Raw genomic sequence first — 288,358 nt, 5'->3', positions numbered from 1 at the left:
TGTTAGTCACTCAGCTGTGTCCGACTCTTTGCGACCGCATGGACTGTCACCTGCCAAGCTCCTCTGGGGAATTTCCCATGCAAGAATCCTGGAGGAAGTTGTCATTACCTTTTCCAGGGGATCTTCCCAACCCAGGGACTGAACTAAGGTCTCCTGTCCTGCAGGCAGATTCTTAACCATCTGAGCCACCAGGGAAGCCCAGGATATTTTAAATTGTAGGAAAATGTGTGTGTATACACAGACACACAACACATACACACATATAGTTGACATCAGGTTTCTGATCTAGTATCATCAGTCTGTCCTAACAATAAGAATAAAAAAACAAACAAAAAAAACCCCTTTGAGTTCCAGCAGAGACCTGAGGTCATGGGGTAAACTGCTGCCCCAAGCTGGGAGAGTCAGATATCCAGTCACAAACTACTGGGGTCGAAGCCCTAAAGTACAGCCCTCCACGGGGCCCAGTGTGGGCTCAGGGATCTTCACCTGGAGGCACATTTGCTGGAGGCTCCGTGTAGGCAAGTTTGAGAGGTAAAAACCCCGGTCTTAGGGGTGACACCTCTCATTTACGTGTTTTACTTCCCCTGTGTGGGAAGAGGACACAAAAAGGCAGAACTTTGATTTTTTTTAATTGCATTCATAAATACTAAATAATTTCATTAGATTCAGAATTCAAAAAGTTCCAAAGGGCTTATATTACAGTTTTTCTCTTATCCCCATCCTGTAGGTGCACCTCACTTGTCTTCCCTGGGGATGAACCATATAATCATATTTATTACTTCTCACTGGAGGTTTTATCATACCCACACACACTTTTTTCTCTCATTTTTTCCTTGTAATACAATTTAATCCCTCCTCTATTTGGGGGCAGAATCAGTTAACAGAATTGACATTTTCCTGATAACTAAACCGTCAAGTCCAAGAACAAGGTAACCTTTCCATGTTGGGTCTTTTGTGTTCCTCAGTGATTTTTTAAAACTTTGCTCAGAATAATCTCACATTTTCATAGGCTTATAAAGAGTCCTATGTGTTAACTCTTTTTGTAGCTGCTGTGATAGATTCCTTTCTTGGTCTGTCGTGTTAGACCCACATGCAGAGGACCAGTGGAGGCTGCCCTGAGACCTGTGTACATCAGTAATGATTATTTCTCCTTGTGTAACCATCAGTCATAGCAGTGGTAATCTTGACTTCAAATTCACAAATTTCTGCAGGGAGGTACTTATTGAATACCTAATATATGCCACGCATTATGTGGGTGGTCTAAATAAATGTATGATATGTATGTGAAGCAGACATTATTGTTTGTACTTTACAGATGAAAAATCAGAAGTTCATGGTTACAAAGGCAGGAAACTTTTGGACTCCAAAGCCATTATTTTCTATTATACTCCAGAAGGAACTGCAGCAGGCAGTTAAGTTCAACTGGCCATTGTTCAGTATGAAAATTTCATTCTCTGTTGCTAATTATATACCACTTCAATGTATTTTATTAGGTAGATCAATCACATTACAATGACTGTTTTTTAGATCATGAAAACACAGATTTTACTAAATGATTAAAAAGAAGCTAATCACCCAAATGATTTCTAGATTCCACTAGTCACTTTTGTTCATGCATTATGAAGTTAGTATATATTTTACTAGAGGGTTAAAAAGAAACTAATCATCTAGGTGACTTCTGGATTCCACGTGTCATTTATGTTCATGCTTTCACTATTGCCTTCCCCAGATTCTCTCCTTTTAGCAATCCAATAAATGCAGCCGGCATGTTTTCAAATCCTTCAGTGACATGTTCATGGTACTGGATTTTACCCTGTATCAAAACAATAACAAATATAATAGATTAGTTTCATATTCTAGATGATACACTCTTCTCATCATAGCACCAAATTAATCAGTACATCACAGGAAACTTGGAACTAGGAAGTAGAGAGCCTGTCCTCTTTGAAACTTACAGTCATTTGCGGGGCATGATCCACATACATAGTGTATGTAATAGATTATGCATAATAGCTTATAAGGGGCATCAGATCACAGTAAATACAAAAAAGTCACAAGGGAGCAGTTAATTAATTTCTAAGTAAATTGGACAGAAAAGTTTAATAATGATCTCAGAAGAGGTGGGAGCAGGAGGAGGGGACACCCTTCCGGGGTGTCATCTACGTTCATCACTCCAGTACCCAGTGCTGCAGCATCTTTACCTCTATCTGACCCCTGCATACACAGAACCTGTTCAGCAAATGTAAATACTGTGACAGTCTAATAAGCTGTCTTCCCTTCAAGCCAAGATTTGTTCAGTATGTGTTCAACATTCATTTAGCAGTGTGGGAGTGAAGAGTTCGTTCAGTGAAGAAGGATTTTCATTTCTCCTTCTATAAGGCACAGTCTCCTAAATGGACCTAACTCACATTTTCACATTTTAAGGGGGTCTTATGTGGAGACCTAAGCTACCTGATAACATTTTCCCCTAATGTATCCCAGTGATGGTTTAGCATCCTTCATGGATTTATAGAGGAACTCACTTATTTGCTCGAGGTCCCTCTAGTATGTAGGCAAGCTGGGATTTGAATCCCTAACTAGAAATCCCCAGCTCCTTCCTGTACTTGAGGACCAAAGAACCTGGAAAGGGTCAAAAGCTATAATCAAAAGTTTAGCGGTTAAAAGTAGAGGATGAGGGACTTTCTTAGTGGTCCAGTGGTTAAGACTCCAATGTAGGGGGCATGGGTAAAATCCCTAGTCAAGGAACTAAGATCCCACATGCCATGAGGTGCAGTCTTAAGGAAAAAAAGCAGAGGATGAATGCTAATATAAAATGTTAATGATACAGGAAATTAGGATATAGAATACAGGGTATATGGAAAGTCTCTGTCCTCTCTTTGCAATTTTTCTTTATAACTATTCTAAGGTAAAGAATAGTTTAGTCTTCTAAAGTAAAGAATAGTTTACTATTCTGTATTATTACTGTAACACAAAAGGGGGGAGGGCTGAGAAAAAATAAGCAGATGAGAGAGAAAGACAATTCACTAGTTACGTAGAACAAAATTAGAAGTAGGTTCACTCTGTTAGAAGAAAGCATTAGGGACACTGGCACAGTGGTGTCTGTTGTCAGCTGTGATCATATTTGATTTCACCAACAGAGAAAAAGAAGCTACACACTGGGAACTCTAAAAACATCCTGCTCTTCCCAGCTCCCTGGAAAGAGCCCAGCCCAGCATACCAAGAGTGTTAGACTGGGACTGACGCCAAGCTCCAGGGGCTGCCAGAGGAGCAGTCTATTTCTTTAATTTGGAGACAATCATAAAGCCAGAAATTAGAAAGTGTGGGACCACTTTTCTCCTTGGAAATGAAAATAATGCACCTTGGTATTCAGATTTCTGTTGACTAAAGCTCCTCGTGGTGTAAGGTGGGAAAATGATCACAGCATAGGACAACAGAGTTGGCTTCCTCCTCGGGATCTATGAGATGTGACTATGAGAAGACTGCATTCTAGGACCTGGAAGAGCTGTGACCCAAATTCATGCCCCTGTAACGCTCATTCACTCAACAGTATTCATCTAGTGCCTATATTGATATCAGAACATTCTAGGTGCTGGGGATACATCAGAAAACGGAATGTGTGAACACTGATGCCCTCATGGAGGTTACATTCTCATGGAAGGGAGATGGGCAATAAATATAATAAATGAGTTATAGTATATATTATGTCAAAAGATGATAATTGCTATGGATCAAAGTAAGATAAGGAAGATCAATGAGTGAAGGTGGATTGCAATTTAAAAATAGGGTCATTTTCAAAGCTGTCTCATTCAGAAGGCAGTTTTCAGCAAAAACTTGAAGGTGTGTGAGAGAGAGAATTGAGTAAGCAATTACAGAGAGGTGGAGGAGTGTGGGGATGAACAAAAAGAAATGAAGTTAGAGAGGTAACGGAGACCAGACAGTATCCAGCCTTGCAGGGTTTATTCTATGAGAAATGGGGAGCTTTGTAGGGTTTTAAACATAAGAATGATTTGGTGTGAAGCTCACTCTGGCTGCTCTGTTGGGAATTGTCTGCAGGGTGAAAAAGTGGAAGAGCTGAATATTGGCCACTGCAACACCTGGGCCAGACAAGGTGGTGGCCTAGAAGGATGGTGGGAGTGGAGGAGGGGGAACTGGGCAGATTCTGAATGTATTTCCAAAGTTGGGACACCAGAATTTCCCGACAGATTAGATACGAGTATGAGAGAAGGAAAGGAGTCAAAGATGATTTCAAGGTTTTTGAATTGAGCAACTGAAAGGATTGTCATAACTGAGATGGTGAAGTCTATACATAGCAGGTTTGGCAGGAAAAATCAAGACATATTTGGTTTTTAATACATTAAGATGGAGATGAAGAAGTGTGCTACACATCCAAGTACAGCTACTGAACAGTCCAGAAATCAGAGGAGAGCTCTTGACTGCAGACAGATGGTTGGGAGCCATCAACATATTGGTGATATTTAAAGCCAAGAGCTTGGATGAGATAACTAAGGGCTGAGGAGAGTGTGGACAGAGGTGAAAAGAGGCCCAGGGACGATGTATTGGAAAGCTCTGTTATTAATTTGGGGCGAAGAAAAGAAGCTAGTAGAGGACTCTGAGAAGGACCGATACAGTGAGGAAAACCAAGAGCCAAGGGAAGCAGGGAGAGACAGCGATGCCCTCTGTCACCACTTCCTACAGCCAAGTGATGCTAAGAGTTGACCACAGGAGTTTACATGTGAGGGGCATGGGCAACCTTGACAAAAGCAGTGTTGGTGGAATGGCAACAGTGCAAAGCCCGACAGGCATGTTTAAGAAGGAATGAAGAGGGACTTTGCTGGAGGACCAGTGGTTAAGATGTCTGCCAGTGCAAGCGATGCTGGTTTGATCCTGGCTGGGGAGTTAAGATTCCACATGCCTCGCAGCCAAAAAAAAACCAAAAAAAACCCCAGTATATTAAAAAAGAAAAAGCAATATTGTAACAAATTCAATAAAGACTTTAAAAACAGCTCACAGCAAAAAAAAAAAAAATTATTATTATTTTTTTAAATGGAGAGGAACTACAGACAGTGACCGCAGACAAGACTTCCAGGTGTTTTGTTATAAAAAGGGGAGCAGTGCGAGGAACCCATATTCACAGTGGAAGTGAAATCCGCAACCCCCACAGGGAAGGGCATCTGGTGTCACAGTGGCTCCGGGGCCCCTCACCTCTAAGACCCACTTCAGCAAGTCTCTCAGAGCCTTCTGGCGGACTTCTCCTTGCCAGCGGTAGACGACGAAGCCTTGCAAGTGGAGTTCCTTGAAGATGATGACTTCCGGGGATGGGCCTGTGAAGAGGAGGGCACGTTTGAACAGCAGGGTGGATGCAGGGAGGTGGCCGTGGTGAAAACGCGCGTGGTACAAGGCATGTCAGAGTTCCCCTAGTGCTCTGCCTTCTGTGTCCTCCACTCTTCCCGCCCCACAGGGCTGGCCGAAAATCAACGTGCACTCTGTGCGGGCAGAGTAACTGCCCCGAGACGTCCATGTCCTAGTTCCCAGAGCCTTTACTATGTGACCTTACGTTGCAAAAGGGACTCTGCAGATAGGACCAAGTTAAGAACCTTTAGATGGGGAGATTATCCTGTATTACATAGGTGGGCTCACGTGAAAGTCCTTGTGAGGAAGAAAGGGATACAGGAAAATTAGAATCGAGAAAAAAATATGTGATGATGGAAGCAGAGATCATAGAGACGGAGGGAGATTTGAATATGCAGTGCTGCTGGCTTTGAAGATGGAAGAAGGGACCACAAGCTAAGAGATGCAGGTGGCCTCGAGAACTTAAAAAGGCAAGGAATCTGAGCCTTCAGAAGGAAAGTAGCTCTGCTGGCCCATTTTGAGCTCTAGACCTATAAGAATAAATTTGTGTTTTTTAAGTCATTAAGTTTGTGGTAATAGGACTGAGCACAACTCACAACTAGAAGACTCACCCCAGCTACATTTCTCTTGGGTAAAGGAGTGGAATCCTCATTTGCTCATCTTGGAAGAGGATGAAATCCTGTTCCTGGGATTGTCCACACTACTGGGGATGTCGTTTCTTTATTGTGAGCAGAAAACAAATATGGCATGAAAGCCGGGGGAAACAATTACTTGTCTCTGAGCTCCCCTAATAGTGAAACATGTTAGAGTTCCTAGAGATCACAGGCAGGCAGCATGTCACCTGCTTAAAATGGAATGGACAACACCAGCTGACATCTCATAACCTGTCTGAGCAGCTGAATTTCAAAAGGCTAGATCAAGTTACTGTATCCAAAATATTTGGCAGTGCTCAGGAAAATGCATCCTGGAGCTCTGCTCAATTGGCAGGAGAGGGATTCCCCAGGATTCTAGCTTAGCATCAATTAGAAAAATATGGAGGAAAAAAGTCCCTAATAAGATTCCCTGGTGCATCCGGAGTGTCCCCTTTGACCTTTCACAACCCAACAGGAAATCTACAAGTGATCCTTCCCCCTCCTTCGACTCCCACCCACCTGTCTCAGTGTAGCCGAGGTGCTAACTAGCAGAGCTATAAGGTTTCTTCCCCACAAGTGAAGCCCATCAGAGAACGAATAAGCCATTTATTTATGGTTGTCAGGATCTTGATGGTGATGTGGATGATTCCTTTTTGGTTTTTTTTCCTCCTCTTTTTTTTTTTTTGACCACAAGTAAATCTGTAATCTCTTCAACAGCACAGAATCCTTGTAGCAGAAAGGGGTTCTGTATGAGGAGTTCAGAAGATCAGCCTTTGTTTTGAGTCTGTCATTAATGCTTCCCTCATGGCTCAGCTAGTAAAGAATCCACCTGTAATGTGGGAGACCTGGGTTCGATTCCTGGGCTGGGAAGATCCCCTGGAGAAGGGAACAGCTACCCACTCCAGTATTCTGGCCTGAAGAATTGCATGGACTCTGTAGTCCAGGGGGTCACAAAGAGTTGGACATGACTGAGTGACTTTCATTTTCTGTCACTAATAGGATTGAAAGAGTCTCTGGTCCTTTTGCCCATTCATCTCCCCACCTTTCAATGAGACCTGGGCCTGGAGGTGGGAGGGGGAGGTCTCAGATAGGAGTGGAGAACAGGAGTAGAGGGCATGGCAGGGCAGAGGAGAAGCAAAACAAGGACAGTCCAGGAATGCAGAGAAAAGATGCTCCTTCCCCTTTTAGTGGAAATTGTCAGTGTGGTGAGGCCTGGCTGTTCTGCTGCTCCAGGAAGCTCTGCCCACTACTGTCTGAAGGAAATGGCAGCCCGTTTCCCCTGCACCCACATCAAGTCTACCCATCCCCAAACCTCCAGGACATCCCCAGTATCCTGAAGACCTCTAATATTTTACCAGTCAGACCAATGTGTTCTATTTCTAAATGATTTTTTACAACTTTGTAGAAAGCAGTAAGTAAAAAAACTAAAACTTTTTTTTTTAAACTAAAATTTTTAATAACTCTGTTTCATCCATATTTTCAGATCCTGTTTTTTCTCTATGTCAAAATCCAATATAAGCTGACTTAGCCCAAATATACAATCTTATATATTTTTAGTTAATACCATTTCATCAAGAATATTAGGAAATATTTAAAAATACTTCAGTAGTCACTGGCCTGTACCATATCTGTGAATCATCTCTTCCTCCCATCTTTCTACACCTCTGATCGTGTGCATGAGCTCATTACCTGGGGGAAGTGGGCCGGTTCTGTTGTATACAGAGATGGCCCCACATATAGCAATTCTTCCAAATTTCTTCATCTGGGTGATAGCAACGTTGGAAAACTCTCCACCCACCTAGCAGACAGGGAAACAAAAAACCAAAACCTTTAAATAAACCCTACCACATTCATGGGAATCATTAAATCACAATCATCATTTCACAATACTTGTTTTAGCAGCAATAATATTGATTAAGTTAGTACGGCAGGGCTGAAAACCAAATTTAGCAAAAGACATTTTTAGAAGCTGGGCATTTTTATTTGACTGTAGGAACATAACTTATACAACTAACTTATAAATTTTGCTTTATTATATTTTTGGAGAAGGCAATGGCACCCCACTCCAGTCCTCTTGCCTGGAAAATCCCATGGATGGAGGAGCCTGGTAGGCTGCAGTCCATGGGGTCACTAAGAGTTGGACACGACTGAGCGACTTCACTTTCACTTTTCACTTTCATGCATTGGAGAAGGAAATGGCAAGCAACTCCAGTGTTCTTGCCTGGAGAATCCCAGGGACGGGGGAGCCTGGTGGGCTGCCATCTATGGGGTCGCACAGAGTCGGACACGACTGAAGCGACTTAGCAGCAGCAGCAGCAATAATCTCATTTCCCTTATCCAGAGGTATGGGAAAATAACTCAGAAGCCATATAGAGAACAAAGTTGGAAGACTCATAATTTCCAATCTCAAAACGTACTACAAAGCTATATTAATCAAGACAGGGTGGGAACAGAAAGAGATCAATAGTACTAAACTGAGAGTCCAAAAGTGAGCCCTCACATTTGTTGTCAATTGATTTCTGAGAAGAGTGCCAAAATAATTCAACAGGAGAAAAAACATCTTTTTAACAAATGGTGCAGAACAACTGTAGGCATCTACAAAGAAAAGAATGAAATTGGACTTCTTCCTTACAGGATACACAAAAATTAACTTAAAATGTGTTATAGACCTAAATGAAACAGCTAAAATGATTAAACTCTTAGGGGAAAAAACATAGGAGTAAACATTTTGTGACCTTGGATAAGGCGAAGCCTTCTTAAACATGACACCAAGAGCCCAAGCAACAGAAGTTGGACTTCAACAAATTTAATACTTTCAGAATACCATCAAAAAAGTAAAAGAAAAAAAAAAAAGAAGGTGAAAGCAACTTAGAGAATAAGAGAAAATATTTGCAAACCATATACAGGAGGTATTTTAACTAAAAATATACTAGTATATTCCATATTTGAGAATTGGATTACTTGCTAAAATTTATGTATAACTCCAGAATCAATACTCAGAGCTTTCTCTGGTCATTCACAGACATAGTTCCCAGCTAAGGTCAAAAAAGGCCAAGGGTCTGCTTTCTTTTTTCAACTCTCATGCGGAGATTACCAGACCATGAAGACAGTAGGGGGCAGTGCGGAGTGGTTCAAGAAGCTCCAGTCCTGGGGCCGGTTGGATGGGGTGTGAATCTCAGCTGTGGGAGGATTAGTTGTGGCAGAGGCTCAGACAAGTTACTTAACACTTTTTAACCTCACTTTAAAAAAAAAAATAAATAAAATAGAAGCTATGAGAAGGACTTAAGATCATAATCCATGTAAGATACGTGCATGTATGTGCATGCTTCCAGTTGGATCAATGGATCAGTGTTTGTGGCAACTTTATAGACTATAACAACCAGGAATACTGAGAACTGACTGTATCTGATAAGGGACATGTATCCAGAATATATAAAAAAAATTTGACAGCTCAACAGATAACCCAACTGAAAGTTGGTGAAGGATTTAAGCAAACATTTCTCCAAAGAAGACATACAAATGGCTGCTAAGCACATGAAGAGATGTTTAATATTATTAGCGACTGAAAAAATGCAAATTAAAACCTCAACGAATTATCACTCCAAACTCACTAGAATAGCCACAATCAAAATGACAGGTAACAAATACAGTAAAGGTTTGGGAAAATTGAAACCCTCACAATTGCTGGTGAGAATGTAAAATAGTGCAGCCATTTTGCAAAATAGTATGGCAGTTCCTCAGTCACTGCAGATGGTGACTGCAGCCCTGAAATTAAAAGACGCTTGCTCCTTGGAAGAAAAGGTATGACCAACCTAGACAGCATATTAAAAAGCAGAGACATTACTTTGCCAACAAAGATCTGTCTATTCAAAGCTATGGTTTTTCCAGTAGTCATGTATGGATGTGAGAGTTGGACTATAAAGAAAGCTGAGTGCCAAAGAATTGATGCTCTTGAACCGTGGTGCTGGAGAAGACTCTTGAGAGTCCCTTGGACAGCAAGGAGATCCAACCAGTCCATCCTAAAGGAGATCAGTCCTGAATATTCATTGGAAAGACTGATGTTGAAGCTGATGTGAAGAACTGACTCGTTGGAAAAGATCCTGATACTGGGAAAGACTGAAGGCAGAAGGGGACGAGAGAGGATGAGATGGTTGGATGCCATCACTGACTCAATGGACATGAGTTTGAGTAAACTCTGGGAGTTGGTGATAGACAAGGAGACCTGGTGTGCTGCAGTCCATCGGGGAGCAAAGGGTTGGCCATCACTGAGCGACTGAACTGAACTGAACTGAACAGATGGCAGTTCCTCAAAATGTTAAACATGGTGATACCATATGACCTGACAATTCTACTTGTAGTCAAGAGAAATGAACATTTATCCACACAAAAACTGCATATGAATGATCAAAATAGCATTATACTTAATAGCCAAGTGTGAATGACTCATTTGCTGATCAACTGATGGATGATTGATAAAATGTGATGTGTGCATACAATGGAATATTTTTGGTCATAAAAAGCAATGAAGCAACACTGAAAATCAACTGTATTTCAATGAAAAAATGTATAAAAAGGAATGAAATACTGATAAACATGCTACAACATGGGTGGATTTTGAAAGCATGTTAAGTGTAAGAAGCCAGTCACCAAAGATCACTTTAGGGGGACTGACTGCTTCTGAGCACAGCATTTCTTTTTGGAGTGATGAAAATGTTCTAAAATTGTGCAAAGAGTTGTACAATTCTGTGAACACACCAAAAATTACCAAGTCTTATACTTTAAATGGGTAAATTATATCTCAATAAAGCTGTTTTTTATTTTTTATTTTTGTTAAATGCCTTCAAAATTTAAAAAAAAATTATTTATTTATTTGGCTGCATGTGGGATCTTTAGCGGTGGCATATGAACTCTTATTTGTGGGATCTAATTCCCTGACCAGTGATCAAACTCAGGCCCCTTGCATTGGGTGCAGGGAGTCTTTGCCATTGAGCCACCGGGGAAGTACCAATAAAGCTGTTTTTTTTAAAAAGGGCATATGGGCTTTCCTCATATATTTTATATGGAAACTCTAGAAGTAGATTTCCTGGTATAGTACTTTGTTAGTAAGTCAAATATTAAGTCTAATTTGTACTTACATTATCAAAATAACAATCATAACCTTCAGGAGCGGCTACTTTCAGAGCTTCTTCCAAAGACTTTACTGTTTTGTAGTTAATGGCAACATCAAATCCATGCTTTTTAAGCCAAGCAACTTTTTCATCAGACCCTGCTGTTCCAACAACTTTGCAGCCCTAAATGGGGAGAAAAATGAAAACCATTTATAAACCACAACCAGGGCCAACTCTATCCTCCTAGATTAGAATGGCCAGGTTCTCCCAGAACACCCTCCTAGGTGCTGAGTCACATATATAATGGGCCAATAGACCCCAGAGGTTAGATTAGTCCCTAAACTAGCCTGTGATACAACCCAGATGTAACTTCAGCTTGCCTCTGCCCACCCAACAGACCCCTCCTACGTTTAGGTGGTTGGCAGCTCTTTTCACCTTTGACAGCCTGCTCATTAGACTCTCCTGTTTCGTCATGTCGGGGCTTCTCCCTTGCAGTGACTTGCCTGCTATCCCTTGGTGCACTGGCGCTTTAGACTGTAATTTTGGTTCAGCCCTGTAACTCTCATATCATAGAGAGACCTCTAGGTAACTGCCCCATATTCTGTGATTTGGCCCAAAGCGTTGGCTTAAATACTGCCTAAGCATAGAGGAAGTGGAGTGCATTCAGCTTGAGAATAGAGATTATATTGGCACATAGAGAGTAGCTCTTTAGAAAGTTCTATTCTGAATGCATCGTGAAGACCAGAATATCAGCCTCTGTTTACTTTCACCTGGATTGGGTACATACCATGTATGTATCTGCACAAACAGCTACCATATAGTTTTTCCACTCATTCCTGATTCAAGAAGAAATGATTTTGCACAGTCTCTAGCCTTGGTCCTTGTTCCTTCTAAGCATACACTCTCATGGGATGATCTCATTTACTCTTACCACCTCACTGCCACCTTCCTGCAGATGATTCCCTTGCCTCTTAACTCCAGCCAGGGCTCTACCCTGAGTTCCAAATCAGTATTTCTAAAGACCTCTACTAATCTACACTTGGATAGCCCGTGGAGCCACGTAATCAATGTGTCTAAAGTGGCATCTGTTTTTTTCCTTGCTTCTTACCTGGTGTTCCTCCTCTGTTCTCTATTGTAGTGAGTGATACTCAGTCACCCAGTTAACCAGACCTGAAACACATGGGTCGGAGGAGATGCTTGCTTTCTGCCCTCTTGCTATCCACATCCAATCACCAGGTTTTATTCTTTTTCACCAAATATCCTTAAAAGCTACTTCTGACTTTCTATCTTCACTGTCAGTCTGTCATAATTTTCATCTGAATTATTGTAAGAGCCTCCTAATTTGACTTCTTGTTCCTAGTATCATGTCCCTATGAACTGTTCTCCTCCAAAGGCCAAGATGATTTCTCTAAAATCAAGGATTAAGCATGTCACTCCTCTAAGGATTAAGCACTGACTTCTTAGCATGGCAGTCGCTAGTGAAGTTTCTAAAAGAACAGGTTTAAGGATAAGTCCTATCAAACTTTTGAAATAAAAATTCCTTTAAAAAAATTATTTTTTTAATGATACCATGTGGCGTGAGGGCTCATACTTCCCTGACCAGGGACTGAACCTGCATCCTCAGCAGAGAAAGCACAGAGTCCTAACCATAAGGCCATTAGAGAATCCCCCCCAAAAAATCCCTTAAAATTTTAATAAAACATTTAAATTTTGAATTTTGGAAATATTACTAATTCATTTTATAAGTCTAGTATAATCCAAAGCTAAATACTGATACGTTCCAAACTTTAAACCAACCTCACCTATGAATATAGATGCAAAAATTCTATATATAATGTTATTAGATCAATTCCAAAAGTATAAATTTAATATATACCATAGGTAAATAAAGATTATTCCAGAATGCTATTATGGTTTAAGATTAGGAAACTAACATAATTCTTTAACTGCAAAGTATGATAAAATTCAACATTTATTCTTATTTATTTACTTATTTAAATAAATTCTTCCTGCAACCACTATGATAGCCTCATCTATTTGTATTCCAAGTGCCCATCAGCACTGGATACCAGCCCGAACACTTGGCTGTTGGTCATAGCCCTGTACTCATCTGTATTCTCCCTAACTCTTTCACTAGAAACTAGGCCCTGAAACTAGGTCCTACATCCACCCTCTGGCAAAGGATCAGCCAAACCAGATCACCTTGGAACATTTCTATAACGCGGTACATCCTGACCACATCTGAGCTGCCTGATGTCTTGTACTCCCACCATCAGATCAGATCTCTTGAGCACAAACACCCGTCCGTATCAGAGCCAGTGTTTCAAAGGCCTGGGTGCTTCCCATGAGTTAGTTTCCAAGCTAGGGCCTCACTGCTCTGGGCTGACTGCAGTAACCTTTGAAATGGGGCCATAGGGGCAATGACTCTTGGTTGGCTGATCAAGTCCCTTCTTCAGTCGTTTGGGGCAATCACGAAGAAAGGAGATTAAGCTGTAACAAGAAACATTCAGTAAAAACTGCGAGAATAGTTCACCAACTCACTAGCAGAATCCATTCCTGACCTGATACCTGCAATGTTATCAAATAACAATGTTCAGGTCATCATTGCTACACCATTTCCCCTGTTCCCCCCATTTCTCAGTCATTCCCAGTATCCAACTTCTACAAGAGGTCAACTAGACCAAACTCCCGGAGATGAGGCAAGGTCTGCTGTGTCCACTGCTGCATTCCCAGTGCACACTGTGGGTGTCAAGTCAGTGGCTGTTATGGAGGAAGACACTTACCTTGAGCTTAGCGATTTGCCCCACAACAGAGCCCACTGCTCCTGCTGCCGCACTAACCAGCACTGTTTCTCCACCCTTCACTCCACAGATGTCAAACAGGCCAAAGTAGGCTGTTAGGCTGAGGGAAGAAAAGCAAGACTATGTGGATGAATTTGTTTCTTTCCTCGGTATCTCATTTATTTATACCCTGAAGACCTCAGCAGCCCAATGACATGGGTCCAGGTAAAAGACAGAAAATATAGGAAATGGATATTACCAGCCACCAATGGTCCACTTTCTCCTTCTTTACCTCCAGGAGAGGAATAAAGATGATGGGAACTATGGATGGAACAGCGAGGTGGCTCGAAGAGAGTAGTATCCTGTCCATCTCCAGGCCAGCTTTCAAGGGTGAAGGAAAATTGGTTCCCCTTAAACCTTAGGGATCCCAGAACAGACAGCTTATGCCTCATTCTCCTGTAAATCCTAGGGAGATGATGAGCTTCATGGGGAAAGCCTCCATGTCATCATGGCACCCTAGTCCCAGAGCAGATATGACTGTGTGTGGATGGTATCTAGGCCTGAGGGGGTCAGGGAGAAACACCTTGAGTTTCCCATGCTCTGAAGTGTGTGGAAGAACTCCTACAGTTCCCCCGTCTTGTTTGGAGTGAAATGCCAAAGTCAGCTGGCAGGGAGAGAACTAGTGGGCCTGCAAAGATGCAGCTCAGACGGCACCCAGTGGCGACCAGTTGAGGAAACCACCATGCCTCAGTGGAGTTCCAGCTCAGAAGGGATGTGGCTGAGGACTCAATCGGAAAAGTTATGCTTTGAGACTGATGACCAGCATCAGACTAAGACAGATCAAGAGCAAGAAGTTGCTGTCCCCGCCTCTATTGGCACCAGGTTTGTGTTAGCCCTGGGAGCTTTGCATCTATCCCAGGGAGAAGACAAAGGAAATTATGAGTATGATCCTGAAATGATGTGAGAAATCATTGGTTTAACTAAGGTTTACTTTACTATACCAGCTGGAGACAGAAATGAAACACAGGAGTAGAAAAACTTTAAGTTCTATTTTTGTACCCCTGAGTCTGAGCCCATGAAACCTGTTCCATCATGGTGATTGTTGAGCCACTGGCAAAATTTCAGACAGATTCCTAGAAAGTTATTTCTGTGTAAAACAAAGCTACACGCTGGCATAACTTAAGCTTACTCAGCCTCTGATTACATTTGAGGGCCAGATAGAGTTGGGCATTGTATGGAAAGCAAAGAAAGGCAGACAGCACTTTTTCTGAGGACCCACATATCTAAAGTTCCCTTGACCCAGTGTTTTTCAAAAGATGGATGGAACAACCATCTACCTCAAAATCAACTGAAGTTTTATTAAAAATTTGGATTCCCAGTCCCACTGATTTAAAAATACTGAGATGAGGAAATCTGAATTTAATAGGACTCTAGGTAATTCTTATGAATGCAAACAACTGAGAACCACTACCTCAATGGATGCTGATACCAGAGTGTGTGGATAAGTTAACCTAACTCCCAGAAAGAAGCAGAAGGTATATTTCAGATAGGGTCAAGCCACCCACAACAATCCTTAGGCCCCCTCCCCCAATTTCCCTTCTAGATATTTGCAAAGTCAGTGTTCAATTAGATATACTGACTTAAGACATACAAGGTCTTTCCCAAACATCATCTTTTAAAAGTAAACTGGAGAACTTCCCTGGTGTTACAGTGAATAAGTATCCACCTGCCAATGCAAGGGACATGAGTTCACTGCCTGGTCTGGAAAGATTCCACATGCTGCAGAGCAACAAAGCCCAAGTGCCACAATTACTGAAGCCCATGCACTCTGGAAATGGCAACCCACTCCAGTATTCTTGCCTGGAGAATCCTGTAGATGGAGGAGCCTGGTGGTCTGCTGTCCATAGGGTCACACAGAGTCGGTCATGACTGAAGCGACTTAGCATGCATGCATGCATTGGAGAAGGGAATGGCAACCCACTCCAGTCTTCTTGCCTGGAGAACCCCAGGGATGGGGGAGCCTGGTGGGCTGCTGTCTATGGGGTCGCACAGAGTCGGACACAACTGAAGCGACTTAGCAGCAGCATGCGCTCTGGGGCCTATAAGCCTCAACAATGGAAGCTCCTGGGCCTACAGCCTGTGCTTCACAATAGGAAAAGCCACTGCAGTGAGAAGCCCATGCACCACAAGGGACACCAGCCTCCACTTGCTGCAACTTGAGAAAGCCTGAGTGTAGCAACAGAGACCCAACACAACCCCCCAAAAATTAATTAAAAAGTAATAAACAAATAAAAGTAAACTGGAGATAAGATGGAGAAGCCAACAATAAAGAAATCCTATAGGGAAAATTAAAGGTATGCTTTGGATGAAGGGTGACTAGATAGAATCAACATGTTGGAGAGAAAAACACTTTAACTCTTTCAGCCGAAGAGGAAGACAGAGGTCTCATTGATAGAAATAATGCAATACTTTGGGAGGATGTGAAATCTTTGGAGCCTGGACAGCTGAAAGTCCCTAGGTTTCAAAGTTCAACTTCTTTCATAGATTAGCGGAAGCTCCTGGATTCTGGAAATGTTGACCCATCCTGTTGGGTCATCTACGCAAAAATTCTCAAAGAATGGGTGATGTGTGGCTAGGGGAGGCTAGAAATGTGGCTTGTATAACCCCTCCCACTCAGTCTTTGAGAACCACTGAATGAAGTTAATTGTTTGAAGTAAAAATGTACTCCTTAGGGACTTGGAACAGGTGAATGAGAAATATACCCACAAATGAATAAACTATCTTCTGTTTTAGAATTCAAATCTCCTAATATTTTATGAATTACTTTCTCTCCAACTAAGTCATGGGAGACTGACCCTGTGGTTTCCTCGTGTCTGCCTTCACCCCTGTGCTCCTACCCCTGGGTCACAATTTAGAGAGAAGGATGGGTGGAATAACAAGGTGAGAGGAAGTGCTGTTACCATAGAGGGTACAGGCCAGGCAGGAAAGATTGAGAAGGGCTGTCATTCTGTTTAGTGCTCACTATTTGCATGTAAGAAGGCATTGCTAAGTCACTTCGGTAGGGTCTGACTCTTTGCAGCCCCATGGACTGTAGCCCACCAGACTCCTCTGTCCATGGGATTCTCCAAGCAAGAATACTGGAGTGGGTTGCCATGCCCTCCTCCAGGGAATCTTCCTGAACCAGGGATCAAACCTGGTTAAATCTCCTGCGTTGGCAGGTGGGTTCTTTACCACTAGCACCACCTGGGAGGTCCAAGAAGGCATTACTGCTAAGTCACTTCAGTCATGTCTAACTCTGTGCGACCCCATTCCTGGGATTCTCCAGGCAAGAACACTGGAGTGGGTTGCCATTTCCTTCTCCAATGCATAAAAGTGAAAAGTGAAAGTGAAGTCGCTCAGTCATGTCCGACTCTTAGTGACCCCATGGACTGCAGCCTACCAGGCTCCTCCGTCCATGGGATTTTCCAGGCAAGAGTACTGGAGTGGGGTGCCATTGCCTTCTCTGCAAGAAGACATTAAGCATCCTCTAATTTCACAATGTTGTCTCTTGACTGTGGTAATTCTGAGGAGTTCAAATTCTGAGTGTTACATGAACTTGATATGTAAGAGATTGGTTATGCAGGAGGTTGATCATTCATTTCATTCCATGAAATGAATAATGTTTCATTCTCTAGAAGTCCTCCAAAGGGTTAAAAAGAAGGAGGGCAGAAGAGTGGGAAGAAGGAAAGAAGGAAGAAAAGGATCACATAGCTTAGAGAAACTCTCCAGCCTAGAAACGTTTTGGGGACTCTGAAAGCAATTCTGTCAACCTTGCTTCTCCAGGGCATGAGAAGAACCTTGAGGCGCAGAGAGCAGCGGGGGCCTGGAGAGCAGACGCAGGATGAACTGACCAGGAGGCTTCCTGAGGGCCAGGCCAAGAGACACCGGGCTATTTTAAAGCTGTCCACACTGAGTGACTGTACAACTATTGTGATTCATCTCAGTTATTAAATTTTAGATCCCCTGACACCTCTGGAAACTCAGAGGTCGAAAGGAGGTGAGGGATCAGAGACGATACAGAAAGGCCAAGGTACATTGAACTCTCTCCCTTTCCAGCTCTGAAATGGAGGCAGATGAGTGAGGGGTGAAGGAAGACCTTTCCAGGGACAGAAGGAGCTGGTTCTTTTGTGTCAGCACTTGCCGGGGGCTTGAGAGGGACGTGCCCGCTGCTTTTCCTCACTGTCACTTCCTCCTTGTACCTGACCCTGCCTCTCTCCCCTTCAGCCCCAAAGCGAACTCCAGCCCCGCTTATTCCCTTCTTAGTCCGATCATCCTCTCTAATCCACTCCTGAGCTTAGAATGCCTCAAGTCTCTTCTTGTTAATCAAGCTTCCGGACCAACCATTTTGGAAAACCAGAACATTAGGGATTCAAACGAGTGAAATATACCCATGAAACTCACCCGGGCATGCCAACCGTTCCCAGAGCCAGAGACAGTGGTAATGTGTCTGGCCACTCTGCAAGCACCTTTTCCAGTTTTTCCCCATCAGAAATGGAGTGCGTTGTCCAGCCGGAAGGAGCCAACACAATAGTTCCCGTTGGGAAGGCTGAATTTTTACTTTCCACAACTCTGAAAGAGAGAGCACATTCAGACACGTGAGACCCTTTCCTTTCATGGGAGTCTGGATGCTGCATGGTTAGTGTCCACAAAGGGGCACTGAGTTTGATAGTCCTTGATCAAATACCCTACCACATCTCTCCATCAGAATTCTTAGCCACTGGTCTCTCCTTGAGAAAAAAATACGGGCCATCAGAGAGGAATTCTCAGCTGGTCCAGCATCTGTCCCTGTCATCACTCACTCCTCTCTAAGCAAGAGAAGTGCATCCTCTGGCTCAAGGTGACCTGGACATCAGCCTCTTCTTTTCTTCAGGGGCTACCCTCCATCTCTTAGCCCTTCCTTTCTCTTGAGTCCTCAACATTTCCTCTCTCACTGTCCCTCTCCCTCAGCATGGAAGTATGATCTCCTTCACTATCGTTCAAGCTCATCCTATATGAAGAAAACTGTTAACAGGCCATGAGACAAAAATGGATAAATGAAGAGATATATACCTTGTGCTTGGAGAGAAATATTGTAAATAAATCAGTTTCCCCTAAATGAATCTATAAAGTCATGGAAATCCTAATAAAAATCCAAATAGAATTTCAATAAATGGTATTATAACTTGCTAGTCATTTGAAGCATAAACATTTTAATCCTTGCTCCAAAATAAAAATTAAATGTCTAGAAGATAAAATATAACATACTAGAAGAAAAAGTGAATAAATATTCTAGCAATTTTGGAGGGGAGGATGCCATTCTAATCATGAAATTTTATCACATAAAATTTTTCAGTTATGATTGGACACAAAAGAAAGATAAACAAAGGCCCAAATGTTTTCAGTACTAATATTCATAACACACAAGGTTTTATAGATCAATTTAAAAGATGAAAAGACTTAAAAAGGCAAATGACATGAACAGATAATTCACAGAAGAAAGGCATTAATTTACAAAGAGAATGTCAACATCACTAATAATGAAAGAAATGCAAATTAAACTAAGCATCGAATAAGCAAGATCAATTAAGTATCATTTATTCACCTCAGATTGCCAAGAGTGATAGTTAGCAATGATCATATAGCTACCAAGGAAATAGGTTCTTTAAGACACTATTGGTAGGAATGGATATAATCTTTTTGAAGTGAAATCTGTCGTTATGTCTTCAAATTAAAATGTACATCTTCTCTGACCTAGAGTTTACACTTCTGGGAATTCAACATAAAGCGATAGTCATCCAAGTGGGCAAAGAATACAGAGACATACTCCGATCGACGTATGCATATTCCTTGCAGAACTATTTCCAGTAGAAAAAACTGGAAACAGCTGTTATTAGGAGTAGACAAGTTAAATGTCAGGTATCAATGGAAATGAGCTTCTCAGGTGTCTCAGTGGTAAAAGAGTCTGCCTGCCAATGCAGGAGATGCAGTTTTGACTGCTGATCTGGGAAGATCCCCTGCAGTAGGAAATGCAACCCTCTCTAGTATTCTTGCCTGAGAACCCACGGACAGAAGAACCAGGAGGACTACAATCCATGGGGGCTGCAAACAGTAGGACTTAGTGACTGAACAACAATAAAAACAATGGGATAATCTGCAAGCCATTAAAAGGTAAGTGGTAAAAAAAAAAAAATAAAAAAAATAAAAGGTAAGTGGTATATTTATACACTGTCAACAAAAGATAGCCATGACATATTGAGGGGAAGCAATTTGCTGAAGGGCTTTTAATCCCCTTAAAGATTCTAAACATTAGTACGGGTACTGAACAATTTTTGAAATAATAATACATTAATGACAGTCATCTCTAAGGTTCAGATGATGGGGGAACTTTCAGTTTCCAATATATAAATTTTTATCTTATTTGAATTTTTATAATAATCAGTAACTGCATGAATACACTTTTTTTTTAGTACTTAAAAGTAAGGATAGCAAAGCAAAGTTGCAATGATAAGAATTTCACCTTCTTCCCTCCCCATCAGCTAGTCAGGAAAAGGACAGATTTCCGAAGTTCTTTCCAAGGTTGAACAGTGAGTGACCCGCGCAACCTGAAGAAATTGTAGGAGTGATGGACAGAAACAGGGCCCAGTAAGAGGTAAAGGGGAGACGTATTTTCCAAGGACTAGGACAAAAGGATATCACTACCTGGCCACTTGCTCTCCCATCATCATGTCACCCTCCTTCAAGCTTTTTGCCATAATTCTGAAACAAAACAAAACCATTCTTAATATATAGGAGCATCTGGGAGAAAACAGTCTTAAGTTTCAAGCCAAATGGAAAACCGCTAGGGAAGTGTGAATAAAACTGAAACCCAGCCAGCCACATGAGGGCAGTACAACTGGGTGGAACGGGGGAGGAAAGCTGTGACAGGCGGTTCTGATCTGGTAGCATTTTTCTATGAAATGAACATGAGAATCTCACCATCATGCTCAATTGTGGCTGAATTTCTACCAATGACTTTGAAAACATAACCCAGGTACCACTGGGCACTTGTTACCCAAAACACTAGACATGCATGAAAAAAGAAGTGCTAGTTAACATCTGGAAATACATTTTTCACTTTAGATTTGAATCTCTATCAATCAACTGTGAAAAAAAAATTATTTAAAAGAATGATGACTGCAGTGTTCACCTAGGCAAAAAGTTATTGAGTCAGTGGCCAATGAAAGCTTTTATTCCCTCCCCACCACGAATTGCTTACTAAGTACACACAGTTTAGTCAGCTGTGGATTACCTAAATTACAAGAATATATGTAAAGGAAAGGCAAGAAAGTCTAATTTTAGTCTCAGCCATCTTCCTCTACCCAAATTATTTGTGAACAGTGACATGGAGAAACTGGAGTTTGGCTTCTTTCTTCTTTTAGTGTTTTGGGAAGCAATTCTGGTGAATGATGAGGGGCAAATGGAACACAATAAGATAGGGGATGCTTGTAAAATAAAGGGGCCAGTGTTGTCTACCACCATTCTGCTCAGACTTTTGCCTGAAAAAGATGAGCATCCGTGAATCCCATCACTACATCATACTGGGAGAAATGGGGAAGTGACAGTGTTTTGAATCAGCTGGGATATTCTAAAGGATTGCCCATGGCAAGGTAGTATCCAATGCACCACATAAGAATTTTCCAGAGGAAAATAATACCTCATGTAAGGATCCACAGTGAAGTACAAAGCTTCCAGCAGGACCTCTGCAAAATAAAGCATTCCACAGGCAATTAGAAACCTTGGCCTTGTGCCTCATCTCTGGCACAATAAATAAATAAACAAAGACAGTCTTCTCAATAAACAAAGACAGTCTTTCTGCTTCAGGCTTATGCTCTCATCTGTGCTTTCTGGGTTTTTGTTTGTTTATTTTTTGTTTTAGAATTAATTTTGAACATTTATTCTCGTCATTACAGTTTGACGTATGAAGACATCAGACATATAAGTAAACATTGGGAAGCACACATCTATTTCCATTCTGAAAGAAGTCATGTTATATTTACAGAAAAAAAATGCAGCAAATATTATGGTATTCAAAGTAATCTTTTGACAATTCAGATGTGGCATACTTATAACAAAAGTATAAGTTTTAAAATAATCAAATAATTTTCATAGAATTATAAAAGTACTGAGATAAAGAGACCCTGAAACTCATAAGAACATTTTCCTATGCTATTGAATACAAGGGTAGTTCTATAAAAAGTCCCAAAATAAAGCTAATATTTTTCCACTCTGAAGTATATTAAATTACCATACCAAAATATTAAAATGAACATGCAAAGTGGAAGCTGTACCAAAGAAAACAGCATTAAAGTCCTGAATATTGCCAACCGTCTGCACAATATGTCTTAGGTGTGTTCATGAAAAATGAGCTTTCTAAAAGAGCCGATGTAATGGATATATCTTCAGAGAAAGAGAATAAAGCCTTTTCATTCTGTCATTTTCAAATGTAACTGCAAAAAAGAAAAAAAATCTAACATAAGTTTTTAAAGTATTAGCTTATGAATAAAAGTGTGGAGTGGTGCATTCTTTATACATTTGGATTTTTAAACTGATGCTAGGACCATTATAGTATAATAGACAGTAACCTCTAGGCCCCAACACTGTAGTAAGAAATCCACTCCCTCTTTCTCTCTCTCAAACAGGAAATCATCTTAGAAAATGGAAAGGAGAAACAGTGACATGTGTGAATTCAAAACAACACAGTACTGTAATGTGGCAAAAAAATCATAAAAACAGCAGCGTGTGAAATTCAAGACTATTTTCTTAAAGCAAATGTTTAAGACTGAACCATAAAAACACTACTTGGTCATACTGGTCTATTATTCAACTCCTGAAAATAATGACTTTTTAGAGAGGCGCTTATATTTATGATATCCCCATGATTAAATGTATACTCAAATTTGTGTTTTAAGACATATATTGAGGGGCTTCCCTGGCAGTCTAGTTAAGACAACCTTCCAATGCAGGGGGCTAAGATCCCCTGCATTTGGGGCCAAAAAACCAAAACATAAAACAGAGGCAATAATGTAACAAATTCAATAAAAGACTTTAAAATTGGTCCACATTAAAAAAAACTCTTTAGAAAAGACACAATTTAAAATATAAATACTACACAGATAGTAGAATAACAGTATTCCAGTATCTCTAACACAAAATGATATGTTATTTAGCACATTAACCTATGCTACTGAAAATTAATTTTATCCCAATTGTATAAAACCCATCATGGAGGACTTTTGAGCACATTAATCTCAAAACATTCCTAAACAAGATAAAAAAACACAGACACTTGAATATAGATTATTAGTGACAAAAAGCAGAGACTACAGTCACATGACTAAGGGTCTTTACATATAAACTTGAGGTCCTTACATATAAATTTGAGGTCTTTCACTGATCCAAATATAGAAGAGCCAAAGAGCCGACATACTGGAAAGGACCCTGATGCTGGGGAAAACTGAGGGCAAAAGAAGGGGGTGACAGAGGATAAGATGGTTGGATGGCATCACTGACTCAATGGACATGAATTTGAGCAAACTCCAGGAGTCTTTACATATAAACTTGAGGTCTTTCACTGACCCAAACATGGAGTAAGGACTATTGAGGAAACTTTGACGAGAAAATCAAATCTCCAAGAAATTTCACGGCAAAGAATTTTCACTTAATAAAGCAATAAATGTTGTACATCTTGACTCAAGTTTTACAAATGTCCGAGTTATAGCTATTTGAATTCTAATTCTCCCCCTTTCTCCACTCCAGTATAACCCACAACCCTTACTGATAGTCCAATAATATCCTCTATGGAAAACTCACAGCTCACCTTGAGATCCAGAGCATCAAAAATGGTTAAAATTTCAAAATTGTCCAATTTATAGTATACATTTTACAGCACCACAGATGTCAAGAGTTTAGATATCCTTGGTACTATTTCATCCAATAATATTAACCAGTAAGGATGTGTAGAGTTTGAACGTCTAAGAGGAAGTCACAGTAGCATTTTAAAAATAACCAAAATACGTAAGAAACATTTTCATGTTTTAAATTGTGAAACATTTAAATTGTCAGACTCACTAGGAAAAAAATGTCACATGCACACTTTTATCACCCCATGAGAACAAAGCATCAGACAGTTGCTACTGAGACACACTAGGGCTTTTTTCTTTTCATTTTTTATTTCTTTGTTTTTTGTTTTTTTTTTCATAACAAAGCTCAAGTGTTTATTAAGAATTAATTTTCTTTTCTTTTTAAAAGAAACTGTTTCCGAGCCCAAGCTCATTCTGCTCGCCAGAGTGTGGAGGGGCTCCCTCCGGCACTGACCAAGGCTAAGCAAAGCCGCTATTGCACCCTGAGGAGAAAGATGTGACCCAAGAAAGCGGCCGGGTCTCAGGAAGTAACGGGCTGCTAAGGAGTGAGACGTGTGGGGAGGAAACCGCGGTGGCCACGCAGGGGGAGTTGACAGGCCTGTTACTGGGATCGCTGTCTGAGGTGGCCGGCACCGTGGGCTCAGCCTGCCACTGGCTTCCCCGGTCAGTTTTGACTGATGAAGTGGCCGGGGAGCTGGCGTCCCCCGAGCGGAGCTCCCACCTGGCCGCTTGCACAGTGGGTGGGCAGTGGGCACAGGCTGGTCTGGTGGGTTACAGCTGTGGCGGAGTGGTCTCTGCCTTCGAGGCCCATGCCAGCTGGCTCCAGGGAAAGAGGAAGGAAGGGCCCATCACACTTTGGGTTGGGGAGGCCACTACAAAAATACATTTAGTTAGGTTACTCCCTAATTTCTTGGCTTGCTGTTGTCTGACTCTTTGCGACCCCATAGACTGCAGCATGCCAGGCTTCCCTGTCTTTCACTATCTCCCTGAGTTTGCTCAGACCCATGTCCATAGAGTCGGTGATGCCATCCAGCCATCTCACTCTCTGCCACCCCTTTCTCCTTTTGCCCTCAATCTTAGCATCAGGGTCTTTTCCAATGAGTCAGTTCTTCATATCAGGTGGCCAAAATATTGGAGCTTCAGCTTCAGCATCAGTCCTTCCAATGAATATTCAGGATTGATTTCCTTTAGGATTGACTGGTTTGATCTCCTTGCAGTTCAAGGGACTCTTAAGAGACTTCTCTAACACCACAGTTCAAAAGCATCAATTCTTCGGCACTCAGCTTTCTTTATGGTCCAACTCACATCCATAGTTTTGGGCATGGACTACTGGAAAACCATAGTTTTGACTATACGGACCTTTGTCAGCAAACTAATGTCTTTGCTTTTTAATATGCTGCCTAGGTTTGTCATAACTTTCCAAGGAGCAAGCATCTTTTAATTGCATGGCTGCAATCACCGTCTGCAGTGATTCTGGAGCCCAAGACAATAAAATTGGTCACTGCTTCTAATTTTTCCCCTTCTGTTTGCCTTGAAGTGATAGGAATGGATGCCATGATCTTAGTTCTTTGAATGTTGAGTTTCAAGCCAGATGTTTCACTCTCCTTTTTCACCCTCATCAAGAGACTCTTTAGTCCCTCTTTGCTTTCTGCCATTAGAGTGGTATCATCTGCATATCTGAGGTTGCTGATGTTTCCCCCAGCAATCTTGATTCCAGCTTGTAACGCATCCAGCCTGGCATGTCACATGATGTCCTCTCCATAGAAGTTAAACAAACGGCTGACAATACAGCCTTGTTCATCCTCCTTTCCCAATTTTGAACCAGTCAGTTGTTCCATGTAAAGTTCTAACTGTTGCTTCTTGACCCGCATACAGGTTTCTCAGGAGACAGGTAAGCTGGTCCTGGTATTCCCATCTCTTTAAGAATTTTCCACAGATTGTTGTGATCCACACAGTTAAAGGCTTTAATGTAGTCAATGAAGCAGAAGTAGATGTTTTTCTGGAATTCCCTTGCTTTCTCTATGACCCAACAAATGTGGGCAATTTGATCTCTGGTTCCTCTGCCTTTTCTAAACCCATTTTGTTCTTGGCTTACCAGCTTGTAAGAGAGGACAGCAAGGACACAGGATACTATATGCATTAATACCCATTTCCCCTTTATCACTGGCAAGAAGCCTTGTGAAAGAACACCCAGGGCTGATGAGGCAGGTCAGGCTCCATGTGTTTCCACCTTACATACACATCACTGACAGGAAGGCTCATGTCCTCCAAGTCCACAGGGTCACACACTTGTTCCCGAGGGCCATTTTCACTTTGAAGTTTTAGCAGAGCTTGTTCAGTCACTGTGGAATCTGGCTCTCTTGGAAAAGACAGTCAAGCCTTTGAAGTTCCCTGGCTTGACCTTGGCAAGAGATTCATAAAATCCTCCCTCCAAAGGGTTGCTTCGAGAGGCTGTGGAATGTGGTGTGGCTGCTGCAGGACTGGCAGAGCGGAGTGCATGTTTGGATCCGGAAGGACTGTTGGAATGCTTTTCTGTATACACAGATTTCACAGCCTCCTTCCTGCGGCATAGAAGATGCAGATCTGTGGGTCCTGCAGCGCTAAAACGGCACCCAAAACTGCTTGAGTCCAACTGTGCCATCAGCCTCCACATAGAAAGTTCGAGACGATGTTATAGTCTCAAAGAGGGTGTCTCTCATCATCATGTCACGTTGCTGACATTCCTGGACTTGATGAAGGTCTTTAAGTAGCTGTATGCAGAGAGGTTCCTTTTCCAATTCAGATTTGAAGTAGGCTATTGTGTCTCCATCCAACTGAAAATATCTTCTCTTTCAGTTTTTCATCACTGCTCCTTGTTCGACACAATAACCAGCTTTGATCACTGCACTGTCTGAAGGCAGTTTGGGAGTAAAGCAAGGAAGATGGCTTTGTGACCACTTCACCTTATTTCAGTCAATAGTTTCACCACATTCGTTTACTTCTTTTTGCTGAGTTGGGGTAACAATGGGCGCACCACCACCAATGTCAGTTCTGTAAGACATTTGCTTCTTTCACATTCACCTTGATGACTTGGGTTATCAGAATGAGGCTGTGATGGGCAGCTGGATGGGAGAGAGACTCAAGGAGGGGATATATGTATACTTCGTGGCTCAGTGGTGAAGAATCTGTGCACCAGTGCAGGAGATGTGCTGTTCAGTCCCCGGGTCGGAAAGACGCCCTGGAGAAGAAAACAGCAACCCACTCCAGTATCCCTGCCAGGGAAATCCCATGGACAGAGGAGCCTGCTGGGCTACAGTCCATGGGGTCGAAAACAGTCAGACAGGACTTAGCAAGTAAACAACAAATAGCTGATTCACATTAGTGTACAGCAGAAACCAACATAACATTGTAAAGAACTTACCCTCCAATTAAAAATAAATTTAAAAAAAGAAAAATATTAATACCTCGTTTTGGTACTGTACTTTTTATAGCTTTGTTCACCACATTTACTCATTCTACTAGATCCTGCTGATCACTGACTTGTAGGAAATATTTTCTCCTCCCTGCATTCACAACAAAACAGAACTCAGCCTTTGGCCTTTGCTTAGTTGCATCATTGACCTTTGAAATGTGGGTAAGTTTAATGACTCCAACAGAGCTGATGGATCCAGAAAGCAGGTTCTGTGGATGATCTATGTACCAAACACAACTCTCTTCTCTGGGATCCAGTATGAAGTACCTCGGAAAAAATTTCCCACTGTTTTCACTTTCTTCACCGTCTAAGAAACCACAAATGCGGTTCCGACAAGCCACGTAAAGCCCTTCCCAGCTGGAACATTACACAGCGCCCCGCCTGTCCCTCCAGCCGCCCAGCTGGCTTCAGCGAGCTCTGAGCTCTAGGGGCCGCGCCTCTCCCCGCCCCGGCGCCGCCGCGATGATCGATGATTGCACCACTCTTCATGTCAGCCCTTGGCCTGGAGCACCAGCGCAGACCTGCCCCGTGTCCCATAGGTACCGAGCTTCAGGTTGGGGAGCGGCGCAAAGAGACGGCCCCACGAAGGCTCCCCCGCGCCGCGCACGGGCGCCCACGCAGCCGCAGCCCCGCCAGACAGCAGCCAGGATTCCAGAGCTTGGCACTCCTTGGGCTTTCTCTTATGTCTACGTACTCAGCGTTCACTTCATGCTCTACATAGATTATTTCCTATGATGTTCTGAACAATTATTGTTTCCATTTTATTAAAGCTTAGGTTAAGTATCTTGCCCAGGGCCACATTTGTAACTGCTAATGCCACAGGGCTCACACAGGGTTTTATTATCAGCCCATTAGTATTTTACAATGCATGCATTTTCCTGGAGTGACTCTCATGCACCCATCCTCTGGAATTTTGATTCTGGGTTTGGGCTATGGCGACCTAGGTGGATGGATAACAGTAACCAGTGTGAGTTAATTGCATGCCTGTTACCCAAAGCTTACCTACCTGAAAACAGCGCTTAGCAGATGCTTTGCAAAGCTCACCTCCAAACACGTGATGGGGTGCCTTGCCATTTCTGCCCCTTCAACTTCCTCAGGCTTGCCTCATCTCTCCAGTTCCCCCAAGGGGACGGGAGGCCCCTCAGGGAAGCAGCTTTCCGCTCCTAGTTTGCTCCAGGGATAGTCTTTCTGCAAGCAGCTGCTAAGCAGTGCAGCCCCACTGTTATCGTGGGACTCATGGGATCAGAGAGGAAATCCTCCCCTGTGGCTGGCCAAAGTCAGGAAGAGCCATGCCCCCAGGCATGGGTTGCAATCACCAAAGAAAGAAGAGGGATCCTCCAACGTGACATCGAGGCTTCACAGAGACAACCTTGGAAAGGTCTCTGCGGTAGTTGTGAAAGGGCCACAGATACCACCCATCCCTGTGTGGGAGCGTCTTTGCCATCCTCCCTCCAAAAAGTCTATGGTGGGACCTCCCTGGCGGTCCAGAGGTTAAGACTTCACCTTCCAGTGCAGGGGGTGCAGGTTCGGTCCCTGGTCAGGGAGCTAAGATCCCACATGCCTCTTGGCCAAAAAAAACCAAAGCATAAAACAGAAGCATTATTGTAACAAATTCAATAAAGGCTGAAAAAAATGGTCCACATTTTAAAAAAATCTTAAAAAGGAAAAAGAAGTCTATGGCTATACTTTGGGCTTAGCTATGTGACTTACTTTGATGAACAGCATATTAGCAAACAGTCTTTGCATATTGGAGCTTGCCAGTTCCTGCTGCTCTAGATTGATGAAATCACAGGGAAAAAAAAAAAAAAAAAACCAAAGAGCTCAAACCAGCATGTTAGAAAGGCCACAAAGAGGAGAACTGAGAAGCGCACCCTCAGCAAAAAGCCAGTTAACATGACATGTGAGACCCATCCTGAAGGAACCATTTAGCCCAGATAAGATCTACAGAATGCTTGCCAACTTCATCCTGCCTAAACTGCCAACCCACAGAATCGTGATCTAGTAAATGACTGTTTTAAGTCTCTAAATGTTGGGGTGGTTTGTTATTCAGCAAAAGTGAACTGATACAGTCTCTTCCAACTTAAATCTCATGAGTATGACTTACCTCCATCTTTTAAGGGTGGGAGTTCAACTTTCTTCAGTTCAAAGTCACTATTAGTAGGGAGACCTACAAAGTGTTTCTTCAGGGTCCATCTCTTAGCATGAACCATCCTGAAGCTCCTAGAATACAGTAAACATGGAGTCAATGTCATGATGTGACTGATTTCTTATGGCTTCCTGGGGTTGCCCAAAGGCGAACAGAGGGTTTATTTACCCATCATCAACTTTATCATTTAACCTCAATCGTGTTTATTTAGTATTCACTGTTCCTGATGCTGTGCTAAGCAAGGCATACTTATTTCATTTTACCCTCCTCTAACTTCCCTGTAAGAGGGGTATTATTATCATTGCCAGGGCACAGTGTACCGATGAGGAAATGAGTCTACCTTAGAAATCTCCAAGGCAAAGTAACAATATTAACCCACATAGATTTGTCCTAGCCACCGCTAAGGCTTCCTTAGGAAGTGAAGAGATACTGGATTGCAAATATTTCATTTCTCTCCTCATATGAAGAGAATTCTAAGAAAAAGCATCAAACATAAAGAACCTACTGGAAGTCCATGCACATCTTTCAGATAGAGCGCTGCCTTCTAAGACAAGCAGTCGCCAAAACACCTGACAACCACTAGGTGGCGATGCTGCTCAGCCTCATTTTCAAACGCGCGTTTTCTTTGGCAGCAAAGAAGAAATCAAGGGTAAATTTGCCTGCACCCAAGGCCAAGAGAAGAGAATTCAAGTGACCCCGAGCTCTTGGGTCAGAATATTTTGCTTGGAGCGGTGGAGGTGGTTCGAGCCGCAACCTTACTGTTCCTAATTGTCTTCCCCCTCCAAAAAGGCAGCCGCTGAGAATTTTGGACTCGCCGTTAAGTCCGGAAGCACCCCTGGAAGGGGGACGACCACAGACGCAGGCGAGGATCATGAGAAGTCCCACCCGCCAGAGAATGGGGTCCAGGCTCACTCACCCCCGGATCGCACCTCCTCGCCTTGCCCACACGCGGGCGTTAAACTCCTGCCTTTCTTCTTCCACACTTGTGCCACTTTTGCTGTCCCGCAAGTTCCTAGCTAGCCCCCCTCCCCGGTGCAGGGGGCTACGCCTGACCCAAAATGCTGCCCGGCCATGCCCTTCTCTTAGGCAACCTGCAGGGGCCAGGAACATGGCCGGGACATCCTGCTTTCAAGTTTCCTCTGAGTGCAAGACTCAGAGGTTACCCAGCATTAGGAGAGGGCCAGCACCGGGCAAACGCGGCGCCATGGCAGGTCTCGGTACCCTGGAGATGAGGCGGGCGGGGGGACGTTTACTTACAAGAGTCTGCAGGATCCACTTCCTGAAGCCGGAGGTTGGGACTGCGGAGCAGAGTTGCGGGAGCGGGTATTTAGGGCTGGTCTCAACAGAGGGTGGGGCTTCCTCCAGAGCAGGACTGCTGGGAGAGTTTACAGGAGGGAAAAGCAGAGTTCCCGGGGAGAGAGAGAGCGCGCGAGCGAGCGAGCACACGAGAGAGACAGAGACAGTGTGTGCGTTGTCTGTGTGTGTGTAGGGGGTTCTTGCAAAAGTAAAAGCCTCCATTGGAGGCCTGCCCGGGTAATACTGTGTCTCCATCAGTGTCTTAACTGGAAACCCCCTGCAAGAGGCTGCCTGGGAACCAGCCGCTCCCCCGCCTGCCAGGCAGGGAGGAGGGGCACAAAGGCGGGTCCCCCAGCGGCCTGAACCAGAGGGTTTCTCCTCAGCCTTGGAGCTCAGTTCAGTTCAGTCCTTCAGTTGCTCTGTCGTGTTCTAATCTTTGCGACCCCGTGGACTGCAGCATGCTAGGCCTCCCTGTCCATCACCAACTCCCGGGTTTACTCAGACTCATGTCCATTGAGTCAGTGATGCCATCCAACCGTCTCATCCTCGGTCTTCCCCTTCTCCTCCTGCCTTCTATCTTTCCCAGCATCAGGGTCTTTACAAGTGAGTCAGTTCTTCGCATCAGGTGGTCAAAATATTGGGGTTTCAGCTTCAACACCAGTGCTTCCAATGAATATTCAGGACTAATTTCCTTTAGGATGGACTGGTTGGATCTCTGTGCAGTCCAAGGTACTCTCAAGAGCCTTCTCGAGAACCACAGTTTAAAAGCATAAATTCTTTGGCGTTCAGCTTTCTTTACAGTCCAACTCTCACATCCATACATGACTATTGGAAAAGTCAAAGCCTTAACTAGACGAACCTTTGTTGGCAAAGTAATGTCTCTGCTTTTTAATATGCTGTCTAGATTTGTCATAACTTTGCTTCCAAGAGGTAAGCACCTTTTAATGTCATGGCTACAGTCACCATTTGTAGTGATTTTGGAGCTGGAAAAAATAAAGACTGCCACTGTTTCCACTGTTTTGCCATCTATTTGCCATGAAGTGATGGGACCAGATGCCATGATAGTAGTTCTCTGAATGTTGAGTTTTAACCCAACTTTTTCACTGTCCTCTTTCACTTTCATCAAGAGACTCTTTAGTTCTTCTTAGATTTCTGCCATAAAGGTGGTGTCATCTGCATCTCTGAGGTTATTGATATTTCTCCTGGCAATCTTGATTCCGGCTTGTCCTTCATCCAGCCCAGCATTTCGCATGATGTACTCTGCATAGAAGTTAAATAAGCAGGGTGACAATATACAGCCTTGACATACTCCTCTCCCTATTTGGAACGAGTCTGTTGTTTCACGTCCAGTTCTAACTGTTGCTTCCCAACCTGCATACAAGTTTCTCAAGAGGCAGGTCAGGTGGTCTGATATTCCCATCTCTTTCAGAATTTTCCACAGTTTCTTGTGATCCACACAGTCAAAGGCTTTGTAATAGTCAGTGAAGCAGAAATAGATGTTTTTCTGGAACTCTCTTGCTTTACCGATGATGCAATAGATGTTGGAAGTTTGATCTCTGGTTCTTCTGCCTTTTCTAAAACCAGCTTGAAGATCTGGAAGTTCACGGTTCACATACTCTTGAAGCCTGGCTGGGAGAATTTTGAGCATTAATTTGCTAGCGTGTGAGATGAGTGCAATTGTGAGGTAGTTTGAGCATTCTTTCGCATTGCATTTCTTTGGGATTGGAATGAAAACTGACCTTTTCCAGTCCTGTGGCCACTGCTGAGTTTTCCAAATTTGCTGGCATATTGAGTGTAGCACTTTCACAGCATCATCTTTTAGGATTTGAAATAGCTCAACTGTAATTCCATCACCTCCACTAGCTTTGTTCGTAGTGATGCTTCCTAAGCCTTAGGAAGCCTTCGCATTCCAGGATGTCTGGCTGGTGAGTGATCACACCATCATGATTATCTGGGTCGTGACAGTTTTTGACATAGTTCTTCTGTGTATTCTTTGCCACCTCTTCTTAATATCTTCTGCTTCTGTTAGGTCCATACCATCGAGCCCATCTTTGCATGAAAAGTTTCCTTGGTATCTCTAATTTTCTTGAAGAGCTCTCTAGTCTTTCCCATTCTAATTTTCCTCTATTTTTTTGCACTGATCACTGAGAAAGTCTTTCTTATCTCTTTGCTATTCTTTGAAACTCATTATTCAAATGGGTATGTCTTTCCTTTTCTTCTTTGCCTTTCACTTCTCTTCTGTTCTCAGCTATGTGTAAGGTCTCCTCAGACAGCCATTTGCCTTTTTGCATTTCTTTTTCTTGGGGATCATCTTGATTCCTGCCTCTTGTACAATGTCACAAACCTTTAAACATCGTTCTCCAGGCATTCTGTCTATCAGATCTAATCCCTTGAATCTATTTGTCACTTCCACTGTATAATCATAAGGGATTTGATTTCGGTCATACATGAATGGTCTTGTGGTTTTCCCTTCTTTCTTCAATTTAAGTCTGAATTTGACAATAAGGAATTGATGATCTGAGCCACAGTCAGCTCCCAGTCTTGTCTTTGCTGACTGTATAGAGCTTCTCCATCTTTGGCTGCAAAGAGTATAATCAATCTGATTTTGGTATTGACCATCCGGTGATGTCCAGTGTCTCAGAAAATTAAAAATAGAATTACCATATGATCCAGCAAGTACACTCCTGGGAATATATCCAGACAAGACTCTAGTTCAAAGAGATGTATGTACTCCTGTGTTCATAGTAGCACTGTTCACAATAGCTAGAACATGGAAACAACCTAAATGTCCTTCAACAAATGAATGGATAAAAAAGATGTGGTCCTTATACGCAGTGGAGTACTATTCAGCCATGTAAAAGAAGAAAATAATGCCATCTGCAGCAATATGGATACAATTAGAGATTATCACACTAAGTGAAGTAAGCCAGAAAAAGAAAGACAAATGTCGTATGATATCACTTATATGTGTAATCTAAAATATGGCACAGTTCAGTTCAATTCAGTCGTTCAGTCATGTCCGACTCTTTGTGACCCCATGAATCGCAGCATTCCCAGGTCTCCCTGTCCATCACCAACTCCCGGAGTTTACCCAAACTCATGTCCATCGAATTGGTGATGCCATCCAGGCATCTCATCCTCTGTCGTCCCCTTCTCCTCCTGCCCCCAATCCCTCCCAGCATCAGGATGTTTTCCAATGAGTCAGCTCTTCGCATCAGGTGGCCAAAGTATTGGAGTTTCAGCTTCAACATCAGTCCTTCCAATGAACACCCAGGACTGACCTCCTTTAGGATGGGCTGGTTGGATCTCCTTGCAGTCCAAGGGACTCTCAAGAGTCTTCTCCAACACCATAGTTCAAAAGCATCAATTTTTCGGCACTCAGCTTTCTTCACCATCCAACTCTCACATCCATATATGACCACTGGAAAAACCATAGCCTTGACTAGATGGACCTTTGTTGGCAAAGTAATCTCTCTGCTTTCTAATATGCTATCTAGGTTGGTCATAACTTTCCTTCCAAGGAGTAAGTGTTTTTTAATTTCATGGCTGCAATCATCATCTGCAGTGACTTTGGAGCCCAAAAAAATAAAGTCTGACACTGTTTCCACTGTTTCCCCATCTATTTCCCATGAAGTGATGGGACCAGATGCCATGATCTTAGTTTTCTGAATGTTGAGCTTTAGGACAACTTTTTCACTCTCCTCTTTCACTTTCAACAAGAGGCTTTTCAGTTCCTCTTCACTTTCTGCCATAAAGATGGTGTCATCGGCATATCTGAGGTTATTGATATTTCTCCTGGAAATTTTGATTCCAGCTTGTATTTCTTCCAGCCCAGCGTTTCTCATGATGTACTCTGCATATAAGTTAAATAATCAGGGTGACAATATACAGCCTTGACATACTCCTTTTCCTATTTGGAATGAGTCTGTTCCATGTCCAGTTCCAACTGTTGCTTCCTGACCTGCATATAGGTTTCTCAAGAGACAGGTTAGGTGGTCTATATTTCATGCAAAGATGGGCACAATAAAGGACAGAAGTGGTATGGACCTAACAGAAGCAGAAGATATTAAGAAGAGGTCGCAAGAATACACAGAAGAAATATACTAAAAAGATCTTCATGACCCAGATAACCATGATGGTGTGATCACTCACCTAGAGCCAGACATCCTGGAATGCAAAGTAATGTGGGCCTTAGGAAGTATTACTATCAACAAAGCTAGTGGGGGTGATGGAATTCCAGCTGAGCTATTTCAAACCCTAAAAGATGATGCTGTGAAAGTGCTGCATTCAATATGCCAGCAAATTTGCAAAACTCAGCAATGGCCACAGGACCGGAAAAAGTCAGTTTTCACTCCAGTCACAACGAAAGCCAATGCCAAAGAACATTCAAACTACTGCACAATTGCACTCATCTCACACACTAGCAAAGTAATGCTCAAAATTCTCCAAGCCAGGCTTCAATAGTATGTGAAACATGAACTTCCAGATGTTCAAGGTAGTTTTAGAAAAGGCAGACGAACCAGAGACTAATGGCCAACATCCGTTGGATCATCAATAAAGCAAGAAAGTTCCAGAAAAACATGTATTTCTGCTTTATTGACTATGCCAAAGTCTTTGACTGTGTGGATCACAACAAACTATGGACAATTCTGAAAGAGATGGGAATACCAGACCACTTTACCTTCCTCCTGAGAAATCTGTAGGCAGGTCAAGAAGCAACAGTTGGAACTGAACATGGAACAACAGACTGGTTACAAATTGGGAAAGGAGTACGTCAAGGCTGTATATTGTCACCCTGCTTATTTAACTTATATGCAGAGGACATCATGTGAAATGCTGGACTGGATGAAGCACAAGCTGCAATCAAGATTGCTGGGAGAAATATCAATAACCTCAGATACACAGATGACACCACCCTTATGGCAGAATGTGAAGATGAACTAAAGAGCCTCTAGATGAACATGAAAGAGGATAGTGAAAAAGTTCTGTTAAAACTCAGCATTCAGAAAACTAAAATAATGGCATCCAGTCCCATCACTTCATGGGAAATAGATGGGGAAGCAATGGGAACAGTGAGAGACTTTATTTGGGGGACTCCAAAATCACTGCAGATGGTGATTGCAGCCATGAAATTAAAAGACGCTTGCTCCTTGGAAGAAAAGCTATGACAAAGCTAGACAGCATATTAAAATACAGAGACATTACTTTGCCAACAAAGGTTCGTCTAGTCAAAGCTATGGTTTTTCCAGTAGTCATTTATGGATGTGAAAGTTGGACTATAAAGAAAGTGAGCGCTGAAGAATTGATGCTTTTGAACTGTGGTGTTGGAGAAGACTCTTGAGAGTCCCTTGGACTGCAAGGAGATCCAACCAGTCCATCCTAAAGCAGATCAGTCCTGAATATTCATTGAAAGGACTGACACTGAAATTGAAACTCTAATAATTTGGCCACCTGATGTGAAGAACTGACTCATTGCAAAGACCCTGATGCTGGGAAAGTGTGAAGGTGGGAGGAGTAGGGGACAACAGAGGATGAGATGGCTGGATGGCATCACTGACTTTATGGACATGAGTTTGAGCAAGCTTCAGGAGTTGGTGATGGACAGGGAAGCCTGGCATGCTACAGTTCATGGGGTTGCAAAGAGTTGGATATAACTGAGCGACTGAACTGAACTGATAAATGGTATGACATTTGTCTTTCTCTGTCTGACCTCACGTAGCATGGTAATCTCTAGGTCCATCCATGTTGCTGCAAATGGCCTTATTTCTCTTTTTAAAAATTTCTGAGTAGTATTCCACTGTATATAGGTACCACATCTTCTTTATCCATTCATCTGTCAATGGACTTTTAGGTTGCATTCATGTCTTGCCTATTATAAATAGTGCTGCAATGAACATTGGGGAGCTTGTATCTTTGGAATTATGGTATTCTCTGGGTAAATGCCCAGGAGTGGGATTGCTAGATCATATAGTAGCTCTATTTTTAGTTATTTTAAGGGCTGTCTATACTGCTGTCTACAGTGGCTACACCAGTTTACATTCCCACCAACAGTGTAGGAAGGTTCCTTTAAGGCAGTTTTGACTGCCAAGGATTAGAAGACTCTCCAAAAGAAAAGACAGGCAAATGGATAAAGCGATTCAAAAGGAAAGTGTGAGAGCAACAGGACAACACCAAACTCATTTCAAATTTTCATTCAGATAACTAGAAAATGCAGATTATAGCCTGTTATTATTATATAGATTCCTATAGATCGCCTTTCAGTGAGAACTTTTGATGTATGAACCTGAATCATATAGGAAAACTTGTGTCCCAAAGTAAGTACAAGGAAGGATGAAAAGAAGAAAGGGAGAAAGGGGGAAGGGAGGGAAGGAAAGAAGGAGAAAAGGAGGAAAGGAGTCAAAAAGAGGAAAGAAAAAAGAAATCACCCCACAATTTGGCAGGTGAGGAAGTAAGATTCAGAGGCATTTCAAGGCTGCCCTAGCTTCTCATTTCATGAGTCATTAACCTTGACAGAACACCAAGTGCCTATCGCGTTTCTCAGTTTAGTAAAGAATGCTTTGCACTCTGTACTGAAGGCAAACAAAAACAAAAACCCAGGGCCATCACCCTGCAAACTTTTTTTTTTAAACCCAGCTACTCTTAGTGCCAAAATGAATGAACGTTGAATTTTTCCTGTAATTACTTACTCCTTGACATGATTCCATCCTTGCCTTTTGCAAATTTGCAACATTCATGGCTATCACAATTGTGTGACAAAATACATTTTTCCACTAAGAACATCCTGAGAGTAAACTTAGGACTGTTCGCTACCTTGTGACTTTCTTTTTCATTTAAATACATGTTGCATTTTTAATTTAATGAGCCAGTCCTTTCAAAGCTTGTACTTTCTTTAAACATTTCTATTACAATCTGAATATATATATATATATATATATATATATATATATATATATATATAATTTTTTGATTCTGAGTCTTCCTTACACAGTAAGAACTCAAAGTCCTATGTTTTCAATAAGAGGAAATAAAGTTCTTTACTAAGTAAGTGTAAATATAGAGAAGAGAAAAACTTGGGCTAAATAGTTAAGAGAATTTTAAAGATGCTTATCTTTTAAATTAGTGACATTCTTAAGGTTTGGTATCTATCAAAATCACCTGTGAGGCTAGTTAAAAAGAACCACCATGCTGCTTCCAAACCTGGGGAGTCAGAATCCCCAGTATCTAAATCATTATAGACTACTATTCTGTATCCTTACAACATGCATGTTCTGATCTGTGAAATGGGGATAACCTCAGAGAAGGTTGTGAGGATTGAGTGATACAATGTGTATCAAGCACGAAAGCTCTTAGAGCTGTTCTTAGCTGCAGAAAGTAATACAGGAGGGTAGCTAATATTCTTTTTGTCCGAAGGCAATTCTCCGTATTTCTGCACGTCTTGCGAGCAGAGGCACTGACCACTTTTGTTCTGGCCCATTTTCTCCAGGATGTTTTTGTAGCAAATGGCCTTGGGAGATATAGCGTCTCCCTCCAGAGCAGGGGGCAGATTGGTTTTCTATCTAGTGAAATGATGTCTCCTTTTGGTGCAAATGTGTTTTATAAAAGATTTGGGCTCCCTAAGTCCAGAGCTTCTCAGCTGAAATGCAAATCCTCTGCAAGCGTGGCCGTCACATGGGCCCCTCTGTCTTGTCTCTGAGCAATTGGGGTTGCAAGAGGAAATCAACACGAACATGAACTGCATGCTCCTTGCTGTGCCATGAGTAATAAAGTTCTTCATCTCTGACCCAAGAATTTTGTGTCTTCTTCCACCATCCATGTGGCAGGGTAACCAGCTAGCAAAGGGAGGTAAAAATCTCAGCCCCTTCATAGTTCTTGACAATTTGGAGTACAGAACATGCAGTCATGTTTAAAGAAGCTCAATATGGCAACCAAAAGTGGCTTAGTTAAAGTAATTAAGAGCTACTTTCATTTTTCACTCCCATCTCTAAATGAACAGTTGAAAGCATTGAATGCGTAATTTTCTTATTGCACAACCACAGCACCATCCAGCGTCTCCCACATGCAGCCATGGTCCCCATCTTATCTTCTGGTTTGAAGGATACTGTTAGTGACTTTGGGAATCTATAACCCACCTGGCCATTCTACAAAACCGCTTGTTTTTGTTATTGTTTAGTCGCTAAGCTGCGTCTGACTCTTTGTGACCCCATGGACTGTAGCTTGCTAGTCTATCTGTCCATGGATTGCCCAGGCAAGAATATTGGAGTGAGTTGCCATTTCCTTCTCCAGGGGATCTTCCCAACCCAGGGATCGAACCCCCGCATCTCCTGCATTGCTGGTGGATTCTTTACCACTGAGCCACAAGGGAAGCCCTCAAAATCACATACAACTGGCCCAATGGCAGAGCCACAGAGGTTTGAAGCATATTTGCATTTCTGAATTCCTGCAGGATCTCAGTTGACACCTTCTTAACCATTACAGCATGCGACGCATATCTTCCTCCAGAGCATCTCTTTTGTCCTGTTACTTCCTCAACCCACTCACTACCACCACCATCCCGAGGACTGACTCATTCCTAGGAGAATATAGATCACCAAGTAGGACATCTAGGAAATCCTCCAGAGGGACAAACTCTGTTGACAGAATGATGACTGATACCAGCTCCAGAGAGAAAATCCAAGTGGTGAACACGGTTTTCCCACCATGATTTACACATGGTGGCCAAGTCTGAAGCTGGAGGACAGTCACCTGGATTCTTTCAGAGGATGAAAATTGTCAGGCTAAGGCTAAAGCTCTTTGGACCTGTTGTATCTATTCCATCTCTGGCTATTCTTTGGCATGCCAGATTCAATGAAGGCCTGTTAAATAAGAGGAGAATGTTACTCAGGAGAAGTTGAACTCACCATAAATCCTGGGACATCAAGGAATGGTTGTGGGGATGGGTCACTGTCAAGAGTACTGGAGCCTTGTTCCTCCAAGTGTGGTCCCTGGACCAGTAGCATTGGAATCAGCTACAGGCTTGTTAAAGATTCAGAATCTCAAGTCTCACTTAAGACCTACTGATTCAGAAACTAGATTTTAAACAAGATCTGTGGATGATTCAGATGAACATTGTACAGTTTGAGAAGTACAGTGTTAAAGCTTTCAGTGTGGGGAACCCAGGGAAATCTAGTTCTGCTTTGTTAATGCTGATCTGGGGGGGAGCCTGTATGTGAGTGTGCACAAGGTCATCTAAATGGCCCTGTGGCCTCTGATACTCATTCCACATCACTGTGGACTAGACTCCAGCATCTCAGGAAATGTCTCCCAGCTCTTGCCTGGCATTCTTATTTTAATATTTATTTATTTATGTATTTTTGGCTGCCATGGGTCTTCATTGCTGCATGCAGAGTCTCCTTGCGGCGAGTAGGGACTACTCTTGAGTTGTGGGTCACAGGCTTCTCATTACAATGACTTCTTGTGTTGTGGAGCATGGGTTCTAGGGTGCATGGGCTCAGTAGTTGTGAAGCACAAGCTTAGTTGCCCCACAGCATGTGGAATCTTCCTGGACCAGGGGTTGAACCCCTGCTCCCTGCATTATCAGGTGGATTCTTAACCACTGGACCACCAGGGAATCCCCCTGCATGGCATTCTGAAGCCATGAAATCTGTTCTGGGGTCTCTGCTTGCATGCTTAGTCACTCAGTTTTGTCTGACTCTTTGCAGTCTCATGGACTGTAGCCCACTAGGCTCCTCTGTTCTTGGGATTCTCCAGGCAAGAATTCTAGAGTGAGTAGTCCTTCCCTTCTCCAGGGGGTCTTCCCAGTCCAGGGACGAACCTGGGTCTCCTGCATTGCAGGCAGATTCTTTACCATCTGAGCCACCAGCGAAGCCTGAGGTCTCTGCTTGCCATCTCCTTATCTGCTACCTGATGCTTAATTGTCTCCTACACACATTTCCACCTTTGCATCATCTCCGTATCTCCACATGTCCATGGGACAACCTTGTTCTGCCTGTGTCCCACAAGCTCTGGGCTGGCCCTCCCAAATTCTGCATGTGTGGAAACGGAATTTCATAACAAGCCCCCATCTGTCTGCCCGATTACTGCATGAAGTGAAAGTTGCTCAGTTGTGTCCAGCTCTTTGCAACCCCATGGAATAGTCCATGGAATTCTCCAGGCCAGAATACTGGAGTGGGTAGCTGTTCCCTTCTCCAGGGGATCTTCCCAACCCAGGGATCAAACCCAGGCCTCCGATTATTGCATGCTCAGCTATTAATAGAAGCTTTTGGCCAGGAAAAATGAGTCGGTAGGGAAGAGGTTTGGGCTTCCCTGGTGGTTCAATGGTAAGGAATCCACATGCTGATGCAGGAGATGCGGGTTCAATTCCTGGATTGGGAATATCCTCCGGAGAAGGAAATGACAACCCATTCCAATATTCTTGCCTGGGAATCTCATGGACAGAGAAGCCTAGCAGGCTATGGGTTATGGGGTTGCAAAAGATTCGGACACGATTTAGCAACTAAACAATAGCAACAAGAAAGTGGTGTATATTTTTTTATCTCTCTGAAAGGCTTTGGAGAAGAAACGTCTCTTGGTTAGATCCTCATAACAGAGCTTGAGGGTTCTACCTGGACACTTTTAGGCATGCCTGTTTTGGGTGAGGCTGAAGTGGAACATGGGTGTTTTTTGCTAACACCTTCACTACACTTGTCAGGCTTGTTGGAATGGCCTTTTACCCAAAAAAGAACGAGTAATCAGGCGCTGTCAGAGCACAAAACTCAATTTTAATATCCTTTTGCAAGATCCTGTGTGGTTCTTTTATTTATATGCTCTTCTTTTGCCGGGGCGGGGGGGGGGGGGAGTGGTGCTCCACTCCCCGATATGGCTTGTGGGATTTTAGTTTCCTGGCCAGGGTTTCAATCTGGCCCTCAGCAGTGAGAACATGGAGTCCTAACCCCTGAACCACCAAGGAATTCCTTTATGTGCTCTTCTTTCCCTGGTTTTGACTTTGGGGACTTAATGACCATAATGAGAGTAGACATTAACTCCCTGTAGACAGGATAACTCCCTGTGTGTGTCCTTAATGAGAAACCCTACAGGGGTGGAGTTGCCCCTGTGGAGGCTCTCCTGCACCGATGCCACACCTATAAAATTGCACGTAACAAGACGTTCTGTTAAGGCCTGGATATGGAACCTGAGGCAATATCTTGATGCCAGCTCCGACCAGGATTTCACAGGGGCAGACGGTGGAATGGACTTGGCCATGGAAGATAAAGGCACCCCACATGTGGTGGGTGGCTCTTCTGGCCCCATGGGTTCTGCCACATGAGATCCACGTGTGTCATGGCCAATAAGATTGCAGACTGAGCTCACACCTATGCGACGGTAGAGAACGGGTCGGCCTGTTGGGTCTGCACTGAAGTCCCTGTGGGGGCTGCCCTGGGGCTTGCCTGGCACATTCAGCCTCCGACTGGGTTAACTGGACCCAGAAACAAAGCACCTTCCGGTCATATCAGAAGATGGCTGACTGCAATGAGACTAAGTGCCTGATTATACAAGATATGAAGAAATGGCAGCACATGCCTCGCTCCCAGGGAGAACATGGACTGTGGGAAAGGCTTTCCTGCTTGCATGGGCTGAATTATGGGAATTCGCACTCTTCTGAGTAGAGAAGAGGGACGGTACTGAGCCAGCAATGTGGAACACCCCTGTCCCTCTGTGCTAAAGTTAGTCTTGAGGAGGGTTATCAAGAGGCCTATAGTATAATCCCTGTCCCTTATAGCACCCTGTGGGTATATGGGCTGTATGGGTGACTGCACCTGCCTGGATATTGGATGGACAGTGCACTCGGGGCTGGCCACATCTGCCCGCCTCGGTATAGGTAACCCTCCCACACTGACCTCCAATCGGGCTAGGGTCCATGCATAGTACTGAGCAAAATGGGTCCTCTGCTGGTACTAATGCTTGGCCCGGTTTTTGCCCCAAGAGGTAGATATAGTGTACCATGATGAAGGGTAGCCCCTGCTCACCTCAACTGGAGAATCCTATGGGCATTAATGAAGACCTAGTGCAGCCACAAATAAATTAAATCTTAAAAATATAAATTAGGCACAATAAAATAAAAACATAGAGTTATTATAATATACTGTAGTAAAAATCTTGTGAATGTGGTTTCTCTTACAAGATATCTTATTACAATGTGCTCAATCTTCTTAGCATGATGATGATGTGAAGTGATAAATACCTATGTAATGAAATGAGGTGAAAGATGTAGGCAATGTGATCAAGCATTTAGGCTACTATTAACCTTTGGATACTGTGTCGTAGGGAGGACCATCTGCTTTCGGTGATCCTGGATCATTGAACCGTGATGATGCTGATGAGTGAATGTTGGTAGTAGAAGGTGTTAATTAACGGTTGGGGATCCCCAGCAGGATACAACAGAAGTCTCACACCATTCACAATGGTGTACAATAGGAAAACTTAGGAAGTGTTTATTTCTGAAGTTTTCCATTTAATATCTTTGGGCTGCAGTTGAGAGCTATTAGCAAACTGCACAAAGTAAAACCATGGATAAATGGGGGACTAGTGTAGTGCAGTAGCTCTAGACATCAGGTCCTCCCTCTTCTCAGAATTGGTAAAATAGTTTAGGGCATCTCTGTGATCAGGGATCAGCCAGGGATCAGCCTGTGATGAAAGCCTAAGCTTTTCTCAGGTCTTTTCTGAGCCTGTCTTTCTCTGAGCAGAGGCAGTGGCTTTCTAAATTCTTCCACTATTGCTCTTCTCTGGGGATAAACCATATTATCAGCAGTTTATTTGATCTTTCCAGAGGTTTTAACACACACAGACACACACAATCACACATCACACACTTTTTCCTCTATCTTTTCCATTGTACTACAATTTAATCCCTCCTCTATTTGGTAGTAGAATTGATCAACAGAAATAACATTTTACTGATAGTGAATCTTCCAGTGCAAGAGCATGGTAACCTTTCCAAATGTTCAGTCTTCTTTTATATTCCTCAGTGATGTTTTAAAGCTTTCTTCATAATAATCTATCACATTTTTGTAAGCTTATAAATATTTCCATGTGTTATCATTTTTGTGACTGTTGTGAATGGTAGATTCCTTCCTTGATCTGTCACGTTAGACTCATCGGTAGAGGACCAGTGGGGACTTCCTTGAGGCCCTTGTTCATCAGCAATAGTTATTTCTCCTTGTGTAACCATCAGCCAAGTCTACACCCTGACCAGTAATGCTGAAGAAGCTGAAGTTGAATGGTTTTATGAAGACCTACAAAACCTTCTAAAACTAACATCCAAAAAAGATATTCTTTTCATTATAGGGGACTGGAATTCAAAAATAAGAGTCAAGAAACACTTGGAGTAAGAGGTGAATTTGGCCTTGGAGTACAGAATGAAGCAGGGCAGAAGCTAATAGAGTTTTGCCAAGAGAACGCACTGTTCATAGAAAACACCTTCTTTCAACAACACAAGAGAAGACTCTACACATGACATCACCAGATGGTCAATACTGAAATCAGGTTGATTATATTCTTTGCAGCCAAAGATTGAGAAGCTCTATAAAGTCAGCAAAAACAAGATCAGGAGCTGACTGTGGCTCAGATCATGAACTCCTTATTGCCAAATTCAGACTTAAACTGAAGAAAGAAGTGAAAACCACTAGACCATTCAGGTATGACCTAAATCAAATCCCTTAAAATTATACAGTGGAAGTGACAAAGAATTCAAGGGAATAGATCTTATAGACAGAGTGCCTGAAGAACTATGGATGGAGGTTTGTGACATTGTACAGGAGACAGGGATCAAGAGGATCCCCAAGAAAAAGAAATGCAAAAAAGTAAAATGGCCACCTGATGAAGCCTTACAAATAGCTGTGAAAAGAAGAGAAGCAAAAAGCAAAGGAGAAAAGGAGAGATATACCCATTTGGATGGAGAGTTCCAAAAAATAGCAAGGAGAGATAAGAAAGCCTTCCTCAGTGATTAGTGCAAAGAAACAGAGGGAAATTAGCATGGGAAAGACTACAGATCTCTTTAAGAAAGTTAGAGAAACCAAGGAAACTTTTCATGCAAAGATGGGCACAATAAAGGACAGAAACAGTATGGACCTAACAGAAGCAGAACATATTACGAAGAGGTGGCAAGAATACACAAAAGAACTATACCAAAAAGATCTTCATGACCCAGATAATCATGATGGTGTGATCACTCACCTAGAGCCAGACATCCTGGAATGCGAAGTCAAGTGGGCCTTAGGAAGCATCACTATGAACAAAGCTAGTGGGGGTGATGGAATTCCAGCTGAGCTATTTCAAATCCTAAAAGATGATGCTGTGAAAGTGCTGCACTCAATATGCCAGCAAATTTGGAAAACTCAGCAGTGGCCACAGGACTGAAAAAGTCAGTTCTCATTCCAATCCCAAAGAAATGCAATGCCAAAGAATGTTCAAACTACCGCACAATAGCACTCATCTCACACACTAGTAAAGTAATGCTCAAAATCCTCCAAGCCAGGCTTCAAGAGTATGTGAACCGTGAAATTCCAGATGTTCAAGCTGGTTTTAGAAAAGGCAGAGGAACCAGAGATCAAATTTCCAACATCAGTTGGATCATCGAAAAAGCAAGAGAGTTTCAGAAAAACATCCATTTCTGCTTTATTGACTATGCCAAAGCCTTTGACTGTGTGGATCACAAGAAACTGGAAAATTCTGAAAGAGATGGGAATACCAGACCACTTTACCTTCCTCTTGAGAAATCTGTATGCAGGTCAGGAAGCAACAGTTAAAACTGGACATGGAACAACAGACTGGTTCCAAATAGGGAAAGGAGTATGTCAAGGCTGTATATTGTCTGTATATTGCCCTGCTTATTTAACTTATATGCAGAGTACATCATGCAGAATGCTGGGCTGGATGAAGCACAAGTTGGAATCAAGATTGCCAGGAGAAATATCAATAACCTCAGATATGCAGATGACACCATCCTTATGCAGAAAGCAAAGAACTAAAAAGCCTTGTGGTGAAAGTGAAAGAGGAGAGTGAAAAATTTGGCTTAAAGCTCAACTTTCCAAAAACTAAGATAATGGCATCTGGTCCAATCACTTCATGGCAAATACATGGATAAACAGTGGAAACAGTGACAGACTTTATCTTTTTGGGCTCCAAAATCACTGCAGATGGTAATAGCAGCCATGAAATTAAAAGACGTTTGCTCCTTGGAATAAAAGTTATGACAAATCTAGACAGCATATTAAAAAGCAGAGACATTACTTTGTCAACAAATGTCCATCTAGTCAAGACTATGGTTTTTCTAGTAGTCATGTATGGATGTGAGAGTTGGACTATAAAGAAAGCTGAGCACCGAAGAATTGATGCTTTTGAATTGTGATGTTGGAGAAGACTCTTGAGAGTCCCTTGGCTGGCAAGGAGATCCAACCAGTCCATCCCAAAGAAAATCAGTCCTGAATATTCATTGGAAAGCCTGATGCTGAAGCTGAAACTCTAATACTTTGGCCACCTCATGCAAAGAACCGACTTATTTGAAAAGACAGTGATGCTGGGAAAGATTGAAGGTGGGAGGAGAAGGGGACAGCAGCGGATGAGACGGTTGGATGGCATCACTGACTCAATGGACTTGAGTTTGTCTAAACTCTGGGAGTAAACGATGGACAGGGAGGCCTGGTGTGTTGCAGTCCATGGGGTCGCAGAGTCGGACACAACTGCATGACTGAACTGAACTGAACGGAACCATCAGCCATAGTGGTTGTAATTTTGACTTTGAACTCACTGATTTTTGCCAGGAGGTAGCTAAACACTCACTGAGTACCTAGTATATGCCACGTGTTATGCTGGCGATATAAACTGATGTATGATATGTATGTCATGCAGACGTTACTATCCTCACTTTGCAGATGAAAAATTTTAAGTAAGGTCACAGAGGCAGTAAACTTTTGGACTACAAGGTCATTATTTTCTACCATAACCCAGAAAGAGCTGTAGCAGGTAGTAATCTCATCTGGCCATTGTTCAGTATGAAATTTCCACTCTCTATTGCTAATTATTTACATCAATGTATTTTATTAAGTAGATCAGATGCATTACCATGACTGTTTTTATGTCATAAAGACAGGACAGATTTTGCTAAATGATTAAAAAGAGACTAAGGAATCATCCAGATGTGTCATCTTTGTTCATGCTTTCACTATTGCCTTCCCCAAAGTCTCTCCTTTCAGCATTCCCATAAATGCAGCTGGCACATTTTCAGATCCTTCAGTGATGTCTTCATGGCACTGAATTTTACCCTGCATCAAAACAACAACAGATACAATAGATTAATTTCATATTCTAAGTGACATATTCTTCTTGTAGCAACAAATTTATTAACACATCATGGGAAACTTGGAACTAGGAAGAAGAGACCCTGGTCTCTTTGAACTTACAATTATTTGGGGGACATGATCCACATACATAGTGTATATAACACATGATGCATAAGAATGTAATTACTGGCGTCAGAGCCTTTTGGGCATATGTGTGTATATATACACCTTTTCTCAGTGCACATAATCCCGAGTATCTCCTTCTCTTCTTTAAGGACAGAAATTCTATTAGATTAGGACCCCACCTAACAGTTTCAGTTGGATTTCATCATCTCTTTGAAGGCCCTGTCTCCAAATATGTGAACTAGACCTCGTGTGTAGAATCTTTCTTAAAATTAATTACCTTGTTAAAGTCCTATCTCCAAAAATTATTACATGCTCAGGTTCTCAGGTTGGGGCTTCAACACATGAATTTTGGGAGAACACAATTCAGCTCATAACAGAGTGTATGGGTAAAGTGTGGTGGACCCGCACAAAGAGGTACCATGCAGCCTTCAGAAGCACTGGGTTAGATGAACAGAAAGCAACCTGGATGATCCTGAAAACACAATGCTGCAAGAGAAGGAATAGAAAGTCATGTGAGGTGCAATATAATTTCTATAAACTAAAAATATGAGCTCTTAGTGCACAATTTGCAAGGATGTTTACAACAAATATAACTGACCCATTAAATACATTGCAATAGCTTTCTATGGTATCAGGAGGAGAAGAGCAGGGAATGGGGATGTTTTGAAAGGCACAGAAATTAATGAGAAAGTTATGGTTTCCTGTTAAACGGGGCAAGCTCAATCCACTTGCATCTTTTTTCTTTTTATTTCTTGCTGCCTGAAATATGGAAATTCTGCCCAGTGGTTCAAGACATTTTGTGACCACAGAGCCACTCATGATAGAGGGCAGAAGATGAAGAGAAAAAAATCTCTTTTCCTGAGTAGTTGCGTGAGCTCTGGACTCCCAACTTTTGACTCCGTGTTACATGGAAATATAAAGTGCTTTTGAAGCCATAGTGGTTTGAGTTTCTGGAATCACTGAATCCAGCCCTGACCTCCTGCCAATGGAGCAGGCTGAAGCAGTGCCTCTCGGTTTCCCTAGTGAGAATTTGCAAAGTCAGTCCTTCTTCCAGATGAAGAGAGGATTATCATGGCGCCTGGGAAGGAAGTCCCCTCTATCTTGGTTTATGTTCCTAAAGCTTACCTGGCATATGTGGAGTGGGTTTTAGGGACACATCTGTCATCTCCACCACACTCTTAAGCAGCACTGTTGTAGAGATTAAGTGTGACATGGGGAACAAAGTGCTGGCAAGTAGCAAGCCCCCCAAGCATTTTCCCTCCCTTCTTCTCTGTCTTGGCTTCTTAATGAATATTGAGTTGTAAACAAAACATGTTTCAGAGAATCAAAGATGAGACAGACACTCTTTGTTACTTTATATTGGAAGCATTAGCAAAAATCAGGTATGAAGAGTCTTTGGAAAGGAATTAGAATTACAGCAATAAAGCACCTGGAACAAAGTATCCTTCAAACATTTACTCACTTTTTTTAAATTATAAAAGTATTTACTTACTTGATATCAAATAGAAGGTATGGATAAATTCTGGCCACACTGAGTCAGAAAGGATCCTAGTCATTGTGATTCTGTCAGACTTAATCAATGAGATTTGACAAGTCATGGTGATTAGGTCAATGTTGTTATCACACACTGAGAGTTAGAAAGTGAGGTAAAAGTTCAAGGGAAAAGATTTTCCCTTTCTTTACAGAGATAAAACTTTAACCCAGCCTTAGATTTCAGAGAGCAGTGATGCAGCTAGGTGAGGGTACAATTCACTTAAAACAATAAATCACACAAGTACTAATAGAATGCCTCGTGTCAAACAATTCAGACAATATAAATGTGCACAGTGTAAGAAGAAAAAGCCCCTGTTATCTGTTTGGGGAGATTCCTTCCATTGTTCTTCTTTGGCCATGCACTTTCAAAGTACACACTCATTTCCTTGTCCTTCTCTACCACTTCCATTGCTTTGGCCTGATCAGATAATGCTTGGGAAATAACACTCATTTCCTTGTCCTTCTCTACCACTTCCATTGCTTTGGCCTGGTCAGATAATGCTTGGGAAATAATTATAAAACTGGGTAGGATTATTGTTCTCCTAATTGAAAGAACCCCTGAAAACACAAAGGACACAGTATTTGGGAGAACATTTATGCCTCTCCCCACAGTACTAGGAGATGTGCTGGTGGAGGACCGACCATGAGTCTCGCCCTAGACCAGCTCTTGAAACCTAGTATTTCTAGTCCTCATGATAGTCCATGGAAGCCTGTGTTCTTTTTATCTTCCTCAGAACCTAAGGAAACTGCAATTCCAAGAGGTAAAATAACTTAGACTCCTCATGTAAGTAGTCAGTCACAGGGTTGAGATTTGAGTCTGAGTTAACAAGCTCCCAGGCCCTATACTTTTCAGTTTTCTATTTTACCTTCCAATTACAGGTGAGATGGATTCCTCTTATAGGTAAAAGCAAATTTAGGAAAGTTCATACTTATGAGATATCTGTAAACTACTACTAGTGATGTTATTTTAGACAGGAAAAGATGTTACTGAACTCAGGTTCGCTGGCATGCCACTTAGAAACCAATGAGCTTCCCTAGTGGCTCTGTTGGTGAAGAATCTGCCTGCAATGCAGGAGACCTGGGCTCAGTCCCCGGGTCGGGAAGATCCCCTGGAGAAGGAAACGGCAACCCATTCCAGTACTCTTGTCTGGAGAATTCCATGGACAGAGGAGCCGGGCAGGCCACAGTCCACTGGATCAAAAAGAGTTGGACATGACTGTGTGACTAATTTTAACTTTAGTAACCAATACTCAAGAGGCAGGTGTTAGCAGAAAGGAAAGGAAAGTTGCTTTCATCAGAAGAGTGGGCAATCTGGGGGAAAGGTGGGCTCAAGTCTCAAAAGCAACTCTGAAGGTTCTGCCTACTCATGAAAGTTTTTAATGGAAAAGGGGAAGTAATTCCAATTATCACTGAGATAGGGAATTAGGCACTTAGCCATTTCCCTCTGCATCCAGGCTTGTTGATTCCTTGTGATCTTTCTTTAGGTGGATATTGTTCACACAGTTTATACACGAAATTACTGAGGGTAAAACTAGGGAAGAGATCTGATCATCTGTCAATTACTTATTATTCATTTCTACTTCTTTCATCTATGGAAGGAACTAACAAGTTACATAAGGTATTATGGGTCCCAAAGATTTGAAAGCTGTCCTTGGGCTGGAGATGAGTAGAGCATGGAGTGACAGATTAATGGTTCGCTACAATACAGCTTTGCCAAAGTGACAAGACAAGAGGGGTTTCCTGCAGAGAGTTCTTTCCTGATAAAAGCTGCTTACAAATCCCCACTTGTCAGAACATCATTCCATTTCTGTGGAATTATTGGCAAAGGTCTGTCTTCTGTAACTTTTTCAGGATGACGTAACAGCAGCATATTCTTAGTGTGGAAAATGTTGGCATGGGTGTATAGCACCTCTGTTGACAATTTTAGTTGTACTCTTACATTAATGGACAGAACAAGCAACGATTTCTAAAAGATTCTATTTATTTATTTTTGGCTGTGCTAGGTATTCATTACTGAGCAGACATTTCTCTAGTTGTGGCGAGTGGGGGCTACTGGGTAGATGCAATGCATGGGCTTCTCATTGTGGTGGCTTCTCTTGTTGAGGAGCAATGGCTCTCATGGGCTTCAGTAGTTGCAAGTCCTGGTCTCTAGAGGACAGGCTCAATAGCTATGGCACACAGGCTTAATTGCTCTGCTGCTTGTGAGATCTTCCTGGATCAGGGATCGTACACCATGTCTCCTGCTCTAGAGGCTGATTCTTTACCACTGAGCCACAAGGAAAGCCCTACAATTATTTTTTTTAATATTTATTTTTATTTATTCACTTATTAGGTCATGCCCAGTCTTAGCTGCAACACACTGGATCTTTGATCTTCATGTGGCATGAGGAATATTTAGCTGCGCCATGCAAACTATCAGTCGTGGCATGTGGGATCTACTTTTGCAACCTGGGATTGAACCCAGGCCCCTGCATTGAGAGTGCAGAGTCTTAGCAGCTGAATCACCAAAGGAGTTCCAAGGTTCAATTATTTTGATGACACAGAGATACAGACTACTGTGAGCAATAGTGTTAGTTACATTCTCTCAAGGTCAGTTCTTGAAATTGCTGCAGCCATAGATTTGGTACTGCTCAAGTTGGAGCAGCTTATATCATGGCTATAGTCTGGTCATCATGCAGTTAACTTTTTCCCTCTGTTAGGCAGTTACAGTGTCTATAAAACGACTCAGGGATGTGCATCTAACTCTGAAGATGTAACATCTATAGATATGATTCTATAGTCCCAATCATTAACTGTTGCAGCCTTCTTATTTGCGACTCAGGGAAGGCTGAGAGATTTCAGTTTTTCTACAAACAAGAGGCAGGGGACATGGGGGTCCTTTTTACCTGGGGCATGGGTCCTCGCAGGGATCTGCTGGGTTCCAAATATACCATCACCCATTGAATAAGTTACCAAGACTTCATAAATGAAGAGCTAAGGAAAAGATCTTCCTTACAGGGACTTCCCTGGTGGTCCACTGGCTAAGACTCTGTGCTCCCAGTGCAAGGGGTACAAGGTTCAATCCCTGCTCAGGAAACTAGACCCCACATGCCGCAACTAAGAGTTTGCAAGCTACAGCTAAAAAAGATTCAGCATGCTTCAACAAAGATTGAAAATCCCATGTGCTACAATATAAACCCAACACAGCCAAATAATAAATACATAGATATTAAAAGAGAAGATCTTCCTTAGAGTAGAATACTAACTAATAAACGTGAGTAAAATGATGAAATTAGAATGTCACCACTTTGCAATCATTGTATTAATAATTCTTTCAGGCAAAAATCATGGAAGCTAAAAAAGCAGGCGAAACTGGAGGTGGAATTGAATAAGTCTAAAATAACTTCACAAATTATTTATTAAAGGAAAAAAGGTAGGTTTACAGTGTAATAACCACACAGACAACTGGTCAACGTCAACATGAGTTTTGAAACAAACAGATATTATCTTATGCTTTCTGATACTGTACGTTGAGAACAGAACATCAATTCTGTGATTGTTGCTGTTCAGTTGCTAAGTCGTGTCCGACTCTTTGTGATCTCCTGGACTGCAACACGCCAGGCTTGTCTGTCCTTCATTGTCTTACCGAATTTCCTCAGAATTATGTCCATTCAGTTGGTGATGCTATCTAACCATCTCATCCTCTGTTGCCCCCTTCTCCTTTTGCCTTCAATCTTTCCCAGCATCAGGGTCTTTTCCAATGAGAAGACTCTCTGCATCAGGTGGCGAAAGTATTGGAACTTCAGCTTGTGTATCAGTCCTTCCAATTCTGTGGTCTCCTGATAGAAATGCATAACATGGATTTCATTATGAGGAAATACCAGACCAATACCAACTGTAGGACCCTCTGCAAAATAACTAACTGGTAATCTTCAAAAGTTCTTAAGTTCAAAGAAGTCAAGGACAGGTTGAAGAACTGATTTTTAGATTAGAGGAGACTAAAGAGACAGGAAACTAAAAGCAGTGCAGGAACCTGGACTGAACTTGGGGCAAAAGGATAGTTATAAAGGGCATGACTGAAACAACTGTGAAATTAAAATGCCCATAGATTAGGTCAGGCATTGGCAAACCGCATGCTCGCTAAGAATGGTTTTCACAATAAAAAGAAAAATTTGTGGTGAAGAATGTAACATAAAATTTACCATTCTGAACATTTTTAAGTGTTTTTTTTTTTTTTCTTAGTTGCTAGGTTTGAGACCCCATGGCCTGTAGCCCTTCAGGCTCCTCTGTCCATGGAATTTTCCAGGCAAGAATAGTAGAGTGAGTCTCCATTTCCTACTCCAGGAGACCTTCCAGACCCAGGGATTGAACCTGCATCTCTTGCACCTCCTGCATTCTTTATCACTGTGCCACTTGGGAGGCCATTTTAAATATATGGGTCATGTTATTATGTAATAGATCTCTAGAACTTTTTCTAGAAAAAAAAAACTGAACCTCTGTGCCCACTGAACAATTCCCTACCCCCCTCTCCCCCCAAACACTGGCAACCACAATTCTGTTTTTTATTTCTATGAGTTTGACAGTTTCAGATGGCTTATATAAGTGACATCATACAATGTTTGTCTTTTTCTGAGTAGCTTATATCACTTAATGTTCTCAAGGTTTATCCATGTTGTAGCATGTCATAGGATTTCTTTTTTTTAGGTTGTATAATATTTCATTGTATGTACTTATCACTTTTTCTTAGATTGTAATTAATTTTACTTTTTAAGGAATTTACATTGGAGTAATGTTGATTTACCACGGTACGTTAGTTTCAGGCGTACAGCAAAGTGATCAACTTATACATATTTATGTATCTAGTCTTTTTAGATTCTTTTCCCATATAGGTTATTAGAGAGTACTGAGTGTTACCTGTGCTATAAGTAGGTCCTTGTTGATTATCTGTTTTATATATAGCAGTGTATGTATGGGAGCTTCCCAGGTGACTCAGAGGTAAAGAATCCACCTACCAATGCAAGAGATGCAGGAAACTTGGGTTCAATCCCTGGGTCAGGAAGACCCCCTGGAGGAGGAAATGGCAGCCTCTTCCAGTATCCTTGCCTGAAAAATCCCATGGAGAGAGTAGCTGCTCTGCGAGTCCATGGGGTCACAAAAAGCTGCACATGGCTGAGTGGCTGAGTGACTGAGCACACGCAGAGTGTACGTATGTTAATCCCAGCCTCCTGGTTTATCCCCCCAGCAGTTTTCCCCTGTGGTGACATAAATGTGTTTCCTAAGTCTGTGTTTTGTAAATGAGTTCATTTGTATCATTGCATTAGATACCATACGTAAGTGATATCATGACATTTGTGTTTCTCTGTCTGACATTCACGGAGTGTGGTAATCTCTAGGTCCATCCGTGCCGTTGCAAAGGGCATTATTTCATTCTTTCTTATGGTTGAGTAGTGTTCCATTGTATACATGCACCACAGCTTTACCCAATCATCTGTCAATGGACATTTAGGTTGCTTTCTAAATCTCTTGGCTATTGCAAATAGTGCTGCAAAGAACATTGGGATGCCTGTATCTTTTCGAATTATGGTATTCTCTGGATATATGCCCAGGAGTGGGATTGCTGGATCATACGGTAGCTCTATTTTCAGTTTTTTAAGGAAACTCCTTACTGTTCTCTATAGTGGTTGCACCAATTTACATTCCCACCAACAGTGTAGGAGGGTTCTTTTAAGGCATTTTTCACTGTCAAGAATTAGAAGACTCCCCAAGAGAAAATGCAGACAAATGATTAAAGAGATTCAAGAGGGAAATGTGAGAGCAACAGGACAACAGCAAACTTGTTTCAAATTTTCACTCGGATAACTAGAAAATACAGATTATAGCCTGTTACTATTATAGAGATTACTATAGGTCACCTTTCAGTGAGAACCTTTGATGTATGCACCTGACTCATAAGAAAACTTGGTCCCAGAGTAAGTATAAGGAAGGAAGAGAGGAATGAAAGGAGAAAGGACAAAGGGAGGGATGGAAAGAAGGAGAAGCAGAGGAAAGGAGTCAAAAAGAGGAAAGAAAAGAGAAATTACCCCAAATTTTGGAAGGCAAGGAGGCAGGATTCAGAGGCATTGCAAAACTGCCCTAACTTCTCATGTCATAGAAGGAAATCTGTCCCAAAGCTCTTTTAGTTTGTTTGAAAGCAAAAACTTTGGGTGAAGGCAAATTATTATTTTTATTTATTTATTTTTTGACTACAGAGTGTGGCATGTGGGATCTTTGTTCCAGGGATCAAAACTACACCCCCTGTACTGGAAGGCAGACTCTTAACCACTGGACCACCAGGGTTAAGATAAATTGCCTAAAGGCAAATTATCTTTAGAATGCTCATGCTGTTGAGATTTGAAATGACCAGTGATACAGAGTTCACAAATTATACAGTAACACTTTGTTAACATAAATTGCTACGGTATTTTTGTGACCAGGCATTTGCTGAATGAAAGAAACATAATTTAAATTGGGAGCCTCCCTGTAGTTCTAGTCAAGTTCAGGCAGAAGGTCTCTGAATCAGCCTCTGACATGGCAAGAAATTAAAGAATCAGTCAAGAATTCATTGTTATTTGGTTAACCTTAACCAAAGACTATTTTTTTTTCTTTTTAATCACCCTTGTCTTCTTCATTTGCTTGTTTTAAATTGTAAGTATATGGACAAAAATTTTTATTTTTCTCATTGAAGACTATGGATCTGAAGGCTGGTTTGGCCTCTTACCTGCTTTGCACCTTTGGATAAATCACATCTTTTCTCCAGATCATACGAATCTGTTCCTGTTCCTGACAGAGTTGTGACACAATGTACATGGAAACAATCTCCAACTTCAAAGTGAAAGTGTGTGTGTGAAAGTGTTAGTCGCTCAGTCGTGTCTGACTCTGTGACCCCACGAACCGTGGCTCACCAGGCTCCTCTGTCTGTGGGATTCTCCCGGCAAGAATACTGGAGTGGGTAGCCATTTCTTTCTCCAGGGGCTCTTCCCAACCCTGGTCTCCTGCACTGCAGGCAGATTCTTTATTGTCTGAGCCACAGGGAAGCCCTCCAACCTCAAAGGGCTGTACAAGTAATTATTCATAACATAGGACCAAAGTGATCTGTGATAAAAACAAACAGTCAAAACATGCCCGCTTTCTGGGAGAGGCAGGGACGGCTGATCCTATTCAGATTTCCTCCATTTTCCCCTCCAGATCCACTCTCCAGCTGGTTCCTCACAAGTTCAGCTCCTTTCTCAAGCTTCTGCTTGGTTTGGGCGGGTCTGGTGTTGATTCTCCCCGTATTACTTAGGGCTGGCTGTGTCGTTCTGACAAAAAGCCACAGCTCTTTCAGACAGCTGCTGGGCAATGCCCCCCCTCCTCCCCGACTCCTTTGGGCCCAAAGGGTCTTCCCAGGCCCCAGTTGGTTCCCGTTTTCCCTGCATGTTGCCCTTTGGGTGGGTAAGCTGTCTGACTCCTCTTAGGAGACTGTGAGCGCGCATCGTCACTCAGCCGTGCTCAGCCCCTCAGTTGTATCCGACTCTTGGTGAGCCCACGGACTGTAAACCGCCAGGCTCCTCTGTCCACGGGATTTCCCAGGCAAGAATCCTGGAGTGGGTTGCCATTTCCTTCTCTAGGAGATCTTCCCCACCCAGGAATTGAACTCGTGTCTTCTGCATTTCCTACATTTGCAGGCAGATTCTTTACCACTGAGCCACCTGGCAAGCCCAACATGGATAGAAAAAGAAATTTTTAAAAAAGCTATTTTATTTGGGGAAAAAAAAAAAAAAACTTGTTTGAAAATTTGGGGGAAAAAAAAAAAAAAAGCTATTTTAGACAAATGGTTTAAATTAACAAAACCAGGAAAAGGAACCATTCCCAAAGATAAATGGATGCAAATGACATCTTACCATGTCACCATTGTGGAGAAATATGTACACAGTATTTCTCAACCCACTTTGCACTCTGAACTGTGAACAAGGAAACAAACAGAAACCCAAGGTCCTCACCCCACACACTTCTTTTATTTACCCTGAATACTGTTAGTGCCAAAATTAATGAATGCTGAATTTTTCCTGTAAGTTACTCTTTGATATAACTCCATCCTTAGCATTTTTCAATGCTGAATTTTTTGCAAATTTGCAACATTCATGGCTATTACAATCATGTGACAAAATACATTTTTCCATTAAGAACATACTAGTTGTAAACTTGGGAATGTTGGCAATCTTGTGATTTTCTTTTCATTTAAATGTCCAGTGTGTTTTTTAATGAACCAGCCCTTTCAAAGTTTGTACTTTTTAAAAACATTTTTATTGCAAACAATCTATGCTTTTTTCCTGTTTGATTCCAAATCATCCTTTCACAGTAAGAATTCAAAATCCCATGTTTTAAATAAAAGGAGATATAATTCTTGACTTTATTAAGTAAGCATAAATATAGAGAAGAATAAAAATTTGGCTAAATAATTAAGGAGATTAAAGAGATGATGATATCTTTTAAATTAGTCAGTCTTAAGGTTTGATGTCTATCAGAATCACCTGTGAGGCTGGTTAAAAATAAACATCAAGCCCCTTCCAAACCTGGAGGGTCAGAGTCTGCAGTGATCTAAACCATTACAGACTCCCACCACTCTATGTTATTATAATATCTAATGTTCTCATCTGTGAAATGGGAATAGCATCATAGAATTGTGAGGATTAACTGGGATAAAGTATATAAAGCACTTAGAGCTGTTCTAAATGCACAGTAAGTACTATAGGAGTATAGCTATTCTTAGTTTTGTCCAGAGACAATTCTCTGTGTTTCTGCTCGGCTTGCGAGCAGAGGCACTGACCACTTTTGTTCTGGCCCATTTTCTCCAGGATGTTTTTGTAGCAAACGGCCTTGGAAGATATAGTGTCTCCCTCCAGAGCAGGGGGCAGGTTGGTTTTCTATCTAGTGAAATGATGTTTCCTTTTGGTGCAAATGTCTTTTGTAAAAGATTTGGGCTCCCTAAGTCTAGAGCTTCTCAGTGGAAATGCAAATCCTCTGCAAGCGTGGCCTTCACATGGGCCCCTCTGTCTTGTCTCTGTGAACTTGGGGTTGCAAGAGGAGATCAACACGAACACGAACTGCATGCTGCTTGCTGTGTCGTGAGTAATAAAGTTCTTCATCTCTGACCTAAGAGTTTTGTGTCTTCCACCATCTGTGTGGCAGGGTAACCAGCTTGCAAAGGGAGTTAAAAATCTCAGGCCCTTCACAGTTCCTGATAATTCTAGAGTACAGAACATGCATTTGTGTTTAAAGAAGTGCAATGTGGCAAGCAAAAGTAATTTAATTAAATTAATTTAAAAATAATTTCATGGAATTCCCTGGTGGTCCCATGGCTAGGACTCCATGCTTTCAGTGCTGAAAAGAAGCAATTTTACTTTTCACTCCCATTTCTAGATGAATATTTGAAAGGATTCAATTCATAATTTTCTTATTGAAAAACCACAGCATTATCCAGCCTCTCCCACATGTAACCACAGTCCCCATCTTATCTTCTGGTTTGAAGGCTACTGTTAATGACTCTTGGAATCTAAATCCACCTGGCCATTATTCAAAACCACTTATCAGTGGCCAAATGGTACAGCCGCAGAAGGTTTGAAGAGAATTTGCATTTCTGAACTTCCTCTGGGATATCAGTTGACCCCTTGCATTCCATGACCATTCCAGCATGTGATGCACAGTTTGCAGCACCTTCCTCCAGAGCATCTCATTTCATAGCAAATAAAGTTTTGTCCTGTTGTTTCCTCAACCCACTCAATACCACTGACATCTTGATGGTTGACTTGTTTCTAAGAGAATATAGGCCACCCAGGAGGACATCTAGTAAAGTCTCCAGAGAGGCAAATACTATTCAAAGAATGATGACTGGTACCAGCTCTAGAGGGCTTCCCTGGTGGTGCTAATGGTAAAGAACCCGCTTGCCAATGCAGGAGACATAGAAACGTGGGTTTGATCCCTGGATTGGGAAGAGTCCCTGTAGACTCTTCTCCACCTTTGCATCTCCTTACCTTCGCATGGCCATGGGACAACCTCATTCTGCCTGTGTCCCACAAGCTCCAGGCTGGCCTGCCCTAATTCTACATACCTGGGTGTAGGGTTTAATTGCAAGTTCCTGTTTCTCTTGTCAGATGCCATCTGACAGAGGATGAGATGGTTGGATGGCATCACCAACTCGATGGACATGACTTTGAGCAAGGTCCAGGAGTTGATGACGGACAGGGAAGCCTGGCGTGCTGCAGTCCATGGGGTTGCAAAAAGTTGGACATGACTGAGCGACTGAACAGAACTGAACCGACCCATTTCTCTGCCCAATTACTGCATACTCAGCTAGAAGCTTTTGGCTAGGAAAAAATGATTCAGTAAGAAAGCGGTCTATATTCTTTGATCTTTCTGAAAGACTTGGGAGAATAAACATCTCTTCATTGGATCCTTAGAGCAGAGGTTGAAGGTTCTACCTGGACACATTTGGACATGCCTGTTTTGGGAGAGACTGAAATGCATTGCTGGTATTTTTTACTAATGCTCTCAGCCACACTTGTCAGGATTGTTGAAAAGTTTCCTACCAAGAAAGGAACAAGCAATAAGGAGTTGGCAGAGCACAAAGCTCAATTTTAATATCCTTATTAAGGATCCTTTATGGGTTTCTAATTTATGTGGTTTTCTTTTTTTTTTTTGGGTCATGCCTCATGGCTTGACAGATCTTAGTTCCCCAGCCAGGGGCTGAACCGGACCTCCAGCAATGAAAGTACAGGCTCCTAACCACCAGACTGAGAAGGAATTCCTTTATGTGCTCATCTTTCCCTGGTTTTGACATTTGGGCCTTTTATTACTATAATCACAGTGGACATTAATTTTTAGTCCACTTCAGTTAAGATTCCAACATGCTCCATAATAATTATTCCCTGGCAAATTCCTTCAGCTTCTTTGCTTCTTTCTTCATCAACTACCTTGGCATAAATTTCTGAATAAAGGCAACTACTGACTTTTGCATTTCTTCCCATGAACAGTTGAACATTTTGTGGCAAACCACACAACCAGACTAGCTGGTTTTACTTTCATTATCACAGACAATGTGTATGCACACTCAACCCTGCCCAGCAACTCCAGGATTCTCCATTAAGCTTGCTTTCTCACACACTGTGGTTACAACTTAATATTTTCATTTCTATTCTCACACCTCAGCCCTCAAGAGATACTCTTACTTATGCTTCATTGAGAAAATAGAAGCCATTAGACTGGAGACCTTGTCTTTTCAAGGTCAAAGCTACCAACTTCTCTGCATCTACACCCATTTTTTCTTTTCTTCCTGCAATGAAGGAGAAAGTGTCTCTCCTCCCTCAAAAGGTTAATGTAATACTTGGATCTCAAATCTTCTAACCTTCTTAGGCTTATTTGGATTGTTTCTTTTCTCCGGCATAGCCAATGTCTTCTGTATCAACTTGAAGCTGTTCACTGCAAATAAAGAGACAGAAACGACTTGTAGACTAAAATCTCCTCTGCCCGAGATCTGGAGCCAGACACCTGAGTGGAGTTTATGCTAATCACATGTCCTTAAGCTTCCTATGTAAAACCTTATTATAGAGAATCCTTATGAAATGGCTGTCTGCCTAACTCGCACATTATTTAAGTTAAAAGTAAATGTGTTAGCCTGCACACTGGAGATTTTTCTTTGCAAATCTTTCTCCTCCCTTTAAAAATGAAGCCAAACACCAGTGTTCAGATTGTGTGTTTGGCTCAAAACCCTCTTAACCCCCATCTCATTACGTGTATGCCAGGGGAATGGGCATTGGAACCATGTTTAGTTTCTCCTTTGTCTAACTTACCAATCAGAGAGTCTTATCTTCTCTTTGTAGATGTTTGGTTTTAAAAAGTGATTCAAAAGAAAAAAAAAAAAGTGATTCATTCAGGGACTTCCCTAGTGGCCCAGCGGCTAAGGCTTTGCACTCCCAATGAAGGGGGGCCTGGGTTCGATCCTTGATTAGGGAACTACATCCCACATGCCTCAACAAGTGTTCACACACTGCAACTAAAGATCCTATATGCCACAACTGAGACCCGGCACAGACAAATACATAAAAATAAATGTATTTTTAAAAACTATGTCATTCATTAACTCTGAAGGAAGGCTAAGAAGAATTGGAACCATTATAAATTGCAGAGTTTAGCCATTAGACGCCTGTACCAGACTGTGCAGGGGTGGGTAGCATTCTTTATGGATGATTTTGCAATTGATGTAACCTCTGCTGGATGCACTGGAACCAGTTGGAATGATGTGGAATCAGGATGGGTTCTCTCTAGACTCTCTGCTCAACCAGATTCTATCTGTGGCTCTCTAGTGGTCAGCAAGTAAGCAGCTGGCTTCTGTCTCCCTGATGACCTAGTGGGTCAAGGATATAAACCCACTAGGAGAGGACTGTGTGAGTTGTGTGAGTTTTCCATTTGCTCTAAATAAGAATGCTGGAGGAGTGGGAGAATTGTAAATGAGTTTCTCCGCAGAAGTGACTGAGTGGGCTGGACAGCAAAGGGCAAGTGAGTGTGAAAAAAAAGAAACGAATATTCTCAGAATCTCCTCCCCACCCCATTCTTCAATTGGATGACTGATAGAAGAGAAAGAAACAGATATTAACTCTTTTTTAAAAGGAAGCATATATCAAGGGAGCAGAAGAGAGGTTATACTCGTACCAGTCTGACAAAATTTATAAACTGGATTGGCAATGAAACTCATGATGTTCCAACTACATAAACCAACTCACTCACACTAGCAGGCCTCTGTGCTAGAGACAAAACCAAAAGAAAGTTGAAGAGCAATGCTTGCTTTTAGTTAGCCACCCTCACCCTAGTTTAAAATTTTAAAAAATAATCTTGTAGTATTGGTTCCGTGCCTTATAAATATAGTGAACCTTAAAATACTGCAATAGCCCAAAGTTATATATAGAATGGTTGTTTTTCACCTATTGATTTGCGAGTGTGTAGGTTGTGACTCTTGCTCACTCAATACAGTCAACTTTTAGGCCAAGCAGGTCAAAGAAGTATGAAGAAAGTATACTCAGTTGGAATGGGAAGACCTTTCAAAAATCTTATGCCCAGAAATTACAATAAGAGGTCTTCTCTCATTTCAGGTAAGTGGAGATTATAGCTACATGTGCACTGGTCTATGAGGTTTGGTCAGCCAATCAGTAGTCACCCAGCACAGGTGTACAACTGTCGTGTTATCTTAGGTGTATGAATTATGACAACCGTATTGCTCTAGAAGAACAGTGCAGATCCATTAGGCTAAAATTTATGATTAGAGCAGTTTTTATCTTTATTGTTTTGCCATTGGATATGTAGACAAAGCCAATTCACTCCAAATTATTTTGCCCAGATTATTTGCCTTGTAGGTTGATCAATTTAGTCATCATTCAGGAAATACCCACTGAATGCTAATTATCTACAAGGCATTATGGAAATATAAAGAGTTACAAGTCATGGCCTTAATACTTATTTACAGACATTTTTAGAGCAGCTTGCTGCTGCTGCTGCTGCTAAGTCTCTTCAGTCATGTCCGACTCTGTGCGACCCCACAGACAGCAGCCCACCAGGCTCCGCCGTCCCTGGGATTCTCCAGGCAAGAAAGAACACTGGAGTGGGTTGCCATTTCCTTCTCCGTTAGAGCAGCTTAGTCCACAAAAAAATTGAGGGGAAGGTACGGAGATTTTCCATATGCCTTTTTCCCCACATATGCATAGTCTCCCCCATTATCAACATCCCCCTACCAGAGTGGGATATTTGTTACAACTGACGAATCTACATTGACACATCACAATAGCCGAAGTGCTTAGTTTACATTAGGGCTCATTCATTCCTCTAAAGCATTCTATTTGTTTGGACGAACATATAATGACATGTATCCATCATTATTATATCATACACAGTATTTTCATTGCCCTAAAAATCCTCTGTGCTTTGCCTAATCATCCCTCTGTCTCCCAATCCCTCTCAATCACTGATTATTTTTACTGTCTCCATAGTTTTGCCTTTTCCAGAATGTCATATAATTGGAGTTATATAGTATGTAGCCTTTTCAAATTGGTTTCTTTCACTTAGTAATATGCATTTAAGTTTCCTCTCTGTCTTGATAGCTCATTTCTTTTTAACCCTGAATAATATTCCATTGCCTGGATGTACCTTAATTATCTATTCCCTGCGGGACAAACTTGGCGCTTCGAAGTTTGGGTAATTATGAATAAAGCTGCTATAAACGACTTTATGCAGCTTTTTGTGTAGACACATTTGAACCCTTTGGGTAAATACCAGGGAATGCAACTGCTGAACTGTACGATAAGAGTAAGTTTAGTTTTTTAAGAAATGCCAAACTATCTTCCTAAGTGACTACCTTTTTTGCATTTCCACCAGCAGTGAATGAGAACTCCCACTGCTGAATTTGAGCAAGAATGGATACATATATATATGTATGACTGAGTCCCTTTACCATTCACCTGAAACTATCACAATATTGTTAACTGACTATACCCCAAGTTTAAAAAATAAATAAAAATAATTCTCACTTAAAACAAAAAACAAAAAACTACCATTGTTCCACATCCTGCTCAGTATTCAGTGTTGTCAGTGTTCCAGATTTTAGCCTTCCCAGTAGACGTGTAGTGACATCTCATTTTTGTTTGGTTGGTTGTTTTAGTTGTGGCATGTGGGATCTAGTTCCCTGACCAAGGATGAACCTGGGCCCCATGCGTTGGGAGCATGGAATCTTAGCCACTGGACCACCAGGGAAGTCTCCTCATTGTCATTTCAAATTGCATTTCACTGATTACATATGATGTGGAACATCTTTTCATATACTTATTTGCCATCTGCATATGTTCTTTGGTAATGTTGGTGATGGACAGGGAGGCCTGGCGTGCTGCGGCTCATGGAATCGCAAAGAGTCGGACACAACTGAGCGACTGAACTGAACTGAACTGAGTCTCTTAGGATTTTTGGTCCATCTTTTAATCAGGCCTTTCCTTTCCTCACTGCTGAGTTTTAAGAGTTCTTCTGTGTATTCCAACGGTTCTTTATCAAGTGCATCTTTTGCAAATATTTTCTCCCATCTGCGGCTTGTATTCTCATTCTCTGGACACTGTCTTTCACAAAGCAGAAGTTTTTAAATTTTAATGAAGTCCAGCTTCTCAATTATTTCTTTCATGGATTGTGCTTTTGGTGGTGTGTTGTTAAATTGACCAACATACTCAATTGAGTCAGCTTTTTGATCTGTGATTTTAGTTTTAAAACATATATGCATTGCAGCATTTTTTTCCTTCATTTGAAGAAGAAAGATTTTGAGACTTCTTGCATGTGCATGAATTAACTGTGCATGTACTTACAGATTTGCAAAAGTTACTATTAATAAAGACTTTTCTTTTGGAGGGCTTCCCTGGTGGCTCAGCTGGTAAAGAATCCTCCTGCAATGCAGGAGACCTGGGTTTGATCCCTGGGTTGGGAAGGTCCCCTGGAGAAGGGAATGGCTACCCACTCCAGTATTCTGGCCTGGAGAATTCCATGGACTATATAGTCCATGGGGTCACAAAGAGTCAGGCATGACTGAGCAACTTTCACTTTCTCTTTTGGAATAAGCATGTGTGTTTGGTGTGTGGCAAGTTAACATCAAATGAAATAAAGTTAAATTTATGGAAGTTTCAAGCCATATTGATACCAGAAAATTAATTATATTCCATATGACTTCCCAATACTGTTTGTTGCAACTTAGAAGTGCTGTAGAGATCAATCTCAGTTATTAGAATCCAAAGTTCATCTGTGATTGAGTTGCTACTCATGAACTCTGTTTTAGGCTATATATCTATTAACTCATGGAGGTCATTTAACTGAAGGTTTTCTGTGAAGAAATCACTGTTTACTATGTTTATTATTTCTTTTTTTTTTTTTTTATAGAACTCATGAAGAGATACAAGATTTAAAACCCTGGGCACACATAAATAATAAAATGAAATGAACTGGAATGGGTGAATTTAACTCAGATGACCATTATGTTTACTACTGTGGGCAAGAACTCCTTAGAAGAAATAGAGTAGCCATCATAGTCAACAAAAGATTCCAAAATGCAGTACTTGGATGCCATCTCAAAAATGATAAAATGATTTCTGTTCATTTCCAAGGGAAACCATTCAATATCACAATAATTCAAGACCAGTAATGCTGAAGAAGCTGAAGTTGAACAGTTCTATGAAGATCTACAAGACCTTCGAGAAACTAACACCCAAAAAATATGTCCTTTTCATTCTAGGGGACTAGAATGCAAAAGCAGGAAGTCAAGAGATGCCTGGAGTAACAGGCAATTTTGGCCTTGGAGTACAAAATGAAGCAGGGCAAAGGCTAACAGAGTATTACCCAGAGAACGCACTGGTCATAGCAAACACCCTCTTCCAACAATACAAGAGAAGACTCTACACATGGACATCACCAGCTGGTCAACACCAAAATCAGATTGATTATATTCTTTGCAGCCAAAGATGGAGACACTCTATACAGTCAGAAAAAACAAGACTGGGAGCTGACTGTAGCTCAGATAATGAACTCCTTATTGCCACATTCAGACTTAAATTGAAGGAAGTAGGGAAAACCACTACACGATTCAGGTATGACCTCAAACAAATCCCTTACGATTATACAGCAGAAGTGACAAATAGATTCAAGGGATTAGATCTTATAGAGTGCCTGAAGAACTATGGATGGAGGTTCGTGACATTGTACAGGAGGCAGGGATCAAGACAATCCCCAAGAGAAAGAAATGCAAAAGACAAAATGGTTGTCTGAGGAGGCCTTAAAAATAGCTGAGAAAAGAGAAGTGAAAGGCAAAGGAGAAAAGGAAAGATATACCCATTTGAATGCAGAGTTCCAAAGAAAAGCAAGGAGAGATAAGAAAGCCTTCCTCAGTGATCAGTGCAAAGAAAGAGGAAAACAATAGAATGGGAAAGACTAGAGATCTCTTCAAGAAAATTAGAGATACCAAGGGAACATTTCATGCAAAGATGGGCTTGATAAAGGACAGAAATGACAAGGACATAACAGAAGCAGAAGATATTAAGAAAAGGTGGCAAGAGTACACGGAACTATACAAAAATGATCTTCATGACCCAGATAACCATGATAGTGTGATCACTCACCTAGAGCCAGACATCCTGGAATACAAAGTAAAGTGGGCCTTAGGAAGTATCACTACGAACAAAGCTAGGGGAGGTGATGGAATTCCAGCTGAGCTATTTCAAATCCCAAAAGATGATGCTGTGAAAGTGTTGCACTCAATATGCCAGCAAATATGGAAAACTCAGCAGTGACCACAGAACTGGAAAAGGTCAGTCTTCATTCCAATTCCAAAGAAAGGCAATGCCAAAGAATGTTCAAAGTACTGCACAATTGCACTCATCTCACACGCTAGCAAATTAATGCTCAAAAATCCTTCAAGCCAGGCTTCAGCAGTACGTCAACCGTGAACTTCCAGATGTTCAAGCTGGTTTTAGAAAAGGCAGAGGAACCAGAGAACAAATTGCCAACATCCTGTGGATCATCAAAAAAGCAAGAGAGTTCCAGAAAAACATCTACTTCTGCTTTATTGACTACGCCAAAGCCTTTGACTGTGTGGATCACAACAAACTGTGGACAATTCTGAAAGAGATGGGAATACTAGACCACTTTACCTGCCTCCTGAGAAATCTGTATTCAGGTCAAGAAGCAACAGTTAAAACTGGACGTGGAACAACAGACTGGTTCCAAACAGGAAAAGAGTATGTCAAGGCTGTATATTGTCACCCTGCTTATTTTATATGCAGAGTATATCAAGTGAAATGCTGGGCTGGATGAAGCACAAGCTGGAATCAAGATTGCTGGGAGAAATATCAACAACCTCAGATATGCAGATGACACCACCCTTATGGCAGAAAGTGAAGAAGAACTAAAGAGCCTCTTGATGAAAGTGAAAGAGGAGAGTGTAATTGTTGGCTTAAAATTCAATATACCGAAAACTAAAATCAAGGCATCCGGTCCCATCACTTCATGGCAAATAGATGGGGAAACAATGGAAACAGTGACAGACTTTATTTTTTTTACTCCAAAAATCACTGCAGATGCTTGCTCCTTGGAAGAAAAGCTATGACCAACCTAGACAGCATGTTATAAAACAGAGACATTACTTTGCTAACAAAGGTCTGTCTAGTCAAGGCTATAATTTTTCTGGTAGTCATGTATGGATGTGTGATTTGGACTATAAAGAAAGCTGAGCATTGAAGAATTGATGCTTTTGAACTATGGTGTTGGAGAGGACTCTTGAGAGTCCCTTGGACTGCAAGGAGATCCAACCAGTCCATCCTAAAGGAAATCAGTCCTGAATATTCATTGGAAGGACAGATGCTGAAGCTGAAACTCTAATACTTTGGACACCTGATGCAAAGAATTGACTCTTTTGAAGAGACCCTGATGCTGGGAAAGATTAAAAGTGGGAGGAAATGGGAATGACAGAGGATGAGATGGTTAGATGGCATCACCAACTCAATGGACATGGGTTTGAGCAGGCTCCAGGAGTTGGTAATGGACAGGGAGGCCTGGCGTGCTGTGGTACATGGGGTCACAAACAGTCGGACATGACTGAGTGAACTGAACTGAATTGATAGGCTACATCCCAAATCTCCATGTTCAGTTATCTAATTTTGAACTTTGGACTAAAATAAATAGAGTCAAGGCCAGAGATTAGATAAAAAGGATGTTTTGGCTTCAGAGGTAATTGCTTAAGTTATTTAATATTTGTTGACTCAATCCACCCAGAAGATTGTTCTGATTTATTGAACATGTTTTCACCTAAGCAGTTTAGCCACAGGAGGTAATAGATCTTAAACCTCATTCCTTGCCTGGGCTCTATTATAGTATGACGTGAACCAATGAGTGATAAGTCTCCCTGCTTCTTCTATTACAGTTTTGGGAAAGAAAGTCAGGAAGGAAGAAGCTCTGGTCTGTGGACAGGGGTTGTGAGGAAAAAGTTACCAATGGGATAGCCCCCATGGCTGCAGTTAGTGGTACATCCATTCCTATTGGATCAAGACACAGGGCCTTTTACAATCACTGATGGATTCAATTAGCTGTTATTGTTTTCTTGTACAGCCCTTATCTGGTTTTGGAATCTATATTACACTAATGTCATAGAATGACTAGGCAAATTTTGAAAGTCTTCTTTTTTTCTTTTTTTGTATCACTTGTTCTTTTCAGGAGAGACAATGTGATGACTTTCAGTTTCCTTAATATTTATACAAGCACCACTTTAGGCATTTTATATATTTCTAGGAACTTTAGCACCCCATCTAACTTTTTCAGTGTACTATCTATCTGGTGGCCTTCAATATTTTATCCCAGATTCTATTTTATGGAGCTTTCTACAGTGAGAGACAAGAGCATCGTCTACCTGTCTGAGTAGGGTGATTCTGTCCAGGATGTAGCATCCTTAAGACTGGTCTTATCATCTGACCCTGACCTGGCCCTTCTGTGCTTCTCCCAGGCTGCCACCTTTCCTCGGAGTTCTAACCCCAGCTTAGGCATCCTCTTTGAGGACTCTGGCCATGGCTAATAATCAAAAGGAATAAAAAAGAACTCAAAGGGGTATAGGCAAAAGAAGTATTAGATGTATGCCTAATAGGTACAGGATTTCCTTTTGGGGTGATGAAAGGTCTAAGAACTAGATTACTGTGATGGTTGTACAATATTGTGTTGTACTTCATGCCACTGAAGTGTACACTTTAAAATGGTATTCCTGGGGAGGAGCCAAGATGGCGGAGGAGTAGGACGGGGAGACCACTTTCTCTCCTACAAATTCATCAAAAGAATAACTGAACGCAGAGCAAACTTCACAAAACAACTTCTGATCGCTAGCTGAGGTCATCAGGCACCCAGAAAAGCAGCCCATTGTCTTCGAAAGGAGGTAGGACAAAATATAAAAGATAAAAAGTGAGACAGAAGAGCTAAGGACGGAGATCCGTCCTGGGAAGGGAGTCTTAATAGAGGACGTTTCCAGACACCGGGAAACCCTCGCACTGGCGGGCCTGGGGGAAGTGTTTGAATCTCGGAGGGCAACCTGACTGGGAGGGAAACAATAAATAAAACCCACAGATTACGAGCCTAAAAGCAACTCCCAGCAGAAAATTACCCCAGACACCCGCATCCGCCACCAGCAAGTGGGGGCGGAACGGAGAGGAGCGGGCGGCATTGCTTGGGGTAGGGTCCGGGCCTGAGTGCCCTGAGGACAATCGGAGGGAGCTTTTGTGAGTTGCCAACTTGAACTGTGGGAGAGCAAAAGAGAGAGAGAAAATTAACTGGCCCGAACACACTGCCGGCCGTTCGCAGAACAAAGGGACCGAGAAAGTCCAGAGAAGAGCTCGCAGGCTGCGGACCGGCCCAGCCCTGCCGGAGGCAGGAGGCGGGCGGGGCGGGGGGGGAGGGGGCAGGCTTGGCCCCAAGGACCGCATCCCCTGCAGCACTGCAAACAGGCCTCCAGTTTCTAATTAAAGACCTCCTGAGATTCTGGATGGTCGACTTCCGCCGGGAGGGTCGCGGCGAGACACAGGACGCAGGCACCTGACCGCCGCGGTCGGGGACTGGGGCTGGGGACGCCGAGGGCAGAAGGCGCACGCACCCGACTGGCGCCGGCGGAAACTGAGGCTGGGACCGCGGAAGGCAGTGGTCCCGCCGCACCCGGGGAGAGTGCGCCCGTCAAGGCCCTGGCTGCCTGGACCGCTCTGACGGGGAAGGCACAGAGAGCAGGTGCAGCTTTTTGTTCCACACTTTTGTGGAACACCTGAGGGCTGGAACCGCGAGCAGCGCAGGGCGCGCTCCCTATAGAGCAGCCGGGAGCCTGAGGAGCGCAGACGGAGAAAGCAGCGCCAGCCCCTCCCGGCAGCGCCAGCCCCTCCCTGCCCCGCAGAGTGACGGAACTAGCTACCTGAATAAGAGTCCACCTCCGCCCGCCTGTGTCAGGGCGGAAATGAGGCTCTGAAGAGACCGGCAAACAGAAGCCAAATAAACAAAGGGAACCGCTTCAGAAGGGACCGGTGCAACAGATTAAAATCCCTGTAGATAACACTGACTACACCAGAAGGGGCCTGTAGATATCGAGAAGTGTAAGCTGGAACGAGGAGCTATCTGAAGCTGAGCCGAACCCACACTGACCGCAACAGCTCCAGAGAAATTCCTAGATATAGTTTTACTTTTTTTTTTTTTAAGTAAGAAAAAGAAAAAAATTTTTTTTAATTTTTCTTTTTTTATTTTTTCTCTTTTATTTTCCTTTAAAATTCCCTATTACTCCCCCATTACTCCTTAACTTTCATTTTCATAGATTTTTACGATTTTTTTAATTAGGGAAAAAAATTTTTTTCCTTTCTTTCTTTTTTTTTCATTTTTATCTTCTACTTTATATTTTTCTTTTTCTCGTATTTCTTTTAAAGTCCTCTAGTACTCCTCTACTACTCCTTAATTTTCATTTTCAATACACTATAACCTTACAAAAAAGAAAAAAAAAAAAAGAGAAGCGCTATGTTTAAACCGAACTTCATATTTCTAAAATTTTTTTGTGTATCTTGGTTTTTGTTTTTAATATAGTATTTTTAAGAGTCTAACCTCTACTCTAGATTTTTAATTTTTGTTTTTCAGTATATGATATCAATTGTGAACATTTAAGAATCCAATATTCAGTTCCCATTTTTATTCAGGAGTGTGTTGATTATTCTCTCCCAATCTTGACTCTCTGTTTTCTACCTCAGAACACCTCTATTTTCTCCTTTCTCCTTCTCTTCCCAATCCAATTCTGTGAATGTCTGTGGGTGTCTGGGCTACAGAGAACACTCTGGGAACAGACAACTGCGTAGATCTGTCTCTCTCCTCTTGAGTCCCCCTTTTTTTCCTCCTGCTCATCTCTATCTCCCTCCTCCCTCTCCTCTTCTTCATGTAACTCTGTGAACCTCTCTGGGTGTCCCTAACGGGGGAGAATCTTTTCGCCATTAACCTAGAAGTTTTATTATAAGTGCTGTATAGTTGGAGAAGTCCTGAGACTACAGGAAGAATGAAACTGAAATCCAGAGGCAGGAGACTTAAGCCCAAAACCTGAGAACACCAGAAAACTCCTGACTACATGGAACTTTAAGTAATAAGTGACCGTCCAAAAGCCTCCATACCTACACTGAAACCAACCACCACCCAAGAGCCAATAAGTTTTAGAGCAAGACATACCATGTAAATTCTCCAGCAACGCAGGAACATAGCCCTGAACATCAACATACAGGCTGCCCAAAGTCACACCTAACACATAGACCCATCTCAAAACTCATTACTGGGCACTCCATTGCTCTCCAAAGAGAAGAAATCAAGTTCCACGCACCAGAACACCGACGCAAGCTTCCCTAACCAGGAAACCTTGACAAGCCAATCGTCTAACCCCACCCACTGGGTAAAACCTCCACAATAAAAAGGAACCACAGACCTCCAGAATACAGAAAGCCCACTCCAGACACAGCAATCTAAACAAGATGAAAAGGCAAAGAAATACCCAACAGGTAAAGGAACATGAAAAATGCCCACCAAGTCAAACAAAAGAGGAGGAGAGTGCTCGCTTCGGCAGCACATATACTAAAATTGGAACGATACAGAGAAGATTAGCATGGCCCCTGCGCAAGGATGACACGCAAGTTCGTGAAGTGTTCCATATTTAAAAAAAAAAAATAAAAGAAGAAAAAAGAAAAAAAAAAAAGAGGAGGAGATAGGGAATCTACCTGAAAAAGAATTTAGAATAATGATAATAAAAATGATCCAAAATCTTGAAAACAAAATGGAGTTACAGATAAATAGCCTGGAGACAAAGATTGAAAAAAATGCAAGAAATGTTTAATAAAGACCTAGAAGAAATAAAAAAGAGTCAATTAAAAATGAATAATGCAATGAATGATATCAAAAACACTCTGGAGGAAACCAAGAGTAGAATAACGGAGACAGAAGATAGGATAAGTGAGGTAGAAGATGAAATGGTGGAAATAAATGAAGCAGAGAGGAAAAAAGAAAAAAGGATCAAGAGAAATGAGGACAACCTCAGGGACCTCTGGGACAATGTGAAACGCCCCAACATTCGAATCATAGGAGTCCCAGAAGAAGAAGACAAAAAGAAAGGCCATGAGAAAATACTCGAGGAGATAATAGCTGAAAACTTCCCTAAAATGGGGAAGGAAATAGCCACGCAAGTCCAAGAAACCCAGAGAGTCCCAAACAGGATAAACCCAAGGCGAAACACCCCAAGACACATATTAATCAAGTTAACAAAGATCAAACACAAAGAACAAGTACTAAAAGCAGCAAGGGAGAAACAACAAATAACACACAAAGGGATTCCCATAAGGATAACAGCTGATCTATCAATAGAAACCCTTCAGGACAGAAGGAAATGGCAGGACATACTGAAAGTAATGAAAGAGAATAACCTACAACCTAGATTACTGTACCCAGCAAGGATCTCATTCAGATATGAAGGAGAATTCAAAAGCTTTCCAGACAAGCAAAAGCTGAGAGAATTCAGCACCATCAAACCAGCTCTTCAATAAATGCTAAAGGATCTTCTCTAGACAGGAAATGCAGAAAGGTTGTATAAACGTGAATCCAAAACAACAAAGTAAATGGCAACGGGACCACACCTATCAATAATTACCTTAAATGTAAATGGGTTGAATGCCCCAACCAAAAGACAAAGATTGGCTGAATGGATACAAAAACAAGACCCCTATATATGCTGTCTACAAGAGACCCACCTCAAAACAAGAGACACATACAGACTAAAAGTGAAGGGCTGGAAAAAAATATTTCACGCAAACGGAGACCAAAAGAAAGCAGGAGTCGCAATACTCATATCAGATAAAATAGACTTTCAAATAAAGGCTGTGAAAAGAGACAAAGAAGGACACTACATAATGATCAAAGGATCAATCCAAGAAGAAGATATGACAATTATAAATATATATGCACCCAACATAGGAGCACTGCAATATGTAAGGCAAATGCTAATGAGTATGAAATAGGAAATTAATAGTAACACGATAATAGTGGGAGACTTTAATACCCCACTCACAACTATGGATAGATCAACTAAACAGAAAATTAACAAGGAAACACAAACCTTAAATGACACAATTGACCAGCTAGACCTAATTGATATCTATAGGACATTTCACCCCAAAACAATCAACTTCACCTTTTTCTCAAGTGCACACGGAACCTTCTCCAGAATAGATCACATCCTGGGCCATAAATCTGGTCTTGGAAAATTCAAAAAAATTGAAATCATTCCAGTCATCTTTTCTGACCACAGTGCAGTAAGATTAGATCTCAATTACAGGAAAAAAATTGTTAAAAATTCAAACATATGGAGGCTAAATAACACGCTTCTGAATAACCAACAAATCATAGAAGAAGTCAAAAAAGAAATCAAAATATGTATAGAAATGAATGAAAATGAAAACACAACAACCCAAAACCTATGGGACACTGTAAAAGCAGTGCTAAGGGGAAGGTTCATAGCATTACAGGCTTACGTCAAGAAACAAGAAAAAAGCCAAATAAATAACCTAACTCTACACCTAAAGCAACTAGAGAAGGAAGAAATGAAGAACCCCAGGGTTAGCAGAATGAAAGAAATCTTAAAAATTAGGGCAGAAATAAATGCAAAAGAAACTAAAGAGACCATAGCAAAAATCAACAAAGCTAAAAGCTGGTTTTTTGAGGAAAAATAAACAAAATTGACAAACCATTAGCAAGACTCATTAAGAAACAAAGAGAGAACAAAATTAGAAATGAAAATGGAGAGATCACAACAGACAACACTGAAATACAAAGGATCATAAGAGACTACTACCAGCAGCTCTATGCCAATAAAATGGACAACTTGGAAGAAATGGACAAATTCTTAGAAAAGTATAACTTTCCAAAACTGAACCAGGAAGAAATAGAAGATCTTAACAGACCCATCACAAGCAAGGAAATTGAAACTGTAATCAGAAATCTTCCAGCAAACAAAAGCCCAGGACCAGATGGCTTCACAGCTGAATTCTACCAAAAATTTAGAGAAGAGCTAACACCTATCTTACTCAAACTCTTTCAGAAAATTGCAGATGAAGGTAAACTTCCAAACTCATTCTATGAGGCCACCATCACCCTAATTCCAAAACCAGACAAAGATGCCACAAAAAAAGAAAACTACAGGCCAATATCACTGATGAACATAGATGCAAAAATCCTGAACAAAATTCTAGCAAACAGAATCCAACAACATATTAAAAGAATCATACACCATGACCAAGTGGGCTTTATCCCAGGAATGCAAGGATTCTTTAATACCCGCAAATCAATCAATGTAATACACCACATTAACAAAATGAAAGATAAAAACCATATGATTATCTCAATAGATGCAGAGAAAGCCTTTGACAAAATTCTACACTCATTTATGATTAAAACTCTCTAGAAAGCAGGAATAGAAGGAACATACCTCAACATAATAAAAGCTATATATGACAAACCCACAGCAAGCATCACCCTCAATGGTGAAAAATTGAAAGCATTTCCCCTGAAATCAGGAACAAGACAAGGGTGCCCACTCTCACCACTACTATTCAACATACTTTTGGAAGTTTTGGCCACAGCAATCAGAGCAGAAAAAGAAGTAAAAGGAATCCACATAGGAAAAGAAGAAGTGAAACTCTCACTGTTTGCAGATGACATGATCCTCTACATAGAAAACAGTAAAGACTCTTCCAGAAAATTACTAGAGCTAATCAACGAATATAGTAAAGTTGCAGGATATAAAATTAACACACAGAAATCCCTTGCATTCCTATATACTAACAATGAAAAAACAGAAAGAGAAATTAAAGAAACAATACCATTCACCATTGCAACAAAAAGAATAAAATACTTAGGAGTATATCTACCTAAAGAAACAAAAGACCTATACATAGAAAACTATAAAACACTGATGAAAGAAATCAAAGAGGACACAAACAGATGGAGAAACATACCGTGTTCATGGATTGGAAGAATCAATATTGTCAAAATGGCTATTCTACCCAAAGCATTCTATAGATTCAATGCAATCCCTATCAAGCTACCAACGGTATTTTTCACAGAACTAGAACAAATAATTTCACAATTTGTATGGAAATACAAAAAACCTCGAATAGCCAAAGTAAGCTTGAGAAAGAAGAATGGAACTGGAGGAATCAACCTGCCTGACTTCAGGCTCTACTACAAAGCCACAGTCATCAAGACAGTATGGTACTGGCACAAAGACAGAAATATAGATCAGTGGAACAGAATAGAAAGCCCAGAGATAAATCCACGAACCTATGGACACCTTATCTTCAACAAAGGAGGCAAGAATATACAATGGAAAAAAGACAACCTCTTTAACAAGTGGTGCTGGGCAAACTGGTCAACCACTTGTAAAAGAATGAAACTAGAACACTTTCTAACACCATACACAAAAATAAACTCAAAATGGATTAAAGACCTAAATGTAAGACCAGAAACTATAAAACTCCTAGAGGAGAACATAGGCAAAACACTCTCTGACATAAATCACAGCAGGATCCTCTATGACCCACCTCCCAGAATATTGGAAATAAAAGCAAAAATAAACAAACGGGACCTAATGAAACTGAAAAGCTTTTGCACAACAAAGGAAACTATAAGCAAGGTGAAAAGACAGCCCTCAGATTGGGAGAAAATAATGGCAAATGAAGCAACAGACAAAGGATTAATCTCAAAAATATACAAGCAACTCCTGCAGCTCAATTCCAGAAAAATAAATGACCCAATCAAAAAATGGGCCAAAGAACTAAACAGACATTTCTCCGAAGAAGACATACAGATGGCTAACAAACACATGAAAAGATGCTCAACATCACTCATTATCAGAGAAATGCAAATCAAAACCACAATGAGGTACCATTACACGCCAGTCAGGATGGCTGCTATCCAAAAGTCTACAAGCAATAAATGCTGGAGAGGGTGTGGAGAAAAGGGAACCCTCTAACACTGTTGGTGGGAATGCAAACTAGTACAGCCACTATGGAAAACAGTGTGGAGATTTCTTAAAAAACTGGAAATAGAACTGCCATATGACCCAGCAATCCCACTTCTGGGCATACACACTGAGGAAACCAGATCTGAAAGAGACACGTGCATCCCAATGTTCATTGCAGCACTGTTTATAATAGCCAGGACATGGAAGCAACCTAGATGCCCATCAGCAGATGAATGGATAAGGAAGCTGTGGTACATATACACCATGGAATATTACTCAGCCGTTAAAAAGAATTCATTTGAATCAGTCCTAATGAGATGGATGAAACTGGAGCCCATTATACAGAGTGAAGTAAGCCAGAAAGATAAAGAACATTACAGCATACTAACACATATATATGGAATTTAGAAAGATGGTAACGATAACCCTATATGCAAAACAGAAAAAGAGACACAGAAGTACAGAACAGACTTTTAAACTCTGTGGGAGAAGGTGAGGGTGGGATGTTTCGAGAGAACAGCATGTATATTATCTATGGTGAAACAGATCACCAGCCCAGGTGGGATGCATGAGACAAGTGCTCGGGCCTGTGGCACTGGGAAGACCCAGAGGGATCGGGTGGAGAGGGAGGCGGGAGGGGGGATCGGGATGGGGAATACATGTAACTCCATGGCTGATTCATGTCAATGTATGACAAAACCCACTGAAATGTTGTGAAGTAATTAGCTTCCAACTAATAAAAAAAATAAAAATAAAATAAAATGGTATTCCTGAAACTAATACTGCATGTCAATTAGTCATCAATATTAAGTACATACATATATATATATATATATATGTATATATATATATATATATATTGGGCTTCTCTGGTAGTTCAGACTGTAAAGAATCCACCTGAAATGTAGAAGATCAGAGTTCAATGCCCTGGTTGGGAAGATCCCCTGGAGAAGGGACTGGCTACCCACTCCAGTATTCTTGCCTGGAGAATTCCATGGACAGAGGAGGCTAGCGGGCCACAGTCCATGAGGTCGCAAAGAGTCGGACACGACTGAGCGACTAACACTTCACTTCCAAATATACATAATACAATTTACTGTCTGAACCAGTGTATGTATATAAGTAGTGTGTTAGTCACTCAGAGCCTGCCAGGCTCTCTGTGTATGGGATTCTCCAGGCAAGAATACTGGAGTGGGTAGCCAGTCCCTTCTCCAGGGGATATTCCTGACCCAGGGATTGAACCCAGGTCTCCCACATTGCAGGTGGATTCTTTACCACAATAAAAAAAAATTAATCTCAGACTTGGGGCAAGAGCCTCCTCTGAGTTTCAAAGGTCCTTATTTATTCACTTTCCCCTCAGGTCCAAGGGTAGTAGCTACCTTTTGCATTTATTATTTAAGTTTTTTTCTTGTTTATAAATGTAATATAAAATCTACCACTTTATCCATTTTGAGGAGTACACACACTTCTAGAGGTTGTGAGCTGAAACTAAGTTGTCGGCAGGGTTGGTTCCTTCTGGGCTTCCCAGGTGGCTCAGTGGTAAAGGATCTGCCCCAATGCAGGAGATGCAAGACAGGCCTGCAGCCCCTGGGTGGGGAAGATCCCCTGGAAACTAACTCCAGTATTCTTGCCTGGAAAATTCCAAGGACACGGAAGACAGCCCGTGGGGCCACAAAGAGTTGGACACGACTGAGCGGCTGCGTGACTGACTTGGTTCCTGCCGGGGCTTCTGAGGGAGGATCTCCTCCCTGCCTTTCTCCCAGCTCTTGGTGGTCGCTGGTGATCCTCAGGGTTCCCTGCCTTATGCCGGCATCATTACTCCAATTTCTGCTTCTGCCTCCACATGGTTGTCTTCCCTGTGTGTGCATCTCTGTTTTCTCTTCTTATTCAGTGACTTCATTTTCATTGATTACATCTGCAAAGACCCTATTTCCAACTAAAGTCATATTCCCTGGTATCAGAGGTTAGGACGTGAACATATCTTTTTGGGGAGGACACAATTCAACCCACGGCAGGAGCCATCACTAAGGCGGTGACAAAGAAAACTGGGGCCACACGGTTTGCACCAAGTCTGCACACAGATCTGTTTACTTTCAGAGGAAAAAAAAAAAAGTCTTCTTTTCCTTTTCCAGCCTTGCAGTGTGCTTCAAGCACCCTCTGTTGGCAGAGTTTAACATCCAGCTAGCTGGGAACACGGCAATGCAGTTTGCAGAGTACTGTATTCTAGGGCGGAGGCAACACATCCGGAACAGCCACAGGCTAAAGTTCTGCCTGCTTTGAAGGGAGCCTTCCCTATGTTAGTTTTATCTTGACCATGGAGTTCAAAATCAGCTGTGGGACTATAACCTGGGAAGGAAAGAGTCCAAATAGAGGAGGTGCTTAGGCTAGATCTGGTAGGATACAGTGGGTGGGAGGGTCTTGAAGTGGGAGAGGGATGATATTTTAGGCAGAAGGACCAGTATGAACAGAAGCAGGGTGTGTGGTGGAATAGATTGTTAAAGAATCCTGAAGGCCATGCTAAGGTATTTGAATGCTAATCTGAGGGTGAACAGCAATATGACCAAATTTGTAATTAGAAAATGTCCCTTATCTCCAGGCAGCATGGGAACTCCTTCCATTTGGAAGGAGACCCTGAGCAGGTACCAATGAGCAATGAGCTTCTACAGGAGGAATGTACATAAAGTAGACTGGGAAACCTGCATAGCTGAAGAGTCTGATAGGAGGCAAGGTTCAATAAGAATCATCACATGTTTCAAGTATGGAAACAACACGATCCGATGTGCATGTGGCTGGCATCTCAAACACAACATGTCTCAAATGAATGCATCATCTTACACTGTAAGGTTACTTTCCTTCTGTGTTCCTAATTTCAGGAATGGTACCTGGTTTCTTAAACCTAAGTGTTATCAGGACTCATTCCCCTTCTTCACTCTTCCATAATAATAACAAAAAAAAACCTGCCCATTTTTTCTTCATAAATGGGTCTCCACTTTTCTCCATTCTTTGTCCATCCTCGGTGCTACCTCTTTAAATATCCCTGTAGCATCGCTTGCTTGGATTGATAACTATCTCATAACAGTATGCCTAACATCTTCGAGCTCATTTTCTCAGGCAGAATAATTGTTCTGAAATGCAAATTTGAAGGTACCACTTTGTTACGTAAAAATTCTACACTGGTTCTACATTGCTGTTAGGATAAAGAGCAACTTTTTTATTCTGAAATAAAAGGACCCTTCATAATCTGTCTTTTTCCAGTTTTATCCCCTCCACTCCTCATTCCCCACTACACCCCTAATCCAGCCATATAGACTTTTATTTCTTGAAAAGCTTCATATTTTTTTCTTGACTGTCTCTTTTATCTTCTTGGTACTTAACGTCCCAACTCCCTTAACCCAAAACTTGTCCCTTATTCTCACCCCTCAAATTATCCTCTATTTGTTTATTTTTATCTTGAATGAGTACTGAATTTTATTTAAAAATTTCCTGCATCTATTAAGATGATTACATGCGTGTCCTTTCCCCCTCTTTTAGTATGGTAAATTCCACTGATTGAATTTTCAAATTTTAAGCCAGACTTGTATGTCTGAAGATAACTCCATTCAGTCATGATATACTAGTCTTTTCATATGTTGCCAATTTTTATTTGGGAAAATATCATGGAGTATCTTTGTGTTACACAACACATGAAGGCTGTGAGTATTCTCTCTCTCTCTGTTTTTTTTTTTTTGGACTGAGTGGCATGTGGCATCTTACTTCCCTGACCAGGGATTGAATCTGCACCCCCAGCAGTGGAAGTGAGGAGTCTTAACCACTGGACAACCAGGGAAAGTTCCTATTTGTCCTTTAGAGTCAGTTTTGATGTTAATTCCTCCTGAAATAATTGACTCTAACTGACATAGGTATACCTATGGCTGATTCATGTTGATGTTTGGCAGAAAGCAACACAATACTGTAAAGCAATTATCCTTCAATTAAAAAGAAATAAATTTAATTTTTAAAAAATAGAGTCAGTTTAGATATTAATTCTTCCTGGAATAATTGACGTGAACTAGCACTTGTCTTGATTCTGATAATTTTAAGGTAGGCAGTCTCCTATATGTCACCATTACTTCTCTCTTTAATATGTATATATATATAATATATCCATATATATAGTATATGTTCTCTGTTATAGGATATATCTATCTTTACCTTGTTTCATTTTCTTAAAATAATCTATTGTATCTTAAAGTTTATTTATTTGCTTGTTCATTGTCTGTCATCCTCCACCAGAATATATGCTCCATAAGATCAAGAACCTTGTCTTCTTTACTCACCACTATGTCCCCAGAGCTTACAACAGTACCTAGTTCACAGTAAAGACTCAAGGGATATTTACTGAATGAATGATACAAACAACTTGTTGAGGTAAAGTTCTTCATGTTGCTATACAGTCCCATGGAATATTTGGAACATAATTATACTAAAAATGTTTATTTGAAATTCAAATTTAACTGAACGATCTGTATTTTTCCTAGCAGTTGTACCTCCAGAACACATTCGAGAATACGAGGATACATTTCTGGGGCTTCTTAGGTGGTGCTAGTGGTAAAAGAACCCACTTGCTAATGCAGGAGACTTAAATGAGGCGGATTCGATCCCTGGGTTGGGAAGATCCCTGGAGGAGGGCATGGAGAATCCCATGGACAAAGGAACCTGGAGGGCTACAGTCCATGGGGTCACAAAGAGTCGGACACGACTGAAGCAATTTAGCACAAACGCACCGATACATTTTTGATTGTCAGGATTAGGGTGGTGGTACTACTGTAAACTAGTGTTAGAGACCAAGACGCTGCTAAACATCTTAGAACGCGTAGTGAGTAAGTAAGTGAAGTCGCTCAGTCGTGTCCGACTCTTTGCGAACCCGTGGACTGTAGCCCACCAGGCTTCTCCGTCCATGGGATTCTCCAGGCAAGAATACTGGAGTGGGTTGCCATTTCCTTCTCCAGGGGATCTTCCCGACCCAGGGATCGAACCCAGGTCTTCCGCACTGCAGGCAGATGCTTTAATCTCTGAGCCACCAGAGAAGACCTTAGAAGGGGTAGGACAGCCCCTAAAAGGCAAAGAATTATCCAGTTCAAATGTCAATAGTGCGGAGGCTAAGAAACCCAGAACAAGATGGCCATGCACTTTAAGTCAGATAACGTCTAGAATCTCTAAGTTTAGTTTACTTTTGGAAAGGCAGAATGGGGTTATCGAGAGCCGGCTTTAAAACCCTGGGCACACATCTTGACGCTGAAAACCAGACTGCAAGAAAGCTAGATTACCAACCGCAGCCGCTGAGGTCGTGATGCCTTAAAGACTGCGAGGGAAGGGGACAGTAGGGCGCTCTGCACACACTGGTTAAGTGCACCTCAGAAACAGAGACAGCCTTTAGGTCTCTCAGACTGAGAACAAACCCAGTCCTCTGGGACTAGGAACAAGTTTCCAGAGCTACCGGAAGCGGCCGGGCTGCTGAAGCGTCCTGTTCCCCTAGCAACGGTCGTGAAGGAAGTGGTTGCCGCCGCCGCGCCCGGTGCGCCTGCGCCGAGGCGCCGCGTGCTGACGTGGAGCTGAGCCCCGGCCGCCGAGTGGGGCGCAACGCCGAGTGCCGGGGTGCGGCTGGGCTCTCGGAGCCGTGGCCCAGCCGGGATGGCGATCCCGTTCGCTCCGCGCCGGGGAGCCGGGGCTGCCAACCGGCGCTGGTTCGTGCTGCTGCCGCCCCTGCTGCTCGCGCTGCTGCTCGCGCGGCCCGCGGCGGCCCTGGTGGAGGGACTCTACTGCGGCGCGCGGGACTGCTACGAGGTGCTGGGCGTGAGCCGCACGGCCAGCAAGGCGGAGATCGCGCGGGCCTACCGCCAGCTGGCCCGGCGCTACCACCCCGACCGCTACCGGCCCGAGCCTGGCGAGGAGGGCCCGGGACGGACGCCGCAGAGCGCCGAGGAGGCCTTCCTGCTGGTGGCCACCGCCTACGAGACTCTCAAGGTAAGCCTGGGGGCTGCGAGGACCTGCCAGGGAAGCGCGCGGCGCGACCCGCTTGTCACCTGGCCGGTGGAGCGAGGCTCCCTGTGATTCCGGCGCCCGGCTCGACCACCTCTACCACCGTTAGGATGCTCGGGCTTTCCCAAGTGAGAAGTGGCTCACTGACGAAGATGGGAACCCCTTCAGTCTTGGGGAGTAGCTAGCCCCTTACTTTTTGTGGCTGTCTCTGGTATACAAAGGTTTGGGCTTCTTATGGTTTGGTGAAGGCATTTTAATAAGATGCAGCTCACACTCGGAAAGCAGGGTTATTATTATTACCGAGGTCTGTGATAGAACACTGGAAAGATCTCCAGTGACAGTGCGATCGCCCCAATCTGACATGACAGAAACTTGGTTTTGGGGGATGGTATTAATTGTGACATTCAGCTTGGGCGTAAGGTTCTAGAAAAACACTAAGAACACCAGATGTTTGACTCTTGGCTCTGACACCCCCATGTGACCTTGGATAGTGACTTAATATGTCAGAATACCTGTTTCTTCATATGCAGGATTATGGCCATGAAACCTGCTCAGTGGGTTGTTTTGAAGATTAAATGATCAATGAGAAACCTCCTATATAGGAGCTGCAAATTGGTGCTTAATAACTTGAGTTTCAAGACTCTGAGAATTTCTAGTAGGAAATATTTTGTGAATATATGTGTAGTTATTTGACAAAGGATTTATTGAGTCCTATGGAAATGGGGAGGGCTTCCCTCCTAGCTCAGTCAGTAAAGAATCTGCCTGCAATGCAGGAGACCCAGGTTCAATCCCTGGGTTGGGAAGATCCCCTGGAGAAGGAAATGGGCAACCCACTCCAGTATCCTTGCCTGGAAAATCCCATGGACAGAGGAGCCTGGTGGGCTGCAGTCCATGGGGTTGCAAAGAGTCGGGCACGACTGAGTGACTAACACACTTACGGGGATGGGGAGACTTAGCCTGATCCTGTTTTCAGCAAAAAGCAAACTATAGGAAATCACAAAGCACGAATCATATTTGGTGTGTTACTGTTTCAGGGGTCTCTTCATGCTAATACAACAGCAGTTGCAGTTATAGTGGTTTTTTTTTTTTTTTCTATTTTTTCTTTCTTTTTGAGGCATAGTTTTTCATGTTGTATGGTCTGCTTTTAACGACTGCTTTGAGTGGGGATAGTATAATTCAACCGTGGATTATTTTTCCAGATAAGATTTCTAGGGCTGAAAATACTGAGTCAAGGAGTTCATGGCTTGCTTTCCAGAGCAGTTCAGATAGTATAGAGCCATAAAACTCACCAAATTCGCACCAGCATTGGTGAGATTGCAGTGTTCATTGGCAATTACCTGAGGAATGGGTGGGGGTTTGAGAAAGTGCGGTGGCCAGAGGCAACCAAGAGGGCTTGGTTGTCTGTTATTTAGGATAAAGAGTGACTAAGGAAAGACTGCCTTAGATGGGGAAATTTTTCATCCAAGGCAGCCCGGCACCTGAAGCTCCAGTCTGCTTTTCTGCAGTGAGGAAAGAGAGCGGTCCAAGAAGCAACCAGAGCGCCTGCCACTGCTCCTCCAAAGCCCTCCTAGCGCAGAAGGGAGCGCTGGGCAGCTGAAGAGCGTCCAGAAGAGAGGCAGCAGAAACACTGGTAACTCTTGCCTTCTGCTGGGGTCAGAGATGGGTAGATTTGGCCTGAAAAGCGTGAGCCTCACATTAAGAACTTTGAAAACAAAGACCAAGAGACAGAGACAGTACAGAAAATCTGGCCAGGGGGTGGGGGATCTCCCAGGACTCTTAACTGTTCTTGCTATTTCCTTGAAGAGACAAATGCAGAGGCTGATCTGGTGGCTTTATCATGGTTGCCTCTCAGTGTTTCTGCAAGTTTAGCACTGATTCGTCAGCTAATAAAGAGCCTGAGGAAATAATTTGTCCACTCACGAACAAGGAACTTTGAGGCAGTTAAAAAGGAGTAATGTCTGGAGAAAGGCACACTGTTCCTCTTGATTGGGACAGGTTCGTGGTAGCTGCTGCTGCTGCTAGGTCGCTTCAGTCGTGTCCGACTCTGCGCGACCCCATAGACGGCAGCCCACCAGGCTCCGCCGTCCGTGGGATTCTCCAGGCAAGAACGCTGGAGTGGGTTGCCATTTCCTTCTCCAATGCGTGAGAGTGAAAAGTGAAAGTGAAGTCGCTCAGTCGTGTCCGACTCTTAGCGACCCCGTGGACTGCAGCCCACCAGGCTCCTCTGTCCACGGGATTTTCCAGGCAAGAGGACTGGAGTGGGGTGCCATTGCCTTCTCCTGTGGTAGCTGCAGGCCTCCAAACAGGGAACTAGAATTAGAATTGCAGTGATGGAGGGAGTAAGAGAGTGTTCTATAGTTTCCCCAGCTCCACGCATTGTTACTCAGGAGAACGGAAATTATCTGTGAGAGAGAAGGGGTGTCAGGACTTAGTTCGGACGCTTGCTGAGCTCTGTGAAAACGTCCCTGTTAATTTTACAGAGATAGATATGGATTCCACTTCCAACTGGAACACCTCCAGAAACTTTTTTTTTTAAAAAACTTCATTGCAGATGCCCTCTTCTGGATTAAGGAAGAGGACTTTTTCTTGCTGTATGTGCAAGAAGTTATTAAAAACAAATAGGGTGGTCTGAATTTATTGCTGTCATAACAGAATTGTGAGAAAGTTGTCAGAAGATATAATTTCTGGAGAATGCAGTGATCTGATAAACTGAGGTCATCCCCTCTAGGCAACAGTGTGTGGCACGATGTGCATGTTCAGTTGTGTCCGATTCTTTGTGACCCCATGGACTGTAGCCCACCAGGCTCCTCTGACCATGGGATTTTCCAGGCAAGAATACTGGAGTGGGTTGCCATTTCCTACTCAAGGGGATCTTCCGGACCCAGGGATTGAACCCGCCACTGCTGCATTGGCAGGCGGATTCTTGACCACTGTGCTGCCTGGGAAGCCAGAGGCAACAGAGATGTAACCCCTGTTACATCTGTTATATCTGATATCTGTTATGTATCAACCACTGTTACATCTACTATATGTTGCACTTGGATTATATTCACAGCCTGGAAGGAGGGCTTGTGAGGGCTAAGAGGTCCATCTGGCTTTTCGAGCAGGTCAGACAAAATAGTGGGAGAAGTTGATCTGTTCAGAGGCTCTGGAATAAAGATAACCACAGACGCCTGCCTGGAATTCCATATATCACCTCATGGGGGCAGCACTGCTGACTTGGGACCACATTTCCTTTCTATTTTCTCTTTTTGATAACACACTATATATTTCTTCATAAAGCAAGAAAGAAAGTGAAGTTGCTCAGTCCTGTCCGATTCTTTGCAACCCCATGGACTGTAGCCTACCAGGCTCCTCCCTCCGTGGGATTCTCCAGGCAAGAGTACTGGAGAGGGTTGCCATTTACTTCTCCAGGAGATCTTCCCAACTCAGCGGTCAAACCAGGGCCTGCCAGGCTCCTCCCTCCATGGGATTCTCCAGGCAAGAGTACTGGAGTGGGTTGCCATTTCCTTCTCCAGGGGATCTTCCCAACTCAGGGATTGAACCGCGGTCTCCCGCATTACAGGTAGACACTTTAACCTCTGAGCCACCAGGGAAGCCCACATATTTCTCCATAAAGACTAGCAATAAACCCTGTGAGAATGGAAAAGGAGGGAGGATCTTGGTAGGGCCTTGGGAAGACTGTGTTCTCCTTCATAGCCATGTTCAGTTATTGCCGGCATATGGCCAGAAAGTTGATTCTGTATTTGCTTTGTAGAATGCTCAGGTAGATTCCATCTCTGGAATAGTGTATGTGACAGATCTTTTGTGAAATCCGAAATAATTCAGTTGTAAATTCAGTGGAGCCAGGAGCCTTTTTTTCTCTTCCCCATAATTTTTTGATAACCTCCCGAATTTCCTATTCTTGGTGTGTTCAAGCCTCTTAATTTTTTTTTTAACATAAATAAGAAGCTATATTACATCCTTGTTGCAACCTTATAGTGGTGTTCCATCAAAACTTGTAACAACCAAGCATCTCTGACTCACCAAAATGAGAATTATATTTGTGTAAGATACAGTGGGTTTATGACTCTGAAGTTGGTCTTGGTTGAATAAACACCTCTTTGAGAGAGTTTTTTTAGATGGAGATTGTTTAAAAAGATGATACTAATGTGATTTAAATGTAGTTGGTCAGACAAGGAGATATTTTCACAGTTGGTCATTGTTTTTATAGCAACAGAGATTCTTCCTGTGAATAGAGAGAATGGAAAAAAAAAAAACAGAAAAAGAAGGATGATAATAATGCAGGGCAAAGGGAACTTGCCAGATGCTTTTACCAAGTCATGCTTAGTTTATGTTCTCAGATAACTTAAACTTCCAGATCTCAGCAGGGCTTGGAACCATTATGATTTCACACGCTGCTTTATATTTGTTTCATAACATGAGTTAGGATGATGAAATAACTATTTAGTGTATTTGACTACTGGGGGCTCAGGGGGACTCATGGACTTTGGAAGTTAAGTAAACAGACTCTCACTGCGTCAACGTTGGATCTTTTTCTGTGGATATAGCACTTATCACACTGCACTAAATACTGAGTAGCCCATCTCCCCTCTCCACCAAACCTTCTTTTTGCATATATATCTGTGGCAACTAGCACAGTGTCTGGCACATAGATAATGAAAGTTTGTTAAATGCATACTCCTATCTGGAGATAGATTCAGATAGGATGGCAATTGAAAGTGAACTTCTGGTGTTTTGACATGGGTATGTGAAGCTGACATTTTACCCCAAATTAACTGTAGTTTGAAAGAGTGGTACAGATAAAATAAATTGGATAGTTATGAATGAAAAATTCCGATGTGAGAGAAAGATCACATTTCTATTTTTAAGGAGAAATTATTTTCTCAAGGGTTTTAAAGTGAGAACATTAATTCTGAATATACATAAGAATTGGATGAACTAGATAAAATGAGAAGGCTGGGAAAGAAATAAGCAGGTGAGGAAATAGGTGGTAAGGAAGGATGCACTTATAAAACCTATAATTGGTAGACAGGGGTAGAGTTTGATAGCATTTTGCAAGATCACAAGAGAAGAACACAGAAAAGGTCTTGGAGGTATTACTAGCATGCAGGTTATCCGATACTTTGAAGGGATGTGTAGGGAGTGCCTTCTGCTCCAGCCTTGTCTTGGCAGGGAAGTCACAGGAACACTTCAGTTTCTCTTTATCGGTCTGGTTGATGTGGCAGGACTTTTGTAGTTAAGAATGTTTTGGCAAAAAGGGGATTCTGAACTTCCTGCCCTGTCATGTTACTGTTTATTGTTCTCTCTTTGTATATTCTCTTAATCAACCCTGTCTCCTAACTGGTACTGACTTAAGTTTTTTCTGAAGGGGGAGACCATAGCAATGAAAAAGGCACAATTCCTGCCTTTAAGCTTTGAATATAATAAGGAGACAGATACTTATTGTTCAGTTATTGTTTATTTAAGTTACATAATTAAAACGTGTAGCTTATATTGCAACACTGAGAGGGCACAATTATTTCTTCTTGGAGGACTGGAGAAGAATGTACTCTTTGATCTGGGTCTAGAACAGTCACCACTGTTGACTGTGAAGGGACATTTCTGGTAGAGAAAATTCTTGATCCATGAAAACATGGAGTTGTGAGTGTGCAAGGCTTGTTCCAGCAATGAGATGTACAATCAGTTTTATGCTTTTCCCAGGGACTCTGTTTTGGAGGAAGAAAATTAGCCACACTTATTGGTATTACTATCCTATTGGTATTATTTTTTCTTTTTCAGCATCAATCCAGATTTTTATCAGCCATTCATAATAAATGTGTATTCATAAAAATAATAGAAATGATGTGAATTTGTATTACTGTTGTGATGCTGATAAACAGCCAAGTTAAGTAAGCTTGATGGCAGATCGTTTTCATTTCATACAAACTCTGATTGGTCACAACTCCATGTAACACTTAAACATTTGGGGGGCCTTTTCTCGGTTTAGTGGAAAAGATGACGTGCTGAACAGTTCTGCCACGGGCCCAGAAGAAGGATGTGGGACCTTCTGTGCCACATTTGCTGTTTCTGCTATAAACCCATAAGTGTTTATTTTTCACATGTTACATGTTAATGTCACATGTTACTCCCTACTTATGGCCAAAGTTGATTACACACCAGATGTGCTTAATTCTAGTGCTGTGACTGCCTGACACATGATGTTATCAACAGCCCATGAGAGCTTTTGAATAACACAAAAACTACTGAGTTGATGTAATTCTAGGCAGAAACTAATTTTGCTTGTGTAGGTTTATCATAGGTAAACGGAATATTTTGAGATATTTCCAGCACAAAGACCCTCAGTGTCTTTTTAGAGATTGTAGGGGATCTACTGTTTCTAGGTTAGAAGCCTCTCAGGTGCGTGGTAGGGAGAATGTTTCAGGAGACTGGAAATAGTTTGGGATGGCCCCTTTAAACTATGTGTTGAACTTTATGTATTGACGAGTTACCAGAGGTTTGAAAGTGGATAAGTAACACAAGTCTGATGTTTATTTCAGAAAGAAATTCCTGGGAACAAGATAGAGGATGGATTGGGGAAGGCAGGAAGGTATTCTTGACTGAACTCATCTTACTTCCACCTTAATCTTCTGGAATCTTATCATTCCTCTTTGATAACTTGGGAATCTCTTAATTGGTTCATCTCTCATTCCTTAATTTTGAAACTATGGTCACATTTTTCTTCTTTCTTCACCGTTGGCTGTCCTTACTTCCTTATACCCCATCGTTTAAACTGTCACAGAGGGACATGTGCATCAGTACACATCCTGGAACTGTTCTTCCCAAGATGAGCAGTGATGTCCAAGCCTCAGATCAGAGGGCTGCTCTTCCTTTTGAAACTGTTTGTGGCATTTGATGTCCACCATGTAGTTCTTTAAGCTGTTCTCCTTTGACTGCCTTGATGTAATTCTCCCCCTTTGCTCTGAGCTTTCTAGCCATTTCTTTCAGTCTGTATAGACTTCTTTTTCCTCTGCCTTCACCTTAAACACTGCATTTCCTTAGAGTCTTATCCTTTGGGTACTCTTTCCTTTTTATTTTCTAAGCTCTTCCTGATGAAACTCAACCGCATCCTCGACAGTCCTGAAATTTGTGTATTCTCTGGGTTCATATTTTTAAATTGTCTCTCATTTGTAGCACAGGTACCCAAAATTAAACTGGAAACCAATTCTATTATCTTTGTTAAAAGCATAAATTTTAAAAGAGGATGACTCTCATACAAAATGAACATGTGTCAAAGATTTTATTTAACTCATTAATTAATGTGCAAACAATAAGATATTAAAGTGAAAGCCTCTCAGTCGTGTGCAACTCTTTTTGACCCCGTGGAATAGTCCATGGAATTCTCCAGGCCAGAATACTGGAGTGGGTAGCCATTCCCTTCTCCAGGGGATCTTCCCAACTCAGGGATGGAACCCAGGTCTCTTGCATTGCAGGAGGTTTCTTTACCAGCTGAGCCGCCAGGGAAGCCCGAAAGAAAAAGTGCCAGACCCTTTACAGTCAAGACAAGGAGTGTTGAAATGCCTATAATACTGGTCAGCATGACAAGGCAGTCATCAGTTCCCTTAATTCTACTGGACACAGTTTGTGTGAACAAGAATTATTTGCATTACTCCCAGTTTTCCACAAGTTACTTTCCTACAAAGTTAAAGTAGACTTTTCAAATATAGATAAAAGCACGCCCCTCCTACAGGAATAGGTAATCCCTGGAGGCTCCAGGCTTTGAAAAGCTGTCCAGTAATTTTTTCCCCTCCCCATTTCAAAATCTTCCACAGTTTCCCCCTGCACCTTCTCCACACTTGATACCCTCTTCTTTTATTCTTAGAATAAAGGGGTTCACAGAGTGACTATAATTAGAAACATCACTATTCTCAACATGATTGATTTCTGTACCCCTTTAATCACTAGAAGTCTTATTTTTTCTGCTTCCTAGTCTCTAAAATCTGTTTCTCCCTCATCCCATTCTTGATAATACTGTCAGAGTTAGCTTCCAAAAATATACACTTCTCCCCAGCGCTGTTAGTCTCATACTTGAAACCGTTTTATGTTTGAATAGCGCAGCCAGTTCACAGCCTTAACCCTTGAGCGTGGCATGTGAGAGCCCCTGCAGTTCTCACCAAACCTGTCTTCCGGCCACCTTCGCTACCCCTTTCTTCCCTAAACTTCCCCAGTGCCCGAGCTTCACTGAATCTGTTCTCTTCACTGTGCTTCTGCACCTTAACACTTGCTGCTCCCTTTGCCTGGAACAAATTTTGCTGCATCTTATTTACTTTTCAAGATCGAGCACTCCTTTCATGCCTTCTGTGAATCCTATTACCAGTGGTCTCAGGCAGGGAAGTCAGTGCTTAGTTCACGGCTTTTCTTGCTTGCTAGATTCTTCCTGTACACGGGGGAGCTCTTGAGGCCAGGACTTTAGTTTGTCTTTTTATTCCCCTTTGTGTTCAGCATGTGGCTTAAATGCCTTGCATAACTATTTGCTGAGCTGAAAATAACTAAGGTTTTTTAAAGCTCAGGTAACCAAATAGATGGTTAACAAACTGAAACACAGGAACAGATCTATATTTTGACCATGCTGAACTTGAGATATTTATGTTACATTTAGGAAATGTTCAAGAGCCATCTCAAAATAGGAGAAGCAGGAAAAACAGATGTGAGTGTCACTCTTAGTGGTATAGAGGTGATACTGCAAATGGTGGAAGTTACTGTGAGCGCATGCAGACTGAGAAAAGATGTTTAAGAGGACAGTTGCCTGAGTGGCTGCTGGGCAGGGAACAGGAAGAGAAATGGGAACTCAGAGCAGTTAACTTTCTTCCTCTTTAGTAGGGTGTAATAGTCTGGAAAAAAATCAGATTTTTTTTTTTTTAAAGGATCATTTGTGTGTGAATTTCTCTCAAAAATAGGATGAATATATATATTTTTAAGAATGAACAAACTATTACTATATTTTCATATATTATTGATTCTTGGCCTTTACCATCCTAAATGGTTTCTATTATTTGTGTAATTGAAAATTTTTAATGTGAAACTGGTTGCAATATCAAATTATTGCAGTTTACGTCTGTTGAGATCAAACAACTCATTATTTCTTCCAAGGACAAGAACATAATATATTTTTGCCTCTGGGGAGGGGGGATGATCATTTTCACAAGAGAAGGAAGCGTTCAGTGCTTGCTTTGCCTGTGGGTCTCCTCTTGTTCACTTTTGATCTAGATATTGGTGGTTACGTTCCAGTCCTCCTGCATATGCCCAAGAGGATTGGGAGTGGAGTGAACACCAGCAGAAGCACCATTTTTTCCTGTAGAGATTAGAGACAAGGAGCTTATTGCCCTGCTTGTCAAGGCTCAGGACAGAGAGGAGGAAGAAACAAGTATAAAGGTTTTGGCTTTGGAAAGAAGTTGGAATCTCCTGACCCTGGGACCTTAAGATCCACAAAATTGCTGAAAGAAAAAGTACTACCTTATTGAAAGGTAAGATATTAACACTGTTTTAAGGTTTAAGCTCTTATAGCCACATTGGCATATCTTCATAAGCTATGAAATCAAGCAGTCATTTCTGGCCAAGCCCAGGTTTTTGTGATAACCCATCCCACCTTCATGGTGAGGTGGAGACCTGGGTGGCTGGGGAGATGTCTGCAGTGAGGGAGAGCCTTTATAAAATTTCATTCAGTTTTGAAATGATATTTATTGAATGCCAGGCACTGTGCTAGGCCTTGGATATACAGAGATTAATGGATCACCCTACCTGCCTTCTAGAAGTTCTCATTCAAGGCAAAGAAAAAAACCCTGATGATTACAATGTGATAAGTGCTATAATAAATAGGTAATAAGTGTAGTAAGAGTGGTCTGAATCTGTCTACTATTGTTTATGTCCTAAGGGTTAATAGAAGCTCATGAGGTTGGATAAAATGAAAGAGCATTTGAGTTAAAGTGAATTATCTGTTCAGACATAGATATAAAAGAGCATGCTATACTTAAGAACACACCAAATTCCAGAAGTTGCTATCTGAGTGTTTGCTGTGGGCAAAAGAAAAGAGAGTGATGAGATGTTGCTAAGGAGGTAAACTTAGGCCAGTTTTGGAGGCCTTGTTGCATGCCAAGGAAAATTGAACTTAACTTACTAGCCACTGGGAAGCACTGGAGATAACAAACAAATAAACTGTGAGGCTACTTAGGTCCCAAGATGGGTAGGAGAAAAGATAGATATATAATATTAAAATAAGAATGTACGTGAAACTCTTTAATTGGGTCCCAGTCTGTCTTTTCTTTTTTCCTAATATTCCTGGTGTCCTGTGTTCTTATTAGGTTGACTCTAAACTTAGTAGGTTACTGAAGAGTAGGACTTTGACTTAGATTGTTGAGACTCCCTAACTCTTCAATTCTTGAAACAACCTTGTCAAGTGTATTATGCTTGGGTCAGCTTAAAATCCATTTTCTTCATTCTGGAGAGAAAGCTATAAACCCAGTAAAGAAAGAAGATTGTGGCTGAATAAATGCTATAACAAGGGGAATGCAGGCCTTCTTTTCTCTAATCATGACCAAAACAGGGTCATGAAATTATGGGCCCCAAGGAAAAGAAAACCATTCTAAGAGAAGTCAGGCTTGACCCTGAAACCATTTACAGGGATGAGGTAGTTTGAGGACTCATTATAGAGGGACCTGAATAGACCCCACAGGCTCTGGTGACAGTAGAGAGGCCAGACATAAGATATAAATTTTGAAGTTGCTGGTGCTGGAGCATTAGCTGACCACCTTGTTAATGAAGCTCTGGGCTTGATGAAGTCACAGATCTAGGGACCAGTGAGAAGATGGTGACTGGGGGTAAGACACGGGTGAAATGCTTGAAGAAGGATATCTGCATTCTATGGATTATGACCTTCACTAAGATAAGAGAACAAAGAAGAGAGCATAGCCCCCGGGCGTATACGGATTGTATTCGCAGAGCGCATTTCAGAGACACTCAGATCTCTGTATATTGCAGTCAGGAGGAGTGCAGACAGTCGGACCTGGCTGAGGGCTCTGCAGAGACGATGACGCCGGAGGACTGTAGGAATCTCACCTCGGGGACAGTTAGCTTCTAAACTACTTGTCATCTAGTTGGAGCAAGGAGAAGAATTCGTGTTTGAAGAAATACATTTCAAAAAGCGTCTGCCAAGACTGGGAGGCTGAGTTTAAAAGGCAGTAATTTCAGGCCAGACACAGAGCATATCTATAAAGTTAGACCAAAAAGCAAAAAAGTGGAGGGGGGGCGGAAAAATTCTCCAAAGATGTCTTGAAGTACTCAAAATGAGGTACATCAGATAGGCTTTCGTCTTCAGAGCTCTCTGTATGACCTGTAACGTTTTACCCTCTTTAGGTTAGAAGCGCTAGAATATGATGACGGCTTACAGAAGGAATAATGCACTGACAGTCGAGGCGTGTGGCCTGCAGGGTCTCAGTTCCCCGAGAAGGGGTTGAACCTGGGCGGTCACAGTGAAAGCCTGGAACAGGGTCCCTAGGCCAGCAGGGAACTCCTGAGAAAATCTTTTCTGATGAAAGAGAATGAACAAGAAGTGAATTTGAAAATATCAGCCTGAGTCAGCTTTCCTTGTATATCGGCTCAGCTTTCCTCTCATATCGGCTCTCTATATAGTGCCATGGAATATACTTTAAATATATTTACATCTAATTATACTAGATACTACATCTAGCTTCAAATTCTAGTCAGAGGTAAAAAATATTTTGAATGTAATGAATGTAAGAACTGTTACCGAGAATGTGCTCAAATTCAGAATTCTTTTTTTTTTTCTCCCAAATTCAGAATTCTTCATAGGAAATATATAATGATTTTAATGGGTACAGGAAAGATTTTGTCATTAGCAAACTTTTTATTTTAAACCTAAGAAATTGCATATTGGAGGACTCAGGAGGAGGCCCTGAACAGATCCAAGGACCTCTGTGGTTACAAAGCACTAAATGTAGATTTTGAAATGGTTTTGCTAGTAATCTGCAGCTTTATGAATGTTGAATAATTAATTTATCATAGAAAGAAATCCTCTAGGTTTAAAAAAGATGTTTGTTTTCATAATGATTTCTGTTGTACTCACTTATAGATAAAAGAATTTGCTGTGGTTTTGGTGCTTAACATTTTTTCTGGAAACAAGACAAGCTGAAAAACAGGTTTTTGTGGGATTTAAAAAAAAAGCAAATCATAATTTAATAGCTTTTTAACCTATGTAACTCAGTAAAGGGTTGGCATTTGTACCCGTTACAAACTGATTCAAATTACAGAAGGTTTTAAAAAATGCTTTATTTGTAAACATTTGAGCAGCATTTCAGAAGGCTATAATTTTTTCAACATGTTTACACGATTAAGAAAGAGCTGTATATTACCTTATCTATGAACTGGGCTGTGAAAACGTGTTATAATAGTAAAGGAGAACACATTTTTAACATGTTTTTATATGATATACGTCATTTGATATTCAAAACAGCCCTGTAAAATTAGTAGGGCAGCTATTAATATCTCTGTTTTACAAGTGGAGAAGAGTGAGGCTCAGAGAGGCTAAAAGTTTTGCCTAAAGTCACAGAGGTAGATTTTGACCATTCTACTCCATCAGTGTCTCAGTGTTTCCTTGAGATGAACATAATTCAGTTTTGAGGGCATAGACTGGTTTTGTCTATTTTTTGTTATCTTAATCTTTGCTTTCAGAAGAAAACGTACTATACGAGGCTGGGAAATGATTGTGAATATATACAACAGAAATAGACATTCTTTTTTTCTGTCAACAGTTACTAAGAGTAGGTGTCAACATGCTCTTAAAGTGTAAGAACAAATCTGTATCCTTATTAGCACCACAGCACTGGCTAAATAAGCATAGTTCTTTGCTATTGAAGTGTTTTTATGTTTTCCAGAAGGCCTAATAGTTCTCAAGAATTTGAGGAAAACTTTAAATTCTGCTTTATACCTAATATTAAGTTCTGGAAGCAAATTTGTGTGTGCCTTTGAGGAATTATGGGAATTTTTTTGGACAATTTGTTGTTTTACTCAGATTGACTACATACTTATAAAATTCTAGGTTTGACTTCAACAGAGTATTAACTAAGGCCATTTTACGAGCTGTCATATGAAACTGGGTATCTGGTTGTTTTTACTTTATAGGATGAAGAAACTCGAAAGGACTATGACTACATGCTGGACCACCCGGAGGAGTACTACAGCCATTACTACCACTACTACCGCAGGCGCCTGGCCCCCAGAGTGGACGTGAGGGTCGTGATTTTAGTCAGCGTGTGCGCTATTTCAGTGTTTCAGGTGTGTACTGGTGGACGTATATGTCTATGTGTATGTGAAGGAGTGCCCATTGCCTAGTGCTAGTCATTAAAACTGAACTAGAAGTATGTTTTTGTGCAGTTTTACTTCCAGTTCAGATTAACTTTTTATGTTAGAAAAATATTTAATCAGTTAATAGTAGTGGAATCTTTGATGGCAGGAAGTCTAAGAAATTGTGCATGTCATTATATAACTACTAAAACTAATTACCAAACAGAAAACCCAGATCTCTTCCTCATTGCCTGCTATGTATTTTCCATATAACAGCCAGAGTGACTGTCAACTAGATCCATATGATTTACTGGTGACCCTTGAACAGCACGGGTGTGGATTGCACGGGTCCACTTATCCTCGGGATTCTTTTCCCTAAATGCGGCCCCGCACTACGGCACCACACAGCTGAGGCTGGTTGAATTGGAGGATAGGGAGGGACCGTGTGTATGCACAGTTGGCACCTACAGAGGGCCAACCATGAGTCACACTCGATTTTGCAGAGAGTGGGGCCCCCTCGTGTTGTTGAAGGACCAAACTGTACTTTCATAGGACTTTTCAATGATTTCCCATTAAACTTGGGGAAAAATCCAAATTCCTTAGTATGGCACAACAAGTCCTGGCCTCTGCCTACTGAATGCCGGGAGTATAGTGCTTGCCACCATTTAACAACCAGAAATCTCACACATCTCCATGTGACAGCGAAGGGCACTCCTGCTCCAGTTTAAAAACCACTGAAAGAGAGTAAAAGTGCTGCAGTAACTTTATGTTGTTTTAATATATCACAGAAATATAAGTTCAGGCTGAAATGAGCTTTCCCTACTATTAATTCCTAAACTAACCATACCCATCATATCCTCCTCCTCTAGAGGCAAAAAAAAAAAAAAAGATGAACCAATTTGCTAGTTTCAAAATTACTTCTCCAGTTTAATTCCCAGAAATGAAATTCAATTTATATGACAAAAGAATTCCTATTGAAAACTAAAATTGTGTATTTTAAATGTTTCAGCTTTTGTAGTATTGCCTTTTCAACAGGGAGAGGAGGGGCAATTTTACTTTTCTGTTTTAGATAACATAATACTCTAGTCACTTTTTTGTTGTTGCTATTAATAGATTGCTTCTATATTTTAGGATACTGGTATAATTGCTTTTTTATTCAGTAAAATAGCTGAAATGTGTGGAGGTACTATATGAGGAGTAGTACTTTTTCTGATAACAAAACCCTTTGTGGTTGAATATATTTAAGAAATAATTTAATGTTTTCTTGCCCAAATAAGTAAAGATTCAAACATACTTGAATCTTTCAGTTCATAATATGATGAACATTACTGTGGCATGTGCAGATGGTTTAGGAAACAGATAAATATCGTTGCCTGAGTCTACACCCTGTGATTGTTTGAAAGAAATGCCTTCTGACCTAGTTTTGCCATTTGACGACTCCTCCAGTAGGTAGATTGCACCCTTAAAGAAGAGGGATTTCTTAATTGCGATCTAAGGAGGAGTCAGATGTAAAGATGTGGAATCAACAGGTACGGTGTGATTCCCCTGAGCCGTCCTCCGATCCTGGGTGTTTCCTGTGGAGAATCAGTGCCTTTTTGGCTCAGCTGACAACTTATCTGACTTCTCAGTCCTGAAGATTCCCATGTCCACACGGCTATTATTCAACTGTATCTTTAACCTACAGAGTGAGATTTTTGAGGTCCCCTGTTTTTAATCAGAATGGGTTTTTTGTGGGCGGGATTGTGTTCACCAAGATGAATTTTGGTAATAAAAGTGATCCGTTTTTCTTTGTTAAATATTCTAGTTTTTCAGCTGGTGGAATAGCTATGACAAGACGATCAGCTACCTGGCCACGGTGCCCAAGTACCGTATCCAAGCCATGGAGATTGCCAAGCAGCAGGGATTGCTGAGAAAAGCCAAAGAGAAGGGCAGAAACAAAAAGTCCAAAGAGGAAGTTCGTGATGAGGAGGAGAACATCATAAAGAACATTATAAAAAGTAAAGTAGATATAAAGGGCGGCTATCAGAAGCCCCGGATGCGTGACCTGCTCCTGTTTCAGATTCTCTTCGCTCCTTTTCACCTGTGCTCCTATATAGTGTGGTATTGCCGATGGGTCTATAATTTTAACATCAAAGGCAAAGAATACGGGGAAGAAGAAAGACTATACATCATACGTAAATCTATGAAGATGTCCAAGTCTCAGTTTGATAGTCTAGAAGATCATCAGAAAGAAACTTTTCTTAAACGGGAGCTTTGGATAAAGGAGAATTATGAGGTGAGTAATGACTCTGCTGTGATTTTTACTGTTCTCTTCCTTACCAAGTTAAAACTAAAGGATCACAGAAGTGTGCTCTAATTTCTGAAATCGAATAGTTCAGTACGGATAAAGATCTTTTGTTGACAATATGACTAGTAGTCAAACAGTGAGTTTTTAACCTGTAATTTGTCCTTTTAAAAGATGAACTTCAAATACTTTAATTCACTAATGCTAGAAATTTAAAGAATGGTCTAATTTGTTATGTTAAATTGCACTGGGATAGAATGTATGTTTGCAAGGATGTCACCATTTTCTGTTAATTGCACCAACTAAACTTTGATCGTAACATCATATGACCTGAACTAATTTTATGGCTGACCCAATATATGAAAAGCTTTCACTCTTAAGTAGTTTAAGCAGCCCACTATACAATAAACTGTCTGTCATGGAGTGCTATCCTGGGCTAAATTATGGTATTATGTGAAATTATCTTAGTCATTACTTCCTGAAATTTGGAAGTAAAGTAATTTCCTTCTAAAATTTGATATGGCTGTGAAATTGGTTATGAAAACTTGTCCATTTAACTTTAACTGACATTCACTAAATATTATAGAAATGAAAGCTGTTCTTTGTTTTTAACCTCTGTGGTTTATTTAACCTTCTTTGGGAACTTTAAAAATATTTTGAAAGACCAATAATTATCTTTGAAGATAAAAGAAGTTGTAAGTTCAGTTTGGAGACCGAAGTATTTATAAGGCCACTTTGTTCCTTGGTTAGAATCAACATGTACTTAAAGTCATCTGTTAAATTTACTGAGTACCATGTTAAGAAAATTTATGTTGATTCTTCAATATTGGATGTTAGTTGTAGATAGGAAATGTTTAAAATGTTTAAACCCTTTAAACTCACCTTACATATAATTTCAAGGAAGAAAAGAATGTATTTCCAGGTTATAGAAATCAGTGGGAAAAAACACTAGTTCTTGCATGAGTTGTTCTTTTTTTATTTTTTGATTTAACACTGGATGTTAAACTGCTTAATTGCTTAGTATTTTTTGGTGCATGGTTTTCAGAAGACAAACCAATACATTCATTGGGAACTTTTACCTAAAATTATATTTGAAAAATATAAACATGCTATTGTGGTTCAGTTGTTGTGTCCAACTCTTTGCGAGCCCATGGACTGCAGCACACCAGGCCTCCCTGTCCCTCACTATCTCCCGGAGTTTGCCCAAGTTCATGTCCACTGAGTCGGTGATGCTGTCCAGCCTTCTCATCCTCTGCCGCCCTCTTCTCCTTTTGCCCTCAATCGTCATCAGCATCAGGGAAACATGTCATAAAGCTAATGAAAATGTTTCTGTTTGGATTGTCAAGTCAGTTCGTGTTATTTATACTTATAGGTCTACAAACAAGAGCAAGAAGAGGAACTAAAGAAAAGATTGGCAAATGACCCTAGATGGAAAAGATACAGGAGATGGATGAAGAATGAAGGGCCTGGACGGTTGACGTTTGTGGATGACTGAAGACCGCTGGAATGCTGCTATGCCAAACCTTAACTGTGATACTATTTTCATAACTGAATTATTTTAGCAATGTATCGACTGCACCTCAGCAGTAACTAAAATTCCTCAAGAATTAGATTAAACAGAATAATGTAGACATTTAAACTTTCCCTTCAAACTTTATACATAAGACATTTATGATTGTTCAATTTTTATAATCGATTTGTGGATTTTGTTAAAAGACTTGACAGGAAGATTTATTAGTTGCCATTTAAAAGTTTTATATCTTTAGTTAAAAATTTGACATGAAAATTTATTAGATACCATTTAAAAATATTACGTGTTAAGTGTTTATTCTTCAAAAGTGTTTCCTTATTCTTTGTTAAGTGCTACATTTTTCTGCTTTTGTGACCTCTGATAGTTTCACAGAACGTAATTATAACACCATTTAATTACATTATTGAGCGTGTCTTTCTAGACACAAACTTCTTCAGCAAAACGAATTCAACTATCATGTCATCTTCATGACAGTCATTATAGGATTGAAATAAGTTCAAAATATCTCTCTGGGAGAGTCTTCTGCTGGGCTGTCTTTATACTATCTCCCCCCAGTCATAATATTGTTAATAAGATCAGAAACTCTCCAGGAGAGTGAATGTACCTTCCTGTCCTTGTGGGATGGTCTTGATTACAGTCATTATAAGACTATAACTGTGCTCGCAAACATTTCTCCAGAAGAGGACCTCAGAAGAAGGTCTTTTTGTAACACAGCATTGCTTTCTTAATCTTCCCTTCAATTAAAAAAAAAAAAAAACAGAGCGAAAGTAGTGTAATGAAAAGTTCATATATTATGAAGTCCTTGATTAGTGAAAAATCTATTTTATGTGAGCATCTTTACATGCATTTAAACCAGAAAGAAGAAGTGCATGGGTGTGTGCTGTTCTGTCAGACAATGAAATGTAAATGTTTTATGCGTGTGTAAGTGAAAGTAATTCACACGTAATTTGACTGAATTGAGTATGATCCTGGAGCAGAGTATCGAAACACATTCACGGTAGCTGGTCAGTACTCCTGTTAAAAGATACATCCCAGCCCATCATTTTAGTAAAATGGTTGCAATATATCCCAAGTTTGTTGGTATGCCATTTTAAGTCAAAGATTAACATATTGCTTCTGTATTATTTAAAAGATGTAGCATAAAAGTATAGTATAGTAGATAGGCAGAATCAGTTTCTCCTCCAAGGAAACTCAGCCTTTCAAGAGCTCAGCCCAAATATCTGACACATGCAAAGATGGAGGAGGGAAAGTTCACCAAACTTGTTAATACAGCGAAAGACCTGAGGGGGATTATATATTTCTGTGAGTGAGGGCCTCAATTACCTCATTAGAAAATCAGGGGAGCAGTCTGGCTAGATTATCACTAAGGTCCTTTTGCAGCTCTAAAATTATATAATATTTATATTTTTGTAGACTTCAGATGAAAGCGTTTTATGCATCCATTCTTTTTTGGGAGGGTGGAGAAGTCACAGCCATAAATTATAGGAAGCTGTGTTTCAAACCCCAAATGCCCAACTCTTAACCATAGATAAATGCCTTTGAAAGGTGCTGCAGTTGTCTATAGAGTCAGTAATCCCTATCTCAGTGAATGTGTTATCATACATTTGACACACAACAGTATTATCTAAGAATGAAAGTGTGTACCATATGTTACAAAGACCGGAAAGAAACGTAGGTACTTGCCCTTCTGTTAAAATTTCAAATACGTTAATGATTAACTGTATTTTTTTTTTTTTTTAAACCTGGTGATAAGGAAAAATAAAAGGACTGAATGTGTTAGCATTCATAAAGGTTGACTGTTGAAAACAGTGTATCTTTGGATATTATTTTGCATATATGCTAGATTGCTGTATTTCTTTTGGTCTTTATATAGGAATCTCATTTCTGTTCCTGGCAACCTGCTTACTTGGTAAAAGTTTGGTCTGTCTTTTGGAATCATGGCCATTGAATGGGTAAGATGAATGGACTTTCCTTAACAGGATAGTGATTCTTCTCTCCCCTTTCCTTAGCAAAATGGCTTTATGCTTCAAAATCCTGGAGGAAAGGAAGGGCGATTAGTTGTATCACAAGTGTCACTCAAGTATCCTGGGTATCTTCACTAGTACTCACCTTACTCTGCCCATCCCCGCCAAAAACCCAACAGCTTCTCCAGTTTAGAAACATCTGGAGAAGAATCTTGAGTAGGGGATCCCAGAACCCCACTATAGTTAGAAAACCTTTATTGAGCTTCATTTTAGAGCTATCACCATTTCCTTTTTACTTGAAATTCAGGAGTTTACAAAGCATAGTTGCTTATTGGTTTCTGTTTATTATGACGTCATGTAATTGAGGTCTGTGCTAAAACTACCCTTAGAGTTACATTCACATCAAATATCCTCATAGCAGATTTCAAAACTGATCCTTCCTTCATTGGTCTTATTTCTTTATGAATTTTCCAAGTTCTACAAATTGTAGGTTGCAGTTTCATAACATATCTATCAAGTAGGGACCATGACTAGAATTTTAAACACTACAAGTGGTTTGTAGAAATTTAAAATACAAGTGGTATACAGAAATTTAAAATATTATATGCAAAAATAGTTCAGTTTACAGAATTGACAACTATTTTAGTACTATTGAATGTATGTTTAGAAAACTGTAGTTTATTTCCTTTGAGATTCTTTTATTTTTTGGACTGAAAGGGCAGTAAACTTTTAACACCCATGCCTTGGAAATATTTTCCCTGCGTGGAAGCCAACTGCTAAGCTTACATTCTGCTAATGTTATAAACCAGTGTGTTAGCCCCAAACTGAAAGTTCTGTGGAAATTAAAGAGAAATGGCTTTTATTAGACATTAGTATGACTAGGTCTAGCTACTTAAAGACTTTATATTGGACATGGTTTCTGGAGTTATAATTGTGCCCTTGAGGCAGATAAATGTTGATACTGATACAAAATAGTTGTGTATGGATGAATTATAATTTTATTTACAAAATGCAATACTCTTCACATTTAAATATGTACTAAGGCCAAATCTGAACCCTAACAACTAAATAAAATTTGCTAAAGAAATTAACCTTTTTGGTTTCCTCATCTGTGAAATGAGGGGATCTTTTTAGAGAATCAGGACTTAATCTATAAGCCTGAAAATTTACATAGGTTTAGGGTCTTAAGTAGATTAGATGGCTTGCAATTGAGAAATGTTACACATCATTTAAGTAAAAAATCTACATAATTTGTCATAAACTTAATCAGCTCCTTATCCTTGACAGTTGTGTATATAATGGGTCACATGACCTTAGGTCAGAGACATATAGGATTTCTTACAGACTCCTCCCCAACTTCATTAGGGATGAAGAAATTTCCTTCCATTTCACTGTGTCTTCTTTTGTGACCTCAAGACGAGTGAGCAGAATGCAGTCGCATGGTTCAGGCTTTGCAGCCAGATCAAAGTTGTGCTTCTTGGCCATTTGGCTAAGATCAAGTTTAGGATGGGGACTTCCTAGATGGCACAGTGGTGAAGAGTCCACCTGCCAATGTAGGGGCCACAAGAGATGCAGGTTCGATCCCTGGGTCAGGAAGATCCCCTGAAATAGGAAGTGGCAGCCTGCTCCCGTATTCTTGCCTGGAAAATTCCATTGATGGAGGATCCTGGTGGACTACAGTCCATGGAGTTGCAAAGAGTTGGGAGGGACCGAGCACAGACCAGAGTTTAGCTCCTGGCCCTACAAATGATTAACAGCTTGACTTTGGACAGGTTAACCTCTGAACCCAATTTTTTTAATCTCTGATAGTGATACTAACTTCATAGGATGCTTATGAGAATTAAACAAGATGGGGTAAAATGCCTGACCTATATTAAATGTTCAATAAATGAGTTCCTGTGCCTTTCAGAGAGAACAAGACAGTCTTTTTTGTTAAAAACCCATGGTAATACTGTTCAGTGATTACAGAACTGTTGTTTCTTTACTATTTTAATAGGTATTTGAATTCCTTACTTTGTGCAGAGTACTGTGCTAGAGTGAAAAAGTGACACTCTTTAGGGTTGGGATTTGTCTTAAAATCAGCTGCCTGCCCCTTGTTTCCCCTGGGGTACAAGGTGAAACAGCTGAGATTACAGCTCAGAAAAGAATGAACTTTCAGAGCAAATAATCTGCTCACTAGTTCAAGGCCTACATTTATGGAAGGGATCCTTCCAGCAAAATACAGAGGCATGCCTGGAATGGTTGCTCAAAAGGACATCAAGTAGCCCTAAGTTACACTGCCTCCCAAAGTCTTAAGCAGCCTGTAAAAATCTCTCCAGAGAAGCTGAATCTATAAACCTGTTGATGAATCGTTCACTCCTGATTCATTAATTAATGCAGTGGGTATAAGGAAGTGACATGGATTTTTATGGTACATTATATTGTGTCACATTAAACATAGTTGTTAGTGTTTTCCTGTTTCTTTTTAGAAAACTGAAGGTAGCAGAAAAGAAAATACCTCGTTTTATCATTTATTGGAGAAGAGTGATTTAAAGCCTCTTTTCTGGAAAAAATAACCCACTGTTAAAAGGTGACAAAATACATATTAGGAGTGAGGAATTATAGATCCGAACAGGGAAACAAATGAAATATTTGTCTTCAGAAGGACACTGACATTTCTAAAAATACTGAGGCTCTTAGAAACAGTGGAAATTTTTATCTTAACCAAGGGGGGAAAAATGTGTAACAGTCTCTAACATACTGGTGACCTTTTACTGAAGTCTTGTCTCCCCAGCTTCAGTTCGTCTTGTGTCTTCATCCCAGATTAATATTCCTAAAATATCTTACCATGTGGCCACCCCACTGCCACAGAATTCTGCTTCTTCCTGTGACTTGTAGTCTTAACAGCTTTGTATCCTGTATTACTCACTAGAGCCTTCTTCATTCATTAACTGATCCATTCCATGGCCTCCTGTTCTCCATATTGGAATGCTTTCCCCTTTTTGCTTTCCATCTGTCACACACGTATCCAAAGTCTAGGTCTCACCATCTAAGATGAGCTTTTCCTAGTCCTTCCAGTCTGTATCTTTGAATTCTTTGCCACATCTTTTTTAAACACAACTTTTCTGTCAACAATTTAGTCATGTTTCCAACATGTAATTTCATTTTTTGACTAGAATGTTAAGTTCCTTGTGGTGAGAGAACTTGCCACTAGAGGGCTTTAAAATTTGTCAGGAGACAAGACCAATTCTTTTTAACACCCCAAAGACTAAATACATAGCTCACAAGATGAATAGAAAAAAATATTCAACCTCAACAGTTAAGACATCTAAAAGACTTAAGGCATCATTTTCCATCTATTAGGTCAGTAGAAATAAAGAACCACAATATAGATTTGTGGGTACAAAGAAATAGCCTTCTGGTGGGAATAACAATTGCTATCACCTTCTAGATGATAAAGTGGCAAAAAGTTTTAAAAACTTATATATTCTTTGATCCACTAATTCCACTTTTAGGAATGCATCCTGAGGAAATAAAAGACATGCAAACAGCTGTTTGTTTAAGGTGGCCACCACAGTGTTAAAGAATAGGGCAGTACATTACAAGCCAGTCAGGATGGCTGCTATCCAAAAGTCTACAAGCAATAAATGCTGGAGAGGGTGTGGAGAAAAGGGAACCCTCTTACACTGTTGGTGGGAATGCAAACTAGTACAGCCACTATGGAGAACAGTGTGGAGATTCCTTAAAAAACTGGAAATAGAACTGCCATATGACCCAGCAATCCCACTCCTGGGCATACACACTGAGGAAACCAGATCTGAAAGAGACACGTGCACCCCAATGTTCATCGCAGCACTGTTTATAATAGCCAGGACATGGAAGCAACCTAGATGCCCATCAGCAGACGAATGGATAAGGAAGCTGTGGTACATATACACAATGGAATATTACTCAGCCATTAAAAAGAATTCATTTGAATCAGTTCTAATGAGATGGATGAAACTGGAGCCCATTATACAGAGTGAAGTAAGCCAGAAAGATAAAGAACAATACAGTATACTAACACATATATATGGAATTTAAAAAGATGGTAATGATAACCCTATATGCAAAACAGAAAAAGAGACACAGATGTACAGAACAGACTTTTGGACTCTGTGGGAGAAGGCGAGGGTGGGGTGTTCTAAGAGAATAGCATTGAAACAAGTATACTATCAAGGGTGAAACAGATCACCAGCCCAGGTTGGATGCATGAGACAAGTGCTCAGGGCTCAGACAAGTGCGAGGGTGGGGTGTTCTGAGAGAATAGCATTGAAACAAGTATACTATCAAGGGTGAAACAGATCACCAGCCCAGGTTGGATGCATGAGACAAGTGCACTGGGAAGACCCAGAGGGATGGGATGGAGAGGGAGGTGGGAGGGGGGATCAGGATGGGGAATACATGTAAATCCATGGCTGATTCATATCAATGTATGGCAAAAACCACTACAATATTGTAAAGTAATTAGCCTCCAACTAATAAAAATAAATGAAAAAAAGAATAGGGCAGTAGCTGAATAAATTCTGATCCAGTTGCATAATGGAATACCACACAGTCATTAAAAATAATAAATGAAGAGCATATCTTTTTTGACTGCCCCTGGATTGCTTCTAGTATCAGCATCCTGGTTTTCCTTTGGGAAACTGATCTTCCTCTTTCAGTCTATACAGTTTGAATGGACTGAGAAACCATCAGTTTGGGTTCCCCAGAGAAACAGACTCAGATGGAGATTTTCATGAAGAAAGTTTGTTGTTTAGTGACTAAGTCGTGTGTGACTCTTGCGACCCCACAGACTATAGCCCGCCAGGCTCCTCTGTCCATGGGATTTTCCCCACAAGAATATAGGAGTGCACTGCCATTTCCTTCTCCAGGGGATCTTCCCGACCCAGGGATCAAACCTGCATCTCCTACATTGGCAGACAGATTCTTTACCACTGAGCCACCTGGGAAACTTTGTTGGGGAGTGTCAAAATCAATAGGTATGTGGCGGGGTGGGTGGTCCAGGGATTGGAAGTGAAGCAGAGAGAAGAGCTGAACTGTGAAGCAACTGTCATTAAGGCCTCAGATGACCCTGGCCAGGAGCCTGGACTCGTCCTTCAAGTGAAAGAAAGTGAAAGTGTCAGTTGCTCAGTCCTGTCCAATTCTCTGCGACCCCATGGACTGTAGCTGGCCAGGATCCTCTGTTCATGGACTTCCCCATGCAAGAATACTGGAGTGGGTAGCCACTTCCTTCTCCAGGCTATCTTCCCAACCCAAGGATCGAACCTGGGTCTCCCACATTGCAGGCAGACTCTTTACCATCTGAGCCACCAGGGAAGCTGCAGCCTCCACTGCTAACTCCAGCTGACGGGGCTGGAGTTCAGATCTCTTACATCCCACATCAGTCATTGGATGAGAGCTGACAAGGGGAGCGGTGGCTCTGGTTCAGGGCAGTTTCCAGAGTGACTCAGCCCAGAGGCATCAGCTGCTACTACTCCCAGCAGATGGGGGAGCCAGTGCCTTTGTCCTAAATGGGAAGTTGGGTGGTACCCCACAGCACCCACTAGAGGTGGGGCTGACCCCACCCCACATCCTGCTCTTGGCCAGGTGCAGCTAATCTGAGCATTCCAATACCACACAGCCCTCGCCTTCAAATAGTGACTGGTTCAGGAGTGGACCCATGACTCAATAAGGTCAGTGAGATCCATTATGGGGATTTTTGCTGGAGCAATTAGAAAAGATGCTTTATTGCCCTTGGGTTTCCTAGGCTGGGACAATGAAAGCATGGAACTTTCTTCACAGCACTACAGGGAGTCTATTTACCATTGAAGAAAACAAGGCCAACACTCAGAAAAAGCAGAGTGAAAAGATGGGAGAATGAGGGCCTTACAGCTGTTATTTGGCAATTAAATCTATTAAAGTCCCTGAGCTTTTCAGTTACTCAAACTAGCATACTACCTTTTTGGATTACTCAGTTTAAGTGGGTTCTGACAAATCCAATGGCACACAAGAATAATAAGGAAACATTCATGATACATTAAGTGAAAAATATCAACAAGACATTTTACATGTAAGTAATGATGCGGGTTTTGTAAAACTAATTACTATAAAAAAAGAAAATGCAGCACAACAGAAACAATGGTTACAGTTAAACGACGAGATGGGAATGAGGCGAGCTGAACTGAATTTTCTTCTGTGTGTTCGGCAAAGAAGTCAGGGCCTTGGATTTTATGCTACTTACCCTACTGACCCTACCAAGTCAACTGGTTGGATTCCGGTCAAAAACAGCTACAGAGTATTGTAGAAACCTGTTTTGAGGACTTCCCTGGGGATCCAGGGGAGAAGGAAATGGCAACCCACCAAGCAATCCAGTGTTCTTGCCTGGAGAATCCCAGGACAGAGGAGCCTGGTGGGCTGCCGTCTATGGGGTCGCACAGAGCCGGATACGACTGACGCGATTTAGCAGGAGCTGGGGATCCATTGATTAAGACTCCGCGCTTCCACTGCAGGGGGTGCAGGTTCAATTCCTGGTGGGGAGACTAGGATCCCCAAACTAAAAATGGAATCTTGTTTCCGTTCCATCGAACCCCAACCCACCGTCCCTCATCTCCGGAGGACGACACCTGACGCTTAGAAACCTTCACACCGGGTCCCTTGTTTCTCCCACTCACTGCACACCTCGCTCCAGCCACACCAGGCCCAGTTCCGATTCTCCAGGAAGGCGTCCTCGCCTTCTTCATCCCCCACGCCCCACACCCACTCCTGCTCCTCCAGAAGGAAGCCCTAGACGGCGAGGTGGAAGGGGGCGCCCCTGTGTGGGCCCCGCGGCGCGGCTTGGGGGACACGTGGGGACGCAGGGACCCTCTCGGCTTAGAAGGCAGAGTTGGTGTCCGTCAAGTCGGGACCCCGAGGTGTCGCGTACCCGTGGTTCTGTCTTCTCGGAGAGCGGCCGCGTGGCGAGGCCGGGCGCGGGGGGCGGGCGGCAGGGCGGGCACAGCGGCTTCCCCGCCTCGGGGCGGTGCCGCGCCTCCCGGCCTCGCGTCTCCCCGCCGGCCGCCCGCCCGCCCTCTCGGAGCCCAGGCCGCCGCCATGTCTTCCGGGGCCAGCGTGAGCGCCTTGCAGCGCCTGGTGGAGCAGCTCAAGCTGGAGGCCGGCGTGGAGAGGATCAAGGTGAGGCCGGCGCCTGGCCGCGGGCGCGGAGGCCGCCCCGTCCCGCCCCGTCCCGCCGTCCGCGGGCCGGAGAGGAGCAGGCCGCTCCCGGGCGGAGGGCTGCGGAGCCGACCCCCGCGCTAGCCGGGGAGCCTGCCGCGGTGGGCGGCCCCGAGGACGGCGCCCGGCCTGGCTCGCGCGGCCCGGCCTCTGTGGGTGGGAGTCCGCGCAGGGCCGGGCCCGGACCCCAGCGCCCGGGAGAGGCGGCGGCGCGGGGACCCGAGAGGGAGGCCGGGTCTGGGGGCGCCGGGGAGAAGCTCCTGTCTCCGCGAGAGCTGTCCGGGACCGAGCGCCCCGGGGCGGTCAAGTTTTCAGTGATGCGGACAATGACTCGGGGTGCGGGACAGACGCCAGGACACCAGGAATGGGGGCGACTGGCCGGTGGCCTCCCCTCCCCGAACTCGGCTGGTGAGGGAGGATGGGGTCTAGAGCTGCGGAGGCGACTGAATGGACGGGCCTCGGTGATGGGTTGATAGGATGCGAGGGGAGGAGGGCGCTGCTCGGGCTCCTGGCCTGGTAACGGGATGGATGGCGTGGCCATTCGCCACGGTAGCGGGGAGAGATGGTGCGTTCAGTTTCGGATACGTGGACCTTTGCAGGGATGCCCGGGAGGTGTTTGACTGCCTTGGCCGAAGCTCAGAGAACAAAGCTGAAAGACCGTAGGGGGGTGAAAACTGAAGTTACCCGAGCGTGGAACCCAGGGACCCGCTGAAGGAGATGGCTGTCAGAAGAGAAGCGAGAGAAAGCCAGGGTACTGGAGCGAGGAAGGGGAGGTTATCAAAAACTGGCGCCTTAGTCCAACGTGTTCAGTGTTTAGTCACTTGATAAAAAGCCTCTGGTGTGTAATTGTGTTTAGCAACTAGTATATAGCATTATTTGTAGAATGTGTGTGTGAATGAATGAACGCTACTGTGGTACTCGGTGCACCTGATCGAGCCTTTACTCCGGACCACGCCCTATTCTGTGTGCTGAGAATATGGTGATTCCTTGGGGGAAGGTAAATAATAAACATATTAACCAGTGAATTAAGTAACTTCAGAAAGTGATGTGAAGATTATATACAAGATAAAGAGGCAGTTGTGGAATACAAAGGAGGCTTCAGTGACATACAGTTTTAGAAGCCAAATCTAAACTATAATAGGATAGGCAGACACTTTTGACACTTTTTGGGGAAAAAAAAAAATCTGGTTTTAAAGAGGAAACTTTTTTTTTTTTAATTTAGGAAATGAAAAGCTGTATTTTGAGGTTGAGAGGAAGGAACACACTGTATTTTTAGGTCAGGGGGAGAAACAAATGGAGGAGAGCTGGAGGTAGAGACAAGGAGTCTAAGGGTGCCTGGGATTGGAGGGACACCTTCTGAAATAAGAAAGGAGGAAGGATATGTGTAAACATATATATTTCCAGATAGAGGCCTAAGAAACTTGTATGATGACAAATGTCCTTGTGGAATAGGAGGCCGAGTTTTCTTCTGGGGCAGAAAAAAGGGGAACTAATGGAGTCACAAGAGCTGAGGATGGGGGAGAGAGCACTGTGGGGAATGCCAGAGGACCCCCAGGAGACACATTCGGAGATTCTGAAGACCTAGCTACTGTGAGATTGATTGTCTTATTTTCCTTCTTCTTTTTCTTCTTTTGTCTCCAGCAGCATTTTGGCCACCCAGGCATCTGTGGTGAATGGTGGTTGATCCAAGTAGTGAGTTAGCAAGGGATTTTTGCCAGAAAGATAGAAATGGGAGTGGAGAGCAAGGAGTCCAAGGGTCTGGCTAGAAGAAGGCTGAACCGAGAAGGAACAGAGCCAGCCTCCCTACGATGGGCCAGATGAAAAAGGAAGAGATGTTTCCCTTGAGATCAAAGAGCAGGTGTAGTGAGAAGGCAGGAAGCAGCGGGAGAGATTGTGATCAGAAGGTAGGATGTTGGAGTGTGAAATTTCAGATGCGGAGCTGTGTTGGCTGTAACTGTTGGTGTTGAGGAGAAGGTTGTTTGAGGAGAGGAGCTCAGGAAACGGAAACTAGGATTGCTGGAAATGTTGAGGATGATGTTGGGGCCTGAGATGGAGAGAAAAACTGTGAGCTAGATGTCTGCCTATCTTGGGAAGTAGCTGGGGGAGGTATTCTTATCTACATTTTAAAAATAGTTACAGGTGATGAAACTAAGGCCTGGAGAAGTCGAATGACTTGCTCAAAGTCACGCAGCTTCTTTGTGGGGTGTCCTCATGGGAGTATGGTTTAGGGTGCTTGGCAGCATTTTTCTCAGGCAGCACCTTAGGGAGTCACAACCATCCAGGGTCTCTGGTCTGCCTCATTTCAGGGCTCAGTGATGGATGGATTTTCTCAGCACATCCAGAGATGTCTTCTCTTTCGCAGACTTGCTAACTGGTAAATAAAGCAGAATACTGGTTTCGTAGCATTTGATGGAAGGTACCCCTTGCCATTGATTGGAATGCTCAGTATCCTTCCAAGGACCCTTACTTGCTTTGGAGAAGTCTCTCAGAAGTTGATGGGTCAGCCTGGGCTCAGACCAAGGAAAGGGATATGATTTGAGTGGGGATTAGCCCACTTCAGCTGAGAGGATACAACTTATAAGGGTTGGGCTTACACTCTCCCAGGCCAGAGTCTCTGCCCCTTGAAAGTGCAAGAGAAATACCTACCACTTAATTCTTCTCTTATTTTCTTTGCATATCCTCCACCTTAACTTTTTGACTATATTCTTTAGGCTGGCGTCTAGTTAGTCCCACTTTTCTGGGGGTCTTAGGAGATTGTCTCTTTCCACCCATCATGTGTAGAGTTCCCCTGTTCCCTCTGAAGGAGACATAATTAGCATGAGCATAATTGGTTCCAGATTTCTTTTGAATTAACAACTTATGAGAATTCCTTGGACAGCAAGGAAATCAAACCAGTCAGTCCTAAAGGAAATCTATCCTGAATGTTCGTTGGAAGGATTGATACTGAAATTCCATTATTTTGGCCACCTGATGCAAAGAGCTGACTCATTGGAAAAGTGCTTTATGTGCATTAACTCATTTAATTATTACATCAACTCACTGAGGTAGGCACTATTACAAATACATTTCCCAGGTGAGAAGTAATGTGCCAGAGGCTGCACTCTTGACCAGTAAGCTATTCTGCTTCAAAAGCATGATGGAGGAACCTCATCACTTGCTTTGAGCAGACTGGATAAGGCTCCACCAAGCCTTGTAAATATTAAAACAGTCTGTCACATGGCAAATCTGGATATATCAATGTGTGGTTTATAAGTGAAAATTTGTAAAGGGCACATTAGGATAAGCTACTTCTTTATACTTTGTCTCAAAACCAGGATTCTATATGGGTAAAAAATATGTTTTATCTTTCCTTGGTTGAATAAGCCGCTAAGACAAAAAGGCCCTAAATCAAAGTTCATAGGAGTTGTAACTTTCCCTCTTTGGAGTTCAATTATTAGAACTTGCAGCAAAAAGAGACTCTTGGAGGTTGTAGAAAGTGTGACCTTTATCAAGTTGTACAGTCATTTTTCAGAGTTTCAAGTGACTGCTGGATGGATCTGGCTGTGAGCAGCATGTCAAGAGCTCTTGTCCCTTTGTTGCAGGTCTCTCAGGCGGCTGCAGAGCTTCAACAATACTGCATGCAGAATGCCTGCAAGGATGCCCTGCTGGTGGGTGTCCCAGCTGGAAGCAACCCCTTTCGGGAGCCCAGATCCTGTGCCTTACTCTGAAGACTGGTGAGTAATGATACCCCAGGCCATCTGGGGGCCATGGGATTATCCTGGGGCTTCCCAAAGGACTTGGGCAACTGAGTTTTACATTTCTACTATTCTTGAGGGAATTAAAATAAATCCCAGCAAAATGCACAGCTTTACCTGAAGGGTGACTCTAATCTGCCTGCTTGTGGAATACATCTAATTAGGAGAGCCTCAATCCCCTTGTACGAACTCACCAGATGATAATATCCTTATGTACTTAAGCTTTTGAACTGACGGGGCCAACAGTAATTTCTTGTCCTTAACACCGTCTCCTCTGTCCTTACACCATCCTGGACTTGTGATGTTGCTTGGTGCTGTCAACTGACTCGTTACTCTTGGGACTAAGGACTCTGCAGAGGAGACTCATTCCTGCTACCAGCTGTGATTTCTTTCCTAGAGGCTTTCAGAATGTATTTCTGTGTATTAATGGAGGAACAAACGTAGTAACTGGGCCAAGTGTGAGTAGGGTTAAAAGAGCCTTAAAAATGTATTCTTGAAATGAAAACACCTCTTTAAAGGGTAGCCTACATTTCCTGGGTTCTAATGTGTTGTATGGGGTCTCAATTCATATTTTCACTTTTCTTTTTTGTAAAGAGGTCAGGGCATAAATTATTAGTCTTTTGGGGCCAATATATTTCAAGTTGCATATTCTCAGGAGTGTTTATGGGTTCTCCAGGTGGCGCAGTGGTAAAGAATCCGTCTGCCAATGCAGGAGATGCAGTTTCGATCCCTGATCTGGGAAGACCCCCTGGAGTAGGAAATGGCAATCGCTCCAATGTTCTTGCCTGGAAAATTCCATGAACAGACAGAGGAGCCTGGCAGGCTACAGTCCATGGACTCACAAAGAGTCAGACACAACTGAGTGACTGAGTGCACACACATACACAAGGGGTGTTTATACAGGAAGTAATAATCTTAGATCTTTTTTCATATACTTGAAAAGGAAATTATTCATGTTAACAAAAAGGAAGTAATAATACTATTAGGTGCTATTGTATCTTTTAATGGAAAATGTCTACATTTATGATATTAAAATAATAGTCTTATGTTGGCATAGCATTTGTCTTTTTACAAAGCACTTTCGTGGGTATTACTCATTCAATGGTGTGGTTTGGATTTTCTGATATTAACCTGTTACTTTCTACTTTGAGAACCCTAAAGTGACCTATGAAATAATGACTAGTTAATTTTATGTATAAATCTTACTAAGTGAAAACCTACCAAATTTTTTTTACAGTAGAGAAGAAGTTCGCTGAAGGATGCTTTCAAGCACAAACTGATGAATGACTGCCTCCAAATTTCAAGAAAACACTTCTCTAACCACATGACTTCTAGATATTTCACAGGACCTTTCCTGTGACCTGGTCCTTTAGCCAACATTCTACAGAAATTGATGTTTCTACTCAAATAAGGAAACTGGGTGAAGGTGGAGATTTTAAATAATAATGGCCTGATTCTTTGTTGAAGTGCTTTATACTTAAACAAAAACCTTACCACCAAATATACCAAAATACACTTCTTTCATTAAGTGAATTACTAGTGTTTCTATGCCTGGAATGTTATGTATGTTTTATTTACTAGATGTTTACATTTTGGGAAGGAAAACAGTATTCTTTGTTAAAAAATTGAATATTTGTAATTGCTGTTCCCAACTAAGATCTTTATACCATAACAAAATTTGTTATTTTCTCATGAATTTATAATTTCTAAATGAAGACATGCAAGTGTAAAATTGGGGGAAGAATGGGCTTTGTTAATCAAATGATGTCTTGATTTTTCTAAATGAGGAGATTGTTTTATTTTCAACACTAAGCATGGGATCTCTTTCTTAGCAACCTTGTTTGAAAAGATGAATGTTGTTTTCTGTATGAGACTGCCCCATCCTGTATATGAAGCAGATTTGATCTTCGTCTTCTTAAGTTCCTCTACTTGATAGGGGTGGTTTTACTTAAAAAAAATACTAAATTATTTCATATTTAAATGTGATCTACAGAGCATTGCAAATGATTTTTAAAAAGTAATGTGAAAATATGACAACCTAAATGAATTTTTAATGTCACAGGTGTATTATTTTGATGATGTGCCTTTGATTTAATTTGGGACACTTAAAAGAATACTTTATTTGTGTTTGTTTTAATCTTTGAAGAACTTGGAAATAAAATTTCTGCTTAATTCCTACTAACAACAGCAATATTTTATGTCTGATTTTGTTTTAAGGCTTCATAGATTTTGTTTGCTTGGGTGATTGAGTGCTGAAAGTGGGAAGTGAAGTTTTTGTGTACAAGTCCTTGTAGAATTTTGTGAAAAAATAGGTATAATATGCAGAAATATCTCAATTACTGGCAAATTTGCTCTTTGAGATAGCTTTGTATTCTTGTTCACTCGCTAAGTCATGTCCAACTCTGGAACCCCATGGACTGCAGCATGGCCTGGCTTCCCTGTCCTTCACTATCTCCTAAGTTTGCTCAATGTCCACTGAGTCAGTAGAGCCATCCAACCATCTCATCCTCTTTGGTCCCCTTCTCCTCCTGCCTTCACTCTTTCCCAGCATCAGGGTCTTTTCCAGTGAGTTGGCTGTTTGAATCAGGTGGCTAAAGTATTGGAGCTTCAGCTTTAGCATCAGTCCTTCCAGTGAATATTCAGCATTGATTTCCTTTAGGATTGAGTGGTTTAATCTCCTTGCTGTCCAAGGGACTTTCAAGAGTCTTCTCCAGCATCACAATTCAAAGGCATCAGTTTTTCAGCGCTCAGCCTTCTTTATGGTTCAGCTGTCACATCCATACTGGAAAAACCAAAGCTTTGACTATATGGACCTTTGTTGTCAAAGTGATGTCTTTACTTTTTAATACACTGTCTAGGTATGGATAAATCTATAGGTAAATGGGGATATCTTTGAACATAAGTAGTGTTACAGTAGAGAATGTAGAAGTCATTAGTTGGAACTCCTTTAACTTCCAGCCACTAAACTTCCAAATCTAAGTGATCTAAATCCCTTCCATTGGATCAAAATTCAGATGTCCCTTTTCTAACCCACTTACTCATTCTGTAGATCTGTTTCATCTTCTATGAAGTGTCATATTATCGGTTGTCCTTTCTTTCCTTTATCTTCAACTTCTCTGTTGGATTCCTTTTATTAGCATTTAAACATTTTCTGTTCTCCATCTTAACAACAATAAGCATTTAGAAAAAGTCTCCATTAAAAAACACATTTTCAGTTATAAAAGATGAGTTGGCCTTAGAGATCTACTGTTCAGCACAGTGCCTATAGTTAACAGTGCTGTACCATATACTTTAAAATTTGCTAAGAGGATAAAATTTATGTAAATTGTTCTTATCACAAAAATAATAAGGCAGAAGGAAACTTTTGGAAGTGATGGATAAGTTTATGGCATAGATTGTGTTGTGGTTTCATAGGTATATACTTATCTCCAAACTCATTAAGTTGTATACATTAATTATGTACAGCTTTTGATGTGTTGGAAAAAAAAAAAAAAAAACACCTCTTGATTTCATTTTCCCTTTGGCAAAAACTTGGTAAGATAGTACAGGAAAAATATAGACATCTTACATATGAATATAGTTGTGTCTTAAATGTATCCCATTTCTACTTTAACGACAAAGCTATAAAAAATACTTGAGAATACATTTAACAAAAGTGCAAGAATCAAAGGAAAATTTTACCAATGTTTATAGAACGGAATCTAAAATTTCAGGATTATAGGACGATGTCATTAAAATGCAATCTTACTAAAATTTATGTAGATTTATTGGAATTCCTTTTTTATCTTTTAAGGGAAGCTGGTTAAAATAACTGAACGTTTATATGGAAAATCAAGTGTCCAAGAATAGCTTTTAAAACTCTGTGTGTGTGTGTGTGTATAAAACATGGGAAGGTAAAACTTGCCTTACCAGGTACTAGCTTACTTTGAAACTGCTGAATCAAAATGATATGACTTAAAAAAAAACAAAGTCAAAATAATATTATTGTGGTCCTAGGAATAGACAACTAGATGATTGAATTGATCATAATAGTACAGAAGTAGGCCTGACTCTTTTTTCTTTTTCCTATTCAAGGGAAAGTATAATTAAACAAATGGTGCTGGCATTACTGGCTATCCATTCAGAAGGAAATAAAAATTGGGCCTGTATTATACTCTGTAAAAAAATTCCACATAGGTTAAAGAAAGGTGATACAAAGGCATCAGAAGAAAAGTTAGAATAGTTGTGTAACTTCAGGGTAAAAGAGAGCTTCCTAAAAAAAAGCAGGAAACCCAGAAATCAAAAAAGAGAAGAGGTGTATACTTGATCAAATTAAATTTAAACAATTTAAATAAACAAGCAATTTAAATAGATAAGTATGAAATCTAAAATCCTTGTATAGTAAAAACAATAAACCAAATAAAAAAGCAAAAGCAGAACACGTATTTTTCAGCTTTCATTTTGGATTGCTACAGTTTGCACTCCCCATCCCCACCAACCCAGGCTACTCCCACTTAAAATTGTTGGATTGTTTGCTTTAGGCAGGCTTATTATTGGGGGAGAAAAACCAGGCTCTTACTGTGAGGGGCAGAGTGGGACACCCTGGTGTTTATGCCCAGTTGTATGCAGAGTCTCAGTGGCAAGGGAAGGAGTATCTTACCTCCCCCTACAATTGCAAGGGGCAGCTGATGTTCTGATGAGTCTAACAGTTTGGGCTGGGCCTGGGAACCTGGGGGTAAAGCCACTCAAAGGTCCTCAGGGGTGAGCATCACAACTACCAGTCATAGATCTAAGTTTGGGCAAGTAACTCCCCTTCAAAATTAAAAAAAGAAACCTCATGGGGAAATGCTCTCAGAGAAAGAATGGAGGTTTCCATGGTAAGAAACTGGGAAGTTGGGACTATTCTAAATAATTTCATGTGATGTGGTGTTTGGGAGAGGACCTTGGAGGCTGGACTGACACTTGTAAGCCCCTAACAAGGGCCTTTCCAGACCCTTCAGGCTTCTATGGACCAACCCAACTGCTTCAGATGGTGCTGAAGCAGAGCTCATTTACTTTATTCTCTTTCCTAGGGTACCAACACATGACCTGCCTCTCAATAATACCTCTGATAATGGGATTCCCAGGTGGCACAGTGGTGAAGAATCCACCTGCCAATGCTGGAGACTCGGGTTAGATCCCTGGGTCAGGAAGATTCCCTGAAGGAGGAAATGGCTACCTGCTCCAGAATTCTTGCTCTGATGGGCAACAGCACAAGAGGCTGCTCCAGGCCCAGGCAGAGTGAATGTGTCCTTAAACACCAAGCATCACTGAGACATGCAGGCAGGCGGGCTCAGGGGCTTTCACTGCGTTTGGTGAGGAGGCAGAAGGGGGTGTGTTGATAGCTTGGCCTAAGCTTGCCTCAGTCTAGTGCGCTGAACAAAGTCCTTTCCTCTGCAAGCTGATTAAAGATGGGATCAAGGAGATCTGCAAGCTGGGAAGACAGCCTTACCTTGGTTTAGGAGCAAACCTGCTGAAACTTTAAAAAGTACAATAGAAATTCGCATAAAATTTCCAGAAATAGTTTCTCTTTGAAGTCTCTACCCTCCACATACTCAAGCAAAACCAAACATCCTATATATAAATAAAAGTGTAGTAAAAGAGTAAGAGAGTTGATTTAAAGTCGAGCCTGTTTCAAAAAGGAGGATGTGTATCAAACACTGAAGAGAAATCAAGTGAGGTGATGTCTGAATGTCCATTGGATCTCAGAAGGTAGAAATCAGTTTTGGTAGTAATAGGGTGACCATTTCAGAAGTCAGGAAAGAGACAGGAAGAGTACGCCTATGGTCTTCAACCATTTTTGCTAAAATGATGTTCACAATCCATGTACCTCCATTTTGCTGGTGGTGGTAGCTTAGTCACTAAGTCATGTCCAACTCTTGGTGACCCCATGGACTGTAGCCTGCCAGGCTCCTCTATCCATAGGATTTCCCAGGCAAGAAAACTGGAGTGGGTTGCCGTTTCCTTCTCTAGGGGATCTACTTGACCCAGGGATCGAACCCACATTGCTTGTATAGCTGGTGGATTCTTTACCACTGAGTCACCAGAGACTTCCATACCTCCGTTTTTAGAGACATATAAAAGTTTCATTATAACTCTAAGTAGCTGCCAAGAATAAAATTTTATTAGAAATGTTGACATTTTAAAATAAAGCATCTTTCTCTTAAATGTATTCAATGGAATATAATTATTTTAGTAATTAGAAACCTACAGTCATCCATTTAAAAATATACCAACTATCCTCTCCAATCATACAGGGAAGCATTATTTTTCCCATATACTGACACTTGATATTATGAATTCTCAAAAATTTTGCTGATCTGATAGGTGAAAAAATAGTAGCTTATTGTTTTAATATGCATTTGTCTGATAAATAATGAAGCTACATACCGTTTCAAATATGTTCCCAGCTATTTTTGTTTCTTCCGTGAAATATCTATTCAAATTTTGCCCAATTTTCTATTACGGTGTCTTTTGCCTATCAATTTGTAGGAATTCGTTGTATATTAGGAATGTAAGCCCTTGTGCTATCATGTGGGTAGCAAATGTTTTCTCTTAGTGATTTGTTTGAATATTTCGTTTGTGAAGACAACATTTTGATTGGAAGTTCTCTAACTTCAATTTTTCCCTAGATTTTAAGTTGGTGGTGGAGGGTGGACTATGGTGATCTTCACTTCTGAACTCAGAAGGTCAGACTGAGATGGAAGCTCCTTTCAAACACTTGCCGGAGGCAGCGGGCCTTTGAGGAGACAGCAAAATAACCCTTTATATACATCCAGTAAGGTTTTCTGCCTCTCTTTAAAAAAAGGGCTCAAGATATTTAGGTGAACTGGGGAGATATTTGGATCTTATAATAATATTTTGCTAATTAGAATACTTATAAACTATAAAGTAGAATATATATTATGAAAATTTAATATAGGAACATCAAGAACATCTAAGAACAATTGCATTTTCTTTGATATATGATCAAATCTAAATAATTTTATTACTGGTTTATCATAGGAAAAAAACAACGAAATGTGGCATGCAGCACTATTCTTTCTTTCAAAAAAACCTCAGACGAGTTTGTCCGTCAAGTCTACCAGGGACTTTTTCATACACAAGACGTTGTTTTTTGAATTGCGGTAGTTGTAAGCACATGAAATCTGTTAAAAGGAAAAAAAGAAAACCGTTTTATTTCTGATAATAGTAAGTGTAGCTATTTTTTTCTCAAATGCTCAGGTGGATCTTCTCTCTTTATCATATATTTACAGTGTTGAAATTTCCAAACTGAGATAAAAAGTGACTATTAAAAATTAAATTTTTAGCATAAATGTGCCTATTCTTAAAGGCCTGATACTAATTAGTGTAAGATACATGTATGTGTACGTTCATGCCTTGCACAAATAATTAAATCTCCCTGGATTTAAGACTCTTGCTTTTAAGTTTTCCTTCATTAAGTCTGTTTCTTAGTGCATATCTGTAATGTTGAGGAATTTATCCTGAGCTCTGATCATGTATAGACTCACCTTTCATGACTGTGTTAGATATGACATAATTTGAAATATTCTAGATTTGGATACTTGCAGAGGTTGATTGATTAAATTAATAAAAAGAGAGACTAAAATATTTAGAATGGTAGTAATTATTCCCAGCAATGTAGTTTCATAATAGCAAGTGCTGGGTACCTTTTGAGCAAATTTAAAAGGCATTGCAGTAGATAATTATTATCACAGAGACCACAAATATACATTCAAGACAAATGGAAAATTATCTTGATGTTATACCAATAGATCTGGACAAATTTATGTCAGAACTTGACAGAGTACAAATAAAGAACACAATAAGTTAATTGCATTTGAATGTAGATATGAAAATCAAATAATAAATAGTAACCATATTCAATAGCATATTTTAAAAAATCACTCCTTAAAAGCCAATTAGGTTTATCAGACAAATGACATAAATGATTGATTATTAGTATACCTGTAAATGTTGACTGATATTAATGTCAAGAGAGAAAACATTTTGATTTTCCCCAATAGGAACCAAAAAATGTTTGAATAAAATTCAGCATTTATTTCTTGCAAAAGTTCTTACAAAACTAGGGAAAGAATATTTTCCCTTAAAATCAAGAAAAAAACAAATTATGACTATTTATGGGACCAAATCTAAATTTTGTGAATTCTAGAACTTATATGGTTTGGGGATTCTCTTTTAATAAAACAAGGAATTTAAGATTCTTTGGCACCCTTTGGCCTCACAAAATGGTCTGTGCAAAAGAGGAGTTTTGAAACTTCCAGCTTCTCCTTTCTGTTTTTTTCCCATCATAGTAAGGCCATCTTTGTATAGCCATCAAAACTTAATATTTTGTTTTAAATGCTCAGACCAATGCAATAAGAAATACATAAAAGGTATAATAACCAAAAATGGGAAAATAAAATTGTCCTTTTAAAAACTGATATGATTAAATATTCAAAAATGTCAATTGGAAAATAGAGAGCCAATAGTAGTATCTATTTAATAGGACTAACAGAATTAAATAATCCACATAAAGTGAATGTAATAAACTTTTAATAAATATTAGCTCATAAAATATCCCAGCTTGACAAAGAGGCCACTTTTCTAATTGGCTAATTTCTGTACTTAATTTTTGTTACTTTAAGCCTTCAGCTTGACTTAGATTTGTTCTGTGTTTTTATTTTTTTAATTAATTTATTTTTTATTGAAGGATAATTGCTTTACAGAATTTTGCTGTTTTCTGTCAAACCTCAACATAAATCAGCCATAACTTCTTCAGTTAAATGCTTAGTTCATCTAAAGCTACAAGATATTGACATAATTTCTTTGCATTTATTTTCTTAAAAGTCTATAATTAGAATTTTTATTTTTTTGATGCCAAAGTTATTGAAGATTCTTAAGTGTAGTAATTAAAACAATTTTTTTTAATTTGGAGATGATTCTATCTTTTAAAATTACTTTAGAGTATAGTTTTATTAACTATTGAATCATGTTACCTGTTAATGAGTTGTTGTCTCCTGAGTTAGATGAAGACTCAGAGCGCGTTTTCTGTCCTAAACATTTTCCAGCTCTTTGGTAGAAATAAAGACTGTTGAATTCTTTTTGATTTACATTAGAATCAGAAGCACAGGATAAATCCAAACTGGGGACAGATGGTAATTCTTTCCAGAAAGTCTTTTTAGTCCCAGCATTTGGACTTTCACAGATGAAGCCTTCTAAGTCATCTGACTGATATTTTTGCTGATTAATGAATAAATTATCTTTCTGAGAGTACCATTTGTCACATGTACTTTGCTCTGCTCCACACTGTAAGTTGAATGAATGATTCTGTTGTTCCCATACATTTCTCTTAAAGTTCCAATGAAGAGGAGGTTGAGAACCCTCAAGTGAAAAGACAGGAGCTGACAATTCTTTTTTTATAGGTCCTTTTTTTTCATGTGTTCCCTTTTTCTGATAATTTATAAAGTGAGGGGTGACTTTCTCCTGAGTGTCAATTGGTGATATTATAGTTTCATAATTCATTTCTGTTAGACCCAAAGAAAAGACATCTGACTCTGAATCATTCTGGTTCAGAAAAGAATTACCAGACAGATTCCTTGCTTCTATATTAGTCAGAAAAGAATTATTCTGTACCATGTTAGGGTTACAACTAGACTCTTTCCAATGGCTGGTCTGATTGTAAGAACTCACAGATGGTAAAATGCCTGGCATTTCTTTTAATTCCATAAGGGAAGAGTTATAATTTGAAGCACTGTTGGTGTCTTCCTGTACTCTCTCTCCTAAATTTGAATATTGATAATTATTATGTTCTTGAATGACAGAATCTGAAGATGCAGAAGCTGAACTCTGAGAAGTAAAGGTTCTAGTCTGATCCCTGTTTTCCCGAGGTGATGAAATTTGAGGTGATTTTGTTATGGAAGGACTAATCTTGAATAAGGAAGTGATGCCACAAAAATGCTACAAAATTTATAAAGTTAATTAATATAATAAATATGCAACATAAAAATCCATCAAGTAAATATAAATAATGATGCTTAACTATATGGAAATAAGGAAAAATATAAATAAGTAGTCCATTCAAAGATATTATATTGATCTATGAGAACAGAACATAATTTGGCTCCCATTAAAAGAAAAACTTATTGTAATTTGCATCTATTTCCTAATCAATTAAGATAGAATTTTTAGTTGCACATGTTATCTATGAATACCATTTCCTTCATAAAAATTAAAGAGACTTACTGATAGGTCTAAAGTTCTCTTTAACTACTACTATAATGAAGGAACCAGAACTGTTTGGAAGAGATGATGAAAACACATTAGAGTGTGTAATTGAATATCTGTGGGCATAATAACACTTCAAAATGATCTGAAATGTGATAAATGATTTGTACAGAATTATAACTTTAAAATGTATAATGTAGTTGACAACCAGTAAGAATTCTATATGAAATTTAGCTTAAGTAGATTATTTCTTTGCTCTCTGAAGTCCAAAATAAACTTGGATACCTTCATTTTTGAAAACCATTATGGTGAAAATAGATACTCAAATGCAAAGCAAATAGACTCATAGAAGAATATGTATTTCAAATAACTAACCTTTAACACTTTTTCTGGAACTTCAGGTAGGAGTTCCTGAAGTTGACAAAGAGTTGCTAACAATATCCAGTTCAGTGAAGGTCCTTTATATAACATGAGCTGAGCCACCAATGGAGTAATACTTGGAAAATCAAGTAAGTACATTTCTTCCTAGAAAAAAGTTTAAGGAATAATCAGAAGTGGTCTTTTTACTCTGCTCACTCCAGTAGATTAAAATTGATGTCATTGTACCTACCACTCAATTTGAGATGCTTGGGGAAAAAAGTATGGCCAGGAGGGAAAGAAATTTGTCTGTCAATAAAGATTCTAACACCCAGAATTGGGGAGGATCTTAAAGTTCATTCAGTCTAACCACTCATCCAAAGTGATTCATTATAGTTCATATCCTTCAAATGACAATTGTTATCTAATGATAGCTCTTCTAATGAGAAACCTTTTAGGGGACTTCATCATATAGCTCAAGGTTTTTTCAGCTCTCTCTTTGTAAACTGTATGCCGTCATAGTTTGGTTAAGATAAACCATGTGTATGATGTCTTAACAGATATTATAATTTCAGAAAAGGCTTATCGTGAAGAGTACAGGAAGAACTTCTAAGTCTAAAAGTTTATGTTTTCAGAAAGATCTCATAAATGTCTAGAAATGTAGCAACCACATTTATTACTAAATTCCTTTTTTTTCTGGGTTACATTGACTTTTTGTACCTTCTGTGATTTTATCAAATGACAGACATGTTAGTAGATTGGACATGGCTTGGTAGGAAGGAAATTGCATATACATACACACAAAAATGTTCTAATCATACCCATACTTGCTGATAGTACTACATTCTGTTTATGCATATAAAAGTCCTGTGATTTAATATATATGAATATTTTATTTGTTTTATAATTTAATTTTTTGAGTAGGTAAAACAGTTACACGGTTCAAAATTCAAAAGGACTAAAAGGTATATAGTAAAAAGTCCCATTCCTACTCTACTACCTCAGTTTTCTATAGATATAATCAATGATATCATTTTGTGGTATCTTTCCAGAGATATTTTATTCATTTATAAATGAATACATATAAATATTAATTTCCCCCTTTCTTACACAAATGGTAGTATACTGGATGCTCTGAACTGCAACTTTTACATTTCATTTAATATATTTTGAAAGTCATTCCATGTTAATACATACTGATCTCCATCCTCATTCCATGATTTTAGGATTTGAATATATTTAAAAATAAGGTAACAGAAACACTAGGTTGGTATGAGAACCTGGAAATATTTATGCTTAAGCAAAAGGAATTTCTAAAAATTAACTACTTAATCTTATAACTATTTCATAACTCTACTTTCACTTTGAATTATATAATTGAATTACTGATGAATCACGGAATGATAGAATTTTGCAATTCTCATATCTACTATTCTTGAATGTTTAAATGTAGGAATTAGAAAAATTATTATATTCTTAAAATATTAGACATTGAAGCCATTAGGTCACCCTATAACAAGTTTATTTTGAAAGTTCATGAAATAAGATCCCATTAAAGTAGTTCTATGAAGTTGAAAAATACTCATAGTTCTGGAAAATTGTCTAAATAAAAGTTGCACATTATGGCATATTGTTACATATGCTAATGCAAGCATGATAGAACAAGAAAATGCTACCAGAAAGAGAATTCAAGTACATATATTTATATTTTCTCTGCAAATCTCTAATTTATATGTTAGGAAATAAACCTTAGATGGTGCAACTTTAAGCCAGGACTTATCCAACCATTCATGAGGATCTCTCTTCGAGGTCATTAAATTGTGGTCAGCAATTTGTCGAATCATCAGTGCAGTCTCTTCCACTCCTGGGGCAATTATAAGCTAAAATATATTTTTTATGTTAGATTACAGGGAATACTAGGAAGCAAAACATATCATTCAAAAATTGTTTACAACTTGAAGAAACAAAACCCCAGTAGATTCTAATCTTTGAACACTATTTTGGACTACAAAGAAAGCTGAGCGCCCAAGAATTGATGCTTTTGAACTGTGATGTTGGAGAAGACTCTTGAGAGTCCCCTGGACTGCAAGGAGATCCAACCAGTCTATCCTAAGGGAGATCAGTACTGAGTGTTCCTTGGAAGGACTGATGTTGAAGCTGAAACTCCAGTACTTTGGCCACCTGATGCGAAGAGCTGACTCATTTGAAAAGACTCTATGCTAGGAAAGATTGAAGGCGGGAGGAGAAGGGGACAACAGAGGATGAGATGGTTGGATGGCATCACTGACTCGATGGACACGAGTTTGAGTAAACTCTGGGAGTTGGTGATGGACAGGGAGGCCTGGCGTGCTGCAGTCCATGGGGTTGCAAAGAGTCAGACATGACTGAGCGACTGAACTGAACTGAACTTAGATATAATTTACTAATTTATCTATGTAAAATTCAGGATGTTTCATTTGTGAGAATAAACAATTTATTTTCCATCCTTAAATATGATATCCTTATAGTTTCTAATTTTTGGAACTAAATTGTTTTTCTTCACTTCCATTTGGCATTTATTAGTATAGTCTTTTAAACATATTTGGTGCTTTGTTTCATCTGTATTAGAAGAAAAAGCAATTTGGATGTCACTAGTAATATTTAATATTTTGCTTTTTTGTAGGTTAAACATAATAGTTCTCAAGTAAAAATAAGAATGAAAGATATAGTGCAAGATTTTTTAAAAACAAAATTGAAAAATAAGGATGTTTACAGCTTAATTTGATGTTGTATTCAAAAAGAAAAATATGTTTTGATTCAGAATGTTTTTTGGAATTGTTCATCCAATCATGGCTCACCTGATGGTAAGATACCCCTGCCAATGTGTGTGTGTTAAAACTGCATGCTCAGTCACTCAGTCGTGTCTGACTCTTTGTGACATTATGCACTATAGCCCTCCAGGCTCCTCTGTCGATGGGATTTCCCAGGCAAGAATACTGGAGTCGGTTGCCACTTCCTCCTCCAGGGGGATCTCCCTGACCCAGAGATGGAATCTGCATCTCCTGCATTGGCAGGTGGATTCTTCGCCACTGAGCCACCTGGGAAGTGTTAAACTTAACTCTAAAAGGAGTTTTTAAATATCCCCTCCTTCCTGTCTGTCACTTAAGTTTTCCTCCATGTCCTTCTCTCTTCTGAAATGCCAGCCTTTTCCTTCCGCTTTCATTTCTATTTTTATCTTCTTCATCTTTTGGATTTTGTTTACAGAAAGATAACTAATTCATGGGTTAGCAGTTTAAAGCAGATGGAGAATACTGCCCTAAACAATCATATCTTAATAATAAAAATATTCTGTCCAGTGGTGGAAACTTAAGAAACAAAGACTGTACCAACCTCACAAAAATAATTATGACATTTTCTTTTCTTTCACAAGAATAACAAATACAAAGCAATGGACATGAGTTCGAGCAAATTCCTGGAAATAGTGAAGGACAGGGAAGCTTGGCATGCTGCAGTTGATGGGGTCACAAAGAGTTAGATATGACTTAGTGACTAAACAGTAACATATGCATGCTAAAGAAGGACTTTCTTTATATTAAATATACAGAGTACACAGAAATACACTGTTTGGTTCCAATTTATTTTATTAAAAGTTTTAGATGTTTTGAGAAGATCTAAGACATTTAAATACAAATTTTATTTTAAAGGGCCTAATTTTATAATGGTAATGAATATTACCTATACTCTAGGGTGAGGATTCTGGAGCTCCTAGCTAGACTTTGGGAGATTCAAGAACCCCTGCCTAACATTGTTTTAAAAAATTTGCATGTGTGTATCTATACATTTTTCTGCAAAGAGAGTTCTTAAGAAATTTATAAAATGTTTTTTTTTATTTTAGAATACAATATGGCATGATATACTAACAGTAAAATATTAGCAGTATTTTCTTTTAGTTTAAGAAAATATATTTAAATTTCCCAACACTCCTTTTATGGCTAGGCTTTCCAAATGCTTGGAAATAAAAAAGTAAACCAACCTGATGGATTTTTTTGGCCCTAAAGGCCAAAAATGCAAAAGGCCAAGAAATGCAAAAAAGCAAAATGGCTGTCTGAGGAGGCTTTACAAATAACTTGGAAAGAAGAGAAGAGAAAAGCAAAGGAGAAGAGCAAAGATATACCCATTTGAATGTAGAGTTCCAAAGAATAGCAAAGAGAGATAAGAAAGTCTTCCTCAGTGATCAGTGCAAAAAATACAGGAAAACAATAGAATGGGAAACACTAGAGATCTCGTCAAGAAAATTAGAGATACCAAGGGAACATTTCATGCAAAGATGGGCTCAATAAAGAACAGAAATGGTATGGACCTAACAAAAGCAGAAGATATTAAGAAGAGATGGCAAGAATACACAGAAGAACTATACAAAAAAGATCTTCACGACCCAGATAATCATGATGGTGTGATCACTCACCTAGAGCCAGACATCTTGGAATACAAAGTCAAGTGGGCCTTAGGAAGCATCACTGTGAACAAAGCTAGTGGAGGTGATGGAATTCCAGTTGAGCTATTTCAAATCCTAAAAGATGATGCTGTGAAAGTGCTGCACTCAATATGCCAGCAAATTTGGAAAACTCAGCAGTGGCCACAGGACTGGAAAAGGTCAGTTTTCTTTCCAATCCCTAAGAAAGGCAATGCCAAAGAATGCTCAAATTACTGCACAGTTGCGCTCATCTTACACACTAGCAAAGTAATGCTCAAAATTCTCCAAACCAGGCTTCAGCAATACGTGAACCGTGAACTTCCAGATGTTCAAGCTGGATTTAGAAAAGGCAGAGGAACCAGAGATGAAATTGCCAACATCCGTTGGATCATCAAAAAAGCAAGAGAGTTCCAGAAAAACATCTATTTCTGCTTTATTGACTATGCCAAAGCCTTTGGCTGTGTAGATCACAATAAACTATTGAAAATTCTGAAAGACATGGGAATACCAGACCACCTGACCTGCCTTTTGAGAAATCTGTATTCAGCTCAGGAAGCAATGGTCAGAACTGGACGTGGAACAACAGACTGGTTACAAATAGGAAAAGGAGTATGTCAAGGCTGTATATTGTCACCTGCTTATTTAACTTACATGCAGAGTACATCATGAGAAACACTGGGCTGGATGAGGCACAAGCTGAAATCAAGATTGCTGGGAGAAATATCAACAACCTCAGATATGCAGATGACACCACCCTATGGCAGAAAGTGAAGAAGAACTAAAGAGCCTCTTGATGAAAGTGAAAGAGGAGAATGAAAAAGTTGGCTTAAAGCTCAACATTCAGAAAACTAAGATCATGGCATCCGGCCCCATCACTTCATGGCAAATAGATGGGGAAACAGTGGAAATAGTGGCAGACTTTATTTTTTTGGGCTCCAAATCATTGCAGATGGTGACTGCAGCCATGAAATTAAAAGACACTTACTCCTTGGAAGAAAAGTTATGAACAACCTAGACAGCATATTAAAAAGCAGAGACATTACTTTGCCAACAATGGTCTGTCTAGTCAAGGCTATGGTTTTTCCAGTAATCATGTATGGATGTGAGAGTTGGACTATAAAGAAAGCTGAGTGCTGAAGAATTGATGCTTTTGAACTGTGGTGTTGGAGAAGACTGTTGAGAGTCCCTTGGACTGCAAGGAGATCCAACCAGTCCATCTTAAAGGAAATCAGTCCTGAGTGTTGAGTGGAAGGACTGATCTTGAAGCTGAAACTCCAATACTTTGGCCACCTGATGCGAAGAATTGACTGATTTGAAAAGGCCCTGATGCTAGGAAAGATTGAAGGTGGGAGGAGAAGGGGACAACAGAGGATGAGATGGTTGGATGGCATCACCAACTCAATGGAGATGAGTTTGGGTAAACTGTGGGAGTTGGTGATGGACCGGGAGGCCTGGTGTGCTGCAGTCCATGGGGTTGCAAAAAGTTGGACATGACTGAGCGACTGAACTGAACTGAAAAGCCAATAGCCACATTACCAAATTATTCTAAAATAATATGTCTAGGTAACCCTCTTTAATGTAACAATGTCATCAAGTAGGAGAATGGGAGGCTTGAGTATTGGTGATATATTGATAACAGAATTAGAGCAAATTGATCATACTTGTTTCTCAACTTTCATGGAAAAATGGACCTACTTTTAAGAGCATTAGGAAAACTTGAAAAGCTTTTGGAATAGTTGGAGTCAGGTAGGAACAGACTTTTATTTGGAATGGATTGTGCCTGAGCAGTAATTCTATTTCATCCCCCATGCCTTTCTTGGAACATATACTCTGTAGGCCTTGTCAGTGTACCTGAAGAGTGTCACTTACTGGTATCAGATACCCCATGTAGAGAGGAATAAAATGATTCTCTAAAGCATGTTTTGCATGTGACTGCTCACTATTAAGTGAAGAGAAAAGAGGCTGATTAAGTGATGAAACCTCCCTTGAATGAATAAATGAGAAATTTACATTTATTTAGATAACTTTCCTAAGAATTGTATTCCTTTGTTAAAAATGCATCATAGGATCAAAATTATCTGGATTTTATTTCAAATAGATCATTTGATGATTTTTTAACAGGTTCTGCTTTCACTGATTTCAGCGGATGTTTGTGGAATATTTTTATTGTGTACAAAACACTGTGCTAGAATGTTATAGGTTTTACAAGGAAAAGGGCCTGTTCTCATGGTCCAGGGTGGAGGATATATGAATAAATACCTCATATTATAATAAAGATATGAAATGTTATTGGGAGGATGGGAGGAGAAATTTACCTTGAGAGAGTATAATTGGGGCTAATTTTTTTTTAAAGGAGATAGTGTTTAAAGGAACAGTATTTCAGGGGAAAGACAGGACAGAGTCACATGGCTGAGAGGTGATAGTGTGGAGGCATATTCAGGAAATGGTGAGTAGAATAATATCTTTAAGGAGTCTAGGATTACTAGGGCTTCCCTGGTGACTCAGATGGTAAAGAACCTGTCTGCAATGCAGGAGACAGGATTCGATCCTTGGGTCAGGAAGATCCCCTGGAGAAGGAAACGGCAACCCACTCCAATATTCCTGCCTAGAGAATTCCATGGACAGAAGAGCCTGGCGATGGGCTACAGTCCATCGGGGCCCAAAGAGTTAGAACAACTAAGCTATGGGTCGAATTGTGGAGGAGTTTGAATCACCTGAGGTGAACACTATTTTGATGATGTAGGAAGCTACAGAAGATCTTTTGAGCAAGACAATTGAACTCAACAGCATATTTTTCAAGAGCTTGCTATGTAGTCTCTGTGCTGAGTGCTAGGAAGACAAAAATGAAAAAACATATTCCCTTTCCTTTAGGAGCTTTCAGTCTAGGTAGTGAAGTATCACATCTGTATTTCAGAAATGTAATTGGTGTCAATATACATGATGCATGGGAGTGGGAAAAGAGTAGAAACAAGGAGATTAATTAGGAAGTCACCTTAAAACTCCAAGTGAGACGTGAAAGCCTGCCTTTAGGGAAATAGCAATGGGAATAGCAAGGAGAGGCATAATCTAGAGACCTGCAGAGTTAAAGGGAAGATTTTGCTACTGATTAGCTTAGAATAGTAATGCCATAAACTAGGTGTAAAAATTAACAGAAATGTTAATTAAAATAGAGCCAGGAGACCAGAAGGAGGAGCGCCCATGTCCTACCATGATAGCAGAGTCCAGTAAGAAGAAAGACTTCCTCTTCTTTCCTGGCAAGAGTTCAGACAGTGAGAGACTGTCACAACTCCACTGATGAAAAGTCACTATACTTTGAACTCTCAACTCCTCCAATGGACTCTTTGTTTATTATAACTCTCCAACTTTCTTTTTCCTTCTTTAAAAGAGTTCCTCTCTCCTTGCTGTGCCTGGACCTGTATATGGTTTCCCATATTTCCCATGGTTTCTCATGGTTGCAGACCCTGAATTGCAATTATTTGTTGGTCTCGTACAAACCCATTTTTACTGCACAAATAACTGGCCATCTATTTGTTTTAGGTCAACACAAATTTGGGGGAGGATAAGAAGTTGTGTTTTGGATATGCAGAGTTTGAGGTACCTGTGGGATATTCATGTAGGCATTTCTAGTAGAATTCTAGAATATTAGTGCAGACTTTAAGAAAAGTTAGGAAAATTTTAAGGATTTTCTTAGACATGAAAGCTAAATTTGTGGGATATGTCTGAGTTTATCAAAGAAAGAATATAAAGTGATAACAGTAAAGAACTGAGCCTTCCATTTGGAGAAACTATCTAAACGTCAGAGTGGGACACTGAAAAAAGCCAAGAAAGGAGATTGATTAGAGATCACCCAGGTACTGCTCTATTCATATGTCATAAGATTTCTATTTTATAGTAGATAAAAGCAGTAAAGATGGTAACGATAACCCTATATGCAAAACAGAAAAAGAGACACAGATGTACAGAACAGACTTTGGGACTCTGTGGGAGAAGGCGAGGGTGGGATGTTTCGAGAGAACAGCATCGAAACATGTATATTATCAAGGGTGAAACAGATCACCAGCCCAGGTTGGATGCATGAGACAAGTGCTCAGGGCTGGTGCACTGGGAAGACCCAGAGGGATGGGGTGGGGAGGGAGGTGGGAGGGGGGATCGGGATGGGGAATACATGTAAATCCATGGCTGATTCATATCAATGTATGGCAAAAACCACTACAATATTGTAAAGTAATTAGCCTCCAACTAATAAAAATAAATGGAAAAAAAACACAGTATATCGTCCATAAGTGAATATTATTGATCAAGGGATATTTATTTTTATTCATATTCTGACATTTTTTTTTTAAATCTCAGTAGTAGAGACAAATTATGAATTTAAATTCATTAAAAGCTTTTAGAGAAGAAATTTAAGTGGAAAGAATATATGTTACTTTGAAAACCATTCTTTATATGGCTTTCAATATTTTTTTAGTTTACCCATTTAATGTTTCTTCTCACAGGGCAGTTGAGTTTCATTATAATTTTGGTTTATGAAAAATACTCATGAACAAACATATAGGAAAAGAATACCTTTACATCCAGTTCTTCTGATTTTAGCCCAGATGAAACCAAAGCTGCATAAATCAGTGCTAGGTGATGAAGAGTCTTTTCTGTAAGATGGTACCTAAAAAAATATATATATATATATATATATATGTTATTATATTCTACTCATTTGATGTCTGATTGTACTTATTAAAAATTTTATTTTCTACATTTCATAATGTAATATTTTTTGTCCACTTAGCACTCTTTTGTAAAAACAATTCCACCTCCTTTCTTCAACAGTACTGTTAAATCTAGAGAATGCTTTTTGTGGGGGGTGGGGGCGGGGTGGGGAGAAGTTTAACTTATCCTCTTACTGGCCCTAGGGATGGCTATGTGATTGAAACCTAGCCAACTAGAATACTTACTTCATCTTCCTGGCCAAAGGATCAGGTTCAGATATGAACACATGACCAAAGTAAGAATAACTAGAATTCTCACTGAGGCTTTTACCTGAACTATTGGGGGAAAAAAAACCACTCTTTAAAATGATCATTATGTGATGTGATAGAGGTGTTAACTAACACTGAGGTGATAATTATAATTATATTGCAGTATATAAATACAGGGGCTTCCCCAGTGGCTCAGATGGCAAGGAATCTGCCTGCAGTGCGGGAGACCTACGTTTGATCTCTGGGTTGGGAAGATACCCTGGAGAAGGGAATGGCCACCCACTGCAGTATTCTTGCCTGGAGAATCCCACTGACAGAGGAGCCTGTCAGGCTACAGTCCATTGGGTTGCAAAAAGTCAGGCACGACTCAATGACTAAACAACAACAACAAAACAACAACATATAAATATATCAAATTAACAGATTGTACTCCTTAAACTTACACAATCTTATAAATCAGTTATATCTCAATAATTATTAAAAACACCCCTTTTTTCCTTCTATAGTTATTAAGCAGGTCAGATGTGGCTCTTGAGCTGTGAGTGAATATTCCTATTACCTTTATCCACTTTAAGTACTCCAAGCAACAAAAAAGAACTTTATTGGTTCATATCACTATGGGTCCAGGAGAAGACGTTGTTGGACAAAGGAATTCAAACCACGTCACTGAGACAATGGCTTTCTTAATTTCCTGCCTCTTCTTTCGTCTGCTGTCTTCTTTCTCAGACAAGCTGTTTTCATAAGAGTGGCTGATAAGAGAGACTCACTGTACCTAAACTGTATGAAAAATGTGGTTTCTATTGAACACTTGCTTTCTTTTTGGAGTCTAGAGTTTTGATTTGTGACTAGCTCTTAATAAATGTCCTGGGCACTGAGTGTCTGGCGAGTTTCCTGACAGACAACATTTCACAAGTCTGGGCACAACTCGTTGCTGGGAAAATTAAGCATGTTCTGTGTGACTCTACTAGGAGAGAACTCTCGGAAGCTTCCTCCTAGTTTATTCTGGAATTTGCCCCATGCCCTTTTTCCCTTTGCTGAATTTGCTTTGTAACTGTTCACTGTAATAAATCATAGCCATGAGCACAAGAATATGCTTAGTGTTATGAATACTCCTAACAAAGCACCAAACTTGGGAGTTGTCTTGGGGATTCCTAGCACTTTTTCTCAAACAAGAACTAATGGCATGAATGACTAAGGTCATAACTGAAACAATTTATTTTGTAGTTTCAATTTTCCTCATTTGGTCAGTTAATTAAGATACTTTTAAAATGTTCCAATCTTCTAGAAATATGGAACTGAGATACCTAGAAGTCTGGAAAGAATTACATTTTAGAATAATATATTATTGTGAATAAATGATAATTCTTCACATCCTGAACATAAATCTATCTCAGAATATTAATTTTTTTCATGAAAATCTGGATAAAAATAAGTGAAAATCTCCTCTTATTATTTCTTGTATTACATTTGCACCTCTAGGTGGATACCAATCTAAAAACAACTTTAAAAAATTTCAAATCAATTGTTTATCCAGAATACTTCCAAGTTCTTGATAAAGCTTAAAATGCTTTATAGCCTTTATTAATCTTCAAAGTGAAGATTTGAGACCTGAATAATTATTTTAATTTTTATTTTCTGGTAGAAAGGAAAAACTAGGTTAAATGAGTGCTAGAGATGAAGTGACTTAGCAGCAGCAGAGATTATTGTTAATAGAAGAAGGAATAAGAATCAAGTTGTTCATATGCTTACATTCTGACTTACACTTCTCCCCACATGATAATAATTGTATATGAAGAGCTTGGTTCAGTAAGACAAGCAAAAATGGAGTCAAACAAGAATGCTAAATAAGATATCTGTGCCTTATCTAATAACTAAAGAATATTTTTGAAACTTCTACTATGACTGATGTGGTATGGGTTATGTAGTATTGTAGAGATTAAAAAAGTGAATGACTAGTGTGCAATTTATTTGGGAAGATACATTCATTCAATAAAGGAGTATTTACCAAGAATCTATCACATGAAAGCAATGTGGTTAGTGCTATAGGGCAAGGGCTCCAAAATGATAATATAAAACTAAACATGATAAATATAAAAGATGAGGAAAAAACACGGAGCTAAGGATTTTGAAGGATGGAAAGTTTACAACTAAATATTGATCTGTATGCATGAGTGGAAGATATTGAAGAAAGGTCGAATAGAAAAAGTAGATTGGCCCTAAAAAACAGGCGCACTTTCACCAGGTGAAATAGTTGGAGGAAGTAGGGCAGATGGTTGGGGTTTCCCCAGTGACTAAGCTGGTAAAGAACCCGTATGCCAAGCAGGAGTTGCAAGACACAAAGGTTTGATCCCTAGGCTGGGAAGATCCCCTGGAGAAGGAAATGGCAACCTGCTTCAGTATTCTTGTCTGGAAAATTCCATGGAGAGAGGAACCTGGCTGGCTAAAGTCCATGGGGTCACAAAGAGTTGGACAGGATGGAGTGTGCACGCATACACAGGGAATATTGTAGAAAGACAGAACTGTATGAGCAAAACTAGAAGTAGGAAAGCAAGGAGCCTGTTTGCAAGCCAATGAGCAGAACTTCCGGTTGAAATAGAAAGCAGTGAAAAGTACGCCTGAAAATATAGGTTGGGATTATATTCTGAAGATTTTGAATATTAGGGTGAATGGTCTATGTACTCAGTAAATAATGGGGAAGTCAGTGAAGGTATTTTATCAGAGTGAAATAATATGAGCCTGGTTTTGGGAATATTAATTGTGTATATGATGGGTTATGGAGAGTAACACTGAGTGCCATCTGGAGGTGGGGAAACCATTGGTAGTTTGTTATAATAGTCCACATAAAATAATAAGAATCTGAATCAAAATGTTGGTAATATAGATAGAGTGAGGAGACAGATGAAAGAGAAAGTACACTGGTTGAATCTACAGTATTTGTTTTCCAGTCTTGGTGACTGAAAGGGAGGCACCGGTCATAAATAGCTAAAGGAAAGAAAAGAGCAGATACGTTTTGGGCAGGAATAGAGAATATAGTGAATTCATACTATGTTAAGTTTGAGAGCCTGTGGAATATCAGAATGGAAATATTATACATAAAGTTAGAGACGTATGTCAGAGATTTCAAAGAGAGACTGTGGCTGCAGATACATAAATACAATAATTATATGCAGAAAGATGTTGACAGAAGCTATCGAGAGGATAAGATTTCTAATGGACAAAATAGAAGGAAAAAAGAGATTTCAGATCTATTTCAAGACTGGGACAAGAAAGAAGAAGAGGTAAAGTCAGAGAAGAAATGGTGAGATAGAAGGTCAAACACATGCAAGTGCCGTGGAACTGAAGAGTTTCAAGACAGAAGGCACTGACCAATAGTCTAAATACTTCAGGGCAATGAAGTGAAAATATTTTTGGAGCTGATCATCAAAAAGCCACAAATGACAAGTGACCTCTGAGAGAGAGAGAGATCAGTATAAAGGCAGAGAAAAAAGCCAGATTTCAAAGAGTAAAAGGAGAAAGTGAAAGCAGTACATTCATAAAACTCAGAATGAGGGCAAGGAGAGACACATGATGATAACTTTAGCCAGTGTCTTGGCATGGGTTTGGGGGGTAATTTTTCAGTTAAGAGCATCAGTGGAAGAAAGTATAGTAAGATGCTAGTTAGTTAATTTCACACGATTTTTAGAGAGGAGTGATATAAGAATGACTTAATAGATTGGTACAAAAGTAATTGCTGTTGGTGCAAAAGAAATTGAGGTTAAGCAGTTGGTGCAAAAGTAACTGTGGTGCAAAAGTAATTGTGGACTTTTGGATAGCAGCCATCCTGACTGGCGTGTAATGGTACCTCATTGTGGTTTTGATTTGCATTTCTCTGATAATGAGTGATGTTGAGCATCTTTTCATGTGTTTGTTAGCCATCTGTATGTCTTCTTCGGAGAAATGTCCGTTTAGTTCTTTGGCCCATTTTTTGATTGGGTCATTTATTTTTCTGGAATTGAGCTGCAGGAGTTGCTTGTATATTTTTGAGATTAATCCTTTGTCTGTTTCTTTATTTGCCATTATTTTCTCCCAATCTGAGGGCTGTCTTTTCACCTTGCTTATAGTTTCCTTTGTTGTGCAAAAGCTTTTCAGTTTCATTAGGTCCCGTTTGTTTATTTTTGCTTTTATTTCCAATATTCTGGGAGGTGGGTCATAGAGGATCCTGCTGTGATTTATGTCAGAGAGTGTTTTGCCTATGTTCTCCTCTAGGAGTTTTATAGTTTCTGGTCTTACATTTAGGTCTTTAATCCATTTTGAGTTTATTTTTGTGTATGGTGTTAGAAAGTGTTCTAGTTTCATTCTTTTACAAGTGGTTGACCAGTTTTCCCAGCACCACTTGTTAAAGAGGTTGTCTTTTTTCCATTGTATATTTTGCCTCCTTTGTTGAAGATAAGGTGTCCATAGGTTCGTGGATTTATCTCTGGGCTTTCTATTCTGTTCCATTGATCTATATTTCTGTCTTTGTGCCAGTACCATACTGTCTTGATGAGTGTGGCTTTGTAGTAGAGCCTGAAGTCAGGCAGGTTGATTCCTCCAGTTCCATTCTTCTTTCTCAAGCTTACTTTGGCTATTCGAGGTTTTTTGTATTTCCATACAAATTGTGAAATTATTTGTTCTAGCTCTGTGAAAAATATCGTTGATAGCTTGATAGAGATTGCATTGAATCTATAGATTGCTTTGGGTAGTACAGTCATTTTGACAATATTGATTCTTCCAATCCATGAACACAGTATGTTTCTCCATCTGTTTGTGTCCTCTTTGATTTCTTTCATCAGTGTTTTATAGTTTTCTATGTATAGGTCTTTTGTTTCTTTAGGTAGATATACTCCTAAGTATTTTATTCTTTTTGTTGCAATGGTGAATGGTATTGTTTCTTTAATTTCTCTTTCTGTTTTCTCATTGTTAGTGTATAGGAATGCAAGGGATTTCTGTGTGTTAATTTTATATCCTGCAACTTTACTATATTCATTGATTAGCTCTAGTAATTTTCTGGTAGAGTCTTTAGGGTTTTCTATGTAGAGGATCATGTCATCTGCAAACAGTGAGCGTTTCACTTCTTTTCCTATCTGGATTCCTTTTACTTCTTTTTCTGCTCTGATTGCTGTGGCCAAAACTTCCAATACTATGTTGAATAGTAGTGGTGAGAGTGGGCACCCTTGTCTTGTTCCTGATTTCAGGGGAAATGCTTTCAGTTTTTCACCATTGAGAGTAATGCTTGCTGTGGGTTTGTCATATATAGCTTTTATTATGTTGAGGTATGTTCCTTCTATTCCTGCTTTCTGGAGAGTTTTAATCATAAATGGATGTTGAATTTTGTCAAAGGCTTTTTCTGCATCTATTGAGATAATCATATGGTTTTAATCTTTCAATTTGTTAATGTAGTGTATTACATTGATTGATTTGCGGATATTAAAGAATCCTTGCATTCCTGGGATAAAGCCCACTTGGTCATGGTGTATGATTTTTTTAATATGTTGCTGGATTCTGTTTGCTAGAATTTTGTTAAGGATTTTTGCATCTATGTTCATCAGTGATATTGGCCTGTAGTTTTCTTTTTTTTGTGGCATCTTTGTCTGGTTTTGGAATTAGGGTGATGGTGGCCTCATAGAATGAGTTTGGAAGTTTACCTTCTTCTGCAATTTTCTGGAAGAGTTTGAGTAAGATAGGTGTTAGCTCTTCTCTAAATTTTTGGTAGAATTCAGCTGTGAAGCCATCTGGTCCTGGGCTTTTGTTTGCTGGAAGATTTCTGATTACAATTTCAATTTCCTTGCTTGTGATGGGCCTGTTAAGATCTTCTATTTCTGTCTGGTTTAGTTTTAGAAAGTTATATTTTTCTAAGAATTTGTCCATTTCTTCCAAGTTGTCCATTTTATTGGCATAGAGCTGCTGGTAGTAGTCTCTTATGATCCTTTGTATTTCAGTGTTGTCTGTTGTGATCTCTGCATTTCCATTTCTAATTTTGTTAATTTGGTTCTTCTCCCTTTGTTTCTTAATTACACGCCAGTCAGGATGGCTGCTATCCAAAAGTCTACAAGCAATAAATGCTGGAGAGGGTGTGGAGAAAAGGGAACCCTCTTATACTGTTGGTGGGAATGCAAACTAGTACAGCCACTATGGAGAACAGTGTGGAGATTTCTTAAAAAACTGGAAATAGAACTGCCATATGACCCAGCAATCCCACTTCTGGGCGTACACACCAAGGAAACCAGATCTGAAAGAGACACGTGCACCCCAATGTTCATCGCAGCACTGTTTATAATTGCCAGGACATGGAAGCAACCTAGATGCCCATCAGCAGACGAATGGATAAGGAAGCTGTGGTACATATACACCATGAAATATTACTCAGCCATTAAAAAGAATTCATTTGAATCAGTTCTAATGAGATGGATGAAACTGGAGCCCCTTATACAGAGTGAAGTAAGCCAGAAAGATAAAGACCAATACAGTCTTTATCACATATATATGGAATTTAGAAAGATGGTAATGATAACCCTATATGCAAAGCAGAAAAAGAAACACAGATATACAGAACGGGCTTTTGGACTCTGTGGGAGAAGGTGAGGGTGGGATGTTTCGAGAGACCAACATCAAAACGTGTATATTATCTAGGGTGAAACAGATCACCAGCCCAGGTTGGATGCATGAGACAAGTGCTCGGGCCTGGTGCACTGGGAAGACCCAGAGGGATCAGGTAGAGAGGGAGGTGGGAGGGGGGATTGGGATGGGGAATACATGTAAATCCATGGCTGATTCATGTCAATGTATGACAAAAACCACTACAATATTGTAAAGTAATTAGCCTCCAACTAATAAAAATAAATGGAAAAAAAAAGTAATTGTGGTTGGTGCAAAAGTGATTAATAATTGCGTCTGGGACAAAAGTAATTGAGGTTGGTGCAAAAGTCACTGGCAATTATTTTTGAACTTCAATTACTGTTGCACCAACTGCAATTTTGCTTTTGCACCAATCTAATAACAGATGAACCCAGAATTAAAAATGAACAAAAAGTGAAACACTTAAGGCAACAGTTCTTAGTGAGGAAAAGGAGGGGAAGATGATTTTGCTCTATTTCCAGGGGAAATAGATCATCTCCCAAATTCTGATTCGTCTTCCTATGGACTTGCTTCCACCTTGAGAATCCCTTACTTAAAGCAAACTAGGTGAACAAGAGGAAAATTGACATAGCTACTTTTGTTCAAAGAATAAGACTGAATAACTTAACAGATATATATGTGACTTTGGATGGAGAAGTGTTTACTTACTCTGAGTTTAATGGCTTTTTGGCATATAAAATTATCCAACAATAGCTGTACTGGAATGATAATGCCATCAGTCTCATAATGATATTGTCTGATGCCTTCTCACAGTTTAGTTCTTCTAGGTCCTACCAGAAAATAAATAAAATAAACAGATTCACTAGGTTGACCAGTTGTTATGAAATTATTGTTATATTTCAAGAATCTATGATATATACATTATAACTTGAGAAGAAGCATTGGTATGGGCTTTTTATGGAAAAATGGAAGTCACACTGAAAGCAGTAGGGGAAAAGTTACAGTAGATGTCAAACCATTAATGAGAGCCTCAGCCAGGAGGGTTCATGAACCTCCCAAAGTCCTAGACAGGAAGAAAGCAGCCTACAGAGTGCTCCTATTTGGGCAAAATCCTTTGTAGATTGGGATCTGACTGCTCTTAAGGACAAAACCCCGTGGGATGATCTGCACTAAATATTTATTTAAGGAAGTTGAAAAAGCAGCTGTTAATAGATTTATTGGAATCTCTCTCTAATGATCTCAAATCCCTTATCTCCTTTAACAAAATTAATTTTTGATAGAATGAATAATTCAGAAAGTGTTTTATTCTAACAGTAAATTATGTAATGTAAGCAAGGATTAAAAGTTTTCCCAAACAGGATATCCCTTCCACAAATAATTGTTATTTAAGAAATTTAAATATGTAAGACACAATATCCCATAAGGACTTTTCAAGCAGTTTTTTGTTTCTGGCATATAATTCTTACATTATTATATTTGCTTGTCAAATCAGACTTCTACCTTAATGTATACCCCATACCATCAAACTGGTTTCTGCTCTCCACTCCCACACTATTAAATTAATTGTAATTTGTATTCCAATCAAGCAAACATATCAGGGAGATTCATATATCTTAAATTTTAAAATATATGAATTTTTGAAGAGATCTTCTCTCTCTTTTAAAAAACTGCCTTATTTATAGGCAATCCCCACTTATACTTTAGAGGAAATCTCATATTATCAATCACAGATTAGTATGTTACTCCCTTTTAAGAAACAGTGGCTAGAATTTGATTTTTTAAAGTTTTAACACTATAATTATTCTATAAATGTATTTAAAAGTAGGTCAGTGCATAATATTAAAGATTTTATATTTGCTCTATCTTTTTAAAGTATGTTAAAAAAAGCTGATATCAAGATTGCAGGGAGAAATATCAATGACCTCAGATATGCAGATGATACCACCCTTGTTGCAGAAAGCAAAGAGGAACTAAACAGCCTCTTGGTGAAAGTGATAGAGGATAGTGAAAAAGCTGGCTTAAAACTAAACATTCAAAAAACTAAGATCATGGCATCTGGTCCCATCACTTCATGGCAAATAGATGGGGAAACAGTGGAAACAGCAGCAGACTTTATTTTTTGGGGCTCCAAAATCACTGCAGATGGTGCCTGCAACCATGCAGTTAAAAGATGCTTGCTTCTTGGAGGAAAAGCTATGACAAACCTAGACAGCATATTAAAAAGCAGAGACATTACTTTGTTGACAATAGTCCATCTAGTCAAAGTTATGGTTTTTCCAATAGTCATGTATGGATGTGAGAGTTGGACCATAACGAAAGCTGAGCGCTGAAGAATTGTCGCTTTTGAACTGTGGTGTTGGAGAAGACTCTTGAGAGTCCCTTGGACTGCAAGGAGATCCAACCAGTCCATCCTAAAGGAGATCAGTCCTGAATATTCATTGGAAGGACTAAAGCTGAAGCTGAAACTCCAATACTTTGGCCACCTGATGCGAAGAACTGACTCATTGGAAAAGACTCTGGTACTGGCAAAGATTGAGGGCAGGAGGAGAAGGGGACGACAGAGGATGAGATGGTTGAATGGCATCACTGACTCGATGGACATGAGTTTGAGCAAGCTCTGGGAGTTGGTTACAGACAAGGAAGTCTGTAGTACTGCAGTCCATGGGGTCACAAAAAGTCAGACATGACTAAGCAACTGAACTGAACTGACATAATATTAAAGATTTTATATTTGCTCTGTCTTCTTAAAGCATGTTAAAAATTATAAGGTATTGAAAAAGGTTGGTAATAGCCATTTTCCATAGTGATGATTTTAGCACTTATGACCCTTTTGCAAAGTTTTGGAAGAAATCATGAATACAGTGTAGTTAAGCTCTTTAAACTATAATCTCTAATAATAGATTACATGGTTACACATACATTTTAATGCATTTGATTTACATTTTTTTACTCTATAGTTTTACCTGCAAAATTACAGCAGTGTGCTCATCAATTGTCATCACCACATAATGCTCTGTACCTCCAAAGAGTTTCAGTGACTCGCTGCAGCATCTCTCCACTAGTGTGATGTTATAGCTGTAAAATACAGTATTTTGGGGTGACATATGGCTAAGAAAAATTCTTTAAGAAAAGCTAGACTGTTCTCTGGCATATTAAACTATTTGAACGACTTTGCAAATTTCATACATCAATTTATTCTACTTTATAAACTTGAGTCTGAATAATTCATAGACTATGAATTATACAGACTATGAATTATTCAGTCTATGACAGATTAGTTGAGATATGTGCTGCCTTATGTATTTTGCTAAATATTACCATATATGATACTATTATAAATATCTTTTGTGTTTGCTTGGTTTGGGGGTTTTTAGGGGCTTTGCCTTTGTCAGTGCCTGCACAGCTTGTGGGATTTTAGTTCTCCCACTGAGGACTGAACCCAGCCCTGGGCAGTGAGAGCAGGGAGTCCTAACCACTGGACAACCAGGGAATCCCCCTATTATAAACATCTTGATCAATTTATTCTGGCTCTGTAGGTAATAATTCATTAAACAAAACATTCTACTTTTATCAGAATTCTCTTTTCTTTCTCCTGAAAAGTGATCTAGATTTTAACTAACTTTTATAAGCTCACAGTTTTCTGTGAATGCCCCGCAGTCTTAAGATACAAAAATAAAGGCATGGAAAATAGTTCTGCATTTTAACTAAGGTCACAGCATAATTATCCTTCCTTGATATAGAGAGCCCAATGTCTAATGTCACAGAAGCCAATGTCTTCTGTGACAGCTTGTATGCTATGATAGTTTTTATATCAGTTGAAAATTCTCAATGTTGGCATGACCTTAGAACTAAAGGCTTAAAAACTTGAGAATTCATGCAGAACTGTATAATCTTGTTTCCAAGGCAATATTTTTTTTTAAAGTCTTTATTGAATTGGTTACAATTTTACTTCTGTTTTTTGCTTTGCTTTTTTTGGCTGTGAGATATGCGGGATCTTAGCTCCCCAACTAGGGATTGAACCCGCACCCCCTGCACTGGAAGGCAAAGTCCTGACCACTAGACCACCAGGGGAGTCCCTACGCAGTATTTAAAGTCCTCTAAATAAGAATACTCATTCTCAATATCAGTGACCCAAAAATATGACCATGCAGTTCACAAAAACCACCCCCAACATAAAATGTTCATATTTGTTGGCAACAGTAGAAATGCAATTAAAATATGAATTGAAATAATTAAATATTATTTCTCTACAAAATTGATATATACCAAAAAAGACAATATTCAATACGTACGATGGTGTGCTTTAGGGAGAGAAGTATAAATTGACATAAACTATATGGAAAACTATCCTGTGTGATATAATTCCAGGCTTGAATCAGAAAGAAATAGTGCCACATTATAACGTAATATTTAGTCCATTGGGGTATATACATATCTCTGCTAAAGTTATGAAATCAATAACTTACTTGGATTCTAATAACTGTAATATTTCTGGAGTATTAAGAAGTCCTTCAGATGCAAAAAACATATATGGAATCTGAATTTCCAAGAGAAAACCACCAAAACTATCCAGCAAGGTGCTTCCTAAATATGAAAAAAATTATCAATATGCCTCTTTTTTCTCACCCCTCAGTTCGTCCTCTTTTTACTAAACATGAGAATAACAGATGTATATTCAAGGAGTAGTATAAAAATAAAACATAGTAGTATAAAAATAAAAAATAAAACATTGAAAAAATATGAATTCAGAATAAAGGGCTGAAGAATAAAATAAAAACCACATGTTATTCTACTACTGCTGCTGCTGCTGCTAAGTCGCTTCAGTCAGGTCCAACTCTGCGAGACCCCATAGATGGCCGCCCGCCAGGCTCCTCTGCCCCTGGGATTCTCTAGGCAAGAACACTGGAGTGGGTTGCCATTTCCTTCTCCAACACATGCATGCATGCTAAGTCGCTTCAGTCATGTCCGACTCTGTGCGACCCCATGGACAGCAGCCCACCAGGCTCCTCTGTCCATGGGATTCTCTAGGCAAAAATACTGGAATGGGTTGCAATTTCTTTCTCCATGTTATTCTACTACCCAGAAATAAAGCATTTATTACTTATTAAAACTACTATATACTAAGAACAGAGTTCAATATATACTTCCCCACTATTTTCCTACACGTTTACTTGTCTATACTTACACATGTACATGCCCTTGAAAATATAAAGAAAGGAAAAAATAAGATCGTACTCTACCTGAATGTTAATATCTGCTTCATTCAATTAGTATTTATTGGACATTTCCTGTATAAATATATATACTGATTTATATCAAAATTTAAAGTTATGTACAATAATCCATAGGGAGTGTTATAGATCAATAGGACAAAAATTATATGCCTCAATAGATAAGTGGATGAAGGACATAAACAGGCAGTTTACAAAAGAATGGCTATGCAAGATCAATTCACTTATGAAATGATACAGTCAGTTCAGTTCAGTTCAGTCGCTCAGTCATGTCCAATTCTTTGCGACCCCATGAATTGCAGCACGCCAGGCCTCCCTGTCCATCACAAACTCCCGGAGTTTACTCAAACCCATGCCATTCGAGTCGGTGATGCCATCCAGCCATCTCATCCTCTGTCATCCCCTTCTCCTCCTGCCCCCAATCCCTCCCAGCAGCAGGGTCTTTTCCAATGAGTCAACTCTTCTCATCAGGTGGCCAAAGTATTGGAGTTTCAGCTTCAGCATCAGTCCTTCCAATGAACACCCAGGACTGATCTCCTTCAGGATGGACTGGTTGGATCTCCTTGCAGTCCAAGGGACTCTCAAGTGTCTTCTCCAACACCACAGTTCAAAAGCATCAATTTTTCAGTGCTCAGCTTTCTTAACAGTCCAACTCTCACATCCATACATGATCACTGGAAAAACAATAGCCTTGACCAGGTGGACCTTTGTTGGCAAAGTAATGTCTCTGCTTTTTAATATGCTATCTAGGTTGGTCATAACTTTCCTTCCAAGGAGTAAGCGTCTTTTAATTTCATTGCTGCAGTCACCATCTGCAGTGATTTTGGAGCCCAAAAAAATAAAGTCTGACACTGATTCCACTGTCTCCCCATCTATTTCCCATGAGGTGATGGGACCAGATGCCATGATCTTAGATTTCTGAATGTTGAGCTTTAAGCCAGCTTTTTCACTCTCCTCTTTCACTTTCATCAAGAGGCTTTTTAGTTCCTCTTCACTCTCTGCCATAAGGGTGGTGTCATCTGCATATCTGAGGTTATTGATAGTACTCCCTGCAATCTTAACTCCAGCTTGTGCTTCTTCCAGCCCAGCATTTCTCATGATGTACTCTGCATATAAGTTAAATAAGCAGGGTGACAATATACAGCCTTGACTTACTCCTTTCCTATTTGGAACCAGTGTGTTGTTTCATGTCCAGTTCTAACTGTTGCTTCCTGACCTGCATACAGGTTTCTCAAGAGGCAGGTCAGGTGGTCTGGTATTCCCATCTCCTTCAGAATTTTCCACAGTCAAAGATGATGCAGTCAAAGAAATGCAAATTAACACAACTGAAAAATATTATCTGTCTCTAATCCTCTCAGAAATTTAAAGGATTAATAATACCTACTCAAAGTAAAAACATGAGGGAAAAGATCTTCTTATACTTTCTGCATAGATATAAATTGGGATAGAATTTCTGCAAAGATATTAGCAATATATAAACGTGTGCACACCTTTGACCCAGAAACTCATTTTACCTTGGAGTTTTTACTTCTGAGAACAAATACATAGAGATATAAAAGATACATAAATTCCTATAAACCTTGTGGTATAATAGTAGAAAATCAAAGCATTGTAAATGACCCAAATAAGGAATTGTTTGAATAATTTTTTTTTTAATTTTTATTTTTTTTTTCCCCAGTGGGTTTTGTCATACATTGATATGCATCAGCCATGGATTTACATGTATTCCCAATCCCGATCCCCCCTCCCACCTCCCTCTCCACCCGATTCCTCTGGGTCTTCCCAGTGCACCAGGCCGGAGCACTTGTCTCATGCATCCCACCTGGGCTGGTGATCTGTTTCACCATAGATAGTATACATGCTGTTCTTTTGAAATATCCCACCCTCACCTTCTCCCACAAAGTTCAAAAGTCTGTTCTGTATTTCTGTGTCTCTTTTTCTGTTTTGCATATAGGGTTATCGTTATCACCTTTCTAAATTCCATATATATGTGTTAGTATGCTGTAATGTTCTTTATCTTTCTGGCTTACTTCACTCTGTATAATGGGCTCCAGCTTCATCCATCTCATTAGGACTGGTTCAAATGAATTCTTTAAGTTCAAAGGTGAATGCTTATGTATTATCCTTTCTTGGACCCATGTTTTAATCATTTAATGGTGTTAACACAATTCTAAAAGAGTAGGACATGACTTAGCGACTGAACAGCAACACTTAATTCTATATATCAAAGATTCCAAAGTAATAATTATGGTGACTGTATTTTTAGAATTGAGTTGGAATGTCTCAGAATTCAAACTTCCTACTCGAGGTGGATGGAAAGTAACTTATGGCAAGTTTTGAAAGAGTGGTGCACTGTGACTAAATACATATAGGGATTTTAATTTAGTGGATCTGAGAATTCACAACCTTAGTCATGTGAAGTGTTACTGAGAAATACAAAGAAACCTAATGCTGTGTAAAGTGGTTTAGACTCTCTTCCAAGCATTTGTACACAATTTTTATTGCATATTAAAAGTTCTCTGTGTCAGTCGACATACTATTACATATTTTCCCTAAAATTCAGTAAAAATACTGTTGCATAAAAGTCAGATTAAGATTAGATATAATTAAATTGTTATTATAAGTAAAATTTAGATGTTAAAGCGATGAAGACAAATAGAATCAGTAAAGGCTAGTTTCAAAAGAGGAATATGAGGTAAGAGATAGTTAAAGTCTTTGTTCAATGTCACACAGATGATGGCGAAGTTAGAGCTTGAACTCTAGTCTTCTAATGCTATAGCTTATTCTCTTTCCATAGATCAGAAATAAAAAAACAGAAAATTTTTATGTTAATGGAGCAAGAAAAGAATTTAAATTATATTCTTACTCTTTAAAATTGTTTCTGGAAGAATCACTTTAAAGGCCATGTAAGGAATATTCAGTTTTTCACAATGTTCAGTCCAACAAGAGTTTTCTACAAAATTGTATTCCACCACAAATGAGAAATTACTCCATGGGAAATCTGCTCCAATGTATTGATTGGGTACAACTACACAGACACTTGTACTAAAGACAAAAGAAAGCGGAGAAAAGAGAATTAGACTTGTATCATTATACCCTTGGAATGCTAAAAGATGACTGCTTTGGCTATTTGGTGAAAATTCTTCTCTAATCTATGCCCACTCATCTTGGAAAGACACTGGTGTACTTCCTGTGGATTTGTTCTCCTATTGTGCTAATGTCTTTTCATATTTCTTTTTGATGGTAATACTTAAAAAAAAAAAACTAGAATATAAAAAAACCGTGGACTTGTTTCACATCCTCCTGTGGATTTGTTCTCCTATTGTGCTAATGTCTTTTCATATTTCTTTTTGATGGTAATACTTGAAAAAAAAAAACTAGAATATAAAAAAACCGTGGACTTGTTTCACATCCTCAAATGCAAAGGACCCTATTTTATTACCTGATTCTTATCAATAATACAAAACCACCATGAGAAATCAATCTCCTTTCCTTACAGATGGGAGATTTTAATCTTTGATAATCCATATATTAATAATAGAATAAAACCTGACAACTTTGAAATGGTTTTTTTTTTTTTTTCTCAATGGGCTGGCTTCATAAATGGTTTAACAACAACAAAATGAAGGATACTTAAATATCTTAAGTTTATCTTTCCAACCATCTTCAAATTTCATACAACATAGCATTTATTATAATTAAAATTCTCTACTGCTGCTTTCTACCTAGAAATAATTTCTACATAAAATAAGGCAAAGTAAAAACATTTTTAGACAAGTCAACACTAAATTTATTATTAGCAGGCTCTCACTGAAAGAATTTCTAAAAGATGCACTACAGGAGGAAGGAAACTCAAGAAGAAGGAAGAAAATATAAGAAGTAATGCTGAATGAAAACACTGGTTAAAAATAAGGGTAAGTCTAAAGAGGTACTTCTTGTACCGACACTAACAATAGAAATGATAATCTGGAGATATTAAAACAAGATTAAACAAAAATTCTGGACATCAATAATACATAAGGCAATGAACTTAGTTAAAGAATTTTTCAGGAAGAGGGTAAAGGCATACATTAATTTCAGGTGTTATTAAACTTTTTTAAAAAAAGTTCTAGGAGAAATTGTGCTTTTCCTATGGAACTGGTATGTCTGTTACCCATAGATGAATAAGTACATTTTCACCTGTTTAAAACACCTTCGGATTCCAGAAAGTCTTTTCTTTTGTTTGAATGTAAGACAGTCAGTGTCAAACCTGTTGGGAAAAAAAGAGAAATACGAAAAGTTTTTTTTTTCCAGTATATTTTCATATCTATTTTTAGGTGTGTCATATATTTTACTACCATAAAAATGAATTAAAGGTCCATGAACAAGGATCATTTTTCTAAGTCTAGGAAATCAGAAAGTTTGAGCCATGGGCACTATTTCTGGTGTGTGTGTATGCTGTGTAATTATAAGCAAGGAAATTCTGAATTTATTATGTAAAATAATAAAATGGATCAAAAACTTAATGTTAAAGTAACAAAACACACCAGCTCCGTGTAGTTCATTTTATTTTGCGAAAAATTATGGTAGATTTTACCTTTACTTTAGCCAAAATTTTAAGTATATAACTAAACAGCAAGAGATGATATTTCACTATGATAGGAATTTTTTTCCTTTCTATTTTCTGTGTAAGAAAAAGAAGTCTTATTGTACACTACCTGTTTCATAGATTCACTCATGCTTCTTAATTATATTTAAATTACTTGCATTATTTATGTTATTTTTTTAAAAAATATAATCAAATTTATTATATCCACATGTACAGTTTATTTTTGGTAGACACAGTTGGTTTAAGAATAGCTAATTCCAGTTCATATAAATTCTACACTCTATTCATGAACTTTTGTCAACTGTAGAGTTCTCAAAGGTGTGATATAATAATGACATAGTAATGTTTAATAAGTTCATGTTTTTGTTTGCTTGACTTGATATGACAGTAGTTTTGGTGATAATAAGACGGGAGTTAGTACTATTTCTCTTTTATAATTTGTAAGGTCATATTATTTAAAACCTAATCTCTCTAAGTGATTTGTACTAGCTTTGACCCCAAAGCAGATTACTTGCTAAGCTTGTTACTAAGATCTTTCAAACACATGGAATATGGACCCACATCTTTATTTCTAATACTAGACAGAAAAAGGCCTAGTTCCTAGATACAGAGAATAACTGCAAAGAGAGTAAAAACATTTTTCAATATGTAGAGTTAATATTTTTGTGTCAGTAGACCTTGCTGAAACAAAATAGTAAGAGTAGTAATGATATAATCCCAAATGTCAAAAGAAATAGGAATGTTTAGCCTGAAGCCTAGAGTTGATATATATACATTTTAAATAATTTGTCAATATATTTTACTTGACATCCAAGGAAAAGGTGCCCCATTAAGTAGGTTTAAAACTTCTTTTCTGTGTGGCAGGAATATGTCCTCAGCTCTTCACAGAAATATTCCTCTGGTTATTCAAATGCCTTTGTTTTAATAATGCTAGCATTGGTCAGCACTTCGCTAACTTTAAAAAACCTTTCTGGACTTCCCTGGTAACCCAGTGGCTAAGAATCCACCTTTCAATGTCGGGGAACTAAGATGCCACATGCTGTGGGTCACCTAAGCCTGCACGCCTCAACTACTGAACCCATGCTCTGCAACTGAAGCCTGATGCAGCCATAAATGAATATATTTTTAAAGTTTCCAGTCACCCTGACTGTCCACACAACTGTGGTGGCTTCAGCTCCACACTGGTTAAGTGTTGCTCTAACACATCGCTTCACGGCAAGTAGACAGGAAAGCAGTGAAAACAGTGCAGACTTTATTTTTGGGGGCTCTAAAATCACTGCAGATGGCGACTGCAGCCATGAAATTAGAAGACGCTTACTCCTGGGAAAGAAAGTTATGCCCAGCCTAGACAGCATATTAAAAAGCAGAGACATTACTTTGCCAACAAAGGTCCATCTAGCCAAGGCTATTGTTTTTCCAGTGGTCATGTATGGATGTGAGAGTTGGACTATAAAGAAAGCTGAGCACTGAAAAATTGATGCTTTTGAACTGTGGTGTTGGAGAAGACTCTTGAGAGTCCCTTGGACTGCAAGGAGATCCAACCAGTCCATCCTGAAGGAAATCAGTCCTGAGCGTTCATTAGAAGGATTGATGTTGAAGCTGAAACTCCAATACTTTGGCCACCTGATGTGAAGAGCTGACTCATTTGAAAAGACCCTGATGCTGGGAAAGATTGAAGGCAGAAGGAGAAGGGGACGACAGAGGATGAGATGGTTGGATGGCATCACCGACTCAATGGACATGGGTTTGGGTGGACTCCAGGAGTTGGTGATGGACAGGGAGGCTTGGTGTGCTGCAGTCCATAGGGTCGCAAAGAGTCGGACACGACTGAGTGACTGAACTGAACTGAATTGAACACTTTGGTACTAGTAAGGATCTTGTGAATTTGGTAAATATGAACTCATTTTCCCAAGATTAGAAAATTGAATGAAACAATAAGATCCAAGCATGAAAATTTGGATTCTAGCACATGATAACATCATCAAAAAAATAGCACAATATAAGGATCTCCTTAAAAGAGCCTTCTATTCTCACATCGCTATAATTTAATAGCTTATTATTATTAACTGCTCTGAGAAGCAGATATTAGTCGCAATATTTGCATGTATTTCAGTTAAATCTTTTCCACTAGTCTTAGTCTAAATAGGGCACGTGGGGAGGTATTCATTAGCTCATTCATTTATTCAAAAAATCTTTATGAAGTGCCTTTCATATTCCAGGCATTTTTGTGGGTGCTGGAAATACAAATCAGGACATGGTCATTATCCTTAGAAGCTGAAATTGTAGTGAGGAAAACCAACAAGAGCATCAGTTATTACAGCCCAGGATGGTAAGAAGTGCCTTAGAAGGATGCACATATTACCCTGAGAATAGAGAGGGAACATATTCAAATTAAGGTTTCCTAACCAAATGTTTTAACTCATTTTTAAAGGATATGTAGGAGTTAGCTTCCTGAGGAAGAGAGAAGAGTATTAATGATAGCAGAAACAGGAGGAGTAAAGGCATGGAGATCGGAAACCGCATGATAATTAGTTTGGTAGGAGTAGAGCAAAGAAATATTTTAGAAGATGGCACAAGACGCAGTTTATAGAGAGAAGAGAATAAATCAAGGGTGACACAGGTTGAGGGTGGTATTTTATTTTTAAGACTGGGAAACTTAAAGAGTAAGAGAGTTATTAGAGAAGGCTGGCTGGGAAATAATTGATGGAACAAAGTGTTCGAGACTCCTGGAAGTGATGGGATCCACAGCACAAGTGAAAGATTGACTTTTCAAGGGTGGAGAGTCACCTCCTCTATAGAGAAGGGAGGAAAGATAAAAGAATAGAAGAAATGAATGCAAGTTTGTAGATGGTGGGGAAGATGAACTGAGGAGGAGTATTACTCAATTAAAGGTCATTAGAAGGCATAATTCCCTCCTCAAAATGAGGGGATGAGTGGCATGGTAGGGGTGTATGGTATAGCCATTAGTATGATAGGTATGGAAGCTAAGAACATCTACAAAGATTATTGAGAAGTATTAAAAGCCCATATAAGTTCAGGAAGCCTGATTTTGTAGTGGTACCAATCTACCTGATTTTCTCCAATAATGCACAGCATCTTGGGTGTAGGGATAGAGAGATGAAATCTTGATTGATTCAGAGCTGAAGTTTAAATGGAAGGTACAATAGAAGGACAAGACTGCTTAAAGTGATGGCCATCACCAAATATGGAAGAAGAAAGAAATGAAAAAAGGAGTTGAAAGTTTATAATCTTTAGAATGCTGAAGATCATGAAACAGCCCGAGGTAGCTATAGACAGAGAGTTTCAAGTTTAGAGGCAGGATAGTTCTGCATTATCAAAAGGCTGATAGCAAAGCCAAGGAATGAGTATATTTGTTATGAAGACCAATGAAACTATAAGGTCAGGGTGTTGAATGAATCAGTCACATTAAAGACACTCTAGTTCAATGGCAAGACCAGGAATAAAGAGAGTACCATGAGCCAAGTGCAAAACTGTTCATGGGTGATTGTGGGGTAGGAGAGAATGACATGGCAATATGGCATAGCCTCAAAGGATGGAGGAATAAAGTTTTGGAAAGGATAATGGAAAGCACAAAATGGCCTTCTCATTCTCATACACATACAGAGAGAAAATTATCAGCTTCTATATGAAAGGTATACAGGGGAAGCATTATCATCTAGGTGAAGTTGAGTTTCCCTTAAAACAAGGAGGTGAAGAAGGAGAAGAGTTTATATTTTAGCAATGGGTTCCACACCACAAGATGGAAAGGGTTGACAGAGGGGGCAATAGTTGGTAGAAGAGTTGAGAAATGACCCTGTAACAAGAGAGACTTAGGTTCAAATCCTGATTCCCTCACTTACTACTTGTGATTTTGGCATGATGCATCAACTTTATGAATTTTAGTCTCTTCATTTGTAAAAGCTAAGTTAATGAAACCTACTCATAGGTTTGTAAATAGTCTGTAATATTAGTAACTTTAACAATAAAAGGTATCAATTAATAATAATAATCATGATAATATATACATAAGTACATTATAGTATATTTATATTTCAGACTTACAGTCCACATTGATTTAAACACAGATTAGATCCCACCAAACTATACATTTTAAAGTATGAATTTTGTACTATGTTACCCATATCTTAACTAAAAACTTGGCTAGATCAATACATTTTTATATGTCCAAGCATTTGTTATTAAATTAAGCATAATTTAAAACTCCCTACCTTCTATTTTGTTAAGGATTTTAATGAGTAAACGCTTTTCGCCATCTGAATCCATTCTTATTATAATCAGCACCTGATCAAAAATAAGAATTTCATATATATATCTGAATGATTATTCTTTGTAATATTCTTTTGCTACAGTGACAAAAATAACAAACAACTGGTTACATGAAACTAATGACAATAAGTTGGCAAAGTAAATATTTGTATTGTAAAAGATATCAATGCTTAAACACAAAGGAATACACTCTGGTAAGATCAAATGGATGTGAGAGTAGGGCTATAAAGAAAGCTGAGCACCAAAGAATTGATGCTTTTGAACTGTGGTGTTGGAGAAGACTCTTGAGAGTCCCTTGAATGGCAAGGAGATTCAGTCAGTCCATCCTAAAGGAAATCAGTCCTGAATATTCATTGGAAGGACTGATGTTGAAGCTGAAACTCCAATACTCTGGCCACCTGATGCGAAGAACTGACTCATTGGAAAAGACTCTGATGCTGGGAAAGATTGAATGCGGGAGAAGGGGACAACAGATTAGATGGTTGGATGGCATCACCGACTCAATGGACATGATTTTGAGTAAACTCCAGGAGTTGGTGATGGACAGGGAGACCTGGCGTGCTGCAGTCCATGGGGTTGCAAACAGTCAGACATGACTGAGCAACTGAACTGAACTGAAAATCAAATATCAATGAGGAAAACATTTGGGGGCAGGGCATTCTTATCAATTCTTCAAGAATTCTAATATAGATGACTATATAAATAGTCTCTGCCCATATTGTAAGTGTTAAATTTAAACCAGACAGGTTTGAATTGCTCTTGTTTTTAAATCCATCCAGCCACTTTGTGTCTTTGGACTGGTGAACTCACTCCATTTACACATAGGGTGATTACTGATACATGGGGATTTAGTACCGTCATTCTATCTTTTGTTTTCTGGTTGTTTTATGTTTCCAATGTTTCTTCATGTTTCATTTTGGTTTGACTGTTTTCTATAATGTTTTTCTCAGTTTTCTCTTTTATATGTTTTGTGTCTCCATTCTAGATTTATGCTTGGTGGTTACTGTGATGTTTGTGTAAGATATGTCATAGGTAAAATAGTACTTTTTCTGCTGATAGCATCTTATCTTCATCTGCCTATATGGATTCTGTTCTTCTTCCCCTTTTATGTTTTTGTTTTCTCAAATTCATTCCTTTTTATATTGTGTTTATTACCAAATTGAAGTAGCTATTGTTTTTTTTTCTGATATTTCCCCTTTTAACCATTATGTTATACAAAGTGTTTAAAAACCTATTCTGATATAGAGTTGCAATTTTCCAATTGTTTGTCTATTCATTACCTTACTCAAAGTTTTGTGTACTTCTGCCTTTTTGTTTCTGATAGAAGAGGTCCTTTCAATATTTCGTGTAAGGCAGGGCTAGTGTTGATGAAATCCCTCAGCTTTTGTTTGTAGGGGAAAGCCCTTATTTCTCCTTTATGTCTGAATGATAAGTTTGTTGGATAAAGTATTCTTGGATGCCAATATTTATCTTTCAGTATTTTGAGGCTGTTATTCTACTCCCTCCTGATCTGTGGAGTTTCTGCTAAGAAATCTGCTGATAGCTAACAGGGATTCCTTTGTGGGTTGCCATTCTTTTCTCACTGCTGTATTTAAAATTCCTTTTCATTGACTTTTGACAGTATCTTGGAGAATATCTTTTGCATTGAGGTAATTAGGTATTCTCTTAGCTTCATGGACTTGTATACCCAGTTCCTTCCCCAAGTTTGGGAAGTCCTCAGCTGTTATTTTTTTAAATAAACACTCTGCTACCTTCTGTATTTCTTCTTCTCAGATAATTTTTTTTTTTAAAATACTCAGCTGCATGAGTTGTTTATATATTTTGGAGATTAATCCCTTGTCGGTCACTTCATTTGCAAATATTTTCTCCCATTCTGTGGGTTTTCTTTTTATTTATAGTTTCCTTAGGTGTGTAAAAGCATCTAAGTTTAATTAGATCCCATTTATTTTTGTTTTTATTTTCATCACTCTAGGAGGTGGATCAGAAAAGATCTTGCTGTGATTTATGTCAGAATGTTCTATGTTTTCCTTTAAGATTTTTATAGTTTCCAGCCTTACGTTTAGGTATTTAATTCCATTTTGAGTTTATTTTTGTATATGGTGTTCAGTTTAGTTCGGTTCAGTCGCTCGGTCGTGTCCGACTCTTCGCGACCCCATGGACTGCAGCGCGCCAGGCTTCCCTGTCCATCACCAACTCCCAGAGCTTACTCAAACTCATGTCCATTGAGTTGGCGATGCAATCCAACCATCTCATTCTCTATATAGTGTCAGGAGTGTTCTAACTTAATTCTTTTACATGCAGCTGTCCAGTTTTTCTAGCACCACTTACTGAAGTCCTTTCTCTCTTGTATGTAGAAGTCTTTCTCTTCTTTCCCAGCAGGTGGCACTACAGCACAAGTTTTTTGGTTTCCCTTACCCTCACTGCTGCTGGTTGCGGTTGAGTATTGGCACCCATTACCCTGGTGTTGGAGAAGACTCTTGAGAGTCCCTTGGGCTGCAAGGAGATCTAACCAATCCATCCTAAAGGAAATCAGTCCCGAATAGTCATTGGAAGGACTGATGCTCAAGTTGCAACTCCAATACTTTGGCCACCTGGTGTGAAGAACTGACTCATTTGAAAAGGACCTGATGCTGGGAAAGACTGAAGGCAGGAGGAGAAGGGGACAACAGAGGATGAGATGGTTGGATGGCATCACCGACTCGATGGACATGAGTTTGAGTAAGCTCCGCAAGTTGGTGATGGACAGGGAGGCCTGGCGTGCTGCAGTCCATGGGGTCGCGAAGAGTCGGACACGAGGGAGCGACTGAACTGAACTGACCCTGTAATGTCTGTGTCAGAGCTGTCACCCAGTGCATTTGTTACACTGCTTGTGCCTCTGCGGTTGTGATGCCTTGCTGTTTCTGGTGTTACTGATTTCACTGCCTGGATGGTGGTCTCCTCTGGTATCCCCTGGGTCACATGCGCTGCCACTGCAGGAGGAGGGGGACGGCCAGGAGGAGGAACCGGGGTCCTGCGCGCCTCTGCCTTGTCCAGTCTTCTCAGGTTTCTGGGCTCACCCACTGCAGGTGGAGGATGCGGCGGCAGAGCTGTGGGTGGCTCTGCGGCTGGCTGGCCGGACAGGGCCACAGGCCTCAGCGCCCCTGCTGCCCAGCTATCTGAGGCTGTGGGTGCCGCGGCAAGCGGGAGGCTGGAGTCAGGGGCGGTGTCTCCCTTGCCGCTGCTGGGTTCTCGGGGCCTGTGGGCTCGGCTGCCGTGGTTCAGGCGCTGCCCATGCTGATCCTCCAGTTCTACCTCCTCCACCGTTCCACTCCACCCGCCTTAGATGCACAGGCGTGTGGAACACTGTAGGGTCCTGGTGTCTTGGGCGGACGCCCCTGTGTCGAGTTGTGGATGTTTTCCCGGTTGTAGATTGAAGCGGAGAGACAAAGAGGGCATCTTGTCCTGCCATGACGCCATCACTCCCAGTTTTAAATTTCTTGTTGTCCAGTGGCTAAGTCGTGTCCGACTCTGTGACCCCATGGACTGCCACGCTCCCAGCTTCCCTGTCCTTCACTCTCTCCCAGTTTGCACAAATTCATGTCCACTGAGTTGGTTATGCTATCCAATAACCATAGGGTTGGGGATATAAAGATACAGTAGGGATATACAGGAAAACAAAGAAAAAGGCCAAATTTATTTCCAGATTTAGCGTAAAGTTTTTTTTTAAATATTTATTTTTTAATTGAAGGATAATCGCTTTACAGGATTTCGGCATTTTCTGTCAAATATCAACATGAATCAGCCATAGGTAGATGTTTTACTGCTTGAAAAGATTTTTTTAAGGTATTTTCTCTTAAATCTTTATTTATGCAAAGTTTCTGTCCAATGCTTGAGGCAGAACGGGCAAAAATTTCCAATATAATCCAAGAAATAAACAAAGTGCTTTTAAAAAGAATTATGGAAGATTATAGCTCAATATTTAAAAATTAATTATCAGAGGTCTGTTGTTAGGTATATGTTCATGAACTTACAAGCAGAAAACAAAATTTTTGAGATTTGAAGGACTAATCAATCCATAGAAAACTATGTATAATAAAAATGAAAGTATTTTTAAAATTCAAGACATATGAATAATGATACAAATGATCCTTTCTCTGGGTTTGATTCTGTCTGATGAACTTACTTAAGGAGAAGACTTTCAAGGGATCAAATTGTATATACTACATTATTTCATAATTTCAAATTAAATGCAAAAATTTATCTTACATCCAATTCTTATATGAGCTGATTGTTGTAATCTGCTTTATTTCAGTGCTTACCTTAATTTGCTGTTCACTTTGCATCCAATTTAGTATCTGACATTGCAGTTCTCGTATCTTATAGTTGGTTTCAGGCTTTTTCCCCCTTATAAACTGTACTATCTCCAGTTGTCGCCAAATGTCATACAAACAGGAACCAAAAACACTTTTGTAGATATCTTTTGCATTTGACAAATATCCTGTTAAAAACAAAAGTAGGGGAAAAAGCATGTCTTTTTGTTCTTTTAGAAACTCCATGGTAAAAATCTAAAAGGGAAATAAGGGTCATAGCAGAGACAGTTAAATTTTCCTTTACTGGGCTTCCCTGGTAGCTTGGATGGTAAAGAATCTGAACGCAATGCAGAAGACCCAGGTTCAGTCTCTGGGTTGGAATGATCCCCTTAAAATTAAACAAAGCTAAGAAATGTATACCAAACGTCTATTTTTAAGCTATATGATACCAATATCACTGGATATACTCTACAGATTCTTCGAATATTCCCCATCCTTTTCTGCTTTCTGACTTATTAAATGCTACAGCCTTCTTCTTAAACCCTAGAATCTACACTTACTTGCCAAGAAGTCCTGTGGTAATACATTTCACTGAGATTTTCTTGGTATGGCATCTATATAGCTTTTGACTTGATTTCTGGTTATTTGTGTACATGGATTAACAACCTCACTAGTCTATAAACTCTCATAATCCATATTTATATATGATAAAATTTATGTAGTTGCTAAAACAGCAGTGCCTAAATTCAAACTCTCTAAAAGCAACTGTCAGCACAGTCTTGAGACCTACCCTTGAAAGTTCATATCCAAGAACTCTAGATTGAGTCCCAGGGGTTCCTATGTCTAAAGACTTCTCCTAGTGATTCTGTTGCACAATGAATTTTGTGAATTACTGGAGTAGAGACCTGGCCGAGTAACTTATGTAGATCAGCTATTCAGTGAATATTTGGGCAATACATACAATAACAAATAACAAGTATAAATCTCATGTTTTTATTTTTATATTATGTACATATTAATTCTAATTTTACATTAACACAGCTAGAATAATGGGCAATTTAGAGATTGACTCTTGTTCTTTCTGCTTCCTAATCTCAAAGCTTCCCACTGATTCTCTGTACTGCCAATAGATGTAACCTGAAGGACAAACAGTCCAGTCGCTTCCCTGTTCCAGGGGTTTCCTATCATTTACAGAATAGTGACTGAAGTCTTTTTTGTAGCTGAAAAGGCTTTGCATGATTTGACTCTTTCTTATTTCTCGAGGCTTTAGCTCTCATGGTTTTCCACCTTGTACTCTTCAATTAAGCCACATGGAACTGTTTGTCACACACTCACTGAATCATTTCTCTGGGCTCTTAATTCTGCCAACAATACCTTTTCATACTTTATTTACTTAGCAAACTCTCACTCATTTAAAGAAAATATTCCCCTTGAAAGCATAACCGTCACCACCATCCTTTGTGCTGTTACTATGGATCTCTATTACGGTACCCATTACACAATACCAAATTTATTTCTGGGTTAAAGCCCAGAAGTGAAACTTTAAACCTTTAACCTTAAAACTCATTACCTTGCTAGCTTGGGAGAGACACACAAACTGGAAGTTGAGAGAAAATACAGAATCTGGGTCCAGGGTAGGCAGCCAGACCATATGGACCTTTCTTCTGCTGCCACATTCACAGAGAGGAAAGGAGGTCACACTAACTTGCTCTTTGATTTTGAGAGGTTTAGAAGAGTGAGAAAGGCTTCCACTAAAAATATCCAAGGCAGCAAGTTATTCATCATGGCTTGGTAGCTAGGGTTTAAGAAGTTACATTTTTCCAACAAAAACTTTACTTTTATGAGTATTCCTCAAGGTAGCCAAATAGTAATGCCAAAGTGTGATTTTGTAAATGCATTTCTTTGAGGAACAAAAACAATTCCAGAGTATATAGCTCTCAACGGTCTCACTTAATCTTAGGGCAAAATGTAGAGTACTTAAAGGTGAATATACTTTAACCAAGCCTCCATAACTATTGTTTCTCTAATTCAAGATTTTGCTAAGTATTGAGCAGGAGTATCACAACTGTACTCTCCCTGTGTGCTTGCATGCTAAGTCACTTCAGTTGTGTCTGACTCTTTGCTACGCTATGGATTGTAGCCCACCAGGCTCCTCTGTCCATGGGGATTCTCCAGGCAAGAATACTGGTGTGGGTTGCCCTGCCTTTCTCTGTACTCTCCCTGGGAGCCCAGATATTCTAGATTCTGATATTTTGTCTTACTATTTTGCTTTAATAGTTAGCCTAGCTGTTGGTAGGACTGACAATCTTTTATGGAAGCTGAAAAGTATAATGAAGACAGGAGACTAAACAGAAGGGCATGTGACACTATCCCATTATATTAGTTTCAGGTTCTGTAAACTAGGGCTGTCGTTGTCTGAGAATAGAGACAAGACAACTTGACCCAGCATCAACATTCAAATGCTTTAACTGGAGAAGAAAGGGAGGGCATCATGTTGGGCTTTCTAGAGGTTATTGTTGTTCAGTCACTAAGTTATATCCGACTCTGCAACTCCATGGACTGCAGCACGCCAGGCTCCTCTGTCCTCCACTATCTTCCAAAGTTTGCTCAAATTCATGTCTATTGATTTAGTGATGCTATCTAACTATCTCATCCTCTCCCTTCTCCTCCTGCCCTCAATCTTTCCCAGCATTAGGGTCTTTTCCAATGAGTCAGCTCTTTGCATCAGTTGGCTAAAGTATTGGAGCTTCAGCTTCAGTATCAGTCCTTCCAATGAACATTCAAGGTTGATTTTCTTTAGGATTGACTGGTTTGATCTCCTTGCAGTCCAAGGAACTCTTAAGAGTCTTCTCCAGCACCGCAATTCGAAAACATCGATTCTTCAGCACTCAACCTTCTTTATGAACCAACTCTCACATCTGTATATGACTACTGGAAAAACCATAGCTTTGGCTATGCAGACTTTGTTGGCAAAGTGATGTGTCTGTTTTTTAATATACTGTCTAGGTTTGTCATAGCTTTCGTTCCAAGGAGCATGCAACTTATAATTTCACGGCTGCAGTCACCATGTGCAGTGATTTTGAAACCCAAGAAAGTAAAATCCGTCACTGCTTCCACTTTTTCCCCTTTTATTTGCTATGAAGTGATGGGACCAGATGTCATAGTCTTAGTTTTTTTAATGTTGAATTTCAAGCCAGTTTTTTCACTCTCTTTTACCCTCATCAAGAGGTTCTTTAGTTCCTGCTCACTTTCTACCATTAGAATGGTATCATCTGCATATCTGAGGTTGTGGATATTTCTCCCAGCAATCTTGACTCCAGCTTGTGATTCATCTAGCCTAGCAATTTGCATGATGTACTCTGCATAAAAGTTAAATAATTAGGGTGACAATACACAACCTTGTTGTACTCTTTTCCCAGTTTTGAACCAGTCAGTTGTTCCATGTAAGGCTATTTTTAAAAATTAATTAATTTATTTTAATTGGAGGCTGATTATGTTACAATATTGTAGTGGTTTTTGCCATACATTGACATGAATCAGCCATGGGTGTACATATGTTCCCCATCCTGAACCCCTCTCCCACCTCCCTCCCCATCCCATCCCTCAGGGTCATCCCAGTGTACCAGCCCTGAGCACCCTGTTTCTTGACTCGCATACAGGTTTCTCAGGAGACAGGTAAGATGGCCTGGCACTCCCGTCTCTTTAAGTATTTTCCACAATTTGTTGTACTAATATAATATTTGGCCAAGTATTATAAAACTCCCAGTATTGTAGAGGGAGTACAATTATAATTTGCTGCTGCCCAGTACTTAACAAAACCTTGGTTTAGAGAAATACTATTTGTCTGGGTCATATATAAGAGAAAACATCTGGGTCACAGATCAGAGAAAAATTATTTTCACGTTATGTATAAGGGTTTTTTGGGGGGTACAGAGGGCCATACTGCAGGGCATGTGCATGTAGGATTCTAGATCTTTCAACCAGGTATTGAACCTGTGCTCCCTGCAGTTTGAAGCACAGAGTCTCATCCACTGGACCCCCAATGGATTCTAGAAACTTAACTTATAAAACATAATCCTGTAAATACATCATTACTAAACAAGTCCAAACAGCTTGCAGTAAGGGGTCTAGAGAGCAGTAATGTAGTAAGACAGATACTTTAAGGATTTTAATAGTTTAGAAAAAATTTCCAAAATCTTTAAAATTTTCAATACATTCAAAATAGGTTGATTTTTAATACTGAAGTAATTCATATCCTAATTTACATGCACAAGTGAAAATAATTGCAAAAGATCTTAGTATTAATAATTTAGTTATATCTCATCTAGCAAATATTCAAAGTCACAAACATTCAATGAGGACCTAAAATGAATATGGCAAAGTGTCATCTTACATGAGAAAGCAAATGTATGATAATAATTACACAATCAAATCTATTAAGAGTCTATAATTCAGGCCTAGAATAGAGAATCCTAAACCTATTTTTCTAGGTGATGGTAGTTGTTATAGAAAATTTCTTTTAAAGACCATAAAGAGAATTAAATATATAATCCATTATATTTTGTCAAGATGTATATAATGTTTAATGCAGAATAAGGAAGCTACATAATTTCTTACAAAGCATCTTTTTCAGAAAAGGAAACATTTTAATAAGAAGAAAAAAGGGAAATAAAAAATTTTCACACGAACCCAATGCTGTGTCCAAGTTACAGGTTAAAAGGACATCTCTAATTGTTACCAAAAGGTGTAAGAGAGCAGCATACTTGAATGTCATTTCTCTTTCATCATTTTTACCTAGGTCAGCAAAAACATGTTTAAAAACAGGATATACATTAGAATTTTAGGCTATATATCAGAATGCTTAACAATAATAAATGTTGTTTATTATTGTGTGCTTATTAGGTGCCAAGCTATATATAATCTGTTTATTTCATTGAACTTAATAACAATAACCCTATTAGACGAGTTCATTATGATTTTCATTTTATGGATAAGAAAACAGTCTCGACATACTTAAGTAGCTGTCCAAGGTCAATCTGTGAAAAAATGATGGAGCTGCTATTCCAACCCAGACAGCTAATCTTAGAATTCATACTCTTGTTGGTCCCAAAGAATGTTCAATTATGTCTACTCCTGGTGGGAAAACGGTCAATGATTCCCAGTTGTGAAACAAGAAGAAAATTAAACTACTCATAATTTGCCAACTGGTTTAGATAAAGGCGGGGGATCATAACACAAAGCAATACCTTGACCTGGAGGTGGACACCTGAGAATATTTGCCCTAAGATATGATTTCAACAAGACAGGTACTCATAGGGACAGGTGAATTATCTAATAAATATGTTTCATGAAAGTAGTTCCAGACCTTATTGATTGGATAGATTGGATTTTGGATAGACTGCATGCAAAAGGGGGCCAAGAAGACAGGATTCTAGGCACAAGGTAATCAGAGAAACTCTGCTTTTCTCTGTTTTATATAATGGAATGCCATGAAATATTCATTGAACAAAGAGTTCTGCTAAAAAGTTTTAAAACTACTGATCTAATTAATGCAGATCAAAGCAAATAAACTTTGATCACTGAGAATTGGGAGCAACAGAACAGTTACAGGTAGTCTATCCTAGATACAGGTTTCCCCCACTGTCTGAAAACAGGGCGTTCCTGTGAAAACTTTCACACACTGAAATGGAGTTAAGAAGCAAATACCTTTTTTCATAAAAATGAAAATCCTCTTTGATTTCTTTCAGCTAGTGAAAACATATTCTTATGCAGGTCTTTCATAAAATCAAAGTGGCATAGTGCAAACATGAAAAGCAGGGAATACTTGTATTTTTTACCTTTTTATCCTTGCTTAGCTGATCTTGGATTGTGGGTGCCATATGCTGAACTATAGTTATGCCTCCATCTGTGACTAATTTCTGCATTTTCTAATGATCCATAAATTCATATTCTTTTAAATAGTGTGACTTTTATTTGCACTCACCTTCATGAATAGCATCACTTATTATTTTTTCTTGTTCTTTCAAGAGGAACCTTGTTTGGTCAAAAATGACAGTAGCAAATTTCCAGTTAGTAGCAGGAAGAGTACAGAGGCATACAAGTTTTTCTAAGATAGGAGAAGCTGCTGCTTCCAGGAGACAATATGCTTGGCACTGGCTATCTGCAAAAATAAAAACATTAAAGGCAATGTTTTTATAAGGATGGTATGTTCTTTTTGACAAACCAATTATGCATGGTACTTCATGGAAACCTGAACTCCACCCAAGGTCCCATGAGTTAAAAATCATGAGACTGTATAACAGCTTATTTTAGGATATTTATTCTAAATAAACTAGCAACAACAAAACAAAAAACACCTCTGTAGAATAAGTATAATGTTGTGTCTATCTTGTTTATTTGAATTAATTTGGCAGGGGAGGTATGAGGAGCCATATAAAGAGAATCACATAATATTTTTTCTTTTCCCTCCACTATTAGTTTATAACCTTAAGTTGAACACATTTATAACAGTGACAAATTGGTTTTAGTTTTCACCAGACCAGTATTTAAAGATTTGTATTATCATATAAAGGTCATAAATGAAATTTAACTGAGAGATGAAATGATACTAAAGAACTAGCATCTATTTCCTTATTGATTTTCACAATGAGCATGATGTTCTTAAGCAGGTTGTTCTTTGGGAGTCAATGTAAAGAACAGTTTTATTTGTGGCAGAATAAGTCATTTAAATCAGTATAGGAATCAATAACACCACCCTGATGGTGGGTAAGAGAACAGAGAAAGCAACCATTAACGGTTTATTTTTCCAGACTGGGCAGAAGAGTCAGAGTTTGAGGAGCTGCAGTTTGCTCTTCTCTGATGAATGCAGGAAATCAGCAAGTTAAATGAAGGAAGAAATAATACTTAGAGGACCAGAGTAGGGCAAGTCAGGGAAGGCAGAGGCAGTAAATAAGGAATTCTGAGTTTGGAAATAATTTGAAAGTTAAGACTTGAATGAAGAAATATCTGAAACAAGTGAAGAAAATTACATGGACAATAAGGTATATTCTAGATACCTAAATTTGAGAAACACGTTACCATCTTGAAACATTTTAATACATGAGCTTTCAAATTTACTTAATTTGAAGGCATTTAAAAAAGCATAATATATACCTGATGCTGGAATTTCGATGACACTATCTGCTCTTCTTTCCTGACTTGTTTTCTCTAGGGTTTTATTATTACAAACAATAGGGCTTTCTTCTTGAAGAGTCAAAGAAAGTTCTTCGTTTTGAAGTTCTAATGAAAACATTAATTTGCATTGTTCAGGGCAACTTAATGTTGATTAAAATGCTTTCTTGTAATATGATCATAACTGTTAAAGTTCTTTGAAATGCATCAGTATTAAACTGAACAACTATCCTGGTCATTGGACTTAACATGGTGCTGGGTAGGAAGCTGAATGGTAATAAAGGAAAGAACTTTGGCATCAAATCAGTGTTTCAATCCCAACTCTGATGAAGCCTCAATTTTCTCATGTGTAGAATATGGATTAATATATCTACTTTGAGTATTGTTATAAGGTGTTATAAACACCTGACATTCCATTCTACTTCATTTCTCTGTGACTGCCCATATACCCCTCCTCTGCTACTAATCCTCTCCTAGGCCCCAAACCCTACCTGTCTCCATCCTTTCTTAATAAGATCACTTCTTACTTTGTTGTTGCCATTCAGTTGCCAAGTCAACGTTCAACTCATTTCTTGCTACTTACCTTTTAGCTCTCAGGCATTTTCTATAACAAGCTTTATGTAACTGCACACTCTACTTCCAGGCCAGAAAAGTGCCTCTCCTTTTTGTTTCCTCAGCAGTCGGCATACTCTCCTGGCACTGACAGCATTATACTGAAATTATCTGCAAATCTGGTACGCTCTATTATACTGGAAGCTCCTCAAGGTCAGTGACAGTATCATATTTTTCTCTAAAAAGTTACTTAGTGCCTGGCACACAATGTTCAATAACTGTACTTTTCTTTTATGAGCTTTAAATACACAGTAGAAAAAAAGAGAGTAAAATATCCTAAACTAAATTGTTATTATTTGCAAGTATAAATAATGTAAGTAGCTATGATTAAAGAATCTTTTTTTTAATTAAAAAAATCAGAGTTTTTGAGGGGGTCTAATAAATCCTAACATTCTTCCCTGCACTGGCATCAACTGTAAAATAAGATAAGAAATAAAAATACATACCAAAACATTACCTCTGTTATTAAAACTAAGTTGGAGAAAGAAGCTTTGTCTGAGAGTCAGGTGAGCTTGTTAAATAAACACCTGAATTCGGCAGAGTACCTACCCTGCCCCAGATTATACTGGATGGGCCAGGGTTCTGCATGGCTGGGGACCTGCTTGGAAAAGATGCATGGCATAGAGAAGCAGACGAGAAGGCCTGCTACTTGTGGGGCAGCTCATTCCTTTAGGCTTATGCCAACTTACTCTTTTTCAAATTTACAGTACACGTAATTCATTCCACGTCCTCTAGGGAGAACACGTTAAAGGACAAAGAGGCCAGGAACATAAAACTAACTGAGGAAACATCAAGACTGCAGAAGCATTCCCACCTGCCATGAATATTCTTTTAAGTGTTTAATTAATGGCTAACTTTTTAATAAGAAAACATTCTCTTTATCTTTTTCTCCTTTCTTATTGCTTCCTCTCTCTGTTGCCAACATCCCTTATTAGAAGATATCATCACAAGTATGACAACCAGAAAAGGATGTCAGTGTTAATTTTGGATTGAGTTATTTTTTCTTTGCCTCAAATATGAATAGAAACTGAAAACATTCATGAGCCTGGAATCAAAAAATCTTATAAAAATTCCTATTTATGTATTACATTCCTAGGATAATTCTTTCTATTTTGCTCATTCTTTCAATGTATAGAAATTATGCTCTGAATTATGGTGCAAATTGGTTAGAAAGATCTGTTACATATAGAGTTATCTCCTAGGAAGGGAGGTTATAAGGTGGTCAAGTTATATAAAAAGAAACTTTACAGTGAATATATATTAACATAAAGGGTCATAAAATTCTGGGATTTTAAGTACCTTCCTGCATTTTCATTGAATTTTTCGTCGTGAAAATGTACTGACTAAGTATTGTAACTTTAAATAGATCTATAAAAGGCTTTCATATCACACTGTACACAAGGAACAAGCATTCTTTTCTGCTTTTCTACGTCTTGAATCCTAAGCAGTTCCCCAATCACGGGGAGTCTTGGCCCAGTCCAGCATAGCCTGGGGCTGGGAAGCTACTCTCCACAATTCTGGAGAGTTTAGTTAGCAAGCTCACTGGACCCTCAAACTGATTTTTGGTATATATTTTACTTCTGGTTTATTCAGGGGCATGACCTTGTGTACATTAATAGTACATAGGAGAGTTATACCTATGTATACTCTAACTCTCATAAATAGTTTTGTACTTGTTTCACTTGGGTAACCTATGTCAAACACATTCGAGAGTATTAGAATTTTAGAGTTTTTTTTTTTTTTTACCAGGAGTGAAATGATATGTTTATAAGCAATTAATGTAAAACAGTTACAAGTCAAACAGAAACTCTTTGGTAAGGTTAAAAGGAGTAATAAGCAATCAAATGGACAAAAGATTCTTAAGTACATATTAAAATATAAGTTAAAACATTGATGTAGAACTGTGAGCTAAAAGAGAAAAAAGAATGGCAGAAAGATCAGCAAAAGTTAGAAATACTATGAATCTGTATGACTAAGTTGTAGAAAGTGTTTTTACAAATAGTGGCTTTTCTTACAAGTTCAAATGTGCTTTTAAATTTTTTGGAAAATACATATCTACATTTATACCTGTATATCCTATATCCATCTCTTTATACAATGTGTCATGAATCAATGATATTTTCTTTGAAGAATAACATGTTTTACCTGAAGAACTTTATTTCTTTACTTTCTATAATAAATTATCTGTTTAGTCCTTGAAACTATCATACCTACACCAAATTATTACTAAGTTACCCACCATCTTTTCCATCATTGTCTGTGACTTCAGTCTTTGAGGTACAAGTTGGATACTTATTTCGCAGCATAATAAAGTCGCTCAAAAGGTCCAAATTATTCTCCCATTTTTTACCATGTTTAAAAGATGCTTTTTCAATTCTTGAAGAGGAAGATGATTCAGTAGATGGTACTGGGCTGTCAAGTTCCAAGTGATCTTTATTTTCTTTATTTTGGATTATTCCATAACCTAGTTCTAGGTCATTCTTTGGTTTTTCTTCTTTTCTTGGTCTTTCAACAGAGACACATTCATCAGAAAGATGCAAGTCTGATACTTCTTTAGTTGGAGATGGAGTCTTTTGTGGAGGTGATAAATGATCATTTGTAGATTGCTCATTAATAAGTGTAAGAGGAGAGGAACAATCTTCATGTTCTAACCATGCTGAAAATGGAAAATAAAAATATCCAATGATTTTCATGCCCAAATGGGTGTTCTACTAGGGTATTAAGATAACCTTTAGTTCTAGGTTCTTATTAATATAATGTGATCCTTAAGAGGACTTTGTTTATTGCTTTTAAAATCAATGTTTTCTCTGAATAAAATATTTTTTTAAAGGATAAAAATTCAGCACCTCTTTTACTACTATTGGAACAAAGGTTACTGGGCCAAGAAATAATTCCAGCCCATTGCCAATAGGCTTACAGCTACTCACAGCCCTAGAGGTAACAGTTGTTCAAAGGTAAGGGTCAAAAACTTATATACCAAGCAAGCCACAGACCAGAAGAAAATACTTTCCATACACACACTTTAAAAAAAGACTATTTCCAATATATATAAAGAACTCTTATAACTTAACATTTTAAAAGAACACCAATTAAAAATTTGACAAGATACTTGATCAATACTTTATATTAAGGTATGCACATGCTATAATATGGACACATCTTGAAAACATGCTAAATAAAGTAAGTCAGTCACAAAAGACCACATATTTCATGATTCCATTTCTACAGAACATTCAGAATAGACAAATCTATAAGACAGGGAATGGGAGTGACTGCTAATGGGTATAAGATTCCTTTTAGGGGATGAACCAGAATTTCATTTACAGAGCCCTGCATTTGGCTTCCGTAGTTGGGGTCATGTATGAGGAAGGCAAGCCCCCAGAACAGTTGACTTTGAAGGCTTAAGGCTTTCTTTCAGGAGAGCTGTAGGAAACAGTCTCCACTCTCAAAAGAGGCACACAAAATCTCACTCACCCTGAGACCCAGGGCAGAGGCAATACTTTGAAAGGAGCCCAAGTCAGACCTACCAGCTGATCTTGGGGAGATTTCCAAGAAGGCAGGGGCAACTGGAACTCACCCTCAGGACACAGATGTTGGCAGTAGCTGTCTTTTGGACACTTGTTCTGCCATGGGGATTCTAGTGCTGATAAGTGCCATTTTGAAATCCTCCCTCTAGCTTGTTAGCACTGGGTCAGACCCCACCCACCAGCCTTTTGGGCATTAGTACTGAGATTCCTCAGGCCCAGGAGCTAGCTGTTTAGGGACACAGTACCACCTACCAGCAGGCCCCCCAAGCCCTCAGCCACCCTGGGATGTGGTCCTGTCTACCAGAAGGCCAAGGAACCATACCTGCCTACCAGTGGCTGGACAACAGCTCAGGATCTCTTAGGCCTCAACCCTGCCCACCAGGAGGCCATTATCAGCTATGAGACCCCAGGACCTGGCTCCATCTGCCAGTGGGTGGGCACTAGTCCTGGATCATCTGAGCACTACCACAGCCCATCAGTAGGCTAACATCAACTCTGGGACACTTTGGGCTCCTCAGCCAGCCACCTGAGAGTATAAAACCCACCCACTATCTGGCTGATCCCAGCCTCAAACCCTATAGCTAACCAAGTCGAAAACCAGTTCCACCTACCAGCAGGCTGACACTAGATCCAGGACTCCCAGCTTTGCCACTAGTCATTCTGGGACCTGGCTCCACCCATGAGTAGGTCAACAGTAATCCTGGGGTCTCCAGGTCCACAGCCAGCCACTTTGTGATCCAGCCCCACCCACTAGTGGCCAGTGGACTCCACACAAAAGCAGGGCTTGGCAACCAACTGGACAAGGGGTCAGCCACACCTATCAGACCACTCACATTAGTCAATCTGCAACAACAGAAGTGCCTACACAGCCCACATAGGGCTGTGCATAGTGCATATACTGCATATAGCTAGCGCATAGAGCTCTAGTGGCCAGAAGGGAGTGCACTGCTGGGACATATACAACTGCTTCAAAAGACCACTTTTCCAAAACTAGGAAACATAACCAACCTACCCCACACATAGAAATAAAAACTGTGAATTAGGCAAAAAGAAGAGACAGAAGATTATGTTCCCAATGAAGGAACAAGATAAAACCCCAGAAAGAACTAAGTGAAGATAAGCAATCTACTCAGTAAAGAGTTCAAGGTAAGGATCATAAATATGCTCAAGGAATTTGGGAGAACGTAGACATAAAGTTCCTAAATAAAATACTATAAAAAGTTCCTGAATAAAATCTTTTAAAAAATCCACAGATATAAAATTCCTAAATAAAATACTTAAATTGTATCAAGTTTAAAAATGCCTAATGACTAAACCTTTTGGTATCAAAGGATGATTTCTATTGATGAAAAGAGATTACTAGACATTACTGAACACTTAAAACTCAGCTGTCAGGTCGAAAAATAATGGTGCTGGTTTACACCTAGGCTGATGTAAACAGAAAATGGGCTAGAAATTATCATTTATAAAAGGAAATAAGGTCTTTTTAGCTGAAAATGCCTAGAGATTTAAAGCTGAGAATACAGAATTTTAGAACAGATAGAGACTTAAGGATTAGTTTGTCAAACTTCATCATTTTTTCAAGGAAGAAAATGGGGCTTAGTGAAGGTCAAAGTTATAAATTCTGGCAGAGCCAGAGCTATATTAAATGCTGGAATTTAGTTGTATTTTCCTAATTGCCTCCTGGAAAGCCAGTATCTAACATGTTCTCATTCTGAAAATATTTACAGAAGAGATATTTACTATTATACTTACGTTCTAATTGAGGCACACTTGTAGGTAAAAATGCCTCCAGTTTAGCATCATCGGAAGATAAATTATTATGACACAAACATGTACTTAGAGGTTCCAAAGTTTCTGTCAGATTTAGTCTTGCTTCTTTCCACCACTCTGCATTTATAGGATTAACCACAAGTTTTTCTTCTTCAACAGAAAATATCTTTTTCAAATCTGTAGGTGAATATTGGTTGTTGGGCTCTTCAGTTCTTGGCACTTAAAAAATCAAAACAAACCAAACAACAAATATGAGAAACAATCCACAGGGCAAAAAAATGAAAAAAAAAAAACAACCACAAAACCAACCAAAAAAACAGAGACACATAGAAATCTCTTATAAAGTAGATTTTTACAAATTAGAGTAAATATAAAACAAACATATCTAGTATTTCATTTTCAAGATGCTAATATTTGTAAAAGTCTAAAATATTATAGCAACAGAAGTCACATAAAGGTTTATTTCAATCTATGGAAATATCATGAAGTTAAAATTATTCTACTATTTAGCAGGAAATAAAACTTTGACCATTTTAGTAATTAATAAATTAATACACTCAATAATATTTTGAAGGATTAATGTAAGATTTATTAAATCAGAAATTTTCTCTTTATAATGAGCCTAAATAAGATATGTTTTATCAGATTTTATGATAATTATCATTTTAGATATTGTGGCACAGAGCTTTCCATTACTTTATAGCTTAAGTAGGGACAGAGTTGGAGAAGGAAATGGCAACCCACTCCAGTATTCTTGCCTGGAGAATCCCATGGACAGAGCAGCATGTCCAACAACAATACATTTCTACTGATTGTACCTTTTCATCTATACTTTTTATTTAGCATTCAAAATCAATTTTTACCTCTAATCAAAAATGAGTTCAGAGAGCTTCGGCAGCTTTCTAACTGCCATAGCATATGGTATTTGTTAGCTGATTCTTCAGCAGTAAGCAAATTACTGAAAAACAAGAGTTAAAGTTTAATATTAGATAATATATATAATACAATATAACAATGGATCCAAGTCCATTCTAAACAGAATTTCTGGAGCTTCTACTGGCTGAGGACCAGAACTATAAAAAATTTCTGTCTCTTTTACCTTTTCAGGAAGTAAAAGATCCTAAAATTTAGTTCAAGTCCTTCAGTTTTGTGGGTAAGTGAGTGATGTGTCTGTGTGTTTTTGGTATTGAGGAGAGAAGGAAGTATGTATGACAAGCAGTGTAAATCAGTAAATACAGCTCATTAGTAGGTATGAGGTCAAAAATTAGTAGGTAGTAGGAACAATGGACTGGTTCAAAATTGGGAAAGGAGTATGTCAAGGCTGTATATTGTCACCATGCTTATTTAACTTATATGAAGAGCACATCATGCAAAATGCCTGGATGAAGCACAGGCTGGATGAAGCACAAGCTGGAATCAAGATTGCCAGGAGAAATATCAATAACCTCAGATATGCAGATGACATCACCCTTATGGCAGAAAGTGGAGAGGAACTTAAGAGCTTCTTGTGAAGGTGAAAGCAGAGAGTTAAAAAGCTGGCTTAAAATTCAACATTCAAAAAACGAAGCTCATGGCATCCAGTCCCATCACTTCATGGCAAATAGATGGGGAAACAATGAAAACAGTGATAGACTTTATTTTCTTGGGCTCCAAAATCACTGTGGACAGTGACTGCAGCCATGAAATTAAAAGACGCTTGCTCCTTGGAAGAAGAGCTATGACAAACCGAGGCAGTGTATTAAAAAGCAGAGACATTGCCAACAAAGGTCCATCTAGTCAAAGCTATGGTTTTTCCAGTAGTCATGTGAGGATATGACAGTTGGACCATAAAGAAGGCTGAGCACTGAAGAATTGATGCTTCTGAACTGTGATGTTGGAGATGACTCTTGAGAGTCCCTTGGATTGCAAGGAGATCAAATTAGTCAGTCCTAAAGATCAGTCCTGAAAATTCATTGGAAGGACTGATGCTGAAGCTGAAGCTCCAATACTCTAGCCACCTCATGCTGGGAAAGATTAGGGGCAGGAGGAGAAGGGAATGACAGAGGACAAGATGGTTGGATGGTATCACCAACTCAATGGACATGAGTTTGAGCAAACTCTGGGAGACGATGAAGGACAGGGAAGCCTGGCATGCTGCAGTCCAAAGATATTTTCTTTGGTCACATATAAAAATTTATTCACAATTCAGCAATCAGTTAGTGTAGAAATAAAGGGGTCACAAAGAGTCGGACACAACTAAACGACGGAACAAGAACAACAACAGGGAAGAGACCATTAATTCACAAACCCTTTAATCTATGCCCCAAACTCCCACACCCTCCTAAGTGAGAAGTGATTGTATTCTGTTTCTCCGTTCATATTGTGACCCCATGGACTGTAGCCCACTAGGCTCTTTGTTCATGGGATTTCCCAGGCAAGAATACTGGAACCGGTAGCCATTCCCTTCTCCAGGGGATCTTCCTGACCCATGGATTGAACCTAGGTCTCCTGCGTTGCAAGTAGATTCTTCACCATCTGAGCCACCAGGGAAGCCCCACAGAACATACATGAACATGCTAATTATAAGTACTGCTAGTTCAATCGACAATTCTGGGTAGTAGCAGACAACTAGATCTTAAGTCTAAATCACCCAATTTACTCACATAACCCAAAAATCTTGCATGTGGTGGTAATATTTGAGAAACTGCACTGTTCTTAAACCTTGCCAAGGTCGGTTGACAACCTGACACCTCAGATTGTAGATGATTATCTTAAAGTAAAGGGAAGGATAAATATTTAGGCAAACCAAGTCCAGAAGAAGGTCATAATATAGACAGATGACTTCATTCTTAATTGAGCTTTCTGAAGACATGTCCGAATTTGGTATTTTCTTTGGTCATATATCAAAATACATTCACAATTCAGCAATCAGTTAGTGTAGAAAAAAGGCTTAACACCATGCAGACATTTTTTTAGCACCATAAAATCTAGCATAGAGCTTTATATGTAGCAGGAACTAAAAATATTTGTTAACTGGTTATATCTCAAGCCAAAATGTTGTGTTCTGAAACAAAAGTAATTAGGGCTATAAAAGCAAGTTAAAAGTACAATAATATTACATATTATTTTTCCTGTTTTGTAAAAATATTTGTTCTTTTTGTTTTCAGTTTCACAGTTAATGTGTAAATTTATTTTCAAAAAGGGATTTTTAAGTTTTTATGTTCATGAACAAATGGAAATGATTTGCCAGTGATGAGACAGTTTCTTAAAGTTGTTTCAAAAGGCCCTAAAACCTTTGGCTAATTTAAAAGTCTTTTTGTTTTAACTGGCAAATCATAAGCACAGATAAGACTTAATTTCATAAATTCTCATGTTTGAATTATAACAATAAGTAGGTATAAAACGTGTGTGATTAAAATGAGTTTACTGCAGTTTAAATAAATACTTTCATTATGAGAAATTCAAGATTATATTAATTCCAGCTAGTTTTCATTTCTAGTTGACAAACTGCCTTAACAGATGCAAACCAGTCAGTCCCAAAGGACATCAACCCTGAATATTCATTGGAAGGACTGATGCTTAAGCTCCAATACGTTGTCCACCTGATATGAAGAGCTGACTCATTGAAAAAGACCCTGATGCTAGGAAAGATTGAGGGCAGGGGGACAGAGGATGAGATGGTTGGATGGCATTACTGACTCAATGGACATGAGTTTGAGCAAACTCTGGGAGACAGTGAAGGACAGGGAAGACTGGCATGCTAAAGTTCATAGGGTTGCAAAGAATTGGACATGACTTAGAGAGTTAACAACAATAACAAGGGTATATGGAGTAAGTAAAAGCATAAAAGAAAACACACAAATAGAAATATAGGCCCTGCAAATAAACATCTTGCACTTTAACAAAGGGATTAAAATATTTAAACAAATTACAGGGAGTTTCTGTATTTGTCCCATGCTATTTTGTTAGAGCTCATATCTGATATGGGCAGTTCTAGTTCATTGTACAGAGAAGGCAATGGCACCCCACTCCATTACTCTTGCCTGGACAATCCCGTGGACAGAGGAGCCTGGTGGGCTGCAGTCCATGGGGTTACTAAGAGTCGGACACGACTGAGAGACTTCACTTTCACTTTTCACTTTCATGCATTGGAGAAGGAAATGGCAACCCACTCCAGTGTTCTTGCCTGGAGAATCCCAGGGACGGGGGAGCCTGGTAGGCTGCCGTCTAGGGGGTCACACAGAGTCGGACACGACTGAAGCGACTTAGTAGCAGCAGCAGCAGCAGTTCATGGTAGAGTTCTGCATAGCTCTAAAACAAATTTACTCGTCCTAAAGGAAATCCCTATTTGCCAGAAGATGAAGATAACTGGTGCCCTCAACGTCAGCTTTCTTTATTTTATGCTGCAACACTCTCCTGAGACCATTAGTAGAAGCCTGAGCAGCTAGTGATGAGATGCTCCAGTTGCTTCCAGTAATCCAATAGCATTCTTCTCTGGCAGATTAGCCAATCACAACTAAGAACTCAGAGTATGTACTATTATTATCCCAATATAATAGATAAGGAAGTGAGGCCCAGGGCAACTAAGATCACAGAGCTAGTAAATGACAGAGCCAGACAATCTGGCTGTACTTCAGGGCTATTAACTACTTACTATGGGCTGAATTGTGTTCTCCCTCAAATTCATATCTTGAAGCCCTGTCAGTACCTTAGAATGACTATATTTGGAGGTAAGGCCTTTAAAGAGGTAATTAAGTTAAATGGGGTGATTAGGGTGGGTCCTAATCCAGTAAAACTGGTGTCCTTTTAAGAAGAGATCGGGACATAGACAAACATGGAGGAAAGATCACATGAAGACAAAGGGAGAAGACAGCTTTCTACAAGCCAAGGAGGGAGCACTCAGAAAGAACCCAACCCTGCTGATATCCAGATCTCAGATTTCTAGCCTCTAGACTATGAAGAAATAAATTTCTATTGTTTAAGTCACTCAGTCTATGGTATTTGTTACGGCAGCCCTAGCAAATCAATACACTACTACACTGTATTCATGGTAATGAGTGCCAATAGAGGCAGTGTCATTGGTAAGCATCCACTGGCAATTTTCTAAGCAGATGGTTTAAATTTAAAATTAAAATTTTTGAGTTGTTTATATTTGATGGTGCTATATTCACATTCAAAATACTTAAAGTATAAAAGAGCCTAGCTCCATCATTTACTAGCTCCTATATATTTCCAGTTTGCCCAGTTCCTTTCTGGGATCAACCAACATTACTTGATTTTCATGTGTCCTTCTAAAGATATTCTGTGCATATAAAAACAGTTATGTACATGTATATTTGTGTATTCCCATCAGTTTCTTATTATAAACACCATTTAATCTCTTACACTTTTTTCACAGAAATATCTTGGAAACTGACTTTATATGGAGAGATTTAATTAAAGATTGCTTCTTCTGAATTGCAATCTGAGTTCTAGATATAATCTTTACTTACATTTTACAAATAGGAGAAGATGGAAATGTCTGAAGTTCTGCACATAATGAATTCACTGAAGAATGGTGGTTTGTTAGGTCTAGATGAGTTAATGGCATTTCTAACTCTCCTGGAATATATAAAAATTAATAAAAATCATGTTATATAAACATTGAATAAATATGTATAATTTGTGACTTTTGTAAGCAACTGTTATGTCCAATCATTCTGTTACAACAAAAATTTTCAATTGAAATAAATTTGGGTTATTTGAAATACAAAATAACAGTTTTAGATTTCCATCTATATAAAGGACTACACATATATCACATGGTGTCTCAGCTATGATAATGGTGATTTTTTAAAAATACAATGATAACTGAACTTTATTAAATTTACCATTTAAGATAAATTCTAAGACTTCATGTGTAATAATGTTTTAAATTCTGACAACTAATACTGTCAGTACTTAGGACACAGTGCTATTTTTATCTCTGTACTAAATACTGGTGATGTTAAGCAAACAGTATTAATAGAGAGTAATTCTTCACTTTAAAAAGTCTGGAGACTAGGTGGGCTAGTACAGAATTATGTTTTCATAGGGTGGGTTTGAAAAAATAATCATCATTTATGATATGGAGCCAATGTGTTTCTATCACTCTCATAAATAAAACAGCAAACTTCCAAATAGATGATTAATTTGATCCAGATAAAAATGTAACTAAATAACAGTATTGTCAGAACACTTCGAAAGCAACATAGTCTGGCATTACACTGGAACAAAAGATGATTCTGACCTTCCAAATTTGGTAGGATAGTAATATTAACAATAATGATAGGATTGCTTTGGGGATTAAAAAGTTAAATTTACAAAACTAGATTGTTAATACTGAGGTAAAATTTTATTACTGAACTATAAAATTATAAGATTTCTGTTTTTAATATTAATGCTATTTCCTTCATTCCTCTTCTTCAATCTTTGTAACTCTGTTCTATGTATTATTCAATTTCGATGCTAGAAGGATGTTATTGATAGGAACAAATGTAAGGGATAGATAAAAGAATTTGGTTTGCAATAATCAAGTTCTAAACATGAAAACTGTCTCTTAGTAGACTTTATATGTGAATGTATTGTACTTTTACATCATATATAGATATCCCCTGATAAACTCAGTGGTTTATTCAAAATTTCTACCTGGTTGCCTGTACTCTGGTTCACATTGATTTTGAATGGTCAAAATTTCTATGGAGCTGCATTTTATATCCTCAAGGTCAACTCCATACTTGATAGTAAGATCTGAAAAGACAAAAAAAACAAAGTCTATTATCGGCAAAAATACCATGATACTGGGTTTCTGCAATCTTGTTCATTCCTCAGTGAACTGTTCATTCCTCAGTTCATTCCTCAATGACCTCAATAACCTCCTCCTCAGAGGAGTCATTTAGTCACCATTAGAGCCAAGTAAGAACCTTCCCTAGTGGCTCAATTGGTAAAGAATCTACCTGCAATGCAGGAGACTGCCTGCAATACAGGATAGCCGGATTTGATCCCTGGATCGGGAAGTTTCCCTGAAGAAGGAAGCAGCAACAGTATTCTTGCCTCGAAAACCCCATGGACAGTGGAGCCTGGCAGGCTACAGTCCATAGGGTTGCAAAGAGCCAGACATAACTGAACGACTAAACTATCACCACCAGGGAAACTTTTTAAAAATCTGAAGGTTCAGAAAAGGTTTAATGAACAAGAACTTTTGTAACAAACATTATTAAGAAGTTCTAACAAGTAATAGATTTTGGGGAGGCCTTTTGAAATTATATTTTAATTTTGACATAATTATAGATTCATGTGGAATTATAAAAATAATATACAGAGATTTCATGTAAAAAGGTAACAGCTTGCAAAACTTTATACAACATCACAATCAGCATACTAACACTGAAGTTGGACACAGAACATTTCTATCACCACGATTCCAAATGTTGCCCTTTTATACCCAAACATACCCATTTAATTCTCACCTGTTTTGGAAAGGTTTTCATTTTCATCTGCATAATTTATTATTTCTGGCATTAAGTTTAATGACTCCTTCAGTTCTGAGAGTGATGGAATATCAACTTCTTGTTTGTGGCTTATAGTTACTAACAATTCACATTCAAGCAAAGTTGATGACTAAAATAATATATAGGTAAGACAAGTTTTTAGTGAGGCTTTCCAAACAAATATTTCTGAGTTCACAAAAAGATACATTTGCTTAATTGGTATAATTTAATTACTAAATCCACACTCAAAAACTTTAATGCTCTGCAGACATTTTATTTTAAAAGTAAGCGTAGCAGCCAAAAATAATATAATACAAGCAATTTTCTGTTTGAATAAAATCCTTCATGGCCACTGTTTACATTAGTGATGTACAATATCCCTAGATACAGAAATATTTTCTTTTGTATTAATAACATTTCAAAATTCTAAGTTAAATCAATCACTGCAGCAAATGAGAGTTGGTGAATGGAGTAAAAAGAGTAGGTGGAATGGAATGGATCTTTACTGCATTCCATAGAATTTATTTCTCTCATTCCGACAGAACTGGATTCTTCAACACGTGAGACTATATATGCATAGCTCTCAGAATTAACAGGGGAAGAAGAAAGAGATTGGAGAAAAGGAGCTAACAGGTGAATTAATATTTTTACCCTGTGTGTTAAAGTTTTTGTCTGTAAAAAATAGAAACGTTTAAATGTCTTAAGACCAATGTATATATAACTTCTTAGTGTCCTATACCAGGTATATTGATTAAAATTATTGGGAGAGGTTTTAAAATTCCCTATACCTGGGATGCACACCAGACCAATTAGATCAGAATACATCTGAGTAGGATCCAGGCTTCAGAATTTTATTAAAATTTATCAAGTAATTTCAGTGTATAGCCAAGGTTTAGACTGCTATCTCTGAAGTATATTTGACTCTTTAATTGATACATGTTCAACCCATTATTGAGTTTTTTAACTTGACAACAGTAGATGGCCAATGTATATTACCACAACTTATAAAAGTATGACTTACTAACTTTAATTTAAAAATTACTGAAAGCAAATACTACAGCTTCATTTAAACCTACTGTATCTTTCAGTTTCTCCTGACAAAAGTCCTCTTTATCCATGTAAAAATCTTCTTTCACAAAACATTTTACATCTCCTTGAAAAGAGAAACACTCCCTTAACAAAAAACAAAACATTAAATTAGTGTTTACTAAAAGCAAGGTACATTCCAAATGTAGTTAGTCAAAATACATAGTGATTAAAATTAGACTTGAGGTAATAATAAAATACTATGATTGATAGCATCTAGACTTGTGAACATACAAAGAAGATTTTCTCCTCTTAAAAATATTTACGACACTGGGCAATTAAGTACCTGAAAAATTTAGCTTCTGTGGAGATCTGTGCTTTGAAATCTGGCAAGGGATCCTTTACTAAAAATAGTTTTAGCCTACTCAACAGAGTGTGCAAAGTTGGTAGGTGACTTTTATAGGCCATCAAATAACTTACAAAAATTATTTCTTCATCAATAGACAAATCTGAAAATAAATAAGAAATATAATAGAATAAGAACAAATCTAAAAGTTATACAAACGGATCTAGATAATTACTGTAGTCAGCCATTGATACAGTTGGGGTTTACAAACACATTTTATTTATTTAGTTATTTAAAGAATGGTTGATGTACAATATTATGTAAGTTACAGGTGTATAATACACTGATTCACAATTTTTAAAGGTTATACTCTACCTATAGTTATTATAAAATATTGGCTATATTCCCCCCTGTTGTACAATGTATCATTGTAGCTTATTTTATACATAATAGTCAAACAAATTTTAAATTCTTTAGTTCTTCATTGTACTGTGCAAATAAATCATGTTGCATGGTACTGGTACAGAGGTAGAAGCTCAAAAAAATTTAACATGGCTTAGTACAAGGTATGGCAACTCACTCCAGCATTCTTGCCTGGAGAATTCCATGGACAGAGAAGCCTGGTGAGCCACAGTCCATGGGGTCGCAGAGTCGGACACAACTGAGTGACTAACACTTTCACAATTTCACATTCAGTACACTGAGTAGGGCTTCCCTGGTAGCTCAAATGGTAAAGAATCTGCCTGCAATGCAGGAGACCCAGGTTCCATCCCTGGGTTGGAAAGATCTTTTGGAGAAGGAAATGGCTATACACTCCAGCATTCTTGTCTGGAGAATCCCCTGAACAGGGGAGCCTGGTGGGCTTCAGTCCATGGGGTCACAAAGAGTCGGACACAACTGAGCAATCGATTAAGCACAGTACAGCACACTGAGTAGTAGCCAAATATCCTGAAAGAATTGTAAAGGCTCATTATTTTTTTCCCCCAGTAAAATTAATGTAATCAATGGAGGAAGTTATTTCGTGGTCTTATGCCTCAAACTAGCCAGTTAGCCTTAGCAAGACTGTAAAGAAATAAAAGCAAAATAAATAAATAAACAAATAAAATAAATAAAAGCATTTGACTTTTGCTGATCCCAGTCTTTTCTTCTCTACATGATTTTATCTCGTGAGGTCTCCAATTCATCTCCAGAGATTCACACTAGGGAATGGAGATGGTCTAAAAAGCCTACAAATGAGACCAACTCTGATTCTAGCACTCTAAAGTTGTTCAAACACATTTGTTATAAAATTAATTACAATGAAAGCTATATAGCAAAGTATCTTCTAGAGAAGTGTGGTAGAGCTTACATGTTAGAAAACACGACTGCTAACACCTAACTGCTGAAACGGGTTTCTCCTCTCTATCCTCACTCTGTCATGCTTGGGTCACTTTAGAATCTTAGCTAACAGTATCAGTGCTTTAGCAGTTTCTAGGCCCAGGGATGGAAGGGGGAGCAATGGTCTCTTGTTCTGGGCAGTGGCCTTTCAGTTAAGTAATTTTAAATGGTATGAGAGAAGGATAGTATGAAGTGAGGTCTCCCATGACCAACTGTTTGCTACATCATTGGTACGCATGTACATAATAAATATATGGTGTCCAGTAGGCAGGCCATGACCATGCCTCTGCCTGGTGCTAACTTAAAATACCAAAAGAGAAATTGTTATGTAAACTAGCCTCCTAAGAGATTGTTTATCAGAACTTGTTAAGTTCCTGACAATCCTGTGGCTGAGAACATCCCATGATATGCCAGAGAAAGCTGGCTAATCACCACCATGTCTAAGCAGGCTTTAGCTGAAATAATTAAAGAAGATTCATTCGTACATCCATTCTGTAAATAGTAATGAAGTCATATTAATAGTAAAGACTAAAAAATCATTCATTTATATCCCCATCTCCACTTTCCACTTTGAAACACTGATCCTCTAGCTGTCTTTCCTTCCTAAAGGCTCATCCTAGTACTTCGGGAGTCCATGGGGACATCTCATATTGGTTTTTGTTTTTTTCATTTATTTGTATTAGTTGGAGGCTAATTACTTTACAATATTGTAGTGGTTTTTGCCATACATTGACATGAATCAGCCATGGGATTTACATGTGTTCCCATCCTGAACCCCCCCTCCCTCCTCCCTCCCCATCCCGTCCCTCTGGGTCATCCCATATCAGTTTTGAGGTCTTTTTTTCTAACCACTCTGTTTTGTTGAGCCACCTGAGGGCAGCATCACACCACAACCAATGTTCTTTTTATCTGTACGAAGGTTTTAACAGAGGTGCTATTTCCTTATAGTCTTATGACTATATGCATTCCCTGGATCTCTTACCTTATTACACTGGTATATGTACCAATACAGATATGAGGAGACTGTTTTCCTCTGTTGTAGAGGAGTGTTAAGTTGTCATAAGGAAACAAAATTTTGGCTAGTTAGCTATGAAAAAAAAGCAAAAAAGAGATCTACTGACAGGAAAGAGGATAGAGTTATTCTTGGCAGAAAACCCAATACAATGAAATGAAAACAACTGAGTTCACTAAACTGATAAAAAAAATTATAAAAAATGGTTTTCAAATATATATATATATATATATGAACCTAGTCAAAAATTAATGGAAAAACGTGTTCATTATGGCCACAAACATACAAATATTGAGAAATAACCACCAGAAGTGTGCAGAATGTCTATGGAAGATACTGTAAAACGTTACCGAGGATCATTACCAATAGACAAAAATAAAAACAACAAAACTTGAAGAAAAGGCAAAATAAACCATTTTCCTGGCTAAAAAAGGTTAACTATGGTAAAAACTAAAAGGTTTCAATTTCTCAAGAAGTCTGTCTTAGAATTTGGAAAACTAATCAGATTACTTGTAATCACAAAGTAAATCTGGAAGAATACAGATGTGAGAATAGGGGGGGAAAGACTATTAATACAAGATATATTCGTATATTAAATAGCTAAAACTGTACGATACTGACACAATAATAGGCAAGTCAGTAAAACATACTAGAATATCCAGAAACAAACTATAATGTGGATAAGGATTTGGCATATAATGTAAGTGACATTTCTAATCAATGGGGAAAGCAAAGAGGATTCCCCAAATAATATTGGGACCACTGCCAAAACATTTGGGATTTTTAAAAAGTTTTACTTTTAATCATATAAAATCTTAAAGGAAACTTTAAGTAAAAATATGAATAAATATTTATTTACTCCAAGGAAGAATTTTCTAAGTATAAAAACAATGAAAGAAATCATAAAGGGAATGGTTAGGTTCAAGTTAAATATATTTGGGTTTATTGATACCATTGATATATAAAGATAAAATACAAGAATAGAAAAAGAGACAAAAAAGAATCATTCCACAAAATAAAAATATGCAAATGAACACTGAACACCAGTAATTTAAAAAATGCAAATAAAGGGGGTGGAGCTAAGATGGCGGAGGAATAGGACGGGGAGACCACTTTTTCCCCTACAAATTCATCAAAAGAACATTTGAACGCTGAGCAAACTTCACAAAACAACTTCTGACCACTAGCAGAAGACATCAGGCACCCAGAAAAGCAGCTCATCGTCTTCGAAAGGAGGTAGGACAAAATATAAAAGATAAAAAGAGAGACAAAAGAGCTAGGGATGGAGAACCATCCCGGGAAGGGAGTCGTAATAGAGGAGTTTCCAGACACCAGGAAACCCTCTCACTGGCGGGTCTGGGGAAGTTTTCGAATCTTGGAGAGCAACCTAACTGGGAGGAAAAATAAATAAAACTCACAGATTACATGTCTAAAAGCAACTCCCAGCAGAAAAGTACCCCAGACGCCCGCATCTGCCACCAGCAAATGGGGGCGGAACGGAGAGGAGCGGGTGGCATTGCTTCGGGTAAGGACCGGGCCTGAATGCCCTGAGGGCAATCGGAGGGAGCTAACGTGAGATAGCAACTTAAACTGTGGGATAGCAAGAGAGAGAGAGAGAAAATTAACTGGCCCGAACACACTGCCAGCCATTCGCAGAACACAAGGACTGAGCAATTCCAGAGAAGAGCTAGCTGGCGACGGACCGGCTCATCCCCTGCTGGAGGCAGGAGGCAGGGGGGAGGGGAAAGGGGCAAACTAGGCCCCAGAGATGGCACCCCCTACCAAACTGCAAACAGGCTTCCAGCTTCTAACCAAAGACTTCCTGAGATTCTGGATGGTCGACATCTGCCGGAAGGGTCGTGGCTAGAGGCCAGCTCCCGAGAACAGACACAAGGCGAACCCGACAGGCACTCGCGGAAACTGAGGCTGGGACCACGGGGGGAGAAGGCGCACCACACCTGGGGAGAGTGCGCCCGTCAAGCTGCCTCCCTCCCCCTTTTCTACCCAATCCAATTCTGTGAATCTTTGTGGGTGTCTGGGCTACGGAGAACACTTTGGGAACAGAGAACTGCATAGATCTGTCTCTCTCCTCTTGAGTCCCCCTTTTTCTTCTCCTGCTCATCTCTATCTCCCTCCTCCCTCTCCTCTTCTTCATGTAACTCTGTGAACCCCTCTGGGTGTCCCTCACGGTGGAGAATCTTTTCACCATTAACCTAGAAGTTTTATTATAAGTGCTGTATAGTTGGAGAAGTCTTGAGACTACTGGAAGAATAAAACTGAAATCCAGAGGCAGGAGACTTAAGCCCAAAACCTGAGAACACCAGAAAACTTCTGACTACACGGAACATTAAAGTAATAAGAGACCATCCAAAAGCCTCCATACCTACACTGAAACCAACCACCACCCAAGAGCCAATAAGTTCCAGAGCAAGACATACCACACAAATTCTCCAGCAATGCAGGAACACAGCCCTGAACGTCAACATACAGGCTGCCCAAAGTCACACCTAACACATAGACCCATCTCAAAACTCACTACTGGACACTCCATTGCACTCCAGAGAGAAGAAACCCAGTTCCACGCACCAGAACACCGATGCAAGCTTCCCTAACCAGGAAACCTTGACAGGCCAATCATCGAACCCCACCCACTGGGGGAAACCTCCACAATAAAAAGGAACCACAGACCACCAGAATACAGAAAGCCCACTCCAGACACAGCAATCTAAACAAGATAAAAAGGCAGAGAAATACCCAACAGGTAAAGGGACATGAAAAATGCCCACCAAGTCAAACAAAAGAGGAGGAGATAGGGAATCTACCTGAAAAAGAATTTAGAATAATGATAATAAAAATGATCCAAAATCTTGAAAACAAAATGGAGTTACAGATAAATAGCCTGGAGACAAAGACTAAGAAGATGCAAGAAATGTTTAATAAGGACCTAGAAGAAATAAAAAAGAGTCAATTAAAAATGAATAATGCAAAAAAAATGAATAATGCAATAAATGAGATAAAAAACACTCTGGAGGGAACCAACAGTAGAATAACAGAGACAGAAGATAGGATAGTGAGGTAGAAGATAAAATGGTGGAAATAAATGAAGCAGAGAGGAAAAAAGAAAAAAGAATCAAAAGAAGTGAGGACAACCTCAGGGACCTCTGGGACAATATGAAATGCCCCAACACTTGAATCATAGGAGTCCCAGAAGAAGAAGACAAAAAGAAAGGCCATGAGAAAATACTCGAGGAGATAATAGCTGAAAACTTCCCTAAAATGGGGAAGGAAATAGTTACACAGGCCCAAGAAATCCAGGGAGTCCCAAACAGGATAAACCCAAGGCGAAACACCCCAAGACACATATTAATCAAATTAACAAAGATCAAACACAAAGAACAAATATTAAAAGTAGCAAGGGAGAAACAACAAATAACACACAAAGGGATTCCCATAAGGATAACAGCTGATCTATCAATAGAAACCCTTCAGGACAGAAGGGAATGGCAGGACATACTTAAAGTAATGAAAGAGAATAACCTACAACCTAGATTACTGTACCCAGCAAGGATCTCATTCAGATATGAAGGAGAATTCAAAAACTTTACAGACAAGCAAAAGCTGAGAGAATTCAGCACCACCAAACCAGCTCTTCAACAAATGCTAAAGGATCTACTCTAGACAGGAAACACAGAAAAGTTGTATAAACGTGAATCCAAAACAACACAGTAAATGGCAACGGGACCACACCTATCAATAATTGCCTTAAATGTAAATGGGTTGAATGCCCCAACCAAAAGACAAAGACTGGCTGAATGGATACAAAAACAAGACCCCTATATATGCTGTCTACAAGAGACCCACCTCAAAGCAAGAGACACATACAGACTAAAAGTGAAGGGCTGGAAAAAAATATTTCACGCAAATGGAGACCAAAAGAAAGAAGGAGTTCCAATACTCATATCAGATAAAATAGACTTTCAAATAAAGGCTGTGAAAAGAGACAAAGAAGGACACTACATAATGATCAAAGGATCAATCCAAGAAGAAGATATAACAATTATAAATATATATGCACCCAACATAGGAGCACCACAATATGTACGGCAAATGCTAACGAGTATGAAAGAGGAAATTAATAGTAACACGATAATAGTGGGAGACTTTAATACCCCACTCACAACTATGGATATATCAACTGAACAGAAAATTAACAAGGAAATACAAACTTTAAATGACACAATGAACCAGCTAGACCTAATTGATATCTATAGGACATTTCACCCCAAAACAATAAATTTCACCTTTTTCTCAAGCACACATGGAACCTTCTCCAGAATAGATCACATCCTGGGCCATAAATCTAGCCTTGGGAAATTCAGAAAAATTGAAATCATTCCAGTCATCTTTTCTGACCACAGTGCAGTAAGATTAGATGTCAATTACAGGAAAAAAATTATTAAAAATTCAAACATATGGAGGCTAAATAACACGCTCCTGAATAACCAACAAATCATAGAAAAAATCAAAAAAGAAATCAAAATATGCATAGAAACGAATGAAAATGAAAACACAACAACCCAAAACCTATGGGACACTGTAAAAGCAGTGCTAAGGGGAAGGTTCATAGCATTACAGGCTTACCTCAAGAAACAAGAAAAAAGTCAAATAAATAACCTAGCTCTACACCTAAAGCAACTAGAGAAGGAAGAAATGAAGAACCCCAGGGTTAGTAGAAGGAAAGAAATCTTAAAAATCAGGGCAGAAATAAATGCAAAAGAAACAAAAGAGACCATAGCAAAAATCAACAAAGCTTAAAGCTGGTTTTTTGAAAAAATAAACAAAGTTGACAAACCATTAGCAAGACTCATTAAGAAACAAAGGGAGAAGAACCAAATTAACAAAATTAGAAATGAAAATGGAGAGATCACAACAGACAACACTGAAATACAAAGGATCATAAGAGACTACTACCAGCAGCTCTATGCCAATAAAATGGACAACTTGGAAGAAATGGACAAATTCTTAGAAAAGTATAACTTTCCAAAACTGAACCAGGAAGAAATAGAAGATCTTAACAGACCCATCATAAGCAAAGAAATTGAAACTGTAATCAGAAATCTTCCAGCAAACAAAAGCCTAGGACCAGATGGCTTCACATCTGAATTCTACCAAAAGTTTAGAGAAGAGCGAACACCTATCTTACCCAAACTCTTCCAGAAAATCGCAGAAGAAGGTAAGCTTCCAAACTCATTCTATGAGGCCACCATCACCCTAATTCCAAAACCAGACAAAGATGCCACAAAAAAAAGAAAACTACAGGCCAATATCACTGATGAACATAGATGCAAAAATCCTTAACAAAATTCTAGCAAACAGAATCCAGCAACATATTAAAAAAATCATACACCATGACCAAGTGGGCTTTATCCCAGGAATGCAAGGATTCTTTAATATCTGCAAATCAATCAATGTAATACACCACATTAACAAATTGAAAGATAAAAACCATATGATTATCTCAATAGATGCAGAAAAAGCCTTTGACAAAATTCAACATCCATTTATGATTAAAACTTTCCAGAAAGCAGGAATAGAAGGAACATACCTCAACATAATAAAAGCTATATATAACAAACCCACAGCAAGCATCACCCTCAATGGTGAAAAATTGAAAGCAGCTCCCCTAAAATCAGGAACAAGACAAGGGTGCCCACTCTCACCACCACTATTCAACATAGTTTTGGAAGTTTTGGCCACAGCAATCAGAGCAGAAAAAGAAGTAAAAGGAATCCAGATAGGAAAAGAAGAAGTGAAACTCTCTCTGTTTGCAGATGACATGATCCTCTACATAGAAAACCCTAAAGACTCTACCAGAAAATTACTAGAGCTAATCAATGAATATAGTAAAGTTGCAGGATATAAAATTAACACACAGAAATCCCTTGCATTCCTATACACTAACAATGAGAAAACAGAAAGAAATTAAGGAAACAATACCATTCACCATTGCAACAAAAAGAATAAAATACTTAGGAGTATATCTACCTAAAGAAATGAAAGACCTATACATAGAAAACTATAAAACATTGTTGAAAGAAATCCAAGAGGATGGAGAAATATACCGTGTTCATGGATTGGAAGAATCAATATTGTCAAAATGACTATACTACCCAAAGCAATTTATAGATTCAATGCAATCCCTATCAAGCTACCAACAGTATTTTTCACAGAGCTAGAACAAATAATTTCACAATTTGTATGGAAATACAAAAAACCTCGAATAGCCAAAGTAAGCTTGAGAAAGAAGAATGGAACTGGAGGAATCAACCTGCCTGACTTCAGGCTCCACTACAAAGCCACAGTCATCAAGACAGTATGGTACTGGCACAAAGACAGAAATATAGATCAGTGGAACAGAATAGAAAGCCCAGAGATAAATCCACGAACCTATGGACACCTTATCTTTGACAAAGGAGGCAAGAATATACAATGGAAAAAAGACAACCTCTTTAACAAGTGGTGCTGGGAAAACTGATCAACCACTTGTAAAAGAATGAAACTAGAACACTTTCTAACACCATACTCAAAAATAAACTCAAAATGGATTAAAGATCTAAATGTAAGACCAGAAACTATAAAACTCCTAGAGGAGAACATAGGCAAAACACTCTCTGACATAAATCACAGCAGGATTCTCTATGACCCACCTCCCAGAATATTGGAAATAAAAGCAAAAATAAACAAATGGGACCTAATGAAACTTAAAAGCTTTTGCACTACAAAGGAAACTATAAGCAAGGTGAAAAGACAGCCCTCAGAATGGAGAAAATTATAGCAAATGAAGCAACAGACAAAGGATTAATCTCAAAAATATACAAGCAACTCCTGCAGCTAAATTCCAGAAAAATAAATGACCCAATCAAAAAATAGGCCAAAGAACTAAACAGACATTTCTCCACAGAAGACATACAGATGGCTAACAAACACATGAAAAGATGCTCAACATCACTCATTATCAGAGAAATGCAAATCAAAACCACAATGAGGTACCATTACACGCCAGTCAGGATGGCTGCTATCCAAAAGTCTACAAGCAATAAATGCTGGAGAGGGTGCGGAGAAAAGGGAACCCTCTCACACTGTTGGTGGGAATGCAAACTAGTACAGCTACTATGAAGAACAGTGTGGAGATTTCTTAAAAACCTGGAAATAGAACTGCCATATGACCTAGCAATCCCACTCCTAGGCATACACACCGAGGAAACCAGATCTGAAAGAGACACGTGCACCCCAATGTTCATCGCAGCACTGTTTATAATAGCCAGGACATGGAGGCAACCTAGATGCCCATCAGCAGACGAATGGATAAGGAAACTGTGGTACATATACACCATGAAATATTACTCAGCCATTAAAAAGAATTCATTTGAATCAGTTCTAATGAGATGGATGAAACTGGAGCCCATTATACAGAGTGAAGTAAGCCAGAAAGATAAAGACCAATACAGTATACTAACACATATATATGGAATTTAGAGAGATGGTAATGGTAACCCTATATGCAAAACAGAAAAAGAGACACAGACGTACAGAACAGACTTTTGGACTCTGTGGGAGAAGGCGAGGGTGGGATGTTTCGAGAGAACAGCATCAAAACACGTATATTATCTATGGTGAAACAGATCACCAGCCCAGGTTGGATGCATGAGACAAGTGCTCAGGGCTGGTGCACTGGGAAGACCCAGAGGGATCGGGTGGAGAGGGAGGTGGGAGGGGGGATTGGGATGGGGAATACATGTAAATCCATGGCTGATTCATGTCAATGTATGGCAAAAACCACTACAATATTGTAAAGTAATTAGCCTCCAACTAATAAAAATAAATGGAAAAAAAAGTCAGTAAAGAAAAAGAAAAAAAAACACCACTACTTCTTTGTAAAAAAAAAAAAGCAAGTAAAAATATAATTTTTTGCCAGTCACATTGGATAAACATTTTACAACATCAGATTTAGAATATAATTTGGATAATATATATCTTTAAGTATTACTTACTCTAAATTCATAAAAACTGAGTGAACTTCCTGACCTAACACTGCAACTATTTTACCTCCACGTTGAATTATGGTTTCACATTAATTTGATAAGATTGAAAATCTTCAGAATAAATGGGAAAATAAAATATAACTATTACTTAATAATCTAATAATGTAATGTTATACCAGATTGTCATGTCATCAGATCTCTAAAGAGATGCTATCACTATAGCAATATGTTGTGAGCAACCTATGATGAAACCTCTGAGGCTATTTTGAGGCCCAGCACACTTAAACTCCAAAAACAGCTAAATTACAAAAAGGAGATTAATATGAAAGAAAATATTTCACTAATGTGGCAAAGCTTTGAATTTCAATTTTGCAGGTGGATATCCCTAGCAAAATAAAAAAAAAATAAATAAAAAATCCAGTAAAACAAAAAAAATCACTGAAATGAAAATTTATATATTAGTAAAAAATGTTTTATAACAATGGAAAGAACAAATGTTTTACCTTGTTTCTGTGCTTGAAGTGATGGACATTTTTCTAAGCAGGTGACAAGTGTAAAGAATTCCTTATATTCCTTATGGGTATACAAGCTGGCTTCCTCTGCTTCAGTTTGGGAGTTTGGGTTTGAACTCGGAACAATTTCATCAAATTCACAGTTAAGCTGGGTCACCATTCCTGTAACTGTTTTTCTATGATATATGAAAATTACTGATTTTGTGTATATCTTATTTTAAAACATGTTTATTAACAAATAATGCATGTTCACTGTAGAAAGTTACCAAATTCCAACAGATATAGAGAGACATTACCCATAGATCCATCATTCAAGAGATCAATTAAAAAAATAAGTATTTTCTCAATTATTTTTGAATATTTTTAAACAAAAGTGGATTCATATACATAGTATTTTGTAACCTGTTCTTTTCTACTAAGCAATGAAGCATGAGAACATTTACATGTCAATCAATGTACATTCACTTCATTTTTTGAGTGATGAACAAGATCCCGTTGTATAGGTAAATAATTTTTTCAACTAGTTCCCTGTTACTGGAAATTTAAATTTGTTATACTTGTTTGCTATTATGAGCAACAATGCAAGGAATATCTTTGTGTACTTATCTGTTTTCTCAAAATGCAATTCCTAAAAATGGAAATGATGGGGTTAAAGGTACATAGATTTTTAGACTTTGCCACACATTGCCAAAATGTCCTTGTGCTGGATAGTCAATGTCTGCTTTTCCATGTCATTATTCAACCTTTTATATTCTGTTCTACATCCTAGGAGACAGATCTCAATGAACCAACTAAACTCCCTTGCCCAGTCTTCTGGTTGGATTTACCAATGAAAGCACTGGCAGATCAAAAGTAGGAAAATAGATAGGTTGAAATATTATTCTTCCCAAATCTTTCCCTTTGGGGCCACAGTTTGGAGAGATAGCTGTATTCTTCAACCATCAGTTACATCTTTAATCAGACAGTATCTCTCTTGTACCTGCAGTTCTTACTGTGTTGGTTACTTCAGTCCCCTTTCTCCTTCAAGCTTAGGGTGGTAATAACTTCCAGGCATTGCGAGTCCTGGGAACTTTTTTTGGTTCCCTTGACCCTACCCGTACCTTGCTTGTTACCTAACTGACCCAGATATATTCACCATTGTTTATATCATCAGGATATTTGAACTTAAAAGAGACCTTTCTACTGAATTTTCCAATAAATAAATATACTATTGGCAATTTGGCTACATATTCTAATATATATTTTTATGATATCCTAAAATATTTAGCCTTAATAACCCTACACAGACTGAAAGAACTAAAATCAATATAATTCCCTAGTGAACTGGAGAAAATAATGAATATGCCATATCTTAAAATCATGTGCAGAAAAATCTCTAGAGTTTCTGCTTTATTCTTTATAAAAATACAAGGTACCAGAAAAAAATATTTTAGCTCATTCAGTTTCATCTTACTCACAAGAATGATGATTCCTATGTGGATCTTTAGAGACTTCTAAATTTAGTGCTTAGATAGCTACTTAAAAAAAAAATGACTGACAAAGACAATACTCAATAGGAATAGTTGGTACTACAGTTTTTTTATTTTTTAAATATAATTTTATTTATTTGTTTCTGGCTGTGCTGGGTGTTTGCAGCTGCACAGGCTTTTCTCTAGTTGCTGTGAGCAGGGGTTACTATGCAGTTGTGGTGCACGGGCTTCTCACTGTGGGGGCTTCTCTTGTTGCGGAGCACAGGCTCTGGGGCGTGTGGGCTTCAGTAGTTGTGGCACGTGGGCTCACTAGTTGTGGCACATGGGTTTAGTTGCTCCACAGCATGCAGGATCTTCCTGGATTAGGGATTGAACCCGTGTCTTCTGCAGTGGCAGGCAGATTCTTTACCACTGAGCCACCACAGAAGCCTGGTGAAGTTTTGAGAAAACCCTGTCAATTCTCTTTCCCTCACCATAAGTGATCTTTAAAGACCGATACTTCCAGGTTTTCTTTTCCCTCCTTGTCCAATATTATCTATATTTTGTTCAGTGGTACCTCCTCCTCTGCCTAACTTGTAGATCCCGATGTTTCCTGGGCTTTCAGTCTGCATCGTCTTTGCTGTCTTTCTATGTCATTCTTTTTTGGGTAAATTCATCCACTCTCGTTCACTAGTTCCTTAACTCAAAAGAAATATTTATTGAGTGTCTACAATGTGCCAGCACCGTTTTAGGCGCTGAGTGGAGCGGTGACCAAAGCAGGGTCCTCGTCCTCGTAAGGTTTTACATGCTAATGGGATGATAAACAAATACATAGGTGAATACGTAAGGTCAGGTAGTGAAAAACTCTGATAAGTGAAATAAAATGAGATATTAGGACATCAAGTAATAGCCAGAGGGATAACAAAAGATATGTTTTAGAGACAGTAGTTAGTGAATGGCCTTCTGAGGAGCTACAGTTACCTAAATAATGGTAAAGAGCAAGCCATACAGAGGCTCAGAATAGAGGACCAAGGTTGACATAGTCAAAGAAAAGCAGAAAGGTCAGGTTGACTGGAACTGAGTAAGGTTAGATAGGCGGGTAAAGATAAGATCATGCTGGATCTTGGAGGATGTGGTAAGAACACTGGATTTTATTCTATGTGAAATGGGATACCAATGATGAAATGCATAACCCACCAATAACTGAAACATTTCATGAATTGCTTTGTGTCTTAAAAAAAATCACAGGCGAACTCTTATAAGAAAATAAAGGAGCAAATTCTTGTGACTTTAGTTTAGGTAAAGCCTTCTTAGATTTGATACCAAAAGTACAAATAACAAAAGAAAAATTAGATAAATTAAACTTCATCAAAATTCAAAAATTTTCTGCTTGAAAGGATACCATCAAGGAAGGGAAAAGACAATCCACAGGAGAAAATATTAGCAAATCACATATCTAATAAGAGACTTGGATCTAGAATACATAAGGAACTCTTAAACCTCAATAATAAAAAGGCATATAACATAATTTAAAAATGGCAAAGAACTTGAATAGTAATTTCTCCAAGGAAGATATAATAACAGACAATAATTAAAGGGAAAGACGTTCAACATCATTAGCCATCAGGGAAATGAAAATCAAAACTACAATGACATGCAATGAGCTCTTCACTAGGATGGTTATAATTAAAAAGACAGATAACAAGTGTTGGCAAGATATAAATTGTAACCTTCATACACTGCTAGTGGGAATATAAAATGGTACATGTGCATGGAAAACATGTATTTACAGAGTTACCATATGATCTAGCAATTTCACTACTGGAAAGATAAAATCCTATGTCTGCATAAAAACTTGTCCACAACTGTTTATGGGGCTTCCCTGGTGGCTCGGACAGTAAAGAAACTGCCTGCAAAGCTATGGTTTTTCCAGTAGTCATCGATGGATATGAGAGTTAGGCCATAAAGAAGGCTGAGCGCCAAAGAAGGCTGAAGGAGATTGTCAATCCTAAAGAAAATCAGCCCTGAATATTCATTGGAAGGGCTGATGCTGAAGCTGAAGCTCCAATACTTTCACCACCTAATGCAAAGAGCTGACTCATTGGAAAAGACCCTGATGCTGGGAAAGAGTGAGAGCAGAAGGGAGCAACAGAGGATGAGATGATGGGGCTCAACATGATGAGATGATGATTGAGTCGGATGGCATCACCGACTCAATAGACATGAGTTTGAGCAAACTCTGGGAGACAGTGAAGGACAGGAAAGCCTGGCATGTTGCAGTTCATGGGGTTGCAGAGTTGGACATACTTACCAAAAAACAATTGTTTATAGCAGCATTATTCATAAGAGCCAAAAAGTAGAAACAAATGTCCACCGACTGATGAATGGATAAATAAAATGTGGTATATTCATACAGTGGAATATTATTTGATCATAAAAAATGAAGTGCTGATACATGCTACAAAATAAAAAATTGTTAGTCACTCAGTCATGTCTCTTTGCCACCCCACGGACTGTAGCCTTCCAGGCTCCTTTGTCCATGGAATTCTCCAAGTAAGAATACTGATGTGGACAGCCATTTCCTTCTTCAGAGGATCTTCCTGATCCAGGGGTAAATCTTAAAAACATTATGCCAAGTAAAAGAGGCTGGTCACAAAGGATCACATATATATGTGTGATTTTGAGATTTATAATAAGAGATATATGTTTGGTCTTCATACCCATTTCTTGCACAAAGCTCCTAAGGTCATTGGACTTTCTTAAGTGCTAAAGTTGACTTTTGCTATGTTTATAGGGTAACTTTTGGGAAGCACCTAAGGATGGCGACTGGCTGCCAGTAGAACCAACCATGTGATTAGAAGATTGGAACTTTCAGTTCCACTCCTCTGACCTACAGGAAGGGGAGAGGGGCTGGAAGTTGAATCAACTGCCAGTGACCAATCATGTAATCAATCCTGCCCATGTAATGAAGCCTTTGTAAAAACACAGAAGGACTGGGCTAAGAAAACGTCCAGGTTGGTGAACACATGGAGGTGCTGGGAAAGCAGGGTGATGGGAGAGAACATGAAAGTTCCATGACCTTTCCCCACGTCTTGCCCTATCTATCTCTTCCATCTGACTGTTTCTGAGTCATACCCTTTTATAGTAAACTGATAATTCAGTAAGTAAAATATTCCTGTGAATACTATGAGTCTAGAATTCATAGTTGCTGGAGTCTATGAGTCCAGCAAATTGATTGAACCCAAAGAGGGGGTTGTTGGAATCTCTGATCTATAGCTGGTCAGTCAGAAGCATAGGTGATAACCTTGCAAATGGCCTCTGAAGCATAGGGTGCAGGGGCAGTTTCATAGGACTAAACCCTTAACCTATGGGATCTTAATTTCCATTATGTAACAAAGCTCCTGAATTTAAACTTAAATTTCAATTTGGGAAAGACTGTTAAACCTTCTGCTCAGTTTTGCTCTGAACCAAAAACTGCTCTAAAAAATTAAGTTCATTAAAAATTAAATTTTATTTCATGAGACAAACTTGAAACTAATGATGGCTAACACACACACAAGGAAGCTGAAAGGTCATGGCTAGTAAGGTAGTTTCACCATTTATGAGGGACTGAGACTCCTTTTGTTCCACTCTGCCATTCCTAGACTTAGTTCTTATCACGTCTACTCCAAGGTGGTTGCTGCAGCCAATATCTGCATTCTAACATCAGGACGGAGAAAATGTGAAGGAGAAAAACACGCTGCTTCCTTTTAAGCCATTCTCCAGAAACTGCGTAAGTCCCTTTTGCTTATATGCTTTGGGAAGAGCTTAGTCATATGGCTACGTTTGGCTGTAGGGAGGCAGAGAAATGTGAATTTTATCTTAGGTGGTGCCACAGATTCCATCTTCTTTGCCATGGGTTCTATCTTGAAGGTACTATAAAATGAATGGAGGGTCAGACACGACAGGGTGCCCATTCCTTCAGGGCCTCGAATTTCTCTCATACAAGAGTCTTTTGTGTGCACCAAAGTAGCCTGATCGTTGCTTATTGCACGTTCTTGCCTCTGTATCTTCAGATGTACTATTTCCTTTGAAATGCTTTCTTTCAAGTTAGTTTCTCCTTTGTCCAACACAAGCTCAATTCCCACTTCTTTATGAAGTTGATCTCTCCTGCTTATAAACACACAGCTCTACCAATCTAACTCATAGGGAGAAGAGAGATTATAGAGGTTATCTTGTATCTTGTTACTCAAATGAGGTTCTTGGACCAGTAGCATCAGCACACTGAGGAGCATATTGCTGCTGCTGCTGCTGCTAAGTCACTTTAGTCATGTCCCCATAGACTGCGTATTAGACATGCAGAATCTCAGGCCCCAATGCAGACTGACTGAATCAGAATCTTCATTTTTAACAGGATCCTCAGGGGATTCATATGTAAATTAAAGTTTGAGAAGCACTGACCCATCATCTTTATACTTAATCAGAAAGTGAGGGTCAGGGACTTCCCTGGTGGTCCAGCAGTTAAGAATCCACCTGCCAGTGCAGCGGACTTAGATCCCTGGTCCATGAAGATTCCACGTGCCACAGAGCAACTAAGCCTGTGTGCCACAACTACTGCGCCAAGGCTCTAGAACCTGTGCTTTGCAAGGAGAAAAGTCACGATAAGGAGAAGGCCACGAATCTCAACAAATAGTAGTCCCTGCTCTCTGTAACTAGAGAAAGCCTACTGGTAACAAAGACCCAGTACAGCCAAAAATAAATAAATAAAAAGTGAGGGTCAGAGATAGAAAACGGCTCATTGACTAGTTAGTACTTAACTTTTCAAATGAAGAGTTAAAATCCACATCTTTTAGTTCACAGCACAAAGCTCTTTCCGCTACACCTTTTTGCGTCCTCCCTGCTCTAGAGTTTAGTCCTGTGATAAGTAATTTGCATTGACCTTATACCTTGTGATAGACCTTTTGAGGGTCATTTTATATTATCATTTAATTCTTAACATTGTCAGTTTTTTCTGTTCATATATTATCTTCCTAACCTTATTTTAAATTCCTAGATGACAGAAATAGTATATTGGGCTTCTCTTAGTGTCTGGACACATTTAAGTTGGTCATTTGTTTCTTTCAAATTGTAACTAAGGAAAACAAATTACTAAAACTTGAAAATCTGAAAAATAACTAAATCCTTTGGGTCTGATCAGAACTCTGCATGAAGCGATGCAACAGAGTAAATTATTTATATTTGCACTAAAATCTCTATTTTGTGTCTACCTGAACAACATAGATTGGGTTAGATGTTCTTCCTCATATTATGCTCTGCATGCCTATCTGTGTCATTGTACTTCCCACATTCTATTGTATTATTTATTTATAAATCTCTTATTCTCTATTTTCTTATGTTCTTTGAGAGTAGTGACTGTATCTAATTTTTTTATCCTGTATTCAGCACACAACATGGTATCTGATAAATATTTGATGAATGACTAGACTACTAATAAATAATGTTTTGACAAAGTATGTTAGAAAATAGCCTTAAGTCTGCATTTATACTACAAGGATAAAAAGACTGATTTTATTTTTATTTATTTATTTATTTATTTATTTTTTGTCATACATTGATATGAATCAGCCATAGATTTACACGTATTCCCCATCCCGATCCCCCCTCCCACCTCCCTCTCCACCCGATTCCTCTGGGTCTTCCCAGTGCACCAGGCCCGAGCACTTGTCTCATGCATCCCACCTGGGCTGGTGATCTGTTTCACCATAAATAGTATACATGCTGTTCTTTTGAAATATCCCACCCTCACATTCTCCCACAGAGTTCAAAAGTCTGTTCTGTATTTCTGTGTCCCTTAAGGGATTCCCATAAGGATAACAGCTGATCTATCAATAGAAACCCTTCAGGACAGAAGGAAATGGCAGGACATACTGAAAGTAATGAAAGAGAATAACCTACAACCTAGATTACTGTACCCAGCAAGGATCTCATTCAGATATGAAGGAGAATTCAAAAGCTTCGCAGACAAGCAAAAGCTGAGACAATTCAGCACCACCAAACCAGCTCTTCAACAAATGCTAAAGGATCTTCTCTATACAGGAAACACAGAGAGGTTGTATAAACGTGAACCCAAAACAACACAGTAAATGGCAACGGGACCACACCTATCAATAATTGCCTTAAATGTAAATGGGTTGAATGCCCCAACCAAAAGACAAAGATTGGCTGAATGGATACAAAAACAAGACCCCTATATATGCTGTCTACAAGAGACCCACCTCAAAACAAGAGACACATACAGACTAAAAGTGAAGGGCTGGAAAAAAATATTTCACGCAAACGGAGACCAAAAGAAAGCAGGAGTCGCAATACTCATATCAGATAAAATAGACTTTCAAATAAAGGATGTGAAAAGAGACAAAGAAGGACACTATATAATGATCAAAGGATCAATCCAAGAAAAAGATATAACAATTATAAATATATATGCACCCAACATAGGAGCACCGCAATATGTACGGCAAACACTAACGAGTATGAAAGAGGAAATTAATAGTAACACAATAATAGTGGGAGACTTTAATACCCCACTCACAACTATGGATAGATCAACTAAACAGAAAATTAACAAGGAAACACAAACCTTAAATGACACAATGGACCAGCTAGACCTAATTGATATCTATAGGACATTTCACCCCAAAACAATCAACTTCACCTTTTTCTCAAGTGCACACGGAACCTTCTCCAGAATAGATCACATCCTGGGCCATAAATCTGGTCTTGGAAAATTCAAAAAAATTGAAATCATTCCAGTCATCTTTTCTGACTACAGTGCAGTAAGATTAGATCTCAATTACAGGAAAAAAATTGTTAAAAATTCAAACATATGGAGGCTAAATAACACGCTTCTGAATAACCAACAAATCATAGAAGAAATCAAAAAAGAAATCAAAATATGTATAGAAATGAATGAAAATGAAAACACAACAACCCAAAACCTATGGGACACTGTAAAAGCAGTGCTAAGGGGAAGGTTCATAGCATTACAGGCTTACCTCAAGAAACAAGAGAAAAACCAAATAAATAACCTAACTCTACACCTAAAGCAACTAGAGAAGGAAGAAATGAAGAACCCCAGGGTTAGTAGAAGGAAAGAAATCTTAAAAATCAGGGCAGAAATAAATGCAAAAGAAACAAAAGAGACCATAGCAAAAATCAACAAAGCTTAAAGCTGGTTTTTTGAAAAAATAAACAAAATTGACAAGCCATTAGCAAGACTCATTAAGAAACAAAGAGAGAAGAACCAAATTAACAAAATTAGAAATGAAAATGGAGAGATCACAACAGACAACACTGAAATACAAAGGATCATAAGAGACTACTACCAGCAGCTCTATGCCAATAAAATGGACAACTTGGAAGAAATGGACAAATTCTTAGAAAAATATAACTTTCCAAAACTGAACCAGGAAGAAATAGAAGATCTTAACAGACCCATCACAAGCAAGGAAATCGAAACTGTAATCAAAAATCTTCCAGCAAACAAAAGCCCAGGACCAGATGGCTTCACAGCTGAATTCTACCAAAAGTTTAGAGAAGAGCTAACACCTATCTTACTCAAACTCTTCCAGAAAATTGCAGATGAAGGTAAGCTTCCAAACTCATTCTATGAGGCCGCCATCACCCTAATTCCAAAACCAGACAAAGATGCCACAAAAAAAGAAAACTACAGGCCAATATCACTGATGAACATAGATGCAAAAATCCTTAACAAAATTCTAGCAAACAGAATCCAGCAACATATTAAAAAAATCATACACCATGACCAAGTGGGCTTTATCCCAGGAATGCAAGGATTCTTTAATATCTGCAAATCAATCAATGTAATACACCACATTAACAAATTGAAAGATAAAAATCATATGATTATCTCAATAGATGCAGAGAAAGCCTTTGACAAAATTCAACACTCATTTATGATTAAAACTCTCCAAAAAGCAGGAATAGAAGGAACATACCTCAACATAATAAAAGCTATATATAACAAACCCACAGCAAGCATCACCCTCAATGGTGAAAAATTGAAAGCATTTCCCCTGAAATCAGGAACAAGACAAGGGTGCCCACTCTCACCACTACTATTCAACATACTTTTGGAAGTTTTGGCCACAGCAAACAGAGCAGAAAAAGAAGTAAAAGGAATCCAGATAGGAAAAGAAGAAGTGAAACTCTCACTGTTTGCAGATGACATGATCCTCTACATAGAAAACCCTAAAGACTCTACCAGAAAATTACTAGAGCTAATCAATGAATATAGTAAAGTTGCAGGATATAAAATTAACACACAGAAATCCCTTGCATTCCTATATACTAACAATTAAAAAACAGAAAGAGAAATTAAAGAAACAATACCATTCACCATTGCAACAAAAAGAATAAAATACTTAGGAGTATATCTACCTAAAGAAACAAAAGACCTATACATAGAAAACTATAAAACACTGATGAAAGAAATCAAAGAGGACACAAACAGATGGAGAAACATACCGTGTTCATGGATTGGAAGAATCAATATTGTCAAAATGGCTATTCTACCCAAAGCAGTCTATAGATTCAATGCAATCCCTATCAAGTTACCAACGGTATTTTTCACAGAACTAGACCAAAGAATTTCACAATTTGTATGGAAATACAAAAAACCTCGAATAGCCAAAGTAATCTTGAGAAAGAAGAATGGAACTGGAGGAATCAACCTGCCTGACTTCAGGCTCTACTACAAAGCCACAGTCATCAAGACAGTATGGTACTGGCACAAAGGCAGAAATATAGATCAATGGAACAGAATAGAAAGCCCAGAGATAAATCCACGAACCTATGGACACCTTATCTTCAACAAAGGAGGCAAGGATATACAATGGAAAAAAGACAACCTCTTTAACAAGTGGTGCTGGGAAAACTGATCAACCACTTGTAAAAGAATGAAACTAGAACACTTTCTAACACCATACACAAAAATAAACTCAAAATGGATTAAAGATCTAAATGTAAGACCAGAAACTATAAAACTCCTAGAGGAGAACATAGGCAAAACACTCTCCGACATAAATCACAGCAAGATCCTCTATGACCCACCTCCCAGAATATTGGAAATAAAAGCAAAACTAAACAAATGGGACCTAATGAAACTTAAAAGCTTTTGCACTACAAAGGAAACTATAAGTAAGGTGAAAAGACAGCCCTCAGATTGGGAGAAAATAATAGCAAATGAAGCAACAGACAAAGGATTAATCTCAAAAATATACAAGCAACTCTTGAAGCTCAATTCCAGAAAAATAAATGACCCAATCAAAAAATGGGCCAAAGAACTAAACAGACATTTCTCCAAAGAAGACATACAGATGGCTAACAAACACATGAAAAGATGCTCAACATCACTCATTATTAGAGAAATGCAAATCAAAACCACAATGAGGTACCATTACACACCAGTCAGGATGGCTGCTATCCAAAAGTCTACAAGCAATAAATGCTGGAGAGGGTGTGGAGAAAAGGGAACCCTCTTACACTGTTGGTGGGAATGCAAACTAGTACAGCCACTATGGAAAACAGTGTGGAGATTTCTTAAAAAACTGGAAATAGACCTGCCATATGACCCAGCAATCCCACTCCTAGGCATACACACTGAGGAAACCAGATCTGAAAGAGACACGTGCACCCCAATGTTCATCGCAGCACTGTTTATAATAGCCAGGACATGGAAGCAACCTAGATGCCCATCAGCAGATGAGTGGATAAGGAAGCTGTGGTACATATACACCATGGAATATTACTCAGCCGTTAAAAAGAATTCATTTGAATCAGTCCTAATGAGATGGATGAAACTGGAGCCCCTTATACAGAGTGAAGTAAGCCAGAAAGATAAAGAACATTACAGCATACTAACACATATATATGGAATCTAGAAAGATGGTAACGATAACCCTATATGCAAAACGGAAAAAGAGACACAGAAATACAGAACAGACTTTTGAACTCTGTGGGAGAATGTGAGGGTGGGATATTTCAAAAGAACAGCATGTATACTATCTATGGTGAAACAGATCACCAGCCCAGGTGGGATGCATGAGACAAGTGCTCGGGCCTGGTGCACTGGGAAGACCCAGAGGAATCGGGTGGAGAGGGAGGTGGGAGGGGGGATCGGGATGGGGAATACGTGTAAATCTATGGCTGATTCATATCAATGTAAGACTGATTTTAATATCAAGGATTTTCTATAGATACTTTCTACCAAAATTTCACTTATTATTAAAAACATAATAGCATCTTAGTTTTATTTCTGTCTCTTGCAAAACAAATGCACAGAAAACTGTTAATATGTGATAAATGAGGGAAAGGTTAAAAAAAGAGGTTGTAAATAATTTTGATTAAACTCTTCTTTGTGGTTCAGACTAGGACTTGTTTTTTGGATAAAAGAAGAAAACCTGTGAGGATATAAATGAAAGGATCTTTTCTCTTAGGTACCTGAGGAACTTACTATTCATCTTCTAGATGTAAAGGGGAAATTTGGGGTTAAGGACACATACTTCTCAAGGAACTCGTCCACAGTGAGACTTGCTTTCCATTGATCCAAGACTGAGATATCTGTCTTTCCCAAAATTGAAACAGCTGAAACTAGAAAGGAGAATGGTAAACATTAGCTTCTGGAATTTTCTTTTACACAACACAGGGAAGCCAAACATTCACCTTTTACATTATGGTGTTACCTTTATTTGCTCACAAATGTAATCTTTTCAAAGTTATCAGTTCAGTTCAATTGCTCTGTTCTGTCTGACTTTATGTGGCCCCAAGGACTGCAGCACACCAGGCCTCCCTGTCCATCACCAACTCCCGGAGCTTTCTCAAACTCAAGTCCATTGAGTTGGTGATGCCATCCAACCATCTCATCCTCTGTCATCCCCTTCTCCTTCTGCCTTCAATCTTTCCCAGCATCAGAGTCTTTTCAAATGAGTCAGTTCTTTGCATCAGATGGCCAAAGTATTAGAGCTTCGGCTTCAGCATCAGTCCTTCCAATAAATATTCAGGACTGATTTTCTTTAGGACTGACTGGTTAGATCTCCTTGCAGCCCAAGGGACTCTCAAGAGTCTTCTCCTACACCACAGTTCAAAAGCATCAATTCTTCAGCTCTCAGCTTTCTTTATGGTCCAACTCTCACATCCATACATGACTACTGGAAAAACCATAGCTTTGACTAGATGGACCACTGTCAGCAAAGCAATGTCTCTGCTTTTTAATATGCTGTCTAGGTTTGTCTTAGGTTTTCTTCCAAGGAGCAAGCATCTTTTGATTTCATGGCTGCAGTCACCATCTGCAGTGATTTTGGAGCCCAACAAAGTAAAGTCTGTCACCGTTTTCATTGTTTCCCCATCTATTTGCCATGAAATGATGCGACCAGATGCCATGATCTTCCTTTTTTGAATGTTGAGTTTTAAGCCACCTTTTTCAGTCTCCTCTTTCACTTTCATCAAGAGGCTCTTTATTTCTTCTTTGTTTTCTGCCATAAGGATGGTGTCATCTGCATATCTGAGGTTATTGATATTTCTCCCGGCAATCTTGATTCCAGCTTGTGCTTCATTCAACCCAGCATTTTGCATCATAATGTACTTTGCATATAAATTAAATAAACAGGATGGCAATATACAGCCTTGATGTACTCATTTCCCAATATGGAACCAGTCTGTTGTTGCATGTCCTGTTGCTTCTTGACCTGCATACAGATTTCTCAGAAGGCAGGTAAGGTGGTCTGTTATTTCCTTCTCTTTAAGAATTTTCCACAGTGTTGTGATCCACACAGTCAAAGGCTTTGGCATAGTCAATAAAGCAGAAATAGATGTTTTTCTGGAACTCTATTTCTTTTTCAATGATCCAACGAATGTTTGCAATTTGATCCCTGGTTCCTCTACCCTTTCTACATCCAGCTTGAACATCTGGAAGTTCATGGTTCACGTACTTTTGAAGCCTGACTTGGAGAATTCTGAACAATTACTTTGCTGGAGTGTGAGATGAGTGCAATTGTGTGGTAGATGGAACATTCTTTGGCATTGCCTTTCTTTGGGATTGGAATGAAAACTGACCTTTCCCAGTCCTGTGGCCACTGCTGAGTTTTCCAAATTTGCTGGCATACTGAGTGCAGCACTTTCACAGCATCATCATTTAGGTTTGAAATAGCTCAACTGGAATTCCATCACCTCCACTAGCTTTGCTTGTAGTGATGCTTCCTAAAGCCCACTTGACTTTACATTCCAGGATGTCTGGCTCTAGGTGGGTGATCACACCATTGTGATTATCTGGGTCAGTAAGGTATTTTTTCGTATAGTTCTTCTGTGTATTCTTGCCATCTCTTCTTAATAGCTCTATACAGTCAGCAAAAACAGGACAGGGAACTGACTATGGCTCAGATCATGAACTCCTTATTGCAAAATTCAGACTTGAGTTGAAGAAAGTAGGGAAAACCACCAGACCATTCAGGTATGACCTAAATCAAACCCCTTACAATTATACAGTGGAAGTGACAAATAGATTCAAGGGATTAGATTCAATAGACAGAGTCAGAGTGCCAGAAGAACTATGGATGGAAGCTTGTGACATTGTATAGAAGGCAGTGATCAAGACATTCCCAAGGGAAAAAAAAATGCAAAAAGGCAAAATGATTGTCTTGAGGAGGCCTTACAAAGAGCTGAGAAAAGAAAAGAAGCTAAAGGCCAAGAAAAGGAAAGATATACCCATCTGAATGCAGAGTTCCAAAGAATAGCAAGGAGAGATAAGAAAGCCTTCCTCAGTGATCAGTGCAAAGAAACACAGAAAAATAACAGAATGGGAAAGACTAGAGATCTCTTCAAAGTTATACCAGATTCCAAAAACTTTTTTTTTTCATTTATTTTTATTTGTTGGAGGCTAATTACTTTACAATATTGTAGTGGGTTTTGTGATACATTGACATGAATCAGCCATGGAGTTACATGTATTCCCCATCCCGATCCCCCCTCCCACCTCCCTCTCTACCCGATCCCTCTGACTTTTACAGCTCCCACCAAACAAACAAACAAACAACCCTCTCAATCACGGAACAATGTCACCTGAACATAGTATCCTCATTTTTACAGCCTTTCTTTTGCTTATACAGCACTACCATCCCAGACAATCCTGTTCCACAGCTCATGTGACTCCTCATAAAACCAGCTCACTTGGATACATTCCCCTTGAAGGGCCATAATATTGTCAGTAGCACGCACTTCAGTACTTAATCATATATGGTCATATTTTAAATTTTTATGTGTATCTATAGCTTGTCTCTCAAAGTAGAACCTCAGTTCCTTAAGGAGAGGGACCATGTCAGATGCTTGCGTCAGCAAAAGCAACTCAGTGAAGAGGCAAAGGACTTGTATTCTACCTAAGTGTTGGTTCTTACTAGTTTTGTTACCTTGAACAAATCACTGAACATTTGAGTCTGTGCTTCACTGAAAAATATTAAAGTTTAGTGGTTAAGAATACAGGTCTGGGAAAAAAAAAACAAACAAGAATACAGGTGTGGAATCACCCTAACTAGATTTTAATACATATACTGCTACTTACTAACTGTATGGTCTTGTGTAAATCTCTTAACCTCTTTCTAACTCAGTTTCCTTATCTGCAAATTAGGAATAATAATGACCTTTTCATAGTGTTGTAAAGATTAAATGTGCTAAGACATGTAAATTGCTTAGAATGGTGCCTGATATGGTATAAATGCCTAATAAATCTTGGCTGTTATTATCATTTTTAAAAAGAAGAAAAGGAAAAGAAATAAGAGAAATAATTAATTCATTTTCCCTTCTGTACTTTAAGAGAAGCAGTTTGATGAAAATTACTACTATTGATGGGGCTTCCCAGGTGGTGCTAGTGGTAAAAGCCCACCCACCATTGCAGGAGACATAAGAGATGTGAGTTCAATCCCTGGGCCAGGAAGATCCCTTGGAGAGGGCATGGCAACCCCCTTCAGTATTCTTGCCTGGAAAATCCCATGGACAGAAGAGCCTGGCAGGTTACAGTATATAGGGTTGCAAAGAGTCAGACACGACTGAGGCGACCTAGCATGCATGCAAGCACGCACTACTGTTGATCTTGTTTCCAACCTGATCGAGACCTTCAGTCCACTGACCCTATCATTTTTACAATATTCATCCTCCCTCATGTCCTCATTTCCTTTCTCATACAGTTTAGTTTCCACGGCCTCATAATCACTCTCTTACAAAGAGTCAAGTCCCTTGCCTCTCTTTCCCTTATACCAACTTAGAAAACCCCTAGTCTTCACTTTGTATATGTACACTAAAAGTGAAAATGTTAGTTGTTCTCTCGTGTCTGACTCTTTGTGACCCCATGGAGGGTAGCCTTCCAGGCTCCTCTGTCCATTAAATTCTCCAGGCAAGAATACTGAAGTGAGTGGCCATTCCCTTCTCCAGGGGATCTTCCCAACACAGGGCTCCAACCTGGGTCTCCTGCATTGCAAGCGGATTCTTTACCATCTGATCCACCAGGAACTCATATGTGTATATGTACACTAGAACAATTAAAAATTATTTGGAAAAAAAAATTCACCCAGCCATTCTGAATGAGCTCACTTCAAATTATGACCATAAATTTTAAATGGGCATCCAACTTTGACAGATGATAATAGTAATTCATCTTAATATCCTTTTAATAATAAGGATTTTCTCATTCTTCAAGACATTTGACACCTCCCTTCAAATTTTTGATACTCATCCCCCTACCCACTCTCTGTCAGAAATTTAATATAAGTAGAGAAGAACAACCTCATCTTCCACCATCAATTCTAACATCTAACTGGCATAAGTACCTACAATCTTTGCCTGCATCTCTATCACAGTAGAAGAACCATCCTGGCTTCTAACACCAACTCCTCCGATTGTGCTCTTGGTTCTATTCTCTTTTATTAGCTTTTTTTTTTCCTGCATCATCATTTTCTCTCTTTTTACCAAGATTATTTCCTTTGGCAAACAAACATTTCATAGTCTCTTTCCTTATCGTGCATCTATATATTTTTAATCTCACATCTTAAAAAAATTCTCTTTAACTCATTTCTCCCTTCAGCTAGTGCACCTCCATTTTTCTATGTACTGTCCTGGCAAAATTCTTCAAAAGAGTTCACTATGTCCACCATCTCACATCCCACTGTGCATTCTCTTCTCAAAATACTCTGATCAGGTTTTCATACATAATATTCCAGGGAAACCACTCCTATCAAGGTTATCGACCTACATTTAATTAAGCTAATGGTCAATTCTATTTTCATCTTACTCGACACTTTCCAAAGCAAAAGATGATACTTCGTACATATTCGTTAAAAAAATAGTTTTATAGTCAGTGTATCACTACAACTTAGAGTAGCCTTCATACAGCTGGGCAAGATCCTACTGTAAAACAAATAGTAGAACGTCAGAATATTTTAAGACTTCATCATTTACATATCTTTTATTTGCTTTATTTATGTCTAGTATAAGCTTTCCAATTCCTTACTTTGTCACATAAATTCTTTGTCACATAAAAATATTTACTTTGTCACATAAAAATATTAATTTATAAACTTCTTGGAAGCCTGATATGAATACATTTTTACATAATGAGAAAACAGTGCATTTTCTTAACAATTTATTATGCTAAACTCTGAAATACTTTTAAAAATAGATTTTTAAAAAATAAAAATAAAACATACCTCTTGTCCATGGTCTCCTAAACTTATTATCAGTAACACTTGCAGGATAATTGTCATCTCGATATAAACATGAAGGGATCCGAAGCAATAAAGCATCTTTGCACAACTTCTTTCTAACCACACTCTGTGTAAGAAAGATTATGAAATCTTTTAACATATATTGAATTAAAAATATTTATCTGTCATATTCCAGGATATTAAAATTCTCTATTGTTTCAAATTTATGTTATTTTCATTTAAAGGTAATACATGTTCACTATAAAATATCTAACACAGAACCACATAACTGAGGAAGTCACGGTCCCTAGTGATACCAATTAGTCTGGTATATTTTCCTACGTACTTTGTTTTCTAGATTAGGCTAAAATGTCTGTGTGTGTTTCATAAAAAAAAATGGGATCGTATCATTTATACACCATTTAGCAAAGTGCTGTTTTTCACTTTTAGTATAATATGGCTATCTTAACTTTTGTTTTCCACATCTTTGTACTGTTTCACTTGTGACATCCAGCAAATATGTTACTCAATTTAAAACAATCTAATAATTAAATTTTAAAAGGATGTTAAATCAGTTAAGTAAGCATGTAAATAAAAATTCTCTATGCTTGGTTCTCCCTTTACTTTCCAGCTTTATTTCCCATTGCTCTTTAATACTAACTGTAGTCTTTAAATAGAGCAATCACTACCCTCTTAACATTTAGTGGTCACTTCCCCATCAACAGGATGCCTTTGAAAAATGCCCTGCTACTCTTCTCTAGCTGTCAAAATTTTATTCAACCTTTCAAGTCTCATCTTAAACAAATTTCCTCAGTGACTCCCAACTTCTCACGAATTCATTATTCTATGTATTTGGACAAATGATAATTTCTTTCATTATTTCCCAAGAGTTTTATGTTTGCTGAAGGCTTAATAACATACTAAATAAGAGGCCTTAATTATTTAAGAATAAATAGTATGAAGAAAAGATGAGTTAAGTAATTCATGAATAATGAGGACCAAAGTTTCATAGTCAAAAGTCAAAGGTTCATCATCAAATGGAACATTACCTAAAAAACAAAATAAAGTCATAAAAATTAAAATTTATTTTAATTAAATTTTGTTTGTAATTAACTTATAATTGCTTTGTTATAACTTCCCTCAAAACTGTATTATATGATGATATGCGTGATACTAGTCATTACTTCACCTGTGATCATAAACAAGGTATTTCTAGAAAATATTTGAGGATTTAATCAAAATCTCCCAAGGCATCTCTGACTCCTTTGATATTCAAACCTTTCTCTTTGTCTTACCTGTTATCTGATCTAATTTTGTCAGATTTTCATCTGATAATAGCTTTACCTGTTATTTGAGTGATTCTTCAACACTGTTTTCATGAACTTTATAAAACCCTGTATATTTTGCAAGATTTGCCATTGATTAGTATATTTGTACTGTATCATGGGGGTGTGGTACACCAGTGGGAAACTAAGATACCATGGGCGAGAATAAGTCTGAGGAAGTTTGTGTATAGACTAATTTTTCAAGTGGATAATACATTCATAAATACATCTGTATAACAATGACCTCTGATTCCCTACCACGTATGTGGTACATATGCCTCCCTTGCAATGATATATTTGCCTCCCTGTTATGATAGAATAATAAGATGGCAAGAACTATGAACTGGTGTGTGACAATTAATCTAATTAGTTTCTTAACAACGTACCTGGTTTGAATTTCAGCTGTGTACAAGGTATTTAACTTCTTTAGACATCATTTGTCTAACCTGTAAAACTGTAAAACCTGTGTAATAATAGTATCTTCCTCATGGAGTAGTTGTGGTCATCAAAATGACATAATCCATCAAAAGAGTAAGTGATCAAATGATATAATTAAAATAGTAAGGGACTAATACATACCGTTACAGTCATTTATCATAGAGATAACTGGAATTATTTTTTCCCCATTCCTTCTGAGAAAAATCACTCAAGATCATCCATAAAAGCAGCCCAAACTTGCTAACAGTTTCCACTTTTTTCCCATTGACAGCTTCAAATTCACATTAAATTGGCAACAATTTCCTCCCCAAACAGTGTTTTTAAGGTATATTAAAACTGGAAAGTAGTTTTTAGTGAATTTCAAAGTAGGACTAAGGATTACTCTAAGGACTATTAAAAAGTGATCATAATATATAGTGCATGTAGATAACATTTTCATATCATAATTCTTAGTAATCAGGTCATGACCTAATAACACCCTACCTCATTCAAATAATCTATTGCACAATATTTGAATGCTGGAAACATATCTTCTTTCTTTGAAAGCAGTACAAATTTCACATCTGGAAGTACAAAAATTAAAAAGAAATATTTGGTAGAATAGCAAAGCTGGGAGCAGAAAACCATTCTTAGTCACAAAACATTGGTTCATTCATTTTTTTAAAAGACTCTGAATGATAAAAATTTAACTATGAAAATAACATTATTATGATTTAAATCTAATATGAAAATAATATATACACTGGTATAAAATTATTCATATATTTTTCATATTATTTTATCCATATAATCCTAGTTGGTGGATTGCAATATATTTAATATCATCATTTTGTTGCAAAAGAAGCTGAGGTTCACAAGACTAATAGTATGGTTTTCTCATGATAACTGTATTTCTTAAGTGAACCAAGGGCAAAACTGTGCTGAAGCAGTGGGGTAGAATGTGGAAAATTTCACTCTCTAATAAAATAAAAAGTGAAATCACTCAGTCATTTCAGACTCTTTGCGACCCCACGGGCTGTAGCCTACAGGCTCCTCCATCCATGAGATTTTCCAGGCAAGAATACTGGAGTGGGTTGCCATTTCCTTCTCCAGGGGATCTTTCCAACCCAGGGATCAAACCCAGGTCTCCTGCATTGTAGGCAGATGCTTTACCGTCTGAGCCACCAGGGAAGTCCCAAGAAAATAAAACGCCTTAAGTTAAATTCCCTATTAGTTACTCCATTTGGAATAAAGCAACTATAGCATATTATTTTTAGGTCACTGGGTCATTATTAGTAAATAAAAAAATTCACCTAATGAAGTAAAATTTTTTTCTTTTCTTTTCCAGTATGGTTTATCCCAGGATATTGAATATAGTTCTCTGTGCTATACAGTAAGATCTTGCTGTTTATCCATCATATACATAATAGTTTAGGATGAATAAATTATTTAATAGCTTAGGATGGATAAACCAGTTAATAGCTAAACTATTAAACTATTTAATAGTTTGGGATGGATAAACCAGTCAATCCTAAAGGAAATCAGTCCTGAATATTCATTGGAAGGACTGATGTTGAAGCTGAAGCTCCAATACTTTGGCCACCTGATGTGAAAAACTGACTCTTTGGAAAAGACCCTGATGCTGGGAAAGATTAAAGGCTGGAGGAGAAGGGGATGACAGAGGATGAGATGGTTGGATGGCATCACCAACTCAATGGGCATAAGTTTGAGCAAGTTCAGGGAGTTGGTGATGGACAGGGAAGCCCGGCATGCTACAGTCCATGGGACCACAAAGAGTCGGACACAACTGAGCAACTGAACTGTATTATACATAATAGTAATAGTAATAATACATCCATTAGTCCTGGATAGTCCCAATAAATAAACTTTTGAAAGCTGAATAAGTCTAAGATGGTAACAAGATCAGAGGAATTACAGCTTAGAAAATTTACTCTAGGACATAGTCCAGTTTATCAGAAAGTTCTTATCATTTTGATCAATCATTTAAAATATTGTGAGGAATTCAGATATAAACTAATTTTCATACACTAGTAGTTTGTCAATAAGCTTTCAGTGAATGAAACATATATTTTAATTCAAATGGTCTTGCCTTGGTTTTATTATCATTCTAAATTTGTTTGAGGTTTACCTATTTCCAAATGGTAAAAGTGCTCACCAGGACTCATCTATATTAATTGGTTATAAACTATTCCTATTTTCAGTTATTATCAAGTGAACATCCTTAACTACTCAACTACTGGATTAAAAACCTAAGAGCTGACTTCTTAATATAGAATAAAATTATTTCATTTCACTAATGAATCAGAAGACATTTTGAATATTACAGTAAGTGCTCCAATGAAAACAAACCCCATAAGCTATCTGAATATTTTAAATACTGTTAGATTCTGATATCAACAAATGTGAGGAACACAGAGTGTCAGTGCCCTCTCTGCTCTTAGCTAAACAATGCCAACATAGCATCTTCTAACTGGTGATTACTTCTCTGGAAATATTTCCAACCATTGTACTTTTGTACCTTTTCCATACAGTGTATCACTGATATCTGAAGCAAATATTGATTCTAGAATTTCTACTTCCTGATACTACACTTCCAGAAAAAATTATTCGATTGTGCCTGACACCAGAAAAAGTTAAAAATCACAACTCTACTTACTTTATCCGTTCAAGTTATTGTCAGCATTTTTCTTAAATGTTCCTTTCTTATGAAGCCTATATTCCATCAACTTCAGATTCATCACTCCCATCAACTACCTTAAATAATAATTACTGTTGTATTGAAGTTAACCATTTAAGTCCATGCTAGACACATACTAATAAAAAAAACTGTTGCCAATTACATTTATAAAATTTCTTTCATCTATCAACTGTATTTCACTGCATTACAGATATCTGAATCCATGTCATAGTGGTGGGTGGATAGGAAGGGAGAGAAACTGGCTTACTTCTAAAATCCAAGACAAGGGGGAAAACAAGCAAATCATGGTTAGAAAGAAAGTATTTTAAAAACTCATCTTTTGAATTGCAGTAATTCCTGAAGTAGTTTTCCTTACCTGTTTCTAAAAATTTTATCTCTCCTGTGCGTCCTCCTGTCAGGAGGCCAAAATGAAAATGCTTCCTCCTGTCACTAGGCCAAAATGAAAATGCATGCAAATCATTAGGTCAGGATCTTAGGCACAATGTTAGAGAAGTTAGGTTTTTCAAGATTTTTTCCACCCAACTTTACTGAGCAGAATTGACAAATAAAAACTTTATATATTTATAGTGTACAAATATGCAGTGGAATATTATTCTCAAGACTACTTAAGATCACACACTGGTGAGTAATCTCCCACAGCATCAGGCATCGGGAGACTTCTCCCCTTACTTCCTTGCACAAAGACCACACTTTCACTATGTCAAATGGCAGAGGAGGTAAGGTTCACGTATATTCTCAAGCTGTTTAATTTATGCAGCCTAATTACTGGTTAGAAATCCTATTGGCCTTTCTGTTCCTTTCACATCCTCTGTTCTCGCCCAGTCAGGTTCTGTGGACTCTTGTTCTGTCTTGTCCCCACAGGACCATGTGAGCCGGACCTCACGGATCCGTTTTCCAGAAAGTTGCCATACTCTAGCCCTATTCAGATCTTGTCTTCCCCTCAGCTCAAGAATACCTTGCCTAACGCCTCTTTCCAGCTTCTCAGGAAACTGCCTACTACCGCTCTTCACAAGAGAAAATTCCCGCCCACTGGACACGTGACCTCTGACCTTGGACTCAGTGCTTCCATTGGCTAGCCAGGCCAGGCCACGCCCCACCTTATCCTGTCACTGGGGCCGTGGGTCCTTCTGCTGTCATGGCTTCAGAAGGTGAGGGCCGAAGCAGGAACATGGTTAACGCAGAGGTCTTCAAGGGTGAGCAGACTTTCGCCGCACAGGCTGAACGGTGACAGTGAAGATGGTGGTGGGAATCCTGATGGAGCCTGTATGAAAAGTTGCGACGACTAGTCAGAGTCTGGAATTCTTTGGTGTGGCCGCTCCTGAGGTGGCAGGGCCTGAGGAGCACAAGGGCGGAAGCGTCCCAGAGGGCAGATTGAGCGGATTTAGCAACCACATTCAGGGAAAGAGGAAAGCGAAAGGGAGGAGGCAAACATGACTCTAAACATGCCTGACGAGGTGTTGGTCGTGCCTCAGTGGACGAGGAACATTCGGGGAAGGGCAGGAAGATGACGAGTCATAATTGGGAAATGCAAAGTGTATACCTTGATTCTGGGGTGGCTCAGCGGGAAACAATCCTCCTCCAACGCAGGAGACACCACGGATTCGATCCCTGGGTCTGTAAGATTCCCTGGAGGAGGGCATGGCCACCCACTCCAGTATTCTTGCCTGGAGGATCCCATGGACAGAAAAGCCCGGCGGGCTACAGTCGCACAGTTTGACACGACTGAAGCGACTGAGCATGTATAGTTATATCTCGATTAGCAGCCACCTTTTCACCAACAGACTTTTTCAGAAGTTTCTAGACCCACCCAAGAAGGAAGAAGACTTATCCCTTTCTGTTTCGTAACTTCTGAGTTCCTTCTTGTGACATAGCTTGGCATTAGATTCCTTTCCAGAAAATTGCAAGCACTTACATTTATTTATTTTCCTAATACATGGGTTCTTTTAAAGTTATTATTGAAATACCAATGAAAGGTGAGTGGTTAAGCCACAATAAGTTACCTTAATTCTATTTTGTGCAGGTTGGTACAATTTGCTACAGCGTTATGTTTTAATGTTCAACAAGAATAAAGTGTGAAGATGTTCATCTGGCATTGAGATACGTTAATTATTTGCATTCTTGGCTCTATATCTTTTATTAGAACTGATTTTAATTTGAATAATTTTGCAAAAATTACAAAAGTAACACATAGTTATACTCAGTGTAGCCAGTGAAACTATCCAAAGATGGATACAGAAAAAGTAGTCTTTATTACTACCCCCAACTCCCAGGTAGATGATGTTAACATCTGGGGTGTATATTTTCACACTTTCCTGCATGTTCATACCAATTTATACAGACATGCCTATGCAAAATAAGTTGGCCAACTATTTAAAAATGGGTAACTTATTTTCCTCCCTAAACAATACATCTTGAATAACCTTCCTGTTCAAGATAAACAGATTCAACTCATTTTAAAAAACAGTCACATATTTCATAGAAAGGATATACCATAATTTATCCAAACATTCTACTACTAATGGATTTTAATAGATTGTTTCCACTTTTTTACTGTGAAAATAATGCTGCTGTAAGAATTTTTGGACATATGATCTTGAATATTATTCCTGATATTTCTATGGTATAGATTTGTGTTGTTTTGCTGACTCACATAATGGCAGCATTTCAGATTTAATAGATGTTGCCAGTTTACTTTCCAAAAATTGTGGCATTTTATGTTAACAGTGCCTGAGAGAAACCGTTTTCCTAAATATGCAACAGAAATGAATACATTGCTCTTTAAATTTATTTGCTGGGCTTCCCTCATAGCTCAGTTGGTAAAGAATCTACCTGCAGTGCAGGAGACCCCCGTTCAATTCCTGGGTGGGGAAGATCCTCTGGAGAAGGGATAGGCTACCCACTCTAGTATTCTTGGGCTTCCCTTGTGGCTTAGCTGGTAAAGAATTGTCTGCAATGTGAGAGACCTGGGTTCAAGCCCTGGGTTGGGCAAATCCCCTGGAGAAAGGCTACCCACTCCAGTATTCTAGCTTGGAGAATTCCATGGACTATATAGTCCATAGGGTCTAAAAGACTCGGATGTGACTGAGTGGCTTTCACTTTCAAATATATTTGCTGATCTGATGCATGAAAGATACTATCTTGTTTTAATTTGCATTTCTCTGATTGCTGCTGAGATTAAGTACTTTTTAGAAGTTTATGAGCCCTCTTGGATTTCTTCTTCCAAGACCTAGTTGCCTAAGGATTATGTGTGTGGATGCAATCTGGCAATTTTTTAAAATTCATTTTCATTGGAGTATAATTGTTTTACAATGTTATGTTAGTTTCTTCTGAACAGCAAAGTGAATCAACTATAGGTGTGTGTGTGTGTGTGTGTATATATATATATATATATATATATATATATATGTATGTATGTATATATCCCCCTTTTTTAAAATTTCCTTCCTGTTTAGATCATCACAGAGCATTGAGTAGAGTTCCTCGTGTCATGCAGTAGGTTCAGGCAATTTTTCTATTGAGTAGGTTGTCTTTTATAAGATCTAAAATATAGGTATATTAGTTAATATCAAATCTAGCTATGTAAAAAACAGAAAATTCCAAAATAATATAAAATTTACTTCTCTTTCATGTAAATGACATATAGAAGCAAACGTTTCAAAACTGATATGGCAGCTATTCCCACAAAGTCTTCATGGACTTATCTTCCAGCTCATTACACTGAACTTCCTAGGTTGTGGTCCTTGTTTTCATGGTCTCAGGTGACAGTATCTGTGTTTTCAGGCAGCAGGATTGAGGAAGGAATGAAAAAGAGGAGAGACCAAGGGCACAATGTTTCCTTATATAATCTGTAATTCAAATCATGAAATATAATGTTCATATAGAAGAGTCCATAAGACAATGTATAGTTTAAAAAATTATTTTAAAGGAACATCCATGCAAACTCCACTGAGAAACAGAGCATTACAAGAATTTCAGGAGCTCTCTGTTTTCTTTTCTAATCACAATTCTCCCTACAGGAAATCTCCTCCTAGATCTAGAGATTACTATAATCCTGACTTTATGATAATCATTGCCTTGCTTTTCTTTAGAGTTTCACCCAAGTACATACTTTAAAATGATACAGTTTTGCCTATTTTTCAAATCTTACTGTTTGTGTTAGCTTGGTTCTTGCTTCTTCTATTCAGTGGGTGTTGTTGTATGTATATATATTATTTCAATTTCATTGTTGAATTACTACCATCATATAAATATACCTCACTTGTTTATACATTCTACTATTGATGGGCCTTTGAATTGTTATTTTTGGGAAATTACAAATAATGCTGCTGTCAACATCCTTGTATGTTTATCTTAGTACGTATATACCTTTCTCTAGGATATAAATTTAGGAATGAATTTCTTGATTATTGAGAAATGTGTATATCTTCATTTTTATTCAATAATGACAAACTGTTTTTCAAAATGATTGTACCAGTTTATGCTCCCACCAGCAACATTTGAGAGTTCCTGTTGCCCTATTTTCTCACTGACCCTTATCAATTTCATTCTGTTTGAGAATCTGGTACATATCTAGCTGTCTCTTCAGGAAGGTTCCCATAAGCTGCCATGTGACATCTCTGCTTACACCTCATTGACCATGCCCTAGTCACATGGTAAGTCCTATCTGTAATAAAGTTTAGAAAATTCAGGTTTTATTCTGACTGTCATCTGCATAGTCACAACTTGGAGATTCTTTTACTAAAATAAGAAGGAGAGAACAAATTTGGGGACATACATAGTAGTCTCTGCCACATTAATAATAATTTTAAAATAGCTAACTTTTATTGAGCACTCACTATGTGACAAATACTTTTATAAACATTTCGCCACTCTTTATAAACTAGATACCATATTGCAAACCCCAATTTACAGATAAGAAAACTGGGACACTGAGAACTTAAGTATCTAATTAATTTATTAATGAGTAGTGTTAAAAGTATGAGTAGCTAAAAAGTATAAGACAGAATTGCAAACCCAGGTAGTCTGGTTCAGAATCCAGGCTTTTAGCTAGGCCATATACTCTTCAGAAGGAATATTTGTTCTTGGTCTGCTATATGTTTTGCAAAGATTTTCTCCCTGCTTTGTTTGGAAATTTCTAAAAGTTTTCTTTTGTATCTACATTGGATTTTACATCTGAATCATTTATATTTTATCTCAGTTGCTAATGTTTCTGATCATTTCTAAAATTATGCATATAAGAGAATCTTAGGACAATTAGTTTTCCCTGTAAGTTTTAATTCACCCTTATTTGCACCACTACTATTTTGAATCTAGGAGGAAATAAATGCTTAGACACACTTGAATATAAACTAAGTTGATAAGCCATAAAGGAGGGGGGGAACTCCCCTTCTATCTAGATTAATTCCACACTTTTGTGGAAATCTCCTGTGATGATGTTAAGTTTCATTGTTGGGTTCACATGTTGTGCTGTTGAGGCTGTAGCAATAATGTTTAATGTTTTTGAGAACATACTTTATATGCCAGACCCAGTATGGAAGCAATGAAAAGGCAAAAACGAGGAAAAAAATCTTTAATAAGCTCACAAATCCTTGTCTGAAGTTATTTTTCATCTCTTCAAATAATTCTGTACACTGTTGCCAGGATGATTTTTTTTTTAAGTCTTTATTGCATGTGTTACAATATTGCTTCCGTTTCATGTTTTGGTCCTTTATTTCTTGTTCTTGGCTACTAAGTATGTGGGATCTTAGCTCCCCCACCAGGGATCAAACTCAAAACCCCTGCATTGGAAGGTAAAGTCTCAACCACTAGACCACCAGGGAAGTCCCCAAGGATGATATTTCTAAAACAACTTACTGAGAATATCATTCTGCTATACACTCTTTCATCTTTCTTTTACATACAGGATAAAATCTGAAATCCTTGGAATGGAACAACTATTTACTCAATCCCCTTTACATTGGAACCTTGAACCACTGGCCATTCTCTGAACATCCCCCACACCCTACCACTTCCAAGTCTTTGTTCCTGCTGTTTTATTTTGTTTTCTAATCACACGCTGAAGCAAAGCAAAGTGAAGTCGCTCAGTTATATCTGACTCTTTGTGACCCCCTGGACTGTAGCTTACCATGCTCCTCCATCCATGGGATTTTCCAGGCAAGAGTACTGGAGTGGGTTGCCATTTCCTTCTCCAGAGGATCTTCCCGACCTGGGGATCGAACCTGGGTCTTCTGCATTGTAGGCAAATGCTTTACCTTCTGAATCACCAGGGAAGTCTGCTCTTTTATTTTGTTTTCTAATCACAGGTTGAAACCCTATTTATTCTGTAAGGTTCAGTTCAGATGTTTCCACATCCCACTGATAATATTGGAATTGTTGTTGTTTAGTCACTGAGTCGTGTCTGTCTCTTTTGTGACCCCATGGACTGTAGTCTGCCAGGTTCCTCTGTCCATGGAATCTCCCAGGCAAGAATACTAGAGTGGGTTGCCATTTTCTTCTCCAGGGTATTTTCCCAACCCAGGGATCGAACCTGTGTCTCCTGAACTGGCAGGAGGATTCTTTACCACTGAGCCAACAGGGAAGCACACTCTTCTGCACTTGGAGTTGTCGTCAACATCCCGCTTTAGGAAATTTTCATGCTTTGCATTAAATTTGTTTTGTGTCTGCTTCCCCAACAGACCACAGGCTTCTTGAGATGGTAGACCATGGACCTTGTCTTAATTATATACTTTGTAACTAGTACAGTGCTCCATCTGGAGTAAGGTCTGAAATGAATATTTAATTCACTTAAAATCTGGCACTAGGTTATTTTGAAATAGTAACTATCAAGATTTTGTTTGTTATTCATTTTTAGGTTTTCTATGTTTTAACAAGAGCACTAATGTGTATGAATTATTACAGCCACACACACACCAGCCAAAGTGAGCGTGGTATGAATATGGCAGATAACCATCTTGAAACAGAATTGCAGATTAGTCTGAAACTGATCATGGAGAAAATCTGGATATATGGAATGAAATAACATTGCACAAATGTGTTGCATAAGTAGCTTATTGTCTCACATTTGCAAATTTATGGGTGTAGCCTCACATACTATCTTTTGATCAGTAAGGAACTCCTTCACATAAATAGGTTGAGACCAAACATTTTAGCACAACATATGTCATCTAATTAAACTAGTAATAGTGCTAGAAGAGAGCTGTGGTAGTATCAGCATGTAAAGACATTTTCACAAGTATAGAAGAGAAATATAACCTTTCATATTCATGTAGTTTACTTTGTTTTCACATAAAGAAGCCAAATGTTATTGTAGCTTATGTTTGCAACATTTGTCTCTGGAGACACTGTCAGTAATTTTCTGTTCCACATATCCAACTTCTGAACATTTTTCTAAGTATGAGCCGTCTCGTACCACACACGCTCCCTGTCTCTTTCGCACACTGAAAATTCACGTAAGCTATGTTTCAGGCCAAGATGAAAACTTTATCCATGCTTATACTTGACTCCATACCCTCCAAAGGAGACACAGGCGGGTGTAAACAGTTATGCTGGTGTCCATTTCCTTGGGGAAAATGAAAAAGCTAACTCTATACTTTAACATATGCCTGGGTAACGTTTACCCTAACACCTTTCATATTGTTACCGAACCAAACTTGGATCCTTACTAACTTGCCTTAGTTCAGTAAAGCCTATCTACTGACACCAGGTTGTGGTGAAGAAAAGTGCAGCATTTATTGCAGGGTGCCCAAGCAAGTTGTTCAGGACAGCTAGCGCTCAAAAAAGCCAGAACTCCTCCTGCCTCCCCCCACCCCCATGGGTTTCAGCACGGCATTTTAAAAGGCAAGGTGTGGGAGGGACATCCCAAGGCATGTGATCAGCTTGTACACAGTTCTCTGATTGGCTGAGGGTAACAGGGCGATGTCACATGGGTTAACATTATTGATCCTTAGGCACCAGTAGGTTGGGGGCTGCATGCTTATGATGATCAAGTAATTAATTTCTTCCATTTGGGGGGTGGTTTTAGCATCTATAAAACAACTCAGGGAATGTGCATCAGCTACTGTTATCTTAGTACTTCAGAGACGATATGGGGGAGAAATCTGCCTGGGAAAGCCTACTTGTTACAGTATCTTATGGTCCAGTGAGTTTAAAATTTGCCCAGAATTACACAGGTAGGTCCAGAATACAAGTCTTCTGACTTCCACTCAGTAAGGTGTAATTGTTCAGTCACTGATTTATCCATCAACTATTTTGAAGCACACATTATGTGGAGGAACCATGCTAACTGGAGACGGAAAATGATGCTACTCTATCAACATGGCAGGGAAAACAAGACATTCACATCGATAACTAGTTGTTCCCTGAGAAAATTAATGTCCTGAGAGGTATGGGAATATAAAAAGGAGATAATGCTGTATTAGTTTAAAAAAGAAGAATTGATTAGATAACTCATTTAGATATTTCACCAGATTAACCACAACTGTGGAAATCTAGCTGTTTGAACCACAAAAGCCATCACAGCATTACTATGTACCTAACAAAAAATGAACCAACTTATAAAATAAATAACTTCCTAAGGTCTAAATTTGCAAATTCAAGCTATAATTAGTTACAACAAATGTCACAGATATCTATGATAGTCAGTGTCATTCTTATAAAAGGTGGGAAAACCATTGCTTCTCTTATTCTCTCCAAAAGAAATCTTAAAGTAGTCATGTATGGATGTGAGAGTTGGACTATAAAGAAAGCTGAGTGCCAAAGAATTGATGCTTTTGAACTGTGGTGTTGGAGAAGACTCTTGAGAGTCCCTTGGACTGCAAGGAGATCCAAGCAGTCCATCCTAAAGGAAATCAGCCCTGAGTATTCATTGGAAGGACTGATGCTGAAGCTGAAAGTCCAATACTTTGGCCACCTAATGCAAAGAACTGACTCACTGGAAAAGACCCTGATATGGGAAAGATTGAAGGTGGGAGGAGAAGGGGAAAACAGAGGATGAGATGGTTGGATGGCATCACCAACTCGAAGGACTTGAGTTTGAACAAGCTCTGAGAATTGGTGATGTACAGGGAAGCCTGGTGTGCTGCAGTCCATGGGGTTGCAAAGAGTCGGACACGACTGAGTGAACTGAACAGAAATGAATGTTGTTTGGGGTATCCTTCATTGTATTTATACTGTATATTTTAAAAATAGAGGAGATAGGGCATTTAACTAGATTTGATAAAAAGGATATTATATTAATAGTTACATTTCCATATGCAGGAAAAATAATTTTATGGAAAACTGAGGGTAAGCTTTTTCCATAAGTCAAAAGATTTTATAAACAGCAGTTCTCACCACTTCATATTTTATTTTCCTTATTTTTCTATTTATTTGAATATCTAATATAAATAGATATTCCTACCATCCAGAACTAGCAAATAATCAATTTTTGTATCATTTATTTCAATGAGGTTATCTTTTGTTTTTTAGTAACAAAGATGTAGTTAAGGTCTACTTTTTAAACCTATCTCTATCCTATTCCTCAACTTCACTTTCATACCACTTCATATTTTAACTTTAGACCCAATCTTGTGCTTTAGGATATAGATTAACTTAACAAATAAATTTTTTAACACCTACTTTGTGCTCAGTATGTACAAAGTTAATTGGCATTTAATAAACTTGTATTACCTTTTATAGGAATAACAAAAAGAAAAATAGCTGGAAGCAAAAACAACTAACACTATTTTACCAGCTTCTCCTTTAAATAATTTCCTCTTTTGGCTTCTGTCTCACCTGTTCTGTACTTGGTCTCTCCATAATTTGAGGGAAAAATAAGAAAACTATAAAACAATCTCATTGGTTCAAATATAAATATATGCTATGCAACTTCATCTAGTCTTTCAATGCCAATTATCAGTTACTATTTCCCATCATTTTCTATCTATCTACCTACCTACCTATCTAGAGAGTCAGTATGTGCCAGCAATGTTCTAGGTGTGAGAAATAGCCTCAAACAAGACAACGTCCATATCTTTAGGCCCCTAATCATATCCCAACAACACCTAGACCAGAGGTATTTTTGTCTCCCAGGGGGCGTTTAAGCATGTCTGGAGACATTTTTGTTTGTCCCAACTTGGGGAAGCTGTGCCACAGCCATCTAATAGGTAGAAGCCAAGATGCTGCTAAATATTCTAAAAAGGAAAGGTAAGTTGCACACTTTCCTAAAAGAGAATAAATTATCCAGTCCAAAATATCAATAGTGCCCAGATTGAGAAATCTAGATCTAAACTAACTAAACTATTTCTACAATTTTATAGTCATATATATAAAACCTACTGTGTTCCTTGCAGATGATGTCACATTCTTCTTGAATTAGAAGCTGTGTTCCTTCACTTTTGTCTTTTTGTCTCAAAATGTCTTTGTAGCCTCATTTGGCATTTTCTTACTCTCTTCTTTCTATGGATAAATATTTCTCTTTTAAGACTATTTTCATTCAATATTTATGCCCTACCTTATTCCCCAAGTTATGCTACATACAAAAATGCATTCTGTATCACAGAATAAAAACAGATAAGAAATCAGGCAAAGACTACTATTCCCCTTGGATTCTTTTTCTCATCCCCACTCATCTCCTCCAGAATTTAGTTTGTAGCTTATTTCCTGTCATTCTCTCCGCTATACTGTATTTTCATTCTGTGTCCAAAATCTGCCTAATTATATTCTATCCTAAGATATTCTCTGAAACTGATTTCAATCCTTCTTCAACTTTTCTGTATCCCCTAGGACTCCTAGACTGCAGTAGTTTTCTCCTAACTGTCCTGATCTCCTGACTCCCTCTGATCTAGGCTGCACAGTGCTGTAGAATTTAGATTATGTCTACTATTCCATCAGAGCCCTTCAGTAATCAACCAGTGCTTATGCATTATGACTATGCCATATCAGGCATCTTTTATTTACAGGATGCTGCGCTTGGAACTTGACTTAAGGTAGTAATATCTCCATCATATAGATGAGAAACTGAGGCTTAGAAAGATTTGTTTGTTGTTTAGGCAAGTTGTGTCCGACTCTTTGTGACCCTTTGGATTATACCCCATCAGCCTCCTCTGTCCATGGGATTTTTCAGGCAAGAATACTGGAGTGGATTGCCATATCCTCCTCCAGGGGATCTTTCTGACCCAGGGATCGAACCCACGTCTCCTGCATTGGTAGGCAGATTCTTGACTGCTGAGGCACCCAGGAAGCCTCTTAGAGAAGTTAGGTGATGTCAGAATTATATAGCTAGGGAGCACAGGGCCAGGATTCAACTCCACAGCAGTATTATGTCAGTTATACGTTTTACTGAACTTTTCCTTCCCTAAGGAATAAAGTCCGAACTCCTTAGTTCAGCCTTCAGGATTCTGCGTGATCTGACTCCAAACTTTTTCCAGTCACTGCTGACCTTCGTCTATCCCATACTCTTGTTAAAGTACTGTTGTCTTCTTCATATTCTCTTTGCTTTCATTTCCTCTGTTTGCTCTTACTCATATCCTATCCTCTGTCTATGTAATCCTTCTCATACAACTTTAAAGGCCCAAATACCCACCCACCTTTCAAGTCCAGCTCAAGCTTCCCAGATGAATTCCCTAATCTTCTCTGATCCTTTCTTTTTTCTCCCTGGTAGAGCTTTCCTCACTTTCAAATTTTGCTATTACTAATTATATACATGCTATTTTGCCCCCCGCCCCCCACCCCGCTTTACTTTTACATCCACTAGAGCAGGGAACTTGTTATGATAGCAATATAATTTTGTGTAGAATTTTACAGAAACTTTATTATATATGCTAAGAACCTGGCAAAGAGTAGGAGCTCAATAAATGTTTGTTTGTTTGACTCTAATCTGCATAGCAGTTCTCCAAGTTTTGATTTTACTTTACGAAAGATAAGCAAACAGAGGGTCAGAGAGATCAAGAGACCTGTCAAAGGACAAAACTGTCCTAAGCACTAGCCCAAGAGTTATGTCTCCTGTTAAGTGTTCTTTTTACTACACTATCAATGGCTTCTGAGTTTGGCTCCTCCCGTATAGTCTAGCACTGTATGTTGGTCTGAGTAGTTATTAAATATGCGCTGAAAGAATGAGTAAGTGTCTATTAAGAACATATTCTTTCAGTTTGAGAATCATGAAAGATTTATTGGCCACCAGGAATAAGAGCACTTTAGGATGTCAATCATCCCCATACATGGTTATTTATTGTTCATTTAGGCGGAAGGAAAACAAACCCTCCCATTCTGATAAAATATCTTAGGCAACAATATGTTGAAGTCTGTGTCATCCTCTTAGAAACACCAGTGCCATACACCTTTAACAAACAAGTTTTTAAGTGTTATTTAAAATCAGCAGGTAGGAAGAAACTGAGAGAATAATTTTTCAGTTTTTGCTTTTCATTTTTAGGTAGCCAAATTTATCATTTTATTTCTTACTGTTTCTGCTTTTAGGGTCATGGTTAGAAAGGTAACCTCCATTCCAAAGATTCAAGTGTGTTTCCTTCTACTGTTTTAATCATGTCATCCTTTACATTTAGAATCTCTGGTAAGCTCTCCTGGAGAAGGAAATGGCAACCCACTACCATATTCTTGCCTGAGAAATCCCATGGACAGAGGAGTCTGGTGGGCTATAGTCCATGGGGTCGCAAAGAGTCAGACAAAGCACTAATTTAATGTTTTTCTTATATAGTTTAGTGAGTTATTTATTCATCTTCCTTTCTGATTTTAAATTATATACTCCCATATGCCAAGTTCTTATATATGTATAAATATATAGACTCTCTACATTTGCCATTTGTTCTATTGATGGTTTATTCCTGACCTGTTTCTATTTATTTATTTATATTGTCTTATAAAGTTTTAATTTCTGGCTGGCAATCTCATTTACTACTCTTCTTTAAAAGAAATATTCACGGATACTCTAAAGTTTATTCTTAAAAATGAGCATGTGAAATATTTTGTCAAGATCCCACATTTTTAAAAAAAACTGGACTTGTGCTTGAGATAGAATAAAAAGTTATAGATTAGTTTGGGGAATTCATATATTTTAAAATGGAATCTTCAAAATCAGAGACCCTGATATGGTTTCCCATTTACTCAAGTTTTCTCTTATTTCTCCCAGTACTTTTACTACTCTACAATTTCTGTGTATTTGTGTGCATGCAGCCTTTAGTAAAGCATAGTGCTCTAGAGTACGGATGCAGGAATCAGATGGCCTGGGTACCAAACTTAGCTGTCCTGTTAACTAACCGTGTGACCTATTCACCTTTGTGTGCTACATTTTTCCCTCCTATAATATGGGGACAATAATAATAGTGTCTCCTAGAGTTATTATGAAGATGAAATGGGTTAATATATTAAAAGTGCTTAAAATAGTATATAACACACAGTAAGTACCACATAAGTACTGCCTAGTATTTTATGTGTTTATATACTGTATGCATTTCATGTCACATACTAAATTAGTGCTTTATACATTGTTATTACAAATGAAATATTTTTTCCCTGTTATCTTCCTTTGATTTCTACTTTATTAGTTTTGATTATAGAGTATGATCTCAATAAAACACTAAACTGAAATTTTAGCCTCCAGAGGGCCCTGCTTTCCTGTAAATTACTGTCATTTTCCTTCCTTCCTCTTCCTCTCTCCCTTTTTCTTTCTCTCTCTCTTTTTTTAAAGTTTAAGTTGTATATTATAATGATTTGACTTACATACATCAAGAAATTATTATTACAATAACTTTAGTGAACATCCATCATCTCATATAAACATAAAATTAAAGACATAAAAAAAGATATTTTTCTCTCTTTTTTTGATATTTTTCTTTATGATGAGCACTCTTAGGGTTTACTCCTTAACAGTGTTCGTATATAACACACAACAGTGTTAATATATTTATCATGTTGTATGTTATATCCCTAGAACTTACTCATCTTATGTACAAAAGATTGTGTCTTTTGATAGCCTTCGTCCATTTCTCTTTCCACCTAACCCCTGCTACTCACTGGCAAACACAAATTTGTTCTCTTTTTCTATGTGATTGTTTGTTCATTTTTGAAGTATAATTGACCTACAACACCATGTTAGTTCCTCTTAATCTGTCTGGTCCTAGACGTTTGTTCGTTGGGAGTTTTTGATTACTGATTCAATTTCATTACTGGTAATTGGTCAGTTCATATTTCTATTTTTTCCTGGCTTAGTCTTGGGAGATTGTACATTTCAAGGAATTTATCCATTTGTTCTGGCCTGCATGAGGCCAGGTTCTGGGGCTAGTGCTGTCACTCTCTTGGGTGATGTTAGGTTAAGGATCTCTGGTTGCAGGGCCCTATGGCACCGGGGCTAGTGCCTGTGCACTGGTATGTGGGGCTGTGTCCTGGGTCCTTTGGTGGATGGCGCTAGGTACTGGGGAGACTGTGAGTTCAGGAAGTCTTAAGCCATCCAGCCTCCTGGTAGGTGGGGCTGTGTTAGTTGCGTGGCCTAAGGTGCCCCATACATACTGACAGGCTGGTAGGCTGAGCCAGGTCTCAGCCCTAATAAGCCAGACAGAGGATTCTAAAATGGTGCTTGCCAGCACCAGTGCCTTTGTGGTAGAACAAGCTCCCCAAAATGGCTGTTGCAAGAGTCTATATTCCCAGAGTGAGCTCCAGTTGCTTCCTGCTTCTTCAGGTGGCTCTCCAAGGTCAGCACATGGGTCTAATCCAGGCTTCTTTCAGATTACTCCTCTGCCCTGGATCCCAGAGCTTATGAGATTTTGCGTGTGTCCTTTAAGAGTGGAGACTCTATTCTCCATAGCCCTCTGGCTCTCCCAAAATAAAGCCCCACTGGCCTACAAAACCAGATGTTCTGGGGGCTTGCCTTCCTGGTATAGAACCCACAACCTGGGAAGTTCAATATGGGACTTGGACCCCTGTCCGTTTGGGAGAACCTCTGCTGTTGTTATTATCTTCCTGTTTGTGGATGTAGATCTTGACTCTCTGTCTCCACCCCTCCTTCCCATCTCATTATGGTTTCTTCTTTATATCTTTAGTTGTAGATCTTTTCTGCTAGCTTTCTGATCTTTCTCATCAATAATTGCTCTGTGGTGGTGGTTTACTCACTAAATCTTGTCTGATTCTTGTGACCCCTGTAGCCCTCCAGGCTCCTTTGTCCATGGAATTTTCCAGGCAAGAATACTAGAGTGGGTTGCCATTTCCTTCTCCAAAGGATCTTCCTGACCCAGGGATTGAACCTGCATCTCCTGGATTGCAGGCAGATTCTTTACCACTGAGCCACCAGGGAAACAGTAGCTATAACTTTCAAGTGCCAGTGAGAGGAGGTAAGCTCAGGGTCCACCATACTGGCCACTCGTCGCTCCCAGAGTTTCTTTTTAAAGAATTTTATGTCACTTAGAGCTAAGTGATGAAACAGAAAATATACGTCTAATGCTTTTGAAAGATCAAGTAAAATAGATTAAAAATCAATAGCTGATCCATTAAATGCATGCTTGTACTCAGTCATGTCCAACTCTTTGTGACCGTTTGGACTGTAGCCCACCAGCGTCCTCTGTTCTTGGGATTCTCCAGGGAAGAACTGGAGTGAGTTGCCGTTTCCTCCTCCAGGGGATCTTCCCCACTCAGGGATTGAACTTGCAACTCCTGCATCTCCTGCATTGCAGGCAGACTCTTTACCACTGAGCCATCAGGGAAGTCTCAGATGGTTCACTGAAAACTAACAAAACAAACAGCCATCTTGCAAAACTGATGAAAGAGAAAATAGCAGAAAATGCAAAGACAAGCAAACAAACAACAAACAAAAAAACCACTGAAATTAACAGAAAAATGTGAATATCCAAAAACTTTAAAATTGTGAGAATACTCAAAGTTTAACCTGTTCATAAAGAGAAACTTTTCACAAAATAAAGTATTATCTAAGAAAAATATATCATGAAAATACATGAAGAGGTGGAAATTGAACTCATTAATAACCGAAGAAATGAGAAACACTACCAAAGTTCTACCTCTGAAAAAGGCATCAGGTCCAATTCTTTTAAACATGGATTCTATGAAAACTTTTAAGACACTGTTATTTACAGAAAATTGAAAAAGGTGGAAAACTTGATAACTCATTCTGTGAGGCTAATTCTGTGAAACCAAATTAATGAGGAATAGCAGAAGAAAAGAAAAAAACTACAGTCCAATCTTAATAATGAAATAAATGTAAAAATCCTAAATAAAATACTAGCAAACTTAATTAGGGCTTCCCTGGTGGTTCAGACGGTAAAGCGTCTGCCTGCAAGGTAGGAGACCCAGAGAAGGAAATGGCAACCCATTCCAGTACTCTTGCCTGGTAAATGCCATGGACAGAGGAGTCTGGTAGGCTACAGTCCATGGGGTCACAAAGAGTCGGACACGACTGAGCAACTCCACTTTCACTTTTCAGCAAACTTAAAAGCATTTTAAAAGTTGAATGTACCATAACCAAACAGATTTTATTCAAGGAATGCCAATCTGGTGTTGACAATAGAATAAATGGTAAATAACTAAAGGATGTAAAACTCCATTTATAAAATATCTACAGTGGTTCAATCCCTTTGTTAAATCCTTTGCTACATTTTCATTTAAGTCTTATGTTACCTTTGAGACATGTCTTAATGCAAAGTGCATTAACACATGAGTCATTTATGAATAAATTTATGAATAAATGATATACTTATGATAAATAAGTATATCAAACTATTACTACTCAAACTCAACTCCATTGAGTCAGTGATGCCATCCAACCATCTCATCATCTGTCATCCCCTTCTCCTCCTGCCTTCAATCTTTCCCAGCATCAGGGTCTTTTCAAATGAGTCGGTTCTTCACAACAGGATGGCCAAAGTTTTGGAGTTTCAGCTTCAACATCAATCCTTCCAATGAACACCCAGGACTCATCTCCTTTAGGATGGACTGGTTAGATCTCCTTGCAGTCCAAGGGACTCTCAACAGTCTTCTCCAACACCACAGTTCAAAAGCATCAATTCTTTGGCGCTCAGCTTTCTTTATAGTCCAACTCTCACATCCATACATGACTACTGGAAAAACCATAGCCTTGACTAGATGGACCTTTGTTGGCAAAGTAATGTCTTTCCTTTTTAATATGCTGTCTAGGTTGGTCATAACTTTCCCTCCAAGGAGCAAGTGTCTTTTAATTTCATGGCTGCAATCACCATCTGCAGTGATTTTGGAGCCCCAAAAATAAAGTCAGCCACTGTTTCCACTGCTTCTGCATCTATTTCCCATGAAGTGATGGGACTAAATGCCATGATCTTGGTTTTCTGAATGTTGGGCTTTAAGCCAAATTTTTCACTCTCTTCTTTCACTTTCATCAAGAGGCTCTTTAGCTCTTCTTCACTTTCTACCATAAGGATAGTGTCATCTGCACATCTGAGGTTATTGATATTTCTCCTGGTGATCTTGATTCCAGCTTGTGTTTCATCCAGCCCAGCGTTTCTCATGATGTACTCTGCATATAAGTTAAATAAGCAGGGTGACAATATACAGCCTTGACATACTCCTTTTCCTATTTGGAACCAGTCTGTTGTTCCATGTCCAGTTCTAACTGTTGCTTCCTGACCTGCATACAGATTTCTCAGGAGGCAGGTCAGGTGGTCTGGTATTCCCATGTCTTTCAGAGTTTTCCACAGTTTATTGTGATCTACACAGTCAAAGGCTTTGGCATAGTCAATAAAGCAGAAATAGATGTTTTTCTGGAATTCTCTTGCTTTTTCGATGATCCAGTGGATGTTGGCAATTTGTTCTCTGGTTCCTCTGCCTTTTCTAAAACCAGTTTGAACATCTGGAAGTTCACGGTTCACATATTGCTGAAGCCTGGCTTGGAGAATTTTGAGCATTACTTTACTAGCATGTGAGATGAGTGCATTTGTGTGGTAGTTTGAGCATTCTTTGGCATTGCCTTTCTTTGGGATTGGAATGAAAACTGACCTTTTTCAGTTTTCATTTTTCAGTTTTCAAAAGGCCAGCTTTTCCGTGGCCTCAGTCCTGTGGCCACTGCTGAGTTTTCCAAATTTGCTGGCACATTGAGTGCAGCACTTTCACAGCATCATCTTTAGGATTTGAAATAGCTCAACTGGAATTCCACCACCTCCACTAGCTTTGTTTGTAGTGATGCTTCCCAAGGCCTACTTCATTTCACATTCCAGGGTGTCTGGCTCTAAGTGAGTGATCACACCATTGTGATTATCTGGGTCATGAAGATCTTTTTTGTACAGTTCTTCTGTGTATTCTTGCCACCTCCTCTTAATATCTTCTGCTTCTGTTAGGTCCATACCATTTCTGTCCTTTATTGAGCCCATCTTTGCATGAAATGTTCCCTTGGTATCTCTAATTTTCTTGAAGAGATCTCTAGTCTTTCCCATTCTATTATTTTCCTCTATTTCTTTCACTGATCACTGAGGAAGGCTTTCTTATCTCTCCTTGCTATTCTTTGGAACTCTGCATTCAGATGGGTATATCTTTCCTTTTCTCCTTTGCTTTTCTCTTCCCTTCTTTTCAAAGCTATTTGTAAGGCCTCCTCAGACACCCATTTTGCTTTTTTGTATTTCTTTTTCTTGGGGAGGGTCTTGATTCCTGTCTCCTGTACAATGCCCCTTAGGCTAAAGTGTGAATGCTGAAAGATTTAACTGCTTTGTGAGGACTGCCTAACTATAACAGGCTGATGCCAGGCAGGTAAGTCTGATCTAATAAGGATGCTGAAGCCAACTGTCTACTACTTACTTTTTTTGTTGTTGCTAATCTATTGTGTCTGGCTGGTCTTCAATCCAATACCATTCTATGCCAGTAGATATATCTATCATACAGAACAGGACTATTCTCATCTCATATATCATCCTACCTCAACCAATTAGGTGTGAAGGCATGGCTAAAAAAAAAAAGGACAGTTTTACATAGCCCTGTACAGAATCTGACTTTGGATTTCATCTGACAATCTAATAAAACAACATTTTGTATGAAAGGACAGTACATGATCTCAAAAATTCTGCTAAAGCTATTGACCTTCTGTTAGTTCAACTAATTCTAGAATGTTTGTCAGATCTTCTTAGAATGGTGCCAACATTTCTATAAACACCCATGTGTAAGGAAGATTAGATGTAAATTAAAATTTTGACTTGCTGAACTCTAATCCTTGATAGTTGAAAAATACTATATAGGCATGAAACCAGAATGTTGAAGATTAGATTATAAATAAAGTGACCATACAGTTTATTCTCTAAACCTGACACTTCAAAGAATTTAAGTGAAAGTTAATAATCATGCCAGGGCAACAAGAATAAACAGAGGCTGTCCCAGGCAAGTCAGGGAGCATTGTCACCCTAATTATATTATAATAAACTACATTTTTGTGTCAATATATTCGGGATTTCACAAGGGGAGGAAAAGAGAGTTTCTGAAGAGTTTCTTTCTCTGAATCTACTTTCTCATTCTTCTTCCTCACAACCTTAGAGTTTGCTAATGTCTCCTCTAATAACCCCAGCTACTTTTTTTTCATTCTTATCCACTAGAACGTAAGCTAAATTCAACAGAAAAGTAAAACTAGTTTCACACATAACTGAACTTCAGTGGCTAGCGACACATAGCAGCAAAACAAGTGTAGGTTTAGGGGGAACTCCAGAGTGGTTATCACTATGGCTACTGTAGAGGCACACAATTTATGTAAAAGATATGTCCGTATTTCATATTTTTCCTTTAGAGAAGGAACTCTATGCCTCTTTTCAGTGTGTGAGAAATCAACAGTGCTTTGGATAACCAACAAAGTCCCACCGTATAGCCCTGAGAACTCTGTCAATGTTATGTGGCAGCTCAGATAGGAGGGGAGTTTGGGGTAGAATGGATAGAGGTATATGTACGGCTGAGACCCTTTGCTGTCCACCTGAAACTATCACAACATTGTTAATCAGCTCTACTCAAATATAAAATAAAAAGTTTTTTAAAAAAATAAAATCTTTAAAAAAAATCAGCAGGGTTAGAATGTTAATAAGAAATTGAAGTTTTGTGCAGAGAAGCTTATAGATCAATAAAATCCTCTTGATTCTTCTTTTAATTGAGATGTAATTGACTTCTAACATTGCATATGTTTAAAGTGTATAGCATGCTGATTTAGTATACTTATACACTGTAATGTGATTATCACTGGGGCAGTAGCTGATACCTCTATCATGTCCTGTAGTTATCATGTCTTTTTTTGTGGTGAAAATACTCTTGAGTCTTTCCGATGTGATACTCTCATGACTTTTCATATCTCCCCCAAGCAAAGACAAAACAAGTCTGCCTTATTCATAAATTTTTGTATCTGTGCTCAGTGCTTTAGAGGAACATCCCACACAAGTCACAAGATGTTATCACATCTTCATAAGGTTAAAGAAAGAGGTGAACCCATGGTAGCTGGCCCAGTGCCCTCTGGGGACTTCAAGAAAATGTCAGCAACTTCACATCTACTGGAAAGGTCAGAGGGACGGCAAAATATGGAAGGAAGATATTATGTCAAACAACTTTTAACGACTGGCTTTTAAAGTGGAAAATAGGGTGTCCTTTAAGAGCCTCTTGATGAAAGTGAAAGAGGAGAATGAAAAAGTTGGCTTATAGCTCAACATTCAGAAAACTAAGATCATGGCATCCAGTCTCATCACTTCATGGCAAATAGATGGGGAAACAGTGGAAACAGTGGCTGATTTTATTCTGGGGCCTCCAAAATCACTGCAGATGGTGACTGCAGCCATGAAGTTAAAAGGCGCTTACTCCTTGGAAGGAAAGTCATGGCCAACCTAGACAGTATATTAAAAAGCAGAGACATTACTTTGCCAACAAAAGTCTGTCTAATCAAGGCTGTTTTCCAATAGTCATGTATGGATGTGACAGTTGGACTATAAAAAAAGCTGAGCGCCAAAGAATTGATGCTTTTGAACTGTGGTGTTGGAGAAGACTGTTGAGAGTCCCTTGGACTGCAAGGAAATCCAACCAGTCCATCTTAAAGGAGATGAGTCCTGGGTGTTCATTGGAAGGACTGATGTTGAAGCTGAAACTCCAAAACTTTGGCCACCTGATGTGAAGAGCTGACTCATTTGAAAAGACCCTGATGCTGGGAAAGATTGAAGGCAGGAGGAGAAGGGGACGACAGAGGATGAGATGGTTGGATGGCATCACCAACTCAATGGACATGAGTTTGAGTAAACTCTGGGAGTTGGTGATGGACAGGGAGGCCTGGCATGCTGCGGTCCATGGGGTCACAAAGAGTCGGACACGACTGAGCAACTGAACTGAACTGAACTTATAAATTGGACAAATGTCTGTTCTCAAGTTCATGGTATGAATGAGATGTGGGAAGAAAGTCATCTTCAAGCAGTGTCTCCACATTTTTACTGGCCACATGGGAATCATTCTCAGAGGAAAGAGGAAATGCTGTTTTGAGAAATGCTGGAGTGTCTCACAATGACTTAAGGAATAGCCAATATTAAATGGAACTTGCTATGAATCAGAGACTGTTCTGAATACTTTTCATATATCATCTCAGGAAAAATCTGGGCTAGGCATCATAGAGATCTGAGTCTGAGTCCTGGTTCTGTTACTTTATAGCTGTGTGGTCTTAGGAAAAAGATTCTTAAACTCTAATATTAAGTTTATTCAAGTATAAAGCACTGTGAGGGTGGTTGTGGAAATAGGTGAGATCAGGTGTGCATAAGCACCAGCAGGTTGCTGGCAAATAATGTTCCTACTGTGTCCCATGAACCTTCAGGTGAAACAAATTTGTGCTAGGAGAACGTTGTCTGAAGGCCAGTGATCAATTAGCCATTCTAATATCACACGATATGGTATAGTCCCATTAACTTTAAGAAGATTTGTGTGCCTCTTTCTGCTTGGGAAAGATATCCCCATTTCTATGACCTGTGTTCTACAAACATGGAGAAGTTTGGCAACAAAGAACGTGGTAAGATTCACCAAAGCCAAAGGAGATATTACAAGAATGACAAAGACCTAATATTTATTATGAAGATGATGAAGCTAATTTGCATTTCTTTCCAGCATCCTGAGATTTAAGATTTTATTTTCCAAGAAGGGCATTCATGGAGAGGTGTCTTAATGTCTGCACAATATCAGAAACATTTATTTCTTGCGAATGGGTACTTGTTGAAAGAGACTGACGCTTATGTGATTTTTGTTTTTGTTCAGTCGCTAAGTTGTGTTGTCAAAAACTTCTGAAATGTGATATTTACATCTCTACCCATACAGTTACCAGTAAAGAGTGTAGATGGTATGTGTTGATAATTCTTGGTACTAAAAGACTTGCTAATTAAAATAGTCAACAACCACAAACCACTCTGGGAGTGAGGCTGATACCTATAATTAACCTCATTTTGCAAGTGAAAGAAGGAACAAGAGCACAGAAAGAGACAACATGACCTAGCCAAAGCCACAGCTACTGAAGGGCAAACCCAAAGACTAGAATTCAACGAAACTTGACTCTCAAATCACAAAGCCTGGTTCAATCAAACTTTGTTAACCTTCAGCAATTTTATGGTTCTTTTCTGTGGTTGTGCTTGTGGGATTCAGAAGTGGGCTTTGTTATTATTGTTCCTTGATACATATAATAAGCAAAACAAATTGCATTTAAAAATCTCTCATACGTACACACACATACATACATCTACTGAGAAAATTCCTTCCCAGATAATGATCTACTAAGAGCTTCTAGATAATCAAAGGATAACTGCCTCAAAAGTACATGGTCCTGTTGAATCTCTTTGGGGGGTTTTATAGGCTGAACACAGGGATACCAGGAACGCTTTAGAGTGTAAGTGGATCACTTCCATGCCATGTATGTTACCCTGCTCCTGGTCCTTTAAATTTAGCCAGCCCCATAGAGAGTATGTCAAAGTCACCAGTACCATCTCTCTGGTATCTGCCTAGGATCCCAGTCCCAGCGTGCATGAGAATACTGTTATTCTGTGTTACCAGCTCCCTGAGCTCTCTGATGTTCTCTTATGCTGTGGTTTTGAGAAACCATTGCAGGCTTTTCTCTGGGACTGGTTTCCTACCCCCAGAAGCTCTTTTTTTAAATAATTTTTTGTTGTTCAGTTTTTATCTATTTATTTATTTTTGGCTGCACTGGGTCTTCGTTGCTCTGTGCAGGCTTTCTCTAGTTGTGGCATCCAGTTACTGTGTGCGGGCTTCTTATTTCAGTGACTTCTCTTGTGGAGCAGGGGCTCTAGGGCAGCACTCTCAGTAATTAAGGCCCACGGGCTTGGTAGTCCCTATGTTGCAGGAAAGGGGACCCCTTCCAGGGCCCGAAACTGGGCTCTTGTCTAACACTCGGAAATGAATTGTCTGAGGAGCCACATGTGTTGACAAAGCAAGAGATTTTATTGGGAGAGGGCACCCTGGTGGAGAGCAGGAGGGTAAGGGAACCCAGGAGAACTGCTTTGCTGCCTGGCTCACAGTCTCGGGTTTTATGGTGATGCGATTAGTTTCCGGGTGGTCTTTGGCTGATCATTCTAATTCAGTCTTTCCTGGTGGTGCACGCATCGCTCAGCCAAGATGAATGCTAGCGAGAGGGATTCTGGGAAGTGGATGGACACGCAGTGTCTCCTTTCGACCTTTCCCGAACTCTTCCTGTTGGTGGTGGCTTATTAGTTCCGTATTCCTTACCAAGATCTCCTGTCATAAAACAACTCATGGGAATGGTTACTATGGTGCCTGGCCAGGGTGGGCGGTTTCAATCAGTATGCTTCCCCTAACACCTAGGCCTGTAGAATCTTCCCAGACCCGGGATCGAACTTATGTCTCTTACACTGATGGGCAGATTCTTAACCACTGTACCACCAGGAAAGTCCACTTTTTAAGTAACAGACTTTGTGTCCATGAACTTGTACTATAGCTAATAAGCTAACAAGTATAAAATGTTTTAAGATACGGAAGGTTTTCTCCTTTTGGCCCTTGTGCTTTTCTGAGAAGCTATCCTCTTCCGATCAGTTGGGTAGCAGCAATAGATTCTAAAGGTATTGCCCTAGAGGGGAGGGCCTATATAGCCAAGAACAAAAAGTTAAATTCTTGGCTTTGAATTCTAAAGTTAGCTCTTGAAATTGATAGCAGAGACAGTGAGTGCAAGTAGAGACTTTTAAATTGCAAGAGTTAAGCTATTTGAAAGTGAAAGTATTTTTAAGTTTAGAAGCTTGGCTTTGAAAGTCAAAAGCCAAAATCCAAATATAAAGTTTATACTATAATTATCGACTTTGGAACAATATAGGATGATGTAAGAGCAGTCTTCCTAGCCAAAAGGAAGTAAAATTTCCAGGACTTGGCAGGAGAAGGAAAATCAGAGGGGACATGAAAGAAACGGCTTTATGAGTGTTTTCTGCCCTTTTCGCTCTTCAGACTGAGTCTCAGGAAGAATATTGGTGAAACACATCAGCTATTCTGCTAACATTTAGGGGGCTCTTAGAGCAGGAGCACCACCTTCAAGCTCCCCAGGGTGGTGCCTGGTGAGATGTCGCTGCTTGTGGTGAAGCGTTAGTTTTTAAGAAGACACCTGAGCTGAAGAGTAGCATTGCCTAAATGAGATCACTAGGTAAAGGGGCCTTAGGCAGCTTCTCAGAGTCCTGCATACCCCTTCATGGTGTGGAAGAACCTTCAAAAGTTCCTATTCTACAGTGTGACAATTCCTCCAAAAATTAAACATAGAATTACCTCATGATCCACCAATCTCACTTCTAGCTAAATACTGAAAAGAATTAAAAGTAAGAACTCAAACATATATTTCCATAACAATAATCTATCAGCAGGGCTTCCCTGGTGTCTCAGATGGTAAAGAATCTGCCTACAAGGTGGGAGACCAAGGTTCGATCAATGGGTGGGGAAGATCCCCTGGAGAAGGAAATGGCAACCCACTCCAATATTCTTGCCTGGAGAATCCCATAGACAGAGGAACCTGGTGGGCTACAGTCCACGGGGTTGCAAAGAGTTGGACAGGACTGAGCGAGTAACACTAATTCTATCAGCATTATTCACAATGGCCAAAAGGTGGAAACAACCCAAATATCCACTGATGAATGAATAGATAAATAAAACGTGGTATACACATACAATGAAATATTATTATGCATCCTATGAAATATTATTCAACCTTAAAAAGGAATGAAATCTGACACTTGCTGCAATAAGGATGAACCTATAAAACGTGCTAAGTGAAATAAGCTAGAGGCAAATGAAAAAACTGTATGATTCCATTTATACAAGGTGGCTAGAATAGTCAAATTCATAGACGGAAAGTAGAATAGTGGTTATCAGCGATGGGGAGGGGAGAATGGAGAGTAATTATTTAATAGGTACTGGGTTTCAGTTTGGGATGATGAAAAAGTTATGGTGATGGATAGTGGTGATAGTTGCACATCACCAATGTGAGTACAAACAATAATACCACTGAATTGTACACATAAAAATGGTTGAAATGGAAACTTTTATGTTTATTTTGTTGTTGTTTCATTGCTCAGTTGTGTCTGACTCTTTTGCAACTCCATGGATTGTAGCCCACCAGGCTCCTCTGTCCATGGGATTTCCCAGGCAGGAATACTGGAGTAGGTTGCCATTTTCATCTCCAGGGCATCTTCCTGACCCAGAGATCAAACCCACCTGCATTGACAGGTGAATTCTGTACCACTGAGTTACCAGGGAAGCTGTATATATTTTACCATAATTTAAAAAAAATCAAGGTGAAAATGTTGTCATGCCTACATTAGAAAGACAAAAATGAAAGTGAGACCGGTGGGCCTGGGAAGGTCAGGATAAGGTGGATATGGAGTGACCTGCAATGTCCTTGTGCCAGGTGAGCCAAGGGGACACAGATGTTTCAGCATAGTTATAGTAGACAAAGGCAACCAATACAAGGGAAATAGGGATTGTTCCTCTCAATAGAAACCACCTAGGCAGTTTGTCAATGACTGTGAACCTTCAAAGTCAGGATGGTAGATCACCCAGAACTTGGATTACTGCTAAGAGACAGAAAGAGGTGAATGGAGAAAACACTAACTTGATCTTTATCCAAAAAAGATTGAGATTATGTTGGATTACAGGGTTAGGTTTTCCATCATCAGTGAAATAAAGACTCCAGAGCTAAAGTAAATTGAATTACAAAGAAACCATTTCCATTTTGCACACATGAATATGTATGACTGTGAAATATATTCCCATTACATTGCTATATGTCTTTTGCAAACCTGGACACTCCTCAAATCTATGGCAATTGTAGAGCTCTTTTGTGAGGAATGGGGAGTTCTGATTGGCTCAGGATTACTGCAGTTTCTTTGGGCTCACCATCTGAGACAGTTACACAGTTGCACTGATGACCAACCTTTGGACCAATCCCAGTACATGGATGTTCATGAAGCTGGATCTTTGAGGCACCTACAGTTAAAGCAAGGAACAAACATGGCTCTGCAGATCCCATGTTACACCTTGGCCTTTGAAAGCGTCTTTATGCTGTTTGGACTGTTACACCTTGGCCTTTGAAAGCATCTTTATGCTGTTTGGACTATTGAATAACCCTCCCACCATCATCTTCTAATAGCTAATGGTAAGGATCCAGAAGGCCTCCTGAACTAATAGCTATTAATAATGGCTAATCTGTTACATACTTATTCTATGCTGGCACTGTGCTGAGTACTTTCTAGGATATCTCATTTAGGTCTCACAGCAAATCCGTGAGGTAAGAACTACTATTAATCACATTTTGCAGAAGAAGAAACCCACCAAGGGTTAGTGAAGACAGGTAACTTGCCCCAGGTCACACAGCCAGTAAGCAACAGAGCCAGGAAGACCCTGGAAACCTGACTTCACAGCCCAAGGGCTAATGATGACACCACATCACTTACTGTTATTGGGACATTCTCCTGATGTACGCCTAAATTCTAACTTCACAGGAATCACTGACATAGATATTCCCAGAGGCAACAGAGGGAAGAACTGGCTTAATCGTTAACTGTGTTTGAGGCCGCACAGGTTGATTATATGTCCACATAAACAAACAAGGCTTCCACATGATGCCTAATAAGTTAAAAATGATTTTGAAATGGGATTTTCATTTGGAATTATGGAAAGTATTCAGCATATCTTTGGCTTTAGTCGTCTTATGGGCAGCTTATCTCCCAATTCTATCCAAATCACGACTTAGCGACTGAACAACAACATTTTTAACAACTTGGGAAATTTGAGGGAACTATAAATACAAATAAATCAAGAAGAAAAAAGCTACTAGAAATTCCAGGAAAAGAATTAAGAAATAAAGAAAACAGAGTCATGACCCAAATATGAAGCAAATAGACTTTCAAGGTGGTACAGTGGCTTTATACCATGAAAACTCACTTTGCTCCATCCACAGCAAAAATAAAAATAAAATGTAAAGAAAAAAAAGCAAAAGATGCAACTGGGCTCAAATACCAGGTAAATATATTCAAAATCCCCAAAGGATTAGAAACTCAAAACAGTGAAAAGAACTGAAGCTGGGGCAGCAGGGAGTTTGGCTTTTATAAAGTGAAAAGGATTTAAAACGCTCAAATGAGAGAGGAGAGCGAATCCAGAGACATAGCTCAAAGCCCTGAGTGATAGTGGAGCACCCTCAACACTGTGAAAAGAGAATGAAAATGACCTACTGCTAATTGTTGCCTGAGACCATAACTTCTTGTGAACTGCAGACCGAGGAGGCCAGTGTCAAGATCATAGCCTTGCAACCAGGAGGTAAGCCAAGACACCCAATGAACAGTATACGATGAGATCTACTCTATCCTTAATATCATCGCTGATCCACTGTTATGAGACCAGGTTCTGAATAGGGACACAGAAGCCTGAGTGAAGTTAATTTAAAACTGATGGGCAAAGAAAGGTGAGTAGAGAGGTTGAGAGAGAAAAAAAGCCATAAGATAAGAAACAAATTCTCACTTAAAATGAAGCAAAATCTCAAGACACAAATTTATTGCTAAAAAAGATAAGCCAATAAAATCTACAATTAGAACAGGAATTCAATACAGATAAATGCTTTATAGAATGGTCTGATAAGGTATTAACCATAAATATGTTGAGGACACTAAAATATATAAATTGAGACATAATTTCCCTTTAAAAGGCCATAAGATCATAAACAAAATAGGTAGAAATGAAACTAGAACATTGGCTAACTAAAAGAATCAAATCAAAATCTTGAAAATAAAACATATAATCATTTGGAAAAGGTATGAACTGATATATATATAACAACAGGAATAAATTTTAAAAACAACACATTAAATGAAAGCCAGATGCAAAAGACCATACATTGTACAATAATGTTTATTTGAAATGTCAAAAACATTTTTTAAAAAGCAGATCTATAGAGGCACATATTAGATTAGTGATGGCCAGAGACTGACAATGGAAATAAGGATTGACTACAAATGAGTTAAAGGGACTTTTTTTGAATGATGGAAATGTTCTAAAACTGGATTATGGGGAGGGATCTACAACTCTATAAATTTACCAAAAACCTTCAAATTGTACACTTAAAATGGGTGAATTTTATGATATTTAAATTATACCTCAATGAGGCTGTTAAAGATGTAATCATTGGAATAAAAAAAGTGTTTATAGTCAAGCATACTTTCAAAACTGGACACAGTTGAAAACTTAAGAATGAAGACATTAGTGGGGAACTTGGTATGTCATGCAGAGACAAATTAAAACTGAGACAGCATTAAAAGACATAGAGGATAGATTTTGAGGCTTCAACAATTGCCTAATAAAAGTTCCAGAAATGGGATGGAAGTAAGTTATAGAAGAAATATTTGAAGCAAGAACAGCTAAGAATTTCTAAAAACTGAAGAAAGACATTGATTTATTTCAAAATACTCATCGGTTACCTGTTTTGTGCCAGGCTCTAGGAATATAACAGCGAACAAAATAAAATCTATGCCCTCAGTCAGTTTAGACATGTATTTTCAGTAGCAAGCAAGATAAATAAAAATGCCAAACTACATCACAATAAAACTGGAGAACATCAGGGATAAAGACATAATCTTAAAATTTTCCAGGAAAAAATGAATTATAATATGCAGAGTAGTGACATATCAACAGCAGATTTAATATCAGCAGTAGTGGAAGTCAGAAAACAGCAATAATGGGGTTGATGAAAAATGTGCATCTATAAGAAATTTTTTATACAGACAAACTGTGATTCATTACTGAGAGGGGAAAAGTTATGTTCAATTATACAAAACCAAAAGAATTTATCATCCATAGAACCCTTTTAAATTAAGAACTGTTAAAGATGTAATTTAGTAAGGAAAAATACAGACAGAGAGAAGACATGGGATATGGAATTAAATATGTCAGTAAGTTTAACTATTTTGTGTAAAAAACACAACCCTAATTTCTGTGTATCTTTAAATATAGTTAAAACCATAACTCTAAATAATAATAAGATGATGGGGATGGTATTCAATGTCTAGCACCCTAAGACCTGTGTTTGGGTTAGGAGTATAATAGAAATACTTAATTATTATAAACCTTACAAGAAAAAAATGAATAACTCATAGTGTAAATAAAATTTAAATTTAAGAATAGAAATATTATCTTTAATAATGCTTAATTAATTAATGGAAGGAAAAAAGAGAGGTGAATCCTGGAAATTGTATGAGGGCATGAAAGTAGACAAAAAGAAAAAAAGAAAAAAAAAACACAAGAAAAATGACAGTAAATAGAAAACACAAATTAAGATGGTGATATTAATCTAAAATACATTTTCAATCACAAAACATAGTAATGAATTAAACTCATCTAAATAAAGACCAAAATTGTGTATTAAAAAGTCTAACTCTATTTTTCTAGGAAACATATCTAAAACAAAATATCCAAAAAGGATGAAAACAGGTGAATGGAAACAGATCATTTAACTACTAACTGTGTAGGAACAATATTAATATAAGATAAATATGATATAAGGCAAATAAGAAACAAATGAAAATGTAGCATAATTTTAACTGATTGATAGCTAAGAAAACAGATGCCTTGATTTGACCTTGGTGTTAGGACTGGTTTGTTTTATACAGCTGAGGGATCCTGACATTGGAGGAGAAAATGTAATCTTAGTGTGATACCTGAACCAGCATTGGACGATATTTACATTGTTATACTAATGTAAGTATTGTTGGTTGGTTTGCAGCTTTTAGATTCATCTTGGAGAAACCAAGGAAGACTTGGTTGTCATTGCAGGCAGAATGCATATGTTAACAACTTAATGAAATAAAGATAAAAATGTGCTGACAGTAGTGGCACATGAAAGGGGGAAAAAGTGAATGGAAATTAACATCTTCACATAAAACAGGGAGTCAAGAGGCCCTGTCAAAAGTTGATGGAACAAGCAATGAAATTTATTATTTAAAATTAGACATATAATCCGTAAAACATACAATCACTAGAATAATAAAAAAATATTAATATAAAAGTATTCAAGGGAATACTGAAACAAATCTTCAACTTCCAGAAATGGGAGTCAACAGATAATGCTTAAAATTGATTAATCAAGAAGTAGAGGTATAAGAATGTGTGCATAACCTGATTTGTTGCTCAGTCGCTAAGTTGTATCCAACATTTTGTGACTCCATGGACTGCAGCATGCCAGGCTTCCCTGTCCTTCACCATCTCCCAGAGTTTGCTCAAACTCATCCATTGAGTCAGTGATGCCATCCAACCATCTCATCCTCTGTCACTGCCTTCTCCTCCTACCCTCAATCTTTCCCAGCAATAGAATCTTTTCCAATGAGTCGGCTCTTTGCATCAGGTGGCCAAAGTATTGGATCTTCAGCTTCAGCATCAGTCCTTCCAATGAATATTCAGGATTGATTTCCTTTAGGATTAACTGTTTTGATCTCCTTACTGTCCAAGAGACTCTGAAAAGTCTTCTCCAATACCACAGTGGGCCTTAAGAAATATAACCTGATGGAGGTAACTAATAAAAGTTCTAAACTCCTGAGAACAGAACCAGGGATGGAAGTGGAATAGCGCAGGAGACTACTGTTTTTCATCATAAGCAGAACTGTTTGATATGTTACATATTCATAAATTACTCCTATAAAAGTAAAAATTAAAATGAAATTTAAATTTAAATACTACTACACCAGGACTCTTCACACTCTTTGGGCCTGTGCCATGCTTCATTTCCCATCACGAAGAACTATGCAGCCTGAACTAATTATTGGGAGTGTAAACTAGAGCCACTGGGTATGTGGCTTGAGAAGAACCATATCTCCTTGGGACTTCTGAGACTTTTTTTGATCTTACTATTGTCATTAACAACCACAGAGTCTCACATCAACTAACACCGAGGTCAACAGTCCTTCCTGTCTTAAGTGACATATCTGAATTTCTGCTGCCCTGGTAGGGGACAGCAGTCAACAATCATTAGGACTTTTTCCTGGTCAGAAAACAATGAGAGGCATTGCAGAGATTTTGACCAGGTTTTCATTGTTCAGCCAGAACTCTTCTCCTTGGATGAAATTTCCCACAACAAGTAAGAGGAGACTTACTTTTCTCAGTCTACACTTTGGGATCTCTCAGACCTGGGACATGGATTTTCTTCTTTTATTCAACGAGTTTATGGAAAACCACTTGCTTTAATCTCTAAATCTTAAATTGACAACATTGCTACTTTTTAAGGCTCTCTCTGTAAGGGTTTTTAAGAAGATGAGGGCTTTCAGAAACTAAGCCCAGAAATCCTGCTGACAGTTTTATAGAGAAGGCATCCAGTAATGACTTACTAACATTCGTGTTGTTATTGTGGATAATGTTTATGGTAGCGCCAATAAGGAGATGAGCAAGAACTCATTTCATCACCCCACCAAACAAAGTACTGGAGCTTTCTTTGTGAAGAGTCAACACCCTGATTTCCTCAGAAAGGTATGTTAACAATGCCACTGCCCATTTCCCTTGGGATGAGCTCCTTGGCTTCTACCTGCTATAAAGGGTCTCTTTTGTTCTCTCTTAGCATGGCATTTTGCCCCCCAAATATGTTTTCCAAATATCTCATCACCATCTCTGATAGCCCTGACTCTAGAAATTCTCTCCATTTAGTAGTTGATGCTGTGGTTGAGAGCAACCCACGGTGTTTGGGAGGAACCTACCATTCAGGAAGCCATGTGCTTACTAGTCAAGCAAAGCATCATACACAGAAAGCCTATTATTAAGTGGTGTGTTCCTGTCTCTCAGGTGCCAAGCACATTCACTCAAGTTTTGTCTGGCAGTTGCAGACCTGCAGACTGAGGGTAGGGGAGAGAGACATATAGAGATTATTACCACCTAGACATACTATTCAGCCCAATTAATCATGCATCAGCCATCTGAATGTAGCATGGCCCAAGGTTAACCTGGGAATTTTATATTTTTCATCACATAGACGTGATCTTTGTCTCAGAGAATTCTCCTTCCCTGCTCTTCCCACCCTCCCTCTTTTCCTTTTTCCCATTTTCCTTCCTTCACTCACCAGACATCATTTGAGGTATGTGTGCCAGATACTACTTCAAAGAGAAGGTGCTAAGAATTATATGCCAACTTCCCATTTAGGAAAGTCTGAAAGACCCCAACATCAGGAGCTGAAGTGGGTTTTTGTTAGACTCTACCTCAGGAATGAGTGGAACAAATTTCAATTAAAATTGAGTAGTTCCCATCAGTATTGCATCTGCTTGAGTAACACCCTCTCCTCCACCCACATTTGGTTGGTAAGGTTCTGTGAACAATTATAAGTAAATGGATGAAAAGACTCTCCTAACTTACCTACGCTCTTTGAAGGAGGAACAGAGGGCCACTGCCACTGACCAGTATGGGCCAGTATGGTTGTGCAATTTGGGCTATGTATCAATAGAGTGTCTGAAGGAGGTGAGTTGGGGCAGAAATCTAGCCCATGTTCTGCTCAATAATCCATGAGGCTAAGGCCCCAGAGAATGGGCCCTTTTTCTCATTCTCCCAAAGATACTGTATGTTGTGGGAAGCAGATTCGTGTTCTTTGATTGTAATCCTCTGATGGAAAGGCCAGGGAGTTATAAACCAGAGTGAGAACACAGACTGTATGAAGCACAAGCTTTACAGAGCAAGGTCCAGAGTGAACATCACTATCCACATCAGGTACCCTGCTCTGAAACAGCCTAGGGCCAGGGTTTTCTGATGCTCCTCATACATATGTAGCTTGGGATTTAGACCTCATAATGGAGAGTTTGGTTTCTACCCAGTCACTTCTCACGCTAGTCCTATTGATACTTATCTCTCAAATAAATATGTCTCCTGAACGTAAATACACCCTCTTCATCCTCACTGATATTTTCATACAGGAAATCCCCAGAAAGATGCAATTAAACCTGAACACAGGATTTAAGGAGATGTGGCATAGAATTGTTAATTTTCCAGGACCAGCCTTGTTGTTACCTAAAAACCTGTCTGGAGAAAAGGTCCAGGTTCCAGTTGTGGCTCTGATCCTAACTCTTGCCTGTTCTTAAATAAATCTTTACCTCTCTCTGGGCTTCAGTCTCTTGATCTGTACAATAAGAGGACTGGGTCTTTATTTAGTTGTGCCAGGCTGTGGTTTTACCCCACTTGGCTTTCAGAGGTTGGAAGCAGAAAGGTGATTTGGCAGTAAGCGCCATGGAGCCTGCATCTAGGACAGAAGGGAAGATATGGTTGAAAAGCACAGAGCCCTGGCTTTTCTCCCGATTCAGTTCATGCCAAGTGAATCAAGGATATAATTGCCCTGGGCATACCAAACATTACTTATACTGACTTGAGCTTCAGCTTCTCCTTTTGTTCGTTAAGCCCTTGTGGAAGTTGCCATTCCTCCTACCTGTACATGAGTATGTGGAATGTTATAGTAAAAACCCAGCAGCTTTGAAGTCTCAGAGAAGAACCCCTTTGTTAGTTATATGACTGATTCCCAGTTTCCTAATCTGTAAAGTGGAGATAATGTTTATTTAATGAAGTTGCTGTGAGGATGAGATGCAATTTTGTCTAAAAAGCAGGTGGCCCTGGACCTGGCTGATACATGACCACTTCCTTTCTTCTCCTTCCCTTCCACCCTCCCCGCCCTTCACCAGGCTGCACTTGTCAGTAAAGACAACTGCAATTTTGCACCCTGGAGCAGTGGGTTGACTGGCAAATGATACAAGTTCAGGCATGAAACAGGTATACTCTTGGCTATTTATGACTTGAAATCTCACCCCTCCCATTTTTTCAGTATGAGTTTCATTGGAAGAGATGTCTCATTAGAATGATGATAACATATTTTTCACTTTGAAGTGATGAGTGTCCCCAGTTTTATTGGATAGAATAATCCTACATGTGTATGTATGGAAGAGGTTAGCATCTAGTGGATCCACTCAAATGGCTCTGAAAAGTTCACCTAAGTTTCAATTCAGTGCTCTCTGTTAAATTGACTGTCTCCTACCATCCATCCTTGAGGTGAAGCCCCGTTATGTTGTCCCTGATACTGAGCCACCGCTTGAGGAATTTTACCCCCTCGCTTTGGCACTCATTCTACCTATGGAGAGATCTATTTTAGTGAAATATACAATCTGCAACAACCATACACTGCTCCATATATCTTTTTTTTTTTTTGAGGTAGAGTTGATTTACAATATTATATAAGTTTCAGGTGTACAACATAGTAATTCACAATTTTTTTAAGATTGTACTCCATTTATAGTTATAAAACATTGGCCATACTCTCTATGCTGTACAATATATCTTTTATTTTATACATAGTAGTTTGTGTCTCTTAATCCCCTGCCCCATCTTGCCCCTCTCTTCTTCCCTCTCCCCACTGGTAACCATTAGTTTTTTTTTCTGTATCTGTAAGTCTGTTTCTTTTCTGTTATACTCACTAGTTTGTATAATTTTTTTAGATTCCACATATAAGTGATAACATTCAGTATTTATCTTTCTCTGTTTGACTCATTTCACTAAGCATGATGCCCTCCAAGCTTGTCTGTGTTGCTACAAATGGCAAAATCTCCTTCTTTTTGTAGGCGAATAGTACCCCGTGTGTGTGTGTGTGTGTGTGTGTGTGTGTGTGTGTGTGTGTGTGTGTGTGTGTGAATCACATCTTCTTTATCCATTCATCTGTTAATGGACATTTAGGTTGCTTCCATATCCTTGCTATTGTAAATAATGTTGCTACAAATACTGGGTGCATGTATCTTTTCAAATTAGTGTTTTTATTTTCTTCAGATATATACCCAGGAGTGGAATTACTAGATCATATGACAGTTCTATTTTCAGTTGTTTCTGGAACCTCTGTACTGTTTTCCACAGTGGCTGCACCAATTTACATTCCCACTAACAGTGTACAAGTGTTCCCTTTTCTCCACATCCTCTCCAACATTTGTTATTTGTGGTATTTTTGATGATAGCCATTCTGACATGTGTGAGGTGATATCTCATTGTTTTTTTCACTTGCATTTCTCTAATGATGAGGGAGGTTGAACATCTTTTCAAGAACCTGTTGGTCATCTGTCTGTTATCTCTATCTTTATAAAATAAGTGAATTAGTATAACATACTGGTAAGAACAAGGCTTCCATATTCAGACTGTTTGATTTTAAAGAATGAGTCTACCAGTTACTTACTAGCTTTGTGATCTTGGATATAGTAACTTCTCAGTTTCCTTATCTAAAAAGTGGGGTCAATGAGGCTGACCTGATAAGGTTATTGAGGTGATTAAATGAATCTATTTACATACATGAAGTGTCTGTTACATAATAAGTTCTCATAAACATCTATTGTTGTTAATAATAATATTTCTCTTAATTGTTTCTCTTAATAATTTCCCTTAATTCTCTTAATAATTTCTATTATTATTAATAATAATATTTAGAATAGGGTTGGTGGGGAGAAGCCAGTACCTAGAACTTGAACCATCTGGTTTGGAGACATGTCCAGCCTCAGGTCCTATCTTGGGACCTCAGAAACCTTATCTTGGGACAGACCATTGTAATTGAGAGGAAAGACCATAAAAGCAGGTAGAAGATATTCAATGTGAAGGGCAGTTTTCTACCCATAGATCTCCTGTCTAATCATTTAAGAGAGCTCAAGTGCCCCTCTCTGCCAGGTGGGACATCTAAGCCCAGTGAGATCAGAATGGCTGTGAATTCCTGATCACCAGCCATCTTGGCACTGTTATTTTGACTGTCATGGCCCAGCAATCTTCTGGAACTTTTAGACCATGGCCTTTACTTCAATCTGCTGTTGTGAAAAGTATATGCAACTCATGTCAGTGACTGAATGGCTTCACCAGGACTTGGGGTACTTGATGGAAAAGATTTTCACAGAAGATAAGGCACAAGAGCTATCCTTTGCTAGGATCTCATGCCTAAATCCTAAGAGTATGCTTGTGTTTGGAGCTGAAGACCTGAGCTCTTAGAAAGGACAGAGCAGAGAAATTGTTGGTAAGGGTTCCTCTGGTTTTTTTTTTTTTTTTTTTTGCATGTGTGCTTAGTCATGTTCGACTCTTTGCAACCCCGTGGACAGTAGCCCACCAGGCTCCTCTGTCCATGAGATTTTCTGGGCAAGAAAACTGGAGCAGGTTGCCATTTCCTATTCCATGGTATCTTCCCAACCCAGGAATGGAACCCACGTCTCCTGCATCTCCCGCATTGGTAGGTGAATTCTTTACCACGAGCACTACCTGGGAGGCCAAAAAAAAGGAAGTTGTGCATGACTCTGCAGCCCCATGGGCGACAGGCTGCTCCTCTGTCCATGGAATTCTCCAGGCAAGAATATTGGAGTGGGTTGCCATTTCCTTCTCCAAGGGATCTTCCTGACACATGGATTGAACCTTGGTCTCCCACATTGCAGGCGGATTCTTTACCGTCTGAGCCAGGGAAGCCCTGGCTTTTGATTTGCCTTGCCATAAAATAAGAAGGATGGCAGGAATCAGAATATGACGGGATTACTAAGGCTTCTTGCAGTCAGAGCATGTAATAAATACCTACCCTTGATACATCTCAACTTGCTGGGCCACCCAAGGAAAACTGGGATATTCATAGAGTCTGAACTCAGGGCAGTGTGTAACTTCATCAGAAGCTAGGAGGATGCTTGGAAGACAGTATTGTACAATGACTCAGAAGATCTGAATGCCAAAGGATGCCCTTCAGTTTCTGTACTTGAGGACATTCATTTTTAGAGGTGCAGAGAATGAGGGATAAGGGGAATGAGGAGAAAAGTTCCCTGGAGGATGTGTTCTTTCATACTCTGTTTCCACTTCCAAGACTAGCTTCTCACTTTCCCCTCACTCCCACTCCTGGACCATAATAACCAAAGTCCTCTACATCTTTGACCTTTTCCTCCTATTGTAAACGACATAGGTTCTCTCCTAAGGACACTATTTCTCCTACTGCCCGTGCTATACTCCATCTACCACAAGACCCAGAAGAGAAAACAGCATTCTTACATCCCAGTATCATTTACAGGCCATTAACTCTTAGGTGTGTGTGTGTGCTCAGTCATGTCTGACTCTTTGTGACCCCGTGGACTGTAGCCTACCAGGTTCCTTGTCCATGGGATTTTTCAGGCAAGAAGACTGGAGTGGGTAGCCATTCCCTTCTCCAGGGCATCTTCCTGACAAGGGACTGAACCCACATCTTCTGCCATCTCCTGCAATGGCAGGTGGATTCTTTATCACTGAGCCACCTGGGAAGTAATTAACTTCTACACCCTCAAGTACATAATTGTCCTCTGTTGAATTTCGGGCTCACTGTATCACAGCTCCCTTCCATGACTCATACAGACATCTTCCTGGTCCCTTCCCCACATTTACCTCCAATGCCTGATCCACTTCTAGCCCCACAAGCACCAGGGGTGACCACAATGTCCATGTGCTCTCATACTCAGTTGCTCAATCATGTTGACTCTTTGCAACCCTTGGACTGTAGCTTGCCAGGTCCTCTGTCCATGGGACTTTTCAGGCAAGAATACTGCAGTGGGTTGCCGTTTTCTCCTCCAGGGGATCTTTCTGACCCAAGGATCAAACTTGCATCTCCTGTGTCTCTTGCATTTCTGGCAGATTCTTTACCTGCTGAGTCATGGAGGAAGCCATATGACCAAAGGCTTCTTGACTTTCTTAACCCCGTGACCTCTGTGTAATTTTAGTTTCTCCCTTTCACAGACAAGTCTTAGATCTTTTTGCCCCAAACTACTCCACCTCCAGTATTTTAAACTCTAATATCTTACTCTCTGGCTTCAATCTTCCATTTCTCTCACTCATTGCTCCTTCTAGACCTGCTCTTTGATCTTAACAAGATCTCCAAGTATTTGATTCTTCCAGTCTATTTGTCTCTTTCCTATTCAACCTAAATTCTTAGTTTTTCAGACAATTACTGTGTTGACAAAAGAGTCTGTTCTTTTTGTCCCCTTAACAACCTTTTACCTAACATACCTGAAAAAATAGCTGGGCCTTCCATGACACATCACGGGTCAATTGTGTTCTTCCCCTATAGCAGTTATTTTCAGACTTCTCTACTTTTTTTTCAAATTCTCTACTGCTTCTTTGTCTCATCTCATTTCTTTGCTCTTACAAAATGGCCTCAATTGATACCTTACAGAGAAAAGAAAACATATTTAAGAGTAATTACCTTAAGCCTCTGTTCCTCTCCTCCAGTATGCAAAATTACCTTCATCTGTTCATATCCTTTCCTCCTTCTTCTTGTCTAAAGCTTATCTTCTGATGAAAAGCTAATCTGAAGCCAAAGCTGCCTTTAATTTTATCCCTCTTCACCTCTTCATGGGTCTTGCTCCATCAGCTAACTCTCAGTATTATCAATTGTCTCCCTCTCTACTTGTATCTCAGAAGCTTCTACACCAGGTAGATCCTTGTTCACTAGGCCTTTGCCTCACCTGGAAATTATCGTCTTTGAGCATCTCCTCAGGTGCCCCACTGATAGAAGTAAGTCAGAAAAGGGGAAATATTTTTAGGAATAGGAATTAGGATTTGAGACTTCAGTTTCTTAAATTCAGTTTGATGGGATATTCCAGTAAAAATGTACAGTAGGAATTCTGGAGATGCATCTTTAGGAGAGAGATCAGTCTGGGACATCCAACTTTCTTCTTTACTCTGATACATTAAAGGCACATCAGTTCAGTTCAGTTCAGTCACTCAGTCATGTCTGACTCTTTGTGACCCCATGGACTGCAACACACCAAGCCTCCCTGTCCACCAACTCCCAGAGTTTACCCAAACTCATGTTCATTGAGTCGGTGATGCCATCCAACCATCTCATCCTCTGTCATCCCCTTCTCCTCTCGCCTTCAGTCTTTCCCAGCATCAGGGTCTTTTCCAATGAGTCTGCTCTTCGCATCAGGTGGCCAAAATATTGGAGTTTCAGCTTCAACATCAGTCCTTCCAATGAACACCCAGGACTGATCTCCTTTAGGATGGACTGGTTGGATCTCCTTGCAGTCCAAGGGACTCTCAGAGTCTTCTCCAACACCACAGTTCAAAAGCATCAATTTTTCGGCACTCAGCTTTCTTTATAGTCCAACTCTCACATCCATACATGACAACTCTCACATCCATACATTAAAGGCATATAACTATGCATATAAGAACTTGGACAGAGGGGCTTGTCCCTGAGTATTTCTTTTCATAGTGTTTTTCCCCCAAAGGGTCTTTAAGTTTTTGTTATATTAATACACTTATTTGAAATATTTTTTATTTACTTATTTATTTTATTTTTTGGCTGTGGTGGGTCTTTGTTGCTGCACTTGGGCTTTCTCTAGTTGCCTAGCGGGGGCTACTCTCCATTGCGGTTCCTGGGCTTCTCATTACGGTGACTTCTCTCCTGTTGTGGAGCACAGGCTCTAGGCGTGTGGGCATGAGTGATGGCAGCGAGTGGGCCCAGCAGTTGTGGCACCAGGCTTACTTGCTCCACAGCATGTGGCATCCTCCCCAACCAGGGATTGAACCAGTGTCCCTTGCATTGCAAGGTGGATTCTTAACCTCTGGGCCACCAGGGAAGCCCAGTATATTTATTTTAATGGTATTTCAGTGGTATTGAAAACCTACATGTTACAACTCTGAATTTCATCTCAATCTCCAGGTGTGGAATCCATCCTATTCTTATGATGGAGCAGGAAATGACAGTGTTCCTCAGGGTCCTTGTCAGGAACTTAATATTTTTGCATGGTTAAGAGGTCACTTAGGGACAATTTGCAGCCATATAAGAAAGGCTCCTAAAATTCTTGATAAAAAATGACTTTACTATTTCTCTGGGAGTCAAAGTACACTAATCTGCAGATATGTCAACCTTCCCTGAGTACCACTTCCTAACAGAGTATGTGCTACATTTAGAGTAGCAAGAGGCAGAGGCTAAGAAATGCTGATGAACTCTTGGGTAGCATGTCTTTGGCCTTTGGAGTAGTTTGAACTACTCCTCAGAAGTTTGCATGCATGTGTGCTAAGTCACCTCTGTTGTGTCTGACTCTTTGCTCCTCTGTCCATGGGATTCTCCAGGCAAGAATACTGGAGTGGGTTGTCATGCCCTCCTTCAGGGGATCTTCCCAATGCAGGGATCGAACCTGCATTTCTTATGTCTCCTGCATTGGCAGGTGGGTTCTTTACCACTAGTGCCACATGGGAAGCCCCATCAGAAGTTTATCATATTCCAAATTCCCTTTGATAAAGTTGTGCTTTATTTCTCTAATGGAAAATTATTCAATCAATCTCCACTACTTTTCCCTTACATATTTAAAATGTATCTTATATTGCTTTGGACTAATCAACATATTCTTTTTTCATTATAACACACTGGCTGTAAATATTATCATGAAGTGTGCTTGAACATTCATCAGAAACTTGAAGGTTTCTTTGAACTAACAGGATGACATTCATCAGTGTACTTGAATATCTGCAGTACAGCTCTGCCAAATAGTCATCTGTCTTCTCTTTGACTCATAGAATCAGATTTCAGAATTCTGATAGATGAAAACCTGTAAATAAAAAGATAGACTAGAATGATAAGACTAGAAGAGTTTTAAATGTCACCTCTTCTTTTCAGGTGCTGTACTACAAAAGTCATTCCACAGGATGGATTTTACAGTCCATTCCTATCTCCTTCCCTTTCTTTCTTCTCCTCTCTTCTTCCTTGCCCTCCTCTTTATGTAAACATTTACTGAGCACCCACAATATTCTATGCCCTATATTAATTATTGAGCACTTAGTGATGAACAATAATCAGTTCCCTCCTTAATATTCTGTTTAGGAGAGGAAAGAGACTATATTACTACATTCAGGAGCCCAGGTAGGACATCTGCATCCCTTATCTAAGTGATTAGGAAATATTTCTAGGGAAGCGGTGCTTGAAATCCTCCTTTAGAGGATGGAAAGCAATTACCCCAAGCAGGCAAAGGAGAAAAGGCACTCCAAGCAGAAGAGACATCACAGGCCATACCTTGGGAGAGTGAGGGTACATGAAGTGGTAAATGGGTGGCGTGGCTGAGCATATTGTGTGAATGTGGATAAAGGGGAGTCCTGCTCACCTATTCAGATGATGGCATTGCAATCAAAATAAAATTAGGGCTTCCCTGATGGTCCAGTGGTTAAGAATCCACCTTCCATTGCAGGGGACACTGGTTCTATCCCTGGTCCAGGAAGATCCCACATGCCTCGACGCAACTAAGTGTTGCCTGTGTGCCACAACTAAGCCTGCAACTACCGAGCCTGCGCTCTACAACCCATGCTCCACAACAAGAGAAGTCACGTGCATGAGAAGCCCATGCACCGCAACAAGAGGGTAACCCCTGCTCTCCACAATGAGAGAAAGCCCACACATAACAACAAAGACCCAGCACAGCCAAAAATAAATTAAAAAATAGAATTTAAAATAAAATAAAATTAGCCCTTAATTTAAATCCTCTTCTTGAAAAGCTGACAAGAATAAAACATAACTTTATATAAAGGAGTTGGTGATGAACAGGGAGGCCTGGCGTGCTGAGGTTCATGGGGTCGCAAAAAGTGGGACATGACTGAGTGACTGAACTGAACCAGAAGTGCCTTACTACAAAATACAGAAGAGGAAACAAAAGAAATTTTTCACCTCTTCAACTTTCTTTTAAGGTTACTCTTACTAATTTGCTGAGGGCAACAGTTATTAATAAGAGCAGTCAAGGGAACAATTTCTCAGTTATTCTCAGCTGATTTTCCTGGCAGTATTCCATTCAGATCAGAAGGATGTTAATTCTATTTTTCATAAGAGAGGAATATGACCACTGTGTCAAGTAGAATCCAAACCTCAAAGAGTTTCACGTCATTTGGATTAGCATCAGGAAATCCTGATTTTTATCTGATGTGGCCCGTAAGTCCAATTATTATAATCACCAGAGAGGTTATTTGAGGACTGGCTATTAGCTTCATTTTGCATTCAGAGGCAGGAAGTGATAAATCTTAAAACAAGGACACATGACTTTTAGAACTGATATCATTGAGGTCTCTCTCCATCTCTCCCTCTTGACCTCTCTGCATCCTTCCTTTTGATTCTAATCCTTCCTATTTGCCCCGGTTCTTTTTCTTTTGCCCCCTGTTTTTTTCCTTTCATAATTTGTCTTGTGCTTACTGGTATCTCTTTGCACATCTAAGTTCTTCTGCTGGCGATACTTGAGTTTCTAACACTTTCCCTTAAAAAATATTTCAAGTAACTCTTCAAACTACTCACTTCTTAAGGAATGTCAAATAATCTCCTCTTATGATTCCTCCCCTACTTCCTCCCATGCTTGACAGACCCTACCTAGAGGAATGCTATAATTGTCTGTGTCACTGCAGACCAAGTCTCTGGTAGAGGATCCCGTCTGTCCTTGGCCCTGCCCTGGCATTTTAAACGGGGATGTGTATGAAGACATGGATGGCAGAATTACCAAATCTGCAGGTGGATCAAAGCCAGGAAAGATGGCTAAGGCCATAGATGACAGAATCCATTTCCAAAGTGATCTCAATTGGCTGGAATGCTGAATGAAACCAATGAGCTGAAGTTTAAGTCAGGCAGATGAGAAGTCTGACAAATGTAAAGGGAATTTTCAGAAACTCAGGTCCTGACTTATATTAGGTCATGTGGACTAGATTGAAGGATTTTCATTGAATCTTAGCTTAATATAAGCCCAAAGCATGACACAGCTATTGAAAAGGCTAACATATTGTTAGACTGTGATAGCAAGTAGGGCCCAGATCAAAGAGAGGAATTGTCTTACTCTACTGTGCGTTGTCAGGTCGTATATGAAACATGATTTTCTGTGATGAGGCAGAACAGAAGTAGATGGAAAGGAAAGGACAGTGAGAGGTAATAGAACTAAGAGGATCTGTAAGTAAATAATGTCACATGCAAATGTTAAAAAAAAAAACCAAACTTGGAAGGAAACACGGAGAAGGAGACCTGCTAGAAGAGTTCACCCATTCAAAATCAGTCTGTCCTATCTGTGTACCCTATCTCTGCTTGGTTTATTTTATCTCTGTGAGTTCTGAAATGAGTCCAAACTTCTTCCATAATAGTGCCTAGTTCTAAGTATATGGATTTTCACTATCATGATTCAGGTATGAAAAGTGTTGGTGTCACCGGTATATGATCTGCACTTAGAGGGATCCCATGCTCAGTTTAATGTCTCCCACTTGAAATTCATAACAATTTTGAAAAAGGGGACTGGCATTACTATTTTTCACTGAGTCTCATAAATTACGTAGCCAGTCTTGGGTAGAGAAAATATTCTTTTGTTCTTAGACCAGTTGGAATTTTCTAGAAGGGAATTTTGTTATGAAAATGAACCAACAAACAATGTTAGTTATACTGACTCGGTGGTAAAGAATCCACCTGCCAATGCAGGAGACATGGGTTCAGTCCCTGAGTTGGAAAGATCCCCTGGAGAAGAAAACAGCAACCCTCTCCTGTATTCTTGCCTGGGAAATTCCATGGACAGTGGAGCCTGGTGGGCTATAGTCCATGGGGTTGCAAAAGAGTCAGACATGACTTAGTGACTGAACAACAACAACACCACTGACACCTAGAAAAGAATGAACATTCAGACTACAGGTTAATCTTTAAGTGAACTAGAACTCAGTCAAAAATGCTATGAACACAGTTAATAGAGTCTGTAGTTTGTGAATCCTTTGTGACTCATGTTTAGCTGCCCCAAATGATAAATTAAAATACACATAGGACCTGAGGTGGATTTGGGTTTGGCAACAAGGAACGAACCCTAGGTCATTGGTGGTAGCTTCATAATCACTTCCAATCCTTTGTTTCTGACATCCTTCTTCTGTCTCTTTCCACCCATTGGACATCTCTGGGGCTCCTGGCTTCTTCAGTTTGGCTCCACTTACTTCCTATCTGCTTGTTAGCCAATTAAAAAGGCTAGTTACACAAACTGTAGAACTTTGTCTTCCTACCCTATCAGTGGCATCATGGAAGGCTGCCAGATTTGGCAAATAAAAATACAGGATGTTCAGTTAAATTAGAATTTTAGATAAACAATGTATCATTTTTTGGTATATATCCCAAATACTGCATGATCTATACTTAACGATAAAAAGTTTATTATCTAGATGAAATTCAAATTTTTTTGAAAGTCCTATATTTTATCCTGGAATCCTAGCATTGTGGGTCTGCATAGATCCTGGGTTGCCCCAGTCATTCAAGATATGACTACCATCTAACCTCCTCAGAGTCCATTGGCATCTCTTCAGTTTTATTTTCAAGAACCAAAACTTCCCCCTGGATTTGTCTAATGTCAAATTCTGGCTCCTGCAATTTCTCCCTCCTCTCTAGTTCCTGTTTCAACCAGAGAGCAGGAACCACTAGAGGATCCAGAGTTTAATTGAACAAACATCTGTCTTTCCCAATTCACATTAGTAATTCCTTACATTTATTCAGGTTCTCTTTCACAATGTCATTGCCAAGTAATCCCAGAGAAGTCACACTTATTAGGTTTTGCAACACAGATTGTAACTCATTTTCTCACCATTATTTTCCCAGTAGCTACTACAGTGCATGGCAACCAGTGGAGTTCAATAAATATTTGTTGAACGAATTAATTAAAGAATAAGTTGCCTACAGACTGTTTGCTAGATTAGATGGAACAGAGTGTTCTATTTTAATCCAGAGGGAAGGACTATGGCCAATAGTGTTAAGGTTTAGGGAAATCACTTTTATTTCAATACCCACCCCCAATTTCCTACTGTCAGAGGTCAAAGTGGTAGTGTTGAGAAGTCAAGAGCTGCCCAACTGTGACAGTGTTCAGGAGGAGGTTGAATTTTCACCTGGCAAGGAACTAGTGCCACAGACAAAATTTCTAAACTGCGGTGAGAATTATTAGACTACTTTAACTCTAAGATTGAAGGATGTTAATGCACTCGCTCCACTTTTTTTTTTTTTCAGGCTTGAAAGTTGCCTCTGTAATTGAATCCTCTTCTGAGACCTAGCAGGTATACCGGTTGCAGGCAAGCATTTATGATGCGCCAGTTCCTTTTAGTTTCAGGTTTTGCAGGGCATAAAGATGAGAAGGTTGCTCCTATTAATGGAAAGTAAGAAACCCTTACTTATTCAGTTTATCTTTGATTTATGTGTTTCGGTATCTAAATGTGGCCAGGCTTTCCTTGGCCTTTTTCAAAAAGAACACAATGTAATAATTGAAAACCTGTGCTAACTGCCTACATGTCCTTGTGCTGGTACGTGTGTGCGCAGTTGCTCCATTGTGTCTGACTCTTTGGAAATCCATGGATTTCCTCTGTCCATGGGATTTCCCAGGCAAGAATACTTGGAGTGGGTTGCCATTTCCTCTACCAGGAAACATGTTCGTGGAAGAAATGTTATATGTTACCCAAAAGTATAGGCACTGATGGAATCCTAAGCTAGTCCCTCAACCTGAGAGAAAGAATTATTTGGAGGTATAATAAGCATAACCATACCCCCCAATAAACCCGGAATCCTTATATATCTCCCAGTTCTTTTAATGTAGTAATGTATGAGGGAAAGGATGAACTATTTAGGGTGGAGTTATTGTGCATATCTTGAGCAGTGCCCATGGTGCTGCTGGGCAGGGGTTTAAGGAGAGAGGAGATAAAGGAGAGTAGGGGCAAGCTACGTGTTGTCCCCTGGGGCCAGAATAGGGGGTCTGTGATGGCTCAGGATGTGTGTCAGGTGTGAAGGCTGAGTAGAGGCTGTGTGTGTACAAAAACAAGGATGAATGGTGGAAGCCACATACATGATGTGGATCGGATCACGGGGCAAAGGTTGTACACATATATGTGGTCAAGATTTATATGAGGGTGGAGGTAAGTGTGGTGTGAGACCCTAATTGTGTAATATAAAAGAGAAAAAAGTCTTGTGAATAGACTGATCATGAGCATGTTCAGGTGTATATGGGAAAATGGTTGGTGACAGCCGAGTGTGTGGTGTGGATGAAGTAGGTGTGCGTGACAGCACATTTAGAGGGTGGGATTAGATGTAGGTAGTGTGTGTGGCTGCGAGAGACAGAGAGAGAAGAAGAAGCTACCTTTGGGACATCTATGCCTATTTATGCATAGGATATGTTTTTTAAGTTATTTGTGTATGGATAGGTTATATGTTTATGTTTGGACAAGTGTAAGAGAAGGGCGTGTGTGTGTGTGTGTATCAGGGCAGAGTATTTCTGTACTGGATGGAGCTCTGGTGTGTTGGCATATAACCCAATGTGCACGTTTATGACACATGCATATGTATGGTTAGCAGGTATGTGCTATGGGTCCTATGGTAACAGTAAGACCCTGCAAGAAGGAACACCAAGTCACCATTATGCAGTTTTTCTGTCTGACCTGCTTATCCTGTTTCCATTGTCACCAGGTACCAGGAAGATGCACGAAGCGCTGGCTCAGAGCAGGTTGAATGTGAATAAAAGAAGACCTTTAGTCCCCACCCTTCAGGTTAGTCATGTCTAAGACACAAGTGGGTGGTGAGATTCCAACACAGTGCTCCTGAAGTTATACCCTGGTCATGGCCTTGCAACGTGTTCTCCTGGCACCCAGGTGAAAAGGGTACACCCAAGACGTGTTCACACTGAGGGTTTTGTGTGGTCACCCTCTTAGCATCCCTGAGTCTGAGCCACATCTCTCAGCCTCTTTGTTTATGTGTATGTTATTCACTCCATTGTTTCTGACTCTTTGAGACCCCATGGACTGTAGCCCACCAGGCTCTGCTGTCCATGGAATTTCTCCAGATAAGAATACTAGAGTGAGTTGCCATGCCCTTCTCCAGCCAGGTAGCAAAGCCAGGTCTTCTGCATTGCAGGCAGATTCCTTATATGTAATATTAATATTTTATTCACCTTTGTCCTGAAATTTGTAGACCTGTACATCAGAGATACATGGGCTTAGACTCTACCTTTTATAGAGATATGAAATCTTAGACCTTGATAAAGAGTGGGAATGGTCAAGTGGCTCAGTACTCTGAGCGTGGATGTACTCTTTCCTCTTCTAGCTGAGAAATACTGCTCTGGTCCAGTCCTCTCTATCTTAGACAAGAGGAATTTAAGATCTAAAAAGGTCAGAATCCTGCTCAACATAAAAGCAGTGTAATCAGTAATTTTTGCCAGCTTGAGTTTTTCTGAGCTACCCATTCCAGACTTTAACATTTTGTAGGTAGGTTTATGGGCTTCCCACGTGGCTCAGTTGTAAAGACTCCACCTGCAATCCAGGAGATGCAGGTTCATCCCTTGGGTGGGAAGATCCCCTAGAGGAGAGCATGGCAACCCACTCCAGTATCCTTGCCTGGAGAATTCCAAGGACAGAGGAGCCTGGTGGGCTAAAGTCCATAAGGTCGCAAAGAGTTGGACATGACTGAAGTGACTGAGCTGGCACGCATAGGTGGGCCTATATTTATTTAGCTCCATCTGTACAACCCTGAACATAGCATCTGAACTAAATAAGAATTCTTAATGAAATTAGTTAGCAAAAGATGAAGATCTACTACAGCATAATGTGGGACTTGGGGAAAAAATAAATATGGTACATGAGTTTTAGTGAAAACTGAAAGATGAGCAATTGTGACTGTTATAAGACTTTTGAAATACACATTCATAATAAATAATAGGCTAAAAAATATCAGATGGAGTAGAAAGAATTTTTCTGCATCAATGTTCGTCCTAAGGAGCCACTCTGGTCTTTCCAAATTATGATCCTTTGTACCTAGGAAATCTCTTTCTTAGACAAAATAAGAAACACCCCACTTTTTTGCATTTGAAAACAGAACTTACAGAAAATAATATTCTGAACCCCTTAAATTTATCTGTTATTTCTTTTCTGCTTTCTTTGATCTCAAGTTTATTTGCTTACCGATCAAAAAGAAGAACAATGGGAAAGAACTCATAATTTAAAATCAAATCGATCTGTCTGAAAATCATGGTTTCATCTTTCACTGTGTGACCCTGGGCAAATATCTTAATCTCTCTGAGTCTCAGCTTACCCATCTGTATAATAGTACAATGATGACTACTGTGCATAGTTATAAAAATTAAGTAGTATGCATGCACTAAATACCTGGCCCAGAGCAAGCAGTCAATGAACATGACTCCCATTTCCTTCCTCAACAGATGCTTTGACCTTTGCTTGCTATGCTGAGAAGTACCTTTGTCCAGTAGAGTCACTAAAGGTAGGAGACACCTCACATTTCATCTGTCAGTGGAGCCTAGTAGGGCCAAGACGGATCAGATGAATAAGGTGTGTCCCTTGGGGACAGAATTTAAGGAGGTGTCAAAAAACTCAGTAGTCAAGATAAATAATGTTTGAAGTAATATTATTAAAATTAAAATGAATGCCTTGGGTAGTGAACATATCCTAAAATTAGATAGTGATGGTGGTTGCACAAATGTAAATATACTGAAAAACCACTGAATTGTACCTTTTATTTATTTTTAGATTTGCCTTTTTAAAGTTGGAGTACAATTGCTCTCCAGTGTTATGTTAGCTTCTGCTGCACAACAAAGGGAGTCAGCTATATGTATACATACCCCCTCCCCCTTGTGTCTTCCTCCCTCCCACCCCTCAGCCTCCTCATCGCAGAGCACTGACTGAGCTCCCTGTGCGGTACAGCAGCTTCCCACGATCTGTTTTACACACGGCAATGCAAACTGTACGCGTTAAAAGGATGCGTTTTACGGTATGTGATTTATGCTTCAATAAAGCTGTTATTTAAAATTTAATATGAAAAAACTCTTGGTGAACAAAATATCAACATTTTAAGGAAAGCAAGGATCATGCTAGAACCCACCCAAACCTAAGGGTGCCAGATTCCAGATTTCAGGACCAACAAATCCTGCTTTGAGAAAGATGTGAGATGGAAAGGAAAGAGGTCACATGCAGAAGGAGGCGCGCCGGACTTCCTGATTCTTTTTGGTTGCTTATGCTTTCTCTTTCTCAAGTCACAAGCACCAACTTCCCCTGAATGCCTTTCTTAACAGCCCTGAAGCTTCTGTTCCTCCCTTTCCCTCTCTTTCCTGCATAGCACACAGGAGAGCAAGCACAGGAAGGCTAAGTTTGAATGCAGAGAGGAAGACAAGTCTATCTAGTTTGTTCCAGGCCCACCTCTAACCTTGGGGAAGGTTTGTAACATGGTGGGAAAAGTATTCAACTCACAACTGGTACCCAGATTTATAAGAGAGGAACTTAAAGAGAGAAAGATGACTCAAAACTCTTGGGACTCAAAAGCATGCATGTCAGTTGAAGGTCAGTCTGATGGGACCAGCATTGCTACCACCACAAAGAGAGGAATCTCTTAAGCTGGAGAAGATGGGAGTGGCAGTAGAACATGAGAGAACAACTGGTTGTGATGGGAGAAGAAAAAGAGGGAGTGTGGGGGGACTTCCCTGGTGGTTCAGTGGCTGAGACTCTGAGCTCCCAATGCAGGAGGCCTGAGCTTGATCCCTGGTCAGGGAACTAGATCCTGCATGCTGCAGGTAAGACCTGGAGCAGCCAAATTAATTAATTAATTTTAAAAGTTTTTTTTTTTTTTTTTTTTTAAGAAGGGATGTAGGGAAGATATGAGATTGGACTCTGTGTGGGCAGAATGGCCAAGAGAGGAGGAGACCCCTGAATCGGGGAATGGAAAGGGCCACCAGAAAGACTTTTTCAAACAAGAGTATCTAAACTGACTTTTAAAAGTTGTTTGATGGGTGTTATGTGATATAGTCTCTCCTCTATAACCCTGGTGCTTAAATAAAATCTACATGTATGAGATGTATGAGTAGGGGTTTGTATGCAAACCAGTGGAAAGACTGGTTTTCATGACTAGGTTGACCTGCTCAGAGTAAAAAATGGAACAAAGGAGGATAAAGAAGAGGCTATAAGATGTAAACTCCCTAGACTATGCATATACCTTACAAAGGGCTCTGAGCCCTTGTAGGTCATGGACTTGAAGAGTTGAGTCAGCTTACTCTAGCTCTCAAGGGTCAGGGAAGTCACATCTGAGATTCAGGATAAGATTATATTTGTTGAGCAGGGTTAAATCCTGTTTGAAGGGTCATTGTGAGCCCAGGAGGAGTGGGAGAATCTTGGTACATTCCACTTATAACTAAAGGGAAGGAAGAATAGATGGGAGTGACACCAAACGTGGCTTCAACAGACTCAATGAAAATACCTGGGGCCCAGTTTTCTAAGACTCATACTTAAATTTGTTAACTAGGCACATTCCAAGGGGTTATAAGGTATTAGAACCAATATCAACCTCAAGATCTCAGCTAGAAGCCACATTTCTTATTTTGCTAATAAATGTTCCAGTTGAAGAGCAGATGTTTACAACACTACCTTAAATATGTATATCATTTTCTTTCTGCTAACCTTCCCTCATTAAAGGAGGTTTCCTACTGAAAATGATAGTTTAATATGAACCACAACAGACTCTATGTTTTCCTAGCACTCAAGAAGCATGAAGATAACTCTTTACTGGTTTTTCTGTACTAGTTTCTTGAAAGTTTCTTGAAAGTAATAAATCACTTTCCTTCCCAGAACTTTCTGACTATAGCCCAATTCTGTTTTATGGTAGGCAAGCCTCAAAAAAAACTCACTCTGGCCCAAATTAGAGTTGGGTCTCCCGGCACCAGTATTTTTTAAATGCTCCTCAGATTATTCTAATGTTCTGCTTTAGTTACAAATTCCAGGAATTGAATCTTTGGAGGCATGTGTATTTTGAAAAATCCTCATCCTCTCCTATCACTTGAGACATTTAATAAGATGAGACTTAAAATTATCTAGTTCTATAGCTCAAGTAATTATTTAATACACATTGTGTTTTAAATCCCAGATAAACAAAAGGCAGATTATTAAGGACTCTGTCCTTTTAATTATGGAGCTTAGGCTTTGACTAGGTGGGGTGTCACAGAAGGATTCCTAAAGCTCCAAGAGTAATTAAAATGAAAGAGATTGACAACACCCAGAGTTGACAAGGCTATGGAGTAACTGGGATTCTTGTATAGGATATCTACTAATGCTCTGTGACTCAGCATTTCCACTGTAGATTATGTGCCAACAGAAATAAGTGCTTGTGTCAGCCAAAAGATCTATACAAAAATGTTTGCAACAGTTTCACACAAAATATCTAAAAACTACAAATGATCCAAATGTCCATCAACAGTAATAAACACACTGAGATGTATTCACATTATAAAATACTACGTACCAGTAAAGAAGAATGACATTCTTATCCATGCCACATACTGGATGAATATCACAAACACTGAGTAAAAATTCATATGCAAAAAAGAAACTGTTGTGTTTTTCCATTTATTTGAATGTTTAAGCAGGCAAAACTAATATGTGATGACAGAAATTGGTATATAGTGACCTTAGGGGTGGAGTATGACTCAAATGGGGGCATGAGGGAAACCTTTGGAGTGCCAGAATGTTCTATATCTTGATCTAGTATACATATTTAAAAACATGCCAAGTCATGTATTTAAGGTTTGGGCATTTTACTAGGTTAATACTTTTATTAAGTTATACCTCAGTAAAAATTGAAAAGAGGAAGGGATACAACAAGATTTGCATTCTGGAGTGACTAATTGTGAAACAGAGTGAAGGCAAGAAGAAAATATATCAATAATATCACTAAAACAGTGGTGGCCTGAAATAGGAGATGGATTAATTTAACACATAAAAGGTAAAAAAAAAAGAGGACTGAGTGCCTCATATGTGTTGGTAGATGAGGGTAGAAGGATGTGTTTAGAATTATTCAGAGGATTCCGGCTTAGGCAACAGGATGGATGGTGGTAACATTTGCTGAGATTGAGAGCACAGAAGGTGGAACAGACTTGGGGTCATATTTAGTAAATGATGAAAATTCTGGGAAGAACTAGGTGTGGACTAGGTAGGCCATCCGCTCTCTCCAGCTGGTGTAACGAGAGGGTCATAATCTCAGTTTGAGTCACCTGCATTTGGTCGGCACTGGAAGAACAGGCTCTAGCTAGTCAGAGTGGCTGAGGGAGATGTTAAGGAGCCACTGTCACCTTGTGAATAGGAATTTATGCTGTAAAAACAAGACCCATGAAAAATAAAAATGGGTTTAAAGCAATCAGCCTCAAGTTTCCAAAATGTCAGAAAATGAAAATGTAAAGGCAGATTATGCCAAAGGAAATAAACATACCTACAATCCTTAGATGTGATGAGGAACACAGAGCATGTGCTTTTGAGAGTGAGACTATGTAGCTGATTGGATGGAGTGAAGATTGAGGGGAGAGGCAAGAGCTCTGGGGCCAAACAGATACAGGTTCAAATCCTGTCTCTACTACTTGCTTGTATTTTGACTGTTCTTGTTTTCAGTTACTCAGTTGTGTCCGACTCTGTGACTGTGGGCAAGCCAACTGAACAAACATAGCCTCAGTTTATTTGAAAGTGTAGCAAATAGTACACACTGCCCCAGATATGATGTTTAAATAAATCCATGTATGTGGAAGAAGTCAATTCATTATGGGTTTACAAATAGATGGGTTTCCCTTTCCTCTTATTATGGACAAAGAAAGTCCCCTACTTGTTGTTGTTTGGTCACTAAGTCATGTCCAACTCTTTTGTGACTCCATGGACTGTAGTCCGCCAGGCGCCTCTGTCCATGGGATCGCCCAAGCAAGAATACTGGGGTGGGTTGCCATTTCCTTCTCCAAGGGATCTTCCTGACCCGGGGACTGAATTCATGTCTCCTGCATTAGTAAGCAGATTCTTTACCACTGAGCCTCCGAGGAAGCCCTTTTAAATTCATATAAAAAGTCCTAAAGGGTAAAATGGCTTACTCAGACCACTTAACTAAATACCACTGTATCTTCCGTAAGGATTTTGACTTTCAAAATCCTATCCTACAGCCTTTCCTGATTATGTGAAGTAATCCTCTTCTCCCTGTAATGCATGGTATTAAATATGTAACCCTTAAGTACTGTAGGAAGTGTCTTCATTCTTGTTCATTCCATCTCTGATCTTCCATCTTTTTTCTTACTATACACAGTTAAAGATTATTGGACAGGATTCAGAGATTGAATAACTGGCTGTAGCTTAAAATAATCAATTTGACAAATGTATTAGTTAAGATTAGTTTGACAGCATTTACCCAAAAGCTCTAAAAATGATGATTCAACAATACAGAAATGTATTTCTCATACAAAAGAAGTCTTGGAGGTAGGCATTCCTGGGTTGGCTCGGCAGCTCTCTGATAACGTAAGTGCTTCAAGCTACTATATTTCTGTCCAATATTTCAGGACAAGGCTTTCATCCTTGAGGTGCCTTATGATTTGGATGGCAGATTGTCCTAGTTGTAAATCAGAAGGAAAACAAGGCATGAGGACAATAAAGAACCACTTCCAGATGGGGTAGTTTTCCTTTACTGTTGTTGTTTAGTCACTCTTTTGTGACCCCATGGACTGTAGCCCACCAGGCTCCTCTGTCCATGGGATTTTCCAGCAAGATTACTGGAGTGGGTTGTCATATCCTCCTCTAGGGGATCTTCCAGACCCAGGGATCAAACCCAGACCTCCTGTGTCTCCTGCATTGCCAGTGGATACTTTACCACTGAGCCGTCAAAATTCCACAAAATATTTCAGTTTGCATTCCATTCACCAAAATTAGCTGCAAGGGAGGTTGCAAAACACAATTCCAGGTGGTAATATGCCCACACAAAAATCTGGATTCTTTCACTAAGGAGGGAGGAAAGAGTTGATGTTGGAAGAGGCACAGAATTAGCATTCTAGTGGAATGGTAATTGGTAGCATTTATTAAGTGATTACTATATGCCAGGGACTTCCCAGGTGGCTCAGTGGTAAAGAATCTGCCTGCCAATGCATTAGACTCGAATTCGATCCCTCATCAGGAAGATACTCTGGAGAAGGAAATGGCAACCCACTCCAGTGTTCTTGCTGGAAGAATCCCACGGTCAGAGGAGCCTGGTAGGCTATATAGTCCGTGGAGCCACAGAGAGTCAGACACGACTTAGCAACTAAACAAAAACAACTATATGCCAGGCATTGTTGTAACCATCTTATTTGTACTAACTTATCTGATTTTGCAACAATCCTTTGGAGTAGGTACCATCATTATCCATATTTTGTAGATAAAAGAAATAGAGGCACAGAGAAGTCAATAACTTACCCAAATTGAAACAACATAACAAGTAGATCCAGGATATGAACTCAGTCTGAATTCCAAGTGCATACTTAGAACCTACATTCTGTATTACTTCTCCTCAGTGTTTTCATGTGTTAAATTTATGGTCTCTTCTGTCCATGGAATTTCCCAGGTGAGAATATTGGAGTGGGTGACCATTCCCTTCTCCGGGGATCTTCTAGACCCAGGGATCGAACCTGGGTCACCTGAGTTGCAGGCAGATTCTTTACTCTCTGAGCCACCAGAGGAGCCCCATGTTCTCTTTTAGGTATAAATATTCTTACATATGTTTTGGAGGTGTAACTATTTGATCCGAGTTCTCCATCTTTCCTTTAGTGCTGGTTAGGCCTTGGTAGCTGGATGCCTGGCTATACAGTCAATCAGGATTGAATAGGAAAAAGTTGCAATATACAGGACCTGGGAGATAATTGGGTTGCTTACTGAATTATAGCACTGCTGTGATGCAGTAGGAACTAGGAAGTATCCTCCTCTTTTTTAAGAGCTGTGTCTTGAATTGGGATCAGCAATGACATCACTCATTGCTCAATTCAGACAACTGGACATCATTTCTGACTCTTCCCACTCCCACATATAATCAATTAGCCCTTCTGATCAAACCTCCTAAATATTTCTAGAATTTGTCAGCTTATCTCCATCTCTATTGTCTCATCTCCAAATCCATGGCATTATGACCTTTTGTTTGTGTGATTCAGTAGTCACATATATAGTGTTTCTACCAGCCCTCTTGCTTGGGTCCACTCTCTAAGGGACTTGATACCCACAGCTGATCACATCATCCTTTCTTAAAACCCTTCAATATCTCCTCCTTTTCCTCAAGATAATGTCAAACCTCTTAACCTGATTTACAAAATCTTTCACTCCAAAAGCAGGCTGAAAGGCTGTCATGGGTTAGGTTCCCCAGAAAGATCACTCAGATGGAGATTAGGAGGCAGAAGTTTTATTAGGGAATCCTCTTGGTGCCACTTCTATGAAAGGGAAAGGTAGGAATCAAGGCTGAACAGAAAAAGAAGTTAAACTGTGAAGTAGTCTCAACGGAAGCCTCAGCTGCCTATATGTTCCCATCTGTTCCCATGCAACTGGGATGACCCATCCAAATTGTCCTAAGGTGGAATGAGATGGCTGGGTCTTTATATCTCCAAATCGATCGACATAGGATGTGGCTTGCCCTGGGAAGTGGACTTGACCTTGGATGAGGCCATCTACACTTTCTACTGTTTCTTGTGCTAAGTCCAAGCCCTGTTTGCAACATTGACCCAAACTCAGCATTTTCATGCACCACACCCTTGGGTAGTCAGGACCTCTGACGTAATTTTCCTAGTTTACACTAGAGAGAGTAGGATGAAGGTGAGGCTGGCGGACCTCAGACCCATCTTCCCATTTCTCTAAGGCCACACATTGTACTCTTGCCTTTTTTTTGTGAGACTCACATCTTCTGGATTTTGGAGTCTTTTCACCCTGTCAGAGGTTTCTTTCCTTGGGCCTCCTATCCCAACTCAAGTAGGCATTGCTTTAGAAACCTTCACAAAGACTTAGGCAGCACCTAGGGTTTAGGCACATCCTCTCTATTCTCTTCTAGTCAGTCAAACTTTTAATCTCTTTAGGTGGAAAAACAGCTCTTATGTTAACCTTCATTGATCCCACATTGACTAAAAAGTTTTTAGGAATTCTATGCTTGAGTCCTCCAGTTTTCCCCTTATTTTTTAAAGTCAAAATTGCATTCCTTTCTCTCTAAAGCATCAGGTTCATAAAGTTGAGAACTATGACTTTCAAGATTATTGTCTCCACTATAGCTTTTATAAAAGTTTACTCAAGAATTCAAATCCAAATAATGCAACATGTGTTTGTGTGTGTATGATGTGTGTGTGTGTGTGTGTGTGTGTGTATAAAATCTCTTCCCACTCCTTGAATAATGAGGGAAAATGAAATAATCTGGGCAAAAGAGAGAGAAAATATCCATATTGTTTAAAATCAATTGTACCTACTATACACATAAGCCTGCTCTGTCTCACTTTTCCTCTCCCTCCCTCTTGCTTCCTGGGAGCATATCCTAAATAAACTACCTGCATCAAAATCTTATTTCAAACTCAGCCTCCAGGGGCACTCAGTAAAAGGAAATGTATTCCTCATTAATTTCTAAGCATTCACCAGGGTGTTGCCTCATGCATGCTCAGGAACTGGCCCCGCATGGCTTTCAGTGTGGTCCGCTCTTGAGTGTGCCTTGATGCAGACTCTGTTACCTGCAACTCAGATAGCTGAGCCGCTGACTACATAATTCTTTCTTTAAGATTACACTTGCTATCACCAGTAGACCCTCAGGGTAAAGGCCACTTTTCCAAGTGTGTTTTACACTTTGGAAATTGTGAAATTTACCACAGTTCAGAGATCAGCCTATAATTTTTAATGGGACACATCTAATGGTTCAGGGATCATGGAAGAATAGTGCAATATTGAAAACAACTTATAACCATCACACAAATCCAATTCTTTCCTAAGGTTTCTTGCTGACAGGGTCAACGTCTTGCCTTGCTCGTGTACCTGTATCCATGACTGGAAGGTTAGTTCACAATTCTACTTCTAGAATTACTTCTGGTACCTCCATACCAGAGTTCAAGCCAATCTGACTCTCTAGCATCAGCAAGAAGGGTTGTTTTTCTTCCTACATTATTCCAAGACCCACTAAGTTCTCCATGTCTTCTAGTTTTTTCCTCAAAAGTACATCTTTTTCCTAAGATAACTGTCAGTGGGATATGTGTTACCTGCAAGGAAACCAAGCCATAGACATGTGATCTGACTCTATGGACTCAATAAGATACAAACACACAATGACTTTAATATAGTTTCTAAATCTTTTTTAAAAAGTCATTTTGGGGAAATCTATACTCAATTTGGGTTAAGTTTGGTCATCTGATATGTTTAACATTTGGGTCATCTCTTAGTTTATGTAAAATTTAGTCCTTTTCTCGACTTTTCTGTTTTTACTGAATAGTCAAAACTCCTGGGGCTCAGTCTCACTCAGAGTTACCTTGGCACAAGTAGAAATCACAGAAGATGGTAAGTTGGACCATCTTTGGTTAACAGTGGGAGAAACCGAACTCATGCTAGCTCAAGCAGATTACAAAATCTTGGGATAGACAGCAATGGCATTTGTCTTAGGAGTCCCCAGAACAAGGGATTTGAATGCTGTTAGTATGCATTCCCCTCCCATCTCTCATCTCTGCATCCATACTCTTTATTGAATTTTTTCTTGCAGACTTCTCTAATGAAGCTGAACAGAAGTTGTAGACTTATAGCCTCATAGCTCCTTTAAAAGTGATTTTAAAAAAATGTCTTTCACATGTATTCACAATTATTCTAGTGTCTGATGCTCTTCATTTCTTTGTATAGAACTAAGTTTCCATCTGGTATCATACTATGCCCAAAGAACTACTTCAACATTCCTTAGTGTGCAGGACTTCTGACAATAAATGTTTCAGTTTTGTTTTAGTTTTTGTTCATCTGAAAAAAAACTTTTTTAATTTTTGAAAGATATTTTCATGAACTATGAAATTCTGGGCTGAAATTCTAAGTATGCTGTAATCTTTTTTTCATTAAAAATTATTGTAACGCTTATCTTTTACTCACAATATGTAGCTCTTTTCCCGCTGGCTACCTTTAAGATTTCCTCTTTCACTTAAAAAAATTAATTATTTTAATTGGAGGCTAATTACTTTACAATATTGTAGTGTACATTTTTGCCTACATTGACATGAATCAGCCATGGGTATACATGTGTTCCCCATCCTGAACCCCCCTCACATCGCCCTCCCCATCCTATCCCTCAGGGTCATCCCAGTGCACTAGCCCTGAGCACCCTGTCTCATGCATTGAACCTAGACTGGCGATCTATTTCACATATTGTAATATACATGTTTCAATGCTATTCTCTAAAATCATCCCACCCTTGCCTTCTCCCACAGAGTCCAAAAGACTGTTCTGTACATCTGTGTCTCTTTTGCTGTCTCGCATATAGGGTCATCATTACCATCTTTCTAAATTCTATATATATGTGTTAGTATACTGTATTGGTGTTTTTCTTTCTGACTTACTTCACTCTGTATAATAGGCTCCAGTTTAATCCACCTCATTAGAACTGACTCAAATGCATTCTTTTTAATGGCTGAGTAATATTCCATTGTGTATATGTACCACAGCTTTCTTATCCATTCATCGGCCAATGGACGTCTAGGTTGCTTCCATGTCCTGGCTATTGTAAACAGTGCTGCATTGAACATTGGGGTACACGTGTCTCTTTAAATTCTGATTTCCTTAGTGTGGATGCCCAGCAGTGGGATTGCTGGATCATATGGCAGTTCTATTTCCAACTTTTTAAGGAATCTCCACACTGTTCTCCATAGTGGCTGTGCTAGTTTGCATTCCCACCAATAGTGTAAAAGAGTTCCTTTCTCTCCACACCTTCTCCAGCATTTATTGCTTGTAGACTTTTGGATAGCAGCCATTCTGACTGGCATGAGATGGTCCCTCATTGAGGTTTTGATTTGCATTTCTCTGATAATGAGTGATGTTGAGCATCTTTTCATGTGTTTGTTAGCCATCTGTATGTCTTCTTTGGAGAAATGTCTGTTTAGTTCTTTAGCCCATTTTTTAATTGGGTTATTTATTTTTCTGGAATTGAGCTGCAGGAGTTGCTTTTTTCTTTCTTTTTTTTTTTTTTTTGAGATTAATTCTTTGTCAGTTGCCTCATTTGCTATTATTTTCTCCCATTCTGAAGGCTGTCTTTTCACCTTGCTTATAGTTTCCTTCATTGTGCAAAAGCTTTTAAGTTTAATTAGGTCCCATTTGTTTATTTTTGCTTTTATTTCCATTACTCTCGGAGGTGGTCATAGAGGATCCTGCTGTGATTTATGTCAGAGAGTGTGCTGCCTATGTTTTCCCCTAGGAGTTTTATAGTTTCTGGTCTTATGTTTAGATCTTTAATCCATTTTGAGTTTATTTTTGTGTATGGTGTTAGAAAGTATTCTAGTTTCATTCCTTTACAAGTGGTTGGCCAGTTTTCCCAGCACCACTTATTAAAGAGATTATCTTTTCTCCATTGTATATTTTTGCCTCTTTTCTCAAAGATAAGTTGTCCATAGGTGTGTGGATTTATCTCTGGACTTTCTATTTTGTTCCATTGATCTATATTTCTGTCTTTGTGCCAGTACCATACTGTCTTGATGATTGTAGCTTTTTAGTATAGTCCGAAGTCAGGCAGATTGATTCCTCCAGTTCCATTCTTCTTTCTCAAGATTGCTTTGGCTATTCGAGTTTTTTGTGTTTCCATACAAATTGTGAAATTATTTGTTCTAGTTCTGTGAAAAATGCCGTTGATAGCTTGATAGGGATTGCATTAAATCTATAGATTGCTTTGGGTAGTATACTCATTTTCACTCTATTGATTCTTCTGATCCATGAACATGATATATTTCTCCATTTATTTGTCTCATCTTGATTTCCTTCATCAGTGTTTTATAGTTTTCTATATATAGGTCTTTTTTTTCTTTAGGTAGATTTATTCCTAAGTATTTTATTCTTTTCATTGCAATGGTAAATGGAATTGTCTCCTTAATATCTCTTTCTGTTTTCTCATTGTTAGTGTATAGGAATGCAAGGGACTTCTGTGTGTTAATTTTATATCCTGCAACTTTACTATATTCATTGATTAGCTCTAGTAATTTTCTGGTGGAGTCTTAGGGTTTTCTATGTAGAGGATCATGTCATCTGCAAACAGTGAGAGTTTTACTTCTTCTTTTCCAATCTGGATTCCTTTTATTTCTTTCTCTTCTCTGATTGCTGTGGCTAAAGCTTCCAAAACTATGTTGAATAGTAGTGGTGAGAGTGGGTATCCTTGTCTTAATCCTGACTTTAGGGGAAATGCTTTCAGTTTTTCACCATTGAGGATGATGTTTGCTGTGGGTTTATCATATATGGCTTTTATCATGTTGAGGTATGTTCCTTCTATGCCTGCTTTCTGGAAGTTTTGTTTTTCATAATAAATGGATGTTGAATTTTGTCAAAGGTTTTCTCTGCCTCTATTGAAATAATCATATGGCTTTTAATCTTTCAATTTGCTAATGTGGTGTATCACATTGGTTGATTTGTGGATATTAAAGAATCCTTGCATCCCTGGGATAAAGTCCACTTGGTCATGATGTATGATCTTTTTAATATGTTGTTGGATTCTGTTTGCTAGAATTTTGTTAAGGATTTCTGCATCTATGTTCATCAGTGATATTGGCCTGTAGTTTTCTTTTTTTGTGGCATCTTTGTCTGGTGTTGGTATTAGGGTGGTGGTGGCCTCATAGAATGAGTTTGGAAGTTTACCTTCCTCTGCAATTTTCTGGCAGAGTTTGAGTAAGATAGGTGTTAGCTCTCCTCTAAATTTTTGGTAGAATTCAGCTGTGAAGCTGTCTGGTCTTGGGCTTTTGTTTGATGGAAGATTTCTGATTACAGTTTCGATTTCCGTGCTTGTGATGGGTCTGTTAAGATTTTCTATTTCTTTCTGTCCTCTTTCACTTGTTATTTTCAGAAGTTTGACTATGAGGTGTCTGGATCCTGCTTGTGGTTTTTCTGGGCTTTATAGATCTGTATCTTCTGCTTTGTTCTCTATTCTCTTTCTGTCACTCCAAGTATACATTTTATCAGACTGACACCACAGGTCTGGGTGCTCTTTTCTGTATTTTTCTTTTTTTCTCAAAATGCTTCAGTTTGGACAGTTTCTACTGACCTGACTCACTAATTCTTTCCTTAGTTGTATCCAGCCTGCTGCCAAGACAATTGAAGGAATTCTTCATTTCTTTCATGTTTTTTCCTTAGCACATCCAGCTGACTGTCTTTTATAGTTTCTATCTCTTAATGAACTTTACCATCTATTTTTATTGTTCACCTTCCAAAAAAAAAAAAAAAAAACACTAGATCCTTTAACATGTTAATCACAGTTGTTTTTAAAGTCCATATCTGATATTTTGACATCTGAGTCATCTCTGCCTGTTTCTATTGATCAACTTTATCTCTGGGCAGTAGGGGCATCCCAGGTGGCCCAGTAGTAAAGAATCTGCCACCAATGTGGGAGACACAAGAAATGCAGGTTCGATCCCTGGGTGGGGAAGACCCCCTGGAGTAGGAAATGGCAACCCACTCCAGTATTCTTGCCTGGAGAACCCTATGGATAGAGAAGCCTGGTGGGCTATAGTCCATGGGGTAGCAAAGAATTGGACACGACTTAGCGACTGAACAACAGCAACAAAAGATAGTATATATAGCAAAGCAGAAAGAGAATGAGTTAATAGTATTTATGCCCAGAAATAAGTATACCTCTTCTTCTGTCAGACTAATATTGTGAGAAGTTAGTCGGCCTAGTCACAAATTGAGCTGTTTGGGTTTTGTTGTTTGATTACATTCACTGCTTCACCATCTTCATATTCCCCAAGCAGTTGGTTTCTATTACCTTATGCTTACAGTAGGGCCTGAGGTCCTGGAACATGTGTTTCCTTGCTTCACTCTCAGCTTTCAACAATTCCTGTATACGTGTACCACAGATGGGGTCTGTCCATATTCTTGACACCGATTAGTAGACAGATATTACTTGTGTTGTTTGGTGCTAGACTGTTTTGCTTATACTCCTGTTCCACCAGCCATAGAGTTTTACCTGGCTCCGGGAGTGAAAAGATTCATTGCTTCTGCCCAGTGGCTTAAGGCTTTTATTTCCTTTAAGAGAAGGGTCTGGGAAATTGAGTGGGATTTTGTGCCTGATCCCCAGTAGCAGCTGATCACCTTCTTCATACTTGCACCCCTGGGGGAGGCACTCACAAGTTTTCTGTCCTGCTCCTAGTCTTTATTCTGAGTGGCCATTGGAGGCCAAGGAATAGAGTTTGCTATTGAGTGCAAAATTTTCTTCTGTCTGGAATGGATTGCAGAGATTTCAAAATGACATTAGATCATACTTGGCCTTTAACATTTTAGCCAGTTTCTTCTTACCCATTTTTATTTTGGTAACCCTTTCCTCCCATGATCTGCCACAGGTGAGAGTGTTATGTGTTCTGTCTCTCTTTGGAGTAGCTTGTCACTCTTTGGAATTCAGTTTATTTAATTTTTTTTTTTTTAAATATTTGTTTATTCATTTATTTGGCTGTGCCAGGTCTTAGCTGCAGCGTGTAGGGCTTTGTTTGTTTGTTTGTTTAAATAACATACAGGATCTTTAGTTGTGGTGTGTGGGATCTGGTTCCCTGACCAGGGATTGAACCCAGGCCCCCTGCATTGACAATGTAGTGTCTTGGCCACCAGGAAAGTTCCTACTTCACTGCCTCATGACTTAAGCTTTGTGATGGGCTCAAAAAAGTTAAGTTTTTGTCAATTATCTGGCATTTTTGCATCGTTAGAGTGGGACTAATGGTATTTTGAAATACCAAAACAAAAACTAATTTTGTTTTGAGCCTTTCTACCTCCTAAGTAGAAGCAGAACTCTATTCTTATAGTTTCTTCACCTGGAAGATGCTTCCAATAGGAGAAAAAATGTTAGGAAAAACCTAATGTTTCTTATATTGGCCTTGGTCACATGTTCTTCCTTTTATGAGTCACTGGCCACAGGGCATAGTTCTCTAATTTGCCTCACCTGGGCCAGAGGCAAGGGAGTCAGGATCTCTGGCCAGAAGAGATAGAATGAATGCCTAACAAACAAAAACTGTAGGCTGAAATGTGCTTATCACATTTCTAAAATTGTTTTTAATGAAGAAAGTAGTACACGCACATGGCAAAAAATTCAAACTTTACAGTGAGATGTCACTCTCTTCCAAATCTTACTCCAGTTATCTTCCACAGAGGCAACTATTGTTAGCAATTTCTTGAGTTTCCAATCACAAAGTTTCCCTCTGTATAGTAACTTATACACACATAAACACATACCTCCACTCAAAATAGATGCTTTCTTAAACAAACCTCCACTTAACTGACTCATAAGATTAACCAACACTCTTCACTCTTCCTGTGAAGCACACAATGAATACCTACAGCATCCACATGACAGCTTCTACCAGGTAAGTTACATGCTTACCAAAAGTCAGTTGTATTTATTTTAAGCCTTTTTATAGAAGCTAAAATACTTTGGCCACATGATGTGAAGAGCTGACTTCACTGGAAAAGATCCTGATGCTGCAAAAGATTGAAGGCAGGAGGAGAAGGGGGCAACAGAGGATGAGATGATTGGATGGCATCACTGACTCAATGGACATGAGTTTAAGCAACTCCCAGAGACAGTGAAGGACAGGGAACACTGGTGTGCTGCAGTCCATGGGGTTGCAAAGGGTCGGACATGACTGAGCGACTGAGCTGAACTGATACCAATTGTGGCTATTTTTATATTTAACTAATTCAATTAAATATTACATAAGCTAATTAAAATCTGAGTACAAAAGAAGCCATCATTTTATGTAAATTCTTTGGAAAGAGTTACTAAAGGTTACTTCTTTTTTTAAAAAAATAATTAGCTATGGGAGAAACAACTAAAAATCAATGGGGGGAACTGAAAAATCAAGAAGGATTTTGTGATGAGATTGCTGCAAAGTTAAGTTTGAACTTTACTTCATTTACTTAGATATAAGTAATGTTTGAAAAATTACAGGCTTGCTTTAAATGAAAAGCATAAAAAACGTACTTTGGATGTAGTTTATTCAAGAAAGACAACATGAAATGCTAATTAATAAATTCATACCCAAAGAAAATATTTTAAGTTAAAATTCAATTGTTAAAATATGTTCAAAAATATATATTTTCATGATTTCCTATAGTATGACTTTTTTTGATTAAACATCCACTGATAGTCTTGACTTCATTGGATAAAAGGGTTTCTACTGTGCATATATGTCTGTTTGAAAAAGGAACTAAAGAGTAACAGTGTGTATGTGAGTATGTGTGTGTTCACATAAGTGTACATATGTACACCATCTTAGTGAGCAGCAGTCAGAAAATGCATCTATAACAAAATGGCATTTGACCAGAAGTCTGAAGGAAGTGAGTCAACCACACAGGTATCTGCGTGTAGAACATTTCAGGCAAAGAGAACAGCAAGAACAAAGGTCTGATATATACCCTTGATTATGGGTGACTGGTTGAAATAAATTATGGGTCACTGATATACTAAAAACTATATAGTAGTCTAAAAATTGAAATGAATGAGATAAAAATATCTCCATTGATAAATAATAAGCGTGAGACATTTATTTTTATATTCAAATGTGATCATTAGAACTTCATGTTCTATATAACTGTACAAAATGCATAAATAAAAAACTATTAGAAATACAAAATAAAATGGAAAGAAGCAAAAAGTATAATAGGAATTTTCTCTCAACACTATCAGTTGATAACATTAAGTAGACAGAAAATAAAGAAGTTTAGGAAATTTAGATAAAAATAAATGTGCTTGAACTACTAAGTATGTGATTTGTACCCTCATATGTATTTTAAACAAATAATTTAAACTTTTTCTGATCCTCTTCCAGAATTGTACTTTTATTCCTATTTTGCATGTTGCAACATTGACTAGAACTTTCAGATCTATATTAAAATTTAGATTAAAAGCTATTTACGCCTTAAGTGATCTGACCACTCTCTAGCACTCTGATTTTGTGTTGAATCAATTTTCTTTTTGCCACAGAACATAGAAGTCTTATTTATAATAAATGAAAAAGATAACGTGTTAACTAGCCTTTGCAATGTCATTGTATCTGGCCAAAGTAGGGAAGTCGAGGGGTAGGAGTAGTGGAGCAAATATAGAAAGTAGAATAAGATTTGGCAGTAAGAATCTATAAAAGATGTTCACTTGTAATTTTCTGCTTCTATCCTAATGTGAAAAATTAGATCACATCTTTGTTTACTTTGATAATTTTTTTTTTTTTAAGTAAAGGACCAAAACCTTGAGAGAAACCCTACTTGATCATGGTGGTAGTTCTATTAATTTGCAGTTGTATTTGTTATTCTAGTGTTTTATTTAGAATTTCCACATCTGTTTTCACTAATTAATTTGTTCTGGCCAGTATTCTTTTTGTATGTGTTAACTCTAGTTTTCATGTGAGGATTGTGTTGGGTTTACATAATAAATTGGAAAGTTTACTCATTTTTCAGTGCTCATGCTTAATACATTCAGTCAATAAATATTTATGGTATGTTGAGCTTAATTTTAGGTTCTGAGGTTATAGCAGTAGACAGACAAGCTTCCTACATTCAGGAAATAGCACTTTCATTCTAAAGTAGGGTATACCAGAAGTAAAGAGGTAAATTGATAAGTTTGAAAAATCAGATATAGTAAGTACCTGGTAGAAAATGAAAACCAAGTGACTTTAGACTTGATGGTCTAAGCAGGCCTCTCTGAAGAAGTAATATATAAGCTGAGACCTAAACAATAAGAAAAAGAAGCAAAAAGAGAAACATGGAACTTTGAGTTAGGCTACTGCTATAATTAGAAAAATAATTTCACTGGTTTAGAGTCATGCATTCTGTGTACGGTCACATGATACTGTTCTTTTCTCATATTGAAAGTAAACCCCTCATGTGCATACAAAGTTTCCTTCTTTGGTTGGGGGTATAGTAAGTTTTGGGTTTTGTTAATTTAGTGACTGTCTAAGAAAGCAATGTACCCTATATGTCTTTCTTTTTTATTGTAAGTGAAAACCAGGTGGCATAAGCATATACACAACCAGATTTAGTTTGTGTAGCCTAGTGCTCACTGTGTCACTCTGTTCCCTTTTCAGAAGTGCACATTCTTTTACCCTTCAGGATGTTCTCTTTCATTTCTCATTTCCAGAGTATAGCCTGCCACCAGTTAGATACTAGATGGACTTGCTCCAGTGAGAACCAACTTATTCTCAAATCATCACTTGAAACTGTGGAACAGCCTTTGTTACTTGCGCACTGTCAGAATGAAACGAAAGTTTGCTGGGGACTTCAGAAACATAGGAGTAGCAACAGAGAATCAGTGATATCCTGGAGATAAATACTGATTAACCTTAACAGCACTCCTTCAAAATACACTGTTTGGGATCCAAAGGTTGTAATTTTTTTTTGTGACAGTGAAAACTGCTTGAATGATTAAAAATATCAGGAATTCTGGAGACTTGGTAATAAGTTCCAGTTGGAGCAGCACATTGCTTTAGACTTTTCCATTTCAGGGCTCTAAAATGATGACAAAGTTGACATTGAACCAGCTTAAAGATTCTTTAGTACAATCGAGTTGGAGCTCCTTGTAAAAATTACTATTAGTTTTCACTGTCTATGGAGAATTAATATTAATGACATTAATACTGGACCACCTTAGCATAACTATATCTGGTAGCCTGTGAAAAAGTTTATATGTTTCAGAATGACCTTCAGACACTCACAAGAAGACTCTTTTAGCTTCTGCTTATAAAGAATTGAGGTGTTTGAGAGAAGAGTTTTGCCTGGTAAAATTTCACATGTGCATCCACAAAAGGAAAAGATCCAAATAAATTATTTCAAAATATAAATAAACATCTTGAGCCTTCTTTAACTTTCCACATTCTCAAGCATAAATTTATGGTAAATTTTTCAAAATTTCCATCTTTGAACTCAATTCATTAGGTCTCTACAAGCTTATCCTTTTCTTAATATTTGCTGAAAGCATTTTTCAAACTAGGAGACAAGATGACAAATTTTACCATTTGTTGTTTCTTTGATATGGGGCAGTCAAGGCATAGATCTATAAAGCTAAAAAGGACGAAGCTTCTCCCAAAGGAGTGCCAGTAAAACTCTATTTCTAGTTTCAAAGGACAGACATGAAACTGAACAGTGCTTATTTCACTTCAGCTTCCTAATGTCCACCCCTTATCACATTCCTGTTAGCACACTTGGTCAAACTGGGTCTTCCATATCACACGTGTTCTAGGAATTCTTGGTGGATGTTATACCTGATTCCACACTTGGAGAGCAGAAAGATTTGGTTAAGTGAGAAATAACTTTTCAAAGTGAGAAATAACGAATCATGAATTATATTATTTCAGGAAGTCAAACAAATTCTAGGTTTTCCTTATGACGACAATCTTGAGTTTAAAAAAAAATTAACATAAACTTTTTTTAATTAATTGTTTTTGTTTTCTGGTGCTCCATTTTTCTAGAGCCCTAAGCTCTTATTAGGGCTTCCCTTGTGGCTCAGCGGTAAGGAATCTGCCTGCCAATGCAGGAGACTCAGGTTTGATCTTTGGTTCAGTAAGATCTCCTAGAGAAGGGAATGGCAACCCACTACAGTATTCTTGCCTGGGAAATCTCATGGACAGAGGCGCCTTGCAGGCTACAGTCCATGGGGTAGCAAAGAGTCAGACACGACTTTAAGACTAAAAAACAACAGCAAAGCACTTATTGAGGTCGATCCTGACATTTGCCACCTCCATGTTAGCATTTTCCTGTTGCTCCACTACCCTCTACCAGATCACTTGCATTAGTCTAAAAATTTGCTGCAGTATTTCATTTCTTGGGGGAAAAAAAATCCCAAAATCTTCCTTGACTGCATGTCCCCTTTATGTAGTTCCCTGTTTTTCTGCTCTGCTTTATAGGACTCAAGTATCATCTATGTCCTCCCCAGAAAAGGTGGCACCACTCAGTCAAGTCACTAATGATCTAATTAGGCTAATGGTCTAATTAGTCACAAATCTAATGGTCATTTCTCAGGACTTATTCTATTGAACCTCTGCAAATGTTGGTATAGTTAATCATAATTGAAAGTAAAAGTGTTAGTTGCTCAGTTGATCCAGCTCTTTGTGACCCCATGGACTGTAGCCCACCAGGCTCTTCTTGGGATTTCCCAGGCAAGAATACTGGAGTCAGTTGCCATTCCCTTCTCCAGGAGTTGTCTCGACCCAGGAATCCAACCTAGGTCTCCTGCATTGAGGGTGGATTCTTTAACCATCTGCGCCACCAAGGAAGCCCAATCGCAATTATTCATATTCATATTTCATAATTAATCACGTTCTTCCCTTTTACCCCTTTCTTTTTTTAACTTTTTTTTTTTTTTGGCTGCACTCTATCACATGTGAAACCATAGTTCCTCAGCCAGGGATCAAATCCACATTCCCTCCATTGGAAGGCAGATTCTTAACACTGGACCACCTGGAAAGTCCCTTACCCTTTTCTTTATCTGACTTCTATAACACTAAAGTCTTCTGATTTTCCTCCTACCTCACTAGTTATTCTGTCTCAGTTTTCCTTGTTGGATTAATTTATTTTGCTAATTTTAAATGTCTGAGTCTGAGTATCTCAGAGTTCAGTCCTCAGGCCTCTTTTTAAAATCAATACTCATGACTTTATCAATCTGTTCTATCAATTCTTTTAATGTCGATGATTTTTTCATCTTTTGGGCCTGTGGATAGAATGGTATTTCAAAATAATGACTTCCTTTGTTACAATTTATATTTTGCATCTAAAAACATTTTTATAAAAGAAAGGATTCATAGAAATCTAGATTACCAAGAAGTTCTATGGCATAGAAAAGGTTAAGAACACCCTGCACTATTTGTTTCCTGACTTTAATGTTTATTTACATTGAGATGACCCTCAGATTTATATTTTCAACACTTAAATTTTATTCCAGTTATTCACTGCTTTGTAACAAACTGTCGAAAAACATTGTGGCATAAAACAACAACCGTTCCATTATAGCTCATCATTTTGTATGGAAGGACTCTGATATTGACAGAGATCGTTCACTGGTATTTGACTGGCAGACGGCCAGGTCCAGAGAGTCAAAGATAGCTTCACCCTGGCAGTGATGGCTGAGAAAGCTGAGCTTATCTATCTGGGCCCATTAACTGAAAAACCTACTGTGGCCTCTCCAGCATGTCTCCAGTCTGAAAGCAGTAAGATTTCTCACACTGAGAATTGGGGCACCCTGGAGTGTATAACAGGCATGGGTAGAAATTGCAAGGCTTCTCATGGCCAAGGTTTTCCAAGATGCCACTTTCTCTACCTTTTATGGGTCAAACAAGTCTCTAAAGCAGTCCAGATTCAAGAAGAGGGGAATTAGGTTGTACCTCTTAAAGGGAAGAGAAGCAAAGAATCCATGGTCATCTTTAATCTATCACAGATGTCTAATAAATATCTTACTTGTAACTCATCCAAGCAAAACTCTTAATTTCCTCTGCAGTTCTGGTGATCACCATCCCAGAAAACTGGACCACTATGCCCCCAGTTACGCAGGCTCTGTATCTCAGAGCAGACACAACTGTCCTCCTTTTTTTCATATTCTATATCTGGTTTTATTATATTTGCCAATCCTGTTGGCACCATCTTCAAAATATATCCTGAATCTGACTGCTCACTCTTTCCACCTCCATTGTTCTTGTTTTCATGGATCCTATATTCTAATGACACAGGCAAGCAATAAAAATAAATATACCCTCACCATCCATACCATTTTTCCCCTGAACTATGTTAAAAGTCTCCCAAGTAGATGATTAACTCATATCCGCATGGTTTCTTCCTTATACAATAGCCAGAGAGATCTTTTTAAACTATGAGTCAATCCTGTCATCCACATGCTCATAATGTTCCAGTGACTTCACATCTCAAAGTAAAATCCAAAGTCCTCACTATGACCTTTGGAACCTTAGATTGCCTGGCCTCTGGCCACGACTCTGACCAATTTCCTCCCTTTCTTCCCTTCACTCACTCTACTTAGCACCACTGGTTTAACTGCTCTTCCTCCAAGAAGTCAAATGTGCTCCTCTGCAGGGCCCTTCCACTTGAGCTTCCATTAAATGGAACCCCCCTTCTTTACACATTTGCATGGCTTGTTCCTTCACTGTGTTTGGGTTTTGCTCAACTGTCATTTCTTCAGAGAAGCCCTCTCTTGCTGCAGCACGCATATTCACTCTCTCACACTACACTATGTGTTTATTTTTATTGTCTGCTGGCTTTACAAGAATATAGGCTCCCAAGGGATTTTCCTGGTGGTCCAGTAGTAAGACTCCATGCTCCCAATGCAGGTGGCTGGGTTCTATCCTTCATCAGAAAATTAGATCTCACATGACACAACAAAGGTCAAAGATCTGGCATGCTGTGACTTAAGACCCAGTGCAGCCAAATAAATAAATATTTTTTTTAAAAAAAGAATATAGACCCAGAGAACGGGAACTTAGTGATGCTCACTGCTATTTCCCCATCACTCAAAACAGTGCCTATTATGTTAACAGGTGCTCAATAAACATTTGTTGAATGAAATAATAAGTAAATGTGATTAGTCTGCCAGTTGGGTGATCCAACAGGAGCCAAATTTTCACTAAAATCTTGGGGATAATTTGGCTCAAAGTATCCAACATCAACCCTAATGGTAATAATGAGGAGATTCCATTGCGAATAAAAGAAAGGCATAACATTTTTGAATCTGCTTCTCATTTATTTTTCCTAAGGACCCAATAATAATAGCACCTCTTGGAAGAGTTATGAATTGCCAAACATTAATGCAATTACTTTCCTTTTGTTCCTTCTTTAGAATATTAGGTTCTTTCCTGTCTCTTTCTGGTGTATACATTTTATAATGCTCTGACAGTATTCCAATTCCACTGATAAGTGTATGCACCCTAGTCAAGGTTAATCAGTGATCTAAATCATGGCGTCAGTCAAGGCCCATGGACCAGATGAGTTGGTCAAGGTGAGGGATGGCATAGACATAAGAAGGGTATGAGAATGGTGCTGTAATAGGAGGTTATTAGTACTTGTGAAAATTTCCCTTTCCTAGTCAACGTTAAGTAAGGACATAGCCTGAGCCCCATTGTACCACATATTCTAAATGGTTAGTAAAATACTCCAAGCTAACACAAAAATATTAAATTTTATATTTTTGAAACACTAAAAGCAATGTGAACACTAGCAAAAATGGTCAAATTTAACTAACTCTAAAAATTACCTAAAGACCTGCAACTATCTGAGGAGAATTTACTTAAGAAAAATGGCAAAACTTTAGGTAAAAAACAGTTAGGTTTTTGACATTTTCATATGTACCTTATTTGCTTACCTTGAGTGAGTGGACACAAACTCCAACATACCAAAACTTATGGGATAGAGCTAGCACAGTGCAGAGAGAAATTTATAGCTCTGAATACCTGTATTAAAAAAGAAGAAATCACACATCAATCATTTAAGCTTCCACCTTAAGAAATTGAAAAAAAAACAAACAAACAGAGGAAACTAGGAAATCACTGGTGGTCCAGTGGTTGGGACTCCGTGACTCAGTGCTTAGAACTTAAAACTATTTAGAAGTGCCATGGCCCAGGTTCAGTCTCTGGTCAGGGAATTGAGATCCCACAGGCTGTGTAGAGTGAGCAAAATAAAAAATTTTCTAAATGCAAAAGAAAAGGGGGAGGAAGTTAAACCCAAATGTAAGCATAAGGAAAATTATAAAAATTAAAGAGGAAATAAAGAGAACAGAGAATTTTAAAATAGAGAAATCAATAAAGTCTGAAGCTGGTACTTTGAAAAGATAAAATTGACAACCTTTAGCTGACTTACTAAAGTCAGCTAGGAAAATGGGGCTATTACTACCAAGTTTAAAGAAATAAAAAGGACTACAAGGGAATAATATGAACAACACTTTGTCAACAAATTAGATAACCTAGATGAAATTCCCAGAAAGAAACAAACTACTGAAATTTATTCAAGAAGAGATAGAATATCTAAATAGACCCATAACAAGACATTGAAATAGTAATTTTTAAATGAATTTATTTATTTTAATTGGAGGCTAATTACTTTAAAATATTGTGATGGTTTTTGCCATACATTGACATGAATCAGCCACAGGTGTACATGTACCTCCATCCCAAAACCCCTCCTACCTCCCTCCCCATCCGATCCCTCTGGTTTGTCCCAGTGGTCTGGCTTTGAGTGCCTTGTTTCATGCATCGAACTTGGACTGGTGATCTATTTCACATATGGTATTATACATGTTTCAGTACTGTTCTCTCAAATCATCCCACCCTCACCTTCTCCCACCGAGTCCAAAAGTCTGTTCTTTATATCTGTGTCTCTTTTGCTGCCTTGCATATAGGGTCATCATTACCATCTTTCTAGATTCCATATATATGTGTTAATATACTGTATCATTTTTTTCTTTCTGACTTACTTCACTCTGTATAATAGGCTCCAGTTTCATCCACCTCGTTAGAACTGACTCAAATGCCTTCTTTTTAATAGCTGAGTCATATTACATTGTGTATACATACCATGACTTTCTTATCCATTCTTCTGCCAAAGGATATCTAGGTTGCTTCATGTCCTAGCTACTGAAAACAGTGTTGTGATGAACATTGGGGTACACATGTCTCTTTCAGTTCTGGTTTCCTTGGAGTGTATTGCTTCCCTGGTGGCTTAGACGGTAAAGCATCTGCCTGCAATGTGGGAGACCCAGGTTCAATCCCTGGGTCAGGAAGATCCCCTGGAAAATTAAATGGCAACCCACTCCAGTGCTCTTGCCTGGAAAATTCCATGGACAGAAGAGTTTGGCAGGCTACATTCCATGGGGTTGCAGAGTCGGACACGACTGAGCGACTTTCCTTTCCTTTTCCTTTTCTTTGGTGTGTATGCCCAGCAGTGGGATTGCTGGGTCATATGGCAGTTCTATTTCCAGTTTTGTAAGGAATCTCCACACTGTTCTCCATAGTGTCTGTACTAGTTTGTATTCCCACCAACAGTGTAAGAGGATTCCCTTTTCTCCACACCCTTTCCAGCATTTAGTATTTGTAGACTTTTTGATAGCAGCCATTCTAACTGGCGTGAGATGGTCCCTCATTGTGGTTTTGATTTGCATTTCTCTGATAATGAGTGATGTTGAGCATCTTTTCATGTGTTTGTTAGCCATCTGTATGTCTTCTTTGGAGAAATGTCTGTTTAGTTCTTTGGCCCATTTTTTGATTGGGTCATTTATTTTTCTGGAATTGAGCTGCATGAGCTGCTTGTATATTTTTGAGATTAATTCTTTGTCAGTTGCTTCGTTTCCTATTATTTTCTCCCATTCTGAAGGCTGTCTTTTCACCTTGCTTATAGTTTTCTTCATTGTACAAAAGCTTTTAAGTTTAATTACGTCCCATTTGTTTATTTTTGTTTTTATTTCCATTACTCTGGGAGGTGGTCATAGACGATGTTGCTGTGATTTATGTCAGAGAGTGTTCTGCCTATGTTTTCCCCTAGGAGTTTTATAGTTTCTGGTCTTACATTTAGATCTTTAGTCCATTTTGAGTTTATTTTTGTGTATGGTGTTAGTATTCTAGTTTCATTCTTTTACAGGTGGTTGACCAGTTTGCCCAGCACCACTTATTAAAGAGATTATCTTTTCTCCATTGTATATTTTTGCCTTCTTTGTCAAAGATAGGGTGTCCATAGGTGTGTGGATTTACCTCTGGACTTTCTATTTTGTTCCACTGATCTATATTTCTGTCTTTGTGCCAGTACCATACTCTCCTGATGACTGTTGCTTTGTAGTATAGTCTGAAGTCAGGCAGGTTGATTCCTCCAGTTCCATTCTTCTTTCTCAAAATTGCTTTGGCTATTCAAGTTTTTTTGTGTTTCCATACAAATTGTGAATTATTTGTTTTAGTTCTGTGAAAAATGCCGTTGGTAACTTGATAGGGATTGCATTAAATCTATAGATTGCTTTGGGTAGTATACTCATTTTCACTGTATTGAGTCTTCCAATCCATGAACATGGTATATTTCTCCATCTATTTGTGTAATCTTTGATTTCTTTCATCAGTGTTTTATAGTTTTCTATATATAGGTCTTTTGTTTTTTAGGTAAATTTATTCCTAAGTATTTTATTCTTTTCATTACAATAGTGAATGGGATTGTTTCCTTAATTTCTCTTTCTGTCTTCTCATTTTTAGTGTATAGGAATGCAAGGGATTTCTGTGTGTTAATTTTATATCCTGCAACTTGACTATATTCATTGATTAGCGCTAGTAATTTCTAGTAGTGTCTTTAGGGTTTTAGAAGCATTCCAAAGGAAAGCCCCAGCCCAAATGGTTTTGATAGTGAATTCTACTGAACACTTAAAAAAGAATAAACACAAATCCCTCAAAAACTTTCCAAATTTTAGAACAGGAGTGACTACTTCCCAACGATTCTATGAGGCCAAAACTGCTGATTCCAAAACCAAAGATATTGCAAGAAAATAAAACTACAGACCAGTATCATTTATCAAAGTGAGTACATAAATCTTCAACAAAATACTGGTGAGTTGAACCCAGCACTATATAAAGGGGATTACACATTATGAACAAGTGGGATTTACTCCAAGAATACAAGGTTGTTTTAACATCTGAAAAATCAAAAATATTATATATCACATTAATAAAGGACAGAAACAACAGTATAAAATGTATGTGGTAAAATTCAACACCCTTTATAACCATTTTTTAAAGCTTTTGTATTGGGGTATAGCCAATTAACAATGTTGTGATAGACTTAAGTGAACAGCAAAGGATTCAGCCATACACATATGTGTATCAATTCTCACCCACGCCCTCCTCCCATTCAGGCTGCCACATATTACTGAGCAAAGTTCTATTATACAGTAGGTCCTTGTTGGTTATCCATTTTAAATATAGCAGTGTCAACACACTTTTATGCTAAAAATATTTAACCCATCTGTGAAAAGAAAGGAATTTCCTCATGCAGATAAAACTCACAACTAACATTGTAATTAGTGGTGAATGACTGAGAGTTTCTTTATAATCAGGAATAAGACAATGTTATCTAATTCTGCCATTGCTATTCATTCATAGTCACATTATACTGGAAGTTCTAGCTGGGGCAATTAGGCAAGGAAAAGAAATAAAAGATACCCAGATTGAAAAGAAAGGAATACAATTATTTCTTTTGGAAAATCATGATATTATATATAGAAAATCTTAATGAATCCTCAAAGAAGCTATTAGAACTAACAAACCACTTTGAGAAGACTTCAGTATGATCAACATACAAAACCAATTTTATTTGTATACACTAGCAATGAACAATCCATAAATAAAATTAAGAAAGTAATTTCATTTATAATAGCATCAAAGAGAACAAAATACTTGGAATAAATTTGACAAAAGAAATATAAGACCTGTACACTGAAAACTAGAAAGCACTGTTGAATGAACTTAAAGATCTAAATAAATGGAAAGTTATCTCATGTCCATGGATCAGAAGACAATTGATTAAGATGGCAATTATATCCAAATTGATCTAGTACCTCATCTGTCAAAATCTCAGCCATCTTTTTGGCAGAAGTTGATGAGCTGTTCCTAACATTCATGTTTAAACTCAAGAGAGCCACAAAAAACAAAACAATTTTTAAGAAAGAACAAAGTTGGTGAGCTCACACTTCCCAATTTCAAACTTACTACAAATCTACAGTACCATATGCTACTGGCAAAAGGATAGACATATAGATCAATGGAATACAATTAAGAGTTTAAAAATAAATCCATATATATATGGTCAACTGATTTTTGACAAGGGTGCCAGGACCATTCAATGGGGGAAACACTAGTCTCTTAAACAAATGGTGTCCAAACTGAATGTGTGTGTGTATTAGTCGCTCAGTTGTGTCTGACTCTGTGACCCCATGGACTGTAGCCCTCCAGGCTCCTTTGTACATGGAATTCTCCAACCAAGAATACTGGAGTGGATTGCCATTCCCTTTCCAGGGTATCTTCACAACCCAGGGATCAAACACAGGTCTTCTGCATTTTGGGCAGATTCTTTACCATCTGAGCCACTAGGGAAGCCCAAATAACTGGATATCCATGTGCAAAAAATGACAGTGGACCCCTACCAAGCACTGTATTCAGATATTAATTCAAACTGGATCAAAGACCTAAACATAGGAGCTAAAATGATAAAACTCTTAGAAGAAAGCATAGGAGTGAATTTTGTGACCTTGAGTTAGGCAGTGGTTTCGTTGATATGATGCTAAAGTTCAAGTGACAAAAGGAAAACAAACATTTGTTTATATTTAAAATAGAAAATGTTGTATTTCAAAGGACACTGTCAGGAAAAGGAAAAAGACAACCCACAAAATGGGAGAAATATTTGCAAATCAATATCTGATGGGGGACTTGTAGCTAGACTACATGAATAACTCTTTGTGCTAAGTTGCTTCAGTTCTGTTCGACTCTTTGTGACACTATGGACTATAGCCTGCCAGGCTCCTCTGTCCATGGGATTCTTCAGGCAAGAATACTGGAGTGGTTTCCCATGCCCTTCTC

The 288,358-nt window shown here is 39.2% G+C and overlaps 4 protein-coding genes, 1 long non-coding RNA gene, 1 other non-coding gene and 1 pseudogene across 8 annotated transcripts; 4 read left to right on the top strand and 3 right to left on the bottom strand.

The window, feature by feature from the left end:
* Positions 1-1,469: 1,469 nt before the first annotated feature.
* On the bottom strand, positions 1,470-30,810 carry PTGR1 (prostaglandin reductase 1). The gene is made up of 10 exons (XM_043927714.1): positions 30,641-30,810; positions 29,342-29,457; positions 21,581-21,626; positions 20,587-20,643; positions 18,310-18,477; positions 13,873-13,990; positions 11,117-11,272; positions 7,671-7,779; positions 5,203-5,321; positions 1,470-1,813 (listed from the first exon to the last, which is right to left on the bottom strand). Exons 2-10 carry the CDS (start codon positions 29,445-29,447, stop codon positions 1,703-1,705), a joined length of 990 nt encoding a protein of 329 aa, XP_043783649.1. The 5' UTR covers positions 29,448-29,457; positions 30,641-30,810; the 3' UTR covers positions 1,470-1,702.
* LOC122710177 lies at positions 25,792-27,726 on the bottom strand (annotated as a pseudogene).
* A 40,488-nt stretch (positions 30,811-71,298) lies between the features above and the next one.
* LOC122673151 lies at positions 71,299-71,405 on the top strand. Its single transcript, XR_006334627.1, has one exon. It is a non-coding gene; the product is annotated as a U6 spliceosomal RNA (small nuclear RNA).
* Positions 71,406-81,333: 9,928 nt separating this feature from the next.
* DNAJC25 (DnaJ heat shock protein family (Hsp40) member C25) lies at positions 81,334-102,792 on the top strand. Its single transcript, XM_043927408.1, has 4 exons — positions 81,334-81,760; positions 94,949-95,101; positions 96,915-97,385; positions 98,767-102,792. The coding sequence occupies exons 1-4, from the start codon at positions 81,428-81,430 to the stop codon at positions 98,887-98,889; spliced, it is 1,080 nt and encodes a 359-aa protein (XP_043783343.1). The 5' UTR covers positions 81,334-81,427; the 3' UTR covers positions 98,890-102,792.
* A 5,111-nt stretch (positions 102,793-107,903) lies between these two features.
* Positions 107,904-114,019, top strand: GNG10 (G protein subunit gamma 10). Of its 2 annotated transcripts, none has more exons than XM_043927409.1 (3): positions 107,904-108,059; positions 111,680-111,811; positions 113,070-114,019. In XM_043927409.1, exons 1-2 carry the CDS (start codon positions 107,979-107,981, stop codon positions 111,803-111,805), a joined length of 207 nt encoding a protein of 68 aa, XP_043783344.1. In that variant the 5' UTR covers positions 107,904-107,978; the 3' UTR covers positions 111,806-111,811; positions 113,070-114,019. The 2 variants fall into 2 exon arrangements, with proteins under 2 accessions (XP_043783344.1, XP_043783345.1); XM_043927410.1 differs by having other exon boundaries at positions 112,509-114,019.
* Positions 114,020-114,636: 617 nt separating this feature from the next.
* LOC122673017 lies at positions 114,637-124,542 on the top strand. Of its 2 annotated transcripts, XR_006334565.1 has the most exons (4): positions 114,637-118,628; positions 121,675-121,755; positions 122,479-122,586; positions 124,338-124,542. It is a non-coding gene; the product is annotated as an uncharacterized LOC122673017 (long non-coding RNA). The 2 variants fall into 2 exon arrangements; XR_006334564.1 differs by having other exon boundaries at positions 121,675-122,586.
* SHOC1 (shortage in chiasmata 1) lies at positions 118,868-209,225 on the bottom strand. The gene is made up of 27 exons (XM_043870539.1): positions 209,171-209,225; positions 206,928-207,051; positions 201,744-201,831; positions 189,725-189,909; positions 178,791-178,953; positions 178,477-178,591; positions 177,398-177,548; positions 176,577-176,678; positions 175,403-175,511; positions 170,795-170,889; positions 169,914-170,150; positions 166,871-167,287; positions 164,002-164,127; positions 162,833-163,009; positions 161,539-161,643; positions 156,859-157,037; positions 152,503-152,575; positions 147,865-147,934; positions 146,552-146,730; positions 142,921-143,038; positions 141,418-141,529; positions 139,163-139,284; positions 131,454-131,547; positions 124,183-124,314; positions 122,453-122,602; positions 120,850-121,810; positions 118,868-118,998 (listed from the first exon to the last, which is right to left on the bottom strand). The coding sequence occupies exons 1-27, from the start codon at positions 209,213-209,215 to the stop codon at positions 118,898-118,900; spliced, it is 4,530 nt and encodes a 1,509-aa protein (XP_043726474.1). The 5' UTR covers positions 209,216-209,225; the 3' UTR covers positions 118,868-118,897.
* Positions 209,226-288,358: the final 79,133 nt, after the last annotated feature.

Source organism: Cervus elaphus, chromosome 16 (assembly GCF_910594005.1).
Source record: "Cervus elaphus chromosome 16, mCerEla1.1, whole genome shotgun sequence".
NCBI lineage: Eukaryota > Metazoa > Chordata > Mammalia > Artiodactyla > Cervidae > Cervus > Cervus elaphus.
The sequence above is the reverse complement of the archived record's forward strand: the minus strand, read 5'-3'. Positions and strand labels throughout refer to the sequence as shown.

Excerpts from the sequence above, each read along its gene's own strand:
- PTGR1 (XM_043927714.1), bottom strand. The coding sequence starts at position 29,447 with ATGGTTCATGCTAAGAGATGGACCCTGAAGAAACACTTTGTAGGTCTC. Across the intron at positions 20,644-21,580 it reads ACTGTGGATCCTTACATGAG|AATTATGGCAAAAAGCTTGA; the intron begins GTATTATTTTCC and ends GTTTTGTTTCAG. Across the intron at positions 7,780-11,116 it reads ATGATTGTTATTTTGATAAT|GTGGGTGGAGAGTTTTCCAA; the intron begins GTAAGTACAAAT and ends CCTGTCTGCTAG.
- GNG10 (XM_043927409.1), top strand. The coding sequence starts at position 107,979 with ATGTCTTCCGGGGCCAGCGTGAGCGCCTTGCAGCGCCTGGTGGAGCAG. Across the intron at positions 108,060-111,679 it reads CCGGCGTGGAGAGGATCAAG|GTCTCTCAGGCGGCTGCAGA; the intron begins GTGAGGCCGGCG and ends CCTTTGTTGCAG.
- SHOC1 (XM_043870539.1), bottom strand. The coding sequence starts at position 209,215 with ATGTTTCCAGCATTCAAATATTGTGCAATAGATTATTTGAATGAG. Across the intron at positions 167,288-169,913 it reads AAGTGTGCCTCAATTAGAAC|CATGGTTAGAACATGAAGAT; the intron begins GTAAGTATAATA and ends TTCCATTTTCAG. Across the intron at positions 124,315-131,453 it reads CAGAAGAACTGGATGTAAAG|CTTATAATTGCCCCAGGAGT; the intron begins GTATTCTTTTCC and ends AATATATTTTAG.
- DNAJC25 (XM_043927408.1), top strand. The coding sequence starts at position 81,428 with ATGGCGATCCCGTTCGCTCCGCGCCGGGGAGCCGGGGCTGCCAACCGG. Across the intron at positions 81,761-94,948 it reads CCGCCTACGAGACTCTCAAG|GATGAAGAAACTCGAAAGGA; the intron begins GTAAGCCTGGGG and ends TTTACTTTATAG. Across the intron at positions 95,102-96,914 it reads GCGCTATTTCAGTGTTTCAG|TTTTTCAGCTGGTGGAATAG; the intron begins GTGTGTACTGGT and ends TAAATATTCTAG.